At 35.7% G+C, this 253574-nt stretch overlaps 1 protein-coding gene across 1 annotated transcript; it reads right to left on the minus strand.

Annotated features, from left to right (window-relative positions):
* Positions 1-8144: 8144 nt before the first annotated feature.
* LOC120626564 (inaD-like protein) lies at positions 8145-240966 on the minus strand. Its single transcript, XM_039894120.1, has 36 exons — positions 240735-240966; positions 210548-210746; positions 209203-209340; positions 206456-206620; positions 198885-199055; positions 197157-197260; positions 187790-187914; positions 181694-181785; positions 160111-160205; positions 159722-159845; positions 155653-155865; positions 154207-154377; positions 153302-153439; positions 150627-150759; positions 149771-149913; positions 149245-149419; positions 144965-145056; positions 136633-138086; positions 104924-105068; positions 104099-104212; positions 103440-103565; positions 102973-103074; positions 102356-102550; positions 101903-101993; positions 50729-50931; positions 37883-37977; positions 32375-32441; positions 18454-18507; positions 16850-16951; positions 15070-15141; positions 13869-13965; positions 13411-13467; positions 13068-13192; positions 12330-12491; positions 11997-12134; positions 8145-11858 (listed from the first exon to the last, which is right to left on the minus strand). The coding sequence occupies exons 2-36, from the start codon at positions 210548-210550 to the stop codon at positions 11685-11687; spliced, it is 5655 nt and encodes a 1884-aa protein (XP_039750054.1). The 5' UTR covers positions 210551-210746; positions 240735-240966; the 3' UTR covers positions 8145-11684.
* Between the last annotated feature and the right edge of the window lie 12608 nt (positions 240967-253574).

Below are 253574 nucleotides of genomic sequence, written 5' to 3' on the forward strand. Positions count from 1 at the left end.
GACAACTTTCAAAATTGGGACAAATTGGGGACATATAACCCTCTAACTACGTCTTAATAAAACTTATTCACTTACCAGAAGAAAAGGTGTTAAATGTTACCCCAAAAAGAAACTAACTCACCATAATCATCTTATCAACCACTGGACGTCATAAGCTGGATATAGTTTTTTTTCAAATCACCGTCTTAGCACCTTTGACAGTTTTTGAAAACCTTTTTGTTGAGAAACCAGATTTCGTTGTGGCTTGATTATTTTTGAAACATTCTTCTGGTAAAGGCACTCCCTCTCTTGCATCCAGCTACTCCCTGAGACCAGTCTGATGTCGTCGACCAACACTTCATTTCCGATGCGGACCCTTTCCGACCGTTTCCGACCTTGAAGACCCAAACATCCTTCGGTAAGTAGGTAAGTGCTACGAAAAAATAAAAAACGAATGAAAAAAGCGCACAATTTATTACAGAATTACTATTTCGTACATTTTTATAGTTCTGGTTTACATTTTAAATAACAGTATACATTCAAACCAATACCTAATTATTGTAAACATTATAAGAAATATTGGTTTTCATAGTTTACGGAATCGTTAAAATTCTCTAGAAAAATTGAATTACTATAACTACATACGTAAATAGGTACTAATTTATCACCTATATACCTAATAAATAACTTAGTTAATTATACTTAAAACTAATTGCAATATTATTTTATTTTAAAAACGAGTTTATCTCTGCGAGCATATCAAGTAGTTGCGCAACTGTTGCGAGACAGAATATTTAAGCAATGTAAGAAGAAAACTCGCAAACACGCGTTGGAGAAGCATTGTCTCTTCATTCTTCAACAAGAGAGGAGAGGAGGTCGTTACCAAGGAAACTTACTATGATTATAGAAGTATAGATTCAGTTGGGAAATGTAAAATTAAAGAAGAGCAGTAAAAAGCTTTACCTCAAGATACCTTCATCGACTATCGAACAATATTATTATTTTTATTGATTAGCTCTATCCCTGTCATTGATTGGCTAAAATACAGTTTTAGCTAAAGGACCGGAAATTTTGCTATATAAAACGCATGACAATGTTTTAGTAGATTTTTTTGCTGTTTGGCTGATACTCCTTCATTATTAGCTATATAATGAATGTTTCAACAATAACAACAATTTCTATAGTTTCCTACGTTGTAGGAAACTATGGAAATTGTTGTTATGTTATGTTCATAAATTCACCAGGAGAGTAGGTCCATGTTGATAAATGTATGAATAGGTACATAACCTATATTTATGAAAATTATTGTTTAAAACTTATCGACTTATATTGGCACTATTTTAAACTATGTTAGGGTTAAATGTAGAAATCGTAGCAATAGTCGCGCAGCTAAAAGTTGACACATGAACTTAAGGTAGGTAAGTATAATGTACATAGAAATATTATATTATATAATGGTAGTTGGCATTTGTTTTTCTGTTTTATTTTAAATTCAATTACGTACAACTTTAATTTAGTGGTGCATAAAACTAAGCTAGTAGAATAATAAAAAGTTTAATGCCTTTCGAACTTTTAAAACTTTATCTAATTTTTTAAATATTAAAAAAAACCGAGTACGAAATTAGATTTTTTGGCAGGTTCTCGATAAAAAAAACTGTCAAACCGATTTTATTCTTAAAAGTTATTGCACGATTGAAAAATTTTTACATATAACTTACGTCTGGCATTAACTCTTGACTTATACAATAAATTATTTAATACATTGAAAGTTTTATTATAACGCATTATCTAGTTATCTGATTATCGAACCACCAAATTTCACTGAACATTAAATTTGAGATTTTTGTACAATTGAATCAATTAAATCACCGGAATGAGCCCGCAGACTTAGACAATTGAAAGTGTACAGTGTCAAACCTTACCTATAGCTAACTGGGTGCCGATGTTTTGTGACAGTGTACGCGCGCATCGTAAAAGTGAGCTGGCGGACGTTATGTTATGTTTTCGAAAATAAATTAGGTGTGACTTTCGTGATAAAATGGCGGCATAAATTTGTCTATAAAAAGCTGACCATGATTGATCATAATATCTTCAAATATTATGATTGTCGTGTCAAATTTACGAAATCGACAATCCACACTAACAGGATAGATGGATACAAAAATCCTATTGTGCGTGAATTTTTTTCTCCATAGTTCCCAATAATACTTCATTAGCACACAAATTCACAAATATACATATCAATTTTCAAATAATATATAACAGGACCTCAATAATTTAACTTTAATAACTTGGAATACTTCATCACCAACCCATTACGCCGGACCATACAACATTTTTACAAACATAGGCTACGAAATGGGATGTTTGACTGTCTGACTCTATTCCACTATAAATACGAACAATCATTCCACAATCAATAGTAAGATCACTGGGCCAGCGTGGTGGACTACGGCCTAAACTCGTTTCACGGCTAGCATGGGCTGGAGACAATTATATCCCCCGGGAAAGGATACAAATTTATCTTCTCTCACAGCTTTATCAACTCTCAGAGCACTGACGCACAAGTGGAAATAATATCCAAATAATATATGTGCAGTGGCGTGCACTTCATACATGCACAAAAGCACTGCATACCCAAATTATTTTATATAACTCGTATTGAAGGGGATTTTTTCAATTTTATGCCAAGCACCTGCTTTATGCATACCCTGGTCAAAAACCCTGTGCACGCCACTGTATATGTGTAATAATAAACAGGGATAAAACATGACGATAATTTGATGAAAGCTGAAAAGGAAAAAGTATCTAAATACTTGGACCTTGCTCACTAGATTATTGCCATGTGGAATGTTGAGTCGACCGTTATTGTTCCGATCGTCGTTTCAGTCAATGGTCTTCTCGCGAAAAGCTTCCACCAACATCTTAAGAAGCTTTCGCTTGGTTGTTTGATCAAGGGTCGGATACAGAAGGCAGTAGTCCTTGAAACGGAACGCATTGTGAGGAGGTTCCTCACTCTAGAGCCCTGACCGCCGGTTGCTTGGGCATTCAAAAGCCCCGCAAGCGGAGGGTGTTTTTTTTTTTTCTTGTAAATTTTTAATAGGGTTTTATGTAAGCATTGTTAAGAATTTAAAAAAAAAAAAGAAATGAAAATCAATAAATGATAGAATATTTAATAGAACAGGGGTAAACTTCTCCTATTCCCTGTTCTCGTACTTTAGCAGATGGACACGTAAATTATATCCCCCGTCAGGCGATATAATCGGGGGATATAATTTTTGTCTCCTGCCTATGGTAGCCCTGCTGTAGTGGGCCGGTAATGGGTTTGTCCATGATAAAGATGATGATAACTAAGATCACAGATTTATGGCTTTCAGAAACACTGCAAGAGTTTTTAGTAATGTTTGTGAATATGTGTGTTAATCATATATTTTAATTACAAGAATTTCGTACTTTTAGAATAAATTATGCACACTACGTGAAAAACAAACACAAAAAACAATTAATATTAAAAAGTTTATCGCGTGTAGTCTTAGAAACGTGGTTCTACTTCTATATTAAGGAAACGATAGGTTAATTGATTAATATCTCATAAGTTATTAACAAAACTACACTGCTATTGAAAGTACGTCTAGTGAAATAAACCAAATAAATAACAAATCTACAAATTCTGAATCTACAAATTCAAACTTTTTGATTAATTAATTTTTTTTTTCTCTGGACAAAGTAGTTTTAATAACAGTATGATTTTTAAAATATTATGTCTCTTACAATTAGAAAAACTATCGACCGGTAGTTAGGTACGCTTGCAAAAACTCGTTCTAATATACTAAAATACGAAAAGCGATTAACAATGTAGACACTTTTTACACTTTACAATGATTTAGAATTATGCTACGCAATTCACTTACTTTATGCGAAGTTCTATTTACATTCGCACTACCTTATATATTTTAGTAAAACTAAAGCAGTTGCTTATTTGTTTGGATAGTTGACTAATTGTATTTCAAATTGGAGTTTTCTTAGAATATTATTTTTTTAAACATTAACTTCAAGTACCCACTAGTCGGTTGTAAACAAATCGTAAACTTAAATTTCAACTTTTGTCAGTCAGGATACGTCCAAAAGTCATCCGTACGCATTTAGATGACCATTTTAATTGGTCGATGCGATGTGGGAATTCCTTAATGTATTCGAATAATATGAAGCTACGATGGTTGAATTTTGTTGGTCATGATCCAACCACCAGATTGATCTACAGCCTAGGGCTCGGCTCTGGAGGATCAAGGTGAAACCTGAGAGCAGTTCACAGGCAAATCCAAACACCGTTACTGCACTTTCCCTCATGAGATGAAACCAACTGAGACCTGGGAGTAACGTTCGATAATCGCATGAGCTTTGCCGCACACATTCGCAAGGCTAGTAACAAAACAGCGTTTGTAATGTGTCGTATATACGCTATGCATTCCACTTAAAGTATAATTGTAGTAGGTATATAATAAACTATAGTACTAAAATTACTATGCCTCCTATTATATAAGGTCAAATAATGACCAAAGTCAAAGTCAAAGTCAAAAATATCTTTATTCAAGTAGGCCCACAGGTGGCACTTTTGATGCGTACATAAGAATTACACAGTAGTGAGATGATGGCGATAACCACATTCGTAAACTTAAAACTAAAACTACGAGGGTTCCAAACGCGTCCCGGTCTAAGAAGAAGCCCACAACAAACTTAGCCGGGTGACCTTATAAAAAACCTTTATTTGTCCTTTATATCCACGCGCTAGTCTAGTATTCACCCATCGCCCGCGTGGCATATACAAGGGGTTCCAAGTTTTTCAGAATAAGTTGATGCGCATTGCCTCTTACAGCCTGTTGTTTGTATGTAATAACGACCTCCAAAGAAATTTCTCAATACTTCCATGCACATATATACATATATATACATAGTATTTTTAATATATAGGTTTATATGGAAATATATATGTTTATTTATATGCACCACCTACCTCTCTTCTTGAGCTGTGTTTAACGCCTTTGGTTGCCTGGAAGAGATCGCTATGTAGCGATAAGGCCGCCAAATTGTATACTTTTCGTTAAATTTTTATTTCCAATTTTTCTAAAAGAAGAAGCTTTAATAGCACCCAACACCCTAACCTTTCCACTTACAACTCCGACGTCAATGTCCGAAGTCATCAGGAGACACCCCAAACATGTCATTTGCAACCCGGACTATCAAGTGTCGATCGTCTATGTGCACCAACTAGTTAGCACAGATGTAACGCCTGCACATGGTCTTCGCCGAATGGGATAAATAATTCCCATTTCTAACGCCATACGGACGGGGCCTTATCTAGGGTTGAGGGGTTCGGACCAATCCTAGTCCGAAAAATCTGAATTTAATATTTTTGTTTAAAGTGGAAATATCCACCAATAATTCGCAATTTAATTATTGGTGTAATTTAACATATACATATATTTTAATAGGTGCTATAGCCTTTAAGTAATGTTATCTTAGGTTTTACTATTTGTGTCTTATGTATGCAAATACAGTTCTGTGAAATGATATTGATCAATGAAAGTTTTCATAAATAATTAAATAATAAGTCCGTAAAATCTAACTCCGTTCAAATGTTGACCTAAACCAAAGGTCCGAGTCCACACAGGTCGCACCTGTTCGTCCCCTACTCCCGCGATTTCGTAGAGTCCTGGGGCTCATGTCTTGGCGAGCTCTCACACTGTTGCAGCCCTTCAGGTGATAGCTACGACCGGTAGAAACATTAATCATTATTTGCTGCAAGTAAGCTATCCTCGCTTTAAGTAGATTAATATCTTTAAAATGTTAGTGCTAGTTTATAACTTGTCAGTTTAGGTTTTGTAAACAACTTAATTGGCCCAAAGTATTACAGCAGTTTAGCAAAAAATAATCCCCACCTACTATATTATTAAACAAACAACTGGTAGGTGTATAATTTTGAAATATTTTATTTTCAACTAGTCAAATACCCAATCATTTTTATACTAACATATTTAAATGACACATTAAAATGAAAAAAGACTTTGTCTCTTAATAATAATGAATGTACTATCATATTGAATAAATTAAAAATAACTTGACACAGTGAAACAATATGTACAATACTTAGTGCAAATATTCAATTAAATTACAAACCTAACACATATTATCCAGGAAATAAGCATTTATTTGTACATAAAGGAGACGGTCCAAAAATATGTAGTTGTTGATGAAGTAAATATAACGTTGGATAAACGTTGAAGGTATTAAATATATTTATAACCCCACGCTATTAAAAAAAAAATATTATGCATTTCTCAGAGTATACGGGCATAAACAGATGTGAAAGAGATGGCATGACATTTGCCTCGTTTTATAAATGTGTTCTTTAATAGTGCAACCGGTAACCTTCCGGTACTTATAATACCTGAAGGTTACCGGTTCAGTCACTACTGACAGAATTAAACTTTCAGATTAGCTTTATATTATAAGATAAGTACCTACTATAAAAAAAATATATGTATTTATTAAAATATAGTAAAACTTATAAACAATTAAATTATATGTGTTTGTCTGTTTTGGTATATTTGTTTAGAACCTCGCCAATAATGGACCATCACTTCTATGCTAAAAAAAATAACCTTATTACATAATGTGAAACGTGAAATTTATTTAATAGAACATGCAATAAATCTATTACTTTAAACCGCCTTAAAATGTATGGAAGGTAAGAATTAGGTGTGAATGTACAATTCAGTTTTTTTTTTATGTTTATTTCAATTATCGCGTTAACTGCGATGGCAGCGAACAAGTGAGATGGTGACTAGAGACAAAAGCCGATACTATACCTGACTCAATTTAGAAATTAGAAATTTCCAAAATTATTTAGCTGGGGCTTTAACTCAATAAAAGACTCACTTTTTGAGCAAAGCGCACACCGCCTTAAAACAGTTTATTTAAAAGTTACAATTTTATGGAACCTTGAAATCTCTAAAATCAGAGCGTCAATAATATTAAAATAATACTACTTCAAGCGATGGTAGTAAGCCTATACGTATTTAACGATGCTTATAGTATGAGTGGTATACAATAAAATGCCTCGGGCGTTCGAGTGTTATAAAATCATTAAGTTTAGGAACCGCCACTTTAAGGCGGTTTTAATTCTTTAAAATATAACATATTACGTATTACTTACACTAAACAGACATAAGTTGCTTATTATGCAAGAAAGGCTAATTCTAGCTTCCTAATACATAGCGTAGTATTGGAACGACTGTATTATTTACTAGTATAAAGGCATCGTATTTCACTTCAAAATACTATTCAGATAAAGCAGACTAGAGTCGGTGTTAACACAGCTTAACGATCATGCAGATCAGAAGCGGGATCTTACGGTTGTGTCATATGATATAAAAATATATATATACTTCATGGCATGTAACTGTCAGTTAAATTGGGTACATTATTAATAATATGAATAATTTCTGTATAATATTATACCATTTTTTTTTTATATCAGGTATTTTATCTTTCCAGATGGTAAGTGATGATGCAGTTTATGATAAAAAGGTGCAAATCAAATAACCAATATGAGGATGGAAAAGGCTAAACCCATTTCCACATGACTGCTTAAAAAAGGAGTGCATGCATGTATCTTTATCTTATCAACTTCTAAAGATCTAAACTGATTTATAACATCTTGACACAAGCGATAAGTAAAACAACAGTATGATGTATCGCTTAGCCTTAGACCATTCAACAAAAGGGCCGCCTCTGAGGCATTAGCACTCAACAGAAAAAACCTATGCATCCTAGTGCGAGCGCTTACGGGGCACTGTGGGCTTAATAGACACATGTTCAACCTAAAGCTGCAGGGCACAGATCTATGTAGACTCTGTAAGGAGGCTGCGGAGACGCCGCTGCATTTGATCTGTTCCTGCCCCGCGCTGATGCATAAACGCAGCACTCTTTTGGGGAAACACATAATGCAACCAGAGGATGCTAAATTTCTTCCAGCAAGGAAAGTGCTGCTTTTCCTGAAGGCGACCAACGCTTGCTGGGAGATCTAGACAGCGGCGTCACAATAGATCGTAACCGGTCGACGTGACACCAGGGACCAGACGAACCTGAGCCGCAAGCAGAAGAAGAAGAAGAATCGCTTAGCCTTAGGTGAGATTGCTGTCACCAGTTAACTTATAGAGAAATAAAAAACGAGAAGCATTATATTTGTGTGAGCCCTCTTATCTGTATGATCGATAAACTGTGGTATCAATAGAGAAATTATCTTATTATTTTGTTTACCTGGCAAGTGGTTCCTACACAGATTAATATTAATTTATGGTAAGTGTTTATTTATTTGCAAATAATCTACAAACCTATTGTAATTTGGACAAAGCTTAAAAAACTAAGTACGTTATTTAAAATAAACTATATTTTACAAACAGCCCATTCATTTCTTACTTCTGGGTAAGATCAATCTTTTAGTTATATTCTATATAAATATGTTTTTTTAATGACTTTACGTTTAGTTTGTTATATCGAAATTTACCCAGCAGTACGACGTTTAGAGGCCCTTACTTCAAAGCCAAGCTATGCTAGTAACTAAGTTACTAAAATACTGAAATAACAGCTAATATTCAAGGGTCATCTCGGCCTATTTTTCAAATTAAACCTAAGCGATAATTATTTAACAAAATTGTTTAAATAATTTCAGTTCCAACAAATCATCAATACTGAATCTAATTTTTACTACTTTTTAGCTTAAACGGAATAAATTCTACCTAAAACTAATTTGGTACTTGCTTTTTTTTACTATAAGTAGTGTAAGTTTAAATTTACATAATGTTATTAAGCCGATCGGTACATCCGAAACAAAAAGGGGAAAAAATAAATTCTAACTGAGAAGCACACATAAACTCATAGAGGAAAAGGTGTCTCTAAAGCGACAGTGATACCACGCGTCCAAGTTTGCGTCCTGCGTTCGACCAATTACAAAACTTTAGTTTTTACATTGCTTGTGATTGGTCATTTGCTGAGCACAATCTTTATCGCCGCTAAGGATGCAGTTTGGAAGATTCCGTTTGGCCTTACTTTAAATACATCAGAAGGACTAGTTTTAGTGCAGATTTAAGCAGTGAAAACATATTTAACCATACAAATTGACACTAGAATTATGTACATTAATAGTCGGATCCAGATATATAAATAGCATTTTTCCGATCCGATTACAGAATCCGTTGTAATCATATCAAACTTTGTATCTCACCTCGAAAATGTTAAATTTTTTTACCATAAAAACACGAAGTACAGTGTAATGGTTTAGATACCATATAAGATATAGAATATAATGATTCCCATATTCAGCATTTGTAAGATCAGTTGCATAGTGCATTGTCTTAATTTAATTGCGTGCAAATGTTTTTATAAGCTGCTAACTAAAAAGAGTGAGCGACAATAAGAGGTGGGATACAGATACTCAATCCAAGGGTTGAGCCTTTGGGCTCAACGAAATCGCAAAGAACGTCAAGTGGGTAGGTGCCTTTGCCCGAGTTAGAAAGCGCATTTCGTGTTCTCGGTGCATCTTTTCTGGTGTTTTACGACCTCTTAAAGTCCTATAGGAGGTTTTGCAAATCAACAAAGGGGTTCGAGTATTAAAGCTCTGTAACGTTGGATTGTGCCTTCTTGGTCTTTTTAAGTCGTACATTCTGGTTTAGCTTTACGCAGAGCAAACATTTCGTCAGACAATGTTGTCCTCAGCAACTTGGGTGCTGAAACTTTTGGACCCATTTTTCTGTGACAATATTTTACAGTGTTTATTATTTGTTATGCTGTACTACGTCTTAGTTTCAATATACGATTGGCTGTAACTTTACAAAACTCATAGTACACCCAGAATATTTGAAATTTTGGCTGTAAAGAGAATGACGAACGACGTTAAGAGAAAAACCAACGCGTCATTCGACTCTTGCTCGAACCAGTGTGTCTTGTTACTGAAACTTGCACGCAATCGCAAGCGCGGTTTGGACGCGTTCGTTTGGCCTTAGCTTAAGTTGAGTCACATAATATTCGAATCAAATTCATGCTTTACAATATGATATATACAAAAATAAATATACATTTTATTACATGGTATTTGATAAAAATATGGAACTAGAATAATTCATTTAAATAAACTAGAATTCGAGAAGTTAAAACATTTTATTCAATTCATATTTTATCACCGCAAGGCATATTAATTTATTTAGGTGCAGTTCAATGCAGTTCTTCAAATATTTAATTCATGTTCCTTACCAATGATATTAAATATATATATAACCAATACCATAACACTCACTAATGTAAGCATAGTTCCATGCCTAAGTAGTTTTATTCCGTTTCACAAAAACAAAACGAACAGTTTTCAACGCGGTAAAAAACTTTGACCTAATCCACTACAGCGGTGAACAAGTAATTTTACATAACAACACTTTCGAGGTTCCAAAACCAGATTATTAGACAGTTCATTATCGATTTTATTTAAGATGAAGCACCTCACTCATTCAATTTTTATATACAATAGATATACATGCTTTCTCCTCGTTCGCTTATAATCATATAGTTAAGAGCCTGTTTCACCACTTGCTGATTAGTGTTGGATAGGATTAACGTTTGTTTTTGACAAAATTTGTGAATAATCTAACCGATTTTTATCAAATTTTGGTGAAACAGACTCTTAGATAAACTATCTAATTGCTGTCTAATAGCATATCATATTAACGCACAAATTTAATAATAATAAAACTAATTAAAAATCTTCCTATCGATTAAAGTAAGCAGTACTTCTCTTTTCCCATTTTTCCTTTCTGATAAGGATGGCTTTACTGACTTTATAATTTGACCTAAAGATATTAGTTTAGATTGATTATTAACTTCGGGTGTTAATCATTTGATAAGATGATACGAGAGATACTTTTAGTATTGATAATTCTTATTGTCTAATCACTTCACCTTCTCGATTTCATTATTTTAATTTAGATAGATACATTCATTTTTATAAATGTACCGCTTGGTTGAGACACAAAATATATAAACTGACACTCATGATTAAGTTAGTAAATGAGCCGGAGTCACGTTAGAGTTTTGCGTCGTGACAACCCAGGACCTAAGATTTTTCGGAGTCTTTCGTCTACCAGTGAGAACTATCTGTATCGCTGCGAGACTCGTTAGAATCCAGTGAAGGGTTACTTGTGTAATGTAATCTTGAGACAACCCCATGAAATATACCTAGATAAATTTGATATTATGCATTCAAAAAAAACCTTCCAGATTTCCTATTTCAGACTTTATATCAGAAATATGTAATTATCTGCAACCAATAAACGAACATTATAAATATTATCATTTCATTATTTATTAATAGTGAATACATTACGTAACCATTCATTAATTGCAATGACTATTATAAATCGCTTATTTCTTATTCCATTTCAATTACTTTTTTATCTACAACAAGAGTGTCCAACTTAAATAATTAGTACTTCAAATCAAACCTTTTATCAATTGATCTACGGTATATTATTTTTAATTGTTCTTCATTTATTCTCATCTTTAGATCGTTCTCATGCGATTTTTTAAATATTGAATTCTTAGAAAAGCAATAACCATACCCGTTTCTATAATTTGTTATTCAAATTCAAACTATATCACAATTATCTAGGTACTATTTTAAATCGCTTAACTTTAATGGTGGTCTTATTGTTACATAGCTTCAGGGCGGCTCCTATAGCGAGAAATTCTGCACTGGAGAGATCTTTGCCGTCCACTGCTACGATGAAATCTCCTCGTTGTAGTTTGCCATCAACCTCTGCTATGGAACCAGGCAGCTGGAATGCATAACAGTGGTTTTGTAATTTTATTACAAAGAAAAATTTATTTCATGATAAAGAAAATAATTTTTATACACAGTGACATTTCGGGAGAAATACTGATGAAAAATATATTTCTTGCCTAGAAAAACTTACCAGTTCTCCAATATAAGCCCCCGTGCCCTCGATGGGGGGAACGCAGTTCAGGCCCAGCGGTCGCCCAGATTTTTTCGTCAGCTCTACCTCTATCTCTTCATATTGTACGGGATCCGGCCGGTACACGTTCATTTTTATCTGGAATGAATATAAAAAATATGCTTTCTTACTGCTATAACTTATTTAGGTCTAATGGCATGTACAACTACGAATAATATGTAAATTAAAAATTTATAACGGCTTTCATTATTCTACTAGTCAAGTCCTTGCATTGAATACCTATATTTTTCGTAACATAAGTAAAAGTAAAGAGAAATGAAGTATTTTACATACCTTAGGTGCTTTAACTTTTATTGTCATGCACATTCTCTCGTACGTCATGTCTTTGTTGATGGCGATGCTGTTACAGTCTCGTATCTGATCTCCTACTTTCAATCTCCCGTCTTTGGCTATCACTCCGTTTTTGTACACTTCTAGCACCACAGCTGCTGGGCCCTTTATAAAGTTTAATTATTGAATATAAATCGTTTTATAGTTTGTGATTTATTGTGTGCGTGTAATGAACATTTTCAGAGATAAACATTTTCAGTACCTAACATAGCAATACCGTGAATGACAAGAAAATGGTCCGACATCAATGAATTTACTCACAACCACAAAAATTAGATATCCTCTTAATTGATATTTTGTGTTTGACAATTAGATGTTATACTTTGTATTCGAATGAATTTATCTTTTCTATGATAGAATTTAGATCGTTACTCTTGGTTCCGGAATAAATTAAATATTTTTCGCATTCTTCCTCCACTTTACTTAATATCATTAAAAAACAAACTAAGTTTATAATTAGCAGTTTTGATGATTTAAAATAATATTCATTAATCGTTTCAAAAAAAAAAAATCTGGAAGTTGCATTATATTTCGTCATGGAAATCTATGCTTTTGTCTATATTTATAGAAATATCTCGATCATCAAGATCATTAAGAGCTTTTCGATTGAACTACCCGTAAAGTTAGCTTTCCTACTTTTCTGTAAATAATGTCACGAATGTAAATATTTAATTTGCTTACATTGATAAGCGTATCGCTGCCACCAAGTAAGGCAATACCGAGTACTTCGTTGTTAGTATTTATTTCAATCATGGTGTCTTGGTTTGGTCTAAGAGCCGCTGTCGCTGGATCTGGTGGCGGCTCAGCTAAAATAAATTCATCCAATGAATTAAAAAATTTAGTTACTAAGGGTGTACTTGATATTTTCTTCAGTACTTTGAATTCATCTGTCTAAAAAATCTGCGCTTTTAATACAGGGTTATCCTTACACACCCTCAAATGTCTTCCAAACTTGCTACAGGTCCGAACTCGGTGAGATTTGGTTATAAGCATTATGTTACTTTATCAGTTTGTTCCCTCTTACCTTTAGCGGGGGTTGGTGTTACTGGTTTGGGAGTGACGGGTCGAGACGGACCGCCATCTGAAATATATACCAAAGGTGAGTTCCTATCTTTATTGAGATTCTACTTTTGCGAGAGAGTCAATAAACATGGCAATACTTCGGCTTTTAAGGTAAAAGTTTAAAAGAGTTTGGAAATGTTTGGTGCAGCATGAAATACACATCGCTTTTGCATTCGAGAACACTTTGCAAAAAAATTACACTTGAAATTTACTTCGCTTTTTTACGCAAGAATTTCTTTTTATATACAGTTATAAATTTCTCAAGGAATATATTTTCGTATTTTTAACTAAAGCTACCTTCAAAGCCGACATACTGTAGAGTAACCCAAAATACAGAATTGAATGTGGTAGTGCAAGCATAATCGCAGTGATGATTTGAAGTAGGAGTTATACTGAAAAAGTAAAATGATAACTATTCACCTGCGTCCGCTTTGTCGCCATCCGCGGGATCCTTCAGGTTTGGACTGCATACTGTTAATATAACTACACCGTCTGTTTGCTTAAGTTTAGCTGCTGCCTACAAATACATTAAAAAAGATGATATTACAATATGACCATTGTGGTGTAAAAATGTTACCATGCTGCCACCATCAAGTTATCATTGGACATAAGATGACGGTACGTTAAAAAACAGACCACTTCACATTCGTACTGTTACGTGCTAGGGTTCGTTAATTTGGAATAAGAAAAACCTGATGACTCTTCTAATCTGCTATTCAGAACAAAATTCCAGAACACACTTCCAATCTTAGGACAATCGTAGTCCAGAATGGTAGCCGAGGTTTCTATATGTCACTCTTATAGCTCGCTAGTCTTGTAAAGTGTAACTTTGACATTACTTTAGTTCGCTCTCAAAGCAGACTAACATCCGCTATTTATATCACCTAGAGAAGAGCCCTAGAATATTCTTATCCCAAAGGAAGTAGAAAAGTTCCAAAAGGAACGATCTAGAAACTGAAGTTGTTGTACATAGGTAATTTTTGCCCGACACAAAAACGCTAAGAACCTACGCTACGTTCACGGGCGGTTATGAACTTTACAACAGTGGTATTAAGCTTCTTTGTAACAGTATGTTTCTGTCACTTTTATGAGAATTTTTTTTTTTTTTAGTAATATAACTATTTTGATGAGATCAATTTCTTTTGTAAAAGTATTACGACCGTGGTCACACAATAAATTCTCCGTTTTGCATTAAATGTGATTATTCTTATATTATAATATTTTTGTTACCGAAATGTGTAAAATTTTCAGCACTGCGGCTGTGTAAAACCAGTTAGGGCCGAGTGAGGTGTCATACTAGACGATCGACTGGCGCAGTGGGCAGCGACCCTGCTCTCTGAGTCCTAGGCCGTGGGTTCGATTCCCACAACTGGAAAATGTTTGTGTGATGAACATGATTGTTTTTCAGTGTCTGGGTGTTTATCTGTATATTATAAGTATTTATGTGTATTATATTCATAAAAATATTCAACTGTTACCTTAGTACCCATAACACAAGCTACGCTTATTTTGGGGCTAGATGGCGATATGTATATTGTCGTAGTATATTTATTTATTTATTTATTTATACTTCACTTGGCCAGGTAAGGATTTCAGAGATATTAATAACTTTTGAACTTACGGCATCATAACTGCAGCTAAGGAGAGAGTCCCTGTTCACAGCCAGAATCATGTCTCCTATGTTTAAGCCCCCCTACAAAAGAAGTAAAATAATAACTTTTTTGGATGAATTAATGAATACACTTTTATTGTACACCATGTGGTAGAAAAATTGTTTCGAAAAGTATACAATTTGGCGGCCTTATCGCTACATAGCGATATTTCTTGGTAATCAATGGCGTAAAACCCAGCTCAAGAAAAGAGGTAGGTGGTGCAAATATACACGAGCTGACCCGTGCAACTTCCAAATCGGTTATTACCGGAAAACACAAATAAAATGTCATTTTCTAAAAATGAATCCTAACTAGATCGATTTATCGCCCTCGAAACCCCCTGTATACTAAATTTCATGAAAACCGTTGGAGCCGATTCCGAGATTCCAATTATATATATATACAAGAATAGCTCGTTTAAAGATATAAGATATACCTATTTTTGGATTTTTTTTTTGCTAATATATAGATAAGTTCTTGACTGCAATCACACCTGATGGTAAGTTATGATGCAGCTTAAGATGGGGCGCGATGCCTACTATGCGCGATACTCTTGATTTGAAGGTACCTAGATTATAGGTATCGGGGAAAATGGGAGGGCATTCCAGGCCTTTGCGGTGCGGATCAGAAAGGAAGAAGCAAAACGCTTCGTACGTGCGGATGGTATTTCAATATACCTATATCACCAATACTTTATATTATATTAGCTATTGCCCGCGACTTCGTCTGCGTTTGATTTTGTTTTTTGATGTGGCATTCAATTTAGTTGTAGTTTTAAAAAAAATTAAAGTATTCAGTATCGCTAAGCCTTAAATGAGGAGTTTGCTGTTGTCCGCATATCTACACAAAGTTTGGGCAAAATTAAGCACATATTATAACCTCTATAGTACAAAAATAATTATTTAAATCGGTTATAATTTGTCGGAGTTATGGTGTAAAATCGTCAAACACTTTCATCCCCTCTTCCAAAGGAACCGAGCTTAATGCCGGGATAAAAAGTATTCTCTATTACTTCTAACACTTCCAAAAATATGTGTACAAAGTTTCATGAGGATCGGTTAAGTAGTTTTTGCGTGAAAGCGTAACAAACAAACTTACATTCACATTTATAATATTAGTAGGGATAGGTATAGGGATATTTTCGTTATCGTGTGTATTAAAAATACAATTCGGATATCGAACGGTTTCAATACCCATTTCTATACTGTCGTCCATGTGTAACTACTAGGATTTTAAAAAGAAAACTAATTTCCATCTCTAAAAAATGGTCAAAGCTGTACTGTACCTACTGTTTATTAAACAATTGCACTGATTACAATACATTTTAGTTTGAACATTGAGGAATTCCAAATTCCCGTATCTCTAAAGGCATAACGGACATAACCCATATCAAATGAAATTAAGTTTTCTTGGAGACCTGGTATCACTCCATGTCAGGACACAAAACAAAATCATTTAAGATTACGCGACGAATTAGGAATTCTGTCGCATATCTCCGAAGATCTTAATGAAGTCCTGTTGGAAATCAAATGGATACAAGCAGCTATATGAAAAACCAATTTAATTGAATGGTGAAAATCAGTTCAGTTTGGGCAGGCAAATAAGTAGCCATTTCTGTTGAAAGCATGTTTCCATTTAGCGCTCTGCACTGAAAACTTTGAAAAGTCAAAATTGATTAGACCTGAGGTTTTACATATATTCAAGACAAGAACTATTTCGCTTCGAGAACCAATTATGTAATTTTCTCACCTGTTCTGCAGCGCTGCCTTCTTGAAGATCTGACACGAATATACCCCGGCCGGCTTCTGTATGTCTGCCTTCTATTATCATTATACCTAAACCTGATGGGCCCTGTCGAATAAAAAAACATATGTTATGCTGGATAATTTCTAGACTGTTTCAGATCTTTGGACGTAGAAACATCTTTTAGCGAGGAAAACAAAATTAATGTTTATTAAAAGTGGTAGTTAATAGTTGGCGTATCAAATTCATGATTCTTTAAAATTAATAAAAATTAAATTACGTTCAATTAAAATGTATGAGTACAGTTTAGCACTAAATATAATTTATTTGGTTCCGGCATATGTTCAATTCAATTCAAAATTCATTTATTCCAAGTAGGCCAAATATAAGCACTTTTGAAACGTAAAGTCTGTCTGTTTCTAGTGACTCTATCACCAGTTCGGAAGGCAGATTCTACCGAGAAGAAGCCGGCAAGAAACTCAGCAGTTGCTCTTTTCCAACATCAAAAATTTACATTTTACATTTTAACATTCATTTTTCTATCTTTTGAGAGATGAAAGCGGTGCCGGATGCTTCCAAGAAACCTTGTCATTAAGAAATTCATCAATTGTATAGTAATCTCGCTGTAATAAATGTGTTTTAACATATTCTTTAAACTTATTATTATATTAATAGCGTATACTTAATCCTAAAAATGACTTCTGTACCTTTCGCAGACGATATGCAGATGATAGTATGGTATTTTGAATCCCACAAGGGTGAAGAATGTGTCATTAGTATAGTAAATTAGAATTCTGATAACATTAGTTGTGTGTTCTATTGTCAGAACTGTCTACCCTAGTGCTTTGGTTATCATAACTAACTTATTATGATTATAAGAAAGAAGCCTGCATCCAGCAATATAGTAAGACTGAAAATTATGAAGATTGCTAGAAATAATAATTACGCTGTTTCGCTAACATGAATGGATAAAACCCGTGGAATGAATAAGCTTAAAAATATTCAAGATTTCGGTTCAAGGTTTTTGAATATTTAGAAAAACCCGGTTTAATTTTATTATGTACTTAAGAGAATATATGCGACCACAAGTAAGAATTGACCAGACTTCATCTTTTATAATTTTCAAGTCTGTAGACTACATAATATGTACCAAATAAAATCCGCCATGTTGTCGAATATGAATTCTGACGTGGAAAACATTGTCGTTAAATGTGATGTTGACGCAATGAATTAAATATATTTTAATCTCCTAAGTTCCTAAGAGATATTGTGTTGCCTCAAGACAGTTAAAAATAATAATAGGAAAACCACAAAGGTCTGATAAGATGACCTATTAAAAACATTTTAAGAGTGTGACATTTTCTACCTACGTTTACTTATTCTATCGCGTGAAACTTCAACAACTACAATTTTTAATATGGTATCGAAGAAGCATCATCTCAGTGACAACCATGGAGAAACTGTACACTAGTGGCACTAGATTTCCAGGCGCTCTTTTGATACCATATAAATCGTAGTTAACGTTCACGCAATCGTACGTAGGTGGAAAATCTCACACTTTGCGCACAATAATATATATAACGACACTTTGTATTACTGTCGACACTAACCTTTTTGATGGTGATATCTCGTACGCCTTTGTAGTTGACAAAACGGTCGTCCACCTGAAATAACAGAAAATACGTATGTCATCAAGTGCAGAACACACGTGGACAATAATAGTTTAAGTAACAACAAAACAATAACAGCCCAACCAGAACAAATAAATAAAAAATAACAGTTTAAAACACCATTAGTGATGCATGATGGGTATATTGCTCTTGTCTAGCTTGTAATACGCGTTACAGCTGATATAGAGTTTCAACTCTTAATATAAAAATGAAGCACTGATAGCCCAGTGGTTAGGAGTTTGGCTTCACTTCCGGGGGGTCGAGTTCGAATCTCAGCACGCACCAATTCTGAGTTATGTGCGTGTTGAACAATTAACATATATTCAGTATTGACTTGATTCAATGGTCAAGGGACACTTTGTGACGAAACCTTTACGCGTTAGAGTTCTCCATAATATTTTTAAGGCATGTGGAATCCACCAATGGGCTAGCCTCGTGGACTAAACCCTCTCATTGTGGGAGGCGACCCATGCCCTGTAGAGTGTCGGGAATTCATTTATATGACGACGATAGGTGTAAATTTGGTAAACTTATACCTTCCATTTTACTATTAATAAGTATTCATTTCAGCACTTCGAAACAAAAAACTTTGCTTTTAGCGGCAATTAACACCACTGGGTCAGACAGGTCGTCGTGTTTCGTAATATTTTACCGTAAACACTGTAAGTCCTCTACATTATTACCTATTCGTCGTAAGCTGATATTATACTAGATAGCCCCCTGTTTAATTTGCGTATAATTCTAAAAAGTGACGTAAAGAATTGCCTATGACCTTTATCAATTATTATTGTAATAAGCAGTGGCGTGCATACAGGGTATGCACAGGGAATGCACTAATAATATTAAATGAAAAATATCTCCAGTACGATTTATAAAAAACTTGAGGATAGTCTCTTTAAGATTTATAAAATGCCTACCTTTAAGTTTCTATAACTCTTACTGGAGATTTTCTCCTGTTTATATTATCTGCATACCCTGTGCATACCCTCTATGCACGCCGCTATTAATAACTGATATTTTTCAGACCAGACTGACAGTTCATACGTATTTGTTTGTATAAAGCATTTGTATACAGTGAGGTTATTTAGTGACATATTAAATAAATGTTTGTATGCATATTTCACTAGTGGGTCCCAACGGACTTGTATGCGTACAACTCCTGTTAGGATATTTTTGCTTTATGCGAACAATGATATTATGTAGCTTGACACATCGCGTTGCATCGCCCGATATTATTCAGCTTATAAAAGTTTAACTATTTACCACTATGTGTCGTCTTTATGTTCCTCAAGAATTGGGCAATGAATTTATGCAAAAAAGAATTTAACAAAACGTACTTCCAAAGAGTAGCGCGTTGAAACAAAAAAATACTCGCCATATTAATAGTATAAATAAAGAAAAGTGTAACATTAATATGTAGGTATTATATTTAAATATTGGAAATCAATATATATACGAGTATGTACCTAAACCTAAACTTATAGTTTTGCCTGACTTAAAAAAAAGGAGGGATTTTCATACTGTCTTTCATTCTCTCTCTATTCTCTCTTTTTAGTCGGTATTATACTCCATCCAATGTACCCTAAAATAGGTGAATGCATGTTATATTTTATTCAAAATAAATAAATAGACTTAGATTATATACACATAGAGAGATTAAAAAAAATTGTTGTCAAAGTTTCGCCCGTGCTATTTGCACATATTGTTTACACGCAGTTTACACAACTACAATAATACAATGGCAATGTAAATAGGAGTTCATGCTCGTCTGCCAACTGTTAAAACAATTTGCAGCTGAAAATGTAAGCAAACAACACTGTCTGGTTTCGTTTTAATGACTTGCAAGTTTTATCACTAGAATCAACAAAGATATTCCATATTTTATCGTCGCAGCGGTACAAGCGAAGTTAGGCCTCGTGGTAAGAATTTCAGCCTCCCTATCTGGGCGAACACAGTCAAAATTAGATTGTAATGAATAAAGTTTTTAAAGTGTACCGAAATAATTAAAGTGTGAAATCGAATAGGGTCCAAAATGTTATATAATGTGAACTTTCTTCGATTGATTTAAGGCTCATAATCTGAGATATTAGGCACGCGTGTTTTATTAATGATGTCCAGATTAAGTTAAATTTGCAACATTTATATGTTTTGCAACATTTATATAAACCATTTTTAATTTATCCGGGTAATACAGATTCTTTTATTTACGTTGTTCGTAAGAGGTTTTATGCGACTAAAAATATATTCTGGACCTGTTTAATAATGATTAATAAACGTGTAATTTGATGAAATTATTCACAATTCATAGTGAATAATTTCATCAAATTAGACGTATAATTCTTTAAATACTCTCTTTATTTTGTTTTTAATATAGACTGAATGCGGCGAAGGATGCTGGCTGTTTGCCGGTTTACCTTTGCGCGTAAAAAAAAACCGTGCCCTTTTGAATATTCTGTTATCACCAAAATCTAGAGAGGTGCCTACAAAACTTTCATGCAGTGGAATAACAGCAAAAAAGAGTCAGTTATTTTCTGAGAGTATTTGAATGTTTAGCCTTTTTTTTCCTCGCAAGCGTGATTAAAAACGTCATATGTATCGCGTATTCATTGATCTTTATACTCTCGGCTTCCTTATCGCGTTCGCTTGCAGCTCAAGCGCTTAATACCGCCTCGACTGTAAAGTATCACTTAGCATACTTGTATCATAATCTACTATTAAAATGTTAAGGCTTTATTAATATAACTAGCTGTTGCCCACGTTCTTCGTCCGCGTTTATTACAGTTTTTTTTCTAATATTCGTGGAAACCGTACGTTTACCAGGGATAACAAGTAGCCTATGTTACTCCCCGTCCTTTCAACAAACTCGAAGACAAAAATCAAGTTGATTTGTTCCTTAGTTAGGGCGATAAGAAGGGACAAGCAAACAAGCAAACACACTTTCGCATTATAATATTAGTAAGGATGACTCTGGAGGAACAAGTTTGATCTCCAGCCCGCACGTGTAACTTTTCGGAGTTATGAGCATTTTAAGTCATTCAATTTTTTTTTTACAATGGAGGAAAATATCGTGTGGAAACCTGCATGATTGAGAGTTCTCCGTAATGTTCTCAATGGCAAGTGAAGTATAACAATCTACACTTACTTGACCAGCGTAGTGGACTACACAACACACAACGTAATTTTTGGGCCGGTAATTTGTCGATAAAGGAATATTAACCTTTCGCAGTCTGGTGAAAACACCAGCGGTTATCAGCGCAAACACGCCCGAAGTTCATCCCACTTGAAACGGATTGTGTATTTTATCAATGTATCTTATCGCTAGCTTAGTTTATTTAAGCAACCAAAAATACATATCTACATACTTTGTTTAGTCTGATATTAATTTAGTCGTTCAAACCGTTTGTAATAAACCTGTTTCACAACTTCCGTTAAGGGTTCCGTAGTTGAACTAGGAGTTGGTATCTTGATCCATGTACGGGAGCTATGGTATCACCATCGCGTATCACGCTAGACCGTAAAAATAGGAAGATCTTCCTCCGAGCGGGAGATCGTGCTCAGGGACCGAGGTCCAACCATTCATCTTTGGAGGTTGTATATATGGTAAATTTTTGTGAACACTTCGTTAGAGCAATGCAGGATCTTTGTGGCGCCATCTAGTTACGGTAATGTGGAGACCGCTACAATCCATATGTTACAGTGACGACAATACCTTGTAACCGCTAAAAAGGCATTACATTTTGAACAAAAAGTTCGGGGAATACCCTAAATAGGAAAACGAAATCTTAATGAACAAAAAATTACGAGTCTTCTCGAGTGAATATTTATGATAAGATCTAACAAATTCGGCCCATAAAGATTACTTTTGTTTCCGTCGGTTCCGTCCGTCACTTTAATTTATCATTAAAACATTTAAAAAAATATTTGCCTCGAAGTTTGCAAAGCGGAAATTCGGAAATATAAGCTTTATGTAATTACGGAAAATTACGATGTTTGCAATTAACTTCTGTTTTCGAAACTAGCAATACCTAACAAACAAACCGTGATTATTGCTAAGATATTATAGTATTGCTAAGATGCAAAACCCTAAGTAAGCAAGACTGATTCGTATTTAGTCATTTTTTTTTATCGCCAGCACACAATATCACTTCAAATCAAGTATCTACCTAGTTAGAGTTCAGGTCGCAAGCTTTTTGTCATAAATTATTATTTATGCCATTAGCTTTTGACTTTCAAAGTAGGGAGGTTTCAAACAAACTTGCCTTTCACGTGGATTAGGTATGTCACCTGAGTTAGTTTTTACGTGAATTTTCTTAATATAAATATTAGGTACGTGTTCCGTACATTTTTATAGGTGTTATAACATCATCAAAACGTAATTGCGAATAAACTAAATGGAATGGAATTATCAGTTATAAAACTAACAGTCCAAAATTTATGGAATATTATGTGATCAGTAATTACAGAATCCACATCATTATTTCGACCGGTAGACGTCCAGAGATGGGCATAGGTTTTTGCGGTCTCGACATTATGTAACTAGATGGCGCCACAAAGATACTGCGTCGCGTAGCGATGTTTTCACAAATAATGACCATATATACAACTTCCAAAGATGAAAGGTCGGATCTCAGTCTCCGAGCACTATTACCCGCTCGGAGGAAGATCTTTCTATTGTTACGTTCGAGCGCGCCATAACAGCTAGCGTACATAGGTCTTTTAAAATGATTTGCTCACTCCGAGGCATTGTGCCGCTCATATCCGGCGACCCCCTGCGGCTCGCTTGATGTCCACTTAGTGAGCGGGGTCTACCGACACTGCGCTGTCCAATATCATATGATCAATAATTGCAGAATCCACATCATCATTTTGACCGGTAGACGTCCACTACTGGATATAGATCTTTCGAAAGGATTTCTAGTCTCCAAGCCCTTGTGCCGCTCATGTCCAGGGACCCTTCGACTCGCTTCATGTCCACTTAGTGAGCGGGGTCTAACGACTCTGCGCTGTCCAACATAATGTGATCAGTAATTGCAGTCTCCACATCATTATTTTGACTTATAGACGTCCACTACTGGATATAGATCTTACGAAAGGATTTTTCTCACCAAGGTTTTGTGCTGCTCATGTCATGTTTGTGTCATGTTTCATGCCCACTTGTGAGAGGGGTCTACCGATACTGCGGTGTCGTGTCGGTGTCGCAACTCCATCACTATATATAGGGACTTCAACGTCCAATCCTCATTGTCGGTAACTCTGGTTTTTCTACGGATGTCTTTGGTCTCTGTTCTGTTTCTTATTTTATCACATAAAAATACTCTGAGAATAACTATCTCCATTGAGGGCTGACTGACTTTAAGCCAACTAAATTAGACCCAAAGCTAGAAACCATGTTTCGGAGCCCTACAGTCATCTCATATTGATTTCGAATATTATATGTACTTAAATCTGATTTATGTTACGTTAACTATGTTTTAACGTTTCTTGATAACATTAGAAATGCTAATGCTTAAGCTAATGCCTACGATTGCTTCAACAACTGTGTGAAAGGTACTATCAATATAATTTTATTTCCATGTCTTTTGTAATGGTTTACAGAAGCATTAATGGTACATAATGAGTTAGCTTATACCATCATTCTGAACCACGGAAAGTAGAATCAGTAGGGCTTCAGATACGTGGTTTAAACGTGGCTTTATGAATTTAGACCAACATTTTCACGTTCTATTTCTATGAGATTAGACGCCAACCTGATTTTAACTCGTTCCCCTGGGAAATACGACATTCCTAGTCTATTCTCCTGTTTAAACATCGCTTAAAAAAATATTACTTATCTATGTAATTGAGTATTATGCTAGTTTATAATAGCACAAATATATATACTAGTATATATACATTTATACCGGTATTTTTGTAGTTATTATGTAAATGTAGTGTATATGTTCATGTAAGTTTATTTTATTTTTTATAACATACTTTATGCACCTTCCACTTTTAGTGATATGACCGCCTTTGCACCCTAGCACTAAGTACTACTACTGTTTACCTTGTGTTATTTCTATTGTGTTGTGTTGCAATAAAGTTTTTCTATTGTATTCTATTCTGAACTGATAGAGATCTGAAACGTGCTCACTTACTACGGGCCTCATAAAAAAGCTCAGAGTAACTCAGCGGGCTATGGAGAGAGCTATGCTAGGAGTGTCTCTACGTGATCAAATCAGAAATGAGGAGATCCGTGGAAGAACTAGAGTTACCGACTAAGCTCAGCGAGTCGCGAAGCTGAAGTGGCCATGGGTGGGGCACATTGCTCGGAGAACCGATGGACGTAAGAGGTCTTGAGGTACTCGAATGGCGACCCTGCACCAGTAAACGCAGCGTATGTTGACCCCTAACGAGATGGACAGACAACATCAAGCCAGTCGCTGGGAGCCGCCGGAAGTAAGCGGCCCGGGACCGTGAATTTTGGAACTCTCTACAAAACACCTATGAGCAACAGTGGACCAGTGGTTGATGGTGATGATGATGATGATGAGGCGAGAAAACTCGTAGACATTTATCTCGTTGTGAGCATGTTAGCCTGACTGGATGCAACATCCTATTGACGACAGGAATCTTTAATTTGGTTTGTAAATCTTGGATAATCAGTTTCTGAGGAAAGGAAGAAAAACTGCTTGATACTGGAATTGAATTTGCTCGTTCACTCCATTTTATTATGAACTACTGAATTCTTTTATTTACGCTATACGACATAATTCACCTAACCCCGTTTTAGCTGTAGGAATTTAAGCTTGTTCTATAAAATATATTCGGAGAAAAAACTAAAATGAATGAATTTATAATTTTATAATTTTCATTAAAGTTTTTTTAGAAATAACAAGCATTGAAAAAATACTTTGAGAAAAATTCATTGTTTAGTTGGGAGCCAATTAGAAATCTCACCTTTTTCTTCTTGAACGACAATGTTCGGCGCCATATTGACCTGAGGAACGCGGTGGGCTTGTAATAGTCATCCGTATCGCGCCTGCGCACTTCGGTCATTACAGTCATCACTGCATTGTAGGTGTACGCTTTACGTCATTAGCACTTTTCAAATCACTTTGTCCGAATCACATCACTTCGATAACACTTCACATTTAGCTCGCATATTATTGTTTATGGGCGATTTACAAAATAAGCGGTGCTTTTTGTATATTAGTTTTTTATAACTTTTAAAAGTATTCTAAGCGGGTATCGTCACCATTACCTGCAGCCAATGACCTTTATTATGAACACACTGGTCTAGCTAGTTCCTATATAAATGGCACCTTCAAATTCGTCTCCATTTGAAGCGACATATGTAAGATACGAGTACAAATTAAGTGTCTCCACCCTTCCCCTAATCCTGGGTGTCGTACGAGGCGACTAAGGGAATATAACGAAGGCGAATAAGGGTTTTCGGACACAATGCACTTGATACAATAATGGCTGAGAATGAGTATTCTGTATGTTCTGAACTATATTTTTTTTTTGAGTAGGTACTTGTATTTATTTATTTATTTATTTATTTATTTATTTATTTATCATAGGTAGGTTGAACAAGTAAAGTATCGTAAAGTAATTATAATAAATATACAAACAAATGCGTACCCCACATCTTATATTGGTGTGTATGTAGATAATAAATGTATGTAATGGTGCAATTTAACATCTACTGTCCCTGATTTAGGTAAAAACCTGTATTACAGGCGACAGTGCTCTCCTTAAATTGTTGTCTCATATGGTTATAAATTAGTTCAAAAAAAGAACCTAGTTTAAAATCACAGAGTAGAGTAGGCACTGAGTATAGTATTGATTTTATTTGCAAGGATAAACCTCTTCTGATAGTTACCTATCTAGATAGAGATAAAAGTGATTTCTTTACAAGGTTTGAAATACCCGTGTTTATGTAAGTAATTAATGTTGAAATACCCGTTTATGATGTTGTAATTAATGTTTATCTATTAATTAAACCATAATAGGTAACTACTCTTGTAGGTCTAATGTATAATCTCATGAGGTCCTGGGAACGTTTTAGGGTCGGTTAAAGATATTTAAGTTATCGGGTCCAGTTGTAACGAAATTCTAAGTACCAGCCCTTCGGATAGCTCATAAAGCCGGTCCCAGTTATCAAGACGTGGTGGTAATAGCTAAAGTCTCCCCCTTAGTCAAGCAGCATGATGTGTAGTAGCTAACTAGATATAGCCCTAATACTCTCTCTTGTATACAACGTGTAACAGAATTGCGAAATAATATTGAAGGATGCATTAGTATAATTCACAAAGAATCGCCCAGTAAAATATTAAATTAAAAGAAGCATATTTATTATTCCATACAAACGAATTCAAAACATTCTAAGTGTTTACTTATGACAACCCTATTAAGATAAAAGACGACACGCGCAAAGTGCCTACGTTACATGACGCGTACCTAATAAAGTGATGGGACTGTATCTTATGTATCTACACTATGGCAGTGATATACTCAAAAACTATTAGGTTTTCGGTCAAAAGTCGTGTCTCAGAGACAGTACTTTATAATGTACCTCTAAAGCCTGTGAAGAATTATTTTGGTTTTCATTTACACGTTGCATAAAACTCTCATATAAAAGAGGGTTTTGGAGGATAGATAAATTGTACGTTTGTGACATGGAGCTGGCACGTATCACTAAAACTCTCTTGTATAAAAGAAAGATAGGTCATAACCCTGGATTAACATATATGCTGCTTTTTATCCCGGGAAAATGTACGGTTCCCGCAGGATTCATGAACAACCAAAAAACGCGTAAAAAGCCGCGGGTAAGAGCTGGTTTTGTATAAAATTTTAATGGCACGGCTTAACTTCCGCGCCATGTCAGCGCAAGACGCCAATAGTATGTAGCTTGCGCCCAATGTACAGTTTGACCCGGATCTCGCGTGAGCACAGCCGGTAATCAAATTCAATTATATATCTTAACCTAATCTAAATATGTAAACTCATACAGAATTGCAGACCTAAAGCTGTGATAGCGCAGCGGATAGAAGCTTGACTTCACTTTCGGGGGGCCGAGTTCGAATCCCAGCACGCACCTCTAACTTTTCTATGTTATGTGCGTTTTAAGTAATTAAAAATATCATTTTCTTCGTCGGTGAAGGTAAACATCGTGAGGAAACCTGCATGCCTGAGAGTTCTACACAATGTTCTCAAAGGTATGTGAAGTCCACCAATCAGCACTGGGCCAGCGTGGTGGACTACGGCCTTAACCCCTTCACATTGTGGGAGCAGAGCCGTGCCCTTTTGTGGGCCGGTAATAGGTCGATATGATGATGATGAAATGGCGTCGTATACCCGAAATGTGAGTCTGTCTGTATGTTTGTTTGTTACGTAACGGACATAGGATACTGTTTATCCCGGATAACCACCCGAGAACCGTTTTTCGGGATTTAAACAATGAACTCCATAACCCATGCACGGCTTTGCAACTAAACTGTGGTGAGTCGGTATGGGTTGATAATTATGGTGCTACATTCCCCCCGCCCTATGAAAGAGGACGCTTCTTGGAGAAATAATGCTTATGATAATCATAAGGATGTTTATATACAGGTAGTTATTTATTGATTGACATATTAAGGATATTTGGTACGAGATCAAATTCTAAATATAGTAGCATTACGATACCGATAGGTATTCAAATTAAACCAAGTTTCTAAATAACACACGCTTTTAGGCTAATTGACGATATCCTCCTAATAACAACAAACTAATCGCACACTCACTATTAATCACCACCATTTAACATTTAACACACTTTATTAACACATAACGGTTCGTAACAATAAATAACACTGTATTAAGTTAGCATTAACGTTAAATTATTTAATTTTCGTGAACGTACACTCGTGCGCCCTAGCGTCTTCACACTAGGTACACATTTATGTGTTTGACATTGTTAAATGTAAGATAACATAGATTTTATTTACGTTCACACATATAAAACTTTTATTCCCCAAGCGATTTTCAATCGCTACATCATTAAATTAAAGTTGAATTTAATATAAACAATTGTTACGCTTAGAACGTTGTAACGCTCACGTGCAAGATAAACACTGAAAAATATAGTATTAATTAAAAATCAACGCTCGGTAGCTTGCAATAAAGTTCAATTTTAATTGATCGGTGGGTCTTAGGAAAAATGTACGGAAATCAACAGCATAGTATCAAGCTGTGTGTGCGAAAGAGAAGAGAGATGGTAAGCGCAAGGTCAGTGTTAAGCGAATAAACAATAATAATAAATTATAATTTAAATAGTATTATGCCTTAGATTAACAGTCGCTTTCTCGTTTCGTTACGCACGATTAGCATACGGCTACAGGTTGTATCATTTGGTACCTAACATACGATTAACATGTTAGGTACCAGGCATTATTTTTGTGTGCATTTGCTCGTAAAATAGTTTTTATGCAGTGTCTTATTATTTTATACCTAATGGTGCTATGGGGGTCATGGCCCGAGCCGCAGGCTGGTGATTTTTTGAGATAGGCATTTATTTATTTAACTCTTTATTTGTACACCAGTATGGAGTTAGGAAAATAAAAGAACAAAAGAAATACAAAGACGGAAATAGAATGCAAAAGGCGGCCTTATCGCTTAGTAGCGATCTCTGCCAGGCAACCTTTGGATTAGGACAAGATAACCGAGATGATGATGAAGATTTTATGGGAGGTATAGAGTTCGATCCCAGCGGGAGCAATTAGGGAATTAACACTGCATTTCCTGTGGTTTGGTCTGGTGTTATACTTCAGGCGAGGCTAGTTATCGTAAAAGATGTCCAGCGATGCGATTAAGAAATTAAGATGCCGCGTAGAAGTCGCTTTGGGACATGGATATAATATAACTGTTAATCTAATGTATTTATATAGATAGTGGACTGTATTTTGACGCCCAGGGCCGTGGGCTCGATTCCCACAGCTGGAAAATGTTTGTGTGATGAGCATGAATGTTTCTCAGTGTCCGGGTGTTTATATTTATATGTTTTATTATGTTTTTATATGTTTTATATGTTTATATATGTTTTATTGTTTTAATTTAGTTTTATTTATTTTTGACATGTATTTATTTTAATTGCATTTTATTTTATGACGTAACTGATCTTAAATTTTATGGGTAAAGCCTGAAATAAATGATTATTGTTATTATTTTTTTTTTTTATTATATGTATATTATAAGTATTTATGTATATTATTCATAAAAATATTCATCAGTCGTCTTAGTACCCCTTACACAAGCTACGCTTACTTTGGGGCTAGATGGCGGTGTGTGTATTGACGTAGTATATTTATTATTTATGGTGATGATGAAATTAAATTATTGATTGCTGGTTAACTAGAAAATTTATTTTGTAACAATTAATGTAGTACCTAGATCCGAGCCAGTATGCGGTGATAACCCAGTGGATAGGACTTCGACTTCAATAGCGGGAGCGAACCCCAACCTCTAACTCTTCTAAGTTATGTGCGTTATAAGCAATTAAAATATTATTTGCTTCAACGGTGAAGGAAAACATCGTGAGGAAACCTGCATACCTGAGAGTTCTCCGTAATGTTCTCAAAGTTGTTTGAAGTCCAACACTGGGCCAGCGTGAACTACGGCCTTAACCCATTCTCATTGTGGGAAGACACCCGGTACCCTGTAGTGTGTCGGTAATGGGTCGATGTGTTGAATGTAGTACCTAATTGCTCTGAGAGTGCCGATGTGTGAAAGCGGGTCTGCGCCACGTATGTTGCGCTCGCGGTCCCAGTACGGATCCCGCGACACGCGAACCGATTTCGATGGAGTTGATATCGAACAATAACTGCTATTCTAAAACAATAACTTACCACCAGGTGAGATTGCAGTAAAAGGCCAAGGGCCAACTTGTAAATAGAAACAAGAATGCTGAAAACGAGACGAATGACTGCAATGTGCACAAATCTGACACCTCAACATTTCATGTTATATCTTCAACTTGCCAAACTTAATATATATATCGGTTAACCTATATATATATAGGTTATAAAAAAAACGAGTCTAAATCAATAAAATGTCTAGAAATATTCTTCGAAGAAATCCAATTTTCTGTTTGTTAAGAACAAAAGATTGTATCGGCAAATTTTTCAAAAGATTTCATCGAGAGCTAAAAATAAAACTGATGATTTTCATTAAGTTGTCGCAAGTTCGGCGCTAATCTTAGGAACTGCCAGTCCGATTTGTATAAATATTTTTGCGTTGGATATTGAGAAAGGCTATAACATTTTTATCAGCATTTTGATAAGGCTATTTTAAGTGACACTACCAGAGTGACTTTTCAGGGTTCAAAATCCAAAATTACTTATTTCAAGTACCTAAGTCTTCTTTAAAAGAACTTTTGAAATGTCATGTCTGTCTATTTGTGGTGACTCTACTATCGATTCGGAATACAGATTTTACCGAGAAGAAAAATCAATATGGTTGCTGTATAGAGACATTTTAAAATGAGAAAATGTGCATTGATCGGCAGATTTTTTTTTAAATTACTTTTCCATCGAGTTAGAGGTAATGGATTGTTACGTCTTTATCAAGAATTTGACAAGCAATAATACCTACTTGTAAAGTAAAATACAGCTCACAACTCGTTTAATTTGGATGACTAGTGAATCTAGATTTTTTTCTAGATAGATCTAGAATAAAGTGGGCCGCTTGATTCAATTATTACTACAAAAAAAAAACAATAAACAACGAAATTGTAGTACAACCCTAAAAATAACAGTTAGTTATGTAACAAATTCTTGCTTTTTATCATGTTTTTTGGGGATATTTATTTCTACCTCACAATGGTTAGGTGCCCACTCCTATATCCTAAAGTTACGTATTTCATTTCTTTATCAATTATATAAATATGGAGCATTATTATTACCCTCCTGTAGTTGGGTGGAGTTTTATGAATTAGTTGTCTATAGACGATGTTAAAAATACGACTTATTTATGCTTTCGCGATTATTCTGTATTAAAAAAGCTAGTCGCAGCAAAGCAACCCTCGGTACTTACACGGTTTCTTAGACGTTCTTAAAAGACTCTCCTAATAACAATGAACTAGCGGAAAATCATGAAAAATTATTGCTTGCTTTTTATTTCATCGCTTGGTGTCATTTTTTGAATGAATTAAAAGTACCTAATAACCGAAGAAATAAATCTTTTCTTACTATGATTATAAATGCGAAAGTTTGTACGGACGGATGGATGGATGTTTGTATTTTTATCGCAAAAACTACCGAACCAATTGGAATAAATTTTGGAATGGAGATAGATTCTTTCGTGGATTAACATATAAGCTGCTTTTTACATAAGAAGTAATTATTTTATTTATGATCTCTTATCTGTGGAAACTGGAACCTATATCACGTGGTGGTATAAGTAACTTTGCTGAATAGCTACTTTCTTACTTAGGGTAGGTGCTTATCAATTACAAAAGTAAACTCTGTAGTTTTAAAGAGACAAAACGTTAATAGTGCTTCATTTTACTTCGATTCATAATCTCGCAGAATGCACGTTGTATTGTTGTTGTGCTAAATAAATTTTAATTAAAGCTAAATTTGGGCAAAATGTCATCAAGATCGGTTTAGTTTCCGAGCACTTCAATCATTTTCTAGCGTGGTCATCGATTGGTATGCCCTCCTCTTCATTTTACGTATACTGGATAACTTTCAAGTATTCTGATCGGACGAATTAGTTTGACTAAGTACTGAGTTAAAAAGTGTACGGTTCCCGCAGGATTCATGAAAAGCCAAAAAACCTTGTACGAAGCCGCGGGCAACAGCTGGTGTCTAATAATATTAACTTGCAATAAAATTCTTACCTCTTCCAACGCCACTGGAAACTGCGTGATAGGTTTCACTGCTACATCCTCCAAAGCTGCCTTTCGTCTGCAAACCAAATATTAGGACTTAAATAAATTAAATAGCTCATACAAATACATCATACATTAAAATACACGCTTGGTTTGAAAAAAAAACTAAACTAATTTCTATCTTTTAGTTTAGTTTATTTATAAACGCGTTTTTTTTTAGTTTTTCTTGATCTATTATTTTTATTAGAGCAAAATTAATCGGTAACCCATTCACCATCGAAGAGAGAAGTTTAAGATAATGGTTGGAAATTATAATGAACATCATACCTGCTTTAGAGACTATAGTTGTAAATTATATAAATTAATAAAAATCTGCTTAAATTAGTATATTGTCATCGAACCTCGATATGTCTACAAAGTTTAAACGAAATCTGACTGTGTAAAGTGGGTCAAAATAGCGTCCAAAGAAGTCGGTTACAAAGATACAAACATACAAGTGAAGCTAAATATTATAAAGCGTGTAAAATCTCATAATTTTAAACATCATAACGCCTCATCGCTTCGTTGGGGAAAGGCCTCCGCTTTCAAGTTAGATAGGGTTTTCGAGAATAAACCAACCACGCTGCTCCAATGCGGGGTGGCGGGCTTTAACGATTTTAATCACATGTTACTGATAATAACTAGGACTGACGCTTAATGTTTCTTCTACTTCTTAATACGGGTAGACGCTACCGTGGTACTGAGGTACTGTGGTGTGGTGGCACTGAGATATGTAAGAAAAAAAAAATCTTTTTTCTTTAAACACAAATTCTTGCGATGCATAGTTGAACATGCCAACCTTTAGAGTTTTATGATACTAGTAGAAACTAGAACAGTTCTTTTACTATTAAAATACCAGTAGGAGCGAACTTTTTGTAACAGAGCTCGTCCGGGGAAGTACTATCGCCATGGTTAAGTAAGAAAAATTAAGATTTGTAAGAAAAAAAATAATTTTTAAACACAAATTCTTGCGATGCATAGTTGAACACGCCAATATCTAGAGCACCGAAGTTTATGATACTAGTAGGTACTACTACAGTTCTCCTACTTTAAACTACTAGTAGGAGGGAACTTTTTGTGACAGAGCTCGTCCGGGGAAGTACTATCGCCATGATTAATTCTGCTGCTATACAGCATTGTTTAACGCTGTGTTCCGGCCCGAAAGGCGTGTTTGCCGGTGTAATTATTGGCAATCGAGGCTTAGCACCTACGCCTTAAATCGATGGACTCAGTGCGGCATGTAGCAGGACGTGCTCGTCGCATGCCCTGTGAAGTGTTGCCATGCTTATAGGCGATGGTTTTCGACATACCATCAGGTTTGCCATCTGCTTGGTCTGTCAATTATTACTATTTAAAAAAAAACAAATTGTAAAAAATGTAGGTTCTGTAAATTTAACTATAAAAGCGCAAGAGTGCCGCCCAACGCGATGCTATTTGTTTAGAATAGGCGTTCATGGCCAAGGTTTTTCATAAGTATAAAGGTTTGTGTCGCGATTGTTCCCGCATTGTTTTTTTTATAATTCATGTAGACTTCAGCTTCTGTAAATTACACTTTCATAAAGATAAATTATGTAGTCTAGTGTTACAGTAATTTTATAAAGTGGGTAAATAATTAAACTTTTGATAACTATAAAATCATATTTTCTAGATATTTTATTAAAATTAGTTCATAGTAAGTTTTCAAGAAACAATTAAAATTATATTTGATTAATAACCCAATGTTCATGACATAGAATTGAGTATATAGATATTAATATTCGATACTTTTTCAGTTTTTAATAATTGTAAAAGCAATGAAATAAAACCCCGCGTCTTCAGCCTCTGACTTATGCCAGCTCTTCACGATGGGCAACATTGTTGTGGCCATGATATTACCGAAATGTTCTTGATGGCGCCCATACGTTGGAAAGTCGTTCAGTTTACTTCGATCCAGGCTAATGTGCGAAACAATTTTCATAAAACCATTTTCGGTTAAATAGAGCTCCATAAAGTGGAAAGTTATTTAATTTTGTTGAAAAATCCCATGATATATTATGAAAATTAAGCTTAATTTACTATACTCCGATCTTCGGCAATATACCCTCTACGCACGTTTCACTTCAAACCGGAGCATCCTCAGATGTTAACTTTACAATGAGGACTTAACGTTATAAATATTATAGATAACACCATAAAGATTCTTCTGATTTCCGCGGAGTATAGCAAATTAAGCTTGATTTCATAATATTTACATATACGGAATTTCGCAAAGTAACGTCTGCTTCTATCCGATAGTTACAAATAAAAAAAAATTATAATTAACTAATTTACTAAATATTTTTAACCACTCATAAATATAAACACCAAATTTTCACTATCCATGGTTTGTAAAAATGCCTGAATGTGAAAGGCGTTGAATAAGTAAGCCTTTTTTTCGTTCTCACAAAAGAATTTGAATATTTGCATAAGATCTTATGCGTGTATCCGTATTTTTTACGGATAATCACACTTTATTACGTGACACAGCTGAGCGTTCTCACGCAGCGAGAAATGTGTTAAGGAAAAGGGATAATAAAAGTATTTTTTATGTGACATAAATAGGTATACCTGATGTATTTAGAAATAAATATTGATGGTTTAAGTATACAATGAAGAGAAGCCTTTTTTTAATTCAAAGTACATAAAAAAAACCGAATACAAAAGGAATGTTAAGTTAAGAAATAAAATGTATTTATTCAATTCGTAATTTGGATTTCAGCACACAAGATGTCTATTTATCCTTGATTTGAAGTTATACTAATTTTACAGTTGTGGTGGAAAGCCCGAAGCGCATTCCTTTAGTGCTAGCATGCGCACCATGACATAACTATGTCAACTATTTTATCGTCCTATTTCTATGAGATCGGTATAATATTATGTTACGTTTTTACAACATTATTGCTAAGGTAATTCTGGACCTGGCAATGCATACATTTAAACAATGTGTAAAAACCCATTGAATACATAAAGATTCCTATGCATTTGATGAATTTCTTAATAACAAGGTAGATTGGAAGCAGCCAGCCTTGCTCTCATCAAATGTTGATGTTGGAAAAGAGCAACTACTGAGTTTCTGGCCGGCTCTTCTCGGTAGCATCTGCTTTCCGAACCGATGCTACATAGTGCTTATAAATGAAGCCTATTGGAAATGAAAGAATTTCGAATTTTGAATTTGAAAATCGAGACTCTTGAGTCTTAGCTTCAACGGATGAATCGTTCATCTGGTTCTGTTCCGGCTACAGGGCACGAGTCGGTTCTCAGAAGCAGGGTTTTGGCCGTAGTCCACCACGCCCTAGGCTAGGCGGATTGTAAGTCAAGTCAAAGTCAAATGTTTCTTTATTCCAGTAGGTACATAGAGAGCACTTTTGATGCGTTAATTACATACAAAATATGTACATAGTAGTGAGTAGTTTTGGCAATAACTTTATAAACCTATAACTAAAGCTACGAGGGTCCCAAACGCACCCACAGCCAGAGCCGCGCCGCCCCTGTGAGAAAATAGGGGCGCCTCCAGCGATTTTTTTTTTGTTATACTTACACATAAATGTATACTTTGTTTTGGAGTATCGATAAGTAAGTCAGTACAATAGGCGTCGGTACAAAGTATCATCATTATCATCAAATCAACCGATGGACGTCCACTGCTGGACATAGGTCTTTTGTAGGGAGTTCAAAATTCCAAAGTTTTGTGCCGCTTGAATCCAGCTTCATCCTTGGGACCCCAACGTCCCTCCCTCCTCCGAACTATGTGCCCCGCCCATAGCCACTTCAGCTTCGCGACTCGTTGAGCTATGTCGGTAACTCTGGTTCTTCTACGGATCTCCACATTTCTGATTTTATCACGTAGAGATACTCCGAGCATAGCTCTCTCCATCGCCCACTGAGTGACTCTGAGCCTTCTTATGAGGCCCATAACTAGCGACCATGTTTCGGAGCCATAAGTCATCACTGGCAACACGCACTGTTCGAAGACTTTCGTATTCAGGCACTGAGGGATTTTACAAATTTTTGAGATTTTTGAGGGTACAAAGTATGCCTTGTAAATAACAAATTATAAAACTATGTAGGAATAATATTCATTCATGAAGATTCGTGATAAAAAGAGAAGCTTCATAGGTTTCGCACACAGGCGCTGTAGTGGGTCGGCGCGGCCCTTCCCACAACCACAATAAACTTAGCAGACTTAGACACCTAACTTAGAAGACTTCACACATCTTCACACACAAGTCAGAGGTGCGTGCCGGGGTTCGAACTCGGTCCCCCAGAAAATAATTCCAAAGCCCAAACTACTTGGCCAGAAGTTGTTGGTATGTCTTTAGCTTTGGCCTACACCGTTTAACATATAAATAAACGAGTTAAATCGCAGACAAAAGCTGATGTCAATGCCAATTCTTATACAGCCATGTAAACTTTTAAAGGCGATCTTCTTTAATGTCCCCTTTTATGCGAGTGTACGGTGTAGGGGCCATAATTTAAGGGATTAAGTGCTGAACAATCTCTAAAGGAAACGCGTAATCTATTATTTTTTTAGCTTATGTGTTACCGTAAAAAAGAATAATGGAAGTTTATCTTTATAAAGATTCAAGTGGGTACTGGTTTCGTGTACTAGGGTGTTGGATAATAGGGTGTAGGGTGTTGGTAAATTTAATATGTACTACTAAGACAAAACCGGTGTCTCTTTGGTTTTCTTTTTTGTGAATTTGCGTTGGTTTTTCTTATCCAGCAGAGCACGAATTCCAGTTGAAAACTTACAGCATCTGACAGCTTTAAAGGAGAAAGAGCTACTGAAGAAATTCATTTTTCTGAGTTTTTAAAAAGTGGGAGTACCACACGTTTATCATGACGGGATTGAAGTATATGTTTATGTCGGTCTGTGAAGCAGCAAAAGAAATACCGAAGTATAGCGAAAACCTACATTGGGTAGGTTAGTAACCTACTTAAGAGAGATGAGATGGATTAGTAGAAACCGATTTAGGTTTATAGGTTCAGTGGCGTGCACTTCATAAATGCATAAAATATTTATTTTTTATATTTATCAATAGTATTTTTGTATTTGTGTAGTCTGGTTTATGTATTAGTATGTACTCGTAGATATTCGTGCGTATGTACTAAATAGTGTACCCCACCTATTCGTTTTCTTTTTAGTTTTCCTAATCCTAAGGTTGCCTGGCAGAGATCGCTACTTAGCGCTAAGGCCGCCTTTTGTATCCTGCTTCATTCTTCACGTGTTTGTTCTTTTTATTGTTTCGTTTTTCAGTGGTGTACAAATAAAGAGTATAAATAAATAAATAAATAAAAGCGCTGCCTACACTTAATTGTATAACTCATAAATGCGAAGGTTTAATTTAACTTTCTGCCTTACCCCCTTACAGGTTTGCCGGCTTCGACTCACTTACAAACAGGTAAGATCGCAGTCAAGCTAACTTTTAGTGTAATAAATAATAGAAGTAATATACAAACCTTAACAGGATAATTTTGAAGACGGGCCCCACTAGGCCTTTGATGATTACTGACGCGTTGAGATGACATCTTCCGTGCAAAACCAAACCATTGACCTGCGAAAAAATTGAGCATTAATTATAAGTATATTGATTAGCACAGATGGCAGCGACCCTGCTTTCTGAGTCCAAGGCTGTGGGTTCGATGCCACAACTGAAAAACGTTAATGTGATAAATATGAATTATTTTTAGTGTCTGGGTGTTTATATGTTATTGATAAGTATTTATGTATATTATTAATGAAAATATTCATCAGACATTTTAGTACCCATAACACAAGCTACGCTTAATTTGACAGTAGATGGCGATGGTATATTTATTTATGGTTATTTTTGTAATATTTTTTTCACGACGAAAAAAAACTCAGGGCTAATTTCCCGGTTCGCTTCGTAAACCGAGTTTCCTGAACCACGTTTTCCTATAATGCTTGCTTAGGCGTGTTTAGTTTAAACGCTGACTTCAAATTAACAATGCACTGTTTCAGTACTGCACCTATGTAATGTGTTAGTGTAAGATTTGCACGTGCGCTATCGTAGACTCGTTTTGGTGTAACGAATATTTTTTACTACCGAATTCTGTTTTAAAGGTATTTTACAACTATTTTTTCGCATCTTGTAATTGGACTGTGACCATTCCTTTTATTTATTTATTTACTTGCCCATGCTTTAACATAGTCATGGCCTATGGGGCCCTGTCAGGGCGTAGAAATAATTTTTATATTGCACGTTTACTTCCACTCAGAAAATAATACAAGTTTCACAAAACTCGGTTCAAATACGTTTTAAGATATAAATTTCACAAAGCGTCTACACAACTTAGCGCTAAAGCGTCTCAGAACTCGATCTTCTTTTGAAAATTATCTTCCTTTCCTACGTTTCGTTTTAATATTTGATATACGAAAATGATTCTACAATTGTAAACGAACAAATGTCATACTTTTATTTATCCGTTCCAAAGTCTTTGAAAGAATAGTTCATAGACAAATGCCACGTTTTTTATCTAAGATCTAACGTTTTTAATCCTTTTCAATTTGGTTTACGAGCCGGTCTTAGTACAACTACGGTTTTGGTCAAGATTACCTACTAATGATTTATTTATTTATTTATTTATTTATATTCTTATTCTAACACTATCATTACAGAATACCAAAACCTAATGCGATAGTGTAGCTTTTTTTTGTTTTTTACATAATCTTAACATTATAATATTTAATTACCTATTCGGGTAACAAATAACCCACATTGCGATCCTCGTGAATTCACTCAGAGCGCAACAATACAAATCACATTGCTCTGATATGACATTGAGGATGCGGAGGGCGCGCGTCATTGGTGCCTCTTTTAATAAATTTGTCCGCCCAATCGGTACTTCCAGCAGTGTCGGCCGTCGCCTCCGCCTCACATACCCCTCGGGGACACACAACCTTACTTGCATTAGCACATCCGGATTGTGTGTCCTACCTCGCATTACCTCTACAATATAAGCCACGAGTGTAAATTCCCTCCGTGCTCTCAGCTCTTTGTAACCCACCATGCCTAGTACAAATAATGTCGGATACATAAGGGGATAGAAGGGGTATACGCCATACATTCTTAAATATAAGTACCTAATAAATTTGTTTTGCACCCGCTCCAACATGAGGCTATATTTAGTTTCATTTGGGGCTCAAATGACTGCATTAGCTTCTAATTATTATTAGCACTAAATCTTCTTGATCGACATCAATGTGATAGCTAACGCAGTCAAACTATTTATGTTTTACGTGCGTAATTGAAACGTTACTGTTAAAATGCGCACGCCACTTTATTGCACTAGTACAAGTACCTACTATTAGTATTTTTATTTTCTATTCATTTTATAGACTTAATTGTACACCAAAACGTAAAGACACAATGTATCTGCCTACTATTTGGAGTTTTATTCTTGTTAAACTTTTCATTATGTTTTGGTATCCTATCACCAGGCAACCTATCACAGAACAAGAGAAAAGTGACATTAATGATAAAATGATATTCGCTTCGGTACAGGTAATCAGTCTGTAACAGTATTGGCTTTATTGGACTTCAGTAATGCATTGAATAATGTAGATTATATTGAAATATATTATTTAACATGAAACAACTTATTTTTTATTATACTTGTATTTTTAGATATTGCTTATGCTTTTGTATCTTAATAGTTAAATTTATTGTTATTTGTGTTTACTTTTAGTACCTAATTATTTTCTTTACTTATTTTTTTTGGACACCCTCCCTCGATACTGTCACTTTTCTCTTGTTCTGTGATAGGTTGCCTGGTTATCACCAGGCAACCTATCACAACCTATTAGGATACCAAAACATAATGAAAAGTTTTACAAGAATAAAACTCCAAATAGTAGGCAGATACATTGTGTCTTTACGTTTTGGTGTACAATTAAGTCTATAAAATGAATAGAAAATAAAAATACTAAGAGTAGGTACTTGTACTAGTGCAATAAAGTGGCGTGCGCATTTGAACAGTAAAGTTTCAATTACGCACGTAAAACATAAATAGTTTGACTGCATTAGCTATCACATTGATGTCGATCAAGAAGATTTAGTGCTAAGTTAAAGGCGAATAGCGGACTAAAACTGTATAAATATTCAAGATTCAATTATTTTAAGTAGGCTTTCCTTATAAGCTCTATTAAACAGTCAACTATGTCATTTTGTAGTGCAGACTCTATCGAGAAGAAGCCGGCAAGAATCTTAGCTGCCTGGCTCTTTTACAAATATATCATTTTTCGATTTTACGGGAGACGAAAATCTCTTGATAGCAGAAGCCGCTAGGAGCTTATCAAAATTAAGCTTAATTTGCTATACTCCGCGAAAAGCAGGAGAATCTGTGTAGTGTAATTTAAAATTTCTTTAATCCTTATACTCTACACACGTTTCGCTCCGAATCTGGAGCATCCTCAGGAGATGTTGACTTTACAATGAATAATTGTTAAGTGCTTTCGAGTGTTGGATCTGATATTAATATAATTTGGAATGACATTTAACTGCTTACATTGTTGATTGAACCAAATATTTTGAACTACGACTCGATGTAGCAGGCGTTACTTTGCGGAAATGACTTAACAATTATTCATTTCCGCAAAGTAACGCCTGCTTCTATCCAATGCCGCTAGGAACTTAACTTTCAGTGGGGGAGTTCGAATCCCAGCATGACACTCCATCTTTTCTAAGTTATGTGCGTTTTAAGCAATTAAAATATAAAGAAAAACATCGTCAAGAAACCTGAATGACTGAGAGTTCTCAACGGCGTGTGAATTCTACCAATCCGCACGTGAAGTCTACCAAGCGTGTTAGACTTCGGCTACGGTCAAAACTTTTTTCACTCTGAAGGGGTACTTGTTACCTATAGTGGGCCGATAATGGGTTGATGATAGTTGTAAGCCAAGACATACGAAATAACAGGACATGAAGGGTGTGACTCCATTTTCCGATGGTTTTGATTCCCAAAAAAACGTATGTCAAGCAATATATTGGTCCCGATGTTCAAGGATGAACGCCAATAATGAGGCGAGTTGGCCCGCGCGATGTGGCCGGACATAAAAATTTGTGTCCTGCACTTTAGCCCACACCCCAACTACTCGGCTCGGCGCCAGACAAGCGTGCAGCGTGCTCAAGATCCGCGTTAATGTATGCAAATGCACGTAATTGTTGATTATACGCTCTTGACTTTGCGCAATCTTTATTGTTAGGGTACGGATTTCCTATAAATATTCGTTCAGTCAACAGAATATAAAAATTCCGAACAAGAGGATCATAAGGTTCACGATCAATCGTGAGAATCAGAATTCACGAGAATCACTTCTTTCCGTGATGTGTGGTACTGACAGTTAAGAATACAGTTTACACCACCTCTCCCACGGGTGTCATAAGAGGTGAGTAGGGGAATATAATGGAGATCAGGCAACAGTGTCCTTTAGCACCATTAACATCTAGTGCAATCAACAACCCGTCTTCCGAGGGTGGTGATTATTTATTTATTTTTATTTATTTATTTATTAAAGGAACACCAACAGCTTGTTCACAATACATAGTAAAAGAAAATTACAAATATTTTGTTTCTAATCAGTGTGACTAGCAACTTAAAGGTGTACACAGCATTTACTACTACATGGCCGATATTGACACTACAAACTATAACATAAATACAAAAAGTTAAACAATTGTAATATTACAATAAGAAAAACTAAAAAATTACAAAAGAAACTAAATATTATAATCCAAAAGTGCAGTCCGGATTGCTTGACAAAGCAGAAATAATAGCACGTTTAAAATCATTTGGCCTTTGACAAAATAGATCAATATTATGGGCATACTCAACATATGGAAGGGACCTTTAGTTCGACAGTAGACTATGCACTATTCGTGATAATTAATATTGACCTTGCAGGCTCAAGCAAAATTCATGTGATTATAAGTAAGGTTTGGTGTGCTCTCCAAGGCACTCGGGAAGTCTTAAGTACCAGCAAGGCGGCCACTTGGCAATTAAAGGAGTAGTGAAGAGTTAATTTAAGAATTTAAATATCTCTCTGTTATTAGGAAATTAATCAATTTTATAATAAGTAACCTCAACATAATCAAATATGTTTAACTAATGCTTTAAACTTACCTACCCAATGGCAGGTCTAAGATTTCCTTGGGGATCATGTTATGAAAGCGTATAAACTCTATCAAGACTCCATCCCGCAAAGGAGACGATATTAATAATTTTATATTCCGACTAGTTTCTGCCAGCAATATTTCTCGCTCGGACCATTTTTCTAGACTTAAATGTGTCTTCTATCTCTTTCCAGGATGTTTTCAATTTCATCCAGATAAATTTAACAGTTGTGCCATGCATAACAAGCAAAAGTATTTTTTAAATCCCGCTGGAACAAGGATACAAGCTAACACCGTATCTTATTAAACAAGCTGCTTATGCCATTAAAACCTTTAGTATGACTACTTACTAGTTTTATCTGAAACTGTGAGTTTATTATATAATCAACCTATAATAACACCTAAGTTTGTTGCGGTCTTTTTCTTAGATAAAGGTACGTTCGTTACCCTCGTAGATTTAGTTTTTAGCTAGCAAAACTAACGGACAAATTTAGTTTTACTGCTTCGAGCGGCCAAGTCATTTTGCGATGATGGTTAGAAAGGGCTAATGTAACTACCCGCTATCATCCCAACAGGTTAGCCCGGTACAGTAATTATATTACATTATTAAAGCAGTATGGCTAACTATGGGCCTCATAAGAAGGCTTAGAGCCACTCAGCAGACGATGGAGAGAGCTATGCTCGGAATATCTCTACGTGATATAATCAGAAATGTGGAGATCCGTAGAAGAACCAGAGTTACCGACATAGCTCAACGAGTCGCGAAGCTGAAGTGGCAATGGGCGGGGCACATAGTTCGGAGGAGGGATGGACGTTGGGGTCCCAAGGTGCTTGAATGGCAGCCCCGTACTGGTAAACTCAGCGTTGGTCCACCCCCGACGAGGTGGACGGACGACATTAGGCGCGTCGCAGGTAGCCGCTGGATTCAAGCGGCACAAAACCGTGGAGTTTGGAACTCCCTACAGAATACCTATGTCCAGCGAGTAGGTACCCAAGATAGTTTTGACTTTAACTATGTCGGGTATACGAACTAAAACCGAAACCGAATTCGAAACATTGAGTGTGGTGAGACAGACAATATATTGCGCGAATAGGAATGTACTAAGCGCTAAATACATTTTATTTTAATAGCTCGTTAAATATACTTTTTTTTTAAATGGCTAATATGGGCACTGGATAATATTCATAGGAACTATGTAATTAAATATTATCTCGGAACTATTTAACAGATTGAAAAGATATTTATAATACTTAAAAATTAGAGTGAGATTACGTAATTTTGTCTATCCATAAAATTTCATATTTTTATGTTTTTGCTCAATCAGGGCCCTTGGAAATATGATGTAGTTTTTATATGTTTTTTTTTTGGGTAAATCAAACTGGGTGAACTACTGTAAAAATCAAATCTAAAAGTAGCGAGTTTTCTATATACCCCCTCTTAAGGTGTAGTTAAAGGAGTTTGTTAATAAAATTAGCTGCGAAATAACATACACCTCAATTCCCAAACACAAGTAAACATTGAAAGCCGGATGTTTTAATAATTATTTTTGTTTTACAGCGTATTTATTTTCGGGACGGTATCCGTGAAACAATATGTTTAAGATGTGCTGCGTATGAGAGGTAACGATCTCATTTAAAGCCGTTTGTAAAAAAAACTAAACCGACTCACTTGAGTTACTCGTGTAGGTGCGATATTTTTACTAAACTTTATTTGATTGGTACATGCAGAATAGAATACAAATGTCACCACCGTTCTTCTCTTTCCACGGGTGTACGAGGCGACTAATCCTACTTATCGGAGAACAGGGAGCAGCTTCCTGTGCTACTACAACCTATTGCGGTCACCAACCTATCTGCCCAGCGTGGAGATTATAATGGCTAGATCCAGGATGCACCGCCAGGGAGGTCGTCATTTATAAAGCGGGCATTAGTTATTTCATCCCATGTGCGTCGATTGTGTTTCACGTATTTCTATTTTGCATTCATGTTTATATTCAGTTACATTATTAGGATTAGACAATAAATAAAATATACAAATAACAAGCAATTTCCACTCTCGGACAAACAATAAAACGCAGGATGTTTTGATCGTTATTTCTGTTTTACAGCGTATTTACTTGCGTTGGCAGGACGGAGATACAATGTGGTTTATTGTTTTGAGAAGTGCCATATTACACGTAAGATTACGATCGCTATATTTAATAGGTTTCACTGGGTTAGACCGCGAGACAGGTGAACGTGATACGGTGGCTGAAAGTCTTTTTGTGTCATTAGAATTTAGCGTCGACTGCTATCTCGAGTGGTAGTAAGCAGGGTATTATGATGCAGGGTTAGGTCAGTTACATAAAACCATACTCCTAATCAGTTTCTGTGTGAACCCGTACCGGGAACCCTAATCGCTTGGCGAGAATGGAGTTATACATAACCACGGCCGAGGCTTCCAGATAAGAACAGATGAAATTCTGCAATTATAAATTCCCAGATTTCGGCCACCGGGATCTCCACTTATCTAGACCACAGCGCATTACTGTGCAAGGAGGTCGCCAATATATTAAAATCAATCTGCTGTGCCGGCTCTTATCGGTGGAATCTGCTTTCCGAACCAGTGGTAGAGTCACAACAAATAGACTGACTTGACGATGAATATTAAATTTTGAATTTAAAAGCACAGCTATTTAACATGCAGATTTTTTTTATTTCGTGGATATCTAACGATTACCAAAAGTTAAGCATGTACTGGGAGTAGATAAAAAAGGAGGTATCATAGTTGTCGGATTCGAAACCGTTGAGATAAAGAAAATCTATACTTAACTGTATCATACAAATCAATTTTAGTTTATATACGTAAGTAGATTTATGCCGGTAATGTACAGGGTAAAATGTTTTACTCAAAGCTCAAAGTCTGAGTGGAAAATATTCGGGACGTTATGTAACTAAGGAAAATCGTATCATTACGCGTCCATGCATGGAACATGTAGAAAAAATTGGGTTGTGTACAAAAATAATGTGCCTATAAAGAAGTACTTAGGTACTTTTTCTAAGATGAAAGTTTAATAATGCTAAAAAGGTCCAACATACTCAGCATTTTTTTTCGTTAATTCAACGCGATTTTAGTGCCGTAGAGGTCTAAATAGCAGATTGTTTCACAATTCCCCAAGTCATGTATTAAAAAAAAAAATGTTAGAATTTTGTTAACATAAGATAACTACCGAAATCTCGTTTAAAAAGGTCGTGTGTAAAAAAAGTCATAGCAATCCGTGATTTTGTGATCCAGGTATTAATTTTTATGCTTAAAGTTTTAACCGTGTGTTTACGGTTAAAACTTTAATTTCATAGGTTCATGCTACTTGCATATATTAAATTCAAAATTTCTTTATTCAGGTAGGCCTATCACAGGCACTTATGAAGCGTTCATACATATTCGTTTACATAATTGTAAGGAGATGGTCATAACTTCGTTCGTTAGCTTCGTTCGTTCGTTCCAAACGCGCCCTGGTCTAAGAAGAGCCCACAACAAACTTAGCCGGGTAAATTACTAACTATATATCACAAGAATTTTATAATTGGGACTCTTTGATCTTTTGACATGTATACTTCTGTATTTTATTCGTCTCAGTCGTGCCGTTTGTCTTTTGCTATAAAGTGTGGTTGTGGTAGTTAAGCATGGTTTATACGAAGCCAGTGCGCTGACGCCAGTTTAACAAACGAGCCACCGCTGGCTCTGCCCATGTTGTTGAGACGAGGTCAGTCATGCCTAGATTTTTCTTGATGTGTGTATACTTCTGGAGTTAGCGAAAAGTGTAACGCGCCACTGCGGTACGCTACGGATACACGCCAGCAACTGGCCTGAAGCATTTGCAGAGTTAGGCGCGGGGGCTGCGGATACGCGGTCTGCGGGTGAGGTCACTGGCTTGAAAAATAAGCGGGCGCTCTAGTTCACACAGAACTGACGGCCAGCGCTGGATTGGCTTGAAAAACTGTTAATACGAGGCCAATGCCAAGCCAACAAAAGCTGCCAGTTTTGTAACCATAGCACTCATATCTAAGTGGACGGCTTTTACTGGCTTGTCATTTTAATACGTCGCGTTGTTTAAATTCATGAAACCAACTAGATATTGCGATCTAAGATTTATACCGCTTCATGTTTTAGAAGACACTATGCAGGCCAATAAACCTATGCAGACATACGTCCAAAAAGCATCGTCAAAATGGCATTATTGCTAAGGTAATCTTTTACGAACAACCTTTAGTGAAAATGACTGACTAGAAATACGCAAGAACCGACTTATATTGGTCCACCCATTCGAGCGTACGATATCTAAGATAAAGCCGTGAAGCTTATACCACCTATCTTCTTGCGTCTGAGTTATAAACTGCAAATACAGCTAGCTGTACAAATAAAATAACTGAATAGGTCGTGGCCTAAAGTTTTATGTATCTTTCCTCTCAATACAATCGCACACTGCTAGAGTCGCTAAAGGCGAAAGAAACGCTTGAGCCGCAAAATCGCTAGCAGGCTCCCTACACTACTTAAATATATTATATATATATATGTTTTAGAATTATGTTTATATGTATAGAAAAATAAGAGAGCTTAGAGTCACTCAACAGGAAACTGAAGCTTTGTCAGAAGTATCTTTACGGAGTACCGAATTCTGAAGTAAGCGACGATGTGGCCATGGAAAGGTTACATCGTAATAGCTTGGAGGACCGATACATTTTTGGGGCACAAGATGCTAAGGTGGCGAATTCTCAGCGGAAGACATAGCAAACAGTATCAAAAGAGTCACACACAGATGACGCCAACAGCAATTCAAAAAGAGTCTCAGCTTACAAGGGGCCTTAGGCCTTGGATTTTATAAATCCCTACAAATGTCCTACGACCTATGTTAAACGTTGGACGTCCAATTGTGGTAACGATAATCTAAACTCTTGAATATATAGCATTGATTTCAATGAAAAATAAGGATTACTATTAGCGTCAAAAATATAAAATTGAGCTACCATGGGCACTATTTAATAAAAAAAAAGTGCATCTATTAGATAATTTCAAAATAATACACAAATAAGCTGGCTATATAAGAAATAAAGAGCCAAATGTTAAATGCTCTATTATGAAGTATATTTAATCATTTAATCAACTATTTATTTTGCGTCAGTGTGTGATACCTGTAATGTTAATTTTTAAGTAGAAGTACGGGTTTTTATGATAGAGCTCGTCCGAGAACTACTGCCGTGCTTACTTCTGCCGCCAAGCAGCATTTCTGTGTTCTGGTCTGAAGAGCGTGGTTGTCGCTGTTATTACAAGCACGCGATGCTTGGCTCTAGTTTATGGATACAGGGCGACATTTTGTAAGACGTATTCATTGCGAGCCCTGCTAAGAGTTGCCCTGTTTATAGGCGATAGTTTTCCACTTACCATTAAGTAGGTCATTTACTTCTTTTATAAATGATAACTCAAAAAAAAAACAAAATTCAAAATTCATTTATTTCAAGTAGGCCTAATTAATAAGCACTTTTGAAACGTCAAGTCACTCTGTTTGTAGTGACTCTACCACCGGTTCGGAAGGCAGATTCCACTGAGAAGAGCAGGCAAGAAACTCAGCAGATTGCTCTTTTCCAACATAATTTTAAAGTTTAACAATCTTTAGAACTTTTCTGTTTTGTGAGAGATGAGAGCGGAGTGGCCTGCTTCCAAGCAGCCTTGTCGTTTAGGTATTCATCAATTGTGTAGTAACCACGATTTATTAAATGTGTTTTAATATATTCTTTAAACTTAGGTAAAGGTAGATCTAATATTACCTTCGGTATCATGTTATAAAAGCATATACCCATCCCTACAAAGGATTTCTGTACATTTCTCAGACGATATGCAGATTTTCTGTTTATATCGACTTTTTGTTTATAATTACTTATGTTTTGTTTAATAAAGATAATATTATTATAACTATAAAACATTATATCAAAACAACCTTTAGAACCCAGGATTACAGATGCCTCTTTCGACAAAAAGCTAGACGAGTAGTCTGTAGTCTAAAAAAGTAGCCAATCATTCGGTCGTTATCCCGCTCTCCATTCATTCACTTGCAGTTCAGTAATCCGTCTTGTTCTCGCGTTTATGCTCCTACACTGTGTCGCTGGCACCTCTCCAAGATTCACAGAATAAAGGATAATTCACATTGCGATAGCTCTTTATACGATACCGATGTGTACGCCTATGTTATTCACTGACCCCTGAACTGCTACTAAGCAAAAAAACATGTTGTCCTCTTGTTTTATGATGTACAAATCAAATATATCCCACGGGGCCGCACATTTTACAACCGTACTTTTTTTTAGGCTACTTTTTATGCGAGAAAAAATCCAGATCATAGTTAGTGTGCATATTTTCATCAAGATCCGTTAAGCCCTGTGGTGTGATTGAGCAAAACAATATGCATTCATTCAAAATTTCGCATTTATTTTCATTCAGATGTACTTTGCAACACTCGTTTATTCAGCCTTATTTGTCTAGTGGTTAAGATATTTCGACTACGCTTCACAAAATCTCCGGGTTGGACTAAAACTCGCTTTGAATGTATATGTAAAGAAATTAGAAGTAGGTACGAGCACGGACATGAGTTCTTCTCCTCTATGCCTTGAAGAGCACGCTAATTATCACTTAAACTTTATTATAGTTGTAAAAGCCCTCACAAACGAAATTGGGACAGCGCGATCGGTGTGAGCTTTTATTCCTTCTTTTATATGTGATAGGAATTATGAGGATCTTTTTTAATAGATTCAAAAAAGACACAGCCTATTCAAGGTTCTCTCATTTCTATAGTCCATTCAAGTTTCGTTAAACATGTTATGTTTACGTTTTATTTTATTGTGTGCGTATTTGGAGATGCATTACAAATAATTTATGAAAGAGAAAAAGTATTTTGTTAATGTAAAAATTAAACTTTTAAATAAACAACGAATATCTGACAAGTGCCAATTGAAGACGTTCTTCAAGTAAAGTTTAGTTTGTAGTAACTTTCGACGTAAATATGTTTTTAAATTGTGTTCAGAAAAAATAATGAAACCGAGTGCGCTGCGACCCAGGCTCAAGTTTATTACCATTCTCAAAAAAAACTTATAACATGATATTTATTTACATGATAAATTGAGTGACAGAATTTTAAACCATTATGAACACGTCTTTATGCGTGACCTAGCAAAAAGTTTCAATGTTGCTGAGATCGTTTATAATCTTTTTTTGCCGCGAAAAATATGCCCTTTAATGCTCTTTTGTTTATAAATTATTTTATTCTCTATTGATACTACAAGATTTTTTTTATTTAAAATAAGGTTTATGTATAATATGCAACCAGAACTTTAAATATTCTTATGGCATTCGCACACTATAACATCCATTCAACACCGGCTCAGCTGAAATAACAGCATTTCTAAATATTTGACCTTAGTATCGTATCTTTTAGATTACAAAGTTTTTTTTGTTTAACTGCGCTAACCTCTGGAACTACCAGTCGCATTTGTTCAACTTTGGTTTAGGTTATGTTAAAGATGGGATGAAGGTTTATAATATAAAAGTCTGTGAATAATTAAAAAGGTTTGATAAATATTTCGGGGTTTAAACAAATTAACAGATGAACCACCCCGCATGAGGTTACAGCGAGGGATAAAAGATTATTGGTTACAGCTCACTCGAGCAAATAACTCTTGAGGGCACAAACCATAAAGCTGACATTACTACTGATTCGTTGTTGAGTCGAGATGGTGTACGAGGGACATAACGGTGTTTAACTAAACCATTATTTAGTCAAATTAGAAACAGATGCTTAATTCTCTATTTTTAGAGGTTGGTTAAAACCGTTGATGGAATTTATTTAAGTAAAATCTAACCCTTTATTCTTACACTTAACTCAAAAAATCTTAACAAAATCCTTTTCTTTTGGTCCATTCCCGCTTACTTTTTTCCCCTCGCGTTCCTTTTTCAAATCTTTTTCTCGGCCTCTAACACCGGACTTTTCTAAAACCGCGTCATACCAATATTTGTTTTTTCAACTCGAACAAAAAGAGACTATACATAATTTTGCCAATTCATACTTTGGATCCTTTTTTTTATTCTCATACAGGCAAAGGCCGTTTCGCTAACACAAGTTATCAAAAAGACGAATGGTAAACCTACCTCCAGAATCTCGTCTCCCACTTTGATGGGTGGCGAGGACTTGGCGGCGGAGCCAGCTGGGTTCATGCCGCAGACGAACACCGCCATTCGACTCCTGTCCCTGTGCCCCGCCAAGCTGAGACCGAGGCCTGCTTTCGGCGACCTCTCCAGCTTAACCACCACCACGCTCTCGCCAAGGGGTGCATATTTCTTTTTGATTTTATCTGTGGACAAAATAAAGGTTTATTATTGATGTAGAATCTTTGTATTTTTAAACTTCATAAGTGCCGAATATTTTACTTAATTGATTAGTGTGGTATTATTTTTTAATAAATTAATTAATTGAATAGTTCGAATAGTTTCGGTGGGTATTTTGTTATATATACTGGTGCATTATTGATACAATTCAGTCTTATTGAGACATAGACGGCGCATAGACACCTCCTGGTGTCTAAGTCGTTATCAAAATCATAAATCATAATCTAACAGATTTTTAGCAATTAAATAATATAATTTTGTCGCAATTTCTTAGTTACAGGTACATTCAAATTTTACTTTATCAACATTTTCAATACAAAACAATTTTCACTCAACCCACTACATGGGTCACGTATACCAAGGTAGATCAAAGTCAAATTTAAAGTAAAATAATATAGATCAAATATACTTTTGATACGTACTCGTACATACTCGTAACATAACAAATGTGAACATGGTAATGAGATGATTACGATAAATACATTCGTAAACTTTAACTAAAGCTACGAAGGTTCTAAACACGCCTTGGTCTAAGAAGTAGCTCACAACAAACTTAACTTGGTGCTGTTCTTTGCTCTATAAGAGTATCTAAATACTTGGACCTTGCTCACGAGATTACCGCCATGTGGAATGTCAACATTCCACATGGCGGTAATCTCGTGAGCCGTTATTGTACCGATCGTCGTTTCTGTTCTTTTTATTATTAACATCTTATATTGCCGTTTAAAATTATTGAATAAAACAACCTGGTTTTAGCAATAACAGGCATCAAAGCTTTGTTATCGTTATTTACCTAATACTTTATACTATAATAGAACTTTTCTATGAAACAGACAAACGAGGCCGTTTAGTTTATATTCACACCTTCATCACTTCAACCCATTACCGGCCCTCTACGGAGCACGGATCTCCTCCTAAAAATAGAAGTGGTAGTAGTGCACCAGGCTAGCCCAGTGCGAACTGGTAGACTCCACACACCTTTGAGAACATCATGTAGAACTCTCAGGCATGCAGGTTTCTTCACGATGTTTTTCTTCACCAAGCAAGTTATATTTTAATTACTTAAAACGTACATAACTTAGAAAAGTGGGAGGTGCGATTCGAACTAGACCCCCCGAAAGTAAAGTCGAGCTCTTACCCAATGCGCTAATTCAGACTTTAACTATCTCAGACTGCGAAGAATCGTGCCAAAATTTCATAACAGGTTAGCATAAATGCATCGTAATGCAGGTCCGGTGATCGGATATTATGGATGCATCGATAAATAAACAATAGAGCTTCTGTTTATTCTGGCTTGGTTACTCGGTATTGCTGATCCAGGAATAGCCACAATTTAACGACCGTCGATTAGCATATCTGAATGATAGGATTTCGTTCTAGAAAAGCTTTTGTAAGCTTTAATGGTAGGCTTTACAATATTTTTCCTTATTGAAGTAGTCATAAAAAGCGTCATCATCATCGTATCCACAACCTATTAACGTCCTATTGATAGGCTCACCAGGAAGATGGTTTTTAGCACAAATCCACCTCGCTGCTCCAAGGCACGAGGATGGACAACGCTGATGTTTAATCTACTTGCTGGTATTGAGAATTTCCCAAAGTCAAAGTCAAATATTTCTTTATTCAAATAGGCACATATATGGCACTTTTAATGCGTACATTAACAAGAAAAAAAATATAATAAAGAAGTGAGTTGATGGCGATAAATAAATTCATCAACTTAAAACTAAAGCTACGAGGGTTCCAAACGCGCCCTGGTCTAAGAAGAAGCCGACAACAAACTTAGCCGGTTTTGTTTTTGTTATCACCATCTCACATTGTCACTTAAAACTATTAAAGAATCAACACCCAAATCCTTACAATCATAAAATAATACATTAACAGAAAAAAATTTACTTGTATTCAAAAATCTAAAATTGACTACTGAAATAGTAGACTAGAAATAAGAATTCCAGTAGTCCGAAATAAAATGTAATAAATTTGGTTTTATCCGTGTATCGGTTTTGAAACCATTTCAATGGTGTTACTATTCAATGTTACTCAATCGAATTCTAGGGTTCATTTTCAATACACAGTAACAGTCTTTTAAGAGACTCCGACGAATCAAAGTCAGCATCACCTACCTTCTGGTGTCTTAGTCGTTATGAATTACGACTCCAACTCCTGGTCTAAGAAGAAGTAAGTTAGTTTATAGACGATGTTAAGACTATGAAAAGAATTCGTTAGCCTGGGGTGTAAGTGCATTTACCCGCAAGGAGTACTTTTTATGTCCATTAAAACTGCATTAAATTGAGGCTCCAAACATTACTCGAAAATTAGAACGGCTTCACGACTTGTGCATCCATTTTATTTTTGGTTTGCGCAAATACGACTACATTTCAGAGTTCTGGCGACGTCCGCGTCAGCTGAAGTGGCTCCCTATTCGCTTTCGCTGGAATGCTCATATTCTTACCTTGTTCTTTAAAATGTAAAAATATTTTGTATATTTTTCGTGTACTTTTTGTAGCTTCGTGTAGCTACTTATCTAGTTCTCTTTGTTCAATTATTCTCGCAATCGGAGGCTTCTAGAATTTATAACATGTAGTTTAGTTTGCAATATTTTTATGTAGATATAAATTTTTATTGCCGCACCAACCCGTTCCTTATAAGAACTAGATATTTTCGGGAGAGATCGCTTTAGCGATAAGACCGCCTTTGCACACCTAAACTAGTTTTTTACTATTTTTTTATGTGTTTCCCTTTATATTTTGTTAATTTAATAATAATAATCTCTCTTGTTTTAGGCTGTCTTGTTCTACTTCTTTCTTTCCGGTCGTAGCTGCCTTACTATGGACTATAAGAATGACGGAATAGAGAATAGACACTACACCCGTGTTTGCGCACATATGTACTATGGAACGAGTATCTCCCGAGCAGTGGGAAGATTCACCGTGGCCGAAAAAAGTCAGGGAAGTTGTTTTTTTTTAATTTTGATTTTTAGTTAGTCTTAGTTTTATTTTTTCATTACTTTTATTTCTCTACAATGCTAATTGCTGGTCGGCAGTCTTTCGCATCACAGTATTCAAACAATCGCTGCCCGCTATCTGACTGACCATATGCTTATTTCTTTAAAAGTACTTATCGGAGTTAGATGCGGTTTTTTAATAGATAGAGTGATTCAAGAGTAAAGTTTATATGTATAATACATGCATAATATAGAATCGGCACGTTTTTTAACGGTAGAGTGGTAAAAAACAACAGTCAAAGCTTCCAACCAGTCAAAAATACTAAATAAATTAAAGTTTCAGTTATTTACACAGAATAATGCTTACAAAGAATGCTCAGAATGTAAAAGACATTTTAGAAAAGGTGGCCCTCCGGTTTCTCACGTACATGCTGCTCCAGACACTTGTCCTCTTTAGCCTCTAAACACGGCCCTAACTTAAATACCCATCAAGGGTTTCTACGCGCCGTATCACCACGGAGTAAAGTAAAATATTTACCGGGTTTGAAGATAAAAATAAGAACATAATAATATTTATTTGTTGTGGTGTTGCTGCCCGCGGTGAATAAGTTTATCGGTTACTTTTTTAGGATGTGAAGTAGGTACGACACTTGGTGTAACAGTATGAAAGTTCCTAAGGGGGCTTAGGAACTTTCATACTTTTATGTTATACTAGCTGTTGCCCGCGACTTCGTCTGCATTTGATTTTGTTTTTGAAGTGGCATTCAATTTAGATTTAGTGCTAAAAAAAATTAAAGTATTCAGTATCGCTAAGCCTTAATGTGGGCTTTGCTGCTGTCCGCTGAGGAGTTCTGTCCTCTCCCTCCAACATGATTCATTAAATCTACACAATAATTATTTAAATCGGTTATAATTTGTCGGAGTTACGGTGTAAAATCCTCTCCCAAAGGAACGGGGCTTAATGTCGGGATAAAAAGTATCCTATATTACTTCTAACACTTTCAACAATATGTGTACAAAGTTTCATGAGGATGGGTTAAGTAGTGTTTGCGTGAAAGCGTAACAAACAAACTTACATTGACATTTATAATATTAGTAGGGATAGGAATAGGGATAGGGATAGGGATAGGGATATTTGTGTTACTTTTCGCCTTTTCAAATAACTTAATACCAAAAATCAAATTAATTAGTCGCTAAGTTAGTGCGTGGAGTTAGGGAAAAACACACATTTATAATATTATTGTAAGTATTAATCTTTTAAAAATATAAATTGCCTTGTCCTGACAGACTCACTGACTGACTGACAGCCTATAGCTTGGAAGTAGAAAGTATAAACTTTAAGAGAACATTCTTTGATATTGCTCAATCAATATTTTCTCAAAATACACTATGTATAAACATACCACACTTATTGAAAATACACGTAACGTTAAGTGATTATGATGCCATACTTGCTTAAATTATGCCTCTTTAGTCTAGATACTGAAAACTGATACAAAGAGAAAATAAGCGCAATTATTGACAATGAATAGTATAAGGCAGAGTTGGAGGCAAGGTGTCATACTTATTGTTAATTTATGCAGCTGTAACTTACCTTTAATTGTAATTATTTCGTTAATGGAACTTGTACCCACAAGCTAAAGTAATTCCGTTCCTATATTTAAGAGTAGTCTGAAGGACTACTAAATCACTTCGAGTGATGGCCTTGTTGTTGCTTTGTTAATGTACTTATGTAACGAGAGAACAATCCGATATGCACTCCATAAAAGACTAAGTGTAGGATAGTGACAACAGATGGCACCACTAGTCCTCTACCTCGCGGTATGGTTTGTCTCTCGCCAAAAATATAACTACCGGGCGTAACACAATATTCCATGTCTTTGGTTAGGAGCTTAGGTCAAAGTAACAAGTGCAGCCGACTCCTCCGGCACTGCTGAGACTTACTATACTGAACATCGAAGATCTCCCAGGTGTTTGCGGCCGACGACAAAAATTAGAAATAAGTTGGTGGTAATAAGGTTGTGGGTGAGAAATGGTATGTTTTTAAATCGCGCGGGCTTAAATATTTTTCTATTTCGACGGCCAATCGGGGCAGTGGGTGACCTCGCCTTCTGAGTACAAGGCTGTGGGTTCGATTCCCACCACTGGAAAATGTATGTGTGTTGAACATTAATGTTTTTCAGTGTGTTGTATGTATATTAAAAATATTCATTAGTCATCTTAGTACCCATAACATAAGCTACGCTTACTTTGTGACTAGAGACTAGATGGCGATGTGTGTAATATAGTAGTAAATTTTTGTTTTTTATTTTAATTATTTCAATGATGGAAGCGATATTTTGTCATGGTAGGCGCAACGGATGAGCCGATCATTGGTTACAAACAATCTAGAATCAAGATATCGATAGTGTTTTGTTAGTTTTCATATAACTCCGTGTGTGCGTTGTCGGTTTTCGAAGGGCATTGTTATGATTTTGATTACGCCCAAGTGTTTCTGGGTCAAGTGCACTCCGTTATAAATTCCTGTATGACACTCTGGCTGAAGATGAAATCGATATAGCACGAACGAGGGTGAAAAATGACTAAGTTACAGAACAATATGATATACTGGTTTTTAGTGTGGCCTAGTTTCGGCAGCGCAAATTAGATTATTAAAGTTAGGCCGCTCTTAAAATTATATTCTTAATTTATTTGTATTGAGTTACAAGTATATGTATTATATATGAATATTTAAGTAATGAAATATTTTTCACAGTTATATATTTATATGCCACTATCTTTTTTCTGTATTTGTTTACTTCGCCATCCGCGAACACCGGTGCAATGAATTGGAACATATTGTGTTACGCCCGGTACTTATACTTTTGGCAAGGGGCAAACGATAGCGCGAGGTAAATGACTAGTGGTGCCATCTGTTATCACTATCCTGCAATAATCCGTTGCACTTAGTCTTATATTATATTATGGAGTGAAGGGGGGTATTCACCACCCTGCTGACATAGACGTGCTGACTAGCGATTTAGCATGCCGGTAACTGCGCTGCATTGTGTTGCGTAAAAATCGATCAAGAAAAGAATTGCTTGTCTCAACACGCTTTGGTAGGCTTCAACTCCAGGAGAGTTTTTTTTGACTTCCCTGGCGCAGCGATGAGCGCTGTGGCTTTAAGTTGGAGGTACCGGGTTCGAATTGTGGCAGGGGAGATTTGGGAATTTATTATTTCCGAATTTTCTCTGGTCTGGTCGGGTGGGAGGCTTCGGCCGTGGCTAGTTACCCAAAGACGACAAAAACGAGCCTCTAAGCGAATTGAGCGTTGCTTTATGATGGAGCGTAGAAACCGATTATAAGTATGGATTAAAAATTACTTACAAAATCCCAAACAGGTTAGTCCGCTACCATTTTAGACTGCATCATCACTTATAACCAAGTGAGATTGAAGTCAATGGCCAATTTGTAGTGTAGTAAACAAATAAAAAAAAAAGTGTTGTTAGAGTGTACCCAGCATTAAGCCGCTCAAAAATAATATTCACGCTACTTCTATTTGGTTGTTAAATATAGTTTGTGTATATTTGATTTCATGCGAAGTTAGCATAACGCACATAATTTTCCCGTGCAGAAAATAACCTACAGTTTGTTTTGTATGTAGTGTTAGATAAATTATAATATTTGCATATTATATTTTTGAAGCGGACGCTGTTTCCTTCCATATATTTATCATTGAGATTGTTAGACGTAAGAGCGATAATGCGCAATAGAGAATACCTGCTTTGACGCACAACTTCTCCATGTTTTTGTTTGGTTTTTATAAATCCGCCGGGAATCGTTTGTTTTTCCGGGATAAAAGGATGTTATGTCCGTCTTCATGCAAATATCTTTATTCAAATAATTGGAACTAACGGCAGAGTTCACGGCTTCTCTGGTAAATTACTGGATCAATTTAGCTGCGAAGCCGTGAACTTATATCAGTGAATATTTATACTAAATTATTTGCATATCACCTACAAACTTTTACCTGGTGCTTTAACGTATAAACCAAGTTGTGAAAAGTTCATTGTTTTATGTCATAAAAAAATACGACATTATTCTTGTGTGCTGTTTTTTTCCCTGGAAAAGCGAAAAAATAAAAGTTATATAATATAAAAAAAAAAATATATAAAAATAAATAAAAAGTATCCTACGACCATCTCCAGGATGCAAGCTAGAGCAGACCGGGGAAAGTTCAGAAATTATAGCTCATTCCCAAATTGTCTCTGCCAGTAAGAACCTGATACCTTCCAGTTGCCTCATAGGAAAGCGCCAGAGAGGTCACCTTATACATTCTACTAGTAGGCAGTGGCGTGCACTGGGTTTCTCACCAGGGTATGCTTACAGCAGGAAGATTGCATAAAATGGCAGAAATCTTCCTCCTATACGAGCTATATATCAATTTTAGGGTAGGCAGTGCTTTTGTGCATCTATGAAGTGCACGCCACTGCTAGTAGGTAGTAAATAAATGGAAGTTCGTTTCTTTTTTTAAATCCCATTATATCGACATGCCCATCTCTGAGGACCTTATCCAGGAAAATCGTATTACGGTATGAAAGTGATGGTAATGGGCCAATTTTCTCGCGATCACATTTATAAATAGGGTGAACAAAACTAACAATGAAAGCGGCATTTACTTTGAAAATTGTCTTTTCAGCTTTTTATTAGCTCTTATAAAAGCTTTATATACAATTTGTGCTGTAAGTCTTATATTTTAACGAAATTATGAAATTCCGGGGAGACGTAACATTGATAAATATGATTACAATCATTATCAAAACAGAGGAAAATCTGTACCGTGCAATATATTATTAATTTAACATGCGTAAAGATTACAACTTGGAAGATCTGTTTTGCGTGAACTTAGATCTGTTTTGCGTGGAGTTTTTTTCTGGTTTTCGCGGATAATAGCATATAAAATGTTTTATTATAATATTAAGGATTTCATGTATGATTAAAAAGCTTAGTTATTAACTGTTTTAACTTCATAGCTCAACATTAACTCGACTGTGAGATGGTGATAAAAAAAAAGAACCTGGGCGAAGAAGAAGTTTGTAGTGGGCTCTTCTTAGACCAGGCCAAGTATGGAACCCTCCTAGCTTTAGGTAGTAAATAAATTAATTTGACGGCCGATTGGCGCAGTTTGCTGCGACCCTGCTTTCTGAGTCCAAGGCCGTGGGTTCGATTCCCACAACTGGAAAATGTTTGTGTGATGAGCATGAGTGTTTTTCAGTGTCTGGGTGTTTATATGTATATTCTAAGTATTTATGTATATTATTCATAAAAATATTCATCAGACATCTTAGTACCCATAACACAAGCTATGCTTACTTTGGGGCTAGGTGGCGATGTGTGTATTGTCGTAGTATATTTAGTTTTAAGTTAACGAACGCAGTTATCACCATCACAAACATTAGTGTTACATGTTAAATGTATGACCGCTTAATAAGTGCCTGTGATAAGGTCTACATGAATAAAACATTTTTGAATTTGAATTTTGAATTTAAAGTTTAATGCTCATTATGTATCATGGAATTCCGCAATTTAACGCCTGCTACTATCGAACTACCTTGTTTTATTACATCTCCGAGGCATCAACTGGAACAATTTAAAATGATCACTATGTGTTTTTTACACTGTACAAAACAATTAATTCAAATAGGCCTTATTTCATGTAGGCCTAATATAAACATTTTTCTAACGTCAATTCTGTCTGTTTGTAGTGACTCTACCACCAGTTCGGAAGGCAGATTCTACCGAGAAGAATCCGGCAAGAAACTCAGCAGTTGCTCTTTTCCAAGATCAACTCATTTGATCACTCAATATTTTACATTTTAACATTCATGTTTCTATCTTGTGAGAGATGAAAGTGGAGCCGGATGCTCCCAAGCAACCTTGTCATTCAGAAATTCATCAATTGTGTGGTAACCTTAGTAAATTTGTTTTAACATATTCTTTAAACTTATGTAAATCTTATGCAGATGACACTAATTTATGACCATTTCTTGTAAGTAAGCCTTTTTATATCCTCTTTTTGTTTATACAGACTAATATGTTGTCTTACAAGTACTATATTATTATAAATATATTGTGAAGCTACAGTAAGTATTCATATTTCTTTAAACTTCTCACGGAAGGATTCCCGTGATTTAAGTTTATATTTTGATCGTACAGCTCTTTTATGCAATATAAACCCACTATACTAAAAACTACTTACTTATGTAAGACACTACATATATCATAAAATGTATATCTATTGTTACTAATTTCAAGTTTCGCTGTAGATATTATGGCATAGTAAAGCTTATGATTTATTTAACAAAAGATAAAATTACAAGAAAACGTAAAATCATGCCAGGATATACCTAGTTAACATGTTCGTTAACGCCAAGTATTTCTGGGTCAAGCGCCCTCCAGCATAGACCCTTCTGTGCTTTCCGATCCGGAGATGAAATCGATATAGCAAGAACATTCAACAAGGGAGAATAAAGACAATTGTTACATTTTAATGAACCATTGAGATTTTATTTAATTAGGGATTGAATTTTCAATGGATAAGCTAGCCGCTTGAAACATATTCTTTTCCGCAACTAGCTTTTGTTTTCGTTCGTGTTTATTCCTTTTTTTTAACTCCCTGCAAAAATACGACGGAGTGTTAGTCAAAGTCAAAGTCAAAAATATCTTTATTCAAGTAGGCCCATAGGTGGCACTTTTGATGCGTACATAAGAATTACACGGTAGTGAGATGATGGCGATAACCACATTCGTAAACTTAAAACTAAAGCTACGAGGGTTCCAAACGCGCCCTGGTCTAAGAAGAAGCCCACAACAAACTTAGCCGGGTGTTTTTTTTTTTTATCACCATCTCACAATGTCATTTTAAATTATAGTGTCTGTGTGTGTGTCTGACTGTGGCATCGTATTTCCCGAACGGATGAACCGATTTTGATTTCGGCTTTTTGTTAGAAAGGTGAATTAATCGGGAGTGTTCTAAGCTATGCTTATTGAACAACGGTTCAAGAATGCCGCTGCGACAAAATGGCGGATAACATAATTTTTCCAACTTGACAAAGACTTGACTAGCGGAATACTAAAAATTGAAAAATTTCAAATCCACAAAATGGTGAACTACATTTTTTTTTCATATGAGTAACAAATTAAATGACTAGTAAAATGATGTACACCATCTATACTTAGAATAAAACTGTAACTGCAAGATTTCTGTACATTTAATACATATTGAAAATTTGGACCGGGGGATGCTTTATAATCGATACTGATTCCAAATCAGATTTTTATTTAATTTTTGTCAGTCTGTCTGTCCGGGCATCACGTGAAAACTACTGAACGGTGGTGGTAGCTGATATTCCGGCTATATAGACAACTTTTTATCTCGATAAACAATAAGTGTCCTGCGGTGAATGGGATGAAAATTCTTATCAATTTTACTTCATAGCTTCGTTAAATTTGAACCAATTTTGATTATTTTTTTAATTTGAAAGTGTATACTATCAAGCATGTATTGTCTAATTTTAATGAAGATTTGATAAACATTGTCGTAGATAAAAAACAAAACTGTTCACAGAAAACAGCAAGTCGCAAAGCATATGGGACAACGATCGAATGCTTGCGTACCATCCTACTAATATTATAAATGCGAACGTTTGTGAGGATTGGTGTATGGATGGATGGATGGATGTATGTATGGATGGATAAATGTTTGTTACGCTTTAACGCCACGACGAGTGAGCCGATTTGACTGAAATTTGGCAGAGACATATAGTCTGGAATAGCTCATAGGCTTCTTTTATCCCAGAAAAGCAAACAGCTCCTACAGGGTAGCATCGTTATTTTTTCCGCATCTGTCTTTCAAAATCCGCGCAACGGAGTTTTAAATGGACGTGGTTTTTTGGATAGGCATAGTTGAGGACCTGAAAAGTGACGAAGGTTACTTTTTATCCCGGAAAAACAAGCAGCAAAAGCAGCAAAGTCCGTGCGTGTGCGTGTGTGTGTGTTTGTGTCTGTTGTTGGGTTATTCAAGTTGGACCTATGGTTTCGAAGTTACGACGGGTATAGAAATAGTGTGTTGTGTGAGCATGCGTGCATGAGTGTACGTAAGAGTGAAAGTCAATCGATATATTTTTCAAATCCCGTGGGAACCTTTTGTTTCCTGGGATAAAAGGTATAGTTCACCTATGTTACTCTTCGTCCTTATAACTAACTCTATGCAAAATAGCAAGTTGATAGGTTGCTGAGTTGGGGCGTGAAGGAAGGACAAACAAACAAAAACAGTAGCATTATTAGAAAGGATTAAGTTTCGTCGATCTCCGTGGTGGTAGTTAGCGCTGCGCTATATTTGGGAAGTATAATTTGTGAGATTCAATTTAACTGCCAAGCCCTAAAGTAAGTAAGGCGATAAGGCCGCTTTTTGTATTACTACTTCTTTCGATATGTTTCTGTTTTATTATATTTTATGTATGTTAATGTTGTGGTATACAAATAAAGAGTTTAATAATAATAATAAGTAAGTAAGCTTTCATCTTAGACTGCATCATCGCTTACCATCAGGTAAAAAAGTGGTAACTTTTTGATGGATAATTAATTCAACAGTCTTAAATAGGAAAACAGCCTAACATTTGCAAAGACTCGAAAGCAAATATTTTCTGTCCCCAAAGTTCTTAGGAGGTAGCCATAGACAAACTCGCAGCGCGCTATGAGCGTTTTATTGAGACAAACAATCGTAGCTTGGGAGCTGGTCGCAAATTTTTCCAACCATTATTCCTGTGCGTGACCTTGAAAATTTCTTGAGTTTCGACAATATTAAGTGCAATTTTTTATAATAATGCTAATTTCATTATTGAAATAAGTTAACTATGTCCGTCTACAAGGTGCAAGCGATATCTGTGGAAAACTCCATTCTGTCAGGTCAGTTCTGAGTTTGAGTCAACATTCATCCGTTTTCAGAGGAGTCCCCTATTGATGACCCTATTACCTTTAACTGAAGCCTCATGACGATATATTCAATGTATCTGTAATTTGCTGATAAGTTTCTTAGCAAAGTTGTTAAATATCGTATGGATATTTTTTGCGATAACAACGCTACTAAGTAATAAGTCTATAGATGACGGATATTCAATATTGATGGACAATAGCTTTTGAAGTCTGTTTTAAAAAAAATCTAAATTTGTTATCTTTATTTTAAAGCAAAAAACATTTAATAGCTCTGTTATTTCTCGCTTATAATATACATCAATTATATTAAAGTATAGAGAATGCGGGTTGGTGTATAAAACAAAGACGCTCCTAAGCCGCGTAACGATACGGTTTTCATCATCGTTTATATATGTGTATTTTTCTCATGTGTATTTAAATAATAAAGGCTTATGAAGTTTTTCGTCTGTGAATATAGTAAATTTATGCGCCGCGACTATAATAAATTTAACTAGGCAGTAACTTTAATGTGCTTTCTGAAGCCTAGGCTTACGTACAGGTTTATATAAAAAACATCTTATACCTAACTATTTCTGGAAAACACGTGAAATATCAAAACTGCAAACAGCACATGATCTCCATACTCTATAACCTTTCATTACTTAAGACCAGTAATCATACACAAATTGCCACCAGCTCTTACGCTATCTACAGGGATGCCATTAATCAACTTGGTCAATTTATTGGCCAATGAAAGTGCCATTTTATCTTTATAATGTTACCAATCGTAAAAGAGTGCCAAGACTAACTAGTGACTTATCCCAGCTTTTTGAAATATTCTTTATCTCGGCCTTTTGGAGCAGTGGGACCCTCCTTTCTGAGCCCATGGCCAAGGCCGTGGGTTTGATTCCCATACCTGGAAAATATTTGCATGATGAAAATAAATGTTTTTCAGTGCCTTGGTATTCATCTGTATATTAAAAGTATTTATGTGTATTATTTATAAAAAAATATTCATCAGTCATCCTAGCACCAATAACACAAGCTACGCTTACTTTGCGGCTAGATGGAGATATATATGTATTTTTGTAGTATACCTATTTAATTATTAAATAACCGAAGCACTCTCATGTTACCAAAGAACCGTATTTTGTTCTTTTATAGCCCTAGGAAGACGAATTGGGCAACTGTTATGTCTTCTTGGGATGTGTTTTTGCTAAATAAATAAATTAATTTATCTTTTTTTTATTCTACTGCAAGTTAGCCCTTGACAGCAATTTCACCTGCTGGTGACTGGTGATGCAGTCTAAGATTGTTACGGGCTAACCTATTAGGAATATGGCAGTTAATTAAAACCCATGACCCTAATCGGTTTCAACGCGGCATCGTTCTGGAACGCTTTATCGCTTAGCGGCACGTATTTGTCGGTAAGGTGGTAACTGGCCAAGGCCGAAACCTCTCACCACAGCTGAGGAAATTCGCCAGCTGTTGCCCACGACTTTATCTGCGTTTTATTGGTTGGTTCACAATTCCCTCGGGAACCATCCACCACCTATCTCCAATCCAAAGTTCAGTCAAATGGTAAAGTACATTTTGCGTTACAGAGTAACAAACCTCCATCAGTCCAACAAACTTCCGCATATATAATATTATGAGGATCGTCATCATATGCAGTAATAAAGAACGTCGTTGCATGCCTAAGATTTTCCTTACCTACTTACTTTCTGTATTCATTTGCACGTTTTGCATGCAAAAAAGTGTTATTTATTTTAATTCATCATAATTAAACCACAAAAAGAAGTAGAGCGTTACATAATTTGCGTTAGCCAAAACGCAAAAAAAAACACACGTTTAATAAGACCTGTATTGTGCTCTTAAGAATGAAATGAAATGAAAAGAAATGAAATGAAAATTTATTTGTTCACATAAAACAATAGCAGATAAGGCGGAGAACTTCTGTTAAGTTTAAAACCTGTGCCAGAAGATCTCGCTCTTCAATAATAAAACACATTTTTATCTCATAATTTATTTATATAATACTTTTTTTTTTTTTACTTTTTTTTTTAATTTCTGACATGCGAGTAAAACATGCAGTGTGAGTGCGATTATGTTATGTGTACGTGCGTGAGTGTGTGTGTGTGTATGTGTGTGGGTGGGTGTGTGTGTGTGTGTGTGTGTGTGTGTGTGTGTGTGTGTGTGTGTGCGCGCGCGAGTGTGCGCGCGTGCGTGTGTATGTGTGAGAACATGCTTGCGTGCGCGCGCGTGCGTGTATATGCGTGAGGCTGATTATTACTTAAGTAATAAACCTTATTGTTTAATAAATTTAATGACTTACTTTATCAGTTGCAAAAGAAGTTCAGAGAATTTTTATATCTCGATAAAAACTATCATTAAAATATCAATTCAAGTGAATATAACTCGATAATGCCTTTAAGAATAAAGGACTTTTACCTTCATTCCTAATTTCACCCATTTAAAGGCAATATTTTGAAAAAGTTTTAAATATAATAAATGTTTCTTATTTTTTAACCCCAAGCCCCAATACCCAGTTTCAAGTCTTCATCATCACTATCATCATATCAACCCATTACCGGTCCACTGCAGAGCACGGCGCTCCTCTCAGAAGGGTTAAGACCGTAGTCCAACACACTGGCCACGTGGTAGACTTCGCAAGCCGTTAAGAACATAATATAGAACTATCAAGCATGGAGGTTTTCTCAAGATGTTTTCCTTCACAGTTTAAAGCAAGCTTTTGTTCGATCTTATCCCCACCTCAACTAACCTAACATCGCATTGCAATGCACTGGGCGGGTTCTCACCCCTATGTTGTTAATATCCCAAGAACTCGCACGAAACGATTTGCATTTGGATTTGGAATCCCTTCAGAGTTCTGTTCTGTTTCCTAATTCTTACAATATGGGTGTCTTTAAAACAAGAGTGAATAGGCATCTTCTAGGCAAGCGCGTCCCATCTTAGCCACATCTGCACTTTCCATCAGGTGAGATTGTGGACAAGCGCTGGTGTATTACAGTAAAAAAAAAGTGATATTTAAATAGCTTTAATTAAAAACGCATATAACTCAGAAAAGTCAGGAACTCAGTGATAAAAAACACAACAACACAAAAAAAAAAACAATGTCCGTTGAACGTGGTAGGTAAGCAAAATGTAGAGTTTGGCAATCTTCGTAAACAGCATTGTGAATAACATATAGTGCAGTATATGTTATTTATGTGTATCAAAGTTTTATGCGTCCTCCCTCAGCGACCTTGCAATGTCTTATTTACGACAGCTGGGTATCGGGATGACAAAGCGTTGCCGAAAATGTTGAATACATATTAAAGTATTTATGTCTCGAATAGGGTTACCAGATGCCCCTCTAGTGGTCCCAATTTCCGGGCCTTTATGATAATGCAAACCGATATTTGTGAATATAAAGAATACACCCATATCTTAGTAGTAAATACGAAACACCCGTATTTGAGCTACTATTTTTGATGACCTCCCTGACGCAACAAATTTATGAAGCAGCCGGCAGGGTTAATTTGGGTATTTACAATTTCTGAATTTTCTCTGGTCTGGTCTGGTGGGAGGCTACCGACACAGACGTGCCGCAGAGCGATTTAGTGTTCCGGAGGGGTTAGACTACCATACTCCCTAAAAGGTTAGCCCGCTACCATCTCAGACTGCATCATCACTTGCCACCAAGTGAGATTGCAGTCAAGGCTAACATGTGAATTAAAAAAAAAATACTATCTTTTTTTGTTGCATGAGTCTTTCTTTTTTTTAAAGCAAATAAGACGTTTTTAGACGAAACATAGCGTTGGCACAATGCTGCTTAGCGGCACAAATAAGCATAGTGAGAGTATTTCCCCGGATGAAAAAAATTAAAAAAAAAAAACAAATCCCTCTACTACTACTAAAAAGTATACTCGGAGAGTTTACTGAAAATTTATTTAGACTTTACTCAAAGTTAATTTTATACACATAACTTCGATTTTTATTACAATAAATCTGTCTGACCAAGAACTCACATGATTTATTAATAACTATTTGAAATAAATTGTTTCCAAAAATTCGTTGTCATCTATTGTTAAATAAAATTTGTAAAAATACCAAAGAATAAACTCGTGTGTACTCTTTGTGTACGCAGTGTCCGAGTATTTATATTATTATATTTTCAGGCTCGACCTGAAATTCAGACTTAATACTTTGCGATCAGTAATTAAACATAACCAATGAAATAATTAAAAGAAAAACGAGGAAGATTTGCCATTGCGTTCTCTATCTTCCTATCCTGTAATAAAGAGTTTCATCTATTTCTAACAAAAGTTCCATCCATATATTATCCAGGTTTCATCTATTTCTTGCAACGAACGCGGCATGTTTTCTGGCAAGAAAACTGCTGTCAAGTTGACAGGACAGGATCTGCCAACACGCGCTCCATAATACAGATATAATACCAGAGTGTTCCAATAAAGTAAAGTAGGTTGCCAACATTGCCAAGCAAGTAGCCGCAGCTAAGAAACATCTGACCTATATAACTTGCGCAAACTTAGTTGGGCGTGAGTTTTGTATGAAATGGTTACCCCATTACGCACTGCAGGCTTTCTTTTTCAAAACAGTTAGTTTTTGAAGTCCTTTTAGGCGACGATAACTTTTTGGAACAAAATAATTGAAATTGAAATTTCAATTTATACGCTTTTACGTAAACGATAAAAAGGCTTGGGTATGAAATATTACTCTAACCAGGTTGCTTTTTGTGTTGTTTTATATGACAAAGTGATATATGGTGATAGTATAAAAAACTGTTAGTTTAGTTTTAATTCTCAATCAATCAATCATACACAAATTGTTGTTCTAAATTAATTACTTTTGACTTTTCGATACGGTCACGTATATCGTCATATCGGCCCACATGCCACGGACCTACCACAATGAGAAGGGGTTAAGGCCGTAGTCCACCACGCTGGCCAAGTGCGGATTTACGGACTCCACATACCTTTGAGAACATTATGTAGTAACTCTCAGGCATGCAGGTTTCCTAACGATGTTCTCCTTCACCGTCGAAGCAAGTGATATTTTTAATTACTTAAAACTTATATACTCGTATATATATATATACGTTTTAAGTAATTAAATATATCACTTATATATATGTATATCGTTATCGGACGCTATTTTGTAGACTTGTCAATTAAGTTTAGTTTAGAGATTTTTGTACAATAGTCAACAGAGTTAGCACCATTGTATATCTAATAAAAACCGTATGCGCGATTCAAATTGGATTCGTAATGGATTGTTGTCAGCGTCAGACGAACACGTATAATGTGACAATGATTTAAATCAGATGAATTTCATTAAGCTATTTCAATCGCTATTATGTTACATTTTTAAATTAAGAGCAGACGTTGTGTAGTTGAAGACGTTTTTATTTAGGAAGTTTCATGTCCACTGCATGTGTATGAAACTGAGCTGCATGCACATTTTTTCATTCTAACATTTTATTTATTCTCTGATTTATACTCTGTGAGTCTATACAATAATAATTTAGTGTTTATTAATATTCCAGCACCTTAGGACCTCAAAGTCCATCAGTTTTCCGAACATGTCCCTCTCCATCGTCTGCTAAGTGACTCTGAACCTTCGTGGGAGACCTAAAGTTAACGTTTCGGAGCCATAAGTCATCACTGACAACACGCACTGTTCAAAGTCTTTTGTATTCAGGCACTAAGGTATTTTGAACGAAAGGATGTCACGGAGTTTCCCGATCGCTGTCCATCTGAGTTGAAAAGCGACCTCGCACCCGTAACAGCAGCGTTGATAGACCCCCGATGGTGATAACAGGAACACGCTGGACGCAAGTTAATTTTATATATATAACTTTGATTTTTATTACAATAACTGTCTGACCAAGAAGATGGCCCACCTTTTCCTAGAGTATACAAAGAGCCCTGCAGCAGAATCCGTGGGATTTGTAAACCGTACGTCCAGCACCGGACGTAAGTTAGTAAACAGTACCTAGTGCACTTCATACATGCACAAAAGCTCTGCTTACCCTAAAATTTTGCTATAACTCATAAGTGCGAAGGATTTTCCATTTTATGGCATCTTCCTTCTTTATGCATACCCTGGTCAAAAACCCTGTGCACGCCACTGACAGAACCCTATGTTTTAATTAATATGTGGAAGAGTTTTAAAGGTTTACAAAACATAAATAAGAGTAGATTTAAATATTTCACAAACACATTTGTCTAACTCACGTCCATCACTAATAGCAGAGTTTTAAGCTGCCTCTGTGCCAATTTACACGATAGAATGTTTTAACTATGATAAAAAAAAGATTTAATCAAATTTAAAAATAGTGTTACTCTTTTTTTTTGTCATGTCAATTATCATTTGACAAGCCATGAAAACTTTCTGTGTGTCTGATGCTCCAGTATGACAACAAAACGTCATATGAACGCATGATATTTTGTAGGATCTGTTTGATGTTGCGTGTGAAAAAAAAGAAACATTATAAAAGGCATTGTCATCATCATCACCATGTATGGATCTCGTAAATTACTTATATGAGCCTTTAAAAATATATGTGGCAAATTACATAAAATTATGTAAAGTCAAAGACAAAAATATCTTAATTTAAGTATGTCCATAGTTAGCACTTATGATGCGTACATTACATCAAAATGGATACACGGTAGTGAGGTGATGGCGATAACCATATTCGTAAACTTAAAACTGAAGCTACGAGGGTTCCAAACGCGCCCCGGTCTAAGAAGAAGCACACAACAAACTTAGCCAGGTGTTCTTTTCTGTTATATGGTGATAATCTCACATTGACATTTAAAATTATTAGAAGAGCAACCTGGTTCGATCAATAATTCACAGCCGAGGTTTTTTATCGATAACGTAGTCCTTTATACTATAAAAGGACTTTTCTATAAACTTACGTTTAATACATACTTTGAACTTTTTAAGAGACATCTCCAATAAGATAGGAATTATAAAAAAATAAAATGACGATGTTACTGTTCTTTTACTGATATAACTGTAGGACTGGGACTATTAATCATTGTCAGTCTGCAGTGCGTGAAGCCCGCAAGCCATTTAGTTCTCTTCCGTAACAAATTATCAAACGTAAGTCTAAAAGTACTTACACGCACTTAGTCTTATGTGTGATGTCTAGGTTTATTTGTTAACCAAGTTTATTTTAGTATATTTATTTTATTTATTTATTTATTATCTTATCACACATAATATGTATATGACGGCCGATTGGCGCAGTGGGAAGCGACCCTGCTTTCCGAGTTAAGGCCGTAGGTTCGATTCCCACAACTGGAAAATGTTTGAGTGATGAGCATGAATGTTTTTCAGTGTCTGGGTGTTTATATGTATATTCTTAGTATTTATGTATATTATTCATAAAAATATTCATCAGCCATCTTAGTACCCATAACACAAGCTATGCTTACTTTGGGGCTAGGTGGCGATGTGTGTATTGTCGTAGTATATTTATTATTTATTTATATACATCACGGGTCTTCATTTAAAGTTGTAAGCATAAACTCAAAACAATTTTTCCGTACACCTAGCCGTTGACAAAGTTTTGCTTTAGTGGTACTATACCTACCACTAGTTAAATATTTCCTTTGTCAAGTTTGATAAACAAGATTACCACTATAAAAGTTGCAAGAGACGCCATTGTCTCTTATCAGAGTAGATGCTTTGTAACTTTGGAGATGGCTGTACGTTTGCACTTGACTCGCATTTGTATTTATAAATTGAATTTAGGAGAGTCTAGACTAAATTGGCGAGGATTTTGTCAAAGCTCTCTGCCAAAGAGAACTGCAATCTCTATGGGGAAAAGCTATGCGCGACGTCAAATTATGCGACCACTGGGTCCAAAAAAAATGCATGCCACAAGAATTTGTTGCCTAGTTTTAGGATCTTTTTTTAAATGACATGTATTTATCAGGTTCCATACGTGGATGTCGCTGCCCAAAAGTTAGGTAGCTTCTGTACCGCAGAAGTAACTACCAATGTAAGCTAAGATTGACGGTTGATGAAGCAAGCTATCGCTCATATTATAGATATTTACGACAAATTATTGATTACGGGATCTTAAGAAATAATAATAGCAACACAGAGAGAGATAGAGAGAGATATTTTTTATTCTGTTCGCAAAACTTCGTATTCACTTCGCCAAAATTATTCATATTATGTGATCTATCGATCACATCATATGAATAATTTTCAAATAAAAATCGCGAGAATAGACATAATGACTGACCAAATAGATCGCCCACCTCATAGTAAGTAGAAAACTATCGTACAGACCCATCACGTTTTCGTATTGCGGTTTGGCGGGTTTTAACCATTAATATGACATGCTAGTTATTTGGACGACTTGCTCTCCGAGGCATGGATTTAGACCGTATCACGTATTTCATTTAAAATTTCCATGTTCTAAAACCCTCTATTCCATGTGAAATGTGGTCTGTTTATTCTCTTATCATTTCTTTTTCATTCATTCCTTGCATTGAACCTTATTAGACATATGATTCTATCATGACGTTTGGGAATTTATTTACAGACAAACTCAATAGGTACCTAACAACTATTAAAACGAATCTAGACCTGACAAAATACAAACCGTTAGACTTTGGCCCTAATTAATAAACATATATATATATATTTTGGATATGATTTTTAGTAGATTATCCATAATAAATATATATTATGGATAATGTTACTTAATGTATGTTTGTATCTTATTTGTATTTATATTTCATATTTATGTAAACCTTCTATAGTTATATCTTATTTATTGCACCAACGACCTCTTTTCTATTTTTTTCCCTTTTACGCCTTTGGTTGCCTGGAAGAAATCGCTATGTTGCGATAAGGCCACCAAATTGTCTCTCGCCCTATACTATAGGTATTACGGGATCCCCCGTTCTTAGCTCGATATTGTTTTATTAATACGAGCCCTTGACATTGATAGTTGATACTTTTTAAACTTTGAATCGATCTCAGAATCTACTACTAATATTATAAATGCGAAAATGTGTTTGTTTGTGTATGATTATTTTACTCTCTAACTAAGCAATCAATGAACTTGATTTTTGCCATAGAATTAGTTACGTACGTAGAGTAAAAGAGGCTACCTTTTATCCCAAGACTTAACATCAACAGCTAGTAATGAATATATTATTATTCTGAGACTTCAATAATAATAAAAGTTTATAAATACATTATCCCTGAAAAGTTCAGTGACACCGCGAGTTATGAGTGATGTCCCTTGCACACGCCTGAAAGGTGCGCGGTGATGCATTGAGAACGGGAGCACTGTCGGGAGCTAAAGTGTTAAACCTTTTTTTAAACTAAGATGCAAAACCGACGGAGTTTGACGTTTCTGTGTGATTGTGAGAGTCTGTGGTAGTTCCGAACGGATGAACCGATTTTGATATTGTTTTTTTTTAATTCTATCGAATAATAAATTAAAACGCTAATAAGTCGGGAGTATTCTTAGCTGTGTTAGATTTAAATCGGTCTAAGATGGCCGCCACCACGAAATGGTAGATTACATATTCTGAAAATGGAATGAAAGGGTTTGCCTAGAAGAATAATAGTGTGTGTTCTTACATTTCTAATTTATTTATTATTAATCTGAAACATTTAATGCGGTGGATCAAACGGCTGTTTTTTTTTCAGAGGGGTATACTTTGGCAAGAAAGCCCGAGCTAAAATGTATGTATGTTGAAAGTACTTAGCTTATAAGGAAATTATTGTTAGCACGAATTGCATATTCATTTAATTATTAAATTAACGTGATTTTGTATCAATACATTCGCGATAGAATTTATACAAAATCCAATTAATATAACAATATTAGATTAATCTTAACCTTTGTACGAGTACTTTATGCCACTATTGTCGCTACATAACAATACTTGTAACTATTGTCACTGGCAAAGTACATTGTGCAGTTTTGGCACTACGAAAATCCATAAATCAAAAGAAGAAGAAAAAGATTCAATATATATCAGTAAATAGTCCATGTCAACATTATTTATAATCTTTACCTACTTCGACGCAAGTATGTAAAAGTGGTGGTTGCGTTCGTAAATAGAGCTTCACTGTCACAGAGTAAAAATAAAAAATAGTTTTATTTATTTTGACAGTTTTAAGAGAATATAGTTTAGTCGATAACATAAAAACAGTGTCGTAATTAAATGCTTTACTACTAGAGAAATATTATTTTTTTGCATTTTCTATTTGGTATTTAATTAAATACTAGCTGACCCATGCAACTTCGTCTGCACGAAATCGGTTATTACCGGAAAACACAAATAAAATGACATTTTCTAAAAATGAATCCTAGCAAGATCGATTTATCACCCCCGAAACTCCCTGTATACTAAATTTCATAAAAATCATTGGAGCCGATTCCGAGATTCCAATTATATATATACAAGAATTGCTCGTTCAAAGATATAAGATAAGTAATTTTTGAGTAAATAATGTTTTTACCTATCCCTATTTCATGCATAATATTTTCTATGCAAAATAGTTTAGATTTTTCACATCTGTGAGGAGTCACGCGCGTCGTTTTAAGTTTTTTATATTAATCGCGCTGCCTTGTTGATATAGTGGTAAGAATGTTCAACCACTGATCACGAGGTTATTAACACTAACTTGTGATAACAGTCTTTAAAGGATTTCGGCTAAAAACCTCTCGTATATAATGACAGTCATTGTCAGATTTTTTTTTTTAATACATATAATTGACGGATCAATCAGATGCCTGGTGGTAAATAAAATACCATTACCAGAGCCATTTTTATAAATTTAAAATGCATATAAAAAATTTAGGAACCGACAGGATTTGAACCTGCGACTCTCGGGCAATCGTTGCCTGAGCGCTTTCGCCAATTAAGCTACGGCTCTCCTACCGTCGAGTCGTAAAGTAGATCGAAACTGCAACGTTTCCTACTAGATGACGCTACAGTCGCCATATATAAGACTGATGTGAAAGGCATATAAAAAAATGTTCAGTAGTTTTCACGTGATGCCCGGACAGACAGACAGACGGACAAAAATGAAATAAAAATCTGTTTTGGACTCAGTATCGATTATAAAGCATCCCCCGATCAAAATTTTCAAAATATATTAAATGTACGGAAATCTTCCAGTTGCAGTTTTATTTTAAGTATAGATTATTACACATTTCGGCCCACAAAGAGGTGGACAGATGGCATCAGGCGAGTCGCTGGGAGCCGCTGGAGGCAAGTGGCCCAGTATCGTGTATCATGGAAGTAGGGAGTTCCTAAAAGACCTGTGTCCAGCAGTTCAGCATGACACATTTCGGTAGCCTAACTATTTGGTTGGTCTAGAAATAAATTGTCGTTAAAGGAATGCTACGGCATTTGGAGTGACCAATAAACAGAGCCAGTTGATTAATTGCGTCGCTCTAGATTGTTTGCAGTCATAAAATGTTCAAACCAAGTCGTGGTCAGCTCGGAATACTTATAGAAGTTTGAGAGGCCTAATATTTGCTGGAATACTGTGGCAAATATTTGGTTGGACTACCTCTTTATTCTGCTCATAAAAAGCTTAGCGTTAATTAGCCGACGGTCGAGAGAGCTATGCTCAGAATTTTTCTATACAATCATATCAGTCATATATATTTCTATGTGACAAATGAAGCCGTAGTCCAAAACAATAGACTCATACAGATATTAGCCTTTTGTGTTGGACTTCGGATTAATTTTTGGGGAACCGAGTTCGTTCCAAAATTTTTCGATGTTATATGCGTTACATAATTACATAAAGGTTGAATTTGACCACTCGCGTAGTGGTCGAAATTCAAGCATTAAAATTATAGGTTCTGTTGTGAAATATAATACTTATATAATCACAGATATCGCCAAGGCTACATTGTCTTATGTCACCACTGAAAAGAAGTATATATATGTGTGTGTTAAATGCACTTTGGAATAAGTAATGTTTTTTTCATCAATTTTATGTATTTTTATGCATAATTAATAAAAAACAGCATTCTGCATTCTCTGTTAAATAAATTACAAGTGTGGGGAATTTCAAACTCCTCCGTCTGTTAATGCGGTTTACTGACGAAAGTTAAACGTGACAACGTCATAAGAGAATACTGATGGAATGGTTGCATTTTTCAAAAGAAAATTTAAAAGAAGTCTTAAATGGAACGCCTCAGAGCGAGGTAACGCCGCATGTTGTCATGTTTTTTCGTGCGTGCAGCCGGCTCCATCGAAATATAAGACGTTGTCACGTCAAAAGGGGTTTTGCTTCACGTATATAGATTTGCTTTAACGCTGAAAAGAAACATCGTGGGGAAACCTGCATGCCTGAGAGCTCTCTATAATAGACTAAAATGCGTGTAACGTCCACCAACCCTCGCTTGGGCTTCTCATTCTGAGAGGAGATCCTTGCCCTTATGTAATTTCTGGATAATGATGATGATGATCAAATCAGTAGAAGTAACCGATATTAATGCTGCCAAAGTTCCGTGCACAGAAGCAACATTTTTGCAACTGTACAACTGTGAAGCAAATTCTCTAACATTTGATAATGATACCTGAAAATAATATCTTCGAGAACTATAATATGAATTGAATCAATTAAGAGGATCTCCTGTAGTAAATTTAATTTTAATGTTACATAACCCTTTCGGACGCAGACGGAGTTCTGGGAAATATGTTCATTTATAACTTCTAACTGAGAAACCTTAGTTAATGAATAATCCCACCATTAAAACTTTATAATGAACGCCAACTTTAGATCTCATGTAATTGAAACCATGGATGAAACCATCAAAGGGTTTTAAAAACAATTTCATGCCTTATTAGAAATTTTAATGATTGCTTTTCACGAGATTTTAAAATACTTAAGAGCGCAATACATGTCTCATTAAACGTGTGTATTTTTCTTGCGTTTTGCGCTAACGCAAATTATACAACGCTCTACTTCTTTATGTGGTTTCATTATGATAAATTAAAAAAATTAATACTTTTTTGCATGCAAAATGTAAATGAATTCAGAAATTAAGTAAGTAAAGAAAATCTTAAGTATGCAAAGATGGGCTTTATTACTGGAAGCAATCTATTATTGACAAAATTTTTTGACTGGACTTAAAGTAAGAGAGCGAGTTACTCTCTTAAACAACTATTAAATTCAGGAAGGGAATTACTACTTCGCATAAATTTACATAAAGGAAGATAACTTTCATGATGTTTTGCTTTTGTAGACACTTTTCCTCCCGACTGCATCGTTTTAACGTAGTTCTGTTTATCGTAATGGAATCACGATAAACAGAACTACGTCGATTGACTTATCTCAATATTGGCATTTTATGTATCGGTTTTTATACTCCAGTTTATGTTCCGTTGGCTGGGCTATTATTAAATACGTAGTAGTAGAAATACTGACAGAAATTTACTGACGACTAGTATGTATATTGCTGCAAACATTTGTAGCTATCTCAAGCTAATTTATTTGAATATGATTGTTCAGCTTTAACAACGAGAAACCACGTGTGATTACAAAGCCAGATTTTGGTATACCAACTGTAGGTTAGATACGTTTTAGTTTTTCTATTATTATTTCTTTATTTAAAAAAATACGTTAACGTAAATAAATATTCCTCGGATTTTTAATTGATGCTGAACCCAAAAGATTCATTATCTTTCGTTTCTGTCTGTCTGTATCGGAGCCACGCAACACGCTGCAACTAACGAATGAATTCAAATGAAACTTTCCACAATTTGCATAGGATACTTTCATCTAAAAATTCAGCTTAGTTCCTTTGGGAGAGGGGATAAACGTGTTTGACGATTTAACACCATAACTCCATCAAATTTTAACCGGTTTAAATTATTATTTTTATAGGTACTATCAGTTTAGTTTGATTGGAAAAAAAATGATTTGTCGGTTACGCTAATTTGGCAGTAAAAGCTCGATTGATTGCGATAGGTCCCTCTACGCGTTGTGTATGTTCTGTATCCCTCTCTCCAATAAGATGAGAGTTCTGTGCCCAGAAGTAGACATTATAGGCTGCGGATGATCATAATGATACTTTTGGCCTCAGTTAGTGTTAATAGAGAGCAATGGGTCATTAAACGGCAAAAGATCATAAATAATTAGAAATCTCTTTTAGTAATAGTAAAGCTTTATGTTACTAAGCTCGTGCGGAGCTACCGCCATGCTTATTTCTGCCGCCAAGTAGCATTTCTGTGTACCAGTCAAAAGGGCGCAGTTTCCGGTTTAATTACAGGCTCAGTCTCTCAGATGGATTTCAAAGTACGCCCCAGGTTGATGGACACAGGGCAGCAGATTGAAGGTCACGTTTGCACTTTTTTTGACGTGCTTTATTGCTACCTCAGACCCTTGGGAAGGACGGAGGTTATGTGGGACTTCCCCCTTTAAAGGGGGTACACCCAAAATAAGAACCACCACGGCTTTTGTTGACTTTGTTAGACGCCCGGGTACCCGTTGTATTCCTCCCGGAAGTCTACCAACCGATTGCTGGGACTCCCGCGCCAATGAGGAGGGGAATAAGACAGCTTGAACCCCCCCTAAGACCGTAGAGAGTCTTACTCGCATGCCCTGCGAAATTTTTCTCCGATTATAGATATGTTTATACTTAACACAGGTGGTCAAACTGGTTAGCGTCAATAATAACTATGAAAACAAATTCAAATTCAAATTCAAAAATTCTTTATTCATCTAGGCCTATCACAGGCACTTATAAAACGTTCATACATATATGTTTACATACTGTAATTGGATGGTATATATATAATAGCTTTGTTTGCCAACTCACTCCACCGCCAAAATCTTTGCAAATGGTTTGGTTAAATCAACTCCAATTAGTTTTCTAACCGAACGTTGTAATTAAATCTATTCCAAATGCTTTTATTATCCCCACATTCGTCAAAGACTCTATTTTAGTCTCAGTTCGAACTGCATTTACTGCGCAGTTGAAAGTTTTACTGGGTACTTGAAACTGGTATAGTTTTATCGGAATGCGTGTAGGCAAATCAAACTGTTTTATGGGTTTCCTTCAACTGTGCAATCGGCCGCAAACTCGTTACAAAATAGTGATGTGGCCACTTATCAAAATGTACATTTATACTAGCGGTTCTCCGCAACTTCGTCCGCGTATAACATCTGATATTGAATAAAAGCAGGCTCTACTTTGCGGAACTTAATGATATATTATGTAAATTAAGCTTAATTTGCTTTACACCGTGAAAAGGAGAATATGTTTTGTGTAGTTTATAATTTCTTCAATCTTTGTACTCAACACCAAACATATCTTCAGCAATGTTTCTACGCACGTTTCGCTCCGACAACGGTGCATCCTCAGGAGATGTTGAATTAACAATAATTATTCATTATAAACTTAACTTTCATAACTTCTGATAAACAATTTTTTCTCTACTGACTTTTATTTGTTGCGCTACAGACTATAGCCCGACCCACATCATTGCTGCTGCATATTTGCTTAATCCGTCCATTATTTCTATAAAAATCCAAGTGGCAAACATTTGCGGATCATAGCTCTTGTACAAGTGGTGACCTAAAGCCGTCATCTAATGTCGACGAATGCAAAAACGAACGCGTATCTCGCACAAGCCCGACGCACGCACGTCCGATGCAGACGAGTGGTCAGATAGAGGCAACTATAGCAAACACTAGGTCGGAGGATGATCTTCCAATTGGTACGATTGCGTGCATGACCTTAGCTCCCGTACCAGTGGTGAACCAGAGAAGATCTAACGACGAAGCACGCAACTCACACACAGCTGACGCACGCAATGCCCGACGCATAGTCAGACAGAGGCAATACAGTAAACATGATTTCTGGGTGTTATTCTCGTAAGTAAGGTCGAGGTATGGTCAAAGCTCCTGTACATTATAGATGTAATAAAAGCACTAGTATTTACCAAGTTCCAATTCACCCTCCGCATCTTCGGAGATAGTCTCCATGACCCGCTCAGGACATGGTTCCAGGTCGCGCAGCGAGGCACGCGCGCGCGCCGCCCGCCGCGCGCACTCCGCACACGGGTGAGTCAACTTGCCGTTTGTGTCTTAAACTTGCACTAAATAACGTCCATATTTGCTTGCACTAATGTAACTTTAAGCACATCTCACTCGGCATGAATGAGTCAATTTTTCCGTTTTCTGTCTTACACTTACACTAGAAGGCCAACCTTAAGGCCATAACGCTGCGAATGCACGAAAAACACAAGTGAGTCCATTTGCGGTTTGGCTCTTAAACTTACACTAAATATAACATTTATATTCCCTTAAACTTTTAAAGGGGCCTAACCATCTCACTGAAGGTGCGCGAGATGTGAAGTGGTGAAGTAATTTTGCCTTTTTATGTCTTACACTTACACTGGATGAAGTAATTTTTTTTTATTATATATTGCGCTATACAATAAAAAGTCAGATTTTGGAAATGGACGTTTATTTCTCAAACTTTTTTTACAAAATTTTACTAAATAACGAACGAATGAATAATTACACACAATGATATATAACGTTAAGCATACTCAGTGTGCATGAGATTCATGGGAGGGAGGAAGGGAGGTTTGGCGTTTTGCGTCTAACACAAACAAAAGATGAGGACCGTTTTCAATTACACTAAAACAGTTTTTTATTTTAATTTAAAAAATATAATAATCCACTTTGTTTAAAACGTAAATACAAATTTATTGATATTAAATGTGCCAATTATTGCGATATTCACTTTTAATTTTACACTATGTCATCTTGAACTTTACAAGATTCATTGTGAGTTTTACACAGTTTATTTCCCCACTGCAAAATGCAAATTTAATTTAAATTCATAGCGAATTTTACACCAGTCGTTTAGTTTCAGCTAAAGCACAATTTGACTGTGTAATGTAAAATTTAACTGTCGTTGCAAATGAATACGACCTCGATTTTAAGTCAAAGATCAACTACCACGGATTGCCTAAGTGGGGACTTTTTAAATCGTTACAAGTATTCGTTTTTTTTTTTCTTAAAGTTCACCTGGATTAGGCATCAGACAACTGCGTTTTTAATGAGTTGGAGAAATTGGAAACTATCAGCAAGTTGAAATGGCAATGGCCAGGACATGCTTGTCGTAGGTGCGATGGCTATTGGCCAAAGTTCTAAGGTAGAGACCACGAATAAGCAAGCGTATAAAGAGAGTGACGGCGAGTGGTTGGAAGAGAAAGGACTGGGTGTGATGGCGCTTCTTGGGAAAGGCCTATGCTCAGCAGTGAACGCAGGCTGAAATGATGAAATGATGTTTAAGACACGGGTTTCAGAATGAGAAGAAAGAGAGCCTTAACGGCCGTATTCCTACTTAACTACCATTAATATAACCAATTATACCATTAATATACCATTACTATACCATTATATAACAGTTAATATATAAAATATACTTAATCACCTATTAAAACAGTTAATATAAAAAAGTAAGAAAATAAATAAAATAAAACAATAATTAACCAATTACTTTAATGAAATGTAATTATTTTATTTTTTGTTAATTTATAATTGATCATTTTACATTATAAACATATAAATATACCATTTGACAAAGCACTCAGGGCTTCTGAAAAAGCACCACTCACGCATCAGTAGAAAGTAGAAGGAAAGTTAAAAGGCAGTAAAAAATAAAAAAGCGATGTAGCATAACCATATCACGACAGTTGTGAGCTGGCACTTATTCAGAGCAAAAGTCGCATAAAGAAGGTCTCTGACACCATGTCAGAGGATAACTGGGTGCGAAACATAAAAAAAGGCCGTATCCTATCACGCTGGCAAAGTGCAAAGTGCGAATTGGTGCGAAAGATATAACACGCTTTTTAGAACGTTATGGAGAACTCTCATGCATCTCATGTTTGCTTGAGAAGTTTTCCTTGACCGTTAAAGGAAGCAAAACGTACAGAACTCCAAAAAGTTAGAGGTCCGTGCCCAGTTTCGAACTCGCTCTTTCTAAAAGAAAGGAGCCCTAACTAAACCAATTATATAACATTAAGAAGAGTAATCAACTTGACTAAACATTTTGGTATTGGCTGACATTTGAGGACATGCTTTAATATTATGATATAAAATTTAGTTATAGCTTTGGGAACCAAATTAAGTATTTGAAATTAATTGCGTTATCATCGTAATATTATAATAATTATTAGTTTTAAAATAATGTTAATGATTTTTGCACGCCAATTTGGGCTGAATATGAAGATCATGAATTACGCATAACATCTATTTTTTTGTACCATGTTCAAGCAGAATTTTATAAATAAATAAATAAACCATTTATTTTCACGTAGTTTCAAAAATAACCTGTACTGGAAACTGTTTGAGCGAATGAACTATGTATGCGTTTATCAGAAAAGTAAAATAATGTTCTAATTTGTAAGGCGCCACTAAATCGTATAGCTCGTTTAACATCTCTCTTCGGTCCCCTTTTTTATGTGATAATATAAAAATATTCAACTATATAGTTACTTTGTGTTTTACGAGCACTAATACATCGTTACTATTGTTTGCCAAGGAAGTCACGTTTCTTTATTATTATTTAGTTTCAGGTAGCTACTACAAATCTCCAAGGACACTAGATATTGTAAAAGAAATCAGTATCATTACCATTATTATTAACCCATTACCGGCAGTGGCGTGCACTTCATAGATGCACAAAAGCACTGCATACCCTGAAATTTATATATATCTCGTGTGGCAGGAGGATTTTTGCCGTTTTATGCAATTTCCCGCTGTATGCATACCCTGGTAAGAAACCAAGTGCACGCCACTGATTACCGGTCCATTACAGAGTGCGGCTCTCAGAAGGAGAAGGGTTTTAAGGCCGCAGTCCACCACGCTGGCCAGATGCGGATTGGTAGACTTCAAACGCTTTTAGAACATTATTATGCATAATACAGTCGAATAGGCTAGAATTTTCACGATTGCAGGTTATCTCACGATGATTTCCTTTACTGTTAAATCAACTTACATTGAATTGCTTAAAACGCACATTACTCCGAAAACTGAGAGAGTGAAATTCGTTCGTAAAAAAAACATGGGTACTCGTATCTACGCTTCAGAGGTGCTTGGGGATAGGTCTCCTTGGCCAGAAAATAAAAAATTTTAACGAAGTTTGAGTCATTACAATACGTTAATGTTTCAATCAAAGCTTGCATCATGCTATCGGCCCACTATAGATCACTAGTCTCCCCCCACAATGAGAAGGGGTTCAGGCCGTAGTCCATCACACTAACCCAGTGCTGCGAATGAGCTGGGATTAGAACTCGGCCCCCGAAAGTGAATTCGAGCTCCTACCCTACCCTATCACCGCTTCGGAGGAAGGAAGTAACTAGAAGTATTTCCACGTTGTTGTAATGGGTCCGAAGGAAGGTTGTGACACTCGTAACTCAAGTTATAGTTCGAGTGTTTAATCACTCCTTTGTGCAAAAATGGATAGTATCCCCAATGTCTAGTCCACACACTCAGAGCTATGGATTAACGCAAATGAGTGTAAACACATGAAGGAGGCCTTTCCAGACCTTAACACACGAATGTCAACCAAAGTACTAAAACTATGTCGAAACAAACTAAGATAATTGAACAAACACCTTTTCATTTTATGTATAACGACAGTCCTCTCTGCAGAGCATGCATGGAGGCAGATGAAACACCGACACACGTATTGCTCTGATGTAGAGTAGCAGAGCAACGCGCAGCTTGCCTTTTCTCTCCAGCATCACTCCCTGAAGTACTTGGCGACCTGGGCGGCCTGCTAAGCTTCTGGAGTGAGCTCCGCTGGCTGGAGTGTCACAGCGGGGAGCCGTACCAGTGGCATTACGTATAACGGAAGGTTCCGGCAAACCAAGTACTGAGACAAGCCCAGGGAAAGAAGAAGAAGTCTAGTCCATAAGGGGTTTCTAGCTTTACATATTTTCATATAATGATAAATAAATTATTATTATTAAAGAAAGAAAGCAGCAAATATCTCGCTTACAGTAAATACAAAGGCATTTTATATGACCATTTTTATTTATTTTTTTATAATTTTTTATTAGTGTTTTGTACCTACACTTGGAGGAATTATCAATTTTATAAATTTAAAATGCATATAAAAATTTTCGGAACTTTGCAGTTTCGATCTACTTTTTCAAAGGTTCATATTTCAATGAGATACGTTTGAAACAAGAGATGACACATATTGCATTTTTATATTTTTATAATTTTTATGAGTGTTTTTATTTAATTCACAAAAAGAACTGTATGCGTGGCTAGCAGGACAACAAATTACTTTCTTTAAATCTCCATTCTACAATAAAGATTAAAAAGGCAATTATAGTTTCTAATAGGACAGGAAAGGTATTTGTTTTCTTTATCAGCACAGTTAAATTGTACAAAGCTCCACTGAACTTAATTGCTAATTTAATAACTCGTGGACGTCCCCTTTTGATGTGAAAGTATAAAAAAAAATGAAATGGTTATTATACCTTTTACGAACACTAATTCGTTTTACTGGTGTTCAGTATGTCGAGCTTCTTTGTTATTTTATATATCAGCTAACTTATACAATGTTCACGGGCAAACTTACTTTCGCATTTATTATATTACTAGCGTCTGCACGCGACTTTGTCTGCGTGGACTTCAGATTTTTTTTAATCTTACCACGGGAACTACTTCAGAGATTGGTATAGAAAGTAGGTAGGTACATGCATAGGTGACATGCATACCAAATTTCAAAACAGTCTGCCCGCGGTTTAGCTCGGAAACATTATTCAATTTTCCTTCGGGAACTACTTAAGGAATCGGGATAATGCCGCCTTTTGTATCATACTTTTTAAGTTTTGTCTTGTTGTGTCCATTGTTGTTTGTATGTCTGTCCCTACTTTTCGCCCTAACTAAGCAACCTATCAACTTGATTTTTAGCATAGAGTTAGTTTAAAGGACGGAGAGTTTCTACGGGGTTTGACACGGTAATAAGCGCGGACGAAGACAGCGGGCAAATACTAGTCATTATAAAAGAGTAATTTTTACCCTTAGATCGAGATTCGTAAGCTCGCAATTTCGAGTATCGAAATACTATAAACGCAGCAAAAAATAAAATTCCTTTCCGCGTTTATCCCCTCCTAAACCACGCAACGGGTTTGATATTTTAAACCGTCGTTTCGATATTTTTGACAGATGTATGTTATGAAGACGCCTAGAATATATTAACATGCAGTAATTTCCGTCTCCTATCTTATTTCACCCGTGTGAAGCCGGGAGCGGGTAGCTAGTTTAACGATAAAAAACATTCGGTCGGTATTTCAGCGACCATATATACCTACAACGTGTAAATTAAAACCGAAATAATACATCACAGGCTTTAAAGGTACATTATGTACTGTCCTTGAGACATATAAGTGAAACCGAAAACCTATTAGATTTTGAGTATACGACTGCCATAAACTTTACTGAAAGAAATCAGAGCTCAGCCCTAACAGCACATGCAAAATTAAAATCATGTGAATCCGGTCACTTTATAAGGTACGCGTCGCATAACGTAGGTTCTATGCACGTGTCGGTCTTCTATCTACAATAGGGTTGTCAATAAGTAAACAATTAGAATGTTTTGAATTCGTTTGTATGGAAAAATAAATATCCGTCTTTATCATTTTATTGATTAATATTTCTATAGGGTGATTCCTTATGAAATATGCATCCTTCAAATTTATTTCATAATTCGGTTACACGTTGGTGAGTTTACTAGTTCGGTTAGTCCTGCGGGATTGTACATTTTCCCGGGATAAAAATCACTTTAGGTGTTAATCTAGGGTATAATCTATCTCCATTTCAAAATTCAGTCAAATTGGTTCAGTAGTTTATGCGTGAAAGAGTAACAAACAACCATCCATCCATACAAACTTTCGCATTTAAAATATTAGTAGGAAGTAGAATGTCTAGTATGTTTAGTTGCTTTTACTTCACAACAAGGTAGGGTTTACAAATACTATCGTCTGTTGTTTGAATCCCAGCACGCATCTCTAAATTTTTTAAGTTATGTGCGTTTTAAGCAATCAAAATATCACTTGTTTCAACGGTAAAGGAAATTACCGTGAGGAAACCTGCATGCCTTAGAGTCTCCATAATGTTCTCAAAGGCGTGTTGAGTCCACAAAATCGCACTGGGCCAGCGAGGTAGACTACAACCTAAATTCTTCTCAATGTAGGGGGGAGAGCCGTGCCCAGCAGTGGGCCGGTAGTGGTTTGAATTGACTGACCAAGCAGTTGGACCACCTGATGATAAGTGGAAAACGATCGCCTGCGGAACACGCGGAAGTACCTTGTGTGAGATGCGCCTATTAAAAAACCGGCAAACAATATGCCAAAAAAATCTATTCTACTATATAAAAGAGCAAGAAAAATAACAGATATAGATATTACATAAATATCTATTCGGTGACTAATTCAGAACAAATTTATTAGATTAATAAAACAAATGTATATATAAGAACTAGCGCTAAATAAACTTTATTATATAGGCTTGTAAAACCTCTCCCTAGAATGTGTGGCGTCATTTAATTAACAATCCGCACATGCAATTTGGACTTTATGTGTATAGTCTTTAGGTTCATTCGCTAGGGATATTCGCAATTGATCGTTTAGTATTCTTTTAATGTTTGCTGTTTCGTAATAGGCATTTAATAACATCAATCTATTAATGCCCCACTGCTGGACCTCTTCACTCAACGACTTCAATAGATATAGAGCTTAGACCCACCACGCTGCTTAGTTGCTGATAACGATCAGAAATGCTCTAAAACACAAAGTAAGCTCATTTTTTCGGGCTAGCACTGATAAGCGTTGATAACCCAGTGGGTTCATTTCGGGGGGCGGAGTTCGAATCCCAGCATGCCCCTTAAATAATTCTGAGCTATGTGCGTTTTAAGTAATTAAAATATCACTTGCAACGGTGAAGGAAAACATCGTGAGGAAACCTGTATGCCTGAGAGATCTCGATAATGTTCTTAAAGGTGTGTAGAGTCCACCAATCCGCACTAGGCCAGCGTGGTGGACTACGGCCTTAACCCTTTCTCATTGTGGTTGGAGACCCGCGGTCTGTAGTGGGCCGGAGTTGATATGACGATGACTGAAAAGTGGTGATAGCCCAGTGGTTAGGACTTCAGTCTCCGGGCAAGCAAATATAACATTTCGGAGTTATGTGCGTTTTTAATGTCGGCAATTAAAATGTCACTTGCTTTAAAAGTGAAGAAAGGTATGTCTTAAAATCGTGTGAGGTCCGCACTTTGCCAGAGCGGTGGACAACGGCCTGAAACCATCACATGCTGAAAGGTTCCGGCCAGCAGTAGCGGGAAATGGTTTTTCCACGGCCGATTGGCGCAGTGGGCAGCGACCCTGATTTCAGAGTCCACGGCCGTGGTTTCGTCCCACAACTGGAAAATGTTTGTGTGATGAACATGAATGTTTTTCAGTGTCCGGGTGTTTATCTGTATGTTATAAGCATTTATGTATAAGTAATCATCAGTCAACAACAAGACAACCTGCGCCTACTTTGAGGCTAAATGACGATGTGTGTTTTGTCGTAGTACCTATATTTATTCATTATTTATTTATTGAAACTAGTTTTTGCCTGTGACTTCGACTGTGTGGAATTCGATTGTAGACTTCGACTGTGTGGATTCGAATTATTTAACAGAATATCGAATTTTCTAACAGAATATGAAAATTAACGGTATTATTATACGAACAAATTGGTTTTACAAATTGACAAGGCAACTTTTGCAGAGATATTATTTGGAAATTAAGATCAAGCTTAATTTACTTAAGAGGAAGTATCATTTAAAGGGGTCGATTACTTTTGTTAATGTTAAATAAAAATAAATTTCTTGTAGGTTAGTCTCACTAAAACTCGAAAACGGCTGGACTGATTTGACTAATATAGGTCCTAAAATTTTCGTGGAAGTCAAGTGAAGGTTTAAAAGGTGAGAAAAATACTAATATATGTTATGCTTAATAATATATATTTCAATAATAATAGACATTCATGAATTCATTTATTTTTGAAGGATTTATTTTTTTTATTTAATCTGTTTTTTATTTCGGGCTTTTGTTTGTTATTACGTTTTATTAATTGAAATGAAACTTGTTATTTAAATTGGAAAATTGGTATTATGATTAACGACGCATTTTTGCACACGCCAATCTTGGCAAGATTAACAATTATAAAAATTAATTAACACAATATGTAAACATGTTACACGTACCGTAGATATTCAAGCGAAGTTAAAATTGATTGATTGATTAATTGAATACTGGTCGGTTTGAAATCGCAATTGGACCCGTTTAAGACGACGTCTGCCGGGTTTGTTAGTAGTTAAAATACGAAGCGAACCATATGTACCTACCTACATTTTTGTGAGATGAGATCACAGGAATAATATTTTTAAAAAATAAACATCAAATTAGACCGCTTGTACCTATCTCTTATTATTGAATAAAAACCTCTCATTTAAATTGACATCATCCCATATTTCACTGCACGGATCCAAAACATTTTAAAACACACCTGGCAATCATATTTTATTCACTAGTTACCATCGTTATAAAAAAAATACATTATCATACAACACGCGCCTCAATTTAAATTTCGAATTTCGAACTAAAAACTTCCGCGCAAACGTCAAAAGGCCCGCGTAACGTCATGACGACCGCGTGCGGGTATTTCTGTCGCGACACTGAAAGAAAACCTAAACACGTGCGGCAGAAAATATCCAAACTTCTTCGATATGGAAAAGACTTAACACGATTCGCTTACAACACTATAAAATACCTTATTCCTTAAGCGTAGGAGTCCAAGTTTAAAAAGCTCTTTGTGGGTACAGGAAAACAAAACATCTCCCTTAAACATACAACACAATGGAAATAGGACCTTAAAATATTAGCTATAGAGAGGAGTTTCGAAAAGACAATTTCAGACAATGGAAAACTTGGTTCGGAAGAAATCGGCAATTTTCGCGCTCGTTACGAACGTGGCTTTTCAGTGCAAACAGACTTCACTTTCGCGTGCTAAGTAGGCAATTGTCAATACAGTTGGAAATTGAGCTTTATCGATTGGCAATACCGTTTATTTTTGTTAGGCAAGATGTGTTTACATTTGGCCGCCCGCAAACTCATATTTGTAATGATGTTGTAAACGACAAAATTATTTGGTTAATGATGTGCCAAAATAATCATGCACGACAAAACGTGAATGTCCTTTCAATTATTTGAGTAAGTCGGTACAAAAAAAATAAGATAAACATTCGGTGATAAGGATCTAATATTTAAAAGTTAATCTTATATTTGTGGGTTCTTATAGTTACGGAAGGACCATTATAATTGTTATAACAAAAAAAAGAGCCTTCATATTTTATCATGCCAGTTTTTTCGTTCCGTCCGTCTGTTTAGTTTAATTATATTTGTAACAATAAAGCTGCAGATAATAAGCACAGTTAGGCAACCTAGGTTACGATAAGGTCAGTTAGGCCAAATAGTTACGTTTTTGACCACCTCCTTGACCAGTGGCTAGCGCTTTTTGACCGCTGTGTCAATGGAGGTCGCGGGTTTGATCCCGGCAGAGACAATTTGGAAAATTGACATTTCTCAGATCTGGTTCGTACTCTGGTGGAAAACTTCGTGTCAGGCGATGTCAAGCGATGGCAGTTTTATTAAAACCATATCCCTAATCGGTTTCCACGCAACATCGTACCTGAACGCTTAACCACTTGGTGCTACGCATTCTTCTATTGGGTGGTTACTAGTCACGACCAAAACCTTCTCCAAACCAGACCAGAGAGAAAATTCAGAAATTATAAATTCCAAAATTGCCACTGTCGTGATACGAACCCGGGACCTCCTACTTAAAATCACAGCACTCACCGTTGCGCCAGGGAGGTCATCAACCTACTAAGTTTTTACCTCTACTGGCGAGCAATCAGAAGGGAGTAAAGTTTTTCGAATATGCAGCCTAATTAAATATCTCCTTCCGAGCATATACGTATAACAGTATTGTATAACTTCTTAAATTTTCTTTTTAAAATTTGAAAACTTTGTAAGCGATTATACATATTTCCAAGAAGATTAAATTTTTGTGAGCTATAGGTATATTTTAAAGAAATACACATAGTATTTCTACTTTAATAAATAAATAAAAAATAAATATACTACGACAATACACACATCGCCATCTAGCCCCAAAGTAAGGGTAGCTGTTGTCGGTACTAGGATGACTGATGAATATTTTTTTATAATACACATAAATACTTATAACATACAGATAAACACACAGACACTGAAAAACATTCATGTTCATCACACAAACATTTTCCAGTTGTGGGATTCGAACCCGGCCTTGGACTCAGAAATCCGGGTCGCTGCCCACTTCGCAAATCAGCTGTCAAATTAATATCGCCATATTGTCTCAGGAGTGGTATTTTTTTGGTTTTCAGCTAGAGCAATAAATTTTAAATAAATAGGTACTTACATGTTTCTTTTTCGCGAATGATGATAATTATGCTTAAATAACATTAACAAAGCCATAAAACAAATTACACCCACCTATTTACGTCAGTCTAACTATATGGTTAATGTACTTTCATAAAGATTGTTTAAAAAAAAATTATCCATTTCCTAATGTCCAAAAATATTGTGCTACGATATAGCCTTGACTTCTAGAACTGTTAAGTCCTCACTATGATAAATATTATACTGCAACCCAGAGGTTCTTGGCAACTGTTAACGAGTTTTAAGTTAACGAATGCAGTTAGCGCCATCACTAACATTATTGTAACATGTTTATTTATTTATACTCTTTATTTGTACACCACTCAAGCAAAGAAACAAGACAAAAAAAGAACAAACACATGAAGAATGAAGCAGGATACAAAAGGCGGCCTTATCGCTAAGTAGCGATCTCTGCCAGGCAACCTTAGGATTAGGAAAACTAAAAAGAAAACAAATAGGTGGGGTACACTATTTAGTACATACATACAAATATCTACATACTAATACATAAACCAGACTACACAAATAAAAAAAAAAATTAAAAATACTATTGATAAATATAAAAAAATAAATATACTAATACATATCCTAATATACCATAAATACTTCAATATGAGTTTGAGTAGATAAATAAATAATAATAAATAATAATAGTCGTCTTTACTGAGCGAGATAATGAGCCTTAACAGCATTTTTAAATATGCCCAATGACTTCGACTGTCTTATGATCAATGGGAGTGCATTCCACAATTCAGTAGCTTTGACAGTGAACGAATGCTTATAAAACTTCGTTTTGTGGAACGGCATGCTCAAAGTCAGCGCACGACTCGATCTAAGTTCCGACTGCACTCCAAGAAATTTAAACTTCTCCTTAAGATAAGAAGGAGTCTTAGGATTAAATAACACACAGTACAGAAGTGAAAGTACATGAAGATCCCGGCGACGGCGGATAGGGAGCCACTTAAGCTTCTGACGAAATTCAGATACATGGTCATATTTGCATAATCCAAATATGAACCGAATAGCTAGATTTTGAAGACGCTCAAGTTTGTTAAGATAGTCCTCGGTCAAATTAAGATAGCTTGCGTCCGCATAGTCGAGAATAGAGAGAAAAAGAGAATGTGCTAACATAACTTTAGTCGGGATTGGAAGAATGGATCGCAGACGGCACAGCGACCTAAAAGTGCCAAAAGTCCTTCTACTCAAATCCCTGACTTGCACAGACCACGATAACTCTTTATCAAGATGCAAGCCAAGGTCCTTTACAGAGGCACAAAACGGAATTGTGACACCATTAAAATCAACACTAGGTAGATTTCCCCAATCAACCCTTGACCGCATACCAGGGCTTCCAATAATAATAGCCTGAGATTTTGCTGGATTAACCTTAAGTCCATACTGCCTGCTCCACTCAAAAATTTCATTAAGATCGGTGTTAATAGCAGCAACAGTAGAACCAAGGTTATCAAGGGTTGAATGGCGATAGATTTGGATATCATCTGCATACATGTGATAGAGAGAAGAGATACGTTTGGAAATTGAATTAATAAAAATAGCAAAGAGTAAGGGAGATAACACGCCGCCCTGAGGTACCCCGGCCGCAACATCACACCAGGATGAAGAGGTCTCCTCAATCCGAATGCGTTGCCGACGACCAAACAGGTAACTCCGAAACCAATCTATCACCGATGGAGATATGTTAATGGAGCGCAGGATACTCAACAAGATATCATAATCAACTGAGTTAAAGGCATTACTGAAGTCTAGCAGTATCAGTACTGTGAGTTCCTTATTATCCATCGCCCACCGAATATCATCAGTTACTTTTACTAGCGCTGTAACTGTACTATGACCAGCACGAAAGCCGGATTGCAAGGGACTGAGAAGTAAGTTTTTATTAAGGAAAAGATGGAATTGTTCGTAAACTAGCTTCTCAAGAACTTTAGAAAGGAACGGTAAAATAGAAATGGGACGGAAATCAGAGAAAGAAACAGGATTGGCCTTTTTAGGCAGAGGGGTGACTTGTGCATTCTTCCAAGCTTCAGGAAATTTGCTAGTCAAGATGGAATAGTTGAGAATATGGGTAAGAAAAGGGGAAACAACATCAAGAATGGGAACGATCATATTACGGCTGACGCTATCAGTACCGACTGCATTCGAGGCGATGGACAATATGCTCTTCTTAACATCACATTCAGTGAAAGTCTTGAAGGTAAAAGATAAAAAGTCTGGAGTTGATGGCGAAGAAAGAATACTAAGAGTACGCTCCTTATTGACACTATCAATTGTATCAGAAGTAGAGAAATGTTTATTAAGGAGTTCAATATCAATGTTGATAGAAGTCTTAGGGGATGATTTACCAACTCCAAGTGACTCAAGAAATTTCCAAGTCTTAGCGGTATCACCGTTCTCGACTGACTTATGGATGTGGCGACGTGTACATGTTAAATGTATGAACGCTTCATAAGCACCTGTAATAAGGTCTACATGAATAAAACATTTTTGAGTTTGAATTTACAATTCATAACATGAGAATTCGCTATAACCAAAATTGATTTTCGATTCCATTGGAAACGAACGCGCACGACTGTTATATAACGAAACAACTGCAGATTGCTCATGTTTTCCTAATCCAAAGGTCGCAGAGACCACTACGAATTGAGTAGGCCACGTTTTGTAACATACTTTAATATTTGTGCTTCTGTTTTTTTGTATGCTTAAAACAATTAGTATTAATAAATAAACCCATGATCGCTTTGCTCGTAATCGAATCGAGCCCCTTTCTCTGTCTGGTGGGACATTGACATAGCGATTTAGCGTTTCGGTACGAAGCCACGTAGAAACCCAGCTACCACCTTGAATTCAATAAAAAATAAAATAAAAATTGCATTATTAAATACCAACAGTTGAAGTCACGTCAGAATTGCGACTCGGTTAGTTCTTTGGTTTAAAATGATTGTCCGAAACTACCATGTCAATAAAATATGTATTACTTATTCAATGGGGTAATGCTGCCAGCATCTTAAGTACTATCTCTCGCTGCGGTGGTTTTAGATTTTATTTAGCATTACTTTGTAAATAGGTTATTTTTCTTAATATATTTATATATAACTAGCTGTTGCCCGCGACTTCGTCTGCGTTTGATTTTGTTTTTAAAGTATTCAGTATCGCTAAGCATTAAATGCGGGGTTTGCTACTGTCCGCTGATGAGTTCTGTCCTCTATCTCTAACCACATTCATCAGATCTACACAAAGTTTAGGCAAAATTAAACACATATAACCTCTATAGTACAAAACTAATTATTTAAATCGGTTATAATTTGTCGGAGTTAAGGTGTAAAATCGTCAAACACTTTCATCCCCTCTCCCAAAGGAACCGTAACCGTAATATCGGGATAAAAAGTATCCTATATTACTTCTTACACTTCCAAGAATATGTGTACATAGTTTCATGAGGATCGGTTAAGTAGTTTTTGCGTGAAAGCGTAACAAACAAACTTACATTGGCATTTATAATATTAGTAGGTAGGGATTTCATTTTAAAACTGTACCTACAAGTAGTTCAAAAAAAAGTATATATAATATATATATATAGGTTTCGCATAAAAACAACAATGAAAATGGGGTGGAATAATCGGAGTAATTTCAACATTTTTACTGATAAAAAAAATATAAATGTTTTTACTACCATTTAAAACTCTTTGCGTTTTGGATCAATGGCAGAAACTTAGTTATTTTTTTACATCACAATAAAAAAAAATTTTTTTAGAATAATACAATAATAATACAAGCAAGTGGGTCACCTGATGTTAAGTGAGAGCCAAAGATGCGTTGCCGGCTTTTAAGGAGTTTGGTTATCCGCCCCTTGAATAACCCTAGATTGTAGTTGGAGGAAACACGGTCGTCGCCGCGGTCAGAGAACAGGGAATTCCATGCAAACAACTCTTTAGAAAACTCTCCTATATAGAGTCGATAGAGCACACAAAGGGAGCTAACATCTCTTCGTTGCCCAGGGCATCCAAAATGCAAGTCAATAATTTGGTTATTGTTATATTAATACTTATTATCATCAATCATGTCAGATGCGCATATAAACGGATTACGGTGGTTCGTATAAATTTATTGAAATAGAGCTGAATGTAGCTAAAGACAAGTTTATTCAGTACATACATCATGTAGATTGAAATTAATAGGCTTCACGTCACGCGCAGGTATTTAGGCAGAGCTGCAGTTGACGGCTTTACTATTGTAGCTATATTTTGTTATATCTGCCTACTGCCTATGACGTGCCTTATGCCTAATTAGAGTAGTTCCGTTTCGACAACCTATCTATACAAATCATATCATTAACATCGTCATGTCAACCCATTACCGGCCCACTACTGGGCACGGGTCTCATCCCACAATGAGAAGGGGTTAAGGCCGTAGTCCACCACGCTGGCCTAGTGCGTATTGGTGGACTTCAGACACCTTTGAGAACATTATGGAGAACTCTCAAGTAAACAGCTTTCCTACACCGTTAAAGCTAGTGATATATATATTTTTTTAATAATAATAGTATCTTGATTTAGCTCACGAAGTTACCGCCATGTGGCATGAGTCCGCTGAATCCATCCTTATAGTAATATCTGCGATGGTTTAATCCCAGTTAGCCTAGCACACCATCTAAGGTGACTGGGGTTCCGTGGCAGCTCACTGGCAGCCAAGATGCAGAACGTGGTGTTGCTGAACTCGGCTAGGATAGTCCGCCGCTTTCTTAGCCTGTCCCCCGACCCCCGGCCATCTGGTCTCCCCTTGCCGGGGTGTAATCCTCCACCCGGTGCAAATATATATTTGTGTAAAGTATATTAACTACCAATATTAATCTCTACGTATCTTTCCACAATATTAAACATTGTCTATGAACTGAAAAAAAAAGTTATTTTTTTTCATTCATCGCCACTCGATAAAGGTTCTAGATAAGGTAATTGAAGATCACATAACAACTATAAGGAGTCGAGAATATAAATAACTCTTAGTGAACTCCAATCTCAAAACTGCTGTGTTTCTTGCCGGCTTTTCTCAGTGGAATATGCCTTCCGAACCGGTGGTAGAGTCACTGCAAACAGACTGACTTGCCGTTTCAAAAGTGCTTATAAGCTAGGCCTACTTTAAATAAATGAAATTTGAATTTGAAATAGTCTTGGCGAGTGATGCAACGCGCTAGGTCGTAGAATAGCACTACTTATTAGAAGTTGTACGTAGAAGTGGAGTACAGAATGCTATGTACGAATATACTTGTCGCTCTGTCTTTCTTTTGGGTGCGATTTAGTAGGTTAGTATGACCTACACGCAATCACATACGAGACCAACTTTACTATATTTTATAGTTATAATTAACGAACCAAAAAAAGTGAATAAGTGCGTAAGTGTGATAGTGGAAAACCGCCTATAAACAGAGCATCACTTCGCAGGACATGTCAAAGTCAAAGTCAAAGTCAAGAATACATCGTGCCACCCTGTGTCTATCAACCTGAGGCGTAGTTATTCAGCCTCGTATGCCTGTGAATATATAGCAAAAGTCCAGCCTTATCGGGATTTGAACCCGCATCTTCCCAGCTAACGAGGCTTTAATCGGCTATTGATGTTTAGGTAGGATTTTCCGAGTCTTTCCATCAAACGACCATAAAACCGCTCAAAATGTATCACTATTATCTTTAATGTCTTTCGCTGCATGTTAAAATTATTTTAATAGATCATAAAATACATTTTAAATGTGTAAATTTATAATAGGAACTAAGTAGATAGGTTTTTTTTAACTACTCTAAAATAAAAAGGAAATTAATGTTTGTTTGTTTATACAAAAAAATCTTAGACTACTAAACCGATTGTAAGAGTTATTTCACTATTATAAGTAACATAGGCTTTATTTTAAATAACTATTTCAGCCTGAAATAATAGTATAGCTTTTCAAGTATTTAGCGTTAACTAGCGGTGGCCGAAGCCTCCCACCAGACCAAATCAGTAGGGCTAGCATGCGCGCAACGAGAGATTTATGTCTACCCATTATCTTGGCAATCTCTATACAACGATTACGATTAACGGGTAAAGATTATTATCTCGTGGCGCATTTAGTGGCCATAAATACTTAACAATTTTGGAGAATGTTTGCCGAAATGATACCAGGATATCATAAACCGTAGACCAACAAGTCAGTAGAATTTATATCAACGTAATGCAAAAAAAAACTGAGCTGAGCGTTTATACAATTTGGTAGACTCCCCGATCTCCAATGACCAATCTCTATAGATACTGGCGATGCTTAAATTCTATCTATATCTAATCAATGGTTAACACCTGTTCATTGTATATTTGACCTTCGCATCAAAATAGCACCGCTACCGCGTATCGATTTAGCTTCGGTTAGGTATACTCGTAAGAGTGTTATATGATTAACTCGTTAAAAAGTTACGCGAGTTGGTACTTTATGAAAATGGAATGACACGTTACTATCATTGCGGGTGATACGTCGAGTTGCCAGCCCTATTTTAACAATAATTGTCTAAAATGATAATGAAACTAAAATGAGAAGGTACCACTGTGATTAGAATAGGTAGAGTCATTTATCAGATCTTTTTTTTTTTTCTTGATTGCACAATCATAAATCGGCTTACAAAAGGAGTATATAATGTTAAAGAATTTTCTTTCAGCCAGCCTTCGCTAGTGCGTGAAAAACGAGTGACTACTTTCCGACTACATTTTTTCGGGACATCAGTAGAACATCGCTATCGCTGAAATCAAATCAAAACAAAAACGAATCGAAATCAATTGTTATTTTGGTACTCTGACAAGACACGTTTTTGGTTTTTGCAAAAAATGACAAGGTTATTGAACTATTTATTTTATAAATATTATGTTGAAAAGGTTATCATGAATCTGGTAAAATACCGAATTCAATTATTTTACTGTATTATTTAATAAGATTATTTACATATCCCGAAATATACCGCAACAAAATGTAGTCGTTTTGTCTGTTTTTTTATTTAAACAAATGTCTAACAAATTTTGGCCCAACCCGGAGATTGAACCCAGTACCCGTGAAATGTCAAATTCAAAAATCCCGTGAATAGTCTGTAAGAGTGGAAACAATTTCATCAAACTTGAGACGACATCCGTCAATTCTGTGAATAACGGGTTGCAATGTTATTGCAAACTTGTTGTGTTTACAAAAAAAAAAAACAAAATTACAGCAATTATTTTTTATTTACTATAATATAACAAGTTTAACAATGTATAAAACAGAAAGTGTCACGTGAAAAGATACATTATTAATTATAAAATATTCATTTACTTACGTAAGTAAAAGCATTTCTGTAGCTTGTTAGTAGAAGCTTTTTAATTGGGCATTATGACAAGGCAAAAAAACAGCAAGTCTAATTGGATCTTTTGTAGAGATTTCCACACTCCACTATCTCTCTATTGATGATAGCCTAGTGATTTTGTGACAGAGCTCGTCCTAACGTTTTGAAAATAACGCGAAGGAACGTGGAAATTATCTTTTTATGTCAATCTACTCGTGTTTAGAAAGTTAGACAGTTTTATAGGCACGTTATCTAGAAATATGCATGCACTTCTTTTTGGCATACTACGTAAATGCAATGGCAAATGGTTTTGAGTGCTCTTAGCACAGAATAAGAAACACGCAGAACCCTCATTCAGCCATTATTGCATGCAGTGCAGTGTGTCCAAAAGCAGTGAAAACGCCTCGCGCACATCTCACTTCACACCCGCGGAATGTTGCTAGCTCACAAAGTTTCCCATCTTCCCTATTTTATGGTAAACGTTTAGAACATTAGAGGTAAAATAATTACTGTCAACTGCTAAATGAAATGAAGTAACTAACCGCCTGTTACTACTAAAGTTTACAAGGTTTCTGCAAAATTCAAAATTCATTTATTTCAAGTAGGCCCAGTTTATAAGCACTTTTGAAACGTCAAGTCAGTCTGTTTGTAGTGACTACCACCGGGTCGGAAGGCAGGTTCCACCGAGAAGAGCCGGCAAGAATCTCAGCAGATTGTTCTTATTCAACATCATTTTACAGTTTACATGCTTAAAATTTTCTATCTTGTGAGAGATGAGAGCGGAGACTGCTTCCAAGCAACCTTGTCGTTACGAAATTCATTAATCGTATAGTAACCACGTTTTATTAAATGTGTTTTAACACATTGTTTAAACTTACGCATTGGCAGTTCCAAAATTACCTTGGGAATCATATTATACAAGCATATACTCAATCCCACAAATGACTTCTGCACCTTGTGCGTTCTTAATTCTGGGGCCCTTAGCATAACTCTCAGTCCCGTGTTATTAAACCAACGTAGAGCTGAGAGCAGGTTCTCATGCATCAGTTAATCTATGATTAAGATCGCACTCGAAAATCTCTTTCCCAAGTCTCGAGACTTGGAGTAACGTTGTTGATCCTTACACTGCATTACGGTTTGATATTAGAAACAATTTTATTTCTAAAGGTGCTGGATTATATCACTCAATATAGTTAGTTGCAGGAAAATATGTGTTATTCAAAACATTCGTCAAAGATTTATTCCGCAATAAATTATGTGAATGACTTCCGTGATAAAAATACGTTACGAATTTACATTAAGGCGCCGTCACATTATGTTTTTGTTCACTTTGAAAGTATCGTATGAATAATATATTCTTACATCATTCTCTTCGCAAATTGAATTTGTTTGATGTACGTAAGTCAAGATATTTTCACATCAAATTTATCTCAAACATTTGCAAGAATATTAGACGTGCCGCTGAGCGATTAAGCGTTCCGATACGATTTCGCGTAGGAATCAATTAGGAGCATGGGTTTTTTGTAACTGCCATACCCAAACAGGTGAGCCAGGTGACATTGCAGTCGATTGTAGTGGAATAAAAAAAACCATATGCAAAGATTTTTTGTTTCTAGATAACAGGAAAACATACTGCCAAAAGAGCCTAAAGCTTTAAAAAAGTTGACGCAGAATGACGAAGGATTTGCGTATTTTCTAGTTATCACCATCTCCAATAGTACACAAATCGTTGAAGTAAATTGACAGGTCTAAAAGTAAAGCTATCCTTTTGTTTAGGAAGCAATGTAAAAAGGATAGTCCTAATGTAAAATCAGTCAATTTAGTTTCGTTTATAAATTTGTGGGAAACAGAAAAAGAAAGAAAAAGATCTTTGTTAATTGATTATGCAACACATTACAATTTACATCACCTTAGGTGCTAATCCGGGTACATAAGGAAGCACCACTGTAACGCTTGTTATATTATGTGGCAGTAGCCGTAGTAGAAGGTTCCAGCTAAGCATTGTGCCAAGCCTAAAAGCATGCAGCGCTAATTTTCAAATGGAATCTAGTCTAGGTGACGCCACGGAAATACTTCGTATCCTCCCACACGGGGGCCTCTTCTGGGAAGGGGTTAAGGCCGTAGTCCACCACGCTGGCCTAGTGAGGATTGGTGGACTTCACACGCCTTTGAGAACAATATGTAGAACTCTCAGGCATGCAAGTTTCCTGATGATGTTTTCCTTCACCGTTGAAGCAAGTGATATTTTAATTACTTAGAACGCACATAAGATAGAAAAGTTAGAGGTGCGTTCTGGGATTCGAACTCGGCCCCCCGGAAAGAAAGTCGAGCTTCTGCCCAATGCACTATCACCGCTTCAGTATTCGCTTTCGGAAATACTTATTACATGATAATATACAGAATAATCTAGTATTAAGTCATCCATCGATCGACAATAATTATAAATTTGCTGCTAATCGTCAAAATGTATCGATGAAAATAAGTCTATTAGTATCTAGTAACGATTTTTATTAGTTTCCTATTGAGAGGCTCAATGTCAACAAAAAGCAATATATCGATGGAATATACTTTTGAAAGTTAGAATATATATATAACCAATGCTTTCAAACTTTCTATCTTATTTATTAAAAATAAACTATAACCGATCACATTCTTTAAGACATAACTGGTTATATTTCGAAAATACTTCTATCCCATTTAACACTTCCAGAAAGATACCTAAAACGTTAAATTCTATTTTACAGAAGTGCCAGATAGAGCGTACCTACTTCACACCTCCCTACTTATTAAAATTTGTGTTTAGTTCTACGTTATAGGACAAAAATAGATGATCAGAGTGTTGCTACGCCCTTAACTTAATCTTTAGTTCAATTCCCCAAGACAGTCATTGAAAGGTCAAAGTTTCCAGTATGTGTTCAATTTATTTAAGCAAAATAGAGATTGTTCTTCGCGCTCATGACAGTCGTTTTAAGAAACTATAAAATAAAATATTCTTAGACTCGTAGATACGTTGCTAAACTGTTCAATAAATGAGATTGAAAAGTTAAAGAACGCTTCAAATCGAAAGAATTGAATATAATTGAACATGTGCATGACAGTAATACTAATAAAACAAGACATAATTATAAATCAACTTATTTAAAAACTTATTTCTTAGAATCTGACTACTAAAATAAACTTTCACGTCCGATAAAATATTTGGAAAAATACATTCAATATTGCCTACATTGGAGATAATGAAACGAAACACCTAAATATCGGAAACCCGAATGTAGATGTCCTGTCATATTATTATGTAGATTTATGGCAAAAACATTATTTCATCTTACAATAGGCTTGCTAACACGAGTACATGAGAGCCCAATCCTTAACTCCAGACTGAATCCATGAGAAAAAACCATGACAAATACGAGGTAAATTCTAACTCTCAACGCAAAAAAGCGGTGTATTATAAGTATGACGTGCCTGTGTGTGTTTTGTGTGTGTGTGTGTGTGTCTGTTACGGATTACATAGTTTTTCAAAACTTTCTCAATATGGGGTATCAAATGAAAAGTCTTGCCTAGAATGCTATATATCAAGACAAATTTCAAATACAAGATGGCCGCCACTAAAAATGGCAAATTACAATTTTCTAACTTTTACAATTTTTTATTTACAATTTAATTACAATGTTTACAGCCAGAAAACATGTTTCAGAACTTTGCTGTCTTCCACTTGCATCAAATCAGAGCATAGTGTATACTCAGCCTAACCCCACTGGAATGCTTCGTTCCAATCGATTCGCATCTGTTCTAACTTTAGAACTAGTAAATGTTCAGGTGTTATACCTATGTTTTACTACCGGGCTAAATCCGACACTGAATTTGCCAGAAACTCGTATTATACTAGTTATTCATATATTTTGCATACTTTGCATGCATAGATCGCTAAACCAGTGAAGTCTGCTTTCCCGTGGGTTAAATCCAATCTTGACGATTGGGTGTGTGTTGTGAAAAGGAGCTAAGCAACAACGGGTCTGAACTCGTTTATTTATCAAGAACTTTTCGTCTATTTATCAAGATATTGGACACACAATCGATCGAAACCCTCAAACTTCAGAGTAGAAGAGACCGCCTTCATATTGTATTAAATCCGAAATATATCTATCTACACTTCTACGACCAGTATACCTCGTGGAACGTTTGTGTACTAAAACTGTGACGTGGAATTATTGCCTCATTCGTAGTCACTAACGCCTTATCTAAGGTATTCCAAGGCATACATAACTTTGACCAATAGTAATCACCTAAGAGTTGATACTCTTAGGTGATTACTATTGGTCAAGAGTTAAAAAAGGTGAAAAGTTATTTTCTAAACACATCGCCTACGCATTCGATTCAGGAAATACCTAGGTTTAGTGAAAACGGTTGTGAAAAGTGTTTCCATATTTGAATGACTACGATTGCAAGCGTGCTGTGCTAAGGATGCTTGGAAAAAATATTTTTTGCAAATGATTATGCTTACCATAAATATGTGTTTGCTAAGTTTTATTCGTGTAATTTGCCTCTGGCCATAAGAGAAAAAATATGGTCGTAGAATTAATATACCTTAACTGAATCCCTAAATATTTTCTATTACTCTAATATCATTTGGATAATAATAACAGTCCCAGTTTTTCAGCCTGACCTTATCTATCGATACAATCGGACTAAAGTCCGTGAACAGCACTTAGGTTCAGATCAGAGAGTGCTAGTACTATTTGCGCGGACTACTAATAACGGAAGCATTCGTTGTTTACAACCTGAAATACTTATGTCAAATATTGGTACTAACGCGAATCTTAACAAATATTTAAACAAAGTTTTATTTACAGGTAGAAATATTGTGACAAAGATAGCACCGTCTGATTTAGTTGAAAATGCTATTCGAAACCTGACAGTTTAGTTAAGAGATTTGCGAACAGCATAATTTGCACCAAAAACTGTCAAAAACTTAAAAACAAGAATCACGAGTCTTAAAACATAAACTCTCAGCCATGCTCAACGACGCACGCGTAAAAATACACATGTATAATATAAAGGGAGAAGTTAAAGAGCGCAAATAATGTATCTTTCCACTTACTTGACGTGTACCCGAAGTCATCTTCTTCTTCCGGGTCAGCTTCCTTTTCTTCTCTGCTTCTCTTGATAGCACCAGCAGACGCTCGATCAATCTAAGAAACAATTGAAAAATACGTTTCTTATAAATAAAGCCTTAAATTCTAGACCAATTCTTTTACCACATTATCAACTAAGTTTATCATATGCAAAATCAGCAATTGCTTAGATTATAAACTTGTAACCATTATAACAGACTCCACAACTGAGCCACGCATGAAACGAACCAACAAATAAATAAATGAAAGTTTATTAAAAGCTACTATGAATATTTTGAATGTGATTTATATATTTTGCTGTACTAAATTAAGGAATTGAATTTAAACAAATAAGTTGTTGATTATTTAATATTGTAAAAGAAAACAGTTTTTATAGACTCTCGTATCAATCGGTGTCCGGTAAAATCTTTAAAACTCACCTCAACCCCCTTATCCGAATAAGTTCTTCCTTGTAATTCTCGTTCATCTTCTTCATCGCTGCTCTCCGAATCCGAATACACAACTTTAGGTTTCGCCACTTCTCCATTCACTTTCCCTGTTTCATTGTCTTCTTTGTTATTTTCTTCATTTGTCGGTGATGCTTTTCCTTTCTCCTCTGGTTCTGTTACTGTTATCTGAGAAATAATTAGTATTCATAGGATACTTGTACTTTCTGAATAGTTTTTCTTAGTATCTATTATGTCTGTTTAATCTTCATCTAAATGTAAGTTTCTCAATAAAGTAATATCTTAATCTACATGCACAGCTATTTAAGCTGCGATACTGACTACTACACCACGCCAAAGTTTTGAGGCAGCGTCGTTGGATTCGCTCGATACGGTCTACTATTATATCAGTTTGTAGCATTTTAATGTCAGCCATTTTACCGTACCTTATATCGTTTTTGTTCTATATGAATCCTTTAACTTAAAAGAACCCACAAATATCGTAAAATATCAATGGACGATTCAAAAATTTGCCTTTGAATATGAAATTTACAATATTTTCGTTATACTTTTGACTACACCTTTGTAATTTACGTTGCATTTGTACATACCTTAATATCATGCTGTGGTGGTGATGGTGCTTGTGTCTTTTTGACAGGTCGAGGGGGAGATGTGGCTGGTGATGAAGCGTCTACATCTGAAGAGTCTGTGTTCTAAACAAGTATATATTCTTTAGATATAATTTATTTATTATTTACCTAGTAGCTTCTAGTTATGGTTGATAGAATAATGTTTACTTAACTACGCACGGATTAATTGCGAGGGGTTTACTGTTCCCTCCTTTATCTCTAAATCTTTTCAGGTAGGCATCGATAAAGTTTCCTATTTTATTCAAGGTATACCCACTGTCTGTAGACTTAACTGGTCTACGTAGGTACTTATTTGTATATCTGTATATGTTGTTCAATTTGAGAACAACTTTTTTTAAATGTTTATGGCTATTTGTGCTCCTAGTATAACGTGTATTTCCGTAAAGTAACACCTAAAACCGTTCCGTAAAGTAATCAGCATAACTTACCCAGGTCATAAGGCTCTGTACGGTTAATGTGACGGTTTCTTTGGCTGCTTTAATTAGTTCTACTGCTCGCTCATGTTGTGCAGTCCGTACACACACTCCATCTACTTCTAGTATTCTATCGCCAGTCTATACCGGAAGAAATGAAAAAACAGTTAGGATTATAAATAGGATCGATACATGCAATTACTTGTTGTTCTTTGAAGAGTTTCATACTTCATCTTCTAGAACCTTCTTGAGACTTTTATCTAATATACAAAGCCAATTTGAAACCGGGTAGGAGATCAGTCCATAAAAAGTATCACTTTTAATGAAATAAGGAAATAGTTTTAGTATATCATCGTATATTATATTTTAGTGCACAAAAAAGAAACATTAGATGTGAATTTTTGATAGTTTTTAATACAATTATTGATAATTTTTGTGTGGCAATAATAATCTGTGACCCCATTTGATCTTTGTAAACACTACTAAAGTTACAACATGGAAGGCATCGTATACCTTTAATGAACATTTTTTACGGTGACCTCTCAGAGAGTTTTCATGAGATTTGAGATCATAGAAAAAAATATGGATTTAAAGGTTCTTCTAATATTATGAATACTGTGATTGGTATCGTCAGAAATAGAAAGCAAGGACACAAAATATATAGATGGCTTTACCTTTAATTCACCACTAAGTGACGCCGGGCTGTTAGGTACCACGTTCTTAATAAAGATTCCAAAAATCGCTTTCTCGTCACCATTTTCGCCGTTTTGAGTAGCAATAATATCCACCTGTTAAACCGAAATTAACTCACATTAAACGATACTTCTTTGTGTGGAGGAATCCTCTTATAACATAAATTATCAAGTGACTTAAAAATTCGTAAAAGTTCTCAATTCGGTTGTATTTTCTTACGTTTAACTCAGATCTCTTAAATAACTTACTGATTTGGAAAATACTATTTTTGTTTTTAACGATATTATACTTCCGAAGTGGTATTAGAATATAAATATTTTGAATAAACTTAAAATTACTTCATATTTAGCGCATTTACATAGCGTTGGACAATTCATTTACAACAAGTAGGCATATTTTATAAGCAGTAGAAGTCCAGTCTGTCGATATGCAGTGTAGTGAATCTACTATCTATAAATCTCCCAAACTATGTGACCAAACAACATGCTGTGAAGAAAAGAAAACAACGGGGAAGAGCTGGCAACTTATTAAACGAATGATAGTCCTGAAGCAGATGAATTTCTTAGTGACAAGGTTGCCTGGAAACAAGCCACTCCGCTTTCATCTCACACAAGATTGAACAATGATGTTTAAATTGTAAAATGATGTTGGAAAAGAACAACTGCTGAGTTTCTTGCCAGCTTCTTCTCGGTCGAATCTGACTTCCGAACCGTTTGTAGAGTCACTACATACAGACATACTTGACTCGCTTATATTAGGTCTACTTGAAATAAATGAATTTTAAATTTGTATTTACACATTCCTACCTTCCCACCGACTATGCTGACCCCTAGTGGCGCTCCGGGTCGTCTCCGCAGCGTCACTCGTCGCGGGGGGCCCCATCTCTGAGCAGAGCCTCCGCCGCGACGCTCGGGGGCTGCTGTCTTCACCGTCATCGCTGGAATGGCGTGACTGTGGGAAAATATTGCATTTTAAGATAGTGTTGATCCTATTTTTGTCAATAGCTTTATCACATGCCGACGGAGTGCTCTTTCTTGCTAAGCTAACTGTCGACCTCACTATCTTAGCGGTGTCTTAAATGGTACTTCTATTGATGTGTAACCCATAATGGATAGATTAAACTTTTTTGTTTCCATAGCTCATATTTTGTAGCAACCATGCATTTTTTAAGGCACCGCTTCAGTTGATAGACTTGTGGTATATGGATTGATCTATGATAACTCTATGGTCCGGTACGATAATTAACACAATACCAGTTAAAATGCTAAATTATTTTAGGTGGTATTTTTACAAATTTAGAGGCAGTTTCAGGGGACAGAATGCGTGCAAGCGTGTTATCACCATAGTTGTGAACTTTTTGAATATTGAACATTTAACGAACGCGTGAGTGCAACGGTCAAGCGGCTGTCGCGGCGGTGACACGATTACTGTCGCGTCGCGTCGCCTAATTGCAGGCATACGCCTGTAGGGCTAATATGCACGCCAAAGGTAATATTGTTAATTGTATGACGGCCGACTGGCGCTGTGGGCAGCGACAGCGAGTTAGTTCGATTCCCACAACTGGAACATGTTCGTGTAATGAACATGAATGTTTTTCAGTGTCTGGGTGTTTATCTGTATATTATGATTTATGCATATCATTCAATAGTCATATTCATTAGTCATCTCAGTATCCATAACACAAACTACGCTAACCTTGGTGATGGATAGCGATGTGTTTATTGTCGTAGTATATTTATTTAAATTATTTAAAAAAAAATGTTTACTCATAGACATAAGATTTGAAAATGGTAGACATACGTACCTCTTGGTACGCATGTTAACTTTACTGGACACGTGACATAGCGTGACAGTGACGAGTGACGAGTTATCAACCTGAGACGATGTGATAAACTCATGGTAATGGACTGCCAACATATTTGCAACTGTCTAGACGCGATGTCTGCATATTTTACGAGGCAAGCATGTATTTTCTGATAAATTGTTTTGCGGTGCATGGGTAGGGACAACGTAATGTTCTCTATTTAAAGTTTGTATTTGAATTTAGATTTTATATTTGTTTTAACTTTAAGGTAACGTTTTGTTTGTTTTTTCAAGCTAATACGAGAGAGACACCTACGAAAAACCATCCATTAATAGTATCACCACAACAATATGAATTTTGAAGTCCAATAACCTTAGTTCGAAATTTGTTCAGTCACAATCGAGTATTTGTTTTCGCATATCAAACTCTATACTGCCAAATTAAAATTGGTCTTATTGAACTCCTCATAAAGAAGCAAATCGCCGCAAATCGCCTAGTTCTGATTTTTATTTCACAAATGTTCTGCAAAAAGCCCTAGCTGAAAAATTACACAAAAAATTTAAGCTTTAAAACAATAGGGATAAGATCCATTTTAATCTGATGTTCAAGTATTTCAATACTCGAAAACGATTGCGAGCGGGAAAATATTGTATTAAGTCTACAGGTAACAACCTAACCTATTGATTGAGTACATAATTTTTAATTACTCATGCGGGATAAGTAGTATCTTAGTACCCGCTGTTGCAGTTGAAAAAGAGCTGTTTGCCCATTTTAAAATGACGCGTGAGTTTTTTCGTAAATGAAACTGTTATTTGAGTGCGACAAGTTTACTTGGCGCACGCAAATTATACTTAACACACGCAAACTATCCTTGTCGCACGCAAAATGCCTGTAAAAACTGCTAAAATTAAAATAAATAACAAAAACAAAACACAATCTAACTGTCAATATAAAAGAAGTGAGGTTGACATTGCAAAGTTTATAGTTTTATTAATTAATTTGTATTTATTGTTTGAAGTATATTTGTTTTTTTTTTTAAACTTTTCATCCGTTTGTTGGGACTTGGGATATTGTGCCCACATATATCTCCACATTTGTAATAAAAAATAGTATCTGCAACCCGTGCGATGTTGTCGATTCGATCGACAACTTATCGCACTTGTTGCACAATATACTATTAAATCAGGAATTATTTCTGTTTAATACTGAGTGTCTTTTTTACTGTCGCACAACAGTCACGCAGGTAATATATCAAATGTCTTTTATTCATTACTAAAAAATAATAAGAAATACAATATTAATAAAAAAAAATGGTGTAAAAGAAGCATCCTGTGTAAAATGTCAGCGACGCGGTGCGACAGCGATTCAATTAATTGCGGTTGTTGCACGCAACGTTACTTTGAATATTACTTGAAGTAAGATGGCTTTTAAGGGCTGTAATAAAATATACTATGTATTAAAGTAATCTAAAACAAAATTGTCAGTCCATTTAATAGTATTGGCTTAAAGTCGCATTTACATTGTAAATGTGCGTGAAAAAAAGCTATTCTCATGGAAATATAACCGAAACACAATTTTTTTTTAATTTGTGTCTGTCTGCCAGTCTGTTAATCCAGGATTGTCACACTCATTGAATCAAGAACATACAGAATCCTCATTTAGCCATTATTGATTGCAATGTGTACAAAAACAGTGAAACCCCTCGCGCACGTCCCACTTTAATAATATTATTATTATTAATAATAATAATCATTTATTTCAGGCTTTACCCATACAATTTAAGATCAGTTACGACATAATGTTGAATGCAATTAAAATAAATACATGTCAATAATAAATAAAACTAAATTAAAAAAAAATTAAAAATAAAACTAAATTAAGACCGCGGAATGTTGCTAGCTCACAATCTTTTTCCAACTTTCAAAACATTAGACGTAAAATAATTACTGTCAACTTCTAAATAATATGAAGTGACTAACCACCTGTTCTAGAAACACTACAAAAGTGGACTGGTTTTGATGCTTCAATATTAGTCGTGTACACGGTTTCTGTGTGTTCTCAATTCTGTGGTAAAACTCATGGACTGTTTTTGGGGCACTGGAATTCGACCCTATTTTATTTTTTATTAAAATTGCCGCATACCATCCGGAAAAAGAAAAAAATATGTAAAAAAGCTACAGCCTTGACAAGGGTTATAATTATTGCCTCTTCAAAGGCTTCAATTGTAGCTAACGTAATAAGAAAATACATTGACTACATAGCCAAGACTCAGTTGTGTCGGGTGAGATATAGGTGTAGCTTAGCTAAAATATAGTTAGCTTAGTAGTAATAATATCGATAATAAGTTATAATAAAATAAAATCAAATGACCAATCTAATAAGAAAATACTACGACACAAATATATATATATATATATAACTGTGACAATATAAAGATATTAAGTAAAAAAAAAATTTCAAGAAAAACATGAAACTTATGCTAAGTTAATGCACGGTAATAAAAAATAACTCTGGTCAAGAAGACTTATCTGTATATTTTGTATAAAATAGAATTTAAAATCAATGTAAAATTTATATATTTGATGAGAAATAAATGGCTTTTTATTTTATTTATTTATTTATTAGTTTTGTCTGGTGGGAGGCTGCGGCCTGCTAAGCGATTAAACGTTCCGGTACGATGTCACATAGAAACCGATTATGATAGAAGTAGATTACAGTCAAGGGCTCACTTATAGTGAAATATAACAAAGATCGGTTTAGCTAAACAACATAGACCCAAGTCAGGCACCGAAAGTCTACATTTGAGAAGGTTTTCGCCCCCATCAATGAAACGACCATCTGATAATAATCGTTAACTAAATCCGCAACCATACATCGATGCAGCGTTGTGGCCCTCATTTCTAACGATGGCTATATTTTTGTTCTTAATTAGAGCGTTGACCCCGTTGCGTGTCCTTCAGTATCATGGTGCGTTATGAAACACCCTATATAAAGTGTAAGTAACGCGATGCGGCGGAATTTTAATATTTAGTTCCGATCATGCATTCCAGCATAAATTTTTAAATAGAAATTGTATTCGATTAGTTTCGTTTGTAACTGCAGTATAGCAAATAAAATAAATTTAAGTAATTACCTTAAGTTACTAGATTGTCCAGAGCAAACATGCGCGCAACGCGAGAGTTGTGTCTACCCAATATCTCGTCGATCCCATCTCGTCGTCCATAGAAAAAGTACAAGCAACCGTAAGAGATAATATTTATCTCGTGTTTATAATTCCCTACAGGTGGCGCTAAAAATGGTATATTACTGACCGAGACCGCAGGGACACCTACAATCTGGACGTCCTTGACTCGAATGGCGCAATGAGTTTATACAAATAGAATGCAAGAAATTTCTCCCCCCCGCCATCCTTGATGGAACTCTGACCTTGACATGTCTGGATATAAAGAACTCTCGAGAAGCATCTAATGACATAATACACACGCCTATAATTCTTCAGACACTCAATAGTTGTGCCTGTACCCTTACGTGCTGTCCACGGGGCAATAAATGCACGGGGAACACCGTAGTAGCATGAACCGCAGTAGGTATGCTCGGAATACTATACTCGTACCTTGTAATATTTCAACGATGGGGATGCCAGATAAAAGCTTGCCAGAAATTTAAGAACGATGTCAACGTTGACCTAGGTAGGGTACGTCTACCTTCTCTAAGGCTCGTAACTCGACTTAGGGTGACGTTTAGACAGTTTTGGTTTTTTGTCTAGGGTTTGGCCCGTGACCGTGAATCTACGTCAGAATAACGTCAGAAGTTGGGAATCTCATAGGAACGACGGTTCAGATTGAACGGAGATAGATATATATATACATAGGTACCTATATATCCTACCAATATTATAAATGTGAAGTGGGGATGTTTGATACTCAATCACGCAAAAACAGCTGAACGGATGTGGACGAAATTTGGCATGCATGTAGCCTTTGACATGGAAAAAAACATAGGCTACCTCGGAACCACTTAAGGAATCGGGATGAACCCGATTCCTTAAGGTTGTTTCCGAGGGAAAATTGAAAAGGGAGAGAATTTAAGCCGCGGGCAAACAGCTTTGAAATTTGTTATGCTATGTAAAAGGACATGTAAATTCTATACAGATCTCTCAAATAGTTCATTTGTTTGCAAAAAAATGTTAACGAGCGTAGTTTTAGACACAATTCTGAAGTCCGCGCAGACGAAGTCGCGGGTAGAAGCTAGTATCAAATAAATGTTAGTGTACGTGAAATAAATCAGTTTAAAACAATATTATAAGTAAATTCTTACCAATCGGCAAACACGACACGTTTCCTTGGCACCATATTTTGGCTGTAAATGCTTAAACGTGAGTTATATTGTCGGGTTTCCACTACGCTCCGACTGCGCCTGACCTCAAATCCATTGATGCTTAAGCCTATTAGCCAAAGCTAATTAAAACGGTAAGTTAATTATCCAGTTGCTTATAGTCGGCTGGCTGTCGTTCCAGTGCCACTGTGGTGGCTGATCGCAGGCTAATGAAGACTGGAGCACTTGGATCCACGTTAATGTGATGAGGATTAGCGGATTACTGCTAATACGAGACATGGACTCTAACAACGTATTAATAGATTTCACATTGGCATGATAAACTAACCTACTATCGTTACAAAGTATAGTCATACGGAGGTCCGATGAAGCTATCTAGATATTATAGAACAATCGTGCGCGAAGTGCGGAAAGGACCCAAACTAAAACCGCCTTAAAGTCCTTCTTCGCCCGGAAACAATTTCGCATCGATGTATAGACGGTGTCGGCTTTTACCTGTGAGATGGTGATAACAAAAATAAACCTGGCTAAGTTTTTGTGGGCTCTTCTTGGACCATGGAGCGCTTGGAGCCCTCCTAGCTTTAGTTTTAAGTTAACGAATGGAGTTATCACCATCACCTAACATAAGTGTTAGCATGATAAATGTATAAAAAGCTTTATAAGTGCCTGTGATAAAGTCTACATGAATAAAACATTTTTTTTATTTATTACAGAGTAAGTTCATAATCGTATTAGAAAGAGTAGAAGGCCCCGTAATGTTCAGAAATTATCAACCTCATCATTCTATATCTACTGAGCGCCAGAGTTATAGATGTGAGCGACTTTTTTTATTTGATCATAATTTATCACTTGACTAGCGACCCGCCCCGGCTTCGCACGGGTGCAATGCTGATACTAAATTAAATACACTACAGAAAAACTATGAACGTTGTATATAAAAACATAGCGGCCCGCTCCGACTTTGCACGGGCATAAAATATATATGCCTATGTCACTCAATGAAAACATGATTAAAATCGATCCAGTATTTTTGATTCATTCATTACTGCCCTTGGCCTGCACGCTTTAAATTTGGAGTAAAACAATTCCTCTTTCCCTATACTTACTATGAAGATTTCCTGCTATCTTTGGAATATCTAAATTCATACAATTTTTATTACATTACACATTTTTACTTATTTACTTTTTACATTTTTACCTAGGTATTTATTTTATTTTTACAACAATTAATATATTACAGGATGTCTTTATACACAACGTTCACAGCTTTCTTGTCATTAGACAATACAAACATGTTTTCTCTTGAGGTTACTCTTGAAAGAGCGACATACAGTTGGCCATGTGAAAAACAGTCAACGCTCAAATCTAAACCTGCAATGTTGAAGGTTTGACCTTGCGATTTATTAATGATCATTGCAAAAGATGTCTTTACCGAAAACGTCCAATTTAAACGTTTAAATTGGAAGGGAAAATCCGATGGTATCAGAGGGATTCGGGGAATCAATACATCTTCTCCGGTACCACATCCTGTGAGTATTGTGCACTCTATTATGAAAGTTTTCAGTGATTTTATCAGCAAACGCGTGCCATTGCAAAGTTTAGGTGGATTCAGGTTTCTTAATAAAATAACAGGACAACCTACTTTCAACACCATTTTGTGAGGAGGGAGTCCAGACGGGTTCAAAGAGTTTAGAAACTCTGTAGGAAAATGAACAGCTTCTTCCAAATCGAGAACAGTAGCCACCGAGTAGTATATTTTCGTCGGCGCATCAATCTTTGAAAGAATCAAGTTATTTACCTTATCTACTTGTTCATTAGTTAATGACAGAATCGCTCTTTCTTTAAACCAAGATATTGTCTTGTAACTTATGTCATCAATGTCAGGATAGACTTTGTTGACTAACTCTTGGATGTTGTCTATCAAAACACAAAGGTTTTCAAGGTTAATCCTTCCCTCACTTTGTGTTAATTCTCTATTGAAGATTCTGTTTCTCTCTCAACTCTATATCTATCCCTAAGCTGACTGAGTCGAGCTTCACGTTCTGTTGACGATTCTTCATCTCTTTGTGAACGTACTCTTCTAGCATTCACTGAACTACAACCTATGTTCGAACGACGACGTCTTCCAGACATGACTTTATAATTTCAGAACAAAATTGACTCAGTGCTAGACTTATGTATGATTACCTACTTAATTTGATAAGGATTAATGCCGTATTGCTTAAAATAGCTTCGTAAATAAGCCACTTTTTCACGTAAAAAGTAAACAATAAAAATGGTTAATGTGGGTTATCCCTAAAATATAAACATATACCATCGCGGACTTTTTTGTAGACCTTTTTATGGTGTACAATACTGTAGTACATTAATTTGATCTAACTCGTAGGGTTTAGGCAGCGTTATTGCTAAATTGCTAAATAAGCCCAAAAAAATAGGTTAATTTACGACATCACGTTAGAAACCTCTAAAATTAGCAATGTTGCCTTAGTATATTATGCATGTTTTATACATATAAACCTTCCTCTTGAATCACTCTATCTATTGGAAAAAACCGCATCAAAATCCGTTGCGTAGTTTTAAAGATTTAAGCGCACATAGGGATATAGGGACAGAAAAGGCGACTGTGTTTTATACTATGTAGTGATAACAATCTCACCAGCTGGTAACTGATGTTGAGTGTTAGGAGTATGGCAGTGTTTATTTATTGATTTGATTTATTTATTTATTCATTGTTATAAGGTACACAAAACAGTTATTAACTAACGGTAGATCTAAATATAAAAACAAGTTTTGTTCTAAGCTAGAACCCAAAGTGTGTACACTACTTGGAATTAAATTAAACAAAAAGTAAAAATAAAATTAAAGTTGAAACAAAAGTTAAACATTAAAAAAATAATATAAATAATTTATAATGCTTAAAGTTGTTTGGAATAGTGGTTAATAATTTGAATTATTAAAATTTTTATCCTTTTGTTAAAAATTATGTTAAGCTAATACCGTATCGATTTCTACAAATTATAGTTACATCACGTTACGCAAGTTAATATTCTTCTACGATTATTATCGCATGTTTTGACAACAGGTTAACGTGCTTTCTGTGGCTCGCGGTTTGATAGTCCAAACTGATGATAATAGATGATGCAATATACTATGTTAGCGGGTTATTCTGTTAGCTTGGAACGTTAAATTCGCTTGGTGGCACGCCATTGTCTAGTAACAAGCCACGGCCATAGCCTTTCACCAGACCAGACAGACAACATGTAACAATTAAACATTCCCTATTTTCTTTAGCCGGGGTTAAACCCGGGACCTCCCACTTGTACGACCACAGCGTTCACCACTGCTCCAGGGAGGTCTTCAAAAAAAAAAAATAGGAATATATAGCCACAAATATTAAGAGCGATTCCCGGAATAGTACTAGGGTATCATAAACCATAGGCAGTTGATGTACTCGTTATATTAATGAAATGAAATAAAAACCCTCATCCTAAAATAACCCATATGATCAGCACTAAAGTGACACGTTCACACAACAGACAGAAAATCGCTCAACCCTATCCCCCATTTTGCGTCAAGCGTTATAAATAATTGCCTCAAACAATTGTTTTGCAACAAAATAGTTTTCAATTATTTCCACCACAGAAGAAAACATCCAGTAACAATGTCCATTACAACAAAGCCGTCAGTAACAATGACGTCACTAACAATGACGTCAGCAACAAAGCTGTCAGCGGCAATGCTGAATCCTTGGAAACTGCTCCGAATTGAAAACGTTAAACTTATTCTCTCCATGTATCCAACCGTTCGTGTCCCAATAGTACATTTTGGGAAGATTGTGAGAGATTTTTTTTTTTTTTTATTCCACTGGGTGAAGCGGTGCCCCGCGGACGTCGACTTTACTTTCGGGGGGCCGAGTTCGAATCCCAGCAGTCACTTCTAAATTTTTTCAATTAGTAAACGCACTTTACCGTTTAAAATAATTAAAATATCACTAGCTTCAATGGATATTTGATAAAGGAAAACCTTTAGTCCCTAGGTTATGGTGAACTTTATAACAAGTTCAATAGACATGCATTGTGGTTCTCTGGCCGTATTCCGGAGATCAATCGAATTAGCTTTAAGTAAAGTATAATAATTTAATAATTTTTTTCCTTCCTACACTGCATACACTTACATCTTGCTTGTGTAGTTGTAAGCTAGCTTAACACTATTTATTGCAGGTGTTTACCTGTAAGTAGATTTACATTTTGTCTTCATACAGTATAAGGTAGTTTAAATTAATAAATATAAATAAATAATAAATATACTACGACAAACACACATCGCCATCCAGCCCCAAAGTAAGCGTAGCTTATGTTATGGGTACTACGATGACTGATGAATATTATTATGAACATTATACATAAATACTTAGAATATAAATATAAACACCCAGACACCGAAAAACATTCATGCTCATCACACTAACATTTTCCAGTTGTGGGAATCGAACCCACGGCCTTGGACTCAGAAAACAGGGTCGCTGCAAACTGCGCCAATCGGCCGTCAATTGTTCTTTTGAAATGTTCAGCTGTTTGTAAACCAAATAAAAAAAAAAAAAAAAAACTTCGTGAGGAAACGTACATGCCAGTACTCTATAATGTTCTCAAAGGTTTGTTGAGTCCTACTGGAATACGGCCTAAACCCTTTGTGGGAGGAGACCCGTGCCCTGTAGTGGACCGGTAATGGGTTGATATGATGATGATGATTGATCCGAGTAAGTGGCTCTGTTACTGGCACATTATAGACAAATTTAGCTGATAAGTGCCCTGCTTTACCACTCTACATGTGATGTACCAAACTTAGGTATAGTTCACGTTTTGATATTAAAAACCTTTGAGATATTCAATGTGAAAATTTCTTATTACTCAGCAGAGTTTGTTGAAGCAAGTGATATTTTAACTTCTTAAAACGCACATAACTAAAAGAAGTTTATTTATTTGTCAACAACAACATAACTTATTGACTGATTCGAACTCGGCCCCCCAAAATTTAAGCCGAAGTCCTAACCAATTTGCTATGACCGCCTCCGTATCAATCATGCGCCCCTGGAAATAACTCCAAATTGAAAACGTGAAACACACGATGCATCCAAGCGTTCACGCCCCAATAGTACAATTGGATACATTCTGGTACAATCACGAGGGAAAGTTGAAAAACATGTTTTTTTACGTCCAGAAGACAAAAGAACACAATAAGCTCAAGATAGAAGTGAATTTGGTTCTTTTTCAAGATATTCGCTAAACAACAATCGAGGTATTTATATAAAATCGAAACTTTATGTATTTAAATGAGCCTATAGATTCAATACAAATAGGTTTTTAATTTATTAGAACAATCACTGCTATATCTGCAATGCATTAAAAATAAACGTTTCGTATATATGTATATATTTCGTATTCGTATTTAATACACGTTTTCGACGACATGTTCCCTACTAACTGATCTATGTGCATAGAAACTCTGTATAAGCAACAGTGAGTTTCTTTCTAGTGTCAGAATTGTCTATGTATTTGGTACGCACTTTATATGAATAATATATACTTTTAAAAAAACTTTAACAGGTCGAGTCTGTACATTGAAGATATTATAAAAAAATTTTGGAGGTCACTATAATTGATACCGAAGCAAAAATTTAAATTTTTTTAATTTTTTGTCTGTCTGTCAGTCTGTCTGTATCAGGCAGCGCATCACGCTAATTAATGAATTGTAATGAAATTTTGCACGATTTGAGTTTATACTACGAATTACGATGTAGAACATAGGATACATTTTATCCCAAAATCCAACTCCTTTAGAAAAGGTCATGAAAGTGTTTAAAGACCATCCACCAAAGATCAAATGTTAACCGATTAAAATTTTTTTTTTGTAACAAATATTTACTTGCGCAATTTGTTGGAATATTATATGTACCTACTTAATATCATAGGTTTGTATATTTGGCAGTCGAGTAAGTTTGAAAAACTTTACGTTTGGTACTTATCTGATTTATTGAGGTATTGACACCTACGTCAATAAAGCAGATAAGTCAGTTTTTATTATTACCTTATTTAAGTTTTTTTTTTGAACTGGTATATAAATGATAATGCTGTAAACACCTATAATTGATTGTTGTATTGGCACTACACCTGCGCTGCGTAGGGTATAACTCTTTGCAAGTTATGAGGAAACTCGAGCAGATTATAACGATGCTTACATTTTTTCGCGGCGGTGTAACGGCTTAGGAAATGCAAGCTGTTAGTAGTACCGCGCGCACAGTGCTCGCTCGCTAATACCTCGCAGACTGTGCGATCAATGCTGTCCTAGAGGCTAAACCTGATCTCGTTTTGTATGCTTGAATGGATGAAGATCATGCGCGAGTGTCTGGAGTTTTGTTAGAAGTCTGTATATAGGTATTTTTGTAAGGAGTTCCCCAATCCACGGTCCTGAGCCGGTAGCCTCCAGCGGCTCTCAGCGACTCGCCTAATATCCTCGGTCCACCTCGTTGCAGGCTGACCTGCGGGGTCACCATTCCAGCACCTTAGAACCCCAACATCCATCGCTTCAGCTACGTGCCCTGCCCATTGCCACTTCAGCTTCGCGATTCGTTAACTATGTCGGTACCTCTAGTTCTTCTACGGATCTATTCATTTGATAAATATAAATAAATAAATCTACGAAGGGAATACACACATCGCCATCTAGCCCCAAAGTAAGCGTAGCTTGTGTTTGGGTACCTAATAAGATGACTGATGAACATTTTTATGAATAACATACATAAATACTTAAAATATACATATAATATAAACACACCCAGGCACTGAAAAACATTCATTCTCATCACACAGACATTTTCCATTAGTGGGAATTGAACCCTCGGCCTTGGGCTCAGAAAGCAGGATCTGCGTAAACTGCGCCAATCGGCCAATCACGTAGAAATGCTCCTAGCATAGCGCTCTCCATCGCCCGCAGAGTTCCAACCTGGCTGTATATTATTATACGATATAAATATGACCAGCACTTGTCCGAGACAGAGTACAGGACACAAACGTTGCAATCACTTAGCACCGCGCGGTCGAGCGAGCGCGCCTATTGTGTTTGTAGAGTAGGTGTGAGACATCGGCCACTATTCTTGAACGATGCGCTAAGAATATTGGTAACTAGCTTTTTCAAGCGTTATCTTCACTTAATAGGGTCCTTGATGCGGTGATAGCAAGGTTGAGAGCCGAGTTCGAATCCGAGCACGCACCTCTAACTTTTCTAAGTTATGTGCGTTTTAAGCAATTAGAATACCACTTGCTTCAACTGTGAAGGAAAACATCGCGAGGAAAACTGCATGACAGAGATCTTCATAATTTTCTCAAAGGTGTGTGAAATCCACCAATCTGCACTGGGTCAGCGTGTTGGACTACGGCCTTAACCCCTCCTCATTGTTGGAGGAGACCCGTGCTCTGTAGTGGGCCGGTATTGGCTTAATATTATGAGTAGGGACTAGGGTCCTAGTTTTTCGGGCACCTCCTGAACGTTTAAGTGTTTGGGTCGGGAGTATAAGAGCGTACCGCAACGACTAGGGTGATCTAAGGTCTGGCAGCTCTCTCCACAGATTTATGTGGAAAACTGTTTTAAGCTTTTATCTATAAAAGGAAGGGCGATCAAAGTATCCCAGGAAAATTAAATAACATCTAAAAAGATTAACGTTGCTATCTCGATTGCGAGATGCGAAATCTAACATTATACAAATTAGTGTGCTCGACTTAGCGTGTAATATCGCCGGTTCAATGCGCCGGCTCTCAGTAATCTCGCCGGATGCACAATTCTGATCTGAGTCTCTCGCGCCCGGCACTATCAAAGTTTGCTCGTTATGATTTATGAGTTCATTGAAGATATCATTTGTTAGTTTAATTGACTTGTTTTACATAAAACAAGTTATCGAAGATAGGATTGTCAAAGACTTTACGGTAAAATAGTAAGTCTGAAAATATTATTGTTCTGTATTGGTATGGTTTTAAATGTCTTTTTGTGTAATAAAGTATGTCTATGTTTATGTCATCGTTTTGAATTTTTTAAATTAGGTCAAATGAAATGAAATTAATTTTATTCGCTGTGCTGTAGTGTACAACAAGAACATTCATTATACATGTGTATAAAATCGTAATTGCTCAGTATGCATTGAAAGGTAACCTAATTAAATTATACTTACTGGTAATGTCAATGTAATAATAGTAATATCTGTTCTTATAATAAAACTGTAACTGGAAGATTTCTGTACATTCAACATATTTTTAAAATTTCAATCGGGGGATTATCTATACTGAGTCCAAAACAGACTTTTATTTAATTTTTGTCTGTCTGTCTGTCCGGGCAACACGTGAAAACTACTTAACGGATTTAAATAAAATTTGGTATAGTGGTAGCTGGTATTCCGGGTAAATATATAGGACACTTTTTATCCCGATAAACAATAAGTTTCCTCCGGGAAACGGGATGAAATTTTTTATCAACTTTACTTAATAGTTCCGTTAAATTTGAACCGATTTCAATAACTATTTTTTTATTTGAAAGTTTATACTATCAAACATGTATTGTCTAATTTTAATGAGGATCTGATAAATATTGTTGGAGATAAAGGACACAACTCTTCGCATATACCAGCAAGTCCCAAGGCATATGGTACAATGTTCGAATGGCGTCTTTCTAATATTATAAATGCGAAAGTTTGTGCGGATGGATGTATGGATGGATGCTTTTAGTGTTTATTTTACTATGGTTTTCTGTTAATTGGCTGAAATATTACGTTAAATAATATTTTTTCCAAAGATGTCATACCGACTTAGAGTTTTACTGGCGTACGCCGCGACAATGATTGATGATACATTAAAATAATGTGCTACAGGTTTAGAGTAATCATGATTATCTACAAAAGAATCCGCGAGGCTATATGTCTTACTATTATGGTTAAGTCACAATAACTGCTTTTTCTATAATTTTTCGATCAAAACACGGGTATAGGAATTCGTAAGACGTTGACATTCCTATCATGATATTAATACTTATCCAAATATTTTTATAAATATTTATTTGTTATATACCTGCAAATTCCTTTTTAAATTATTCAAATAAAACCTATCGCTAAGAAGTTGCGACGGGTATCTAAAAGCAAAAAGCGGAAGGCGGAAGCGCAGGAGCAGAAAAATGCAGCGGGCCGCCCGGCCGCTTATAACATAGTTTAGAAATAAAACTGGACCTGGTAGGTAGCGCTGCCATTAGTTTATTTATTTATTTATTTTTATTTATACACTTTATTTGTAAACCACAAATAGTAAAAAAAAAAACAATGGACACAACAAAAATAAACTTAAAAAGTAGGATACAAAGGTTTCTAGGTTTTTATAAGATATTAAAACCTCTAATAAACGATTTGGTGCAGACGAAGTTTCGCGGGTCAGCTAGTCAAATAATAATCTTAATATATATAAATCTCCTGTCACGATGTTTGTCCGCGATGGACTCCTAAACTACTTAACCGATTTTAAATTAAATTGGCACACCGTGAGCAGTCTGGTCCAACTTAAGAGATAGGATAGCTTAGATCTTTAATTATAGTCGCAATTTTATTTTATTGCAAATTATTTGTCTTTAATTAATTGACAGTCACATGTTATACATATATATACTACTATACTCATTTAAGGCTTAACGATACTGAATACTTTAAAAACAAAATCAAACGCAGACGAAGTCGCGGGCAATAGCTAGTAATATATATATTTAATTCAGTGTCATTCAGTGACATTGTATAGAAACATTTTGTGCACAGCCAATGCGCCAGATTGTTCTTAAACAAACACGTAGGTTAATTTCTTAGAGCTGCATCTAATATATTGTAGATTTTAACGCACATAGCAAAGGGGGATTTTAAAATATTCCATATGGTGTTTCCAAACTAAAGGCAATCTTAGGAAATAGAGTGAGACAGAAATAAGCTTTACTAAATACTCTAAAGAACCAACAAAACTAAACGATAAGGCTGATGAATAATAGCAGTGGGGTGCATAGAGGGTATGCATAGGGTATATGCAGATGATATAAAATGAACAAAATCTCCAGTACGAGTTATAAATACATAAGGGTAGGCATTTTATAACTCTTACAATGCCTATCCTTAAGTTTTCTATAACTAGTACTGGAGATTTTCTTCATTTTATATCATCTGCATACCCCGTGCATACCCTCTATGCACGCCACTGAATAATAGCTATCACCATGTTCCACGTTTATTGTATCTATATACACATATACAGATAGAATAGAAGGATTTTAAACGTGCTATTATATCTGCTCTGTCAAGCAATCCGGACTGTACTTTTGGATTGTAATTTTTAGTTGTCTTTTGTTATTTATTAGTTTTTCTTATTGTAATATTAGTTTTGTTGAACTTTTTGTATTTATATTATAGTTTGTAGTGTCAATATCGGTCATGTAGTAGTAAATGCTGTGTACACCTTTAAGTTGCTAGTCACAGTGATTAAAAACAAAATATTTGTAATTTTTTTTTTCTACGTATTTGAACAAGCTGTTGGTGTTCCTTTAATAAGTAAATAAAATAAAATAACGTCTCTTCACTGAAACGCAACTATCCACAGAATTAAGATATGTTCTTAATCTAATGCAGCAACCGTAATTTTGTTTGGTTAAAAGTGTCTGATGAGTGATGAATTTTACTGACTAGAAATTTTACACCATGTCTCATTTATTTATTTATAAAGGACAACCAACTGTAGATACATTAAAACTTGCTTTTTTTTTTGGAATGAGTCACATAGTAAATGTTCAACTATTTACAGGTTATCACAGCATGCATTAAAATGTAAAAAAGTCATTCAAATAAATTATTTACAATTAATTATTAGTCAGTTAATATAAACTTTCAAAAGTATAAATATTTAAAGGTAAATTACAATAAAAAATTTTACTTAATCAATTATTAGGAGACAAAACAAGCCTTTGTACTTATATTAATTCGAATATTAGGCTAATCTAACAGAAGAGCGTGCTTCAGCTAGTTTGAGAAGAAGAGCCAAAGGAACTTAGTTTCTTTGATATATCATTAGAGTAGCAGGGATACACAAACCACTTCAAATGGTTCAAATAAACCTGCATTCCGAGATGCGAAATAATAACGTTAGTTTCAAAAGTTAGTGTGCTCGACCGAGCGTGTAATTTCGTCGGTTCAATGCGCCGGCTCTCGCTAATCTCGCCGGATGCACAATTCTGATCGGAGTCTCTCGCGCCCGGCACTATCAAAGTTTGCTCGTTATGATTTATGAGTTCATAAATCTGTCATTCGATCGTTAATAATTATATTTTATTTACACCGTAATTATTTTCATCTTAGAGTCATAATCATCATCACATCAACTCATTACCGGCCCACTACAGAGCACGGGCTGTCTTCCATAATGAGAAGGGGTTAAGGCTGTAGTCCACCATGCTAGTCCAGTGCTGATTGGTGGACCCTACACACCTTTGATGTAGATCTCTCAGACATGCAGGTTTTCTCACGATGTTTTCTTTCACCGTTGAAGCAAGTGATATTTTAATTACTTAAAATACACATAACTTAGAAAAGTAAGAGGTGCGTGCTGGGATTCGCACTCGGCCCCCGGAAAGCGAAGTCGTGCTCCTACCAAATGCGCTATGACTGCTTGCATCTTACAGTATGCATTAAATAATATGTCCCATGCCTTGTTTCAATAGGAAAAAATAAGTTAAATAATTCAGTTTTAGACCTATACACTTTAGTAGAGTGAATTTCGCGCCTATTTATTTTAAAAGATTAACTGTTTCACCACTTGTTTTATCACTTCCATGGAAAGTAAACTAGGCAATGTGAATATTGCCCAAAGGTACTTTAGATAGGATATGCTAAAGCCAGAACTGAGTTCTATTAATACTCAATGAAGATGGGACATTGAATACACGAGCGTTTGTCCGAAAAAACCACTTCCATTTACAAATATTTTATTAACATTTTCACAAGTACCTTGCATCCCGTTATTCTTGTACCTATGTGCTCGTGGTTTTTTTTAATAATAATAATAACTAAGAGGCATATAAACCCATACTTCAGCTTTTATATAGGTACAATACAAAGAAATCAATAATTAAATGTACACATTAAAACTTACTACTAACTGTAATAGTTATAAATAAACTTATTTCAGACTAGCTGACCCGCGCAAATCGTCTGCACCAAATCGTTTTAATATCTTTAAAAAACCTATAAACTAATTGCAGCGCTACCTACCAGGTCCAGTTTTATTTCCAAACTATGTTCCCGTCGTCGCCGTACGTGTTATATATACCAGTCGCAACTTCTAAGCAATAGATTCAATATAATATTTTAAAAACGAATTTTCAGGTATATAATCAATCTTAATGTTTATATTATTACATTTCTTTCGCATTTATAGTATTAGTATTTAGTAGGATGATACGCATGCACGATCGTTGTCCCGTATGCCTCGCGACTAGCTGTTATCTGTGAAGGGTTATGTCCTTTATCTTTGACAATATTAATCAAATCTCCATTAAAATAACGGAGCTATGAAGTAAAATTGATAAAAACTTTCATCCCGTTTTTCGGAGGAAACTTATTGTTTATCGGGATAAAAAGTATCCTTTATGTTGGCCCGGAATACCAGCTACCACTATTCCAAATTTTATTTAAATCCGTTAAGTAGTTTCACGGCCGAGTGGCGCAGTGGGCAGCGACCCTGCTTTCTGAGCCCAAGGTCGTGGGTTCGATTCCCACAACTGGAAAGTATTTGTGTGATGAACATGAATGTTTTTCAGTGTCTGGGTGTTTATCTGTATATTATAAGTATTTATGTGTATTATATTCATAAAAAAATATTCATCAGCTATCTCAGTACCCATAACACAAGCTACGCTTACTTTGGGGATAGATGGCGATGTGTGTATTGTCATAGTATATTTATTTATTTATTTACATGATGCCCGAACAGACAGACAGAGAGACAGACAGACAGACAGACAGACAAAAATTAAATAAAAATCTGTTTTTGACTCAGTATCGATTATAAAGCATCCCGCGGTTAAAATTTTAAAAATAAATTAAATGTACAGAAATCTTCCAGTTACAGTTTTATTATAAGTATAGATAGATATCGTAGGATCTTAGTTTATTTTCCGTTCCAGGCTCGATAAACAGACAGCCAATAGTCTGAAATAGGACTCGGCGTACCTTCACAGACGACCTTGAGTATTCTATTGTTAGAGTTTGTAATTCTTTCTCAAAAGGATGCACACGAGCTCAGACAATACAATGAATTTCTGTGTTATTTCAGTTTTCTTATCTTTACATATAGGAAGGTATTTTGCATTAGTTTGCACCCATTTTTACAGATTAGATACACTTACAATACTTTAAGTAATGAGGGGATTTGATGAGAGCTAACGTAAGCAAACGTGTTCAATGAAACGTCGCGCTTGGTTTCAGCTGTTTGATTAATCTGCGTTCATTATATTATTAAAAGAATGAAAACTGACCGTTAGGTAATGCAATGCCTGGTTAAAAGGAAAAGACTGAGTGGGCGTTCACCTATTCGATGGTTGGACGCAATTAAATCCTTAGCTCAGATGAAGAGGAATGCTTCGACTGGCATGCCAAAGCTGGCAACCGCCAAAGGTCGAAAAGAAAACCGCGGGAAGCCGACGACTTATATCAAGTCTATCAAAAGTGGACGGCTAAGAGAAAATAATATTCCAGAAATGGAATTAACCTACGCGTTCGTGTACTACGTCTAGGTGGTATTAGATACTCGTAATAGTATATACGTTATATGTTATTTTTTAATTGAACACAAAAAGTTTGGGACCGGCTGGATATGAACCTGCGACTCTCTCGCAATCATAGCTAAGGCCAAGCATAACGACTAAACCACAATTCCCATACCACCAGTACCGATTTAATTCATGCCTTATTTATCAGTGATATACCTAACGTAGTGCCATCTCGTAGAAAAACTTATAGTTTATATTTTTGATATATTATTCAAAAAAGTTTTGTCCTCTTAAAAAAATTACAAATTTGATATTTCCTCTAAGTGTAGATAAAAACGACTTAATAAAAGCTACAAAATAATACTGTTGTTTGATGAAACGTTACCTGAAGTGATATACAATAAATAGTAAATAATAAACATAGGTACTACGATAATACACACATCGCCATCTAGCCCCAAAGTAAGCGCCGTGTTATGGGTACTAAGATGACTCATGAACATTTTTATGAATAATATACATAAATACTTATAATATACTGCTAAACACCCAGACACACTGAAAAACATTCATGTTTATCACACAAACTTGGCTAGCATGGGCAGGAGACAATTATATCCCCAGGGAAAGAATAAATATGTATCTTCTCACAAAGCTGCATCAACTCTCAGAAGACTGACGCAGTACGCACCAACGGAAATAATATACACTGTATGTGTATTATTATAAAAATTTGGAAAATCCAAAAGTGCACGACTCATAATGCTCATTTAATTACCAAATATTGAAAAAAAAAAAAAAAAAAAATTAAAACAGCTGTACTAGGAAAGTGATGCATAGATATATCACCATCCTTGTTAATTTTACATGGATATATATAGATATACAGTCTTGCAGTTTTCGTTTTTTATTAATTGCAATTAAACTACACTGAATTAATTAATCATTCGCATTCAGTGACCTACAATCGTCGATTAGATTTTTTTTTTTTAAATTTCACTCAAATAATGGATTTTTTCACAAGTTAGAGTGTTTTCGGGTTTCACACATGACGGACAGGAAATTTTTTTGACCTATTTTGGTGTTTTTTTCCAATTCTATTGCAGTAAATCAATTTTTTAAAAGTATGGAATTAATCTCTTTTAAATTATCTCGACAATAGTATGCAAAATATCTTGATTCCGTGAACTAACAAGGCTATAATAATAAAAATAGCCGCCGAAATGAGGCGAAAAAAATTTTTCATCAAGAGTTGTGCAAAAGGGGTTAAATTTCTTATATTCCCGGTTCCCGTGATTTAGCGGGTCGACACGTTTATTATATCCCTTATCGGGGGATATAATTATTGTCTCCTTCCCGTACTAGCCCTGCTGTTGTGGGAATCGCACCAACAACCTTGGACTGGACTCCAAAAGCAGGGTCGCTCATTGCGCCAATCGGCCTTCAATTAATAAAAAACAGTATTTTTAAATAAAAAACAGTCTGGTTCGAAATAAAATAAAAAAATACTCGGCATATATGTACAATTAAGAAGACGTAAACAATAAGATTAGAGATGGCAATTGGCAAGCCCAATCAAGTAAACAACACCCCTTAAACTTGGTTTAGACGTTGAGAGGTGACGAAACAAAACGAAGTTAATGAAGTAAATAACGCCCGTCGAGCGTAGCTTAGTGTAAATAAAGTATGCGGTCGATGAAAACACGTGTACAAGAAGTCGTATAAATGAAATAACGGCCACGTTTCTGTTTAAATATTCCCTAATTATGCCTTTTCAACTTATGTGACATCTAGATAAAAGCTTATTTGTGCGGAAGGTCTAGAACAAGCCTCGCGAAAAGTATAAATTAGAGAATTGATTGATTTTATTTCAAATAACCGATATTTTAACCGACAGTTTTCATAAAAAAGTTTAAAATTTACTTAACTTACTAATTTTACTGACTTGAAATGATATTTATTCGTGTATTTCTGACATCTGCGTGTTGTTATGAACTGGTGGAACGTCGTGTTTCAATAATAATCTAAATATCAGCTGTGTTCAAATAAAAGCAGATGATATTTAGATTATCACTCATTTTCTTCTTTATTCCACTACAAGTTACCCATGCCCCTATTCTGTTTCTACGCGACATCGTACCGGAACGCTCTTACGTAAATCTCTTAGCTTGCACGACTTTGTCGGTTTTATGACAACTTTGTACATTTTTTAAAGCTGTTAAACAAAAGTTTTTCATTATTATGAACTATTTTACCGGCGTAGTAGGCCCCATTCAAGCATGTTTTATAAAAACTGAGATAAATGTAAACTTTTGTTAGCGACTGTTGGAGTAAATATAACGAGATATAAAATCTTTTTTACCTACCTGGTTGGTCTTAACGGGTAGCCATGATGGAGAGGTAGTCTTAGCATTGAGCTACCAGGTTGCTCCAAGGCAGGTTAGTAAGCAGTGGGTCTAATTTACGTGCTCTCTGAGGCACGGGTGTTGGACACGACAATTTTCTAACTGAAGCTTGTGTTGAAATTTTCAAGATAGACAAACTCGACTGGCCAGACCCGCAAATTGAACCGAAGCCATGGGATCAGTTAACAAAATGATGAAACTAACTTCACAGCGCCTTCTTGTTTTCAATTTCAGGAAAATTAAACTTAACACAATAAAAGCCAAAACATTAATTGAATTATCCCTTATAGGGTGAAATATTCATCCCCCAAATTGATTAATTAGTAAGATCGCAACAACAACACAGACAGAATAGTGGTTAAACTTATAAACACAAACGAAATCTTACATACAAACGTACGGCAATGCATGCATTAAGAAACTGTTATCAGTAATCAGTAAATAATTACTAAAACTTTTCTTCCAGCTCTAGTACATATTAGTATGGTGTAGGAGGAGAAAAAGTTGCCTATAAATACGTTCTCCAACTTTTATATGGTTCATTTTTTTATTTTTAATCTAATAACACTGCTCTTGTTTAAACTTTAGATTTAAAATATTACTTTACTCCTCAGAATAAAGAAAAATAGCATGCCAATGTATTTGGTTGATAAATACCTAAATAATTTTGAAATATTATAAAAACTTTTTTAACTTAATTTTAAACAAATTCACGAGTATGTTATGTTGCATCATGACATTTTGTTTTCAGACAGCTGTCAGGTCGTACCTATCTGACAGGTTACCCCGTTTAACAACGGAACTTAATAATTTGGTAAGAAACAAATACCCGTCTACCTGGCATCACAACAAATTACCACAAATCGGAATAATAAAAAACATAAACTTTTATTACACTTTCCAAAGTTACGTGTGACAGTGACGATGACGCAAATACATTTAATTAAGACCACTGTTCTATAACTTACCAATAAATATCCTACAGTGAACACAACACTACATATCGATGCAAGAAATGTTTATACTCGGTATTTTATCTATAGGGCTGTCGAAATATCGATTGTTGCCGAAATTTGACTATAAAACGTTAACATACAGCCAGGTGACACACTACAATGGTAGCCTAAGGTCGGCTGACCATAACTCAATTACGAGTATTAGCAATTTTCTTTTAGAGATGTGCTGTACTCGAAAGTTAGGTAGTCGATACTTTTAAGAAAAGTCGATAGATTAGATATTATATTACTCATATTAACAACGTACTTTTACATTGCATAATATTTGACTTACGAATCTGAGCGCTAAAGTAAAACATACGCAAACATTAGCCCACCAACCCACATTAGAGCAGTGTGGAGGGCCAAAACTGAATGCCTCTCCCCGTGGGAGCAAGCTTACGCCCAGCTGTGGATCATTAATATGCTTAGGATCATATTATGATGACAAATTAAAAAAAAATATCTTTGTTTAGTAGAAAAATGGTTGACAAGAATCATATTTCACTGATTTTAACCCATTTACGGATTAAAACCGGTGGTCCGATTTTGCTTAAAGGGTTTAGGTCTTATAAAATTGTATCGAACTGTAATGGTTTCAAGACATTCGGTAAAGATTTTATTACGCAATGTGCGCACAAAAATATTGTTAAGTCACAAAAATAGTCCTCTTAAAAGATCTATATATAAGCAAGGTTTTCAAATAGTTTTAAGCGACAATGTGAGATGTTGTTAGTTAAATGAACCCAATAATTCATTTGTATATTCATTCATTCACCTTATTAGTCCAACTTCCTATACCATCTTACTTAATTTTTGCACATACTCGCAGATAAACAAACGTATTTATTATAAAAAACTAAACGAAGGCTATTAATGCTATTTTTCTTTTTTAGGTGCCGGAAATATCCAAAACTTGCCTCATTATTCATCTTATCCCTGCCAAAACATTTTCTTTATAAATCAGGGAGTTTTTCTCCCTGGTAGAGCAGATAAGATTTCCGAGGGACAGTGGCAGGTTGAGAGACCGACTTAAACCATTTATCATTGTTTTCTTGCGCATGACTGAAAGCCATTTAGATCCACGCTTTTTCATCATTTGTAATATCTTCAATTCTGTCATAACCTTTGAGTATTCGCTCGCGCTAAGCGCATTTTCTGTAGGAATATATTTTGTTACTTTTAAAATGAAAATTGTGGATTAAAAAGCTGACAAAGCATGAAAGCGTTGGCTACTATATGATTGGCACAAAAATAACATAATTCAAATTAGAAGAGCATTATTAGATAGGGATCTTGGCAGCCTACCTAATATAATTAGGTTTCCATTAATATATTTTACTGTGTGCTTAGTGCGAACTTTGTGAAGACTAATATTTCAAATTAAGTTGTAGCCTGCATGACAACCTTATCGATATTTACAAATTATTGTTTTACCATCCCTAAGTAATGCGTTATAAAGTTCATTTTTAGAGTTACGTGCAGTAATTGAAAAACAGATCTTATCTTAAAGACCCAATTTGTCGACAAGATAACTTTCTTAGAAACGCTCATACTACTGAAAACCTACTGAGAACATAATCATCTATGAAAATAATATGCATATCATGATTTTAGCACCAACAAGTAATAAAATCAAGCCTTTCAAATGGTAAATACAGCCTCTAATACTAATTCAGATCCATACTTAATTTATCAATGACGTACTATTGTTAAATTTAATACAAATTAATTCGATATCAGACATTTCTACCCTAATTTGCGTCTGCAGACTATAACAATTTTTATTACATGTTAATGTTTGTAAGCACATCATCAACACACATCTGTAAAACTAATCTATGCGCCCACATTTTAAACGCCGAATGATGATGCCAATGAGGCAGTTGCTACTCTTACGAAGCAGGTGCCCGTCAACAAGGCAGTAGCCACACCAACAAGGTAGTTGCCCTCAACAAGGCAGTTACCACATAAAAAAAGGCAGTTGTCAGACCAATGCGGTGGTTGCTACACAATTAAGGCATTTACCATGACATCGATGCAGTTACTACACCAACAATGCAGTTGCTCTTTTACGAGACAGCCACAGAGTTGACGTGTGATAAGAACAATAAAAAGAAGTAAGGTTTGTAGTAATGGCGCAAGCGTCACTCGCGCTTGACGTTATATTTTAATCCGCCAACGTCTTTGCCGTCTATTTCATGCCCGTGACTTAGTTTGACCGTGCACTTGTCCGGATGCCAGATTCGATGCGAACCACTACTTACATGCAATTATATGTGTATCTAATAGATAACACTTTTATCGAGCTTCCTGGATATTGGTGCAACATGAATCGCTAATACCTGATAAGTGGTAGAGACTACAAAATAAGATTGCTATTTCGACATATTTAATTATTTAGTGACATTTCTACTAATTTGACGGTCGACTGGCGCAGTGGGCAGCGACCCTGCTCTCTGAGTCCTAAGCCGTGGGTTCGATTCCCACAAATGGAAAATGTTTGTGTGATGAACATGATTGTTTTTCAGTGTCTGGGTGTGTATCTGTATATTATAAGTATTTATGTGTATTATATTCATAATAATATTCAACAGCCACCTTAGTTACCCATAACACAAGCTACGCTTACTTTGGGGCTAGATGGCGTTTTGTGTATTGTCGTAGTATGTTAATTTATTTATTTTATTTATTTATGTACATTATTCATAAAAATATTCATCAGTCATCTTAGTACCCATAACACAAGCTACGCTTACTTTGGGGCTAGATGGCGTTTTGTGTATTGTCGTAGTATGTTAATTTATTTATTTAATTTATTTATGTACATTATTCATAAAAATATTGATCAATCATCTTAGTACCCATAACACAAGCTACGCTTACTTTGGGGCTAGATGACGTTTTGTGTATTGTCGTAGTATATTTATTTATTATTATTACAGATTTAAGGTAGTGTCATATCGTGCAATAAATGATTTCGTTGATCGAATGATTTGGTTGAAATTTTTTTTACCCCGCTTTCTGAGCGCAAGGCCGTGGGTTTGATTCCAACTACTGGAAAATGTTTGATGTTTGTTTGATAATCATGAATGATTTCCACGTGTTTATACGTATATTCTAAGTATTTATGTGTATTATTCATTAAAAAAATATTCATCAGTCATCTTAGTACCCATAGCTCGTGTACTTTGGGGCTAGGTGGTGATATGTGTATTGTCTTAGTGTATTTATTTATTTTAAATAGAAGTAAAGTAATGACAAATCAGTAACTGATACAATGCAAACAATAATTTTTAAAGATAAATAAAACAGTTTGGTTTTATGGAATCACCATCTTTTGTTTATTTCCTATGTATGTTTTTTACCAAGTCTTATTTTCCTGACAACTTTGATGTGAGAGTCTAGCTCTGTATCTTTCTTTACCTCTACCCTAAGGGCCTTTTTAACATCAGCCATTGCATAGTTTAAGAGGCTTATAAACAGACAGACGTGAAAAGCGGCTTCGTTTTATACTATGTAAAGACGATGCGTATAAACAATCGCTAAATCGATTAGCTTATTAGAAAATTAGCTTTCATAATGAAACATTCAATTCCACATAAAAGGCCAATCGTTTAACCTTTTAATATTCTCAGAGGTATACCTTTTATATCGACATTAAGCTGTATACCCACGAGTACAGTTTGATGCTAACTAATTACGCTAAGTGTGCTGGCCGCATGGGAACTCGCCCCGGCAGTTTAAACTTTATTAATGGAAAATTGAAGTACTAACTTAATTTATTTAATGTTCCTGTATACATTATATCTTTGGGTGTCTGCGTTAGGTATTCTATATTTATTTTTATAAATTTTATTAGTGTTTTTACCTACACTTGGAGGAATTATCAATTTTATAAAATTTAAATAGGTAGGAGAGCCGTAGCTTAATTGGTGAAAGCGCTCAGGCCGCGATTGCCCGAGAGTCGCAGGTTCAAATCCTGTCGGTTCCGAAAATTATTATATGCATTTTAAATTTATAAAATTGATAGTTCCTCCAAGTGTAGGTAAAAACACTAATAAAAATTATAAAAATATAAAAAAAAGCAATGTGTCATCTCTTGTTTCAAACGTGTCTCATTGTAATATGGACCTTTGAAAAAGTAGATCGAAACTGCAACGTTTCCTACTAGATTACGCTACAGTCGCAATATGACTGATGTGAAATGCATATACTAATTTCGGCATCGACGGTAGGAGAGCCGTAGCTTAATTATTTTTATTACTTTTTTATACCTAGTAACACCGGTGTGTTACTAGGTATAAAAAAACCGCACTGAGTCACTCTGCGGGGTGATTCTGTATTCTAGTTGAAACCAGACTGAGTAGAAGCCAGAAAAAATCTCAGTTATACCTATTTTCCTACATCACCGCAATCCGCATCATCACAATCTGCAGCCTATTAACGGCGCATTGCCGGGAAAAACTCGTCTCTCATAGGAAAGACAGTTTTATTAGGAAACTATACGAGACGAAACAATATTTATATTGCAGAAAAGAGCTGTACGATCAAAATATAAACTTAAATCACGCTAATCCCTCCGTGAGAAGTTTAAAGATAGGTTTACTTACTGTAGATTAAAAATATATTTATAATAATAAAGTATTTGTAGTCTTCTGCATAACGTCTAACCAATGCTACAGAAGTCATTTGTGGGATTGACTTATTGTACGCTTTAATAATATGATTCCTAAGCTAATTTTAGACCTACCAATGCAAAAGTTTAAAGAATATGTTAAATAACATTTATTACAGCGAGGTACCTATAATATTGATGAATTTCTTAATAACAAGGTTGCTTGAAAGCATCCGGCTCCGCTTTCATCTCTCACAAGATAGAAAATGAATGTTAAAATATAAATTGCTGATTTTGGAAAAGTGCAACTGCTGAGTTTCTTGCCGGCTTCTTCTCGGTAGAATCTGCCTTCCGAACCGGTGGTAGAGTCACTACAAACAGACAGACTTGACGTTTCAAAAGTGCTTAGGTACCTACTTGAAATAAGTGAATTTTGAATTTGAATTTGATATAGAATAGACTCACCCCCTATTCCATTACGGGTTGATAGATTTAAACGATTATTATCACAAGTTAGTATCTAATTATAACCGTGTACAACAACTAGCCGGTAACTAATGAATATTTTGTCTTGCTTGACCCGGGTTTCGAACCCAGGGCCTTGTAATCCATGACCCTGCTAACTACAATAACGCATTCATCTAATAATAATGGTATGGCAGTGCAATATACTAGGTTACATAAAATTCATCATTCGTTTAAAGGAAATTGCATACAATTCTACAATAAACTACCAATTGACATCTTGGAGATGTCTCTTAAAAAGTTCAAAGTTTGTATTAAGCTTATAGAAAAGTCCTATTATAGTATAAAGGACTACGTAAACGATAAAAAAGCTTGGGTGTAAATTATTGCTCTAACCAGGTTGCTCTTCTAATAATTTAAAATGACATTGTGAGATGGCGATAACAAAAGAAAAAAAACACCCGGCTAAGTTTGTTGTGGGCTTCTTCTTAGACCGGGACGCGTTTGGAACCCTCGTAGCTTTAGTTTTAAGTTTACGAATGTGGTTATCGCCATCATCTCACTACCGTGTAATTCTTATGTACGCATCAATAGTGCCACCTGTGGGCCTACTTGAATAAAGATATTTTTGACTTTGACTTTGACTTTGACTTTGGTAAAAAAATTGATGGAAAAAATTGTGGAACAGATTTCATCTGCGGTTTTCTCTCTAACTTTCATCATGGGATTATTTAAAGAGCGAATTAACAGAAGCCTTAAAAGCCGCTATCACATTTAGATGGAGTGCAGTATAGGCAGCGGATAATGATTTTGGAATAAAAATTTGATTAAACATTACTTTATATCTATTTATATCTCAAAGTAACTACAAGAAGAAAACAATACCACAAAAAGGATATTCGAATAGCGATAAAAATGTCCGAATTCATAACTTGAAACAATGAAATTCTATTGAAGTTAAGAAACTAATATCATATTGATGTGCTTTACAAAATCGGCTATCCATTCAAAAATATTCACTATCCTGAATTTAATAAAGTTGCTTTTCAATAGAACTTCTATTCATATTTGAATGACTATATTATGCGAAATGACACTTTGTTAAAGGGTATTAAAATTGATATTACAATGGTCCGCTGTTAAGGCTTTGTGTGAAAGATGTTTGTCCTCGCTGAAAAGGCTTCATCGCATTACGGTTCACGTGCTCAGGAAATCTCGCGTCAATGCTCATTCGACTACGTTGGAGATACTATTTAATTATTTTCAGCGCCTGGTTATACATATTTTATTGAAGGCTTCGGTCGTGGCTAGTTACCACCCTACCGACAAAGACGTAAGGCGGTTTAGCGTTCCATTAATATTTTGTGTAAACGTATTGTGTGTAACCGATTAGGTACATAGCTTCTATGTACCTACTATACTCCTAACGGGTTGGCCAATTACCACCTTAGACTGAATCACCAGTTAACAGCTGGTGTCTGTTATAGACAAAGAGTTAAGAACACACAGAAACCGTGGACACGACTAATATTGAAGCATCAAAAACCACTCCACTTTAGAAGGGTTCCCGAACAGGCGGTTAGTCGCTTCATTCATTTAGCAGTCGACAGTAATTATGTTACGTTTTATGTTCTCAACATTTACCATAAAATGGGCAACTGGTGAAAAGTTTGTGAGCAAAATTCCGTGGGTGTGAAGTAAGACGTCCTCGGGCGTTTTCTCAGTTTTTGTACACAATGCACTGCGTGTAATAATGGCTGAATGAGGATTCTGTATTTTCATAATTCTATGGTTATAGAAAGAAAAAACGTGTGTGTAACCTACTCAGATTGTATATTTTGCCTTTAGTTTTGTAGAAGTTTGGAGAAAAACGACACTAACAATAGAAAAAAGGTACATGATATATTTAATGTTTTATTATAACGCATTATCTAGTTAAAAAAAAATATCTAAATATCACAAAAAAAAATTCTACATAATTAAAAAAATTCACATATCTAATTTGGAATACTAATTGACTAATTATCGGTCAACCAAGTTTCAGTCGATATTAAAATTTACGATTTTTGTAAAGGGAATGAGCCCACAATTGAAAGTGTACACTGTCAAACCTTATAGCTAACTTCAGGGTGTCGGTTTTTTGTGAAGGTGTGCGCGCGCATCGTAAAAATTTACTCTCATAATTTTTCCATAACGCGACAAAAGAAGTATAACTTCAAAAATAACCGAAACAAATCTAGCGTCAACGCTTATTTTTCTGCGTATGCTATCATCTCTACCAACCCATTACCGACCCACTTTAAGGCAGAATAATAACAGTTTCCCAGAATAAGAAGGGTTTAGGCCCACCACGCTGGCCAAGTGCGTGCTGGGGGACTTCACACACCTTTGAGAACATTATCGAGAACTCTCAGGAATTTAAAGTAAGACGTTAATCAGCTGATTATGATTTAGAAACCAAATTCGTCAGTAATGTGCCAGTAACAGAGCTACAGTACTACCTACTACAGGTTTTTTTTATTTCTTAACTCAAAGCACATACATGCCTTTGGGTAGTAGATATCAGTATAATATTACAACCCCGTTAAGCCTTATGAATGTAATGACGTACTATCTGTTTAGATAACAGGCCGTGTAATAAGGCATTGTTGAGCGAGTGTTGCGAAAATTGTACCGCATAAATATTATAGTCCACTACTTCGCTGGGGAGATAATGTTTAATTATTTTCAACGCCATAACATTGGAAAAGTAACAACTGAATGTATTATAATTATTTGTTATTATTTATAATAGTATATATATTCATATTTCTTGTTATTATTTAGAAGCGAAGCGTGATTTCTTAGTTCTTTCCAAACTTTGTTTACTTATTTCTTAGTTTTGCCCAATACCCACAAACTTTGTCCACAAATTTCAAACCCACGTTCCGGTACAATATCGCGTAGAAACCGATTAGGGTTAAGGATTTGATATAACTGCCTTAGCCCTCACAGGTGATCCCGATACAATGTTAGACTGAAACATCGCGTAACAGGTGAGCTTGCAGTGAAGGGCGAACTCGTAGTAGAATAAAATATGTTAACAAATTCACAAAATTTAAATTTCTCTAAAACTCTTAGCTAAGTTATTAATATTTTAAATAAGGTGCTTTTTAAAATATTACTTTGAAAACACTGCCCTTTTCCCTAATACTCTTTAATACGTATATTTATTTCTATAAAAAAAATTCGTTTTTTTTTAATCAAACTATTCTACATATCTTTTAGTTAGAAAATACTTACAACACGAAGTAGATGCATGATCTGGGCATTTGCGCGATACTGTAGCAACCTCCAACTTCAAAAAACCTATTCAATATGGTAGCACTCAAGAGGGTACATGAGTTTTGTGACTCTTATAAAAAATATATATTTTTGAGTTAAATTTGACAGACATAAATAATAGCCGATAAAATACTATGTGAATAAACTATTGAGAACGGCGGTGTTAATTTCTACATTCATACCGCTGATTAAAACGTCAAAGTGACACTAATTAGATCATTTTAAATTGGCACTGTATCAAATCTTTAAACGATAGTTAGTTAACGAGATAATAATCTATTCTAAGGTGGTAATGACAAATTAAATACCCATATTATGGTTTCTATATGTGGAACCAAATCTTGGGTATGTGTGTGTTTGAACACGAAAAATGTCGGGTTCTGCTATCACTCAAATAAATAAAATAAAATGTTATTTTTGCGGGTTATATTCTCTCTCTGATGTCGTGCTAGCTTGAAATGTCATGCAAAGAAAGCTAATGATTAATTTGACCACTGTAGTCGTGATCATAATTTTTTTGCTGATTTTCATTATGGAAGTAACCTATCTAATAGTTACAGGAATCCTAATAAACACAAAAAAACCTTCGTAAACTTTTCTTTGTTATTATCTAAAAACTCATAAATATAAAATTCAAGGCTTAACCAAACCAATCAGTTTCGCAAGACGTAGGTTTCATTAACTACAGTACCCTAAACATTAACTACTGAAACCTAAACATTAAACTACTATAACAGGCTCTTACCTAGATCTCCTCGAAGGTAGTAGAAACTTTAGGGGCCCGGCGGATTTTCTTCTGCTGGCACTAGGGACACCTAGCAGTTCCTCGTCTTCAGTGTCAGACGGACTCTCCAGATTCACCAACGCAGGTGCAGATCTCCTTCTGCTTGGTTTTATATTAGGTACTTCCAACATGTCCCGAATAACGTCACAATATTTACAAGACGCTGCTTTCTCTATGAAGGCCTTCGTTATTTCGTACGCATAACTCTCCAAAAAACATTTATGGCAGCCAGGAATATAGTTGCTTTCCGCGTCTGTCGATTCTTCGCTGGGATCCTGTTTTTTGAAATGCATTTTTTTCTCCATTGCCGATAAGCTGCCTTCTAATATTCTTTTTTTAGCTTCTTTCGATTTACTTTCTTCTTCTTCAAGCCTTTTACGACGTATCTCTTTCAAGCATTCCGCTTGATCGTTGTAGTATTCAATGCAACGACGCTCGCTCTTGGATGGCTTAATCGGACTTTTTTTCTTAGATTTTTTTGGTCCTATGTTTATATTTAGAGGTTCTATTCTTAAAGACTTCATTTGTTTTATTATATGCTCTTCAACATAGGGGAAACCATAAGACGACACTTCGTCTACGGCATTGGCAGTGTTCTGATCGTTAATAGTTTTGGCACGAACATCGTTGTCTTTGTTTCTAATAGCTATTTTATCGTGTTTACCAAAGTCTTTGATCTCGTCACTCTCCCCGTTGATTTTATGGCCGTTTTTTTCTGTACACTTTACGGACGACGAGTCGTCGTCGAGGCACGTTTCGTAACCGTCGATTTCATGGTCAATGTATAGTAGGGAATTGTTTTGCTCCTGGACGGAAATTCTTGTGGTTGCATCATAAAAACTGATGTCATCCTCGGGGGAAATCAGTGTTTCATTATTTTGTATTTTATCTTTACTCATGTCACATTCTTTCCAATATTTTTCAAAACTAATTCTTTCTAAGCCTGTTGGAGTAACTGCAAACACCATTTCATCAGACGTTGATAAATCTTTACTTTGTTGCTTGGATAAACATCTTTCATCTTGTGTACCTTTTCTGTCCACTGATTTACTTCTCATGCTTAATTCTCTGGGTGCAATAAGGACATCATCCTCGGTTATTGTCATATCATCATCTTGATCGTCTATAGAGTTATCTGACTTAGATAGTTTTAAGTCTGTTATTCCGTTTATCTTTTCAACTTCGTTTTTCATTTCAATGGTCATAATATTTTTATCTTCAATTACACTCTTATTTTTTTCACAATCATCATAACTAAGATCAGCCAAAGCAGACAGTTCTTCATCTTTTATAGATGACTCTTCGGGCTCTAAGCATATTTGCACAACTTCTAACCCCTCGCCATATTCTTGTAAGCATTCGTGGAAGGAATCCATTCCAGTATGGTCATCTGATGCCAGTGAATTGATACATTCCTAAGGAACAAACAAAAATAGTGTGTAAAATTGAAGTTTTGCCACATAAGTCGGTGAGCGGATTATACTAAGAAAACAAGAAAAAGAAACAATAAAATTTTTTGAAAAACATTTATTTTAGCACGCAACAAAGCATTTAGAACAACATTCAAAACTTTTATTAAAGCTTAAACATCAAAAATATTTACTATTCTTAATAACAACTTATTTTTTATATAACTTAATCCAAAAATTTCACACTAAAAATTGGCATGTTCTCCGCAGTATTGTATGCTAATCATATTGATACCAATCAATAAATATATTTTTTAAACAACCGGCTCGCTGCATTTACGGCTGCACTAATATCTATCTAATTTATCATCATTCCCTAGCTTTAAATTATGCTATTTATCCTTTTTTTTTTCTCTACCCTTCATTCCACTTTGTTGTGTTTATTTTATTTTAAGAAGTTGTACCATCACTACTGTTATATTTCAGAATTCCTTTAAAGAACAACAATGCTCTAGTTTTTATTAAGTGCAAGTTACTATTTCTGTGCTTAAACAAACTTACTTATTCTATGATATGTTTGTGTGACACCTGTTTTATATTATAACTTTTAACTTTGTCAGGTACTGGACATAATTCTAGTATAATATCATTAGAAATTTTACAAACAGAAGACGATCAAGCAACGGCCACCACCTCTATGTGGAAAAAAACGCGGGTTACTTAAATATTTGACTACCTACTGTCTGTCAAATCTTTATTTAAGTATACAGATATTTAATACTTTTTTTCTTTATCATTTCATTTTAACTATTACTGGCTGAGTAAATTGCTATTGTAGACTGCTTTTATATATTTCCACAGCGACACATTATAGGGAGAAGTGTGTCTTGTTGAAGTGTTATTAGTGTGGATATATTAAAAATAATTCGAGAATATTACATATAATTGGGGCTCATTGCAAATCATTGTAAAATATACAATTAACTATCCTCATCACAATTATTAGAATTAATTCAATTTATTTCTTTCAATTGAAAGTGTTTTACATGTAGCTTTATACTTCTTATTATAACACTTAAGCTAAAGCTAAAATACAATACTTTTGCTGGATTTTTGGTTGCCGGCTGACATTAGATATTTTTATCGAATTACTGCTGCATTTTGTTAAGCTTTCTATGATACAAAAAATCAATAGTTTTAGACATTATGTAATGATTTAACTACTCCATACACAAGAATTAAAAAACGTACAATTTGGGTGTTGTTTTATACTTTCGATACGCTTAATACTGCAGTCATATCATTGAATACTTAGTGAACTCGCAACCGATGATGGCGACTGCGACAACAATCATCAATTACGACACCTACATATGAATCCTATGCATAACCTGTCATTAAATAAATAAATGTATAAATAAATATACTACGACAATACACACATCGCCATCTAGCCCCAAAGTAAGCGTAGCTTGGGTAACAGAGGTAGCTGATGAATATTTTAAGAATATAATACACATAATTACTTATAATATACAGATAAACACACTGAAAAACAATCATTTTCATCACACAAACATTTTCCAGTTGTGGGAATCGAACCCCCGTGGGTTACAATAATCCTAGGCCGTCCTAGGATTCAGAGAGCAGGGTCGCTGCCCACTGCGCCAACCGGCTGTCATTGTGTCTATTTAAGAACAAGCCCTGACACGGTATTATATTATCCTATATACGTTTTCTAACTTTTACGTAAATAACACCAAGTATATATTATATCACATTTAATTGACTACAACACAAAATAATTGCTATCATCTATTATACAAGAAAGTACCTTTATTTTAAGTATGCGAGCTATTCAAATCGAACATTAACTGAATTGAAAATTTAATTTGTGGCGTATCTCTCACCAAATTTTCATCGCATCCATCTAAACATCAATAAATCATCATTCTTTTATAATCTTAAGGGTTACTTTAATTATAAAAAAACTTGTTCTAACCTCATAGTTTAATATTAATTTATTGGTGATACCAAAAAATACCCGGCTAAGTTTTTTGTGGTCTCTTCTTAGACCAGGGCGTGTTTGGAATCCTCGTAGCTTAGGTTTAAGTTGCCGAACGAATTTACCACCACCCCCTTACTATAAGTAAACATATATGTATGAACGCTCCATAAGTGCTTGTGATAGGCCTACATGAATAAAGAATTGAATAAAAATTTGAATTTTGAATTTATTGAATTTAAAATTTGAATGACCACAACAGTTTTCGATTGGCTAAATAATACTCCATCAATATTTTTAACGGCGTGTCGGCTCAAGCCATTATGTCTATGCAATCGCTTTTATCATATGAAAAACGGATTTTATATTTACATTTCGTATCGACAATATCGGCATAGCATAAGACACAACTATTATAAATACAGATAAGTACTTAAATATAGGTCCACTGGAATCGAAGCGGGCCACTAGATTCAAGCTAATTAAGTAGAGGTAAAAGCTATAAAATATTATATGTAGAGATTCTATTAATTAATAATCTTAAAGTACCTACTAAGTGGAAGTAGAATCATCCTTAGCCTATTAGATAAAAATCTTAAAAACAAACAAACAAGATTTCTATGGACTATTAATAACAAAGCTGCTGGTAACAAATCTCACTTCTGAAAGAGCTTAGAGCTTAGACGTGTTAACGGCTTAGCTTACTCTCCGATGCACAATACCCCAATTTCTCATCTCCGGGCCTACTGTACGTTGTACGTTGTTACAGGTGGCCTGTAGCTGTGTGTCCTGGTGACATATTTGGAGAGGTTCTAGGGTCGGGACGTTAGAGGGTTCCTCATTTGCTAGGGGGTTGAAGCGTCAAGCGTGAGAGAGATACTAAGAGAACTTATTAAAATCTTGGGCCTTGGTAAAAAGATCAAGGTATCTATGGAGATCTGCTTTGCAAGCTGACCGTAGCTTCATGCATTAATTTATTCAGAAAGACTCGGAGGCTCTGTCAAGAGTTGTGGGGGCGATATTCGGAAATTTCTGGTCTTGTTTGTAGTCGACCAATGACAATGATGCTCAAGAAAAGCTAAGTTTCGTCGCTAAATGTTTGAAGCGGTATTTGAAGTTACATGTTACAAAGTGTATCCTCATGAGTAGACATATAGATTACATAAGAGTAACATAAGATTCTACATAAGAGTAGGACACTACTTTTAAAAGAATATATTATAGGTTAGAAAGAGAAATCGATTAAGGTAAGCATGTGTTTTACAAATCCGAACTTGATTTTTATAATTAATTCCTAACAATACGCTGAAGTAATATTATATTATATTACTATTTATAGTAAAGACAAATTAATCCGCAGCACATCACCAACTATCCCAATTATTACGTTAATATTATTTTTTCACGCATCTTCGTATCCTACGCACACATTAATATATTTCTACTGGCGCGACGATCCACCGATTCTAAAGCTTCAATCTGGTACCTTCTTGGCAGAGCCGCCCCACAGGTGACTACAGTACTCCATGCTTGTTCGGACTAGATACCAAGTTTTTTAGCAGCCACTTTGGCCAAATTGCCAAATTTAAATTTTCCTGCTTTTATTAATACTTACTACTTAGAACTTCAGTTATGCTTTTCGTAATATATTGTTTAGCATAATAATTGTATTGAAGAATCTAATTCATTAACAAACCAATTTCAAGCTGTAATAATAATTTTCAAATCATTCTAATCAAAAACCACAAGTGCATCAATAGGTTGTAGCTGCTCTTTATTAAAGCGTTCGGCTTTTTGAAAACACACGGCAATTTCCGAAGCAAATTGCGACTTCACGTAGGTACTCCTGCAGGCTTAGGTACTATCGCCGTTTAAAGCAGTATGACTTCAAAAACTCTAATATGACATACTTTAATGAAACAAGAATTATAGTTGTTAAACAAGACCATCAACAGTATTGAAACAAAACTGTTTTAAACGATGGTAGTAAAGCGTCAGTATCTTAGTAGGTACTCCTGGGGCCTCACTATCGTCGTTTAAAGCAGTATTACTTCAAAATGACTTTTTAATATGACATGCTTCAACAAAATAAGAATTATTATCATTAAACAAGACCGTCAACAATGTTAAAACAAAACTGTTTTAAACGATGGTAGTAAAGCCCAGTATCGTAGTTACAGGTGATTACAACCAAGTTTAAATATTTAACTTACATTCCGCAACTATAAATTAGCTAGAAATGTAGAAACTGGAATTTTTTGTTGCGGAAGGTCTAGCGAATTTATAGTTGCGTTGTATTCCTTAATCAGAGAAAGGCTCTGCAATTTCCATGCTAATGATGCATTTGTTTCTATTTTCCTGTCATTTCATGATGATTTCGGCTTTTATTTTGGGCGGTACTCGGAAGGGCGCGTCGATCACGTCATGGTTACACTGCAGTTGGAGTTCCATAATGTCACGATGAAGGGACATAATCAGGCGAAGGATCTTCGTGAAATACTCCAGTCTCTGAATAAGAAAATTTAAAGCGATTATTAGCAGTCCTTTTTATATTTATAAAACAATGGTTACCCGCAACTTCATCCGCACTACTTCTGATAAATTTGATTAGCTATTTTTGCTCACTCGTCTTTGCTATTAGGTTTACTAGGCGTTCTTTACGACTTTTTTTTCTCAATGTTTTGGCGACAAAGCTCAAGTTCTAGTTTTAACTCCCCTCAAGAATTAAGTTAGTAAATGCAAAATGATTTTTCATATCTAACTGACAGTTCCAAAGATTATCGCATTCAAACAAACGAAAACGCAAACTCTGCAGCTCTAAGCTAAGCTTATTAGTAGTGTGCATAAATTCGAAAGTTAGTTGTTTATAAACCGACACCCCTATATAGATTTCGATAACATTCAGCTAAGGGATTCATTTCATCCTGGGGAAGATACTTTTTAGTCCGAGAAATCTGACTGTTTCCAGGGGAACTAAAAAACCGAACAGTCGCGGAAGAAGTCGTGAGAACCAGCTAGCTTTCTTAACATAAAGCTAATAAAGTTAAAGCTATATTACTATTAAGGCGTGAGAGCTATAATTTAAAAACCTAGTAACTATTTTTGACTTGATATTTACAACTGAATCACTGTCATTTAGCATAGAAGGTACCGATAATGCACCATATGTGGTGTATAAGCATAGAAGAAGATTCTAAGTGTCTTTGGTAAAACGAAGGTATATTATCTTAAAATTAATGACTAAAAAGAAGCATGCAAAAGAATAACTGATTGTACACTAAAGGGAAAAATATCTTATGCTAATAAAAAAATAAATGCAAAATCTAAAATTAAATTAATAAAGTAAATCTTAGAGCGGTAATTCGATTCCCTTTATTGTACAAATATGCACATTAAATTATAAATGCATGCTCAAAGAACTTCATTGATACTGCTCTAAGCATTAAGAAAAAGCTTAAAAGTTAAAAGTGACTTACTTTACGATTTTTCCCCTCAGTGTACAAATTATAACACAACACAAAACTGGGTTTATGTATTGGAACCGACTTTACCAAAAAGAGAGAGAGACGAAGCTAGAACTAGGAATGGTGTTTAGCACGTAGCTTTGTCTCGCTCTGATGTACAGACACGCTCTTAAATCGTTAAAATTAAATTTTTAGATTCTATTATTTTTCTATGAGCCCCTGATAAAATAAAAAAAGTACCAGTTGTGGCATAGGGTATAGGAATTGGGGATCATGTAATTTATCTATAATGAGTTTACATCAGAAATCGTACCTATATAAATTGATGTTTAAAACAGTAAAATAGATATGTCGAAACTTATCAATATCTCGATTATTTATCTTGCTTATCGAATAAATATTTGAAAAAGCTGTAAAGGCTTGTAGTTATTGGATGGAAAAGTTACATCCCTTTCATAAGAAAACTAAAATTATATAGCAGCTTCATAAAGCCATTACATCACCGTTTGTATTTTTTGTTGTGATTGTTTATTAAAAATTCTCATTGGTAAGTCATTCTTTTTATCTAACTTTATAAAAATAATATTTAAAATATTCCAGTGTATTTAACCACAGGAGGATATAAGGTGTAAAATTTAAAATTGACAGTTTTGGTTGACGACGTTTTCGTTAAACCCATATTAAAATAATATTGCTTAAAAGACCGATGGTAGTTGGCCCCCGTACACAAATCTTTCCATTTTTAACTGCACGAGTCCAATGAAATATCATCTACGACATCGTATACGGCATAAACCTTTGATAAACAGATAGTAAAGAACATGCGAATTGTTGGTAATTCGGATGTACACAAGTAATCCTAAGCTATACTGAGGTCTATCACACCATCATTTAAAAATAATCGGCTTTCATCTTGTGTTATTAACTTAAGATTCTATAACAAATAGGTACACTGATAAATAAACTATTGCAATGAGTCCATAAACAACAGAAAATGCTGTTGTTTATTTTCCATTTTAAAACCTATATATGCTTATTTCTACTAACAGGAATAAGAATCCTAAAATCGTTTATTTGAAATAATTATAAGCGTCAAACTGTTTCTTATTGCTACGCCCTGACAGGGCCCCAATGACTATGTAAAGGCATGGGTGCAAGTAAATAAATAAATAAAACAAATGAACAATCTTGAACTAATGGTAATCGAACTATCGAGAAAGTTTGATTTCATTTTAACAGTTTAAATGAAAAAAGGTTAACCCATAAAAATTGGTAAAGCTGTGACGGAATTTATTACGAACAACAAAAAAGGCGAAATTAACACCTGTTAATTTAGTACAGGATTGTGTTTACCCCAATTGGCGCCAATCTAGTTTAATTAACGTAATAGCTATTACTATTTAACTGGGACTGACCTGGCTACTCTGCACGCTGTGTCCGTTTGCACGTTCGCCACCAACTACCGTACTGCAAGGCAGTGGCTTCGCGACGCCTATCGTCACGGTACCTGTAACAACGTAAAGGATTTAGTTAAATTTTCCGATCGATAAATCTAAAACTGAAACAATTATAGACATAAATTGACGATGTAATGTGTCCTGCTTAGAATTGCCTCTGCCTGCGTTATCTCCACCTTTAGGATTCCGTGTGTCGTGGAAATCAATTTCTTGGAAATAAGTGCTGGAAAAAGGTTCTGCTACTTTTTGACCTTTATGTCATTTTATGTTCCACTAATTTTACATAGAATAAATAAAAGAACGACTCAGAATTAAGCTAACGCAGAAAGCCTTTCTTTAGTGTGTAGTGTTAGTTTAAATATAACATCTAAGTTTGTAATCTCTATTCATTGTCTATCGTTGTCATATTTCTGTCTATTGTCGACTTCCCTGGCTCAGCGATGAGCCCTGTGGTTTTAAGTTGGAGGTCCCAGGTTCGATTCCCGGCAGGGGAGATTAGGGAATTTATTATTTTCGAATTTTCTTTGGTCTGGTCTAGTGGGAGGCTTCGACCGTGGCTAGTTACCACCCTACCGACGAAGATGTGCCGCTAAGCGTTTTGGCGTTTCGGATGACGCGTAAAAACCAATTAGGGTTAGATATAATTGACATACTCCCTAACAGGTTAGCCCGCTACCCTCTTACTCTGATCACCTATTACCAGGTGAGATTGCAGTCAAAGGCTCACATGTAGTGTAATAAAAAAAAATAGTTTAAAAAAAAAACTAAAAAACACGCTTTTTATAGAAAACCGAACTAAAAAATAGAAAATAAATTTGAATTAATTTAAATTAATAATATTGTTACAAATTTCAATAAATATAAATTGATAATAGTGTGAATAAAAAAAAAATTTTTTGGTAAAAAATTTCGTGGGGTGCTTTTTAAGATATTATCAAAATAATAATCACTCTACTCATATCTGTCAATAAAGCGTGTAAAAAATCAGCAGTCAGTCTCAGTCAGAGTCAGAATCGTATTGGTTAGAATAAGTGCAATAGTCCTCACCTCATCTTCACACGGTACTTTCAATGATTTACTAATGAGACTCTGACAAACACCAATTAGTAACGATAAGGTTAACCATTTTAAATCAGTAAAATTGGATAGATTAGTGATCCCAGTTGATGTAATATATTTATTCAATTACATCAACTGACCGCCTGACCTGATTTTGACCGCCAATTTGCAGCAACCCTGGTCGTGGGTTCGATTCCCACAACTGGAAAATGTTTGTGTGATGAGCATGAATGTTTGTCAGTGTCTGAGTGTTTATATGTATATTCTAAGTATTTATGTATATTATTCATAAAAATATTCATCAGTCATCTTAGTACCCCAAGCTACGCTTACTTTGGGGCTAGATGGCGGTGTGTGTATTGTCGTAGTATATTTATTATTATTATTATTATTAATTCCATTGTCACAACAATGTCACATAGATTACAAAATTATTTGAATATTTTCAAAAAGAATGTCAATCTCATGTTAGCATTTAAATGGAACCCTGTGAGGGCGCTGTAACCAGATTGAGAGACGCATTATTGTGAATATTAAATATTCTCATTTACGTAGTCGTTTATTTTATAATAAGCTTTCTCCAAGTAATGTTTTAAGGATTTTGCAAATGAGTTTATACTTTCTTTTTCTTTTATATGTTCCGTAATGGTGACCCCTCGTAAGAATGCATAATATTAGTAAATTCTTTAATGTATGACTCAAACGACATAACACGGGATGTAGTGGCGGAAAGTTTGACGCATTTATTAGGGTTATAGAAGTTATAGAACGAGGTTTTATATATTTTAATCATACAAAAAAAGAGTAACTGTAGTTTCTGTGAAAAAATTAAATTTGTTTTCTATCGATATATCAAGAGTTAATAACGTTGGCGTCAAAGTCATCACCATAACACAAAATGACGTCCTTGAAACGGAAATCGTAGTATAAGTAGGCCCAGCACGTCGCACAAATGCCACAAAACCGCTGAGTTCAGAAATCACTGCACTGTTTATTACATACTATACCCTAGTTCCTATTCTATCTATCTATTTATATATATATATATATATATATATATATATATATATATATATATATATATATATATATATATGTATATTTATTTATATTGTATGTATTTACGTATTATTATTATTATATATAGTTGATGTAGTTTATGTTATGAAATAATTTTAAAAATTGCACTATCCCGTTCCCATAATCATTGTCTTCTTTCATTAAGGGTTACCTGGAAGAGATCGCTTGAATCGATAAGACCTCCTTTGCGCATTTTTATTTTTCTTGTATTTATGTTTTCAATATATATTATCTTTATCCCTTAATTGTGTGCAATAAATAATTTATCTATATATCTGTCTATCTAGTTCCAGCAGTCAGCATCTATTGTATGCGATTACGATGAGTGAATGCGAAAAAACTACATTGAGACTAAACTGGCTTTCATAACTATGAAAATAATGAAATCCACTAAGAATAACGCGGTTTTTGTACACTACACACACGAAAACACTAAATAGTACTTACTTGAATCCATACCAATAGAAATGATAAATCCCAAGGTATATTCAAATTTTATAAAATAATTAAAAATAACAAAACCTTATCAAAGAGATGTGATAACTCGATTGAGAATACTATCTCATATTATATCACAAACATTTGCTAAGTTCTTTCTACAGTACAATTATTTACTTTTGATAAGATAAATTACGTTTAACATCACTCTATACTTAACGTGGCGTTGCGTTAATATTTTGATGATTTTATAGACAGTTAATATGCTACAAATGTATACCTAAATTATGGTATTTTCTATGCTGTTCTTTTCATATTGTACACTATTTTTATACTTACACACATATAATAAAACGAAGAAAAAATCCTTGGATCAAAGGGTGTGTTGATTTAAAATAATTATAAGAAATTAACTTACACGTCTGTCTTGGCGTAATGGTAGAGGAATATTTCGAAAAAGTTCCCAGAATGTGAACATGTTGTTCATGTAATTTTAAATACGTTTTCGAATAAACTATCGTTGTTTGTTATTGCTGCGAAACTAACACTTACACAATGTTTTGTTTTGTGTCAGTTAAAGTTATTTATATTCTGTTTTGTTTGAGAGAACAAACATACATAACTACTATTGTATTCTACCATTCCATAAATAAACCGAAAAAACTCGGCATCACTCTGTTCGTTTTACTTTTTCAATATTTCGGTAATTCTTTTTGTTCTGCAATTTCGGGGAATCATAAAACAAGACGATGAAAAAATAGCGCCTAATACTTTGATGGACGTTGGAATCGTTTTAGTTGTTGTTGTTTCAGATGGATAGTAGATGTTAACCCAACGTCACCGATGGGTGGGGCGATCGCAATTTTCGCTAGGAATTGAGTATTATTGATACACAAGTCTCCCTACGATCTGAGTTAGAGTTAAGATCTCGATCCCCTCTCCTTGAACGCGGGTACCACGGCAAATACGGAGTGGTTTGTAGACGTCCGAGAAATATAAATGGGTTCCATGGTCATCTAGCAAAGCAGATAAGAGGACATGAAGATGTGGTTTTAGTTCAGTATCCCTCTTTAGAGGCTACTGTACAAATGATAAATTCCTTTATTACTAGCTTGCTTAGCAGCCGCCGCACACAGGAAGTAAGACAGAATAATTATAGTAAAATGCTGAGGTTGTGAAAGAGCCCCCTGGGATAACACCCTTTAGAGAGTGGAATTCCACATAACCTCCGCCGTGCTCGAGGGACGGAGGTCGCCGTAAAGATTTCTCCCGCGCCAAAGAGAAAAGAACTTGACGACATCGGGAGGACGTACGGAGACGCAAATAACAAACAAAAATACAGAGGTGTGAAAACGACAACAATAAAACTACCCTGATTAGTAAGATGGACAAAATCATACGAGTTACAAGCTAACTGCTACACCAAATAAGAAAAGGAGGTGGGTCATATACAAAATTAAGTATACCTAAATTTATAATACTGCTTATATGTTCTGTAGTGTATGAAACATGCATGCAAAATACTTCAAGGTCTTTCCTTATCGTCCTTTAAAATCTGATGATGCTAATGATACCTCAAATCTCTTTCTGAATGGAACTGTGTCAAGCCTTATAACTTGGCGACATATATCTTTGGTTTACGGAGTACTGGAGCTGTTTACCTTTCGGTGCACTCTTGATAGCTCGAACAGCAACAGCTAGTGGGCTTCTTGAGACATCGAGGCCGTTGACTGAGACCAGGCGGTCGCCGGGCTCCAAGCGACCATCAGCCGCTGCCGCCCCGCCGCCCACCACGGAACGGACTACGATCACGGAGCTACCAGGTTCTGATGGATCCTGCAGACAAAAATTAACTCATAAATCTCTTAAAAAACGTAGAATTTTAGGTTAAGTAAAACACAGATTAACCAGAATCGTCATACGGGACGGAGACTGTATAGAATTGGATTAGAATAGAAAATCTTACAACATGATTATCATTATTATCCGCTTATACTTTTATAACTATGGAACTTTTGATGTAAAATACATGACATGCCATCGGAATAATGAATTACAGTTGAGATAGAGAGAGAGAGAGAGAGAGAGAGAGAAAGAGATCTGGAAAAAATGTGATAATAACATAATTAGTACTTGTGTTGTGCTGTAACTGTCATAACAGGTATTGCGTCCTGCAATGTCGCTTACCAGGTAATCCAGAATAGAGAAACCCAGCCCGCGGTCTTCTTTCTGCAGGTCGATGTACTCCACCTGGTCGCTCCACATCGCCAGCCCGCTCAGTGGCTCCAGAGACCTGGATCGGTTGCGTTCCAGCTCTTCTGTGCAAAATTCTGGCAAGAGCATAACGTAAAAGTTTTTAAAATAGTAGACGTAGTATAAATAGTATTTGAGCTTTTTTAGTAGCAGGAGCGCTTTTTGTGACAAAGCTCGTACGGGGAGGTGCTACCAGCACGCTTTTGACCAAAACCGAAGCGAGCAAAATTCTGTCAAATTAGTTCAGCAGTTTTTGCGTGTAAGAAAAAGGAACATCCATCCATCAATCCACATACAAACTTACGCATTTATAAAATTACTAGCTGTTGCCCGCGACTTCGTCTGCGTTTGATTTTGTATTTTGATGTGGCATTAAATTTAGTTGTTGATCTAAAAAAAATTTAAGTATTCAGTATCGCTAAGCCTTAAATGAGGGGTTTGCTGCTGTCCGCTGAAGAGTTCTGTCCTCTATCTCCAACCACAGTTTGGGCAAAATTAAACGCATATTGTAACCTCTATAGTACAAAAATAATTATTTAAATCGGTTATAATTTGTGGTGTAAAATCGTCAGACACTCATCCCCTCTCCCAAACGAACCGAGCTTAATATCGGGATAAAAAGTGTCCTATATTACTTCTAACACTTCCAAAAATATGTGTACAAAGTTTCATGAGGATCGGTTAAGTAGTTTTTGCGTGAAAGCGTAACAAACAAACTTACAATGACATTTATAATATTAGTAGGGATAGTAGGATTCGTTCTTATATGCATTTTTTTAAAACAACTTACCATCATGATCGTGACCCGCTGACATGACAGTAGTGGCGCTACAGAGGGACGCAACTGAACTCTCAGACTTGGCTTTAATTAGCCGCTGGGGTGGCGCAAGCAGGTCTTGCAGGCTGCCGCCCACGATGCTACTCTACAAAAAGAAATACAGAATACTTTATTTGACCTATACCACAATTAAATCATCTTACTCAAATCCTGGGGTAGCTGGAAGAGATCTCTTATAGAGATAAGCTTTCCTTTGTACACTTCATGTATCTTATGTTCAAAATCACAATTTATGGTACATAAATAATAAATAAATAAATAAAATACAGTTTAAATAGCCTAAATCTCTAGTAGCCTATGTAGACAAATAAGTGACCTATGCAACACAAGTGCTAAGAACAATTGTATCCCGACTAACAGCTAAAGGAGGGCGCATGTGCCGTTATAAGCAAACAATCTGATTGCTTAACTTAGTAGAGCGTTCCGGGGATCTAACTCTTCTTCTTTATTCAAATAGGCACGCACTCTTGATGCGTTGATTATATACAAAATGTGTACATAGCAGTGAGTAGTGATGGCGATAACTACAATCGTAAACTTTAAACTAAAGCTACGAGGGTTTCAAACGCGCCCTGATCTAAGAAGAAGCCCACAACAAACTTAGCCGGGTGTTCTTTTTGTTATCACCGTCTCACATTGTCATTAGAAAATATTTAAGAAGCAACCTGGTTTGAGCAATTGTTCACACCCAAGCTTTTTATCGTTTACGTTATTCTTTATACTATAATAGGACTTTTCTATAAGCCTTCGCTTAATACAAACTTTGAACTTTTTAGTGACATCCCCAAGATATCAACCGGTAATTAATTGTAACCACCATACCCCCTCATAATAAATAAATAAATAATAAATATTCTACGACAATTCACACATAGCCATAGCCATCTATTCCCAAAGTAATCGTAGCTTGTGTTATGGGTACTAAGATGACTGATGAATAATTTTATGAATAATATACATAAATACTTATGAAATGCAGGTACACACCCAGACACTTAAAAAACTTCATGTTTATCACAGAAACATCTTCCAGTTGTGGTAATCGAACCGACGGCCTTGGTCTCAGAAAGCAGGGTCGGTGACCACTACGCCAATCGTCCGTAAAATAATATAATAATTATGACAGAGTTTTACGCTCAACATAGCCAACTCTTATTATAGGTATTACGCGAACAATAACGCTTCTTATATTAGCTTCACCAGTATGTATGCTTGTAACTAAAACGTTGACTCCTTTGGAATTGATTTTGACTCTCCAAACCGTCCGATTTCATTCAAACTTTGTAGATATATCGAAAACCGATGACAATACACTAATTTGATCAGATTATTATATGAAGTTTCGAACGTGAATATAGCCAATAATACGTTTACGAACTACTGCATAATGATCGTCATTATAAACTTATTTCAGACCGGACCACTACAGAACAAGTCTTTACTCAGACTGAGATAAGTTCAGGCTGCAGTCCGCCACGCTGGCAAATTCTTTCAAGGATAAAATAAAAAAGCTCATAACTCCAGACTTAGAGGGACTCAAACGGTTTCCCAGAATGCCAGGCCGAAGATCTATCCACTACGCTATCACTGCAGTGCAATACACAACTCTTGAAGCAACGATATTTCCGGATATATTATGAAAATAAAGCTTAATTTGCTATACTCCGCGAACTGCTGTTCAAATTGTATATGTATTGCGGAGTATAGCAAATTAAGCTTAATTTTCATAATATATTATGGATTTCCGCAAAGTAACGCCTGCTTCTATCCGACATTCCCGGAATTTGGAAAGCCATTACATTGTAATTGTCTGAACCTATTATCGAAATATCCAAAATGAACAACCTATCTCGCTGATATTATGTATTTACATGACGATTCTAATAGCGTTTTAAATCTTAATGTGACCTCTTCGTGCTATATAGGACGTTTTAGTAGCACATTAGAACAATGTCAAGTTCAACAACTGTGTTAAAGTTATAAATAGCAGGTTGACGTGTTTATAATACACTAATGGCTACCAAACACGAAAAGCTGGCAAATTGAATAAAAATTCTTATGTGATAAAGTAATGGGGTCAGGCATCTTGAACTTGAATTTAAACTACATTCATTCGAATTCAAAATTCATTTATGTCAAGTATGCCTAGTTTATAAGCGCTTTTGAAACGTCAAGTCAGTCTGTTTGTAGTGACTCTACCATTCGTTGCCTTTTCGACTACGGAACATGAGAAACGCTTCATTTTAGTTTCTTGACTTTCATGAGGTCGCAGTATAAATCGTCTCATATGTGCCTCAAAGTGTTTTTTTAGTTTCGCACTCAGTTATCCTCTGACATGGCGTCAGAAACCTTTATGCGACGCCGACTTGTACTGAATAGGTGCCAGCTCGTGATATGGTTATACCATTTTTTTTTTTTTAGTATTTTTTTGGCCTCAAAGTGTTATACATGGTAGGTACTGGGGGTAATGGACTACCATTACAGTTTTATTACATTACATTAATGACTTTATATGCAACTATCTAAGTAAGGGATCATTTTTTTTCTAAATATTGTAAGTTGTCTTTTTTCTACGGCGGATTTTAAATTAAATCATTTATATTTCGTTGATACTTATCAGTACTAACCCTCGTGAAACATGGTTCAACTCTAACATGTGGTTCACTCCTTTTCCTCACAACCACCAGTAGCACGGGTGACTTAACCGCCCGCAGCCTCGTCACCACTTCGACGTGATGCGCTCCTAGTACTCGCATACCATTTACCTGTAACACACAATATCTAATGTATTTACGTCGCGGGTTAAAATGTGGGCTCGTTAGTTTAATTCTAAAGTAGGTCTACTTGCGATAACGCATATTTTTCTTTCTTTTCCTTATTACGCAGAGTATATTAAATCCTTGCGTAGAATAGGTAACAGAACCTTCTTACGTCCTGGTTATTATTAGTAACACAGGACAATATTTGGGGTTATTTATTTAATAAAATTCCACATACCCGCATTGGAGTAGTGCGGTAGATTTTAACTCACATGATTTTTTCCTTCGAATTTATAATGCTGATAGTGAAGATGACTAAAGCTAAAACCTAGAAATATTTTTGAGTGATTGAGTGTTTAACTTTTGAGTGTTTAACTTAGCGAGTTTTTTTGCTGAAAAAAAACGACATAAGTATAGAAATTCCATCTCAGAACTTCCACGGGATTAAAAAAAAAAACGAATGCGATATAGATTTCTTCTTCTTGATACAGATATTATAGCACATACCAATACAATGTTTAAAGTAGAAATGCAACATTACTTGGTTATCAAATTGTATATCGAATTTAACGGCCTCGAATATAACTTACTATCACTGTGCTGTGTGAAATTAAAAATAGAATAGCTGTTCCAGAATTCCCGTTGTTATGCAAAACAGCAAACCTTATCCTAATAAAAACAAACGCTTATTATAGCTAGTGCCAGTTTAGCTAGAACTCAAGCCCTACTTCAGTAGGTGTATCAACGACTACTTTGGAAACATTCCAACTTACCTCTAACAACTCATCTCCCACTTTATAAATCCCCAGTTTGGAAACAGGGCTATTCGGCGCGATGGCTCTGATGTAATGCCGTGCTTGGACTTCTTTTCCTGCTACCACCCGGACCGTGCCTTCGAGTGAGATGCCCAGACCACTGTCCTTTTCTTTCATTATACTGCCCACCTTTAAATAATATAATGTATTTCTATTACACCATTTTCCTATTAAATATCTGCTTAAAATTAAAGGTCAAATTGTTTTATCGCAACTGCACTGGCTACGCACAGATATCTTTCGAAGACCTTTTTTTCTAGTACAAGTTCGCCTAAGTCACAGCCGCTCGTGCTTTGCAAAGATCAAATCCAGGTGAAACGAAAACAGCTCAGTCAGTTTTCTATAGATAAATTAGTTAAATTAGTTTCAGGACAGAGTTTGTACAGTTCTATTAAATCACAAGTTCTCGTTAAGACTTGCGCATATTTAACACTTAGGTAGACATATATTTAAGGCTTAAGGAATGAGTAAAATATTCTAGCTTAAATTATACAAAAACCTTCCCCCAAAAACAATAAAAGCGTATGTTTACTTTGAAAAACATAAATAAGTAATTAAGGTACGTAAAGAGATCCAAATAAACATGCCCATAAGGAAAACATAACATTAATTTTAACGAACCCACTCAAGACACGAATGTACAATTTTAATTACATTGTTCAACGTTTTTCCTATTGTTTTGCTTCCGTATCTTTCTCTAGTTCTTTTCCTAAATATTCTTTTATTCTATTTGAGAAAATTTAGACCTTCAAGAATTTGAGCATCATAATATCAGAATAAACTATATTTTGAAAAGTAAATAATTTTGGTAATTTTTAAAAACATTTAACCATTTCTAGTAATGTTCACCGTCTGAAATGTCAACAATGTAAGATGTTGGTAATCAAAACAAACACCTTTGGTTAAGTTAATTTTTTGTAGGTTTCTTCATAGACCGTAGCGTGTTGTGAACCACTGTAATCTTAGTTTTAAGTAACTTAAGAAATACGGAATTTCACGAAATGAAAATTGTATTTGCACGATTAAAAACTGACTACTTAACACTCTGCCTATTGGTCTATTTATATTAATTTAATGTAAAAAAATTATATTTTTATCATATTTGAATTAGATTTTTGTTCCAAAAGTAAGTAAAAACATTATAGTAAAAATAATTAAACCCATGGAGGATTAAATGAGGGTTGCTTTGATTAAGACTCTGACAATATCTTTTTGAAACAAACTCATACTTAATGTCTCAATAAATGTATATTAATGGGTACTACTTATTGGCTGCGATTAAAGACTAGTGTCTATTGGCTAGTGGCTAGAGGCTAGTGGCTAGTGGCTAGTGTCTATTCCTCCAGCAAAAATTCAGAAACTTAGTAAAAAAATGAGGGTAGTCAGTTGAATAATGATACTTACAATAATATCATATTGGTACTGATGTCCGGGCCAGTCCGGCTCCTCCTGCAATATGTCCCGCCACTTGTCCTGGATCCTCCGTATCTCTCTCTCCGAAATATCATCGTCTCGGCCTATTACTATCTCTGCCTCATCAGACGGTGACGTCGGTGAAGGCAAATGCGGTTGTATCTCTGAGTCCGGTTCTGCTTCTATGACTGTTGACTCATCGTACTGTAAGTGTCAAAAAAATAAATAAAGAAATTTAGAAATACTTTGACGACAACTTCAATTGGTACGTATCCTACTCTTAAATATTATGATGGAAATTTCTACTACTGAATCTGTGACCGAATAAGAAAAAGTCACACCAAGAAACACATACCTATAGGAAACGAATTCGTTCGCTGCCGAAGAGTGTTAGCAGCTCATGTTTGCTTGCGAGCCGGTACTCTCAATGAGTATACAAAGAAGTGACTCACTATATGTTGATTACAAAAATGAAATAAACATGAAAACGAACACCAAACTGCAGAAGCTTGGATCATATAAATAAGATTTATGTGAAGAAAAATGTTTCTAAACGTAAAATAACATTTGTTCCTGTAACATCCAACCGCATAGAGAAAATGAGATATAGCCTAGTAAATGACCTCCCATTCCTACCCTCAGGGGCGACTCCAAATGCAATGTACAGCTCCTTTTTCAATACCTTTAATAGACTATTTCATTCTATATTTACTAGTAAGTCGGTTGTGATTACTGATACATTAAATTTTAGTGAGTGGGCGACAGTTGAACTTCATAAAAATAGGCAAAAGCTGTACGAATTGTATGCTGAACGTCAATTTAACACTGGTGATAAGTTTGGGGATTATGTTAAATTGTTTTCCAAGAATTTTAAACGCGCTTGCCACTTAGAAAAGACGCGATACATCAAAAATAAAATTAAAAATAGCAGCAATGCAATCAAAACTACTTGGAACATAATTAATGAGGAGACGGGAAGAGTAACACCACGAAATATTAATTTTAAACTTAATGTAGATAATAAAGCCTTAACAACAGATTTCGAGGTGGCTACTGCTTTTGAAACCTTCTTTACCAACATTCCCGTCTCCACAACAGAATCATTAAACTCTTCACCAGATATGGCTCTCTCTCTATTAAAGGAAAATGTGCCTGAGTGTAACCATTCTTTTAAATTCACGCATGTTAGTGGCTCTGACGTTATTAAAGCCTTTAAATTATTAATTAATAAAAAAACAAATGATCTGTGGGGCATTTCCGTAAACGTTGTCAAATCATTAATTGATATTGTTGCACCCGACTTAGCCTTAATATTTAATAATTGTATAGATTGTGGTGTGTTTCCTGACTTAATGAAACTTAGTAAAATAGTTCCATTGTTTAAATCGGGTAGTACTTCTGACCCCACTAACTTTAGACCAGTATCCGTACTACCCACTTTCAGTAAAATCTTTGAAAAACTCATTTTAAATCAATTACTTTACCATTTTCATAAGTATAATTTACTTCATATTAAGCAATTTGGTTTCACACGGGGTCGCTCAACAATCGACGCAGGTGTTGAGCTAATACAAAACATATTTGAAGCCTGGGAGGAGTCACGTGATGCACTTGGTGTGTTCTGTGACTTATCTAAGGCGTTTGATTGTGTTCAACACGAAACGTTAGTTAGGAAACTACACCACTATGGAATTCAGGGTGTAGCTCTAGACTTAATGAGTAACTATCTACGCGATAGAATTCAGAAAGTCGACGTGAATGGAAAACGGTCTAATGGATCAGTTATGAAAATAGGTGTCCCACAGGGGTCTATATTAGGACCATTTCTGTTCCTTATTTACATTAATGACCTTCCTTACCTTGCCAAGGATAAACACGGGATAGTTCTGTTTGCCGATGATACATCACTGACTTTTAAAATAAATCGACGTGAACTAGCTTTTGACGACGTAAACAACTCTCTCGCTAAAGTGGTACAGTGGTTTGAAGCTAATAATTTGGTTCTTAACGGAAAAAAAACCAAGTGTATAAAATTCACTTTACCTAATGTTAAACACGTGAAAACCACTGTACTACTTAATAATGAGGAACTGAAACTGGAGGATACGACAGTTTTTCTAGGAATAACGTTAGATTCTAAACTTCAATGGGGCCCTCATGTAAATAATTTATCGAACAGGCTTAGTTCTGCTGCCTATGCGGTAAAGAAGATACGCCATATGACCGACGTAGAAACTGCTAGACTGGTATATTTTAGTTACTTTCACAGCATTATGTCATATGGAATTTTACTTTGGGGTAATGCTGCTGATATTAGCACTATTTTCGTGCTGCAGAAGAGGGCTGTTCGTTCTATCTACAAAATGGGTCCGAGAGAGTCATTGAGAGATAAATTTAAAGATTTTAAAATAATGACAGTGTATAGTCAGTACATATTTGAAAATTTAATGTACGTCCATAAAAACATTTCTAAATTTAAGAAAAAATGTGACTGCAATAATTTAAACATTAGAAGTAAGAATAAACTTACAGTGCAGTATACTAGGTTACATAAAATTCATAATTCGTTTAAAGGAAATTGCATACAATTCTACAATAAACTACCAATTGACATCTTGGAGATGTCTCTTAAAAAGTTCAAAGTTTGTATTAAACGTAAGCTTATAGAAAAGTCCTATTATAGTATAAAGGACTACGTAAACGATAAAAAAGCTTGGGTGTAAATTATTGCTCTAACCAGGTTGCTCTTCTAATAATTTAAAATGACATTGTGAGATGGCGATAACAAAAAAAAAAAAAAAAACACCCGGCTAAGTTTGTTGTGGGCTTCTTCTTAGACCGGGACGCGTTTGGAACCCTCGTAGCTTTAGTTTTAAGTTTACGAATGTGGTTATCGCCATCATCTCACTACCGTGTAATTCTTATGTACGCATCAAAAGTGCCACCTGTGGGCCTACTTGAATAAAGATATTTTCGACTTTGACTTTGACTTTGACTTTGATCAACGTGCAGAGAATACAATAGTCAAATACAGTGAGTTAGGGGTTTAACTAATAGTTTTTTGTTTGTTTTAATTCTTTAATTTTTCTGTCAATTGTAATCAAAAAAGTTTTTTTGATGATCCGAGTGCAAAAGATTTTAGTGTTATATCTAACCCTTTCAAATATTTTTATTTCAAATGCACTCGTACTACCTAGCTTCTTTGGAGATACTGTTTTTGTTATTGTTTCGGATGGATAATAATAAGCCGATCAGGAGATGGGGTGAGCGTGAAGCTCACCAGGGATAGACCTGCAGAGCTCAACGATGTCAGAGAATTTTCGATTCGTTTTACTATTGTTTAGCCTATGTCCAAGTCCCTCCAACGTACCACGGATAAGTCCCGAGTCTGGATCAAAAATCACATCTTCAACTGGATATTTTCAATCTATGTGTTCTACTTGGAAGATATTGTAGGTCGTTCTTCGTCCATCACTATTTCATATTCACTATTACACTAAGTATTGCATATACACTACAGACAAGATAAGGAAAAAAGGTCGTCAAAAGAAAAGGTGGAGAGATGTTTTTACGCAAAAAATTGGCACAGACTTGATGACTGAGTGTAGGGATCGGGATCTTTGGAAAAACTTGGCCTACGCCCATTAGGCGTCTTCTACCTTAAATTATACCTAAGAATTAGACAGTAAAATACATAACAAAATTAACTATATATAATTTTTATCAAAAAAAATTCAAATTTGTAATAATGATTAGTAAAAATGTTATAAAAAAAAATTTAATAATTGGTAGTAGAATAAATGCTTTTTTTTATTTTATTTATTACACTAAGCATTGCATATGGAAGGCAGCTGTTTTTTTTATGTTATGGTTATTTTCAATCCTATTTACCATCTACGAGTCTTTGTTATAATATGTTTGAAAAGCTTAGCACAGATTTCCCATTGTTTTTCACTCTCAGCATTATGATTTCTAGGAGCTAATTAATCCCTTTTCGCAAAGGTTAGAATTAGGTGGTGAGAAAGGGTAATAGATGTATAACTTAACGGGGTGAACTTACCACACTAAAGCTATATTTGGCAAGCGAGGTAACCGAGGGGCTGGGCGGTGCTATCGGGGATCTCCTTCCGTCCTGCGCCGCGAGCGCCTTCTGCAGGCGCTCAAACCCCGCCCCACGGAGATATCTGAAGTAACAAGCATGCGGTAAAGGATTTTAAATCCATATTTAAACTTATTGAATTCACTGCTGACGGAAGCTGGTTCTCCGCATTATAAACGCGAGAGAAGATCCAGCGATTTAAACTAACTAGTTAGTCTAGATTGTCAAAAATATGAGAGATGAGCCCTATTTTGTATTAAATCAAATCGAAGCCGCGTCTTCGTAAGTATATTACAAAATTGTTAGTATCTTTTTGAATGAGTAAAGGTTCTTTTTATAAATAACCCTACCTTAAAGCTTTCAACCGCACAATGGGACCCCTGGCATCCCGTAGTAAAGCGACCGCTTTATGATTTGTGACTCCGTGTAGCGATACGCCGTCCACCTGCAAAAAGAAGGGACAACAAATATTGTCATTGAATTCTAGAACAATCTAAAGAACTTAAGCTGAACCTTATACAAAGAGAACTTCTTCATAATGTATAATATCATTTCAGGGCGACTGACGGAATACTGAACAGAAGATTATAACGTCACCCCTTTGATTGGAAAGGTGGCGTTTATTCCACGAACAAAGATATCGGCGTCAGTTTGGTCGTAAAATATGCCAAGATCAAAACAAGTCAACTATGAATAATGCAATAATAGGTTAGTCCGACACCGAGTAACGTGAAAAAGAGAAAGAAGAAGAAAAGGAATATAAAGAACCTACACTTGGTAGGTAAAATTAGATTAGGATGTTCGGAAGAAAGTTGGTGTAGCCAACTTCAGTATTAGTTAGTTTACCATTTCTTTTAAATGCATACTACAGGGTTATCGCAATATAGGACGAACGGACCATATATAAGTTCTCCCAAGTCAAGTCAATGACTGCTCGGCTAAAAACTCATCTGACCCCTTTTATTAGCAAAGCTATGTCAGGAACATTTATATTACTCTTATAATAATTTTAAGAAACAAGTATGTGACGTGAAGCTATGTGCCTTTAAATAAGTATATGAACGTATTACTTTTGAATGTTTGTGTGTACGCATAAAGGTGTCTTCTTTAAGACAATTAGTGTAAAGAAAGTTTTTACTTTGACTGTGAAAAAATTTAAAGCTGTGTTCTGCTTACTCTCACAAATCTAGTGAAAGAGGCACGGCCACTGACTTTGTATTCTTATGAAGGAAAGAATCAAAACCATTTCAAGTACTGGACAAGTACACGTAAGTATTTGTAAGAATACGTCATTGTTGAGCAATAAAAGATTTGCAAGGATAAAAGACGACAAATATTCAACAAGCAATGGAGAGGTTACGAGGGCATCAGGGACGTGACGCTTCATATTAATTGCAGGTACAGTTAGCAAAACAGTTTCTAATTTAAATTTTTTGACTGTAGTTATATATTTCATTTATTTATGCACTTTATTTGTTCAATTCAAAAAGTATCCCATGGACAGGGCAAGAAGAAACTAGAATACAATAGGATCTTTTCAGGCAGCCTTAAGGATTAGGAAAACAGAATATAGTCCATAGTTGGATTGAACTGATCGCAATAAGAAAACATTTTATATTATTGCGATTAGTCCTATCTAAGTTAAGCGGTATTAAGGTTTATTTCGGTCTAGGATCAGATATCAGGTAATCTGGAACAGTAATATGATTAAAGCCTCTGAAATAATTTTATACCTACCTATACATTAAATTATATTTCCTTTTTATAAATAAGTAGAATATTTACCATATTTACAACAAAGTCTACAAACGAGTATTTCTTCCATAGAAAACGTTTCCATCAAATATTTAAATGAATGAAGCTTTATTTAAATATTCCTTAAGCCTTCTTTTGGAATTTTTTTGACCATGAGAAGCCACCATTTTATTGAAATGTAGAGTACAATACAACACTTAAGTGTTTATATTATTCTGAGGATCCCTCTTTTACCTCAACATCGAGCAACGTATTTAAAGTTCAAAATGCCCACTGAAATATGCACATAATAATTTTATTAAGTTACAGACAGGTACATTAACGCAAACTTTTTTGTTGACTATACGTAAACTGAGATCAACGCAAGAAAATTACAATAATGGGGGAGAGTTTTTGATGTCGACACTTAAGGAGTTTATTGTTAGAGATTGAAGAAAATTTCATACCTAAATTGTAAAAGTGGTTCCTTGAAAGAAAAAGAAGAGAACTGGTCTAGAGCGTTTTCAAGCTCGCATAAATTAGGATCATCTAATTTAAATTTCTTAAAATGTAAACCAAAATAAGGAACTGTTAGAAATAAATTTGTTACTATAAAACTTCTCTCCCCTTGTAGTTTGTTTCTAGCAGACGGTGATTATAGAAAAAAGTACCTTAGCTTATCAGTCGGATGACCTTGTAGTTTTGATCAAAACAATTAAAATATCACTTGCTTCAATGGCAAAGGAAACATCGTGAGGAAACTTGCATGCCTTAGAGATCCCTATAATGTTCTCAAAGGCGCGTGATGATCATCAATCCGCACTGGCTGGCACAGCGTTGTATACTACAGCCTAGACCCTTCTCACTCTGGGAGGAGACTCGTGGTCGGTAGTGGGCCCGTAATGGGTTGATATGATGACGACAATGATGATGATGGTATGTAGTTATCGCCATCAATAAAGGAAATACTATGTATGAGGCTTAATTTGAGAAGAGAATTGAACAAACTCATTCATGGGTTTGTATATTCGTTGTATCTTTAAGATCTAAGTTTAAAATGACTACGTTTAGAAATCTATTTAGGTTTTCAAATGATATTATGTAAGTTAAGTAGTAACTTTAAACTTAGAAGCCTTCTGAGTTACTCATTTGAGTACCAATTTCTAAAACTACTGAATTGGTAATTTTTTCTCCGTTCGAGAGTTGGAAATCCATTTGATAACATTTGAAAACATTTGAATTTAAAAATTATGCGATTTAGGTCAATAGCTAAATAAACTTTCTAAAAAAGTTTTAGCTGTCTGAGCTCTTGAAGCGTCATAGCATAATAATTGCAAATCTAAGCATACTTTTGCGTATTAATTAAACACACAACTTCATCGAAATAAATTGAGGGTAGTTTTTAAAAAGGTATATTAAATTGGTTAAATATATATAATATTACAGTTATTATAAGCATTACAACACATACATTTTAGAACACTTTCATCCCCTATCCAGAAGGTACTCTATTATTGTTGGCTATAAAAATAGCTTAATATATGATGATAAATTAATTATTACCCCAAATATACAATGATACTCGTAATATATAAATTCGTTAATTGTTTCCGTTAAACCGGTAGACAAAACTTATATATTTTTTAGGTTATTTTCCCTATCTATTGAAAAGACTTTCAGATGTAAAAGCTACTCTTTTTCACGTGAGGAGGCCTACACTAAATAGTAAAATGACTGTAAAAGTAGTGATGAAAATGATTACATAAACTGTCTCACCAGTTTGTTTTTCATCCCACTTCAAGTCCTTCACTGTTACCACTTCTGGTAATAAGAAATGCAGCAGGTAAATTAAATGGTAGCAGGCTAATCTGTTAGGAGATGCATTTATATTAAACCCATGGATGGCCCTTTTCGGTTTATGCGTGGCATGATACCAGAACGTCTTTGTTGATAGGGCGATAACCAGCCACTGCCGAAGCCTCCCATCAGACCAGACTAGAGAAAACTCAGATGTTGTAAATTTGTAAATTACCCCTCCAGCAATTGAAAAATAAACCTCCTATTTATAAAACAACATCGCTAACAACTGCGCCAGGAATGTCACATAGTAACAAGATACCATTATAACCATTTCAAACTCAACACATAAAAGAGACACTTAAATTAAAACTTATTTTGTTGACTGTACCTTACATTGAGCATACCTACTGCATGCAGGCATTCAAATTGAAATATGAAACTGAAATTAAATTCTGAACTATACTCAATTCATTCCAGGCATTTATGTAAATTTAAAAAAATTCAAGGACCACCTTTTTGTATCATTCTAAGCCTCTTTATTCTCTGTTTTATAGAACGGAGGAGTGAGGGAATAAAATAAGTACCTACCCGTAGTATAAGATTTGTACACCTTTCATCGTCGGCACAGTTAATGTATAGCTTATAATATATAACTTCATTATAAAATGGAATATACCCCTTTATTTCATAAATCATAAATCAGTACTATAGAATTTACGACTCTAAAACCAGTAACTTGATGCCTATTTTCTTTCGACGAAATATTGTTTTATTACTTGAAAACGACTCTGCTATTGCGAGTTTGCTTACGTAGGTATATGATAAAAAAACTGTTTCTTCGCCAACAAAGACGTGGGCCCCGATTTCTGACGTCACCCTGACGTCGGTTTTTTACCACGGTTACTGGGGCGTTCGGACTAAACCATAAGTCCTTAATCCCACCCAAGTCCAAGTTGGAAGTCCTAAGCACGGCTAGAATGCGCGAGATACAATTTTCTCCCCAGGGAAAGGATAAAAATGTATCTTCTCCCACAGCTTTATCAACGCTCACAGCACTGGCGCACAAGTGGAAATAATATTTAGATAATAAATTTGTATCGATAAACGGGGGTGCTTTAGCAGGACACGTTAATTATATCCCTTGTTACGGAAAATAATCGGTGGATTTAATTTTTGTCTCCTGCCTATGCTAGCCCGCTAGGTCTCTTCTCATGGCAGCCTTTCGCACTAGCCCCTTCACCCTGGTGATGCTGTTACCCTTGGCGGTGATCAGCTACTGACCTTCCGATAAAAGTAAATGTATGAAATGCGAGTATGAATGAATGAATGAATGAATACACTTTTATTGTACACCAAAGAAAAAAAAGTAGTTACAAAGATATAAATACATATCAAGAGAGTACAATTTGGTGGCCTTATCGCTACATAGCGATTTCTTCCAGGCAACCAATGGCGTAAAACGAAAAAACATAGAAAAGAGGTAGGTGGTGCAATAAATAAGATTTAAAAATTATACAAATATATAAATATAAATAGTAGCGAGTAGTAGTATTGTAAAGCGGAGAAACATAATCAGGTGGTCAGACGTTATGGAAAAATCAGAGTAACAGACATCTTAAGCGAGTTGAATCAGTTAAAGTGGATTTGGACGGGTAACGTGCTCCGGAACACTAGGAAACTTGAGTAACCTAATAACACATTGGTACGCACGAGAAAGACGACGTATAGACGCAGCATAAACGTTGAACGGACGAGCTGATACTTATACCTCTTTTATATGTAATAATGGATCGCAAAGATCCAGTGCCACCCTATTCATTGACCCTATTCATTGACCAACTCTATGTCATGAACAGTGGTTGTTAATTAAATATATTTTTTATTGTTTCTTGAAACTATTTATTAACTATTTAATAAAATATCTGGCAGATATGAATTTATAGTTATCAAAAGTTTAATTATTTACCCACTTTACATATGAATTTACTGTATCACAAGACTAAAAAGGTTAGTAAATACGTTACAGTCCATACGAAACAACAAGTTGTATTATAAGCGGTTTCAAACCCCACCCGATATTATCGCATACGCATCTTAGAAAAAGATTCCCTGAACGAACTTATATCATAATCATAAAATAATATTAAAAGTATGAAAGTTTGTAACTCGGAGCTTTACTGCAGTTTTCAAAGTTCTTTAATATATGTATTTTCTTTTCTCATGGGACGCTATTTGAATATACTTTGTTAAAGCATTGCACATGCGTGAATACTTATGAATCCATATGGATAAAATACAAGATAACGTGATCAAAACAAGCTAGCAGTGTCTAATCAAGACACCTGAAGTACCATCATGCGTGTCACGACATAACTATGTCTACTATTTTGTCGATCAGTTTTTATGAGATCAGATGAAAAAATGGGTAGATATAATTTATACACCTATTGACATCATCATCATCATACCAACCCATTACCGGGCCAACTGCATGGCACGAGTCTCCTCCCACAATAAAAAAGTTTAAAGACCGTAGTCCAGCACGTTGGCCCAGAACTCTCAGGCATCCTGTTTTTCTCAAGAGGTTTTACTTCACCGTTGAAGCAAGTGCTATTTTAATTGCTTAAAGCACACATAACTTTGAAAAGTTAGAGGTGCATGCCGAAAGTAAAGGCGAGCCTCTATCCACTGGGTTATCACAGTTCTATACAGTTGTTTGCTACTCGTAAATTAAAATTGATTGCACAATTATTTTGATGGCGACAGTACTCGAGGGTCGCACAGTGAAGGATGGTGGTCGGTATAAATTGCAATTCGCAGCGCATTGTCCAGTTTTGTGGACGTCGACACTTAAAACAGAAAATTGTGAAAGATTGGAAAACGCCCGGCGAAATGAAATTTCTTTACTTTTTTAGTTTGACGCAATACCGTTGGGGGCCATCGCAGTTTTTCGCCAACTTTCCTTTTTGTATTGAAGTGCGAAATATAAATCTTTAGGATTTTATACCCCAGGAGTGCTGTGTGGGCTTTTTTACTAAGCCATCACTATTCGTCCGTTCGTAAATCCGTCTTTTAGTCAAAGGTTCTACATCTTTGTCTTAGTTATAGCTTAATATGTACAATGAGTATAAGTAAGACAACTCAAAAGCGAACGAATCGTTGAAAGCCAAGTGGGTTGGACTTCGACTTCTCTTTCGGGGGAACGAGTTCGAATCCCAAAAAAAAAAAAAAAATTCATTTATTTCAAGAAGACCCACTTTATAAGCACTTTTGAAACGTGAAATCAGTCTGTTTGTAGTGACACTACCACCCAGAAGAGCCGGCAAGAAACTCAGCAGATTGCTCTTTCAAAACATAATTTAACAGATTACAATCTTTAAAATTTTCTATCTTGTGAGAGATGAGAGCGAAGCAATCTTGCTTCCAAGCAGCCTTGTCGTTAAGAAATTCATCAATCTTATAGTACCACGATTTATTAAATGTGTTCTAACACATTGTTTATAATATGACAAGGTTGCTTGGAAGCATCCGGCTCCGCTTTCATCTCTCACAAGATAGAAAAATGAATGTTAAAATATAAAATGTAAATTTTTGATGTTGGAAAAGAGCAACTGCTGAGTTTCTTGCCGGCTTCTTCTCGGTAGAATCTGCCTTCCGAACCGGTGGTAGAGTCACTACACACGGACAGACTTGACGTTTCAAAAGTGCTTGTATTAGGCCTACTTGAAATAAATGAATTTTGAATTTTGAATTTTGAATTTTTTGAATAGGTTGGAGAAAAGTCTTTTCGCATTATAGTATGTATGAACTTGTAATAAAATCTCTTTGACTATACTATTTGTATCTGGCTGGCTTTGGTTAAACGTTATCATTAAACGTTTAAACTTTAAAGAAAATAATTACAAATTCAAATAAGGAAAATGTGTGATTTTTATTTGTTTTTCGTACTGTTAAGATGATGAATCTAATGAAGGAATTCGATACATTTTAAAATTTTACTACAAAAAAGGTAAAAATACAACGCAAGCTGCGAAAATAATTTGTTTGCGATGTTTATAGACCTAGTGCAGCGTCTGTGAGAGTAGCACAAATTTTGTTTAAGCGTTTTCAATCAGGAAATTTTGATTTCGCCCTGTTACGGATGAAGGGATGCCATTTTTGAAAATGCTCATTCGTGATTCTTTATTACGACGTAATGAAACCGAACCATTTTTGTAGAAACTCATAACTGGTGATGAGAAGTGGATAATGTACGACGAGAACGTGCGAAAAAGGTCGTGGTTACAGGCCGGTCAAGCTTCACAGACTATGGCGAAACCCGGGTTAACTCGCAACAATTTGATGCTGTGTGTGTGGTGAGATTGGAAGGGTTTCATTATGAGCTGTTACCACCAGGCAGAACCATTGATTCTGAACTCTACTGCAACAAATGTTGAGAGAAAGCGGACGGAATTAATCAAAAGAAGGGGTGTGGTTTTTCATCATTATAACGCTAGACCTCACACATCTTTAGCCACTCAGCAAAAACAAATGGCTTTTGCATCTTACGCAAACGATATGCAGATTTCACTAACTTACTCGTACGAGTATGTACATTTCGAGTATGGAGGTTATTTGTATCAACTTTTCGTTTATAAAGAGTAATGTTTTGTCTTACAAGTGCTATATTATTATAAATATATTGTAAGTATACTTATTTCTATAATTTTTAGCGGAGGGATTTTCAACTTTTACCATACAAATATTTTCCCGACGTTTTGTTTTAATTATTTCCATTTTTACCGTAGTAACTCACTAAGGGTATCCGATATTTTCTTAATAAAACTACCCACTGCGTTGACTCGGCCGTATTCAGATAAATAGATTTTGTAACAATAGACTCTGAATAAAGGAAAACTTTATGTAGAGATAAATGCGAACAAATTACTGGCTTCCGACAAATGGAATAGAACGTTCCGCTTTAGTATGAAACTCGCTAACTATGCCTGGCAATGTATGCTTTGTGGTGATTTTTTCGCATTAATAAAAGTTAAATAATACATCATTATTCTGAGTGTTCGCTTCTAAGAGGCAGGCCTGCATTTTTGCATTGTACAATATATTTATAATAGTTGGTTTTAAGCAACTTTATTGAACTGAGTTTTTATTTTATTTCTTACAAACGTGCTTTTGGATAGGACTTTTATTTGTACATAAATAGGCGATCATTCGTCTACATATGTAACATATAAACAAAACATAAGCATAACATTGATGTAACGCGTTGGGTAGAAGCTCGACTTCACTTTCGGGGAGCTGAATGCGAATACCACTAACCCAGCAAGCACCGCTAACTTTTTTATGTTATGTGCGTTTAAAGTAATTAAAATATCACTTTCTTCAACGGTGAAGGAAAACGTCGTGAGTTTGGCGACGTTTGGCGCAGCGTGGTGGACTACGGCCTTAACCCTTTGTCATTTTGTGAGGAGACCCATGCCCGTGATTTCAAATTCATACTTGGTTTAAACAATTTTAGAATGTATGTAGAAATTTTGGGGATTGATGGGTTTAAATACTGAACAATGCTTCTGGAAGTCATTTGATTGGTTTCATGGAGAAATGGGAGATACCTTACTATCTTTCATCTTATTTCCTTTCTTCTTTTTCACAAATAATTGGACCGATTTGTATTTATTATATATTATATTTTTTTTAATTTTGTCAAAGTTCTTCTTTTCATATATATATTTCTTTATTCATTAAACAAAGTCTCGTACGCCGGCTAGTACTACTCTCTGGAATTACCAGACGTATTCTCCAAATATTTTCTGAATTTGGTTCTTTAATTTTGAGGAAGGCTAAGAACAAGCTACACCTTTTAGTAGCCGAGCATTTGAATTGAGAGGGCGATGCGATGCAGTAGGTCGCTATATTCAAATGCTCGTCGTATTACATAATAAAGGAATTAGTTTGTAAGGGATAAAAATAAACAATATTTTTTTATTTAAAATCCAAACAATTATCTAGCAGTTCATTAGTAACAAAACACAACTGACAGCGCCCGTCATGTTGTCTATACCTAATCGTAGAATTGTTTATGTGACCTATAGAGAGGTACATTAATCCGGAGTAAGATAAGTTTTACGTATTGTACTTTATAAACACATTGAGATGTAAAATATATTAAGGCGAAATAAAATTCGCGGGAACAGCTAGTTTATTCTAAAACAGATGTTTTTGTTCGCGTGGCTGGATTATGCCACAGCTTAAAGGATCTTACAGCTTATACTCTCACGTGTATCTTTTTAATAATTTTTTCTCATTCTAACTGGCAATCTAGTTCTTTATCGCAAGTTGTGGCAGTCTCTTAGTGGGTCTAAATTAATTAGACAAAAATTAAAAAAACATTAATAATATGTTTTTTTAATTTTTTGTTCAGTTTTATGAGAGTTATTGTAACCTGTTGATTGTCCATTAAATAAATAAATAAATGTTGTACGGAACCGCCTAGGAGTGTAATAAAAAGATTCCTTGTTGATACTGGTGGACAGAAGTTCAACATAAAAGCGTATACGCTGTTTCATTTGGGAAAACAATTTGCGATGGGACGTCTATTTACATTTTATTCGTCTCTTGCGTGGCAGCTTTGTTTGGAATGCATAATATTGTGAGTACACACACGGACATTTTTATCCAATCTGATTATAGCTGAGTGGTTTTTTTGGCGCTGAAAAATATAACGATGTCAATTGAGGCCTTAAAATTGCCATGATCCTACTATTATAAATACGAAAGTTTGTATGGATGGATGGATGTTTGTTACTCTTTCACGCAAAAACTACTGAACCAATTTGACTGAATTTTGGAAAGGAGATATATTATACCCTGGATTAACTCATAGGCTACTTTTTATTTCTATTTAAAATGTACGGTTCCCGCAGGGTAAATGAAAAACCAGAAAACCGCGTACGAAGCCGCGCGCAACAACTTGTGCAACATAAAAGTAACTCACTTGCTGGTAAGTGATGATGCTGTCTAAGATGATAAAATGCTAAACTGTTAGTTAATATAACTAATTCAGCTTACACCTTTTTACAGGTTTCTGAGCGACATCGTACCGGCACTTCTTTGTCGGCAACTAGCCACGGCCGAAGCCTCCCACTAGACACAAAACAGGGAAAATATGAATGCTGCCTGTCGGGTCAAACTCGGGACCTTCCACTTAACAAAACATGGCTCACCGCTGCGCACGAGAGGCATAATTACTTTAAACTAACATTCTGGACCTCTGACTGCTATCTCACATGTAGAGCTAATAGGTGCCACGAGATTGCTCGTATTTTTATATAGCGATTGGCGAGATAAAGAATAGAGATAATTTTCTAGCGGTGCATGCAAACCCTACTGGTGGTCAGTGAGGATGCAGTCGAAGATGGTAGCGGGCCAACTGACATAATGTTGTGAATGCAAAGGTGCATTTTTTTGTTGGTTTGTTTGTTTTTGGAATGCAGTGTCGGTAGACCTCACTAGCTAAATAAAAAATCATTCAGGAACAAACCTTTTATGATAAAAGAAAACGGAAAAAGAACCTAATTTAACAGCCTTAGAGATACGGTCGACCTACAAGATTTACCTTAATAATATATTTACCAAGCTCCGAGCTCTCGCGTTCATTATTTTCTATTATTAGCACTAATGGGAGACAATTTCATTAAATTTTCACAGAAAGTGAAATGTATAGCACATAAACGGTTTCTGGGGCAATCTCGAGATGCAATTATGTTACTGCGCATTTAGAGGGAGTATTGTTGAGTATTGCCTACTTACATCATTAGTAAGGGCAAACGAGGCTGCTAGAGTAAATAGAAAATTTTAAACTAAGATTTCCATGGTTAATGAACATTACTTAAAATATTTAAACGGGCACATTCCACGATAATACAGTTTTTTTGATTTGCTCAATAAGGCAAAGTAAGAGATGTTGACTATACATCAAAGCAGTAAGAGACAATCAACCTCAGAAGTCAGCGATTGCGGAGCATATTCCACAAGAGATAGAGCTACATGGCACTAAAGTTCTCTCCACCGACAGTACAATATTCCAAGTTTGTCAACGATTGAAATTCATAAATTAAAAATTCCCTAAGTGCCCTGCAGGGATTTGAGCGCTCACCATTGCGCCAGAAAGGACGTCAAAATAAAGCTACGAAGGTTCCGAAACAAGCTAAAATCAAAAACTGGCTGTGGTTTCTGTTTCCACCAGTGCTAAACCGGTTGGCGTGGCGCCAAGCGATTAAGCGTTCCGGTACGATGTCGCATAGAAACCGATTAATTTTTTTATATTTTTTTTTATATACTACGACAACGCACACATCGCCATCTAGCCCCAAAGTAAGCGTAGCTTGTGTTATGGGTACTGAGATGTCTGATGAATTTTTTTATGAATAATATAATATACATAATATAATATATATAATATACATATAATATATATAATATAATATACATTAATACTTATAATATACATATAAACACCCAGACACTGAAAAACATCACACAAACATTATCCAGTTGTGGGAATCGAATCCACGGCCTTGGACTGAGAAAGCAGTCGCTGCAAACTGCGCCAATCGGCCGTCAAATTTTCGTCAAGTTCAAAATTAATGGGTTAAATATAACTCACTTGGCTGCATCATGATTTCAGTGAAGGGCTAACTTGTAGCGGAACAAACAAAAAAGCGTGTTAAACACTGCATAACACAAAAACTGCAAAGACACAGTTAGGCTACTATGATGTCACTCCTGAAAACTGTTTGTTTGTCCCCGAGGACAAGCTTTATTAAAACGCTGTACGCCCTAAGCTACAGATCGGCCCTCAGCAAACACATTCATCAACCCATATTTGTAGAGTAATCAATTATTATTAGTACACATGAATCTAATGTATTAGGAAACCATAAATGGCCAGCAGTTAACCTGGATATAGGCTGGGCTGTTGAATAAATAATACGCAAGTCTAGATATAAGCGACTTGCTGTTTCAGGCAGTTTTACTCGCTTTAACTATAAGACCCGTAACGTTATGTACCTATGTTAAAGCATAAGAACCGCGTTCTCATAGACGTAAACTTACCCCTCGTATAACACGGGCATTCCCCCATATAACGCGGGGATTTCCCACGTTATATTTCTATACTGTGAAATTAATACTTTATATTTTTTAAATTTAATATTTATATGTATTTATAAGTTTTTTATTGTTCTCAGTTTAATTTGATTTTAATAAAACATCCATATTCCGTTTTGAAAAAGTTATTTTTAATATTCCATTTAAGCGAGAAAAGTTAAACGTGAATAATTTATACGTAACGCGTTATACGTTATACGGGAATACTCCTACAACGCGTTTTCCTATAACGCGCAACCAATGCACCGGGTTAATGGAGGTTTCTATATACTGTATTGGATAGTGTAGTATAAATATTAAAATAATAGTATATTATAATAGTATACGGGGCAGGTTACATATTTTTCTGGCTTGCTTTACAAATACAATTTTTTTTTTTTTTATATATAGTTTTAGTTGTCAATGTGTATACTTTGTATGTTAATTGCTATGTGTTGTTTTTTTCCCAAATAAAAGATTTTATTTATTATTATTATATATTATTATTATCTCTGTGATATTCCCTTATACGTCTCGTACGATACCCGCGAGAAGAGGTTTGTAATAACTTTATTCTGGTCTCTAGAACTCTGTAACCACAATTTTAGTACGAGTTGAATATTTCTCGTGCCGAAGAAGTCATAGAAATTTTTCAAGTATACAGTCGCTGATTCTTAAAACATTTTTAAATGAAAACTTCTACCTACCTACGAACTTCAAAGGTCGCCGCGTTCTCGTGACAAATGAAGTAAGTTTGTTTGCTTCAAAGTTCGCGTAACTCGGATACTCTGTTTTATTTAAGCGGAGTGACGTTAATTGTATCAAAGTTGCGAACTGAAAGTTTTGTTGACTGTAAAAATTTTATAAACCAGCGTATTTTGGGGTTAAAACACAGTAAATTAATGATCGTAAAAATTCCTAAAAAAAAACGCAGTGGTGCGCAAAGTTATGGTTTGATTAACTGCTGGGGCAATTAAAGAATTTGTGTGTACTTGTTGTGTTTCCCATGGTACGTCCGTAAAAAACAACCTACAGTTTTTATCTTCTCTCTTTCAAAATCCCTCTTGACAAAATGTTGCATGAATTTTGCATTCTGAAGACGGCCTTACGATATTTTTTGTCCCGGACAACCAACGGTTCCTGGGAGATATTTTGACTATCGCTTATGACATTGTATTCAACAGCTAGTTTTTAATATACCTACAGTAATGTTTTCTAATGTAAGCGGTGAACGCCAAGTGGGTAGGACTTCGACTTCACTTTCAGGAAGGTTTCAACTAGAAGATTTCACTGGGTTCGAATCCCAGCATGCACCTCTAACTTTTCTAAGTTTTGTGCGTTTTATGCAATTAAATTATAACTTGCTTTAACAGTGAAGGAAAACATCGTGAGGAAACCTGCAAACTTGAGAGTTCTCCATAATGTTCTCAAAGGTGTGTGAAGTCCACCAATCTGCACTGGGCCAGCGTGGTGGACTACGTCCTTAACCCCTTCTCATTGTGGGAGGAGACCAGTGCCCTGTAATGGGCCGGTAATAGGTTGATTTGATGATGATGAATAAATAAATAAATAAATATACTACGACAATACATACACACATCGCCATCTAGCCCAAAAGTAAGCGTGTTATGGGTACTAAGATGACTGACGAATATGTTTATGATTTATATACATATACTAAGAATATACATTTTAACTACCCAGCACTGAAAAACATTCATGCTCATCACACAAACATTTTCAATCCACCCACCCACGGCCTTGGAATCAGAATGCAGGGTCGCTGCAAACTGCGCCAATCGGCCGTCAAAAGTATTCTACGAGTATGTCATTATCCAAGATACCAGCTGCCACAAAAATGTATAACAAACAAGCAAGCAAACAGATAAACTTCCGCATTTATCATATTTTCATTGCAAAGTTATATATTTTATTCAATATTTAAAAGGGTATGAGTTGGTTTGTTATTGTAGAATTATAATAGGTATGCTCCAAGAAAATAGGCAAATGAAAAGGAGAAAAAAACATTTTCATACCAATACATTTTCGTGAGACCCTATACGGTCTCACGAACAAAGGTATAACGAAAATTTATTACCACGTGTCCATATAGAGCTTTCCGTCTTACGAGACTGTGCTCATTGTCAAATTACGACCGTTTTATCGGAGTTCTTTCGCATACTTGACACTAATGCTGGTTTCCCACTGGACTGCGCGCAGGCTCATGAAATAAGGCAATTAAAATTCAAATTCGAAATTCATTCACTTCAAGTAGGCCTACTTTAGAAGCACTTTTGAAACGTCAAGTATGTCTGTTTGTCTCTACCACCGGTTCGAAAGGCTGTTTCTACCAAGAACTGCTAAACACAGATTTTTGTTTGGAGTTTCAAAAGCTAAAGAAAGAAATAAATTTCCCATAACGGCAAATTCCCCTCTTTTTATAATTCCCGAAAATTTTTCTATTGAAACGACTTAACCATAGAATTGAAGGAATTTAAGCTTATATATTTATATAGTACAATTTAGCAAACTCATATCTAACCGCACAGTCTCACAGATTCCTATGGAAAGCCGCCTTAAGGTACTCGGAAGACTAAACTTCAGTTTTATTTTATTATATAACATACGAGGAACATTTGCGACCGACCGTGATAACTGTACGCAATTCCAAAAGTTGGAGCAGTTTTTTTAGATCCTAATAAAAAGAACAACGAAAGGCGAATTTTTGGGTTAAAGAACCTCAATGGGTTCAAATGAGTAGGCACCTACATAGTCACTGTTTGGAGAAGCAGTTCGTCATTATCAAACCATTACAAGCCCACTGCAGTGCCCGGGTCTTCCTCGCAGCTTGAGAACAGTTAAGGCTGTATTCCACGAAGCGCGGGTTGGTAGAATTCACATGACTTTGCACCATGCAGGTTTCCGCCTTATTTTCCTTCACGGTTGAAGCAAGTTATACTACATAACATCAATTAAAGCACATAACAGTCTGTCAAGTTATAGGTGCGTGCCGTAAACCGAACTCGGTCCCGTCGGAAGGGAGGCAGTGATTAATAATGTATGCCATGGTTGCCAACTGCTGACAAAAAGAGTTACAGCTGAGTTTCTTGCCGGCTTTTTCACGGTAGAATCTGCCTCCCTAACCGGTGGTAGAGTCGCTACAAACAGACATACTTTGTTGTGGGTATTATTACAATAATATACTTATGAGGGTAGGCCTTAAGGTTATTCAATAAATGATCCAGTCATCTTCCAATAATGGTTTGATTTAGACCTCTTTCTATAACATGGTGTCAGGTGTGGAAATATACATTAGTGATAGTGATAAAATATTGAGTTTATGATAATTAATACACGGAAGGATTGCAAAATATCTTAACCTATGCAATGGCGTATGAAAGTCGAGGAGATGGCGTTTACGCGGCGATTCAACAGCCGGCCCCGTTGCAACAAGATGGCAACTTAGCTACGAATTGGAAAGAATGGAAAAATGCATTTGAATACTTTTTGATTGCCACGGGCAAGGATAAAGCGACTAATAAAGAAAAATATGGTTTGTTTATGCACTGCTTAGGCCAGTACGGGCAGGAAATTCTAGAAGAACTCGATTTCACCGAACATGATAAAGATGATTATAAAAAGATATGTGAAAAGTATAGTGAGTATTGCGATCCTAAGAAAAACGTCAACTACGAGAGACATACGTTTTTTGAAACCTATCAGAATGAAAATAATTTTGAAAAATATTTAGGATTATTGAAAAAAATGAATAAAAGTTGTGAATTTGGATCTTTGAAAAATAGTCTCGTATTGACGCAGTTGATACGTGGACTAAAAGATGTCCACATGAGGGAGAAGCTATTAGCGAGATCGTCAATAACATTGGAGGAGGCCAGTGCCTGGTGTCGAGCGGCCGAGCGAGCGGGCAAGCAAGCGGCGGCGTGCGCCTCGCGCGCCCCTGCGGGTCCGGCCGCGGCGCTCGAGCACGTGCAGCAGCGTGCCCGGCCTCCGGCTGCCGCCCCGGCGCCTGCGGTCGCTGCTCGTGCCGGCTGGCGGGGCCGGCGGGGCCCGGCGGAGTCTTCATATCGGCGTGTCAGTGATAGTGCTTGCGGAAAGTGTGGGTTACGGCATAGTGAAAGTATGCGTTGCCGGGCGTATTCGGTGAAGTGTTTTCGGTGCGATAGATGGGGTCACTTTGCCAAATTTTGTCGCGTGCGGGTTGCGCGCGAGGTAGTAGAGGCCCCAGAGATGCTGGATGAGTGTCAGGATGAGTACGACGAGAATGGTGAGCTTCTCATGCACAATATTTCGATCGAAGCTTCAAATGAAATGTATGGTTCATGGTGTGAGACTATAGAAGTAAACGGCATCTTTGTACGATTTAAATTAGATAGTGGGGCAGAAGCATCCGTCATGTCCTTAGGCTCATATGAAAAAGCCGGTTTTGATAAGTCTAAGCTAATTAAGTGCAATACCGTATTAAGAGAAATTAGTAAAAATAAGCTACCTGTGATTGGATATTTTAATGGGTTATTAAATTATAATAAACAGAAATGCTGTGAAAAAATTTACGTTCTAGATAATAATTGTAATAATTTACTGGGCTTAAGGGCATGTGTAACGTTGAAATTAATTGCAAGAGTGCACCAAGTGTCTCTTGAACTTGAAAAATATGAATCGGTATTTGAAGGTATAGGTTGCCTGCCTACTATTTGTAAAATAGTTGTTGATAAAGCGATATTACCCGTTGTGAGCGCCTCGCGAAAAATACCAATGAAATTGCGGCCTCGTTTAAAAGAAGAATTGGACAACATGGTAAAATTAAATATTATTAAAAAAGAAGATGGGCCTACAGATTGGGTGTCGAACATTGTCATTGTCGAAAAACCGGATAAAAAACTTCGCGTTTGTTTAGATCCTCGCAATTTAAATCAGGCCATTAAACGGAGCCATTTTCAGTTGCCCACGTTAGACGAAATGGCGAGCAATCTTTCAGGAGCGAAATATTTTTCGAAATGTGACGCAAAGAATGGGTTTTGGATGATTAAGTTAGAGGAATCTAGTTCTAAGTTGTGTACTTTTTCAACGCCGTATGGAAGATATAGATTTTTACGGATGCCTTTTGGAATTAACTGTGCTCCTGAGATATTTCACAATGAAATGGTTAAAATATTTAAAATGGAAGGTGTGGAAGTGTTCATAGATGACATTTTGATTTGGGGTCGGACGAAAGAAGAGCATGATAGCCGGCTGATAGAAGTAATGAGAAGAGCAGTCGATAGTGGTGTCAAATTCAATAAAAATAAATGTGTCTTTGGGGTTAGTCAGGTAACTTTTTTGGGCCATATATTTAACTCGACGGGTATATCGCCTGATAAAAACAGAATAAGTGCCATCGAAAATATGCAGAAACCGACGGATAAAAAAGGATTAGAGCGATTTCTAGGAGTTACAAATTATTTGTCTAGATTCATACCCCGGTACTCGGAACTTTCGGCACCGTTGCGTGAATTATTGGGTAAAAATATTAATTTTGATTGGTCAGACTATTATGATAAGGCTTTTAACTTATTAAAATCTAAAATCAGCACGGCTCCAGTATTGAAATATTACAACCCCGAAGAGGCGGTGACAGTGTCCGTGGACGCGAGCGCGCGCGGGCTTGGCGCGTGCCTGCTGCAGGGCGGCCGGCCCGTGGCGTACGCGGCGCGCACGCTCACCGCCACGGAGCAGCGCTGGGCGCAGATCGAGAAGGAATTGCTCGCGGTCGTCTTTGGGTGTACGCGGTTTCATCAATATATTTACGGGCATAACAAAGTTACAGTGGAAAGTGATCATAAACCGCTTGAGTCAATTTTTAAAAAATCTTTAAATGAGGCACCAGCTCGACTTCAACGAATGTTGTTAAAATTGCAACATTATTGCATTAAGTTACAGTATAAACCGGGAAAAATGTTATTTATAGCGGACACTTTATCCCGAGCTGCGACAGAGCAGGGGTCCGATGAAGACATTTGTAAAGATGTGATGGTGCACGTGAACACCCTTTATGAGAATGTGGAAGCTAACCCCGAAATGATACATAAAATACGAGAAGAAACAGGAAAAGATGAAACATTGAGAGCGGTCGGTGAATATTACAAAAATGGTTGGCCGGATAATAAAAGAGAAACAGATATGGCTGTGAGGCAATATTGGGCCGTTCGAAGTGAGCTTCACGTGGTAAAAGGAATTTTGTTCAGAAACAATCGAGTCGTCATGCCGTCAGCACTTCGAAAGGAAATGCTGAAGCGTATTCACGAAGGCCATATGGGTGTGGAAAAATGTCAACGTCGTGCCCGTGACGTCATGTGGTGGCCCGGGATGAGCACTGACATCCAGCACGCGGTGCAGGACTGCGACACGTGTCAGCGGCACCGCGCGGCCAGCCCTCGGGAGCCGCTGGCGCCGCACCCCGTGCCGGCGCTGCCGTGGGAAGTCTTAGCGGCAGACATATTTGAGTTGCAAAATAAATACTATTTACTCGTAGTAGATTATTATTCTAAATTTGTCGAAGTTGTTAATCTTTCCAATTTAACTAGTGCGTCGGTTATAAATGTATTCAGAGATATTTTCAGTAGATTTGGTATTCCAAAAAGGCTCGTGACTGACAATGCTGGCCAATTCTGTTCGGAACAATTTAAATTATTTACTAATAATTGGGGTTTCACACATGTAACGAGTTCTCCGTTGTATCCCCGGTCCAACGGGCTCGCCGAACGGAACGTTCGGACTATAAAAGCTATGATGTGTAAGTCATACGAAAGTGGCGAAGACTGGAAACTATCGCTATTAAATTTTCGAAATACACCACTTTCTGGAGAAAAGTGGTCACCGGCACAGCTTTTAATGAGTCGTCGGTTAAATACTCGTTTGCCCTCTAGAAATACTCAGTTAAAACCTAAAACTGTTAATCCGCAGTTAATGTTAGACAATCGTGCTGAACGAATAAAACAATATAAGTCATACTATGACCGAGGAACTAAAAGTTTAATACCATTATCTCAAAACGATCCCGTTCGAATGAAACAAAATAAAATATGGGTCAAGTCTCGTATTTTGCGTCCAGCACAAGAAAAACGATCGTATTGGGTACAAACTGAAAACGGTGGCGTTTATAGACGTAATAGGCAACATTTGATGAAAATACCAAGTCGAGGAAACGATGCCGATCGAATTAGCAATTCCCCTGGCTTGGATTGGGATAGTTTTAACTTCGCGCCAACGGGTAATACCACTCCGACCACGGAGCCGAACGTGGCGCGTTCACCGCGACCACCGCCTGCCCATCGGGTAACAAGCAGTGGTCGAGTTGTACGATCGCCCATTCGTTTTGCCAGCGAATATAACTATTAGGTATCTATCTTTGAACACGTTTTAATGCTTTATACTATAAATCCAATGTAATAATCTTAGTCTAAGTGTAATAATCTAAAATATTATTTTAAAATAAATTAGTCTAGCTTTGTCTTAAAATTAAGCTAAGTTTAGATATGTTAATACAATAATAATAATAATAATAATTGGTACATATAGATTTTCATAACCTACTATGAGTGCATGACAAAATATATAATTTTATAGAAAAAGGAAGAAGATGTAATAACGATAATAATGTTACTTACCTATTTAAATATTTTGATCTTAAGGTGATATGTAATTAAATATATTAGACTTATTATAAGGGGGGAGATGTTGTGGGTATTATTACAATAATATACTTATGAGGGTAGGCCTTAAGGTTATTCAATAAATGATCCAGTCATCTTCCAATAATGGTTTGATTTAGACCTCTTTCTATAACATACTTGACGTTAGATGAATTTTGAATTTGAATATTAAATTGGAATTTTTGATTTAAATACCACCCTACCGACAAAGACGTGCCACTATGCGATTTAGTGTTAACCCAAAACCACCAAACTCCCTAACAGGTTAGCCCGCTACCATCTTAGACTACCACATCACTTACCACCAGGTGAGATTGCAGTCAAGGGCTAACTTGTAGTGGAATAAAAAAGAACATGCCTGGTTTGGTTTGCATTATAATTTAAGCTGTCGTAGATTGGAAAAACTCAAAATTAATTAAATATTTCAGACTACACCAATAGTATGGCATAAAACCCGTCCTTCGACCCAAAGGAGGCGTTAGCTAATACGTTTAAAAACAAATTAGTCAAGTTCCGTTTGCGTGCGGCGATAAATTAATTCGTTAGCAGTTTCCGAACTGTGTAGCTTGGATATGTACGAGTAATAAGTAACTTTGACCGATGTGTTACGTGGCGCCGCCGGCCTGGATCGTGCCACACTTTAATATAAGTTTTCTATACATAATTCATACGAACGACAGGCGACATGGCTGTAGATAAATACGGGCAGGTTATTTTACCTCTACCAAATAATAACGTTTTATTGCTTTTTAGCTTATTTCAAATACATTTATGCTGCCAAACTTTAAAGTGTCCTTCAAACAATAAATTGGTAATCTATAAAAATAAGATGCGAAAATAGTAAAGGAATGTATTATTTACGTAGGATTTATTACTTAATTTACGTATATTTACGTTGAGTAATAAATTTATCTGTGATAGTCTAATATAGACGTCATATTCGACTACAATGGAATGATTCACGAGCTTCTGAGTTCCCTGAGATACCCTCGCCGGGTCAGGATACGACGGGCATGTCCATCTAAGTAGGAAGAACCAACCAAACTTACTTTTTTTATCTTACAACAGTAGTCCAGTATATCTGTCCCATGTGTTGTGTAAAACATTGGTAAAAAAATATGTGAAAAAATTATATCAATAGTTTGGTGTGTCCTACTAGTTTATCGATCCTGTTGCGTCGCAGAGTTACCAATTCATTCAATCTCATAAAAATTCATTGTATCAACTGAATCTATTGCAATTTTCGCTAGTTTTGTGAAGCAGAAAACATTTCATTAGGTAAGTACCTAATTGAATGTATTGTATAAATACAATACATAAATCGGGCAGTTGATCATAGACGATCAACAAATCACTGTGTAGAGTGTACAACTTATGTATGCTTGGTTGATTTTTTTTTGTAGTAACAATTAACGGACTAAGCAAATGGCTATAACTGAAGATATAAATAAAAAAACACATCCCAGGGCATGCTAGAAACACGTCCTACAAAGTGCCGTGTTAAGCCTCATCTGCTTGTATATATAATAACTCGTATAAATGTTACCTCAACAATCCTGTCGTTGACTTGTATCTTCCCACACAGGTCTGCTGAGCTGCCGGCACCGATGCTTTTGACGAAGATTCCACTCAGCTCCTCTGCAAGCGTCAAAAGCATATCACACAATTGCGTTGGAGCTATTTCCATAGTACCTATACACAATACGATGATGGCCCTGACCCTCTGTGGCGCAGTGGTAAGCGCTGCGGTCTTATAAGTGGAAGGGCCCAGGTTCGATATTATAATTTCAGATTTTCACTAGAAGTGCCGCCATGTGACTTAAAGTTGCGTTATGACACGTAGAAGGCAATTAGCGATATGGGCTTGATATAACTATATATAACTGCCATGCCCCTAAATGGTTAGCCCGCTGCCATCTTCGACTGCATCATTTATTTCTTAACGCCTGACGCAAAATGAAGAGGTGTTGTATGTTTAACCTGTCTTTGTGTGTCTGTGTGTGTGTCGTATACCGAATTTTGATTTTGGTTTTTTTTTATTGAAAGGTTGAAAGATTAGCTATGTTTGATGAAAATCAGTCAAAGATGGCAACTACAAAAAAAGAGTAAATTATTAGAGAAAAACATTTTTAGAATAATGTACACTTTTTTGAAAGTTTTCATATATATATATATATACCTTTATATATATATTTCTTGTGTGCGTGTGTATGTCACTGAACTCCTCCTAAACGGCTGGACCGATTTGAATGAACACAATGAATGAAACACCCTGGATGGTTTAGATTCACAAATCAGCCCGACAGATGGCGCTGGGGTCCGCTAGTATATATATATATATATATAGTTTATATATACATGGGGTTGTTTCAATTTTTAATTTACATATATATATATATATATATATATATATATATAACAATAAAAACGATATATGCTTATATGGATTATTTCGGATGTATGTTTAATTTGTTTTAAGCAACTAAAAATTGCCAAAGTTGAAATAGAAAATGTACAGCGTGTGTACAGCAACGTTACATTTTAGATCGCGTTTATATTCGCAACGTTCTGCAATCGAATCTGTCATGTCATTTCCTACTGCTGGGAACAGATCTCTCTCATGGAAGAGGGGGTTTTAGAGCTTATTTCTCAACAACAAACAATTATTGAAATACTTCATAAGCACTTTTGAAACGTCAAGTCTGGCTCATCTGGAATGCAGATGTTTATGACACAAAAAAAACTTGATAATTATTTGCCAAATAAATTTTGGTTTAACCGGGGAATTTGACTCAGGGTAAATTACACAAAGTTTAAAGAGTTTCTTTTATTCTACAACAAGCTATCCCTTGACTGCAATCTCACTGTTGATACGTGATGATGGTAACGGTACGACAATTATATTAAACCGGTACGGCTTTCATACCCTGATTATTACTGCGGCAAAGTTTGGTCAAGCAATCATAACGACGGCCGATTGGCGCCGTGTGCAGCGGCCCTGCTTTCTGAGCCCAAGAACGTTTTTTTTTTTTTTTTTTCTGATTGTGTGTAAGCTGATTGACCCTAATGATTTCAACAGCGTAACGTGGGCTTGTTGGCGAACCTCGGAATGGGGTTCTGCCAGGAAGAGTTTGAACCCTAGGGCTCGAAGAAGCGAAGGGATCATCGGCCTGAGGGCGCCTCATGTGAGGCCGAACCTCGGCTCAGGCGACGATTGGAGTGAAAGGGTTACGGACGGTGATTAATCCGCACGCTTCCGAGAACGTGGTGCGAGCCCACGTCCAGTTGACGTTAGAAGTCGGGCCCAAGACCGTGGGTCCGATTCCCACTAACGGAAAGCGTCTGTGCGATGAGCATGAATGTTTTTCAGTGCCTGGGTGTTTATATGTATTTTCTAAGTATTTATGTATTCATCTGGCATCTTAGTAAGTACACATAACACAAGCTACGCTTACTTTGGGGCTAGATGGCGATGTGTGTTTATTATTAAGAATTTAATGTATTTCTTTTTGTATACGAATACTAACTGCGTGGAATTTCTGGTTTCAATTTATATTTTTATCAAACTCCGAAAAGCCTCAAAAAGGAGGAAGCTCTATGTTCGACTGTACGTGTGTATTTATTTATTTATTTTTATTTATTTTCATAGTATATTTATTTATTTATTTAATATAACTGTCATACCTAATCGGTTTCTACGCGACATCGTACCGTATGCTAAATCGCTTAGCAGCACATTTCTGTCCGTAAGCGATTTAGCGATTTTTGTGGTAGCCGGCCGCGGCCGAAGCATCCCACCAGACCAGACTAGAGAAAATTCAGATATTATATACTCCTAAATTGCAACTCCCGGGACCTCAGTACCTTATACTTCATAGATTTGCATTATATAAAACTAATTGAATTGCAGCTCGATGACTATCTGTAAACTCTAACTCATATACTCACTATATAACTCATATATTCAATGCCAAGTTAGTGCATAATAATTGAAATTTAGAATAGACATTGTTTGTAGTGATAAAAAAAACCCGGTCATATAAAAATATACTGTAAAAAGTATCTACACAATAGAAGGATAAAGCAACAAACGAATTGACCAAGCAATGGAAACAATATAAAAGAATTTAATGTATTTCTTTTTGTATACGAATACTAACTGCGTGGAATTTCTGGTTTCAATTTATATTTTTATCAAACTCCAAAAAGCCTCAAAAAGGAGGAAGCTCTATGTTCGACTGTACGTGTGTATTTTATATGATTGTTCATCGATCTCCCCGTCAATTGTCTTCCAAATCAAAACCGATATTGAAAATGATTTTATTGTTTAAAAGGGTATACTCTCGAGGCGGTCCCATTGTCACCAATTAACGATCTGATAAAGGAATCCCCTGGGAATCGGGGGAAATTTATTAATTATTCAAATATTTGAGTCTAAAAGTTAGTTTTTCATTGTTCCCGTATAGTGGGTGTGGAACTCTGTCAAATAAAAATAATATCTAATAATTCACCTATTTAAGTCTAAAAATCAGTATTTTTTTTTGGTTTTAATGATTGCTAGACCAAAATTCGCCCCAGAGAGGCAGTAATAACCAGGGTTTGAAAGTGTTACTAGCCTATCTCCGAGCTGGTATTGTGATTTAACATAATATAAATATCCTACGACAATAAATGCATCTCCATCTAGACCCAAAGAATTCGTAGCTTGTATTATGGATACTAAGATGACGAATGAGAATTTTTTTTTATATACAATTAAACTAATAAATATACTTCCTATCCCAGACACTGAAAAACAATCAGGTTTATCCCACAAACATTTTCCAGTTGGCTGAATCTAACCCACTGCATTGACTCAGAAAGCAGAAATACTGTCCACTGAGCCAATCGGCCGTTAATAACTTCTCAAAAATTTCTTAACAGAAGATCCCAATAACTGATTGTTGAGGAGCATGAAAGTTTCTAAGATAAGGCCTTTGACCAACGCAGCGTTGGGCCAAATAATATACTTCACAGCCATGTCGTTTACGGATATCTTACAGCGAACGATGCAGTTTGACCTACTTACAAAATGGCCCGCTAAATCACTAAAAAAGTATCGCCTTATATTGGATGCCGTTATCCGAAATAGGAAACAGGCAATAAACTACCACTGTTGTGCTTAAAAAGTAAAAAAAAACAAATGGCCCTTGGTCGCCCGAGGCTTCGACGAGAACACTTGGAAACCAGCTGTCCATGACAAAATGCTAATTGTACCTAACACTTCTGAATGACACTGAGGTGTTTTACAAATAATCAATAACGACGGAAAAAAAATCGTTTTTTCCAACAGTTCCACAGATAGTTCTAGTAGATAGTCAAATATAGTTGTAAGTCTGATCAAACTCTCACTTTTGAAAAATCAATATTAAATACTAAATAAATAACTACTACGACAAGACACTAGACATCGTTATCTAACCCTGAAGTAAGCGTAGCTTGTGCTATTGGTACTAAGATGACTGATGAATATTTTTATGAATAATATACATAAATATTTATACCTAATATACAAATAATCATCCAGACACTGTAAAACATTCATGTTCATCACACAAACATTTTCCAGTTGTAGGAATCGAACCCACAGCCTTGACTCAAAAAAACGGGTCGCTGCCCACTGCGCCAATCGGCCATCATATTATGTGTAACACATGCAAATAACAACTACATAATAAATATATAAGCAAATGTCTTCTTTGCTTAAAGAGCTATTAAAACATTCGTTAAATTCACTGCTTCTTTGTTTTGGCTAAAGGATTTAGTTATTTTTGACCAACGGTACTAAAAACCGCAGCCTTCTAATGCAGCTGGTGGCGTGACTTAGACCTATTCAGCCCGTAGTGACCGAAAATTCGGATATGTAACCTGCCGGACTCGTAAACTTCGATAATTTTCTCTAGTGAACGTAGCAGTTTGACCTCATTTCAATTTCGGCTGCTCTGAATGATATCAATTGGTAGCTTAATTAATAGTGCATTTCATAAAAAGAGTATAGTAATTTTGGCCTAAGGGACTTACATAATTTATTTCTTTCTTTCACATTTGTTTCATAAATATAACCTAAAATAAACTATGTAAAACTAAATAAAATCTGAAACGTCTTTGAAACCAACGCAGCGAGGCACAGTTCCTAAGATGCTGGCAGCATTGCCCCGCGGACTAAGGGACCGCGGCCCTCTAATACACTTAAAGTCATGAGTTAACCATAACAATAATCATCAACACATCAACCCATTACCAGCCCACTACAGAGCACGGGTCTCCTCCCACCACGAGAAGGGGCTATGGCTGTATTCCACCACGCTGGCCTAGTGTTGATTGGTGAACTTCACACACCTATGAAACATTATGTAGAACTGGCATGCAGGTTTCCTCACGATGTTTTCCTTCACCGTTGAAGCAAGTGATTTCTTAGTTACTTAAAAAACGCACATAACTTAGAAAAGTTAGAGGTGCGTAACCGCTGGGATTCGAACTCTGCCCCTCGAAAGGGAAGTCGAGCCCATGCGCTATCACCGCTTCATAAAAGTTCGGATAAAATCTTATATTCCAGTCTTGCAAATATCGATGCGATTCAGTAGAGAAGGGTGCTGTTCTACCTAATTTCAATTTCTTTTATCAATATAAAAGCACTGCGTAATATCGGTCCCCGTTACCTAAATAGTAAACATGCCATAAACTGCGAGTGTTGTGGCTGAAACTGGGACAAATTCAAATGGCCGTCGGGCGCCCGAAGCGGGCTCTCGTTCGCCGAGTACACTTTGAAACCCGCTGTCCATGACAAAACGCTAATTGTACTTAACACTTCTGAATGACTCTTGTCGAGGTGTTGGACGATACTCATGGATACCATTAAAGTATTCTAGGGCTGATTTTGGGACGTAGTTAAACGAGAAGGATCCTACCTTATTGAGGTAATTTTGAGAAAAAGCCATAATAAAGAGATATTATATCCCTTTATTATTAATAGTTTGGAAATAGTCAGAGGATGCTATCTATTTTTGGAAGAAGACTAATTGATAAAATTATTATAAATCATAAAAATGCCCTTATTAAAATGCAATAGAATTTGGGATATAAAACTTATATTATACCATGACATACTCGTACATTTATCATATAAACATCAATATAACATGAAAATACGCATTTAGTTTTATATATATATTAATAATTATATTTACTTTACACGTACAAACGTGCGTGGTTTCGATTCCCACAACTGGAATGTGTGTGTGACGAACATGAATGTTTTTTAGTGTCTGTGTGTTTATCTGTAAAATAAGTAATTATGTTTATTCATGAGGATATTCATCAGCTATCTGTGTACTGTGTACCCATAACACCAGCTACGCTTACTTTGGGGCCTGATGGCGATGTGTATATTGTCGTATTACATTTATTTATTACTATAATAACTGATAAAAAAACCGAAATAAATGAAAAAAACCGATATAATGACAACTTTGGCCAAGTATTTTATTAAACTATTTGCAGTTTACCGCTAGTATTACCTGCTATGGCTTTTATTTCTGTGAAACTGTCTCATTGCATTACTATTCAAAAAAAAACTTGGTTCTTAATAAAATTACTGACAAACCTTGCTCGCAAACGTATCCAGCAACGGTGATACCAAGGCCCAAAGCGGAGTCCTTGTTCAGATCCACTTCGTAACTCAAGGTCTCCGGCTCGCCAGTACCTCGCACCGCCATGTCTAATGGTAACCTGGGGAAATGAACTGTTTAATAGTGTTTCTTAAACTAGTTTTGTTTTCTGGAACAATAATAATAATCAGAGAACTTACAAACATCTGGTATTAATATTAAGTTTAAGTACACCCAGAAAGAAAAATTACAAAAGAAAGAAAGAATTAATATATTCTTGTACAAGACTAATATTGAGGAATCAAAAACCACTCCACTTTAGTAGTGTTTCTCGAACAGGCGGTTAGTAACTTCAATCCATTTAGCAATTGACAGTAATTATTTTACCTCTAATGTTCTTAACGTTTACCATAAAATGGGGAAAATGAGATAAGTTTGGGAGGTAGCAAAATTTCGCAGGTGTAAAGTGTTATGCGCGCGGGGCGTTTTATTGCAATGCATGCCGTTCAGTGGCGTGCATAGAGGGTATGCACAGGGTATTCAGATGATATAAATGAAGAAAATCTTCAGTAAGAGTTATAAAAAACTTAAGGATAGGCATTGTAAGAGTTATAGAAAGCCTACCCTTGAGTAATTCAAAAATTCAAAATTCAAAATTCATTTATTTCAAGTAGGCCTAATACAAGCACTTTTGAAACGTCAAGTCTGTCCGTGTGTAGTGACTCTACCACCGGTTCGGAAGGCAGATTCTACCGAGAAGAAGCCGGCAAGAAACTCAGCAGTTGCTCTTTTCCAACATCAAAAATTTACATTTTATATTTTAACATTCATTTTTCTATCTTGTGAGAGATGAAAGCGGAGCCGGATGCTTCCAAGCAACCTTGTCATTATAACTCGTCTTGTAATTATAACTCGTACTGGCGATTTTTCACTTCATATCATCTGCATACCCTGTGCATACACTCTATGGACGCCACTGGTGCCATTAAGGGGTGAATGAGTGTTGTGCAAGTTCTTAATTCTGTTTTTAAGTAGTGACTAATAAACTTCTTTATTTTATATAAACCGAAGTTTTATTCAAATGCTGTACGCGAGTAATGGCTGAATGCATTTTTGTGTTTACAACAAATGAATAAATAATAGCTGAAGTGGAAATGGGTGAGGAAGTTCGGAGAACCGATTGAAGATGGGGCTACAAGGTGCTAGAATGGCGACCCTACACAGGTAAAAGCAGCGTTGTTCGGCACCCAACGAGGTGGACAGACCACATCAAATGAGTCGCTGAGAACCGTTGGAAACAAGCGGCCATTTTGGTACTCCCTAAAAAGACCTATGTCCAAAAATCAATCAATCGGTTGATGTGATGATGATGATGATGATGATGTACCAATGCATGACTTTAGACTGAATATATCCAATATCTAACGAAGTTTTTTTTATTTTTATAAGCTCTCTTATTATCTACTAAAAGTTGCCCGCGTTCTTAATCCCCGTTTATAACTTCTTTTTTCAAATCCCGTGGACACTGTTTGTTTTTCTGGGATAATAAATAGACTATGTTACTCTCCGCCCATAAACTATATCGATTCAAAAATTCGTATTTATAATATTAGTATGGACAAGTACACAAATTATCTGTCTTCAGTATAATCTGTTAGGTACATCAATTTGGATGAAAACTGTTTCATGTGAGGATACCATTAGAACGCCAGCGTGACAGACTGATTGATCGTCTCTACTCTCCGTCCATCAACCAACTCTATGACTCTATGTTTCCCATATTTATTATCTTTATCCCTTTATTGTGTGCAATAAAGAATTTATCCATCTATTTATTTATCTATGACGAAAACCAAATTGAGCTAGCTCACTTAGCCCGTGAAATAAAAAAAACAAACACTTCGCATTTATAATATTAGCTAGGACAATAGGGGATGGAGAAGAGAGAAAGGAAATCAATAAAATAAAATACAATTTAACGTTAGTTTTCCGAATCAACTGGATAGCTTCTGTTTGCTGAGTCAGCTCCTTTGGGAATGGCGTTTATTGAACTAGGAGGGAGACGGATTCGACGCCCACACACACATACTCACACATTAGTCACGTTATTGCGTTACTTTTATAGCTATATACTTTGTGTGGTGGGAGGCTTCGGCGTCGATTTAGCGTCCCGGTACGATACCGCGTAGAAACTGATTGGTGGTATGAGTTTAATTTAGCTGCCATACCCATAAGGTAGGTAAACCGGTCAGTTCAATCTTTAACAGATTAATCTTGTAATAGATGTTCTATTACAAGATTAATCTGTTATCAATTCAGTTCAGTTTGGCTACCATAGGAGAAGCAATCTGGAATCAGTTCTATATATATAAGCGGGTTAAGGTGGGTAAAGGTGACTGACTGACTGACAGATCTATCAACGCACAGCTCTAGCCACTTGACGGATCGGGCTTAAATTTTACACACAGATAGTTATTAAAATGTAGGAATCTGTTAAAAAGGATTTTTAAAAATTTCAACCCTAAGAGGGTTAAATGGGGGATGAAAGTTTGTATAAAATCCTTAATTTATGAATTTATTTTTCAAACGACGTATGAAACTTTGATTTTAGGTTTTCGATTAAAACTAAAGAAATACGTGTTTCACAAATTTTAAAAATTCCACATGGGACATAATTACGTAAGTAATTTACGTAATTGTTTTTCTATTAGCAGCAAAACACTTTTTTTTGTTGTGATTTTTGGCATAGGGCTAGTTTATGGGCCGGAGAGTGAAATAGGCTACTTTTCATCTTATCGACCCCTTAACGGCCCACTTCAGTGAACGGGTATCCTCCCACAATGAGAAGGGTTTAAGGCCGTAGTCCACCACGCTGGCCCAGTGCGGATTGGTCGACTATGAATATTTAATAATTGCAGTAAAAACGCTTCGGGTTACCTAATACATAAACAATAATAAAGAGGCGTTGCAGAGCAACACAGAGTATTTGAATACGGAATATTTATTGATCTTTTACCGAAAATAGTCCACTAAAATATGTATTTGGAACGCTTCTGTGTCGGGGCAAACAATCAACAAATGTTGGGGGGAAACGAATTAAACAGCGACTATTGCCTTAATTTTTTTAGTAGGCAGTTACTAGGAGCTTTTTGTAAAAGTGATCGTCAGGATTAGTAATACTAGAAAGAAAGAAAACTTTATTTGGATATACACACACTAGAATTAAAATACAACTTAATAGTCTACACAACAATTATAGGAACGGTGTGATCCCAAAATGGTCTTCACTCAGCATGTTTGCAGTGCCTGTTAAGACACAGCGCTGATCTTCCGTGAAGCCAGACGTGATGTTTGGACGGTAGGCACTGTCAGAGCGACGCTTAAAAACTATGGGTAAAATAATACAATTTAAAGTATTATATAATTAAAAAATAAGAAGTGTAATAATAAATAAAAAAAAATTGGTTGCCTGTAAAGTCGGTATACGGGCGAAAGTTTTACGTGACAACGACTTTGAGTGGTAAAATAATTTTAATGTGAATATTCATTCGTATAGTAGGAAGAAGGATGAAATAATAGTAACAATTTAAAACATTTATTTATACAAAGAATTATATTTAAAAACATTAATTTATACAAAGAATCTCGCACTGAATTTCATATTAACAAAATTTTATTTTTACCTTTACACATACATACGTATTTATATACAAATATACATACAATAACTTGCAATACATTTGCGTACAATGAAACAGCGTTTACTACAAAGGGACGCGTGCCTTTCACTTTTTATGTCTGTCTCCTCGCTCTTAGGCGGGCGCGTGCCTCTCACTCGCTCTCATTGTGAGCGCATAACGTGAGCGGAGCGTAACGCAGTTTCTTGAAGTGTCACCCGGCAAACCAATTTATAAGACGTTGTCACGTCAAAATAATATAAAAGATTTGTATACATATATAATATTTTGTTATCGAACCGATAAAAATAAAAAATAAAAATAATAAACTCACTTAGGCACCCTTGTTCAAACTAATAATTAATACTGTCATGCTTATTTCAGCCGCCAAGTAGCATTGTTTCCTTCTAACGGAAACACAGTTAGAAGGGTTTGGTTGCCGGTGTTGATAAAGTTATTAAAAAAAACAAGTATAATGTTTTCGACAATAAATGAATAATATCTACCTTTCAGATAATTCCGTAACGAACTAACTGCATGAAATCTTATAAAAATATATAAAGTTTGTTTGTTTGTTTATTTTCTTGAACGTGATGATCTCAGGAACTACTGGTCCGATTTAAAAAAATCTTTCAGTTTTGGATAGCCCATTTACCAAGGAAGGCCATAGGCTATGTAATATCACCATGCTAAGACCAATAGGAGCAAAGCACCGAAGAAGAATGTTTCAAAATCGTGTTTTTTTCCCTTTTGAGAGCTTACGGTTAAAGTTTCGATAAAATCATGTATCACAACGTTATTCCCCCTTGCGAAAGCATATAATGTCGCAAGCGGCGCAAGCGGTGGGTAGGCACACAAATTTCAGTAGGCAATGTTGTTCGGTATTCACGTATTGTATGAGTGAGTTTTTATTAGAATATGTCAAGTAGTAATAATATGCAGTAAAGTTTCTTGTTTTAATACTAGTTTATTAAGTGTTCTGTTTATTAAGTTTATTGACCTACTATTTAATCCTGTTTTGATATTAAGTTCTAAGAAATAAGTGATGTGTTTTAACAGTGCACTTTATAAGTACATTACATTACAGTATTTAAAATATGAATCCTGTACATGCCACTAGTCCGCGGTAGAATATGTGATATCCTAAATACAGTTATAACTAGTTAGGAGTCAGATACTCACCCACACCAGGGCCAAATTATGACTTTTACCTAAATATATTTAAATATTTGTGGGTCATAGTAAACCTTGTTTTGATACATATATATAAATAAATAAATGTCTATATTTTAAGGTTGACGTAGGGACGGAGGGACCGCCAGTGATATGTAAACACACAGCCTATACCGTTATACCTTGATATTCGAAACTTGAAAAAGATATGCCTTAAAGAATGTAGGTGTGCACTAATAAATGATTCATTCATTTACTTATAATCCAATGCTCTTTTTATGTGACACGCACTGTACTTCAACTGGCTGATTAAATAAGCCGGCTTATTGGAAAACGCTCTATAGTTATCAGATTATCAGCTTTGTTATGAAAATGTTACGTACAGGCGCAGGTAACTGCAGAACCGTATATCAGAGACAATAATATAAGTTGACAGCCGATTGTCGCAGTAGGCAGCTTTCTGAGTCCAAGGTTGTGGGTTCGATTCCCACAACAGAAAAATGTTTGTGTGGCGAACATGAATGGTTTTCAGTTTCTGGGTGCTTATCTGTATATTATAAATACGTATGTAAATTCTATATATATAAAAGAGCAAGTGTGTGGGTATGTTCCGTATAGGCTCCAAAACGGCTGGACCGATTTCAATAAAACTTTCAGGGAATCTCCGGATTGACCTAACGAGTAATCCTGTAAAGTTTGGTGATGTTCGGAGCACTCCTATTTTTGAACTGTCAAATACAGCTTTTATTTACTTTGGGTGATGTTCGGAGCACTCCTATGTAAAATTCCCTCCTCCCAAAGTAAGCGCAGCTTGTGTCATAGTAAATAAAAAAAAAAAAAAATTAAAAAAAATACAGTGTTCCTGTGCACGGAGTTTGCAATACCACCTAAGTGAAATTTTTTTTCAGGATATACAGAGCTCGTACGGTTAAGTACTACCACCCAGTGGCATGTATAGAGGGTATGCAAAAGGTATGCAGATCATATAAAATGAAGAAAATCTCCAGTACGAGTTATAAATACTTAAGGGTAGGCATTCTTTAACTCTTACAATTGCCATCCTTAAGTTTTTTATAACTCGTACTGGAGCTTTTCTTCATTTTACACACTCACATACACTTACATATACACACGCACACACACGCACACACACACACACACAAACACACACACACACACACACACACACACACACGCGAAAACTCACTGTTGCACACACGAACACGTACATTAAGAAATTGTATTGTTTTATTTAGTTGTAATATTTCTATTTCCTTTATTTCAGTCTTATTGTTTATAAGCAAACTAACCCGGAGGTGGGCGTCAATAGCTGTAACACAGTTTTTAACTAACACAGTTGTTAAAGTTTCTAAGATTATAAGAATCCGTTGTAAATGAGACACAATAAAAAAAAAAACTTAAAAATTAAATAAAAAACACTATTAAAAATTTATAAAAAAAAAGCATCCACCCTCCGCTTGCGGGGCTTTTGAATGCCCAAGCAACCGGCGGGCAGGGCTCCAGAGTGAGGAACTTCCTCACAATATGCGCCGTTTCAAGGACTACTGCCTTCTGTATCCGACCCTTGATCCAAACACCAAGCGAAAACTTCTTAAGATGTTGGTCGAAGCTTTTCGCGAGAAGACCATTGACTGAAAGAAATACATACGCAGATGATATTATCATTATTATCATCTGCGTACCCTGAGCATACCTTCTATGCACGCCACTGCTACAACCACGCTTATGTCTGCCGCCAAGTAGCAGAAATAAGCATGGTGGCGTTGTTGCAATGCTGTGTTCCGGTCTGAAGGGCGTGGTTGCCGGTGTAATTACAGACACATGATGAGGCTTAACACCTACGTCTCAAATTGATGGACACAAGGCGGCACGTTGCAGGACGTGCTCCATGCATGCCTATAGGCGACGGTTTTCCACTAACCTTCCCTATCTCTACTTAATATTATAAATGTGAATGTAAGTTTGTGTGTTACGCTTTCACGCAAAAACTACTGAACCGATCATCATGAGACTTTCTACACATATTCTTGGAGGTAATAGAAGTAACATAGGACACTTTTTGTCCCGAAATTAAGCTCAGTTCCTTTGGGAGAGGTGATGAAAAAGTTTGACGATTTTACACAAGGACTATATAACAAATGTTAGAAATGTTCTTCGTTAACCAAAAATTCAAAATTCAAAATTCAAAATTCATTTATTTCAAGTAGGCCTAATATAAGCACTTTTGAAACGTCAAGTCTGTCCGTGTGTAGTGACTCTACCACCGGTTCGGAAGGCAGATTCTACCGAGAAGAAGCCGGCAAGAAACTCAGCAGTTGCTCTTTTCCAACATCAAAAATTTACATTTTATATTTTAACATTCATTTTTCTATCTTGTGAGAGATGAAAGCGGAGCCGGATGCTTCCAAGCAACCTTGTCATTAAGAAACTCATCAATTGTATAATAACCTCGCTGTAATAAATGTGTTTTAACACATTCTTTAAACTTATGCATTGGTAGGTCCAAAATTACCTTAGGAATCATAAACCTACAGCATATAAATCAACTAACGATGCGATTTCGATACGTACTATAACGATTACTATTTTTTGTGAGTGATAAGAGGAGCTGAGACTGGTCAGACAGTTCTTTTCAGATATTGTTTATGCGTAAGTTTACACAACCTAAAAATTTCAGTACAACTACACCTAAATTTAATGTCCATGTGTCTCAAAAACAAAAAACAAACGCAGACGAAGTCGCGGGGAACAGCTAGTATGAATATAAAAAAAATAAAACATCAGGTAAAAAAAAGATAAAAGATTAAAAAAAGGTAAAGAAAGGTAAAGATTGCAGTCAAGGGCAAATTTCTAGTGGACTAGATAAAGTCGTCTAGCTAGTTTAACGCTAATAACGCCCAAATATTATCACGGATCTCCTCCAACAATGAGAAATGGTTTAGGTTGTAGCACCACGCTGGCCCAATGCGGATTGGTGGACTCCACACACCTTTGAGAACATTATGGAGAACTCTCAGGCATGCAGGTTTCCTCACGATGTTTTCCTTCACCGTTGAAGCAAGTGACATTTTAACTATTTTAATTACTTAAAACGCTCATAACTTAGAAAAGTTAGAGGGGCGTGCTGGGATTCGAACTCGGTCCCCCGAGCTCCTACCCAATGCGCTATCAGTGCTTCGCCCAAAAATAGAACCTCATTAATATAAAGAAACTCGATGTCACGAGCAGAAACTGAAACCAATTAACATTTAGGGGAATATAAGATTTCTTTCGGCAAAATTAAAATAAAATTGCCTTCGCAGTCAATGTTTCCAGGAAAATATATTAATTAATTGAAAGCAAAATTCAGATAGAAGCTTTATCATCGCGTATTTATAACACACATTTATTTAATCATCGCGTATTTATAAGAAATATCTTGTATATTGTTAAGAAAGCTATCCCCGGGGTAAGTATACAATTGTAATCAAATGAGATAAAGTCTGTTCTCCTCATGTTTTCCTAGTATTTTTTTCCACTACACGTTAGCCCTTGACTACAATCTCACCTAATGGTAAGTGATGATGCAGTCTAAGATGGTAGCGGCCTAACCTGTAAGGGAATATAAATAATAATAATATATTTATTTTATCAAAATAAACGCATACATTTCATGAGTGTGAAGCCCTGTCTCCTGCGGTAGTTAAAATTGTGTTACAGGAGACAGTGTCTTCCCTATATTTATGGTCTTATTAACAAACGTTTGACAATTTTACAGGGAAAATTATATAAAGGAAAAAAAAGAATTAAATAAATGAAAAAAAAAAAGAGAATTTAATAAATTTTTTAGGCGGGTGCTTAGGTAGGTTTTTGACATTTGATTTGTTTGTGGGTGTGCGCTTGTTTATATGCGAGTGTGTGCGCGTGTTTATATGCGTTTTTGTGTGTAATTTTTTTTTTTCATTTATTATATATAAATATACTACGACAGTACACACATCGCCATCCAGCCCCAAAGTCAGCGTAACTCGTGTTATGGGGGACTGGTGAATATTTTTATGAACAAGCTATCCCGGCAAACTTCGTACCGCGAATAATTTTATTTTATGAATCTTATATTTTATACTTTGTATCCTATTCCGGTCCAAGAGAAATAAAAAAAAACAAATATCATAAAAATTGGTCCAGTCGTTGTTGAGTTATAAATGGTGTAACTAACACAACTTTTTGTTATATTTAAAGATGTACATAAATACTTATGAAACAATTCCTCTGATTTCGAGACTTTTGAGTACCCAAACTAATAGTTATAATAATAATAACATGAATTGCGTTTATATTAGTTATTATTATTATTACTAACGTTTGTAGAAGTCTTGTACATTATGGCTCTGTTGTAAACTCGTTTTTGTTTTAGTAACTATTTCTACTTTGTAAAATATTTCCAAACGCCTACAATTTTACGATAGCAATGTTTTTTCATGTGCTACGCACACCTATTTGTTTTGCTTACCTAAGCGGAGGGGGCTGCGGCTCCGAGGTGGTGATGAGGGGCGGAGGCCTAGGAGCTGGTGCTAGGGCGCCGCGTGGCACCACTGCTACTATTGACGCGACTGGCTGTTGGTACAATAATTTGTGTTAATACCGCCTTTTTTATAAGATATTAATATTATGATGAAATATGGCTTCAATGTCTTTCGGGCTAAAAGCTGTTCTAGTATTCACCGAAAATATATAAACGTACTAAATTGCATTAAAATCCGTTCAATAGCTTAGCTCTAACTGACGAACAGACAGACTAAAATTTAAATAAATACTTTTTCAATCTATATCCAATGCATAGATTGAAAAAAAGTAACATACACTACGTTGACATAAAATATTGAATCCGAAGAGATATATCTATTTATTCATCCTTATGATCTGACTCTTCGCCGAATCTCCAGCACAAATTATATGATCTAGAACAAAATCAACGTTCTAGTAAATAAGGTAAAGCCAACATGTCCAATGCGACACGAACGCGTCGCGAGAGCAAACTCAAACGTGTAATTTAGATGTCAATAAGCAAATTAAACAACAAAAAGGAGTAGCAAAAGCACATCTCTCATTTACGACGAGGAATGAAAAGCTCAAATTTTCACACGGCAAAGTTAAATACCCAGAAATTAGTGAGGTAAATCTTGCTTTTCGTTATTTAAAACAGGGACGTGTGCACTAATTACAGAGTGTTAGAGAGATTCTCTGCATGCGCTCTCACTAGAGAGATGTTACGGGTCAAATAGTGTCAAAGCCTCTTTTTTTATAGAGGAATGTAAAGGTGTATTCCCAAGGCTGATAGAAATGGATGCATGACTTAGTGATGGTAGGCCGCGGTTTTAGGTCTCGTAAACATGCCCTGTGCGATGCGAAGGCCTGCGCTGCATCCTTAACGGCGTTCAAGTTTGCGTCCTGCGAGCGGCCAATCTAAAGACACCCACTCGAGCGCGCGCTTTGATTGGTCGCGCGTTTGGTTTGGTTTGGTTACCTCACCTATTTGGTGATAGCAAAGGGCAGCGAAGGCGATCTTCTGTAAAATGCTCCAAAAGAGTTTATAGTCAAGTTTTAACGAGAAATATTGAGAATAATTGAAAAATGAGTTTCGTCAATAAATTACAGTATATCTTCTTCTTAGTCGTTACAGTCTTGACAGACTGGACAGCATGTAGTTAATTATATACTGGACAGTATATAGTTAATACTAAAACGCAGTGGCGTAGAAGCGCCATACGATAACGTCATGCCGTTTACCGTGACGGCGTATGGGTCGATTTTGCCGCTATGGCGCGCCATTATTTGTATATATCAAAAATAAGTTCACTCGTATCCGTCTTAGCCGAGCTCAGTAAACAAGCTCATGTTCATCTCATGTTTTCCTTATCGTAACGTTGCCTTGCAGAGATACTAAGCGATAAGGCCGCCTTTTATATACCGCTTCTGCCTGTGTGTTTTTTTTATTCTTCCTATGTTTTTTTTTTAACTTGATTTGTGCAAATAAAGAGTATAAACAAATAACTATAGCGCTTAGAATTATCCTAGAAATAAGAAGTCATTCGTATGTAAACTTTCTGCATTTTTTGGTAGCGAAGGCAGTGCTGTTTGCGGTAAGTACTAAAAATCTAATAAGCTCCACAGATAAGCCTTGCTATAACTCTATCATTCATAAACCGCTCCCAGTAATAGCGTGACATAAAGAACTCACCCTATGATGTAACCTCTCCTCAATGATCGTAGGCGGCGGCGATGGCGGTGTGGTGTCCTCGCAAAGTGCCCCAAAGCCATCGTGCCCCGCCTCAGCCAAGCCCCGTTCCAACTCGATTGGGTCAGTAAGCAAGCGCGATGGGACGATCGGTGCTTGAGATGCACCCAGCGACTGTGTAACATGATAAACAAATCGAATTACAAGGCTCAATGGTCTAGTGAAGGTTCAATAGATTGAAGGCTATGGGTGATTTCCGGTAGGGGTAGCATCCGCACCATGAGATAATTATATCTATCCGTTACCCGTTTTCTATATGTAGAGATAGACGTGATAATGGGTAGACATTTCATCATCTCATCATAGCTCTCTAGTGGCGTGCCCTACTTTTCTTGACTTTCGTAATTATTTAGCTCAGTATCTTAAAAAGTGCAAGTTAAGGAGTTCGCAAAACTTAAATAATCAGACGAAGCATTAGCACATTAGGTATATAATACTGTGAGTGGTGATGGAACTGGGCCTATAATATACAGGTTCCGATTTGGGTTTTTTGAATTATAGTTACTTTTGAGTTTTTACTGTTTTTTTCTTCTTCACATCAAGCCATTACCGGCTTAGAACACGGGTCACCTACCACAAATGAGAAGGTGTTAAGGCCACGCTCGCAAAGTGCGGATTGGTGGACTCCACACATGTTTGAGAACATTATTAAGAACCCTCAGGCAGGTTTCCTCACGATGTTTTCCAGAAGCAAGTGAAATTTAAATTACTTAAAACGCACATAACTAAGAAAAGTTAGGGATTCAAACTCGTTCTTCTGAAATGAAGTGGAGCCCAATGCGCTATCACCGCTTCTATTTTATATTTTTATTTATAATTCAACTTAAATAAATATCATCAGCGGGACAGCCTGACAGCCTTAAGTTCTGGTTGAAAAAAAATATTGAATTAGAGATAACTGGAGATTCGATGTGATTAAAACTGGCGCTGTAAAAATATTCTTGTGTAAACTTTAAACTTTTTAAACAGTTTGATAATTTACTGAGCCGGCCACCTTAATTTAGTTTTAATGGAACGCACCTTTTCGAAGGTGTAAGGTAAAACAAAACGTGCTAACTGTATTCCATCGGGCGCGAGTAATTGGCGGGCGTTTAGTTTCCGGCGTGACAGGCAACCTTCCATTATCCGGATATTGGCCGCTTTGTACGGCCACTCTATAGCGAGGAGCTGGTGGTAGACATTTTTGACCCCTAAAATAGGATGGTAATTTTTTTCGATACTCTTTGCTGTGTTCATTATTCGAGTTTCTTTACCTAGTTGCCAGAAGCGAAATAAATACAGTTAAAAGAAATAAAATTTGCAATAAATATTTTATTAAAGATGATATTTATTTCGCCGCTATTTTTCTATAAAAACTACACATGTTACTGTTAGGTACGTTTTTTGCGCTGTGAGATTATATACCGATGATTGTTTTGACGTGAACCTGTTTTTTAGCTCCTTAAAGAAAATTAAAATTGCATCTTTTATAAAATGCTTTTGATGTCCCTTATATATATATATATCCCTTACCTTTAACTATATCTTGCTATGCTGTTCTTAATAATCATGTACCTATTCTTTTTTCTCATCACTTACTGCATTACTGTAAAATTTCTACTGTTATAAATTAATCTACTTTTTGGGCAATGTTTATTCTATCTATACTTATAATAAAACTGTAACTGGAAAATTTCTGTACATTCAACATATTTTGAAAAAAATTCCGGGGGGATGCTTTATAATCGATACTGAGTCGAAAACAAATCTTTATTAAATTTTTGACTGTCTGTCTGTCTGTCCGGGCATCACGTGAAAACTACTAAACGGGTTTAAATAAAATTTGGTGTAGTGGTAGTTGATATTCTGCGTCAACACATAGGATACTTTTTATCCCGATAAACAAAAAGTTTCCTACGGGAATTTTTTATCAATTTTACGTCATAGCTCCGTTAAATTATAATCATTCTTTTTTATTTAAAAGTGTGTGTGTACCTACTATTAAGCATGTATGGTATTATTTTAATAAGGATCTGATAAATATTGTCGGAGATAAAGAACATAACTCTTCAGAAATAACTGTAAGTCGCAAGGCATATGGGATAGCGATCGAATGCATGCGTACCATCCTACTAATATTATAAACGCGAAACTTGTGAGGATTTATGAATGGTTGTATGTGTGTATGTATCTACTTAAATAATGACAGCTTCTAACTCAGTATAACACGCAAAATAACAGTAGGTACACGGTGCTAGCCACAATGATTATGATGTAGATATATTCTAGCTTCTCGATTGACTCACGCGGTTATATAATAAGACTGTTGATGTATTAAGTCACTTCTATGTAATGACTGTTTATGCCAAAGAAAACATGTATAAGTAGATTTTTAGTGACAGAGCTCATCCAGGGAAGTACCTCTTCTTCTTTTTCTGTTCCTGGGCCTTTTCCGCACTTGGTTGGTCTGGGACCGTCCGTTGTACGTATGGCCACTGATGCGGCTCCCCGCTGGATCACTCCAGCCAGCCGAGCTCGCTCCATAAACTTAGCAGGCCGCCGATGTCGCCGAGTGCTTCATGGAGTGTTGCTGAGGAGCCTTGGAGGATTACGTGTATCGGTGTTTCTTACGTCTTCATCTTCTGCAGAGAGGACTGTCAGTTATACCTAAAATGAAGAGGTGTTTGTTTAGTGGGCAGTGCCCTGTTATCATACAACTGTCCTTAGTTTAGACCGATTTAGTTGCAGTAATTTTGTTGTTAATCGTGGGTTGAGATCTGGTACGGCCTCCTTCGTGTGTTTGCACTCTTTTGTTTTGGACGGAAGGGAAGTACTATCGATATGTTTATTTATGCCGCTAAGCAGCATTGTTGCAATGCTGTTTTCCGCTCTGAAGGGCGGGGTTGCCGGTGTAATTACAGGCACATTAAGCTTAACACCTAAGCCTCAAATTCATGGACACAGGGCGGTATGATACAGGACGTGCTCCTTGCATGCCCTGTGAGGTGCTGCTCTGTTTATAGGCGATGGCATTCCACTTACCATCAGGTGAACCATTCCTGCAATTATTGATGCACTGTAGTAGCCGAGAGTATCATACATATTTTTTTCTTATTTTTGCTAGTCATTTTTATTTATACGTGGTGGAAATATCACTATATATAATTAAAAAAGATCATTTAAACAACCAATATACTGAGTTGTCTGCATTTGCATTTTTTTATTTATGTCGATATTTTGTTTTATTTACTGAAAAAAACTTTAAAAAAACTATTTTCGTCCAAGAGAGCTTCGTCATTTTTATTTCTATCTAAAAAAATTACTAAATCGTGTAAGGCGGACAACAAATTAGTCAGAAATATGCTCAAAAACAACATTTCCTTCCTGTGAAGAACAACATAGATTATCTATTCATTACTTCTTTCAACCTCAATTAAAAACACTTAAAACCTTAAGTATCTACGTACCATTATCATCATCATCATCATCACCGGCCCACTACAGAGCACGGGTCTCCTCCCACAATGAGAAGGGGTTAAGGCCGTAGTCCACCACGCTGGCAGTGCGGATTAGTGGACTCCACACACCTTTGAGAACATTATGTAAAACTCTCAGGCATGCAGGTTTCCTCACGATGTTCACCGTTGAAGCAAGTGATATTTGAATAACTCAAAACACGCTTAACTTAGAAAAGTTAGAGGTGCGTGCTGGGATTCGAACTCGGCCCCCTAAAGTGAAGTCGAGCTCGGACTCAATGCGCTATCACCGCTTCCATCATCATTACATATATTTTGTTGTTGTATTATTTTTAATATTTATGAAACACGTGCCAAAACTAGGGCGGGTCGTCGATTAAAAATAAATTAAGTAAGCAATTACTTTAGTAGTTCTTATTTCATAAAAGCAAGACCATTGTTACAAAATGCGTTTGCTAATTCAATTGTTTGATAATTGCGGTGACTCCATAAAACCGTTTAACCTTAACGTTACTTTTAATTATTGAAGCTCGAAATATCGCGTTTTAATTTATAACTGAATGAATTTATAAATCCATTTCACTTTACGTGAAAGTAGGTACTTACTGTAACAGATAGTAAACTTATTTTAATATAATTCAAAAAAACATCAGTTGGAAATAATGGTCAAAAAAAAGAGTCCTGTTAAAAAGAAACGAACTTGTCACGAAGTCAGCACTGAAAAATGGGAGTTTATGAAATCTACATATTTTAAGTACCACATGAAAACGGCTGTGCATAAAAATATAAGAAAGCAGGGTTTCTTTTTGCATAAACAGACACATGTACAGAAAGGATCAGTATATTTTTCATAATTAGTAGTATCACCGTAGTCTTCTAATTTAATTACTTATTTCACTTCTCTCGACCGGATTTTGGTTAACATTTAAATTTCATAATTCCAAAAAGGACCCTTGAGGCAATACAATTAGTAACTGCCATGTACTTGGGAGAAAAGTTTAAATCAGCGAGAAGTGAAGTTTACACTCTGATTTCTTGCAATTTACTTTAGCGTTTCTACGTGAACAAGATTTTAATAATGGCAGCTTTTGAGAATTCTACTCTGCTCTATAAGTATTTGGTAAAAGTACCTACAGTTAAATATGGCGTTTATCTATATATAATAAGTATTTATGTATAGTATTCATTAAAATACTCATCTCTTCGTCTTCTTTGTACCCATAAAAAAGCTACGCTTACTTTGTGGCTAGGTGATGTATGTATTGTCTTTAAATTTATAGTATATTTATAACCAAGGGGTTTTGAGACCGAGTACCCAGAAGTGTTCTTAGTAATGCGGCCCATTAGTAAGAAATTATTATTTCCTAATATTAAACTTCTCATTTTAAAAGATTCTGGTGGAAGAACTTTATTAGACACTTGAGCTGAGTTGGCTGGAGTTAGACACATATCTGGGCACAATAACTTGCACGTTGCTTGTCGACAAACTAAGATGGCCGCTTGCCAATACGAGATATATTATCTGCGCTTCAAACCACTAGGAAATATTTGTCACATTTATAAATTGGAAGAAGGAAGGTTTAAGAAATTGTGCCAGCGAAAATTCTTATACGTTTGGAAACGTATTTTTATTAGCTTTTGCCCGTGGCTACGCTCACCTTAATGTAGATTTTGTCAAATTACTAAATAAATAAATATTCTACGACAATAAGCACACACACATCGCCATCTAGCCCCAAAGTAAGCGTAGCATGTTTTATAAGTACTAAGATGACTGATGAATAATATACATCAATACTTCGAATATACAGATAAACAGCCAGAGACTGAAAAAACATTAATTTTCATCACAAAAACATTCTCCTGTTGTGGGAATCGACGGCCTAGGACTCAGAAAGTAGGGTCCCTGCCCACTGTGCCAATCAGCCGTCAATAAATTCCATGATGATTGGTTGAAAAAACTATTCCACGTAGCAATTAAATGAAAAATCTTCAATATTAACACATTACCAGCTAACTCAATAAGCACGGGTTTCCTATCAGGCCAATATTATAGAAAATTCTTTGGGTATGCAGATTTCCTTACAAAGTTTTCCAGCAACTCAAAGACACATCCCTACTAATATTATAAATGTAAATGTAAGTTTGTTTGTTACACTTTCACGCAAAAACTACTGAGCGGAAACTTTTTATACATATTCTTGAAGGTATTAGAAATAATATAGGATACTTTTCATTAAAAAAAAAATTACGTAAGATAAAAAATGTTTGTAGAAAAATCTAAAAATCTCATATTATTTGACTACAGGTGTAGACTTTGTAGCAGTACGCTGCCTCCCAAAATAACGCGGGTGGAGCCGCAGGGCACATCTAGTTTATAAGAATGTTAGAATATGTAAGGGACATCAGTTTGGAGCAAGTTCTTATATTCTTTTTTCCCTTTCCTTCCGCCGATACCTTCCTACTGATATGCCGTCAGTCGACAAAAACTTTTCGTGAATTGGTATGAGAACAAACAAACGTTTAAACTAAACGTTAACGCTAAGTTTCCGTATTTGACCGAAGGTAAACAAAAATGGCGATTGATTCCGTACGCCAATGAATATATAGCAATGGAAATCGGTCTTTTTTTTAAGTGTACTTATATATTTTGTTATGTAAATGAAAAAAATATTTTTAATACGTAAATGGAATTATAGCAGTTAAAACAAGTTGATTAATATTATTATTTTCATTAGTGAGAAAGCTAATGTGTGTGTTTAACTTAACTGAGGCCGACAACTTGATGCGTAGGTGTTAAACCACATGTGCCTGTAATTTCGGCACATGTGGTTTAACACCACCAAAATTAAAACCTTTCAGGTCGGAACACAGCCATGCTGTAATACTTCCCCGGACGACTTCTGTCACAAAAACTTTGGACCTTTAGTATCGGGTAGATAGTACCTAGTAAATGTAGTTAGGACTTCAGCTTCACTTTCGGAAGGCCGAAATCGAATCCCAGGACGCACTTCTAAGCGCGTTCTAAATAATTTAAATATCACTTAACGGTGAAGGAAAACATCGTTAGGAAACCTGCATGCCTGAGAGTTCTCCATAATGTTTTCAAAAGCGCGTGAAGTCTACGCACTGGAATAGCGACATGAAAATGAAAATGAAAAATAATTTATTTTTTAAGTGTCTCAATTTTATTACAAAACAATAGGCTAAGACCTCTAGTTTGAAACAATCTGTATTTGGAGGTACCGCTCTTTCCGATACAAAGTTTATAACTGATAACATGACGTAACCAATTTATTGCATTTTATTATATTATATTTTTTTTTATGTGCCGAATTTTCAGTGCTGATTAATGGGCTAGCGTGTGAGAAGACTGTTCCCTGTAGTAGTCGGTGGGTTAATGGGATGAAGATGAGATAGTACTCAAGCTCCAAGGTATGCCAACCACGTTTGATAGTAGATCCTTAAAATGCCTCGCGGTTCGGTGGTAAAAATGTTACCTTTATTGTTTTTTTTGTTTCTTTACGTCTTATTCACACTTTTATGTTGTTAACTCTTTCACATATTTATTTATTCAAAATATCTAATTATGTTTATGTCAAATCCGAGACCGTACTATTTCAAACAGTTATGTTTATGTCATCTCTGTGGTCTTAGTTTTAACTGAAACTATTTATAAATATATTTTTATTGTAACGCTGTTGATTACGAATAAATAAATAAATATCTTGTAGAATACCGAAAGAAAAAAAGCTTGGGTGTTTATTATTGCTCTAACCAGGTTGCTCTTCTAATAATTTTAAATGACAATGTGAGATGGTGATAACAAAAAGAAACAGCCGGCTAAGTTTGTTGTGGGCTTCTTCATGGACCAGGTCGCGTTTGGAACCCTCGTATCTTTAGTTTTAAGTTTACCAATATGGTAATCGCCATCATCTCACTACCGTGTAATTCTCATTTACGTACGCATCAAAAGTGCCACCTATGGGCCTACTTGAATATAGATATTTTTGACTTTGGAGCGATTAATGGAAGTCAGTGACAGGTAGATATACTGACCTGCACCGTTGGTTGGAGTACGTTGCTGTGCGCTGGTCGTGCGACCAGCAGCCGGACGCACGCCCCGCATTGTCTCAGCACGGCGGCGGCTTGACGCGCGCACATCCCCACAACACACACCGCCCCGATCCGGAGCAGCATGTCGCCACTACGTAGTCGACCATCCTGCACAGAAAATAAGCACAGTAAATACATTAAAGCAATACGGTTAACATACGGTTGTAGCATTTTCTTTCCTACGCTGCTGTCTTGACATAGTTCCTTGCTAAACTTGTCTTATATAAGCCTGTATTGATCTTTTCAAGGGACTCTACATAAAGTAGCGAGCCCTCATTAGATGTTTTTAATGAGATGACTTTGAGTATCGGTTGTAGTCTTTTATCTATGATGCCAAGGCTGGATATGCTAGAGAATAAAGCTTAAAAGTATGAAGCAATATAAAAACAAATATTTATATATTGTATACTTAGTTTTTTTTTTACTTTCCTTTTGTGTATTATTATAGATTCCTTCAAATAAAATCATCTTTATTTGCTAAATGTGGTAAAGTTTTGGTGTTCGTTCATTTTAAAATGCTTACATTTTGCCATAGGAATATGGCGTGCAAAAATTTTGTAATAATATTTATTACAATTTATATTTATTAATTGAAGTTACTGGATTGTAGTTATTACTAATTATTTCATTAAAATTTTGTACGATTATGAATAGAAAAAAAAAATTTGAAAGTCAGATCCTACATTTTACTAAAAAATCATTAACATTGTAAAAACATTGTTCAAGTAGGTAGTCAAACAGTTATTTCTTAAATTTAGGTACAGATAATCCTTTTACATCGTTAGAGAGTTTGTTATATAACCTAGACTTGAATAGAAACGAACGAATGTTGTATCTACTTAAAAGTTGATTCAAAATATGTGCAGCTATTTAAAAAATATTATAGATAGGCACTGATTAGTTTGGAAGATAGACGCAAAAATAAAATATCAACATAAGAAACTAATCAATCAGTATCGTGCTCAATTGATGTGGCTACCAATTCGTTCTCGTAGAAACTTACACGCTCTTTCTCTCCTTTACTCCATTTTATATTATCCACAAACTCCACCATATTTGAAAGAGCGATTCACCTTTCTTGGTAGCAATGTTCACTTAAATCTGCGAGCTAATAACGACAGCTTGTTACACGTTCCTGCTAGTCGTTCATTGGCGTATGGCAAGTCTTTTACGGTAAAGGTGGTTAATTTATGGAATGAGCTGCCAAGGGACATAAGACAGTCCAAATCATTAAACATCTTTAAATCACGGTTAAAAGACTATTTCCTGTCTAATATGTAGCAAAATATCTATGTATTTTATGTGTATGTTTAAATAGTAATATGTATTTAAGTTTATATATTGATATATATATATATATATTGATATTTATATACAAATATATAAATATATGTTTTACTATATATATGTAGTATTAGTATGTAATGTTTATAATTAGCACAATTTAATTATTGCACTATCCCGTTTTCTCTCATATGTTTCTTCAACCAAAGGTTGTCTGGAGGAGATCGCTCCAAGCGATAAGACCGCCTTTGTGCATATGTATAGTTTTTATTTTTTATTTTTTTTGTTAACCTGATTTTATATTTGTATGTGCAATAAAGACTTTTTCTTCTTCTTCTTCTTCTTCTAATAAAACCATAATAAATAATAAATTTTAACAAAAAAATTATAAAAATAAAACCACCCCAACAATGGAATGGCTGAGGTTAGTTGTCTCCACACAATTTATCAAAATGACATCGCTGCATAAAACCTACCAAAAACATTCTTTTTCGTCATTATTTTGAAGTACAGAAACAGTGCTTTCTACGGCGCTCTGGTTGTGCCCTCTAGTTTGTTAAAAAAAACAATGTTTGAATATACAAACTCGATCTCTTTTGTCGCGTTACTCTACTATAGTCTATAGTTTGTATGGATGTAGACTGAAGCCGTTTCAACGACGCAGTGAGCTTTAATTGAATGAAGTGCATTCCCCACTTTTGAAGGCGGGTGCCAACCTCCATCAGATTAATGAGAATTGAAACATAATATCTGCAATATGCTATGAGCACCATTAATGAGTCAAATAAATCACATTTGTTTAAAAGGTTTTTCCTGGCGCAGTAGAGGGCTATGGATTTAAAAATGGGAGGTCCTGGCTTCGATCCCTGGGGAATTTGACGGCCGATTGGCGCAGTGGGCAGCGACCCTGCTTTCTGAGTCCAAGGCCGTGGGTTCGATTCCCACAACTGGAAAATGTTTATGTAATGAACATGAATGTTTTTCAGCGTCTGGGTGTTTATATGTATATTATAAGTATTTTATGTATATTACCTATTCAGACTGATGACTGAATATTTTTACCCATAACACAAGCTACGCTTACTTTGGGGCTAGATGGCGATGTGTGTATTGTCGTAGTATATTTATTTATTATTTATTAATTTATAATTTTTCAACTTTTCTGGTGTCATTTCTGGGGTAGTTTTAATTTTCTCAATTTAAATTATAATTCTTTGTTAAAATTCATAATTTTTAATGGTTCTTTTAGTTTCTTAATGAGGATGTTTTACCTGCCTAACTAACAAGTACCTACTAATCTAATTTAACTAGCTAAGTTAGGGCGCGAACGCGTTGACAAATTTCTTAACTTGTCAGTGCGAGCATTGCGTTGGATAAAATAATATGTAATTACTAGGAGAGCATACCCTATCAGCCACGCCACCCGGCAGCACGCTTTTGACGACGACGCCCGAAGACCGCCCGCCGACGATCCCGAACGCCAGCCCTGAGCCATCATTCACCAGTTCCACCACCTCCACTTGCGCCCATTCGCCGAACACCTGCTGCAATGTTATGACAACTTAGTACTATATTTTTAAAGCAGTAATAAATGTTACATTTAGAAAATATTTAAACCTTATGGTGACAAAAGCTCAGAATACAGTTGTCTCTCTGCTGCCCTGCTTCTCGAGGGTGTCGTACGTTAAAGTAAACAAACAAACTCTCCAGTTTTATATAATACAATGAGATTGTATTTTAAGAGTGAATACCTTTCTCTAAAGAGATACAATGGTTTGAAATATAAGAGCTATGATTGGATTTTTTTATGCTGCTATTTTGACCCGCGAGGTGAACTAATTTAGTCTTAAAAATATCATGTATTTCTTTCAAAGTACAAAAAATGTCACCATTTCAAGGATAAAATGCTTTGAAACCCCAATTTTCAGCACATTATAACTAAGACTTCACCTTAACACCATCGTGATATAACAGACTACTCAAATACCTCGCAGAGTAAAAAAAGTGTATTAACAAAATTTCAGTTCCTACATAGAAATTACAATTAGCCAACGAATGAATTAAATTACTCGAAAAAACGAAACTCGAAAATTTTAAAATCTCACGATTGCAGCTACAATTCAGTGTCCTAATTCATCCTAAGCTTCACAAAGGTCTACTAATGAGCCAGCGGGAGCGAAAATGAAACAGGCGTTAATTGCCTGTGTGCTCGCTCTAAATATAAAAGTTTTACCATAGACTTATTGTTACTCTACCGCGTTTGGACTGAGTCATTGAACAAACAAACATTGGTCGCTAAACCTTAAAAGAGCAACGTACGGACGCACGAGAAAACCTTGTATTGCCGACTCAACTACGGGATTTAACTGCTTACGCGTGGATGGTGAAGTTATCCCACAACTTTTGGTAGGTATTTTGTTGAGGCTATGCAGTATAACTAATGAACTAAAATATTATGAAAATTACGCTTAATTTTTCCATACTCCGCGAAAAGCAGGAAAATCCGTTGTGTTTGAGATTTTGACTTTAAAATGAGTATTATCCATCCTGAAACGTGCGTAGAGGGTACATTGCCGAAGATATGTTTGGCATGGAGTACAAGGATTAAAGAAATTATAAATTACACCATGCCTCGCTGTGCAAGTTAGTTTTCAGTACCAAGACCTTTTTTTATTAATATTAGCTTGCTTAACTTAACTTAAAGTGGAATAATACAAAAACCATGCTATTGTTAGTTTGTAGTCGTTTTACCATGATGCGCCCAATAAGCCGCTTGCGTGGTTTGCGCGGCCGCCTCCTCGATCAGCTAACTTTCTCCATCCTCACCAAGTCACCCCACCACACACATGAAAACCAACGCACACACCGACACAACACATCGCGCGCACTAACACATGTTTATTGTTCTTGGTCACTGTATGTAGCACTGCACATTTTGGTGATGAGAAACCTGTAACAAAGAGATTTATTTTAGTGTATCAGTAATAACCTAGTGGCTAGGCTGGGCTTTAGCCTCTCTTTCCGCGGAACTAAGTTCAGTTCCAGGCATGCATTTTTTTTTACCAATAGACTACCACTTGACCACAATCACACCCGAAAATAAGTGATGGTGCGGCCTAAGATGCGAAGAAGAGCGCGCTTGGCTAGGTGATGCCTATTCACTCTACATTTTAACCTATATTAAAGGTATCGGGCAAGACCAAAGCCGCAAGGGCATTTCAGATCTTTGTGGTGCGAATTAGGAGCGAGGAAGCAAAACGCTTTGTACGAGTCCAAGGGACATCAACAACGTTACGGTGCAGATCTTTACGATGCCTTGCAGTTCGATGGTAGCAAGATGAAGAAGGAACCTAATTATATAGTTTAATTACTATATTATATATATATTTATTTATTTATTTATACTCTTTATTCGCACACAAATAAAAATACAGAAGAAGAATAAAAGAAAACACAGACAGAAGAAGTATACAAAAGGCGGCCTTATCGCTTTGTAGCGATCTCTTCCAGGCAACCTTAGGATAAGGAAAACAAAAGGATAACATACTGCAGGTTGTGCATATTAAAAAAAATACATACTAATACTTAAACTAGATTACACAAATATATTATATATTAAATATTAAAAAAAAAAAATTATAAAGTAATATATACTATAACATATCATAAATACATTAACATCAGTAAATACTATTACAAGTCGTCTTCAATGCAAACTATAGTGGTTTTTGACAGCTTTCTTAAAAATACAAAGTGACTTAGACTGCCTTATGTCGATTGGGAGCGCATTCCACAGCGCTATGGCTTGCACTGTAAACGAGTGCTCATAGAACTTAGTTCTATGAAAAGGCATACTCAGAGTCAGCGCGCGACACGATCTTAAATCGGATTGCACTCCCAGAAAAGTAAACTTCTCCTTAAGATAAGAAGGAGTTTTTAAATGAAATAAAACACAGTACAGAAGCGAAAGTACATGCAAATCCCGGCAACGGCGAATAGGGAGCCACTTGTGTTTTTGTCCAAATTCGGATTATATAATATATACCTATTAAAATAGTATCATCGGGGCGTTCTTAAAAATTCCATCTGTAGTTAGTAGTAATGTGTAGCTGTATTAATAAAGCTTGTAAGTTAGTCATAATTGATACTAAAATTACAAAAGTGGTGCTAATTCAAAATTCGTTTACTTTTAAGTTAGCCCACTTTATGAGCACTATATTGAAACAAATCTGTCTATTTGTAATGACTCTACCACCAGTTAGGAATACAGATTTTACCGAGAAGTCGGCAAGAAACATAGCAGTTGCATTTTGCCGAGATCAGTTTACAGCTTAACATTTTTTTATATTGAGAGAGATGAAAGCTGAGCTGCCTGCTTCAAAGAAAAAAAATCATCAATCGTGTAGTAACCCCGATTTTTTAATGAATGTATATATGAATATATATATTTCTATATCTTACGTGTGTGTATTTAAATATATATATATTTTCTTTACTTCCTAGAGGTTTTGGCCCTCATTCGTTTTTGTCGCACGTCCGAGGGTTGGCTGTTAAAAAATGCTTTAGTATTAAGTCCGTCTTTTATAAATCGTTATGTGTTTTTGGCTGTGCAATAAAGTGAATAAATAAATTAATGTGTTTAATATAGTACATTGTTTCAACCATAGGTACCTTAACCTGTTATAAGTTATAACTTACGGTATCAATTTACAAAGCCCGCTTGTTGTACAATATACGTACAATAACACGCTCAGCGTAGATGCGTAGATACGGAGCGGGTAGCAATTTCGGCGTATGAATCGTTCGTCGAGATAAGAAATAATCCACAGAAGCATTAGAATAATTGATAAGGAATTAACAGGGTGGCAAAGCCAGCCGATTGGCTCAGTGGACAGAAACTCTATTTTCTGAGCCCAAGGCCGTGGGTTCGATTTCCACAACTGGAAAATCTTTGTGTGATGAACATGAATGTTTTTCAGTGATTTAGGGTGTTTATATGTATATTTTAAGTATTTATATATATGAATCATAAAAATATCTATCACTCATTTTAGAACCCATACCTACGCTTACTTTGAGGCTAGATGTGTGTTGTCTTAAATTTATAAAAAAAAAAGAAAATTAATAACGAATTTTTTATGTGTAAAAAGTCAAGAGTTGTGTATCGTATTTTAATGTCACGTTTACGCACATTTCCTTACACGATAGAGAAATAAAGCTGAAATATGTTTCACTAACACAAATCGCGTGTTGTCCGCATACTGACGCAGTAGTGACTGTGCCAGTGATTTTAATTAGTTTTAATAACCCACCAACCTGCATTAGGGCAGCGTGGTGCTAACCTCGAAATCACTCTATATATTGAAAGAGGACGCAGTAGCAGCAGGTATAAGTAGTAGTAGAACTTTTGTAACAGAGCGCGTACATTGAAAATGCGCACTTCTGGCGCCAAGTAGCTTTGTTCCGGTCTGAAGGGCGTGTTGCTGGTGTAATTACGGGCACTTTAAGCTTAACACCTACGCATCGGGGGGATGTATTATTAGCACATACAATATACAACATTTTGGCTCAACACACTTAGTTACGACTAGCTGACCCGCGCAACTTCGTCTGCACCGAATCGGTTATTAGAGGTTTTAATATCTTAAAAAAACCTGGAAACGAATTGCAGCGCTACCAACCAGGACCAGTTTTATTTTCAACCTATGTTATTCCCGCTGGCGGCCCGCTGCATTTTTCTTGCTTTTTACGTTTCTATACCCGTCGCAACTTCTAAGCGATGCGAAGCGACTTAAAAATGAATTTGCAGGTATATTATCAAACTTAATATTTATATTATTGTATTTGTTACGCATTTATAATATTAGTAGAACGGTACGCATGCATTCTTTGTCCTATATGCCTTGTTACTTACTGTTATCAGTGAAGAGTTATGCCCTTTATCTCCGAGAATATTTATCAGATCTTTCTTAAAATTAGACAATAAATGCTTCATAGTAACACTTTCAAATAAAGAAAGAATTATTAAAATCGGTTCTAATTTAACGGAGCTATGAAGTAAAATTGATAAAAATTTCATCCCACTTCCCGGAGGAAACTTATTGTTTATCGGGATAAAATGTATCCTATATGTTGACCCGGAATATTAGCTACTACTATACCTATATAATTTTTTTTAAATCCGTTCAGCAGTTCTTACGTGATACCCGGACAGACTGACAGACAGACAGACAAAAATTAAATAAAAATCTGTTTTGGACTCAGTATCGATTATAAAGCATCCCCTGGTCAAAATTTTCAAAATATATTAAATGTACAGAAATCTTCCAGTTACAGTTTTATTATAAGTATAGATTGTCACCTTCATAAATTTCTCTTTTCTGGCCGAGCAATCAATTTTGGCAATCTATTAATTGGGCCCCACGATACAGGTCGCCTAGTGCGGGGTCCACAGGTGATCAATAATATGAGGCAAATCTTATCTTATATCTTTAAACGAGCAATTCTTGTAGATATATATAATTGGAATCTCGGAATCGATCTAGCTAGGATTCATTTTTAGAAAATATCATTATTCGTGTTTTCTGGTAATAACCGATTTGGTGCAGACGAAGTTGCACGGGTCAGCTAGTATCAATATAATGTGAATTCAGCATTACAAATATGTTTACCAATTTTTGTGTTGTATCATATTCTTTTTTTTCTATTTATTGTGTATTGATATTCTGTGTAACCTTTTTGATCCAATAAATAATAATTATTATTATCAATACATGACGCTGATTTTCAGGTGATCCCTGAGAATTCATTTATGGTATAAGTACTTAGTAAGTAAGTAGGTATAAAAAATGAAAGAAAAATGTCTCGCAAATCCTATAATTTTACGACAGTGAAGCAGTTTTATCAAACAAAAACGATTTATTAATTCCAGCCACCGGCTCCCAAACTAAAAGACAATCAGGTCAAAATAACACATTCACTTGTATTAGAGCATTTGGAAACTGGGCCAAAGATCTACGCGAACTAAGCAGGTGGATATGAAGTTGTTAAATCTATTGGTCTTTCGTATTGTCGGCTCGTAGCTATCAAAGTAATCTTCTTGGGAAAAGAAGTATGTCACCGTCTCTTTCTGGGTAAAAATGCACAAAGAACCCTTAGCATAAACCGTATTAATATTTATTATAAAGTAGCGGCGATTTCTCGCGATTTACTTCGTGTTATTTCTTAATCAAATCATTAAAAATACACGTGGAAAGTTTGTTTCAACAGGAGTTCCCGGGTTCAATTCCCTACAGGGGCAGTTTTGGGCATTATTTATAATTTTTTAATTATCTCTGGTCTGGAGGGAGGCTTCGGCCGTGGCTTGTACCCTACCGACAAAGACGTGCCGCTAATCGAGTTAGTGTTCCGGTCCGATGTCGCGTAGAAACTAATTAGGGGTGTGACTACCATACTCTCTAACATGTTAGCCCGCTATAATCTTCGACTGCACCATCAATTACCACCAGGTGAGATTGCAGTCAAAGAATAACTTGTAGTGGATTAAAAAAAAACTATCGACAGGATGAAATCATCATAATTTTATTATTTATTCTATTGTGACAGATGATATTGGAATTGACTGCATCCAAGCAATAAGTATAATAATCAGATTGGCGCAGTGGGCAGCGACCCCTCTCTGAGTCAAAGGCTGTGGGTTCGATTCCCACAACTTGAAAATGTTTGTGTGATGAACATAAACGTTTTTGAGTATCTAGGTATTTATTTATATATTACATTGTATAGTGGGTAGGACGTCGACTTCACTTTCGGGAGGCCGACTTCGATTCCCAGCACGCACCTCCTACTTGTCTAAGTTATGTGCCTTTCAAGCAATTGAAATATCACTTGCTTCAACGGTGAAGGAAACATCGTGAGGAAACCTGCATGCCTGGGGTTTTCCATAATGTTTTCGAATGTGTGTGAATAGTTATATTGGTGGTATATTATAAAAAAAAATATTCATCAGTTATCTTAGTATGACCCATAACTCAAGCTACACTTACTTTGGGGCTAAATAGCAATGCGTGTATTGTCGTAACATATTTATTTATTTTGCTTTTTGAATTAACACGTGAAGACGAAACTTGTACTTTTTTTTTGCATTTTTGGACATACGAAGGAGTGTGTGATTTGGCATAGTTTAAAAAGAGAAGGAGTTAATATCATACTTTAAAGAAGAGATAAAAAAAGAAGGAGTTAATTACATACTTTAAATTTCAGCCACTAAGCTATCACTGGTATGGAATGAATATATCCAATGTCCGATACAAAACCAATTACCGTGAAACATTTATCGACAAGTGGAAAACATAACATCGCCATAATAGCACAGCTTGTGGTAAAACTGAAGGGGTTATATAATTCAATGGAATTACTGGCAGAAGAACCCTTGTCACAGAATAGGTAATTGTACTTAACATCCCTGTAATGCCACTTTCCCGGTATTGACGGTGAAGGAAAAAGTTTAAAGTCCATTTAAGTCGCTCCCTAGGTGTAGTGGTTGGCATACGTTCTACAGGGGTGGTTATTGGCTACTTTTTAATAAATATTCCTTGAACGAATGGAATAGGGGTGGTAAAAATTATTAAAAGACCCTCACAGAATATTTATCCATTACTAGCTGTTGCCCGCGACTTCGTCTGCGTTTGATTTTGTTTTTTGATGTGGCATTAAATTTAGTTCTAAAAAAATTTAAAGTATTCAGTATCGCTAAGCCTTAAATGAGGGGTTTGCTGTTGTCCGCTGAGGAGTTCTGTCCTCTATCTCCAACCACAGTTTGGGCAAAATTAAACACATATTGTAACCTCTATAGTACAAAAATAAATATTAAAACCCGTATAATTTGTCGGAGTTATGGTGTAAAATCGTCAAACACTCATCCCCCCTCCAAAAGGAACCGAGCTTAATGTCCTATCCTATATTACTTCTATCACTTCCAAGAATATGTATACAAAGTTTTATGAGGATTGGTTAAGTAGCTTTTGCGTGAAAGCGTAACAAACAAACTTACATTGACATTTATAATATTAGTAGGGATTGTATGCAGTGCATTGTGTCCAAAAACTGTGAAAACGCCTCGCGCACGTCTCTCTTACAACCCGCAGAATGTTGCTAGCTCACAAACTTTTCTCATTTTCCCATTTTATAGTAAACTTTTAGAACATTAGAGCATAATAAATTACTTTCAACTGCTAAATTGTATAAAGTGACTAACCGTTTATTCGAGAAACAATACTAAAGTGGTGTGGTTTTTGATGCTTCAATATTAGTTTATGTATGCCTGAATGAGAGAATATACTTTTACTGCACACCACAAAAAGTACATAAAAAAAGAAAAGTATTACAAATCAACGTATACCATTCTGCGTTATCGCTTTATAGCATTTTTTTCCAGACAACTAATAGCGAAGATAAAAAATACAGAAAATAGGTGGTGCATATATACATATACCCAAAAAGAAATTTCTTTTAATTTTTTTTTTTTATATACTACGACAACGCACACATCGCCATCTAGAGCCAAAGTAAGCGTAACTTGTGTTATGGGTACTGAGATGACTGATGAATATTTTTTATGACTAATATACATAAACACTTATAATATACATATAAACACCCAGACACTGAAAAACATTCATGCTCATCACACAAACATTTTTCAGTTGTGGGAATCGAACCCACGGCCTTGGACTCAGAAACAGGCTCGCTGCAAACTGCGCCAATCGACCGTCAAAATATTTCATAACTTATATAAATATATATATAACAATATTTATAACTGACGACCAATAAATAAATAAGTAACTACCAATATAAATATAATATATAAAAATTATATTTACTTAAAAATAATATAATATATGAAACAAGATAAATAATTATATTCAAACATTAATAATAAAAAATTAAAAAAGAGAAGAAGTATGTATGTTCATAATTCTGTGAAAAGAACTATATTTCGTAAAGTTAGCTAGAGCAACGTACAAATATAAAAGGTAGGTTAATTGTTGGCATTATGCATGTGAAAGGCTAAATCCCAAAGAGGTGAAATGAGGATTGGGATATTGTATGAAAGTCCTTAAGTTTATGTGTTAGAGCAGAGTTCCCCAAACTTTTTTGTGTCGTAGACCCCTTGCCATGTTTTTCCGTGTTAGGTAGACCCCCTACTTACCTGATATTGATTTTCTGTAAATTTCTAACTGTAGTGAATTTAAAAGTTAAAAACTTAAAGTAAAATCACATGTTAATTTATACATTAATTAATTAAATTTAAATTAAAACTACTCAAAATAAAATTTTGTATCTGTTATGTAAAATATACATAATGTATATGTTTTGATATTACAAGATAGTATGATGTAAGTAAATAGGTACTATCGTGGACACCCATTTTCATTTCATGGACCCCAAATTTTCGCTGACGTAGACCCCTTTCAGGTTGTCGTAGACCCCTAGGGGTCGACTTTGACTTTGACTTTGACTTTGATTTTGACTTTACCATCAAATTCAAATTCAAAAATGTTTTATTCATGTAGACCTTATTACAGGCACATATGAAACGTTCATACATTTATTATGTAACTGCATTCGTTAACTTAAAACTAAAGCTAGGAGGGTTCCAAACGCGCCCTGGTCTAAGAAGAGCCCACAACAAACTTAGCCAGGTTTTTTTTTGTTATCACCATCTCAGTCTAGTTAATGTTGAGCTATGAAGTAAGCAATTCATACGCAAGCCTTTTTATCATACGTTTTTCTATTAGCTTACGTTTTATATAAACTTTGAACTTATTGAAAGCGGCAGCTTAACATCGGCATGCTAATTTCTTCCGCTAAGCAGCAGTGTTGCAATGCTGTGTTCCGGTCTGAAGGGCGTGGTTTCCGGTGTAATGATAGGCACATGAGGCTTATCAACTACGCCTAAAATTGATAGACACAGGGCTGCATGTTGCATGTATAGGCGATGGTTTCCCACTTACTACTACTTACTTAGGTGTCACATCTGCTCGGTCTGACAATTATTACTATAACAAAAAATAAATCTAAACTAGTTTTTTAATTCGATCTATTGTATTTCTTTTTGTGTGTGCAATAAAGAATTTAATAATAATAACATCTTAGGCGACTGGGATTCCGTGGCAGCTCACTGGCAGGCAAGATGCAGAAAGTGGTGTTGCTGGACTCGGCTAAAATAGTCCGCCGATTTCTAAGCCAGTCGCCCTGACCCCCGGCCGTCTGGTCTCCCCAGCCGGGGTGTAATCTTCTGTCCGGTGCGTTTCGTAATCTCTCTGTATCTAAGTAAGTATATTAATGTTGTCTTGGCTCATTATATGTACTTATTTCGTAACCGGACGTGAGGGTAAATCTCGAATAATAATAGGTATATCTGCAAGCGATGTCCTATAATTAGAATAGAATATAAAAAAAAACTTTATTGCAACACAACACAATAGGAAAAATACAGGAAAACAGTAATAGTACTGATTTCTGCAAAGGCTAAAAACCACTAAAAGTAAACTAATCACTAAAAGTGATCTTTTAAAGGCAACCTGAGCGTACGAAGCCGATAAAAAAGTGGAAAGTGGATGGTGCATAAAGTATGTTACAATAAATAAACTAACATGAACATACATACTACATTTACATATTAACTACATAAATACCGATATAAATTTATATATTCTATAATAGATATTTATGATATAAATTTATGCTATTATAAACTTACATAATACTCAATTACATAGTTAATATATAATGGAAGAAAATTTGTATAAAAACAATGCTATATGAAATCTCAAACAGCCGCTACTTATTCTTTAAATGTTTTAATGCTGATAAAACGGTGACCTATAAAATAAAACACTCTTAAAGTCAGAAGTCTTAATCCGGCAAAAAAACTGCATGCCTCTTTCTTCTTCTAATAGCCACGACAAAACGTCAAAAAGAACATACAAAGTACGCATATTTCCTACTTCCCTACTTAATATTATAAATATGATTGTAAGTTTGCGTTACAAACGCTTTCACGCAAAAACTATTTAACCGATCATCATGAACCTTTGTACACATATACTTGCAGGTATAAGATGTAACGTAGGATACTTTTTATCCCGAAATAGTTAATAATTTCCTCTCCCAAAAGAACTTTTGGGAGAGGAAATTATTAAAATCAAAGTGTTTGACGATTTTACACCATTACTCCGTCAAATGATATCCGATTTAGATAATTATTTTTGTAATAAAGTGTTTATAATATCTGTTTATTTTTACCCACATTTCGTGTAGATCTGATTGGAGATAGAGGAGAGAACTTCTCAGCTAACAGTAGCAAACCCCTCATTTAATTAAATAAATTCTTAAATAGATCCTTACTTTAACTATTACTATTCTTTGTAAGTAAGTGATAGGAGTTGTGACTGATCAGATAGTTATTTTTAGATATTGTTTATTATGTAAATTGAAAAATTTCGTTTTAAACGCTATTCCAGGTTTTTTTTATAATCATTTACAACTTAACAACATCAGTAGAACTACACCTAAATTGAATGCCACATGTCTTTCAAAAACAAACGCAACGAAGTCGCGGGCGACAGCTAGTATGTATATAAAATTCGGATTTGAATTCGAATTTCGAATTGTAATTTGAGCTATCAGTAGAGCTTCTACTGACGATAGCAAAATCCTCACAGTGACAAGCTTATCCAATAACGTTTGTTACTGTGTGAATTCAAATTCGATTGCCAACTGTAAGAGCATGGACTGAATACCATTCGACGTATTAAAATTTGATCACACGGTCTTCGAATATTGATGCGCAGTGTAGTATCACAGTATAGAGGAGAGATACAGTAGTTTGAAACGTTTGATCTGGTGGTTAATTCCGGAAGGTCTAGACAGCATGTGCGACATTGTATAAGACCCTTACTTCAGAGGCCAGTGGGGGCCATTTCTCGTGTCTCATTCACTCTAACACACAATTACTCTGAATGGACCGCTTCGTTGGACTTCTGTATAAATCTACTTCATCATCATCATTAACAGGACAATGAGAAGAGAAGAGAAGATTTAGCATGTAGCCACCATGCTGGCCCAGTGCAAACTGGTGGATTTAACAAGCCTTTGAGAACATTAAGGAGAACTCTCGGGCCAATGAACAGGGCTTAGGTTGTAATCCACCACGCTGGCCCAGTGCGGATTGATGGACTTCACACGCTTTTTAGCTCATTATGGGGAACTCTCAAGCATGCATGTTCTCTCGTGATGTTTTACTTCACCGTTAAAGCAAGTGATATTTTTGAAACATAGGTCGCGTGCCGGAACTCGAAGTCGAATCCACGAGAGTGACACCGAAGTCCTAACAATTTGACTATCGCAGCTTATTTTACTCTCCTTTCTCTCTTTACTATTTGTTAATATTCTATTGCAAAGAAAAACGTAGCTTAAAACTGAGCAAGACAAACCCACATACATAGGTTAAGTACATTTCTTGGAATGAGTCGTATAAATTGTTATTAGGTTATGAAATTTATCGTCTGCTTTGAAAACGCAGAGCCGCATAACAAGGTTTATTTGTAGAGGATTACAGCTCAGTTAATTTGGAATGGAAAAGTAAGGAAAAACAGTATTTTTGACGTTTTACAATATGAATCAAGAACTGGGGTTGGAATAGAAATAAGAACTTAGTTCAGAATGCGCAAGTAAAGATCTCACGATACTATTACAATATTTCATTTGACCTTGTAACATTTCAACGCCTTGTTTTTTTGCTCCATTTGCAATACTTTGCAAATTTGCAAGACAGACCCACATACATAGGTTAAGTACATTTCTTTGAAGGAAACGTTTAAATAGTTATTAGGTTTTGAAATTGGTCGTCTGCTTTGAAAACGCAGAGCCGCATAACAAGGTTTATTTGTAGAGGATTACAGCTCAATTAATTTGTCTTGGAAAAGTAAGGAAAAACTATTTTTGACGTTTTACAATATGAATCAATAAATGAGGTTTGAATAGAAATAAAAACTTGTTTCAAAATGCGCAAGTAAAGACCTCACCATACTATTATGATATTTCATTTGACCTTGTAACATTTCAACGCCTTGTTTTCGCTCCATTTGCAATACTTTGCAATAATTTTGTCGACCACGCTGGCGTAGTAGTGAGGGCTTTGGTTTTATGCGATTCCCCGAGTTCGTTTCTCGACGGGGCTATTTGGGAATTTATGGTTTCCAAATTACCTCTGAACTGGTAGGTTTAAAGGACTTACCACGGACAAAGACGTGCCGCCGAACGATTTAGCGTTCCGGTATGATGCCGAGTAAAAACCGATTTTTTTATAGTAATAAATGACGAACCAAGATGTCCCACCTGATGGTAAGTAGAACACATCGCCTATAAACAGGGCAACGCTTCGCAGGGTATGCGAGGGGTAGTTCCTGCAAAGTGCCGCCCTGTGTTTATCAATTTGAAGCGTAAGTGTTAAGCCCCAAAGAAATCGTAGCTTGTGTTATGGGTACTTAGATGACTGATGAATATTTTTAATAAATAATATAGGTACATAATTACTTCTAATATACATATAAGCACCCAGACACTTTTCAAAATTTTAAAATTCATTTATTTAAAGTAGGCCTAATATAAGCACTTTTGAAACGTCAAGCCTGTCTGTTTATAGTGACTCTACCACCGATACCGATAAGAAGCCGGCAAGAAACTCAGCAGTTGCTCTTTTCCAACGTCGTTTTACAATATAACAATCTTTGTTCTATCTTGTGTGAGATGAAATCGGAGCGGCTTGCTTCCAGGCAACCTTGCCATTAAGAAATTCATCTATAGTACAGTAACCTCGATGTATTTAATGTGTTTTATACATTATTTAAACTTATGTAATGAAAATCAGTAATAGCACCACCAACCACGCACTGCAGACCGTAATACAGCAGATGAAGACTACAGATGGTCATTTAAATTATTAAACGGATGGTGTTGTGTTATTCCGGTGAACTACAGAATAATAAGTATTGCACTGGTTTGATTTTTTTTTTAAATATTAATAGCGGGCAAACGAGTAGGTGGGTCACCTGATGTTAAGTAATCACCGGTGCCCATAAACATCTGCAGCACCAGAGGAGCCACGGATGCGTTGCCGGCTTTTAAGGGGGACATACCGGCTCTCCAGCTCACAGACAAGTGCTTTCCGACTGGAGTGTGGTCGCTAGCCAGGCGGATCCGTGAATGAATCCTACCAAGAAGCCAGATACCATCGGGACTATGTTGTGCGATATCGAAACACAACGACCCCTAAAGAACACTCTCTGCTGCACTCTCTGCTGAAGGCTCTGACGAACACTGGTCCCCAGTGTTCGTCAGAGCCTCGTTTGCAAATTGGCAAGGTGCACCACGCGCAGGTGAGGTTACGGTTTATAGTAGGTAAGCTATTTATGCTTGTCTCAATAAAAAGCTGATGGTGAAGTGCCGGGAGAACTCCTCAAGCATTAACGCCCGGCTTCAGGAAAAGTATTTAGTAGAAGGTTATGAGCAGTTGAGTTTCGGCTATTGTAACTAAGATATGATAGCAAATCTACCCACTAAAATGCGTGAAAGATTTTTTTTTAACAATATGAAGCGACTTTGTTATACAACTAAAGGGCAAGAAATAAATATTTTCTGCAACATTTTAAATCGGTGCCAAGTATAAAGTACTGGTACTTTTACTGTGAGATGGTGATAACAAAAAAAAAATTAACCGGCTAAGTTAGTTGTGGGCTCTTCTTAGACCAGGGCGCGTTTGGAATCCTCGTAGCTTTAGGTTTAGGTTGGCAAACGAAGTTATCACCATCCCCATACAATTATGTAAACATATTATTATATGTATGAACGCCTCATAAGTGCCTGTGATAGGCCTACATGAATAAAGAAGTTTTGAATTTGAATTTGAACTACTATATAAAAAGGAATACAAAGTATATATTCTATTCATATCAACTATCGGAACGATTTAACATTTGAATTTCTATCAGTGCTTGCACATTAAAACTGCCCGCGTACCTATCGTTATGGCGCGAAAACTGCAGTGAAATGGAATGGCCTGGAAGCTCCACGATGCACGTCACCGGCCGCCAGCAAATTGTGCATAAACAATTATAGAGCAGCATGACAACGTTCACAAATTAGTCACACGTAGAGTACCCTCGTGTGAGTTTTCAAGTTAACAAACGTGACCCGCTGCGAAAGGTGCGATAAACATTATGAAATAGAATATACACGCTTTTATGATGTGATTTTGGTGGTAATTTCGTACCTGTTTTTTTTTTTATTTCACTACAGCGTTAGCCGTTGACTGGATTTCACCTGCCGGCACAAGTGGACCTGCAATGATGCAGTTTTAGATGGTAACGGACTAGGGATATGGCAGTTATATTATACTCTTACCGCTAGCTATAAAAATTCAACACGCTTGTATCAAGAAACTGATTGGTCTTATGTTATATGCAGTGGCGTGCACTTGATACACGCACAAAAGCACTGCATACCTTAAAATTTAAACATAGCCCTTATAAGAGGAGGATTTTTTCCATTTTACAGCAATTTTCCTGCTGTATGCATACCCTGGTAAGAAACCCAATGCACGCCACTGGTTATATGTCCACCCACACGGCAACCTACAAATAAATCATCATCATCATATCAACCCATTACCGGCACACTAAAAGGCACGGTCTCCTCCCACAATGAGAAGGGGTTAACCACGGGTCCGCCCCGCTGGCCCAGTGTGGATTGCTGGACTCCACGCACCTTTGAGAACATTATGTATAATAGAACTCTCAGCCATGCAGGCATGAAGCACGTAATATTTTTAATGCTTAAAACGTACATAACTTAGAAAAGTTAGTGCGTGCTAGGATTAGAACTCGGCCCCCCGAAAGTGAAGTCGAAGTCCTACCCACAGGGCTATCACCGCTACAAATGAATATGATTAAATGTGATAAAACACACGTATCACAAAGAGGACAATACAATTTAATCTGTATGTTTCTACTTTCTTCTTTTCCTTCTTTTTATCTTCTACATCTTTCTCATCTCTCGCAAGATAGAATAGTACATGTCAAATTGTAAAATTTTGATGTTAGAAAAGAGCAAGTGTTGAATTCCATGTCGGAATATTTTCGATAAATCTGCTATTCCGAACTAAACCGTTAGACATACCTAACCTACCTAGCCTAATGAATTTTAAGTACTAGACGCTTGCCTCTTATCTAATAAAGATAAAGGACCACTTAGCTGAGGAAACAGATCTATTCGAAGTTTCTCTCGTTGGTCGTTATCACCCATGGGCTTATGTGGTTGGTATGAGATTATTGAAATAGTTCAACGATTTGCGAAACTGGCAATATACAGGGCACGTAGTTCGGAAAGAGGTAAATCAAAGTCAAATATTTCTTAGACCACTTGACGTAGGGTCCAAAGATGCTGGATGATTGTACTTAAGTATACCTCTCACCAGGTGTATAGACGTGTATCCAGCTAATCAAAGACCTCTGGACACAACTCAGTTGCAGAGTTTGAAAATCAATACAGTAACGTACCTAATGTCCTATCTTATGTCTTCATCGTCATTCGTCAAAACGACTACGCTGAAAATATACCCACATCCTTAGGCGGAACGGGTGATTTCATGCATTCATTTGTTTTCAGGTAGTATATAATACTTTTGATTACTTGACTATCGTTTGACATTCTTTTAACGGCGAAAGCAAAAGAAGAAGACGGCGATCCAAATCACTGGCGATATTTAAAAAAAGCAATAAAGACCCATTATATTGTCGACGACTAATAGCATGTATATATTTACTTATTTATTGTATGTTAAAGTATTTAAATATGTAAGCGTTGTTATTATTAGTTATTAGTTTATTTCTACATTTATTTATCAATTATATTATGTACTTTTGATATATTTGTGTACACTAGTTTATGTATTAGTATGTAGTTATTAGAATGTATGTATTTTAAAAATTTGTACCACCAGCAGTCTATTCTCATTTTCCTATTTTTCCTGATTCGAAGGTTGCATGGCTGAGATCGCTATAAAGCGATAAGGCCGCCTATCGTATTCTACTTCTTTCGATATGTTTCTGTTTTTATTATATTTTATATATGTTAATGTTGTGGTATAGGTAAAAACTAGCTGACCCTTGCAACTACGTTGCGCCAAATCGGTTATTACCGGAAAACACAAATATAATAACATTTTCTAAAAATGAATCCTAGCTAGATCGATTTATCTCCCCCGAAATCGTTGGAGCCGATTCCGAGATTCCAATTATATATATACAAGAATTCCTCTTTTAAAGAAATAAGATAAAGAGTTTAATTAGAATGCGTGTCTTAGAATATAATGGCCGACATAGTGAAGTTAATTACTGTGCATATATACTACAATATTTGCACAGTACAGCACACACATTTCGTAATTAAATTCTGTGTTATTATTTGGCAGTATTTGTGTAGTCAATTGATTCAATGATAATAATTTGACATATATTATGTTTACAAAGCAACAAAGAAACTATTGTAATTCTATTTAGTATAACATGATATTCAAAAGATTGCTCTGGAGTTCCTTGCGCCACTTCTCTATGACATATGACCCCTTCCGAACTGGTAGTAGTTTAAAAATGAAATATTAAAGAAAGTTTAATGTTAAAAATATGACCAACATATTTGAACCGAGTGTTGCTTGTTTCAATTTTATGTCATTTAATTTGGGTTCAATTATTACTTCAATCAGAAGAATAATAGTCCAATAGTTTGAAGAAGATTCAACTAATTAGTTTATTTGTTGAAAGTGTTAACTAAGATTATATATCAAGAATAACTTGACGGCCGATTGGCGCAGTTTACAGCGACTCTGCATTCTGAGCCCGAGGCCGTGGGTTCGATTCCCACTACTGGAAAATGTTTGTGTGATGAGCATGAATGTTTTTCAGTGTCTGGGTGTTTATATGTATAGTATAAGTATTTATGTATATTATTCATAAAAATATTCATCAGTCATTTTAGTACCCATAACACAAGCTACGCTTACTTTGGGGCTAGTTGGCGATGTGTCATGTGTGTATTGTCGTAGCATATTTATTTAACTAATATTAAAAAATCTTTTACCTGCGTGACAGGTCTAATTGAATAGACGATTGTAACTTTGAAGTAGCGACGCGACGCTTTACGATTTTTTTTTTTAATATGTCCGCATTTTAACGGATTTAATTTTTAATAAAAATTATGGACCTTATACATAACCGTGGAATAACGTCATATATTCAGTATTTTGTCTCGGTGTGACATTTCAAAGGTGCTCAAGTAGACGCGTGACAAAACGCTACAAAACTATTAAGCGTCTTACAAATAAACGCTATACCACGTTTATTTGTAAGATCCATAATCTAGATATATCTATTCTCATTATCATCAATCAATGGACGTCCAACGTAAAAAGTTAGATGTTATCCTACTTCCTACTGATATTATAAATGTGAAAGTGTGGATGTTTGCTACTCAATAACGCAAAAACGGCTGAACGGATTTGGATGAAATTGGTATGCATGTAGCCTTTGACATGGAAAAAAAACATAGGCTACCTTTTATCCCGATTCCTTAAGTAGTTCCCGATGGAAAATTGAAAATTGTTTACGAGCTAAGCCGCGGGCAGACATCTTTGAAATATGGTATGCAAGCCACCTATGCTATGGAAAAAGACAAGTACTTTATAATTTCTATATCGATCTCACAAATAGTTCCCGTGGTAAGATTAAAAAGCTTTAGTAACAATTCTGAAGTCCACGCAGACGAAGTCGCGGGCAGAAGCTAGTATACATAAACAAAGTAAGATGATTTACATAAGTAATAATAGATTGGTCATTTCCCCCTTATTATTTCTACCCTAAATTATCTCATGGCACGTCAAGCTTTTTCTTATATAAGGCAGTCTTAGAATTGGCTATAAATCAAGATACTTACCTACTTTGTAATCTTTCAGGGTTCATAAATTAACTGAAGCTCGGAAAACTAATTAAAATTTCAGCGCACTAAACTTAGTTCATGAAAGTTATCGTATTCCTCCGAGCTTGGTTCAGACTCTTTGCGGTTTTAGTGTCCAAAAGATTTTTCAAAATAAAACCAATCATTTACATTTTTCACTATTTAATACGGAGGTTAATGTGATAAAGTTTGGATCTAACTTTTTATTTACTCTTATTTTAATAACTTTTTATTACTATAATTTTTTATATCCGTTATTTTACACTTTTAACATTGTATTGATATGATGGTGTTACCTAAATTCATGAACTTACTGACCTGGTATAAAAAAGTTAGCCGGGTGTTTTTTTATACCACACCATTATGAACTTACACAACCGCCGTTCAGTCATTATTGTATGCAGTACATAGTGTCCAAAAACAGTGAAAACGCGAAATATGTCTAGCTCACAAACTTTTCCCAATTTTATGGTAAGCGTTTGGAACATTAAAGGTAAAATAATTACCTTCTGTCAACTGCTTAATTAATGAAGTAACTAACCGCCTGCTCGAGAAACACTACTTAAGTGGATTAGTATTCGATTCTTTAATATTAATCGTGTATACGGTTTCTGTATGTTCCTAATTCTGTGATTGTCATTAAAAAAAATTTAAGAGCAAAGACCCTAGCTGGTTCAATCTGTATAACTAAGCCAGGCACAGGGATGGACACAACCAATTTCAATACTCCGGGCCGCTAATTGGAATTTTTAACCAATCCAGGAATCGAACTCAGGTCTTTGTTATGCGTAGTTGAACATGGCTAACAACGAGGCAGCTATAGCGATACAATTAACATAAAACACTGGCCAGGGAGATCGTTTGAAAGTAGAGGCATTACAGAAACGTAGCGGGAAATTCATGGCGTCGAGCAGCTAGGGACACATAAAGGCTTAAAGAGGTTTTCACCGCGGAAAAAGGTCCTTTTACAGATACGTAGAACGAAAAAATGTAAAGCGCCACACAGGCACAAGTAAAGAAGTAATTCTATCTCAGTTCTATTTCAACTGGATAAAACAAAAATGCATGCATGTGTAGCTTAGTGTATGGATATAAGAATATCGTTGTATTTTTATCAAATACCGACACGATGTTTTAGCCCGTTTTAGCCAGTTTTATGTGATTTCTGTACAAATTCAGTGCAACGTGATTGAAATGGGCAGCAAATACTCACTTACAATAGTTATTCATCCAAATAATAGTAGATATAATTCTGAAAACGACACGAAGAAATGATCCAAAAACACTGACAAAAAGTCACGAGAAAACACAGTTTCGAAATTCTAGTTACAATTAGGTACGCGAATCTAAGCTTTATCCGTAGGAGATAAAGGTTCTTCATTAGGATGACAGTTTGTTTGTTTTTATATAATAGACTTCCGCTTCTTTAAATCACAAATTATTTAGAAAGTCAATGCCGTTTACGTTTTGAACATGATAAGTTGTCTGGACTTTTTTTACACGCAATTCTCTGAGAAGTGACGTGAATGTAAAAAAAAGAATGTAGAAAATAATGATTGATTTTTTCAAAGTATTGAACAGAATTCATATAAATCTGCTAAATGTAAACGCAGCCACGCAATAGTTGCAAAAGTTTACGTTACAAAGCGGGTTATACGCGTACGTAGTTACAATTTGATTCACTTAACGTTCCGTTACATTCAAATCGTATCACACCGCAATTACACCGTACATTTTAACGCAGGTACCATTCTATTTCTTTTTCATTTCTTAATATTTACTGTTTCTTCTTAGACCAGGGCGCGTTGGGAACCTTCTTAGGTTAAGTTTTAAGTGTAAGATTGAAGAAATTATGAATTACACCCTACAGATTCTCCTGCTGTTCGCGGAGTACTTATAGCAGAGTAAGCTTAATTTTCATAATATACTAGCGTACCCAGCCCGCTTCGCCGAGCTCGATTTTGCTTTATTTTATTTAAACAATAAACTTACTTCATTAAATTTTTAATTGAAGTCTTATAATATATTAAATCATTTATTTCTCTCCGTATGCATTCTCTTCTATTCTCTTCTCGAGCGGGTGAAGATCATTATCTACACCCATGTACACCCAACAATAGAATATCATCATAGTAAATAAAATCTGTATTTGACAGTGTGACAGTTCAAAAATAGGAGTGCTCCGATAGTCACCAAACTTTACAGGATTACTCGCCAGGTCAATCCGGAGATTCCCTGAAAGTTTCATTGAAAACGGTCCAGCCGTTTCGGAGCCTATACGGAACATACCCACAGACTTTCTCTTTTATATACATAGATAGATGGAATTCCGCAAAGTAACGCCTGCTTCTATCCAATAATATCTCATTGCTTGAAGCGAACATGACTCCGAAAAGTAAGAGGTGCGTGCCGGGATCGAACTCTGTCCCTCCTAAGGGAAACCCAAAGTCTTATCCACTGGGCTATCACCGCTAGTCACTAGCAGGTTATTATAACAAAATCCTCGGTAATCTTCCAGTGTTTACAACAAAGAAGTGTAATGCAAATTTATCACCCGGGCCCTCTGAAAGTTATTACGATGGATGACGTCACCCGATTGCCTGTCAAGTCATGCTAACGTTATCTACGCTTTAATGTTCAAGAATAAATTGTGGAAAAGATTTTTTTTAAAGAGTGTAATTTACAAGAATATGTTTATTATGTTTGCTGGAGGACTCACTTTGATGGTGTTTACTTTGGTTTATTCTTCCTGGCATATATAAAAGGTAAACAAGTATTGGAGTGAAAAAAAAAGGCCTCCCTTGAAAAGTTGTGAGCGCTGTTGGTCTTTTAAGTGGACTGTGGAGGTACCATAATCGATCTCCGGCGGGGACTATTTCTGATTTTTCTCTCGACTGGTCTGGTGGGCAGTGGCGTGCAGTTCATATATACACAGAAGCGTTGCCTAACCTAACATTTTGATATAACTAGCAACGGACAGAGATTTTGCTATTTTATTACCACTTTTGCCTGTTTTCACTGAACCTAGGAATCGCCTTAATCGGGTGCCTAGTTATTTAGGTGATTCCTAGAGAAAAAAACGTTTCACGAATTCTTATGTGATATCTAACGACGCTAGGCGCCGTTTCATGTTACGACACCATTTCGGCGGATCGTAAATTCAAATTCAAAATTCAAAATCCATTTATTTCAAGTAGACCTAGTTTATAAGCACTTTTGAAACTTCAAGTCAGTCGGTTCGGAAGGCAGATTGTACCGAGAAGAGCCGGCAAGGAACTCGGCAAATTGCTCTTTTCCAATATCATTTTATAGTTTCATCATTTTATCTTTAGAATTGTTCTATCTTGTGAGAGATGAGAGCGGAGTGGCCTGCTTCCAACCAGCCTTGTCGTTAAGGAATTCATCAATCGTGTAGTAACCACGATTCATAAAATGTGTTTTAATATATTGTTCAAACTTAGGTAAAGGTAGATCTAATATTGCCTTCAGTATCATGTTAAAACTATAAAATTCAAAAATTCAAAATTCAAAATTCATTTATTTCAAGTAGGCCTAATATAAGCACTTTTGAAACGTCAAGTCTGTCTGTGTGTGGTGACTCTACCACCGTCTCGGAAGGCAGATTCTACCGAGAAGAAGCCGGCAAGAAACTCAGCAGTTGCTCTTTTCCAACATTAACAATTCACATTTTACATTTCAAAATTCTTTTCTATCTTGTGAGAGATGAAAGCGGAGCCGGATGCTTCCAAGCAACCATGTCATTAAGAAATTCATCAATTGTATAATAACCTCGCTGTAATAAATGTGTTTAACACATTCTTTAAACTTATGCATTGGTAAGTCCAAAATTACCTTAGGAATCATATTATAAAAGCGTATACTCAGTCCCACAAATGACTTCTCCACCTTTCGCAGACGATATGCAGATGTCACTAATTTATGACCATTTCTTGTAAGTCGACTGTTTATATCCACTTTTTGTTTATAAAGACTAATATGTTGTCTTACAAATACTATATTGTTATAAATATATTGTGAGGCTACCGTAAGGATACTTATTTCTTTAAATTTTTCACGGAGGGATTCACGTGATTTAAGTTTATATATTGACCGTACAGCTCTTTTCTGCAATATGAATATAGTTTCAATATCAGCAGCTTTGTCCCATAATAAGATCCCGTAAGACATCACACTATGAAAGTTCGCAAAGTAAACAAGTCTTGCTGTTTCTACGTCAGTAATCTGTCTAATTTTCCTGACGGCGTAGGCAGCCGAGCTTAGTTTACCTGCTAGTGTATCTATATGGGTACCCCACTGAAGCTTGCAATCTAAGGTCATGCCCAGAAAAACTGTGGAATCTTCCATTTTTAGTGATTATCCATTTATTATTATATTGTTATTAACTTTCTTTACATTTGGCGAAATAAATTCCACACACTTCGTTTTTTTTAGCATTTAAAAGTAAATTATTGACAGTAAACCAGTGCGACACATGCGACATAGCACGGCTATGTCGCATGTGTCGCACTGTGTACATGTATATATACTATACATGTGTCTATGTATATATACTATACTATAATATTATAAACGCGAATGCTATGCAAAAAATCACATCAATCCGATGCACCAATCCGGCAAACAAACGAACAAACGAACAGTTGAGAGGACGCAGAGTAAAATGAGCTACTTTTGGTCCTGGATAAACATCTAATTCCCATAAGGGTGGTTTACAGGAACATTAAAAAAACATGAAAAATCGTCCTTCATTCACGTCCTAACAAAGTTACGCAAACAACTTTGTTTTTGGCATAGAAATAGTTGTAAAGACGCATAATAAAGAAGAAACAAGCGTCCTGAAATAGTGCACTGTTCTGTATTCATGATCGGTGTCCTATTCCTCCTGGAAAAGTTTTTCAAATTACGAGCGAAGCCGCGGGTAAAAGATAGTGTTATATAATTCAATTCAATCTTGTTTATGCCTTTTGTCTGTGCCAATTGAGCACAAGGTACGTCGTCAATGTCTTGTAGATCGAGAAGAAACAAAGGAGATAGATCGGTGAAACTAATAAAAAGTTAATTTTGAATGTGTACCTAGAAAGAAATAGTTGTGATTAGCTTGTTACAGCAACAAATACACAAATATGAATACGCTTTAATATGGAACTTTATATATAGTATACTTTAATTTTATTACTTTCTTCATATTTACATAAAAATCTACAATAAACACTAATGTTAATGTTAATGTTTATTAAACAACATTTAACACGTGGGAGAAAGAACGTCATAGGTAGGAGTGGATAGGTATGTTTGGGACAGTCAAAAATAATGTGAGTTATAGTGCCCTCATCCAAGCCACACTCACTAACTTATATAAAGTTTAGTGGACTCGTCAACTGACACCTGACATTAAAAAAATAAAAATTCGGATTTTTTTTTTTAATAACCTTAAATCAATACGAAAACTGTAAAATATGATAACACAAACACAAAATGCCAAACCTGGCAAGAACCATAGACAACTTAGGTTAAATGAGTTGCCTAATGAAAATCTTGCCTAGGAATCTTCTGTGATCAGCGTTACTTAGGCATTACCTTGTCCGTCGTCGTACCCCAATCAAGTTAGCCTGCTACCATCTGCATGACTGCTTCATCATTTACCAGACCACCAGCAGGAATTGCCCAGACAAATGACCAAAATTATATCCCCCGATTATACCCGCTGACGAGGGATATAAATAACATGTCCAACTGCTAGAGCACGGGAACATGGAATGGGAGAAGTTTACCCCCGTTTCTTCTACTTCTTCTGTTCCTGGGCCTTTTCCGCACTTGGTTGGTCTGGGACCGTCCGTTGTACGTATGGCCACTGATGCGGCTCCCCGCTGGATCACTCCAGCCAGCCGAGCTCACTCCAGAAACTTAGCAGGCCGCCCAGGTCGCCGAATGCTTCATCGAGCGTTGCTGAGGAGCCAAGGTGTGCTGCGCGTTGTTCTGCTACTCCATTGCATTGGAGCATTACGTGTATCGGTGTTTCTTCCGTCTCCATGCATGCTCTGCAGAGAGGACTGTCAGTTATACCTAAAATGAAAGGTGTTGGTTTAGTGGGCAGTGCCCTGTTATCATACCTTCAACTGTCCTTAGTTTAGACCGATTTTGTTGCAGTAATTTTGTTATTAATCGTGGGTTGAGGTCTACACTAGACGATATGGATTTTATTTGAATATTATTTCCACGTGTGCTATTAAAGTTGATAAAGCTGTGGGACAAGATCATTTTTTATCCTTTCCCCGGGGAGATAATGGTCTCCTGCCCATGCTAGCCGTGCAATTATGATTGCAGTCAAGGGCTAACTTGTAGTGGAATAAAACATAAAACTATTTAAGTTAACTTTGCATCGCTAAATCGCTGAACCGAACTATTGGATACTGTTTATTTTATGCATCTTATCGAGCTATTTTAAAGTGTTTCTCTAAAAGTCTTTTCAGAAGTTAAGGTAGTTCTTTGAAAATTGCACAATAAATTTCCACCATCCGAGAGTGGTCCTACAGAAACGGGAATATCTAAAGACGTTGTATTAAGGAAGTTTTTTTTGCACAATAGGTACTTATACGTTCTATTGCTGTTTAATCCGTACTTCTGCATTGTGCTATATAATACTTTTTTTTTTGGCGTGGTGGAGAAGCTTTATTGCTACCTCCGAGTCTTGAGCAGGATGGAGGATATGTGGGACTCCTCCCTCTAAAGGGGTATACCCAAACAAAAAACCACCACGGCATGTCACTCTTTTTGGCTTTGTTAGACGCCCGGGGAACCCGTTGTATACCTCCCGAATGTGTTATTTAATACTAGCCCACTGTACTATAACATTAGGTAATAGTTGTTGCCCACGTTATTCGTCTGCGTTTATCACAGTTTCTTAGAAATCCCGAATCCCGAAGAAACCGTTTGTTTTCCTGGGAAAGAAGTAACCAAAGTTACTCTACGTCCTTTCAACTCCAAAATTAAGTTTTTAGATTAGTTGATTACTGAGAGCGTGAAGGTATGATAAACAATCACACAAGTCACACTTTTGCATTAAGGAAGTAAGATGTAAGGGAAAGTTTGTCCGTCTGTTTATTTGGCTTAAGCGTTGAATAGATCTTAAGGGAGCTTACACGCTATAAATGGACATAGGATACATTTATCTCCGAACGCTCCACAGCGTAACGCATCTTATAAATATTTTGCATACAAATACATATAACTATTGATATATATATATATATGATAAAGGGGTCTTTCGTCATATCAACCCATTACCGGCCAACTACAGACCACGGGTTTCCTCCCACAATGAGAAAGGTTAAAGGCCATAGTCAATCCCGCTGGCCCAGTGCGGAGTGGTGGGACACCACACGTCTTTGAGAACATTATAGAGAACTCTCAGGTGTGCAGGTTTCCTAACGTTTCCCTTTATCGTTGAAGCAAGTTATATTTAATTGCTCATAACGCGCATAACTTAGAAAAGTTAGAGATGCGTGCTGAGATTCGAACTCGGCCCCCCGAAAGTCGAAGTCCTGGCAATCACCGCTTCGTGGCCATTAGAATTTAGAAGTGTATCATAAAATCTCACGCAATAAGAAATAATAAAAAGAATTATAATTAGAAAGGAAACCATTAGGAAAGACCTTTGCTTGTTCCGTCAATTACAACTATAAAAAGATGTAATAATATTATCATCACCCAAAGCTAATTAGCATCAAATTGCTAAACACAATCATAGGAGAAAGAGAAATAAATTTACTCCTGCTGCCTTAACGCAGGTTTAAGAAACGTTCTGAAGCAATTCGTTTACGATTATTGTCGAACGTTTATGACAATGATATGGCAATAAACACTTCCTTGTAATATATCGACACATAATACACGAACAGGTGTCTTACGAAGCGACTAAGGGAATATAACGGAGAACTTCCAGCAGCATCCTCTGTACTACTACCATCTACTGCGATCACGAACCTGACTGGCCAGCGTTGTAATTATGGGTATACCCTCACGTTGTGAGAGACCTTGAGCCCAGCAGTGGAATGTGCTATTGATGCAGGATAGATTTGTGTTAGCAACACGATGATGTTCGAAGATCGAAGCAAGCGCCAACTCGGCAGCTTGTCGGTGGTTGTGACGTCAGCATCGGGTCACCAAGATGGGAAAAATATGGCGGCTCTGATATGAGGGTGGCATGACACCACAGGGCACTTTTGGCTGTGACTTCGAATAGGAAACAACCATTTTAGTATAATAAATCTAGTGTGCAAATTGAGTATCTCGGTGTGTTTAATTTTTACATATGTAAAAACCAGACTTAAAAAGTATTACCGCTATAATAATGTTTTACTTGACAATAAGTTAAATTATAGAGATGAATACCCACTATTTACTTCCAAAGTTCCAATATAGTATTGTACGTATTACTAATGGCTACCTAATCACTGCCGTTCGTCCGGAAAAGAAACACGACAAGTACACGAGTTGTAACCCAATTTTACTAGCTGTTGGCCGCGACTTCGTCTGCGTTGGTTTTTTGTTTTCTGATGTGGCATTAAATTTAGTTGTAGATCTAAAAAAATTAAAGTATCTGAATACTTTAATTACGTTACGTTATGGAATAAAATCGTCAAACACTTTCATCCCCTCTCCCAAAGTAACCGAGCTTAATGTCGGGATAAAAAGTAAATATCCTATATTACTTCTAACACCTCCAAGAATATGTATACAAAGTTTCATTAGTATCGGTTAAGTAGTTTTTGCGTGAAAGTGTACCAAACAAACATTTATAATAATAAGTAGGGAAGTAGGGATTACACAAGCTTAGGTACAATATCTTAATTTTGAACTATGTATACTATGAAGTGATGGACTATGAGAACAAATTTATCGATCCTGGAACAGTGTATCAACACCAGGTTTTCCACATTGTGTTACAAGAATGTTATTGGTTACTTTGGTCACATTGCCCGACGCCTGCACAGTAACCTGGATAAGATTACTCTACAGGCGTCGGGCAACGGTCGCAACGGTCACTGGTCTGACCAGTTAAATTCGCACAGGCCTTCCAGTAGCAGTAGCTATCAAAAAGGCCGAGGATAAAACCAGACGGCAGGTTGTACCTAATAAAAACTTTACGAAGTATTGGATAGAAGCAGGCTTTACTTTGCGGAACTCCGCAAAGTAACGCCTGCTTTGCGGAAAATTAAGCAGGGAGAGCAGAAAAAATTGTATATGTACTCTCTACGCACGTTTTGCCCCGACACCGGAGCATCCTCAAGCGATGTTGACTTTAAAATGAATAGTTGTCAAGTCTTTCACTCACTTACTTAACAATTATTCATTGTTAACTCGAAGCGAAACATCTTATTGCCGAAGGTCTGTTTTTTGTGGAGTATGATGACTAAAGAGATTATAAATTAAGCCATACAAATTATCCTGCTTCTAGCGGAGTATAGCAAATTAAGCTTTATTTTTAAGCAACGAAAGAACTAGAATCCGGACATGACCTTTAGTAATGAAGCATACGACGAAAAAGTCATTTCTACTAGCACGTTAGACAACTAATATCATGTAGTAAAAGGTAGAATTATATTTGGGTATTTTCTTCCCGTCGTGGTTGATAAACTAGCAGCTTTTCCTAAATTACACCCTTAGAATAAATACTGCTAAAACGTACTTACTTACTTGTATAATGTTTGCACAAGCAAATAACTAGGTACTTGTAAATAACGTTGGTATATTTAGGTTTAATTTACACAAATTATAATATCACTTGATTTAACGGTGAAGGGAAATATCGCGAGGAAACCCGCATGCCCCAGAGTTCTCCATAACGTTATCAAAGGCGTGTGAAGTCTATCAATCTGCCTTGTAGCTGGCCGGTAATAGGTTGCTGGTGATGTTAGTTAGAAGTGTGTTTTAGGTTTTGACGTGACAACGTCTTATAAATTGGTTTGCCGGGTGACACTTCAAGAAACTGCGTTACGCTCCGCTCACGTTATGCGCTCACAATGAGAGCGAGTGAGAGGCACGCGCCCGCCTAAGAGCGAGAGAGACAGACATAAAAAGTGAAAGGCACGCGTCCCTTTGTAGTAAACGCTGTTTCATTGTACGCAAATGTATTGCAAGTTATTGTATGTATATTTGTATATAAATACGTATGTATATGTGTAAAGGTAAAAATAAAATTTTGTTAATATGAAATTCAGTGCGAGATTCTTTGTATAAATTAATGTTTTAAATATAATTATTTGTATAAATAAATGTTTTAAATTGTTACTATTATTTCATCCTTCTTCCTACTATACGAATGAATATTCACATTAAAATTATTTTACCACTCAAAGTCGTTGTCACGTAAAACTTTCGCCCGTATACCGACTTTACAGGCAACCAATTTTTTATTTAATTTAACTTTAATTTATCCGCTTTTAATTATAAAATAATTATTTATACTATTCTTAATTGGAAGCCGGCAAAGACGTGGCGCTTAGCGATTTAGTGTTCCGAAGCGATGTCGCGTATAAACCGATAAGCGGTATGACTACCATACTCCCTAACAGGTTAGCCCGCTGCCATCTTAGACTGCATTATCACTTACCAGGTGAGATTGCAGTTAAGGGCTATCTTTTATTGCAAAAAAAAAACCCTGTCTTAGCTTATAATATTCCCTATTGCCTGCTTTGACAGGTGGATACCTCCGTTAATTTTGTCCCAAGAATATAATCGGGCATAATACTTTTTGTTTTCTGCCTTTGCTTGCAGTTCGAGACAGGTAATGGGTCGTTAAAGATATCTATACTTACTTATCCTGCACTTATTTTCTATTTTATTATTATTGTATTTTTTTCTTCTCTTGCTTTATATTGAAATAAATTTAGATGGATACAAAAGTATCTATTACACATAAAGAAAAAAACAATTAAACAAAAAAAAGGAAATAAATATACATTGTGTAACAAAATTACGAAATAATTTTGAAGTACGCATATGTATATTTCATAAGGGATCATCCTGTAAAAATTCTAAATCAAAAGGAGCATATTTCTTTGACCATACAAACGAATTCAAAAATTCTAAGTGTTTACTTATGACAACCCTATTGAAGATAAAAGACCGACACGCGCATAGAACCTACGCTACGCACCGCGTACCTAATAAAGTGACAGGAGTCACATCATTTTAATTTTGCATGTGATGTTAGGGCTATATGATTTGTTTCAGTAAAACCCTTGGCAGTGGTTTATTCAAAAACTATTAAGATTTCAGTTTCAGGCATTCATTTTTTTTTATTTATTAAGAAATAAGTGTCAGAGACCTATAACCTATAAAGCCTGTGAAGTATTATTTCGGTTTTGATTTACACGTTTTATATGCGCAAAGGAGTATATGTCTAGAATTAAGTAAGTAGTGCTGGAATCTAGAATTAAGTTGGTTATATGCTGGATCTAGAATTAAGTAAGTCATATGCTGGAATCTAGAATTAAGTTGGTTATATGCTGAATCTAGAATTATTTAAGTCATATGAGGGAATCTAGAATTAAGTTGGTTATATGCTGGATCTAGAATTAAGTAAGTTGTATGCTGGAATCTAGAATTAAGTTGGTTATATGCTGAATCTAGAATTAAGTAAGTTGTATGCTCGAATCAAGAATTAAGTCGCTTGAAGCAATCTCGTCCAGACAACCTTTTAGGCTTAATTTTCGTAATCAATTTATTAATATTATTTTTATATAACTAATTAATAATGTTGAAATAATTTTAATGTTAAAGCTGCACCCCAACGGGGTGTAGCTAAATGTAGGTAAATGCAAAGTTGCTAAAATGAAAAAATGAAAATTATAACGTTGTTATAAATTTGGTAATCACATTTTAATTGAAGGCTTTTTCCATTTTATTCATCTAAATCTGTAAAAACAATAATTAAACTAATAGAATGTACACAAATACTACGTATACCTATTTAGAAGTACTAATCGCTTAGTACCTTACAGCTTCGACTTCGTAATAGTTAAGTGCGTATACTTTTTAGCTGGGGAAATATTATTTTAGGTATATCTGACTTTATAAAAATTAAGGCAGACAGGTTTATTTTCTAATATAATCTGCATTCTGAACCGGTGGTACAGACAAAAGATGTTCCAAAAGGCTATATATGGCCTAATCTTATTTATTTAATTCTGAAGAAACAGCGGGGCATACCTAGATACGTAAGTTATAAAACCCATTTAATACGTAAGTTATAAAAAGTTAAAGTACCTACTTAAATTAGACTATATTATGAAAACTCTTTCTTTTTTTTATAGTTAATTGTTTATGTTTGTTGTAACATAATGGCCAGATGTGTGCGAATTATTAAGCTTTTGTCTATTGTTGGATCGCTGCGAATGTTTTCTTATATCTAAGCAAAAGAGGGCCTTCCCACTAAGTTATGTAATTATTTCATAACAAATGGTAAACTAGTATTAACGCAGCTGCAATGATTTCTAGTATCATAAGGAGAAAAATTATTTTTTTATTTTTGACAAACCCTACAACTACCCATCATCTCTCGGCGATTTTAAAACGTAAACATATACATACTCTCTGAGGTTTATCTATGTTATACAAAAACCGTATGATAATTAGCCCTGAAGTTTTAAAGGAATATTAACAGACATTCCACACACAAACCCTCTCATCCTAAACTTATATGGCATACTGTATCCGATCCATTAAAGATAACATAATCACAGATAATAAAACGTATAAAATCATTATGAATAAGTAGACGCAAAAAAAACCTTAAATATTACTAAATGTGGCTATATAACATATTTTTAATACTCACTTGTGTTTATCGATCTTTATAACAAACGAAAAACGTAGCCGAAAAATCTAAGACACCAATAATCGCTCCACAACTTTTACTCTTATCAGAAAATTTATTTATATTACGTATCTATTAAACCTTCTAAAACTAATTTATCTAACTGCTGTTTAATATACGAATCCGTATTTAAGAATTGATTTTACTACTATTTTTTTTGGGAAACCGAGTTGCGTTTTCGCGACGTGCGTACAGCAACAATGACCGCGGGACACTGGCGAAATGGCGGGAAAGCTGACATGCGCTTTGGGAAATCGATGACAAAACGGCCTGTGAAAACGCGGGGCGTTCGAACTTGTGACCAGTCAGGGGTTTCTGTGAGTTCACGGCTGGGTTCACACAAAATCGAAGTTAATTGTCGAACTTTATTGAAATAGCTCTAATTTATAAGCTGTAAGAAAGCTAAACGAACCTAACCTAAATCTGATTCTTACTTTAAATAGGCATGACGTTTCACATTCGTATACTACAATTTGTGACGTCACAACGTAACGAAGAATTAGGGACCCGTGAAAACAATCTAATGTTTTAAATAGTTAGAAAAACTATGGAACTTCTCAGTTAGGAAGACTTAAATTATTCTTTCGAGAATAACTTTTTGGGACAGTACGTGTAAGAATTAAAAAATGGAGAAGTGTTTGGGTTTTATGAATCGGCTTATGTTTGTCTTTATTTTTACAGTACACACATCGCCATCTAGCTATTTGAACATTAAATCGCAACAGCCTCCTGAACCAGCCCAGACCAGAGAAAATTCAGAAATATTAAATGCTGAATTCCGGGAATCGAAACCGGGACCTACTACGTAAATTCACAGCGCTAACCATTTCGCCAGGAAGGTCGTCACTACAGGGCCAGGGCTCAGAATGAGGAGAATTTAGGAGACGCACACCTTGCAGAAGGTTATTCAGAACTCTCGAAGTTTTCCTCCATCGTTAAACAAATGATATTTTAAGTTCATTAGATTAAAATAATATTTTTTTTCTTTTATCATCATGTCAACCCATTACCGGCCCACCACCGGGCACTGATCTCCTCCCAAAATGAGAAGGGTTTAAGGCCGTAGTCCACCACGCTGGCCCAGTGCGGATTAGTGGATTCCACAAACATGGATTTCGAGAATATTATGGAGAACTCTCAGGCATGCAGGTTACTTTACGATGTTTTCCTTCACTGTTGAACCAAGGTATATTTAATTGGTTAAAACGCACATGACTTAGAAAAGTTAGAGGTGCGCGCTGGGGTTCGAACTCGACCCTCCGAAAGTGAAGTCGAAGTCCTACCCACTGGGCTATAACCGCTTACGCACATCACGCGCTTATTTTTCTTTATTACAGTTAAACTATCATAAGTAGACATTAGACTGCAGAGTAACTATGAAAAAAAAATTACCGTTTATAAAAAGGTACAGAAACCAACCGTCTAAATAAAAACCACCGAAAACACCCCTTTCCTAAAGGACGATAAAGTAAAGCTTGGGACAATGACCGTACCTTTTAACTACTTAATATTCCCTCGTAAAGCTTTCCGTGTCCCGGCCGAAATATACGGTTAACATTGAATGACGTAAACAAAATTCTATTTCCATTTCATGAAAACAACGTTGGATGTATACAGATATTGTTTGCGTGTTTCTATTGACTCTAAACAAGTACCAAGCCAACTTTCAAAGGATGGGTATTTGCGTGTTATGATTATGTCTGGAGGGAGACTTCCGCCGTGGCTAGTTATCACCCTTTCGACAAAGAGGTACCGCTAAGCGAATTAGCGTTCCAGTACGATGTCGCGTAGAAACCGATTTTAATATATCCACCATACTCCTAGCCCGTTACATCTTAGACTCTGCATCATAACTTACCAGCAGCAAAGTCGTCAATGTAACAATTTTATAATAGGTTATATATTATAATAGGTTACGAGAGACTAATTTTACAATCAAATTAACGACTCACCAATAGGTACATATGCCTTCCAGAGCACGTTGTAACGTTTTTCAATATTTTTAGAAATATTGGGTTAGGCTCACATAAATAAAATACCGTGCACATATTTAGAAGTTATTTATTTACTTTGTAGGTTCCTCGAGATTTATCTTAGTTACCTACTAGGTAAACATTTTTCATACTAATACTTTACTTTTGATTTATTTAAAGCAGGTACTTATAATTTATCATAGTAATAGGTTTGAATAGTTTTATAAAGTTTAATAATCATGCCTAAACTTTAACCGTTATTATAATTTGGTAACAATGGTGCTTATAACAGCTTCTAGCAATATCATCATCATTATATTAACACATTATATTACCGGTCAACTACAGGCAGTGGCGTGCATAGAGGGTATGCGCAGAGTATGCAGTAGATATAAAATGAAGAAAATCACCAGTACGAGGTATAATTACTTAAGGCTTTTTATTACTCTTGCAATGCCTATCCTTAAGTTTTTTATAACTCTTACTGGAGATTTTCTTCATTTCATATCTTCTGCATAACCAATGCACGCCACTGACTACAGGGCACGGTTCTCCTCCCACAATGACAAGGGGTTAAGGCCGTAGTCCACCACGCTGGCCCAGTGCGGATTGGTGGACTCCACACACCTTTGAGAACATTATGTGTAATTCTCAGCCATGCATTGAATTTGACCGTTGAAGCAAGTAATATTTGAATTACTTAAAACGCACATAACTTAGACGTTTGGAGGTGCGTGCTGGGATTCGAACTACGCCCCCCGAAAGTGAAGTCGAGCTCCTCCCACTAGGCTACAGCCGTTTACGTTACGTCACGTTTATACTTTTATACATAATGGAATACTGTGTGGTGACGGCAGATGCATTTTCCCGCGGGTGTCGTACGCGGCGACTAAGGGAACATTACGGGGTACGGGCAGCAGGCTCTGTGTTACTACTACAATCAACTATCACCATCCATCCTTAGCCCTTTAAGCCATCAATAGACTGTTATAGGCTATTGATGAGTACATAACGGTTCAAAATGGTTGCCTGGAAGAAATCACTATAAGTGATAAGGCCGCCTTTGTTACACTAATCTGAATGACTTGTACCTTTCTCTTTTATTCTTGTGTGCAAAAAAGTCTTTTTGATTGGTTGATTGATAACGTCAGAACCTTCAGGAGCGAAACATTATTAGGATGGCCGAATAGAATAAAATAAATCGACTCAACCATTGTGAGCTCACTACTCGCAATTTATGTAGGTAAGGTGTTATATTTCTTTATTTTCGGCATCAGCCTGAGTTAGGAAGTTGACGGTTTCAGACCCCGTGCCTCGGAGAGCACGTAAAGCCGTCAGCCCCGGTTATTACACTTAATTGTGGTAATAATCGTTAAAATCCACTAAGACGGCTATTACTTATCTACTCTTAACTAATTTTAAAGTAGTTATGGTACTATGCTGAAGTATATATTAGTATACTTATTTTTTATATGTATGAATAGTATTTGTGTAGTCTGTTTTATGTATTAGTATGTAGTTATTCGTGTGTATGTTTTAAACCTTTTCGTTTTTCTTTTTAGTTTCCCTTATCCTAAGATTGCCTGGCAGAGATCGCTATTCAGCGATAAGGCCGCCTTTTGTATCCTGCTACACACTTGAAGTGTTTGTTCTTTTCTATTTGTTTTTCTGAACTTGATGTTGTGTACAAATAAAGAGTAGGTATAAATGACATAAATAAACCCACATTGGAGCAGCGTGTTAGGTTCATGCTCTAAAACTCTATCTCCAGTAAGAGCGACATATGCTCAGCAGATGAACGTTGACTGACTGCGGAGGATGATAATTGTGAGCTCGCTAATGTTGTGCTAAGGATAGGTCATCATCATCGTTTCAATCAATAGACGTCCACTGCTGGACATAGGTCTTTTGTAGGGAATTTCACAATACACGGCCCTGGGCCGCTTGCCTCCAGCGGCTCCCAGCGACTCGCCTGATGTCATCTGTCCACATCGTTGGGGGCCGACCTACGCTGCATTTACCGGAGCGGGGTCGCCATTCCAGCACCTTAAGACCCAAACGTCCATCGGTTCTCCGAGCTATGTGCCCTGACGATTGCCACTTCAGCTTCGCGACTTGCTGAACTATGTCGGTAACTCTAGTTCTTCTACGGATCTCCTCATTTCTGATTTGATCACGTAGAGATACTAGCTCTCTCCATCGCCCGACTCTGAGCCTTCGTATGAGGTCCATAGGACAGGTAAAGATAGGTTTTCCGGGACAAAGGAAACGAGAACTGCGTTAAGTTTTCATCTGCCCACTCTATTACTACCGGGACTAATAAAACTTTTTTGAAGTTGAAAAGTGACAAATTAATCGGGTTACACGTCGGGCCAAAAAAAAGGTACACATTGAAATCATCATTTAATTTATTTATTGTTAATACGCATATGTAGCTCACAGCGACTACGACTCTAATGGAAGATAACGTACACATAGCATAGTCTGCGCTGCACTTGCGACTATTAAATAAATATATTTCTGATATATCTAAATATATCTATTAATATATTATTTTTAATACGAAATTTTCAATTAAAAACAGCAACAATTTCACTTGCATTCTAATCTTTGATTTTTGAGATCGAATCGTAGCAAACAATTACAGAGCAAATTTTATAGAGCAATATTAATTTGTCTATGAACAAAATTTTATATCATTTAAAAATCTATCAACAAATTTCCATCAAAATATATTAGAACTCAAATAAAATATGACAATCAAACTTAATTAAATTTGAAAACAAACGCAATGCAGACTACCTAATAATAAATAATTACATACTATAATGCGATTACAATACAACAACCTTTATTTTAGCAGCAATAACGGCCCTAGTTTACATTAAACTACACTTACTGAACAAAAAACGTGGTAAAATATTGGCACTCTAATTGCAGGAAAGTTTTCGGTGGGAAAATTACACCACAGGCCATTATAACTAAATAATTTTATAAATCGAAATATTTTTATTTGTGTTTATTTTTTAATTAAATTTTTATTTCTTAATCGTTTCGCCTTCAGTCCGAACACGAATTTTTAACTATGTAATATAAAGTACGTTCATATATAAATTGCCAAATGTGTAAAGTGACGTGAATTCTTTGAATTTATGGGCATTATATCTCGCAACTTTACTTCACAAATATAATAATGTTGTGTTTTACGAAAAATATTATGTAAACATACCTTAAACAAGTTGTTTTATTTACTTTAATTTAACAGTTTTGATAGCGTTTTACCTGTATATATTGTAATCACACGTAAAACCGGTTCACGAGTTCGAAATTAACACTTATATATCTAATACTATAATACACTTTTATTACCAACAGATCTTTCGGTTGTCTAAATAATTCTCTATATAATTTTACATTAGTGAAACAGATTTCCATGTACAAATAAATAGTGAGTGACTATAAAACATTTAATTCAATTTTTTTTTCACTATAACTAGGTAATTTATTTAATTTAACTATCAAATAAAATTGTTCATGTATATCTGTGGGTGGCCGACTGTGTAATCTGGGAAATAGCAATCAGTCTAGCATAAATATAAAATAATGATAAGCCAATCGTTATAGAAAATCTAAACCCGAAAAGCACGTCAGCACAAAATGCAAATCATGCTACGTAAGAAATAGTTTAGTCCTTCTAGCTCACGAAGACCGTTGAGTTCAGTTGTATTATTTTTATTCATTCATTTATTTTACAATTTGTTAGTACGGCAGGGCCACTTAAACCAAATAGATGGAACTATTTAATTTATGTATAACTATAAGACAAATGAATTAAATATGACATTTAACATTATATAAGACAGGATATTAATATGAGATGTCTCTCAAAAGTTCAAAATTTTCATTTAAACTTAAGCTTATAGAAAAATCCTATTATAATATTAAGGATTACATGAATGTTAAAAAAGCTTGGGTATGAATTGCTCCAACTTCATAGCTCAACATTAACTAGACTGTGAGTGATAACAAAAAAAAAACCTGGCTAAGTTAGTGGTGGGCTATTCTTAGACCAAGGCGCGTTTGGAACCCTCCTAGCTTTAGTTTTAAGTTAACGAATACAGTTATCACCATCACTAACATTAGTGTAACAAGTTAAATGTATGAACGCTTCATAAGTGCCTGTAATAAGGTCTACATGAATAACACATTTTTGAATTTGAATTTTGAATTTGAATTTGTACTATAGTGATTCTCTGCGAATTTTGAAGTAAAGGTCATTCAATATTCTCAGAGTATCTCAACAATTCACAGAACCATGCTGTCCATTCGTCATGGAATAGAGCGCATATTACTATGTATATCATAGTATATTACATCTCACGTATGTGTGTGGTAACCTGACAAAGGTGAAAACAATATATCTGGGGATATAACAATATATCTGGGGCTTGGGCACACTAAAACTAGGTGCATAAGCGTGCCCAACAAATATTTCAATATGCGCAAGTCAAACGGTCTTTGTGAGAAAGATCCACTAAACTATTAATGACAAAGCCAGTATTAAAATTATAGCCTATATAGGCATACCCTATTTTTTCAATATTTAATGTTTTGTGAACTAAACAAGTAATAATAAAAAGTAACTTAATATTTTTCATTATGCCATTTTCAAAGTTGAGCCACTTTTGCGCTGAGCGCCTCAATATAACGAAGTGTGCCCACTAGCCCGCATTAAGCAACACGGTGGGTCTGAGTTCTATGTCGCTCTTCTCAGCGGTGGGACTAATAAAGCAGATGGCGTAGACAGATTGCAATCTGACAGATCATACAATAGACAACAACATTTCCCTATATGAATATTAACAGGTTAACATAGCTTAACGTTTTATTTGATCACATATATTACAGGCACTGATATACTTAACCCAAGATATACAGTTTCGTGTCATAATAGTGTCCAACCTTACCTACTAATATTATAAATGATCGTTTATTTGTCCTTCCCTCACACCCTAACTAAGAAACCAATCAACTTGATTTTTCGTATAGAGTTACTTGAAAGGACGGACAATAGGCTTTTCGTCCTATGAAAACAAACGGTTCCCATGGGATTTGTAAACAAATCGTTATAAACTCATACTAAGAACGCTGGCAACAGCTGGTACAAAATAAATGTGGAAATTGAGAACACACAAACACTTACTCGTACTCTTTTTAAGTGTAGTATGCGTTCATGTTTAAACATGGTTGGCCATGTTAATATTTTCTTTACAATCACAAACTAACGCTAAAGCCACGGGGTTGGCAAACCAGCCATAAGTATCCTGCAACTTTAACTATGGACTGTTAAAAATATGGACACTTTTTGGATTAAAATTTCTAACAGTGTATCTTAGGTTCTTTATATCAATGATTACAGGCTAGTTTTTCTCTCCGTAACCAGAACTGGTTTCAGAAATAGTTTGTATAAGAAAACTTTTCAACAAACTGCCACTACGAAAATGTACTTTGTAGTTATTTGCGATCAAAATCTGAATTTGGCTCAAATATCTAAAAAAAAAACTATAATTGTTATTGATTTTCCATCTCACGGAGATCGTTAAGCTGCGGTTGTAGAAATGTAGCGTACCAACAAGCTTAACCAATAGGTATAAATCTAAGAAGCGTTAATCTGAACCTAAAGGTATTTTTTTTTGTTAAATAACTTGTCGACTGTGTTACGTCATATTTATATAAATATGACATAATTCTGACATCGGGCCGACCGATTTTATTGTGACGTTAATTCACATGAAAGCTCACAAAATCGCATTGTAATAATAAAACATTGATAATATTATGTCAGCAACAAACAAAAGCAACTTACGCAAAAATGATCCTCGTGAGATAGAATATCATGAGCAGTATATTAGACAAAAAGTTTACTATAAAATGGCGGTTTCATCTTTGACGATTCTATTTTGAATACTATCCATGGAAATATTTTACAGAAAAAAGTTATATAGCCCCAAGCAAATGTTTTCTCAATACTTGAGGATTATAAGTCACAAAAATTAGTAATTTCCTTAAATTGCTTTTACAAAAATGTGAATTTAGCCCATTCAGATTTGAAACGCATAAACAAGTAGACGAGAGTTCAAAATCGAATAACAACGTCCCTATCCAAACGTACACAACAGTAAATAAAAGTACCCTGTTTAGAAGACATTGTATATTTTAAAAATTGTGTCCTCAGCCTTTTTCAATGATATTACTTGTTTCCATTTTTAAGGGGCATTCACACGCATAAGTCACGTCTGCGACCAGTCGTGTCAAAGCACATGGTGTTTAAAAATGGTCCAAACAACTAAGTTACGGATGTGTGACAACGTATTGCATCTTGACTAAATCATGTGTCGTCATTAATCGGTGACGTGACTCGTGTGTGGGAATGAGCCCTTTATCCCAACAGATAATAGTCAGCTGCAGAAATGAATTTAAAAAAAAAATCCTGAGTATATCTAAGTTAATCAACCGGCCATAGTGCAAATAATTACTATTTCTTAAATACAGTCTGTGATCGTGGTTATTTACGGTAAATAAAAACGTACTTTCGTGCTATATAAACCTAAACATGACGTACGGGGTAACACTAACTTATTGCTCTCGTCGAATTGTCACTTACTCGATATCTTGGTCAAACACCAATGTAAAAGTAATAAAAAGTGTTAAAATATAAATAGTGACTTCAAAGTGTAACAAAATACATTTACAAAATAAGGTGTTTAATAAAATGGGAATTAAAATAAATGATTTATAAAAATGCAGCCAACTTTTAACTGTGAAACTATATTTACTAATTTGCTAAGGGATCTATGTGTTACAGGGTTTCAAAAAAAAAGCATTTAAAAAAAAAACACGACAATAATCTTCTTAAACGTATTCGGGAATACATAGACGGACAGTGATGATCAGTAAAGGTACTCTTAAGACTAGGAATGGTAATTAATTTATATATAATAATAATAATAATTAAGAATTACTAATTCATTAAAAATGGAGACTGCATACGATCCGTTTACACTGTCAGTTTTATAAAACTCTTACAGTATACGGACAAAGTAATAAAAAAAAATCATTTAATTCTGGCTGGTGTCCATATAAGTGTTTTGTGTTATTAAAAAAAAAAAAAATCATATACTAATTAAAGGTCGATTGTTTAAGAACCGTAGCTTAATTGGTAAAGCTTTCAGGCCGCGATTGCCATAGAGTCGCAGTTTCAAATACTGTCGCTTCAGAAAGTTTTACATGTATTTTTAATTTATAATTTTTTTCAATATTAATTCGAATTCCAACACAGGGATTGACGGTAAAACGATCGTATATAGCCTCCATTTAACCGCATCTTGCCATTCATATGACTACCTTGGCGGAAAACGAAATTTGTCGTAAAGCAATGTAAACGGGCCTTGTTGGCTATTACAGTAAAAACTTCACAATCCTTAAAGGTTAGCTAATCGTATATGTCCAGACGCGTAGAGTATTTCCACTCAAGACAAACATATTCTTTCTTCGCAGAACTTATGAACCTAGACAATTTATAATAATGAAAAAAAAATTAAATACGAAAAACTAAAGTTAGTTTCTCGTACTTATCAAGTATACGTAAATGTGCAGTGGAAAATAATATCATAGTAAAGTATAGAAATGCAGTACAGATCGTGTTTCAAGGAATCATTGTTACATTACTTATAACCACTTACTTACTATGTAATAATTCTTATTTCTATCTATCTTTCCCAAAAAGTTCAATCAGAATAGTAAAGTTAATTAACATCCCTTAATAAAAACTAAGCTTCGACGAATCTCGTAGCATAAAGGTTCGCACGCACTGCAACCTAACTGTCGCCCTTGTTTCGATTTCATACGTTCGAAATAAGTTGCAGTCTATCCTCCCAAAATTTGAATATCACTGCTGAACTTTTTTGTTCTTGCATTTGTGTGCTGATCTTTATGCAACGAGTTCGTTGATGCTTAGAGTAATATTTAACTAACGTCAAACCAGAATAAATATTTATTTAGTCCGATACGAAATTTGAAGAAATGTTTTTTTTTATCACTTAAACAGTTGTTTAAGTGAAATTATTCTATTCAAAATTGATATTATTTTACAAGAAAAACATTTATTCCGGCTTGAATTTGTAACATTCACACCACCTCACCATCGCCACTCAATAGGGCATACAATGGGCCCAAACAACTTTATCATTAAGAGATAGTTTATAAATACACACATGTCTTAGAAGTAGCCTGACAAGGCGAAAATAGTCATAGTTAAGAAGTCCGCACGCCACACAGAACTGTAACAAAAAAGTCATTCTCTCAACGCTTTCTTAGCTTGTGCACGGTCCTGTGTAGTGGGCGATAAACTTCAGGAATTATTTACTCGATATATCTACGTGCAATCATTTTTTTACTATTATTTACTTAATAGTGAGTTTTTGGCATGGCATCGATAGACTTTATATATAAGGTGGGTTTGTCAAACTCTTAAACGTAAGATAGCCACCGGGTATTAATTGGAATAAGTAAAACGAAAAAAATCTTATTTAAGTTGCCTTACAAATAAATGTGGCATAACGTCGCAATAGCTGTGCAGTGTTTTTTACCACTTTCTTTTCACATTTGAAAAGTTCTGTCAGTTAAAGTGCGACAAAACATTTTAAAACTGTTGCAACGTTATGCCACATTTATTAGCATGGCCCTCCCCTCAATACCTCAATAGTTTGCATTTTCATGTAACTAAGTCCAGTTAATTCCCCTTAAGAAATAATAGGGGCTAAAATACGTTGAAAAAATGGTATTTCAAAACACATCCATAATGAGTATTATACACATTTAATTCATAATTCGCCTTTATCATCGCTGACTTATAATACCGCACCATTCAAGGTTCGTACACATTTTGTCAATATAAGTCATAAGCAATAAGATTCGATAATTTATCAATATTCGTGAAATGGAATTTAACCCGCGTCATTAAAAAAAAGATTTATAACTATCTCTTTGGCACGAGCGTCGTGCGAAAGAGGTAGACGATAACATTCTTTAATTAACTACAGCTAGCTAACGGGTTACTTATTGTTCAGATAGTGTATTTTACTGGCAAATAAATATCTGTCTCAAATTTTAAAAGAAACTGAATCGAAAAGAAGCTCAGTCCACAAACAAAACTTCGGTACTATTGAGTTGAGAATATGAAATAAAATACAATCTCAAAAGTTTTCTTTGTTAATTCCTTTAATAGTGGAGTTAGATTTCCGTTCAGTACTTACAAAAATCAGTTAGTAAATTTATTTTTTTATAATTAATATTGTACGTTTTGGAGTAATTAATAAGATTTAATTTGTTACGGTGCGGTTTGGGGTCACAAAATCTTTACGTTATCTATAAATACTGAGGTTACTATATTTTAACAGAACATACATTATGTTGTCTGTTTAGATAATTTCATTTGCAAAGTATTTTATATGGTTAATGAATAGTGCGGAGAACTTAAGTAAGAAGAGTTAACTCTAAGTCTAAGAGTTAGAACTCTGAATACAGTTGCAATATAATGTGCATAGCTCACTTCACAGCTTTTATTATAAAGCACTCAGAAAGAGTTAACTCATATTATTATTACGTTATAATTTTATAAATTAATAAACAAGTAGGCTATTTAAATTAAATATAGAACTTTAGGGTCCTATAGTCGTAAAAATATAATAGGCCCGTTTTGACATTTGTCATCGCGACGTAACTAGTTATGGAACCATAAGACTCTGTACTCGATACTCACGATAAATCAATTCAAGTTTGTATCAGTACTTGATTGATATTATTATGTATTGTAAAGTGTTCGTTCGTTCAAAGTATTCCTTTAACTCCACAACCAATACGCGTGACTGGCTGTTGATTATACGTCGACTTTTCAACATGTTGAAACAGAGTTAGTACTATATAACAACAAACACAAAAATCGAGTCAAATCACTATGTTTAAATTAATGTCCAAAATAGAAAAGCCATAGTTAACGTAATAGTAAACGGGCGCACAGTCAACTTTACAAGATGAGGAACGAAAAACTGCGCAGTGCGCGCGGGGACGCTTCAGTCATGTGCCGCTTGGTCAGACACATCAACTCAGACTCATTATTTAGAACCCATTTTGAGAACCAAGCTTATTCTTTGCAGTAAAGATAACTACACAATATTTAATTTCGATATTCAGTAAAAAAATGGTTACAGCTCTAGTATAAAAAAAAAAAAGACTGAGAACGTAACTGTTTTCGAAACGTTTCGCAACAATTATAAATTGCATGCTACTATGAAGTAAGCGCAAAAAGAATACTCGCGATATATTCTTTCATATTATTTAACGTCCCAAAAAAATTTACGTATTTTTTAAAACACTGTATGTAATTGATTTTTATTTTTTTGTTTCTTTTAGTTTCGTTCCAAGTTACATTCTATGGTCTTGCGCAAATGTCAAAACGGGCCTATTACATTTTTCCGACTATAATAAAGTTTCATTAAAAAACAAACAAATAAAATATGATCTAGCACCAAATTATATTATACAATTAAGTGATATAACTTATTTCACTTACTTATTACACCAAAAAAATTAAATCTTTCTAATTTTAATTGATAATGATTTTGCTCGTAAAATAGCCCTTATGCCGTTGTCTTTAAAGGAGTCTTTCGTGCCAACCTACGGCAGACTATGCAAGCAAAATATTACAGCACGATATAAAAACTGTACAGTAACATTTTTTCTTCAAGTCTAGCCTAGAAGTTCGTATAAG

The sequence above is a fragment of the Pararge aegeria genome, chromosome 1 (assembly GCF_905163445.1).
Source record: "Pararge aegeria chromosome 1, ilParAegt1.1, whole genome shotgun sequence".
NCBI lineage: Eukaryota > Metazoa > Arthropoda > Insecta > Lepidoptera > Nymphalidae > Pararge > Pararge aegeria.

Coding starts and splice junctions, on each gene's coding strand:
- LOC120626564 (XM_039894120.1), bottom strand. Junction 160,206..181,693: donor TCAACGACAGGATTGTTGAG/GTAACATTTATA, acceptor TTCTTTTTGCAG/GTGGACGGCGTATCGCTACA. Junction 18,508..32,374: donor TTCCAGTGGCGTTGGAAGAG/GTAAGAATTTTA, acceptor CTGTTATTTCAG/GTGGACGACCGTTTTGTCAA.